This window comes from Cupressus sempervirens, chromosome 2 (assembly GCF_028749045.1).
Source record: "Cupressus sempervirens isolate cs-2001-9-10 chromosome 2, ASM2874904v1, whole genome shotgun sequence".
Taxonomy (NCBI): Eukaryota; Viridiplantae; Streptophyta; class Pinopsida; order Cupressales; family Cupressaceae; genus Cupressus; species Cupressus sempervirens.
Genome location: NC_143119.1, coordinates 462,286,199 through 462,574,556, shown reverse-complemented (window position 1 = coordinate 462,574,556; position 288,358 = coordinate 462,286,199). Strand labels below are relative to the sequence as shown.

General features: G+C 35.4%; 1 protein-coding gene across 2 annotated transcripts; it reads left to right on the top strand.

Annotated features, from left to right (window-relative positions):
* Window positions 1-63,824: 63,824 nt before the first annotated feature.
* LOC149573047 (U-box domain-containing protein 44-like) lies at window positions 63,825-224,955 on the top strand. Of its 2 annotated transcripts, XM_089814218.1 has the most exons (5): window positions 63,825-64,650; window positions 65,031-65,813; window positions 114,383-114,689; window positions 120,388-120,867; window positions 223,460-224,955. In XM_089814218.1, the coding sequence occupies exons 1-5, from the start codon at window positions 64,237-64,239 to the stop codon at window positions 224,581-224,583; spliced, it is 3,108 nt and encodes a 1,035-aa protein (XP_089670344.1). In that variant the 5' UTR covers window positions 63,825-64,236; the 3' UTR covers window positions 224,584-224,955. The 2 variants fall into 2 exon arrangements, with proteins under 2 accessions (XP_089670344.1, XP_089670345.1); XM_089814219.1 differs by lacking the exon at window positions 120,388-120,867.
* Window positions 224,956-288,358: the final 63,403 nt, after the last annotated feature.

Sequence of the window (288,358 nt, the reverse complement as noted above, 5' to 3'; positions counted from 1 at the left end):
TAATATGACTCATGATTGGACCTTGTTATCTTTTATCAATCTCAGGTATCTAGGTGTTCTATCTGGATCCTTGAAGGTTAAGCTCCATTCTGGAGATAATCTTCTAAATGATTTCAATCTCAAGTATCTAGGTGTTCTATCTGGATCCTTGAAGGTTAAGCTCCGTTCTGGAGATAATCTTCTAAATGCTTTCAATCTCAAGTATCTAGGTGTTCTATCTGGATCCTTGAAGGTTAAGCTCTGTTCTGGAGATAATCTTCTAAATGCTTTCAATCTCAAGTATCTAGGTGTTCTATCTAGATCCTTGAAGGTTAAGCTCCATTCTGGAGATAATCTTCTAAATGCTTTCAATCTTAGGTATCTAGGTGTTCTATCTGGATCCTTGAAGGTTAAGCTCTGTTCTGGAGATAATCTTCTAAATGCTTTCAATCTCAGGTATCTAGGTGTTCTATCTGGATCCTTGAAGGTTAAGCTCCATTCTGGAGATAATCTTCTAAATGCTTTCAATATTAGGTATCTAGGTGTTCTATCTGGATCCTTGAAGGTTAAGCTCTGTTCTGGAGATAATCTTCTAAATGCTTTCAATCTCAGGTATCTAGGTGCTATGCCTGGATTCCTTGGGATTAAGCTTTGTTCTAGAGATAGTCCTTAAAAGCTTAGCAATTGGTCTTCGTATCATCAACTTCAGAACCAATCCTTAAATTAAATCACTTTTAATAAATATGCCTATCTTGATTAATTAAATGTAATTATTTAATTAAATGTAATTATTTAATTAAATGAGAAAGGTATCTTCATAGTTGCACTTGTGACTAGTGATGATTGTGTGATTTTTTTTTATGTCCGTTAATAATGGCCCAATGATGAAAATAAGTTCTTTACATTCTCTAATGAATGATGAACACAAAATCCTATGTTATAGTTTCTCTTTTGCAAGTACACCATTGCATTTTCATGTAGCTTGCATTATTAGACTTCATGTTAGTTTGCATTTTTAGGCTACATTATGAGTTTGAGAGGGTTCTCCCTTCATCTTTATTGTAGACTTTTAATCAACTGTGGTCATGTTTTGATCTTCATTTCCTTATCTTGTTTCATGATCTCAATCAAAAAAATTATCTTAAACAGTTGATTGATTTTGGGGCATTTTCTTTTCTTCTTTCTATTTTCTTTCCATATCTTTCAAACTCCTATCTTCCATTTTCTTTATCCCCCACTTCTTTTCTTCTAAAATCACCTTTGGGGCATAATATTTCATGCTTGATGATCTACCTTGGTTAAATGATTCTTATATCTTTCATCTTACATCAAGAACCTTATCTTTTGTTCAATTTGATCAAATTTATCAATTTTTTGTCTCTCCTCTATCTCATTTCAATTTCGATCATGAGAAGGCAATAATTATTAACTTCAATCTTTGATTCAATTTCTTTCTTTGACTACATGTGTTCCCAAATCAATCACACATTAGTCAAAGAGGGGCAAATGTATACACCCTAAAATGGTCGCCTAGACTATGGGCCTCCATTATTCAATTTATCAATTTATCAAATTTCTTGAATCAATGGTTTGCAATATTTTATTAAATCAATTCAAATCAATTTCCTTGATCAAATTCGATTATTTTATTTCTAAGGTTGATCATTTTATCCTAGGTCTTATTTAATTAAAAGAAAATCTTCTCTTTTAATTAAATAAAACAAGTCCCCATTTAATTAAAAGGAAATCTCTCTTTTAATTAAATAATTCATCCGCATTTAATTAATTAAGAGAAAAATCTCTCTTTTAATTTAATTAAATATCTCCTATTTAATTAAAAGAACTTGCTCCCTTTTAATTAAATAAAAATCTCACTTAAATATCTCTTGTTGATGAAAGGGAAATAAAATAAATTCTTTTATTTAATTTCTACACTTAAATGCACATATTTCTAAGTGGGACTTATCTTTTCACTTTTTTCTCAACCACTCCTCTTTTCTCATTGGTGGAATTTTGTCTCACATGGATCAAACTCTATTATCCCATATTGGTTGTGAGAAGCCTCTCACCTCCATAATTTTCTTTATAAGGGAGAGCCCTCTCCTCATTTTAGACATGGATGATGTTATTGTTATGCTGTAGGTTTGGAGAGCAATTTTTGGAAGAAGGAGTTTTTGAATGCTAAACCTTTTTGTGGAGAACTTCTATCTTCTTATCTCATTCTCTCTTGCACCCATGGCTTTCATCATGGGCTTTTATCATTGCATTTGCATGTTAGTTTAGAGTCATATTTGCTTTCATAAGATTAGATATTGCTTTCATAAATTAGATTTTGCATTATTCTTGCATTGTTATCATATAGATTAGTTTTCATCTCCATTTGCATGCATTTTAGATCTTTGAATCTCTCATTTCATGGTGTACTTGCATGGGCATGAACTAGGTCAAACTGAGGGCCTCCATTGCAAAACCCTTGCACTCCATGACTAAAGAGCTATCAGTCGCCATTTGAGACCTCATTCTTGAGTAATCTTGAATATAATGATTCATAGAAGTGTGCTCATATTTTAGGCATACACAGAGTTGACTTTCATCACAAAAAGGCCAAGATATTTGATGCTACTGGTGAATTGATCAAAATTGTTGATCAAACAAGAAGTAACTTGTTCTACCTAGATTTATCTAATGAGACATGTTTGTTTGCAAAAAATGAAGATATATGGTTGTGGTATAAGAGGTTACATCATGTGAACTTTGATAATTTGGTAAGCATTAGTAAGATGAAAAGAGTGAGAGGATTACCAAGATTGAAGAAACCTGATAATGCTATGTGTAAACAATGTCAATTGGAAAAAATGACTAAGTCTAGTTTCAAGAGAAAAACATACTCATCCAATGATAAATTGGAATTAGTTCATACTGACCTTTGTGGTCCTATTGGAGTGAAAAGCTACTATGTAGACAAATATTTCATTTTATTTTTTTATACTATTCAGCTAGAATGATGAATGTAATGTTTCTTAAAGAAAAAATTGATGCTTTTCGATTGTTTAAGTGGTATTTGGATAGAGTTAAAAAGAAAATAGGTAAGAGTCTGAAGTGCTTGAGATCTGATAGAGTAGGAGAATTTATCTCTAATGACCTCAATATATTCTACAATGATAGAGGAATAAAAAGGCAGATATCAGCATCTAGGACCCCTCCCCAAAATGGAATAGCTAAAAGGAGGGATAGATCAATCATAGATTGTGCAAGAACACTAATGATGGAGAAGAATGTATCATAGAAATATGGAGAGAAAATGTAAGTACAATAGTCTATACTTTGTACTGACTGCAAGCCAAGAAAGGTACAAATGTTATACCCTTTGAGTTATGGTATGCATAGGCACCTAATGTGAAGTATTTCAAAGTTTTTGGAAGAAAATTTAATATACTGAAGGATAATAGAAATTAAAAACTTGATGCTAAAAGTGATGAAGGAAAAAATATGTTAAAAGAGAAATATGAAAACTATATGTGGAAAGTGAAAATGTGAAAATTGATGAATATGCATAAAAGAATGGAATTGAATGCAAAACAAAACTTAAAGACTACAAAACATTCATTTATGTGAATGAAGTTGTTCCTATTGGAAATATATGAGGAGTAACTGAGAGGGGAGGGGTGAATCAGTTACTACAAAAATATATCCCAGATCCCTTAGATGTTCAAAAAAATACAATAAACTTTCTAAAAATTAAGCTCTAGTGATGCTCGGCAAACACACAAAGATGATGTCACTCGATAAACACTGAGAATGCTTGGTAATTACTTAACATGAAAATCTTAAGATGATATCTATGATTACTTATTACTTTAATTTAGTTGCAAAGACAAAAAAGAAATAGCATGAACACATTTGACACCAAGATTTAACATGGAAACCCAATTTGGGAAAAACCACCAATTGTAACTAGTTATTATTTTCACTCTTCTGAAGTGAGCCCTCTTAGGAGCCAACCCTATTAAAGGTAACAAAACACACTGTTAGGTGTGACCATGTTAGAGGATTTAATCACCCTATTAGGATTGGCCTTGTTAGAGGTCTTTAGACAATTCAATAGAACTACCACCTTGTTAGAACAAATAGTTATTAAGCCAACTCTGTTAAGAGATTTAGATCACTACTACAATGGTTAGAGAGTAAAAATGAGATGACTTGATTTGGATGCAATTGAATTGTTGATTACAGATCTCAATTTTGGCTTGTACTTGATCCTTCCTAGTTGAATGTATCCTTTTAGCTTCACAAGGATATTCTAATTATCCTTCTAATTCGCTTCCTCTTTTCATCATTAAATCTTTAAAATATTCTATGCATTCACATTCTCACACACTCTAAATTCTAATTTGACCTTTTTATTTATGTCTTTCATATTATCAAGTTGGCTCAAATACAACTTAGAATAATTAATATTCATCTTCTTAGTCGGCTAGAACCATCAGATAAATCAATTGAACTCAATATACCAAAATAAGAAAATCTTTCATTAGCCGATCCTGCTCAGTAGACACTAACTCAGAAATGATTTTCCTATGTTAACCAAATGAAACTCGGTCAACACTGCATATACACAAAGTTTCTTTGATAACCAAGTGAGCTAGGTTAATACTGGTTCCATCAAACATTTTCTTCATTAATCGAGTGAGCACGGTTAACACTCATCTTTCAAAAACTTTCCTTTCATGCCCTAGTGAACTCGGTAGACACTACCTCCTGAACTAGGAAAACTTTGGATTGCTCAATAGCTACATAAAATTGTCTTCAATGCCTAAGTGAGCTTAGCATACACTAACTGGAAATTATATGAAATTTTTTGTAACATCAAAGACAATACAGAATTCATCAATTGTATTCAATAATCTCCCTCTTTGACATTAGTGACAACACAACATGTCATATTACAATAAAATTTTGGAGCAAGAATAAAGTAAGGAACATATCCTTAGTTTCATTTTGATTCTCATACATGAGAACTCCCTCTATTAGTGTGAACTCTTTCTACCTTTAGTTGCTCCCTCTGTCAGAAAACTTATGTCTGCTAGAACTTCTACCAAGTTCATTCTCCTTTCTTAACAATTTGTTCTATGATAGAAAAATTCTCCCTCTTTTCAACAACAACAAAATTTCTATGAGATATGAATATTATACTTCTCCCTCTTTGACATCTCATTCCAAAGACAATACTTAGTGAATATTAATGTACCTAAAGTACCGATTCATTCGCAATATGCCCTTGCCAATTTTGCATCAACTAATTGATCTTCAACATGCTTTGGTTGATGCATCACTAAACTTCATTTAGTGAGTATTAAATAGGGGAATGACCCCTAGCTTACCTCTTAGATATAGAAATGCATCCTTAGGTAATGGCTTGGTGAATATGTCTGCAATTTGTTCTTTTCTACTTACATATTCCAATCTGACTTCTTTATCTTGCACCAACTCTCTTAAGAAGTGATATTTTATAAAAATGTGCTTTGTTTTTGTATGCATCACTAGATTCTTTGCTATATTGATTGCACTAGTGTTATCACAATATATGACTATTGGATCCTTGATCTCTACCTTCATACCTATCATTAGTTGTTTGAACCAAACAATGTTAGAAAAATTAACTGTTGTTGCCACATATTCTACCTCTATTGTGGATTGAAAGATATAATTTTGTTTCTTGCTTGTCCAAGACACTAGTCTTTTACCAAGAAAGAATGTTCCACCATTAGTGCTTTTTTTGTCATCAATACTTCATGTCCAATCAGCATATGTAAATACTTTTAAGTCCAAATTACCTTTTATTTTGTACCACAACCATATTCTACAATACCTTTCAGATATCTCATGATTCTTTTGACTATCATCAAATGAGTTTCTTTGAGATTTGTTGCGAATCTTACCACCATACCAACTGCTAATGCAATATTAGACCTTGTATGCACTACATACTGCAATTTTTCAATCATTGATTTGTATGTGGTTTGATCTACTTCTTTGGAATCATCATTTTTGGAAAGCTTATGTTCAGTAGACATAGGGGTTCCAACTGGTCTTGAGTCTTCCATTCCATATTTCTTTAGTATCTCCTTGATATACTTAGATTGAGTAGTGTAGATATCGTCTTTCTTCTATTAAATATGTAATCCAACAAAGAATTTTATTTCTCCAAACATAGACATCTCAATTTCTTTACCATTTCTTCTAAAAATGCCTTGCACAAGTCATTTCATGTGAATAAAGTTTCATCAACAAATATTTTTACCAACACAATCATCTTGTCTAGTCCTTCTTTGATATATAGACTACTATTATCATTTGTTCTTTGAAAACCAATCTGTATCAAGTAGTTATGAAGTCTTTCATACCAAGCTTTGGGAGCTTGCTTATGACCATATAATTCCTTGTGTAATTTGCAGACCATGTCCCTTTTTCTAGGATCTACAAAACCTTCTAACTTTTCAATGCAGACTTCCTCATCAAGAATTTGATTCAAGAATACAAATTTTACATCCATTTGAGAAACTTTAAAACCTCTATAATTTGCATATGCTAGTAAAGTTCTAATACCTTCTAATCTTGCAATAGTAGAAAAAGTTTCACCATAATCAATACCTTCTTGAGAATAGCCTTTACATACCAAACTTGATTTGTTTCTAGATACTTTTCCATCTTCATTCAGCTTATTTCTAAACACCCACTTTGTGTTAATTACATTTTTATCTTTGGGTCTAGGAACAAGAGTCTAGGTTTTGTTCTATTTCTTCATTCATTGCTTCAATTCAACTTTCATTTTCCAAAGAATCTTTAACATTTCTAGGTTCAAATTCAACAAGTAAACATGTACCTTTTATTTACCTCTTATCATTGTTCCATCAGATTTGTCTCCAATAATCTAATCAGGTGGATGATGTCATCTAACATATCTTGCTAACACAGGTTCTTTAGATTTATTGATTTCATTATGAACTTCAATGTCAAGCTCAGGTCCTATTTTTTGTGACTCAGATCCATCAAACTTGATTTACTCTTGAAGTAGCTTGGTAGCTTATGATTGTGAATTGGGTCCTTCAAACTATGACTCGGGTTGCACTGTCTACAGCTTGGTAGCTATTGGAAATTTTGGGGACTCAAGAAGTGAAGCTTCCTTTCTCTCAAATAAATTTGGTAGGGTATTAGGTTCATAGTAAACAAATCTTTTGTAATCCTCAGGCTCTTTATTATTTTCTTCTTCACTCTTTTATGCAAACTCATCAATTATCACATGTGCACTTTCTATGATTTTATGAGTAGACAAATTCAAGCATTTGTATGCTTTACTTCTATAGAAGTATCCTAGAAATATGCCTTCATCACCTTTGACATCAAATTTCCTTTTCTAGATTCTTTCAAGGTATAACATTTGTTTCCAAATACTTTCAAGTCACTTACATTAGGTTTGTAGCCATATCTTAGTTCATAAGGAGTTTCATTTGAGTCTTTTGTCAAATGTACTTTGTTCAAGGTATGAACTGCAATTTTGATTACTTCCTTCTAGTATTTGATTACAAAATTATTTTCTATCAACAGTGTTCTTGCACAATCCATGATGGATTCATTTCTTCTTTTAGTTAAACCATTCTGCTCTAGTGTACCAGGAGTTGATACTTGTCTTTTAATTCCTTTATCAATGCAGAATTCATTAGTGATGAATTCACCACCTTAGTCTAATCACAAGCATTTTAACTTGTTTCTAGTTTCTTTTTCTACTCTTGCTAGATACCACTTGAATTTTTGAAAAGCTTTTAATTTTTCTTTTAGATACATTACAGTCATCATTCTAGAATAATCATCAACAAAAAAAAATGAAGAAATTTTCTCCACTATAATTTTCTATTCCAATAAGTCCACACAAGTATGTATGCACAAGCTCTAAGACTTCTTTAAAATGATAGTTCTTTCTTTTGAAACTAGTCTTTCCCATCTTACCAATTTGGCAATTCTTGCATAGATCCATATCAAGTTTCTTCAAACTAGGTATACCTCTTACTCTTTTATGTTTGCTTATCTTAACCAGATTATCAAAGTTTACATGACATAATATTTTGTGCCACAACCATCTTTCTTCTACTTGAGAAATAAAATATGAACTTTCACTAAGATCAAGATAAAATAGGTTACCTTTTATTTGCTTGCCAGATCCACCCAGATTTCCTTTTCCATCTAGCAATTTGCCCTTCCCATTCATAAATTCTACCTTGAATCCAATGTTATTCAATTGTGTCACACTTAGTAGATTATGCTTTAGTCCTTCAACCCAATAAGCATTATCACATACAAGTTTATTGGTTATTGATATACAACCTTTTCCTTTTATGCAAGAAGGTTCATTATTTCCAAATCTTTCACTAGCTCCATCATAATGTTCCAAGTGTTCAAACTTAGTTTTATCTCCAGTCATATGATGTGAGCAACCACTACCAATAATCCATGTATCATTTTTTCTAACATGAGAGATAAGTGTCATCTTATCTCCTTCATCATCATATTCATCTTTTACAACAATATATACCATTTCATCTTCACTATTATCATAATCTTTAGCCATAAAACAAGATTTCTTACCTTTGTCCTTGTAGCTCTTGAATTCTTTCTTTCCTTTGTACTTATTACTTTTCTTCTCAACCTTGTTTTCTCTGTTTAGACACTTAGCAACAATATGACCAACTTCTTCACAAGAGAAACAAATTAGAGGAATCTTGCCTTTGTACTTTCCTCTGCCTTTGGAGTATTTTTTTGCAAGTAGGGCTTCAACAATTCCAAGATCACTAAGAGAACTTTCTTTTGTTTCTTCTTCAGTTCCTGATTAATTGGCCTTTTATTTCTTGCCCTTTTCTTTGAGTGAGAGTTTGGCTTCAAATGCAAGCTCAATATTTTTGGAACTCGGAACATAGTTATCATAGTTATCCAACTTAAAAGTTGTCAGTCTTCCAAATAGAGCTTCCACAGTTATTTTGCTATTTGGATCACATCTCATTTCTTGAATAGTTGATACTCTAATTGCATAAATAGGAAGAAGATTTCTGAGTACCTTGCTAACAACTATTTTTTCATCAATGTCTCCTCCAAATGCTTTGATTGTGCTCACACTTGCTTTGATTAGTTTCACATATTTTGCAATGTTTTCATCTTCTCTCATTTTCATCTGATCAAACTAATCTTTGAAACTTTTTTCTTTGGCTCTTCTTACATTGTCATCTCCTCCATAGATGTCTTTGAGTTTGATCCACATTTCATGCACTATTTTGCAGTCCTTTACTTCATCAAATTCAGCATAACTGAGAGTAGATACAATATCAATCATCATGATATTATGATTCTTCTTTTTAGCAATGTCTTCCACTGATAATGTTCTAGTAGGAGCCTTGTATTCAACATCAAGATATTTATAGCCTAAATCACTAATAGTTTTCAAATGTAATCTCATAAGTACTTGTCATGTTGCAAAGTTATCTCTATTCAACTTGGGAATCTCTATTATGTAAGACATCTTGATCTTTAGCTTAGGTCTTTAAAACATTCTTTGCAAGCACCAAAATCTCTAATATCAATTGTTGGAAATATAAAAGGAGTAATTGAGAGGGGAGGGGTGAATCAGTTACTACAAAAATAAATTTTAGATCCCTCAGATGTCAGAACAAAATAATAAACTTCTGAAAACTAAATTATGTTGATGCTCGAGAAACACACAAAGATGTTGTAACTCGCTAAACACTGAGAATGCTCAGTAATTATTTAACATGTAGATCTTAAGATGATATATGTGATTACTTATTACTTTAAATTAGTTGGAAACATAGAAAAGAAATAGCATGAACATATTTGACACCAAGATTTAACACGGAAACCCAATTTGGAAAAAACCATCAATTGCAACTATTTACTATTTTCACTCTTCTAAAGTGAGCCATATTAGGAGCCAACCCTGTTAAAGGTTAAAAACACATTGTTAGGTGTGACTCTATTAGACTATTTAATCATCCTATTAGGAGTGGCCTTGTTAGAGGTCTTTAGACAATTCAATAGAACTGCCACCTTGTTAGAGGATTTACAAATAGTTGTTAAGCCAACCCTATTAAGAGATTTAGATCATTGCTATAATGGTTAGAGAGTAACAATGACATGACCTAATTTGGATGCCACTAAATTGCTAATTATAGATCTCAATGCTAGCTTGTACTTGATCCTTTCTGATCAAATGTATCCTTTCAGCTTCATAAGGATATTCTGATTATCCTTCTAATTCACTTCTTCTTTTCAGCATTAGATCTTCAAAATCTTCCATGCATTTACATTCTCACACACACTTTAATTTTCAATTTAACCTTTTATTTATATCTTTCATATTGTCAAGTCGGCTCAAATACAACTTAGAATAAGTAATATTCATCTTCTCAATTAGCTAGTACCATCAAATAAATCAATTGAACTCAATATTGCCAAAATAAGAAAATCCTTCATTAGCCAACCTTGCTTAGTAAACACTAACTCAAAAATAATTTTCCTATGTTAACCAACTAAAACTCAATCAACACTGTATATACACAAAGTTCTTTTGGTAACCCAGTGAGCTAGTTAACACTGGTTCCATCCAATGTTTCCTTCATTAACCAAGTGAGCTCAGTTAACACTCATCTTTCATAGACTTTCCTTAGACACCCAAGTGAACTGAGTAGAAATTTCCTTCTAAACTAAGCAAACTCTAGATTTTTCAGTAGCCACAAAAAATTGTCTTTAATGCCCGAGTGAGCTCGACATACACTGCCTGGAAATGATATGATATTTTGTGTAACGTCAAAGACAATACACAATTAATCAATTGTATTCAATAGTTCCAAGTACCTTAACTAAACCAAAGAACAAAGCTACTAAGCAACAATGAATTGTGAATGTTGAGATGCCCTAGCAGGCTAGCGAGAAATAGACTATAGGTGTCAAGTGTCAATAGAATGATGTCGATATACATGAAGTAGATGTCAAATATCAAGAAGAAAATGCCATGAAAGTAGAACCTTAACTAGAAATTTAAGCAAAGATAGAAAAATGGACTTGGAATCAATTTTCAAGATGAACCTATGTAAAAAGAAAGAAGAAAAGAACCTATACTAGAAAACTATGCAAGAAGATGCCATGCACCTAAACAAATCATTAGAAATAAAGATTCTGGAGTCATGACAAGGAAAAGACTAAGAAGTGTTGCATGTTAACTTTGTGAATTTATTTTAGAATTAATAATCTTTCCTTGGTTGTATTTATTTATTTATTGGGATAAACCAAGGTATCCCTTATGTATTATTTATTTGTCCTCTAGTCCACATGTAAAGGACATGTCATTCTTGTCCTATTGTCCACTTGTGAGGACAACTCATTTTTGTATTTCTTTTAATAAGAAAAATAGATATTCCTCCTTAAGAGGAACTTGACACTTTGCACACACCTTTTATGAATGTGGCATTCATAGAAATGGGAGTTACACATGCAAAGACATGCAACTCCTTTCTCATCTCTTTAAAGGAGGTGCTTCTCTCTCTCATTTTCATCTAGTCTCCATTATTCACATCAAGTTTTTGATGCTATTGTAAATGAGCTATTTTGCTCCATTTCTTCTCTCTCTCTCTCTCTCTCTCTCTCTCTCTCTCTCTCTGGCTTTTGTCTCATTCATAATACTCACAAGGGATTTTCTTTGCTTTCCCCTTATCAAATCCTTGTCTCTTGTGTTGCTTCCTCTTTGATATTGCTCCATTGATCTTGTATCATTTGTATGATAAAACTCTTCTTACTCTCTTAGATTAAATCTATTATTTCAAGCTATTTTATTTTATTATATTTTATCATTTCAATCACTTTTTCTTACATGGTATTAGAGCTACTAATCTTTGTTTTGAGCTTGTGTGAAGGGTTCATTAGAAGAGCTTGATATTGTGAAAATCTTGAAGTTTGAAATATTGAAAGTCTTATCTTATTCTTATGCGGATTTTCTTCTTTCTTATTCATTCTAACCCTCTTTAGAAGGCTTGTTGCCAAAGAGTTCTTCATTTTTTATTTTTTCTAACCTCCTTTGGAAGGCTTGCCACCAAAGGATTCTTTATTTTTAATTTTTTTATTATATCTAACCCTATTTCTGTTGCAAGCTTTTTAAGTTTTTGAAATTCAAGTTTTTTTCTGTTTTTGTTTTAGAAAGGAAAGTACAGCAGTTAGTATTTTTCTTATACCTCATAATCTATGATCTGGGTTTGGTTAAAATTTTAACAGCATTTAGAAAATATAAAAATATAAAACCCCTTTAAATTTTATTTGTATCAGAATAGTATTGCAAAAGTTATTATAATGTATGTGCAGTATTATTTGTTTTTCAAGTTTTAAGACAGCAGTTCGTATTTTTATGATATCTCTCAATCTGTGATCTAGGTTTGGCTGAAATTTGAACAGCATTTAGAAGATATAAAAATGAAAAAACTTTTTAAATTTTATTGAAAATAGAGTTAAATTAAAAAAGTTATCGCTCTCTGTGTGTAACACTTTTTTTCAGTTTTTCAAATTTTTATTTTTCCTGTTTCTTCAATCTGACCAGTGGTTTTGCAGGGAACATTTTAGTTTTTAATTTTTGACTCTCTAAATCTCTTAATAATTATTTAACATTCTTGTGGATAATAAGTCTCACTTTTTTATTTCAAATCTATTATTTAAATTTTAAATGTAATTTTTTAAATCATGTCGACTTTAATTCCAGAAATCAAGTTAAATAACTCAAACTATCATGCTTGAAAAACTCATCTTTCGTTTATATTCCATTTTAAGCATATTTTAGATGTTGCTATTGACCCTTCTGTAGTTCCTGGTACCTTGGCTACACAAGATGAAAAAAATGTATGGAATACTAAAAATAAGGAAGCCTTTGGCCTCATTGGTATATCTCTTAACCCAAATTTATATGTTCTAATTTCTCATTGCACTAATGCCCAAGAAGCTTGAGATATTTTAAAGAAAACGTATGACAAGCCATCTGAATCACGCAAGATTCAATTGCAAGACAATTTGGAAGACTTAAGGTATATTGATTTCAAATTCATGAATGAATTTTTACTTAAATTTGATTATATTAAAAGTCAACTAATTGGATTAGGTGTTACTCTCACTGATATTAGATTAATTACTATTATTTTTTAAAAATGTCTTCTTAGACAATTTCAACAATTTATTATTAATGTTCATTCTCAACTTGTTATTCCTACTTTGTCTACTCAATTAACTTATAGTATTTTTTAAAATTTATTGCGTCAAGAGGAAGCTAAGTTATTACAATTTGGTACTCTTAGATCTAATGAACATGCATTTGTGTCTAAAAATCAAAATCAAAATCTTAGATCATCTTATCATGCTCCAAATAATAATCAAAATCAAAATTTTAATACTCACAATTTCAATAATAATTATAACAATCATAACTGTAATAATCATCACAATAATAACAACCTATTTAATTCTAGACCTTCTTTTAACAATAATAATAATCAAAATACAAATCGTAATAATAACCATCCTAATCAATATAATAGTCGTAATAAGAAACCTCATTGTACTTATTGTGGGAAAGATGGTCATTTGACTAACAATTGTTTTAAAAAGCAAAATGATAAGCAACCTATCAATAACAATAATCAAAAATCTCATGGTAATCAATCTTGTCATGCTTTTACTATTAGTTACAATGCCTCTAAACGATTAGAATGGATAGTTGATAGTGGTGCTTCTCAACATGTTACATCTCATAAAGAAGTTTTTGATTCTTTACAACCCGATCCTTCGAATACTCCAATTCAATTAGCTAATCATCATAGTTGCAAAGTTGAAAGATTTGGTGATGTTAATGTTCCAAATGGAAAGTTACATGATGTTCTTTATGTTCCTGACTTGAAAACCAATCTCCTTTCAGTTGCTAAATTATGTCAAGATTATAAAGTTGAATTTCATAAGGACATGTGTTCTATTATTGATCCTAGCACTAATGTTGTTCTTGCTAATGCTAAGTTGGGTCATGATAACTTATTCAAGTTTTATGAGTTTACCTCTTCAAGGTACTCTTTGCAAGAAAATATTGATTTTAATGTGTGGCATGAAAGGCTTGGTCATTTGAATTCTGATTATATATCATTGATGCTAAAATCTCATATGGTTGAAGGATTACCTCATATTGTTCCATCTAAGATTACATGCACTGGTTGCATGAGTGGAAAAATGCATCGAGAGCCCTTTCCCCATGGTTCATCATGGAGGGCATCTCATAAGTTACAATTGATTCATAGTGATCTTTTAGGACCTATGGAAAATATCTCCATTCAAGGATCAAGGTATGCTCTTACTCTCATTGATGATTTTACTAGAAGAATTTGGATATATTTTTTACATAATAAAGATCAAGTATTTGATACATTTTTCGAATTTCATATTTTAGTAGAAAGGTAATCTGATTCTAAGATAAAGATTCTTTGAACTGATAATGGTACTAAATATGTTAATAATGCCTTTCATTCTTACTTAAGATCATTTGGTATTAAACATCAACTTACCATTCCTTATACACCACAACAAAATGGTGTAGTGGAAAGGAAGAATAGAACTATTGTGGAAATGGCTAGATGCATGTTACATGCAAAAAATATGAATTATAAGTTTTGGGTTGAAGCTATGTCTTGTGCCACTTATATTCTTAATAGAACTCCTACTAAGGCTTTGAGGGATATAACTCCTGAAGAAGCTTGGTCAGGTAGAAAGCCCAATTTACAAGACGTAAAGATATTTGAATCTGTTGCTTATGTTCATACACCCAAACAAAAAAGGCATAAATTAGATGCTAAATCTTCTCCATTTATATTTGTTCGGTATGATGAAAATACTAAAGGTTATAGAATCTATAATCCTCTTACTAAAAAAGTTCAAATTGCAAGAGATATTTGTATTGAAGAAAATGAAGTACATGATTGTCCCAAGTTTCAAGATGATGAATTTAGTGGAAGTAATATTTTAGTAGTGGAGGACCAACCTCCTTCTCTAAACCCTACTCCTCAAGTATCTTCTTTTATTCATCTTATTTCTTCTAATTCTAGTAATGATGTTGATACTAATGATGCATTTATAGATCATGACTCTTCTTCTAGTGATGAATCTATTACTAATAAGAGAAGACCTAAATGGATTCAAGGTTTACTTAATGAAAGAGATGATTATCTTACTAGATTTGGTGGACTTAAACCTAGGAGAATTAATTATTGTAATTATAGTTTGATGACTTCTCTCATGAACTCTAATGATCCTCAAACCTTTGAACAAGCTAAGATTCAATCTCATTGGCAAAAAGCTATGCAAGAGGAATATGATACTTTAATCTCTAATGAAACTTGGGATTTAGTCTCTTTGCCTCATGGTAAGAATTTAGTTTCATGCAAGTGGTTATATAAAACCAAACTCAATGCAAATAATGAAATTAGTAAGTTTAAAGCTAGACTAGTAGCTGGAGGATTTTTCCAAATTGAAGGCTTAGATTACAATGAAACTTTTGCACCAATTGCTAAAATGCCTACTATAAAAATTGTGCTTTCTTTAACTTCAAAAATGAATTGGCCTATTCATCAAATGGATATTAAAAGTGCCTTTTTAAATGGTGATTTACATGAAAAATTTATATGGCTCAACCACCAGGTTTTACCAAAGAAGGTAATGAGCATTTAGTATGTAAATTAAAGAAATCTATTTATGGTTTAAAGCAATCTCCAAGAAAGTGGTATTCCAAAATTAATGCCTTTTTTATTTCTCAAGGTTTTGATAGAAGTAAAAATGATCCTAACTTATACATTAAACATATTCAAGATGATATTATCATTATTATTCTATATGTTGATGATTTGATTCTTACTTCAAGTTCTAACACTTTGATTTCTAATATTAAGTTTCAACTCAATCAAAAATTTCAAATGACTGATTTAGGAATTTTACATTACTTTTTAGGAATGCAAATATGGCAAACATCTAAGGGCATTTTTCTTTCTCAAAGAAAGTATGCTCAAGATCTTTTGGATAGGTTTCAAATGAATGATTCTAACCATGTTTCTATTTCATGTGAATTAGGAACTAAGTTAATGGTTGATACAAACACTCTTTTTGTTGATGCTACCTCTTATAGACAACTTGTAGGAAGTTTAAATTATCTCACCCTTACTAGACCCGATATTGCATATAGTGTTGGTTTAGTTTCAAGATTTATGTCCAAACCTCAACAAACACACTTTAAAGTAGCTAAAAGAATAATAAAATATATCAAAGGAACTCTTAATCTAGCTTTATTTTATGATGCTAGTTCTACTTTTACTTTACAAGGATTTACTGATTCTGATTTAGGTGGAGATCCCAACGATGGGAAATCTACTTGCGATTATTGTTTCTTTGTTGGTTTAGGTGCTATATCTTGGAAAAGTAAGAAAGACACCTTTGTTTCTCTATGTTCTACCGAAGCTGAATATAAAAGTTATACTTATGCATCTAAAGAAGCTCTATGGCTTAGAAGAATTCTTGAAGATTTGGGTCTACCTCAACAAGAACCTACACCTTTGTATTGTGACAATCAAAGTGCAATAGCCTTTTCAAAGAATCCTATCTACCATGCAAAGTCAAAGCATATTTCTCTCCACCACCACTTCATTAGAGAACACATTGAAGAAAAGAAAGTGTCCCTCATCTATTACAAGGGTGAAGATCAAGTTGCTGATATTTTGACAAAACCTCTTTCTAAAGAGAAATTTGAATTTCATTGTAAGAACTTGGGTTTGATACCCTTTGATGTAATCTCCCCAAGTAAAGATTAAAGGGGGATGTTAGAATTAATAATCTTTCCTTGGTTGTATTTATTTATTTATTGGGATAAACCAAGGTATCCCTTATGTATTATTTATTTGTCCTCTAGTCCACATGTAAAGGACATGTCATTCTTGTCCTATTGTCCACTTGTGAGGACAACTCATTTTTGTATTTTCTTTAATAAAGAAAATAGATATTCCTCCTTAAGAGGAACTTGACACTTTGCACACACCTTTTATGAATGTGGCATTCATAGAAATGGGAGTTACACATGCAAAGACATGCAACTCCTTTCTCATCTCTTTAAAAGAGGTGCTTCTCTCTGTCATTTTCATCTAGTCTCCATTATTCACATCAAGTTTTTGATGCTATTGTAAATGAGCTATTTTGCTCCATTTCTTCTCTCTCTCTCTCTCTCTCTCTCTCTCTCTCTCTCTCTCTCTCTCTCTCTCTCTCTCTCTCTCTCTCACATTCTTAGGCTTTTGTCTCATTCATAATACTCACAAGGGGTTTTCTTTGTTTTCCCCTTATCAAATCCTTGTCTTTTGTGTTGTTTCCTCTTTGGTATTGCTCCATTGATCTTGTATCATTTGTATGGTAAAACTCTTCTTGCTCTCTTGGATTAAATATATTATTTCAAGCTATTTCATTTTATTATATTTTATCATTTCAATCACTTCTTTTTACAATTTAAGCCTAAATCAGTAAAAGATGCTTTGGATAATGAATATTGGATTCAAGAAATGAATGGAGAAATTGAATAAATAGAGAAGAACAAAACATGGATACTGGTACCTAGACCTAAGGACAAGAATTTTATTGGAACAAAGTGGGTATTTGAAAAAAATTTAAATGAGAAAGGAGAAGTCACAAGAAATTTTTTTAGAATGGTATGCAAAGGATATGCACAAGAAGAAGAAATTGACTATGGAAAAAAAATTGCCCCAGTTGCAAGATTGGAAAGAGTTAGAACACTACTTGCATATTTTGCTTACAAAGAATTTAAAGTGTACCAAATAGATGTCAAATCTACATTTTTTAATGGAATACTAGAAGAATAGGTTTACATTGAACAACTAGAAGGATTTGTTGATCTAAGCAAGAAAAACATGGTATGTAAACTACACAAAGCTCTATATGGTTTGAAATAAGCCCCTAGAGCATGGTATGAAAAGTTGCACAATTATTTGGTAAATATTGGATTTTCTATAACTAATGATAAAAATAATCTGTACTTGAAGACTAGAGCTGACAATGAGATATCCTTATCTGATTTATTTTTATGATATCATATTTGGAGGAAAAGATACATTATGCAAATCATTTGTAGATGAGATGAGGAAGGAATTTGAAATGCATATGTTTGGTGAGATCAAATTCTCTACTGGTTTACAAGTATATCAGATGAAGCAAGGTATCTACATTACTCAATCAAAATACATCAAGGAGATAATAAAAACTTTTGGTATGGAAGATTCAAGACCAGTCAGCACAACTATGGCTATAGGACATAAGCTATCTAAGAATGATGATTCTACTTATGTGAACCAAACATTGTATAGATCAATTATTGGAAAGTTGCAATATATTGTTCATAATAGACCTGATATTGCACCGGCAATTGGGATTATTGCAGATTTTCTACAAACCCAAAGGAGAATCACATGATGGAAGTGAAAAGGATACTGAGATATCTAAAAGGAACAAAAGACTATGGCTTATATTATAAGAAGAATGACAAATTTGAACTAAAAGTGTATACATATGTTGATTAGGAAGGCAATATTGATGACATAAAGAGTACAAGTGGTGGAGATTTCTTTGCAAGAAAGATACTAATCTCATGGATAAGCAAGAAGTAGAACTACATTTCACAATCAACAAATGAAGTTGAATATGTGGCAACAACAGTGAATTGTTCAAATATTGTATGGATCGAGCAATTGTTGAAAGGGGTGAAGAAAGAGATCACTGATCTTGTTGTTATCTATTGTGACAAAACAAGTACTATAAACATATCAAAGAATCTTGTGATGCACACAAAGACCAAACATATAACTATCAAGTATCATTACTTAAGAGAGCTAGTTCAAGATATAGAAGTGAGATTGGAATATGTGAGCACTAAGGAGAAAATAGATAATATTTTCATTAAGGCTTTACCTAAGGATACACATGAGTATCTAAGAGGTAAATAGGGGTGATTCTACTAGACAAGGCTACTTAAGCTCAGATGGAGCTTTGCATCAAATGTTCTTAGTAAAATATCTTACAAGTTGATGCAAGAAGTCATACTTTAGGAGTTTCCAAAAGTAGTGAAGAAAGAAGAAAAAAATGTTGTATCAGTCATAAGAATAGATAAAAAATGAGATTTAGAAGAACTGACAAGAAGATATCTAAATGGTGAAGATGTATGAGAAAGTTTAAGTGTCTTTGGCATTATTGTCAAAGAGGGAGATTATGAAGCAGTTACCTATGCAATAATAAGTGTACACTAGAAATGTGTCACACTCTAAACCATTCTATCCAAATGATTCCATGAGTTGGAATGCTTGGATGCTGGCTTAGAGCTCCCTATCCATGGAGTGCAAGAGAGTATATTTCAAGAATAAGAAAGCTCTCAGATGAGCCTTAGAGATACTCTTCTTGCTAGTAAACCATGCAATGGGAGGTTCCAAAGACAAGATGCAAGAATGCAAATGTCCCAAGGAGTTCCTCAAGAATGCAATGCAACTAAAGATTAAACTATAATGAATATGAAAAGTGCAGCTATTCTAAGCATGGATGAGAGTGTTACAATACCATTATTAAGCTATTTGAGATTAAGCTACATGTAAAAATGAAAGCTAAACTAAGCTAGAATGCCATGGATGAGAAAATGTACAAAAAAAAGAGAAGTTCTCCACAAAGTTCCAAAGAAACCTGTTAGAAAACCTGTAGCATAACAATATTCAAAAATGAGGATAGATTGAGGGGGAAAGCTCTCTCCCTTTTAAAGATGCATGGATGGTAGAGATCAAGATGAATATGGTGGATGATCAACGGTGGAATTCAAAAAGAGGAGTGATCCATGTGCACACACAAGTCAACCAATAGAATATAAGTTGACTTGTCATATAAGACAAAAGTCACAAAGCCTTTTCTTTTAATTGCAAAATAGAAAAAGGACTTTATGTGTGCACTTTAAGTGGGTTAGAAGAATGGGGTCTTTTATTTAATTAAAAGGGGACATGTTCTTTTAATCAAATAATGAACTTAGGATAGCATAGTCAAACTATAGGTTATAATCAAATAAATTGATTATTAGCAATTTGGCTTAGGTAAGTGATTAAATTAATTTAGCCAAAATGTTGAAAAGGGGGCTAATAGTCTAGATGACCATTTTTAGGTGATTACATTTGCCCCTCTTTGACTAATGCGTGATCGATCTGGGAACACATTATGTCAAAGAAAATCGAAGCCAAGTAGGCGATGATAGATATAGATGTCTAATTTCGAAGAGTGAAATGCAGAAATAGATAGCAAGTCCTAAATGCACAACCTGATAGCAGTAGTATTGAACACTAGGAAGAGATGATGTCAGAATTCAAGAAGAATACTAACACTTAGAAAAGTCGATAGAGTGAGAGCAAGTGAGAAGATCAAACAAATGCTCCTAAGCAGTGATAGAGTATTTCTGCCCCCTCGGGATCGAAATTGAGATGAGGTAAGGGGATGCAAAAACTGGCTAGAAATGAGAAAATTAGAATATAGCAATGTCCAAGATGACAGATAGATGATTAGAACCCAAGAATGACTATATAAAAAAATTGATAAAATGCCCCAGTTTGACTAGAGTTGACCTTGAAGGATATAGCATAAAAATAAGGTTGAAATGAGTAGAAAGGTGATTTTAGACATGAAATAGTGAATTTAAGTAGATATGAAGTATGGAAATGATGAATACATGAAGAAATGAAGATTCTCCAGTGATGATTCAGAGATTAGACCTCAAAAGGTCAGCTAACTGCTCAGAAGAAAGTAGAATTTTAAAAGACAATTTTGGCCATCAAGATGAACTCGAATTTGGATTTCGATCCCGAAAATGAATCTAGGACGTCAAAATTATTTAAGAGGTCAAAACTTTATATAATCTAATGACAAGATAGAAAAGAGATGAAGCGAAAGATTAAGAAGGTGAAAAGACATGAACAAGAAGAAAGTAAAGAAATATATGAAAGGAGTTAGCTGATATGTCCACAAAAAAGATGAAGAGAGAGCTCTCCTCATATGCAAGAATGCAAGACTAATCTAGAAAATGAACCTAAAATGCAAGCTAATATGAAAAAGTGGTTTACTAGAAAGAAGTGCATAACATTTAGACTCTTAATTTCATCATTAAGCATTTATTAGGGACATCATGAGATCATACAACCATCACTAGTATAACTATGAGGATATGAATATGATTGATATCAGATAGGTATGTGAAAATCCAATCTAAGCATCAGAGACATGTAAGTCAAGAAAACTACGTGATTAGATTCCCTAAGTTTAATTTAGCAAGATTACACCTGTATCAAGGCATAAGCACCAGGATAAACCCTGAGTGCGGTCTTGCAAAACAGTCAAGGATGATACATTTGTAAGTCAACATGTTGAATAGGACCAGCATAAATGCTTACAACACTATAGAAAAACAAAAGTATACCCACAAGCAGAATTCAAGAAAATATGTCCCATGCCCCCAGTCTTCTAGTCAATGACATCCTTGAAAGACTATTAGGGAGGTAACACATGGAAAAGAAATCATCATAAATAGCACACAAAGTAGATAAAGATCAGCATAGCTTAGTCGTTTAAGTGTTAAAGTGCATGTGTGTAAGTCACTTGGCCATTTCTTCAAGACTTGATTCTGATAGTGAGAAATATCGTGACATCAAAGACCATAGGTAAACTATCTGTAAAGTGTTGAAAAACACTTAATGTCAAAGTGGGTGGGGGTAGTGTTGAGAAACACTATTTTGTGAGTTGTGAAAGAAACCCCAATGCACAAGAATACCTCAATAGGCTAAGTAGCTATGCCCCCAAGATGAGATAAGAAACAATTCCAAGTTAGGAAATGTGTAGCAAAATAGGTGATTGAGACTGAGAGACTGAGGTGCAAGGGTTTCAAGTAGTGCCTGTTTCCAGGTTTTCACCACTTGAAAGATTTTTTAGGACATTTTCTTATTTTTAGGATTTTTTCAGGATCATATATGATTTTTTTTGGAATTTTTTAGAAGGTTTTAGATATCACTAGTTCTCAAGCAAGATCACATCATTTTCTCCCAATGTCTAGCAAGGTATAGGATATGATGGAGCAACGAGCCAGTGGATAAGCAAAGATGGATGAAAAAAGAGTATGAAGCAAGTGAAAGTGATCCTCAAGGACTGACTCCTCAAGAGTACCCAAGCTAGGGAAAGAGATGAAATAGTCATATGAAGCATATTTTGGATAAGCAATGGAAGTAATGAGAAAGATAGCATGTAGGATAAGAAATGAAGCCAACAAGTGAGATAGCATAAAGATGAGTGATGGAAGCCAATGAATAAGATAGCATGTAGGATAAGCAGTGGAAGCCAATGAGAGAGATAGCATGAAAGCGTGCAATCCAAGAGAGAAGACATGTCAAGAGGCCTATGAGAACCATGTTTGATTTATTATGATCAAGACCAAGGGGTCAACTAGATAGGATAGCAATGGGATAGAGCAATAAAAATAAAGCTCAAGATGGAGGATATGAGTGAATGGGAGAGCACAATAGAAAATCTCGTGGATAAGATAGCCAATATGCAAAGATAGCTCAACATTGTCAAGATAAAATAGAGAAGAGGGGATAGATGGATGGTGGAAGAATTATGCATGATGCCTATTTGCCAGGTTTTCATCATGGTACTTATCTAAGGTGCCACAAGAAGTAGTTTTCACCATAAGATGAATTTATTTCTCTTTACTTTTACTACCAAGGTGCCTAAAGAAGTGGTTTTCACCAAGGCACATTTTCATTTTTTTTCTTTTTTCTTTTTTTAAATTTTTTTTTTTTTTCAAATTTTTAGAAAGAGCTCAAGCTTTTTGAATTTAGATAGTGCTCCTATAGAAAAGATAAGTCATGATAAGCCAAGACCATAGAAAGGTATGCTCAAAGATGTTGATAGGGTGATGAAAGAGAAATGGTAGTAGGAAGAGTATATGGAGGATAATAGTTCATGTATAGAAAGTAAGTGTAAGCTTTAGAGGATTTCATGAGGGTAGCTGAAATATTGGACAAGACCAACATTGACACACACCTTGAAGGGTATTGGAAAAATGGAGGAATCATGGATGAAGTAGCTTGAGGTTTAGATGTATGAGGTGGTAGAAGAGATTTGAAAAAAAGTGGAGTGGAAGGCTTTGGAATATTTTTAGGAAGATTTTTGGAAGAAGATGGAATGGAAGCCTTTGGAAGCTTGAATGTCAACTTTGAAGTATTTTCAATATTTAAGTCTTTTAAAAGAGACTTGGGAATCCATATAGCTTTAGATTTTCCTTTGGATACTTCAAAACGCATTTCTTCTATAATGGGTTTAGGAACCCATATCTTCTTTGATTTAGCTTTTTGAGTAGTGGACCTTTGTGGTCTCTTTTGTGCATTCTCCTTCTTAGCATTCACATGTCGATTAGATGGGACATAGTGATCTTTATTTTTCAATGGATTCTTATGTTTATTCTCACTTCCAAAGGACTTGGGATTTGTGGATGAATAAGGCTGATATGACTGCTTTAGATGGATAGATGGGTAAAAAGTCATCAAGGATGAGTGTCTTTTTTGATCTTGAGGTATGATGGGAGAGCTAGGGAATGAGCTAGGAGTGAATGTAGGAGATGGAGGAACATAAGGCCCCAATATGGATGGAAGGCTTGAATGCTTTAGCTTAGATGGATAAGGACCAAGGATAGATTTAAAAGATGAAAAGGGATAGTGGGAAGGGATATCAACATCTTTAGAATGAGCAACATGGTCAAAGCCATCAATAGACTCATGAGTACCTTTCATAGGAACAACATTTTTAATAGTAGCTCTTGAAGCTTGAGCACAATTGTGAAGTGGATATGGAGAAGTAGAACATGAGGGGATGCTTTGATCTTGACAAGTAGCCTTGGATAGCATAGGAACAGAACTTTTCTCATAATTTTCAGTAAGCTCAAGGGGGATAATGGAAGTGGTATCTTCATCATACTTAGGAGGTGGACAAGATATAGGATATGGAGGGGAAAAATCTTGAAAGAGATGAAAGGGTGCTTGATCTTGATCTTTCTTGACATTTATAGCTTTTTCTTTTTTAGAGTCCTCTTGACATGGAGCCACTTCTAAGGACAAGGGAGAATGAAGAGTGAATGGAGTAGTGTTTGGATTAGGCATAGTAGTGCATGAAGGTTGAGGATGTTTAGGATTAGTAGCATGGAAAAGGTTTGCAACCAAGTGAAGGTTAGCTTGAGTTTCTTTTAGAGATAGCCCTTGAGGATACACATAGTCAATGTGGAAAGCATTAGGTTCTTTATTTGATGGAGGCATGTTGGAAAGATTTGAAGTGTTGGGAGATGTACGAGTGTTGGAAGAAGTGGAGGTATCAAGGAAACCATCACTAGACATAGGCTCATTAATATGATCTTGCTCAAGAAAAGTATTCTCATCACATGAATCATTAGAGATATCAATAATTCCATTATCAATAAGATTTTATGTTTTAGCTCAATGCAATCTGAAGTACTATGCTCATTATGTATCATTAGAGGTATCAATAATTCCATTATCAATAAGATTTTATGTTTTAGCTCAATGCAATCTGAAGTACTATGCTCATTATGTTGATGATAAGCACAATAGATATCCAAGAATGGGTTTCCATATGAGCTAGACTTTGGTAACATGATGATCTTATTGCTAAGAAGTTTTTGCAAAGTGTCGTCATAAGAATCTTCCAAGGGAGCAAAAGTTCTATTAGAAGTATGTCTAGGATCTTCTTGTTGTTTCTCAAGTGAATAGAATGCATTCATGTCTTCATCATTATCTTGGTCAAAGATAGGTCCATCATGAAATTTTGGAATAGGCTCAAAGTAGGTATCACTTGCTTGTCCTCTAAAGAGGTCTTTAGATCTAGAAGATGAAGACATTTGATGTCTTGAAGTAGAGCATGTAGACCTAGAAGAAGAGGATGACCTCAAAGAAGGTGACTCACATGCATGCAAAGACCTTAAGGAAGATTCATGTAATGATGCAATCTTCTCCTCTAACCTTTTCTCAAGTTTAGACTTCATTTCTGTCATGCTCTTAGAGAGATGAAGGTAAGAAAGATCATTTGTCTCTTCTAGTTCTTTGTATTGCGCATATAGATCTTGAAACTCTTTAGTGACATGGATGATATCATGATCATCTAGATTTGGCTGAGATTTGATAGCACAAGATTTGAATGCCATAGTGGTAGATAGATAATCAAGCATGAAGGAGACTAGAGGAAGCTAACAAGGTGACACAAGATAGCTTGATGTCCAAACTAGAGAGGTAGATTATTCACTTGCCAATATAATAGAGAGAGATGAAAGTGACTTGTCAAACAATATGTCCAAGAAACTTATGACATGAATGACTCAAGTCAATAGCTAGGCAAGATACCCAAATAGCCAAATAGATAGAGCAAGCGGGGTGACAAGTGAACAATTCTCCAACCCAAGAGTGTAGTCAAGAAATCAAGGTAACCATTTCGGCAAAAGGATAACTAGCAAGTAGGCATAGACCATGAAGATAGAAAGACCAAGAGCACTAAGACCAAAGAGCCATTTTAAGCATGTTCAAGAACTAGAGACATAACAAATCAAAGTCAAATGATGAGACTCCCCTTAGCAAGCAACACAAGAAAAATGTTTGTATTTGATGTTTTGACTTGGTTGACAAAGTTTGACAATAGTTGATAGCATAGCAAGTTTGATGTTCAAAAGCAATTTCTTTCCAAGCAAGATAGTGACACATGGAGTAGTCTTCAAACAATCAAGCAAGGGACAAAGCAACCTTGCATGATACAAGCATATTTGAGGTCTCAAAAAAAAGTCGTATAACTATCATCATGTGTATGTTCCAAAGATTTCCACAGGTCTAGCACATTTGAGAACATATCAAGCAATATCTACCTAATGGACATGGTTCATTACTCAACAACTTGGCCCACGCTTGATGCTCCTTCACCTCACACCAAGTGGTTGCCCACAAGAGATATTGGCTTTGTCATGGAAATGCCATAAGCATAACCAAGGGAACACATATGGTGAGTGTAAATCTTGGGATGATCCGGGTAGTCCACTAGGATCAATCCTCGCACCAAGAAGTTGAGCAGCTAAAAAGGGTAGTTACTAACTTAGGGTGTTTAGATAGAGATTCTGTTCATAGTGTTCCTCTTGCTCCCAATTATGGGACACCTCACCTTGTGATGAGTAACCGATCTTGCGATCACAAGAGTACTTTAAGCATTCTTGCCTAGTGATCTCCCTATGGTCGAAATCCCATAAGCGATCACACTAGGCAAAGAAAAACACTATGTCTATCAAGGTTTTGTGTCCTTGATAGCTTTGAATTTATAGTGGGTTAGAAGAGCCGAGTAATTTGCTTGTCCCCACTTTGGTCGTTCCTCTCAGGTTGTCCGAGAGCAGGCCCTATAAAGGATTCTAAACTACACAAAGAGTGGATCAACTTTTAGAAGTCAAGATTTCTGATTCACCACAAGGGTGAAGAGCATACTCTCCTATTCCAATCATTTTCTCCCAAACACACCAAGAAGATTTAGTTACCCCTTGCTTTTGAAACCAAATGGCAAGTCAAGATTTTTGATTCACCACAAGGGTGAAGAGCATACTCTCCTATTACCAAAATACTCCAATCACAAGTTTTATGTGCCCATGAAAAATGAACAATTAGTCAATGCCACACATGAAAATATAAATAAATAAAAAATTTATTTTTTATGCTTTGGGCAGCCCTACAAACAATGTTAGTAGCCCTTGCGCATTTGAAGCTTTGACATGCGTTCTTTTTATGCAATGTTTCAATTTTTTTTTCATAAGGATGGCAACCTGCAATCACAACTTGTTAGCACCACAAGTTAGTGTGAAATAACATAAAATAATTCAATAAAAAGTGGTTAGTTGCCTCAAATATCCAAGTTATCTTCCAATCAAGTGTATGCAAAGAAAGTGCAAACTAATCACAAATGCTCTCATTTTTACTCTTTGCTTTTGATCTAGTCAACAAGATTAGACTTTTTTGCTATTATTTCAGATCCAAAAATAGAAATGAAAAGAAGAGACCCCTATTAAAAATCAAAGAGCTTTCCAAAAATGCAAGAAATTCAAAAAAATCTCTTCATTTGTGCCCTAGAGACCCATTTTATCAAAACAGGCCAAATTTATCAAATCGAATTTTTTATCCTTAATATGACCTCAAAGAACCCCCATTAGAATTGAAAACCCTTTCTGAAAATGTAAGTTTTTAAAAAAAAATCGCTGATTTGCGATCAGAAATGACTTTTTATGAAAAACAAAGAAAAACTCATAACTCTCGAAAATCATGTCAAAATGCTCTGCAAATCGGACTGAGACATTTGGAGTATATACCCAACTTGAAAAAAAAAAATTAGAACCAAACTCCAAGCGGTTTAAAAGATATGATCAAATCTTTAAACCAGCTAAGTTTTTGGCCTTCAAACCAATTTACTTATGGGTTGGCCTTAAAACCAAAGTGATAATTCTACAAAAGCATTTGATTAGATCCAATATGCTGCTTTAAAAAACTAGAGATGAAAAATAAAAGCAAATGGAGCTAGAAACTTGATTCAAGCCCCACGGTGGGCGCCAAAAATGTACACTAGAAATGTGTCACACTCTAAACCATTCTATCCAAATGATTCCATGAGTTGGAATGCTTGGATGCTGGCTTAGAGCTCCCTATCCATGGAGTGCAAGGGAGTATATTTCAAGAATAAGAAAGCTCTCAAATGAGCCTTAGAGATACTCTTCTTGCTAGTAAACCATGCAATGGGAGGTTCCAAAGACAAGATGCAAGAATGCAAATGTCCCAAGGAGTTCCTCAAGAATGCAATGCAACTAAAGATTAAACTATAATGAATATGAAAAGTGCAGCTATTCTAAGCATGGATGAGAGTGTTACAATACCATTATTAAGCTATGTGAGATTAAGCTACATGTAAAAATGAAAGCTAAACTAAGCTAGAATGCCATGGATGAGAGAATGTAGACAAGAAAGAGAAGTTCTCCACAAAGTTCCAAAGAAACCTGTTAGAAAACCTGCAGCATAACAATATTCAAAAATGAGGATGGATTGAGGGGGAAAGCTCTCTCCCTTTTAAATATGTATGGACGGTAGAGATCAAGATGAAGATGGTGGATGATCAACGGTGGAATTCAAAAAGAGGAGTGATCCATGTGCACATACAAGTCAACCAATAGAATATAAGTTGACTTGTCATATAAGACAAAAGTCACAAAGCCTTTTCTTTTAATTGCAAAATAGAAAAAAGACTTTATGTGTGCACTTTAAGTGGGTTAGAAGAATGGGGTCTTTTATTTAATTAAAAGGGGACATGTTCTTTTAATCAAATAATGAACTTAGGATAGCATAGTCAAACTATAGGTTATAATCAAATAAATTGATTATTAGCAATTTGGCTTAGGTAAGTGATTAAATTAATTTAGCCAAAATGTTGAAAAGGGGGCTAATAGTCTAGATGACCATTTTTAGGTGATTACAATAAGAAAGAGGGAGAGTATGTTAGTTAACATGAAATATAGAGAATGTGAGTAAGGGAGATCATACATAGTGCAAGGTGTTTCCAGAAATTTGAAGGAAGCTAGTTGATTTCATGATCTGATATGAGCTTATGTATTGCATATCATAGTTGCATGGATGAGAATCAAAATAAAACTAAAAAAGGAAGATTGTTGGACACAGAGATGAGAATCAAAATGAAACTAAGGATATTAATGAAGATCTAATACTAAACACAAAAAGCAAGTACATGTTTTGGATTGCATGGTAACTCAAGGTATTTTTATCAATGCCAAAGAGGGAGATTGTTAGAAACTCCAATTGGGACAATTGTTATGCTATCATTAATGTCAAACCCTATTGGTAAGAAAATTTTCTATTTGAGTAGAGTGTCATATCAAGATGAAGAGGATTTGAGAAGAAAGACATAAAAATATACTTAGAGGAAAGGTTGAGTTCTGAGAAACTACAATGGGCACTTGAATCAGTTGGGATTGACAAGATAAAATGATTGTTTAATCATGATACAAGTGAAGAAGATAGTTATAATGAAGCCTAGAAGAAGTGATCAAAGATTGACCAAATACATAGGCTTGACTAAGAAAAAGAGAAGAAGATTAAGGAACTTGAAGTTTATGTCAAGTGATGCTAGAGTTGAATGATTGACAGTATAACCCGAGAAAAATATAGTGTCAACTAAGCATCAATATTGACCAAGTGATAGTATATGTGTTGAAAATAAAAGTTAGTAGTGATTGAGTAAACTAGCTATGACCGAGTGTTAGAACACAGTGTTGGCCAAGGGACATCATTTGATAGAATATGAGAAAATTGTGATTTCCAGTTGACACAGTCAATTTCTTGGAATATGTGAAGTGTGTTGAAGATAAGCATGGATGACCTAGAATATTTAATTCAAGGGAAAGCATTTTTGAGCGTTTCTATGCAATAATTTAACGAGAAGTTTGGAGACGTTTCTAGAAGAGAAAATAGGAAACAAAATGATGGAAGGATTTGATGAATCTGACAAAACCATAAGATCTATGATAATGTTTAAGCAAAAAAAGATCAAAATTACCTATTTAAGGAGGTACAAGGGCTAAACTAAAAGAGGTTACTAAAACTAGTGAAGACCTAATATGGTTGGAGCAGTTGTTGATGTCGTTGATTAGCAAACTTGAGCAAGAGGCTAAGAAGAATTGTGAAGAGGTTAAGAGTGATTTCTTGAAGGAGTGACAAGTGGATCAGAGATAGAGATGATAATGGAGGCCAATAGGTGGATCAACATATGAATTAAATTGTGATTTGTATTTGCAAAGTGAGTTGTATTTGTTAGATCAAACTTGTATTACTTTCTAACCATTATATTAGTATTGAAATCCTTTAATCAAGGTGATATCCTAATGGAATTTTCTTAAGCCCTCTAACAAGACCACTCCTAATAGGGTGATTAAATCCTTTAACAAGGTTACATTTAATATTGTGTTTCGTAACCTTTATAGCATTAGCTCCTAATAGAGATCACTTTAGACGAGTGAAAAATTGGTGACATGTTACTAGTGGTTTTTCCCAAATTGGGTTTCCATGTTGAATCCTAGTGTCATATTTGTGTGGATGTCATGTGATATGTTTTACTATTAGTGTTCTACATTCTACAAGTTTGTTACTATTAGGATAGTGGATTGCAATTTTATGTTACTAATTGTTTGATATAAAGACTAAGCTATTGAATGTTTAGATCTGAAGTATTTGAAGTGATTAAAAGTTTAATTGGTACATCTAGACCTTGGATAACTGATTCACCCCCCCCCCCCCCCCCCCCCCCCCCCCAATTAGTTATTCTAAATCATTCTAATAGAATAATGAAAAATCTTTAAGATCCTATTGAATAATTAGAGAAATGGCGTGAGAAATGTAAAAATGCCTATGAGAAGCTTTTGTGAATGCAACAAAGTTCAAGTGGAGTTGGTCTGGTGGAGAGTGATGGTTTTGACTCTAGTCTAAGATGAGAGGATAGGGAAAAGGTCATTAGGGACGATTTGTGAGTAGGAGGAAAATATTGACCATAATAAGAGTAACATTGTTGACATATGTGATGAGGGATCAATCTATGCTTAACCACAAGCTAGGACAATCACAGGAATGTATGAAACAAATGTGGTTTGGAGGTTTGGTGGAAAGGTAAAAACTAATGACAATTCATGTAGAGATAGAGAGTGCAATTGTTAAGTAAGATGGTAAATGATGAAAAAGTGGAGTGGGTTGAGAGATGGGTGGGTTGAGTTCAAGATTGAACTAATATTAAATTTAAGTTTAAATAGATTAAATTTATAAAAAATGCAAATAGAGAAATAAAAATATTAAATAATAAAAGATTAAGGAGATTGAAAAATTTTATATAAATATTATAACAAACATTTTAAAAAATTGCATGCACAAAGCTAAATGTAAATAGAATTGAAAAAAAGTAAGTTTTTTTAAGACCTGTAAGAAAAATCTTATTAGAACAAAATCTCTAACCTTGCATTTTTATGACCGAGGTTAGGCCTTATAAAAAAAAATTCTTTAGTGGCCTTCCAAAGAGGATTAGAAATGAAAAAATAAAGTAGATAAAAACCTGCAATACACATGAGTTAATAAAATGTGTTTTCAACCCTCTTCTCAAAATGTATCTCCAAATTAGGTTAGCTCCACAAAATGGAAACCTTCATCAACTTTCATTTAAACAATGATTAGTAACCAAGGTCTGATACCATAAAAGGAAAAATAAAAGAACAAGGAAAATATTTTAAAAATACAAGAGAGTTAGATGACGAAGAAAAAAGTTACCATGATAATAACTTAAAATTGGAGAAATCACCCAAAGAGCCAACAGCAAGACAAGATAATTTGAAAGGGAAAAAGCAGCGAAAAACCCCTTGTGAATTATTATGAATGAGGAAAATTCTAAGAATGAGAGAGTGAAGGATCCCCATAGTCTGTATATTTATATTTTCCTTTTTAAAATTTTACTATCACGTATATACATGATCAAGTCATGCTTGAATAAAGTATCTTTTGACTTTTGTAGGTAGTCACTAGTTTGCGAGAGGTACACCACCAAGGTTCTGTATCACTATTGACCCAACCCACTGTTGGAAATCTGATTGAAAAGCTCATTGTTGTTGAAGATCAAAGAGGGAAATTGTTGTAAAAGAATGTTTTCAATCATTGTTTTGTCATTGATGTCAAACTTGCTATTTGTAGGAATGATATTTTCTTATAAGATCCAAGTACTATCACTTAGTTGATTGATGAAGAGGATTTGATCAACAAGATGTAACAAGAGCACCTAAGGGAAAGATTGAGTTATGATGTTGTAATGAAGTGCAAGGATCAGATAAGATAATGGTAAGTAATGTATTGATGACATACTCAAAGATACAGAAGTTGGTCACACCTAGAATTATTGGAGGAAGAAGTTGTAACAAGGTTGACTGCAAAGCTTAAACTAAGATCGTTAGTTGAAACTGAGAAAAATCTTAGTAGAAGCCAAGTAACATAAATTTCTAGTGTATGTCGAGTGACCTTCATGTGCTAAGTGAAGAACAGGTGTCGAGCATCAAAAAAAATTCAGTTGGTGCTGAGTGATCTTCAAGTGCCGAGCATCAAGAAAAACATAGTTGATGACAAGCAACACTGTGTGTGCGAAGCACCAGTATTTCAATAGTGTTGAGCTACTGCATTATTTCAAATGATGAAGATTCGTCAAATTTAAGCTGACATAGTGGTTACATTGAATTTTTTGAATGAGTTGGAAGATAAGGATGATGAGTTGTTGGCACAAAATCCTATGTAAGTCATTTTTGGGTGAATTCTAAAGGATTATTCAAGAAGTTTCTAGAGGAAATAGAATATGGGTTAGATGCAATGAATCCTACCTAATCCATGCAAATTGAAATTAAAAAATGAAGAATCGAGTGAGAAATGGTACTCCAAGACTTCTATTTAAGGAGTCATAGACCAAGAAGCAGAGATTTGTTGATATTGTTGCTGCTAAAGAGCCAAATCTACAATGTGGTTAGAAGGGTGTCAAGGAGGAAACATTTAGGAGAAGGAAGAGCACATAGGCACTACTTCTATGAGTGGTCATGTAGAGATGATTGCACTGGTACATTGAGTGTGGAGACTCAAGGTGGTAAAGCTTGAAAGGAGGGCAAGTTGTCAAGAGTTGTAGAGATTGAAGGCCGAGCAAGGGTATGACCTGAGAAGTGATCTGAGATCTGCAAGATAAGTTGTATGTTGTAGTTAGGTCAAGATTTTCTAATACTCTCTAACAATTTTATTAGATCGGAAAATCCTATGGACTTAGGTTGGCCTAAAGCCATTTGTAAATCCTTTAACAAGGTGGCATTCCAAGTGAATGTTCTAAAGTCCTTTAGCCAGGCCCACTTCTAACAGGGTGGTTAAATCCTCTAACAAGGTCACATTTAACAGTGTGTTGTAAGCCTTTAATAGGGCTGGCCTTTTACAAGGCATCACTTCAGAAGAGTGAGAATTGAGTAGCATGTTATTGGTGGTTTTTCCCAAATTGGGTTTCCACATAAATCACCGTGTCATGTGTTGATTTCTTGTGTTATACCTGCATGTTGATTTACAGTAGCTTGATGATAAGATAAGTTAAAGCTTGGATGAATGAATGGTTAAATGGGTTCACTACACTTAGTGAAAAAGTTTGAATAGGATATTTGGACCTTGAATAACTTATTCACCCACCCTCTAAATTATTTTAAAAGAATTCTAACAATTGGTATCAGAGCCATCTGTTGATTTAGTTTCAAGGTACTAGAAGCAAAAAGATCAAGATGTCCAAGAGAGAAGTTCCCAAGCTCAACAAAGATAACTTTGTTGCATGGTAGAGCCTAATGAAATTGCACCTTGGATCAATAGATGACTATGCACAAACCTCAATTGGAACAGAACATGTAACTCCAGTAGGACCTCTTACTGTAGATGATTTGAACAAAAAGAAGCATAACCAAGAAATGTTGGAGATTGCCTCTACACTCAGCTATTCAGAATATGATGACATCAAAGACTATGACACTGCATTCAAGATGTGGAAAACCTTGTTAGAAATCTATGGAGGAGATCAGAATGTTCAAAGGGCAAAGAGAGAAAGCCTAAGAGAAAAGTTTGATGATGTAAAGATGAAGGAAGGTGAAAATGTTGCTCAGTACGTTGCAAGAATGAAAGAAGTGGTGAGTGCAATAAGAAGTCTAGGTGGACAATTGGAAGAAGAAACAACTATCAAAAAATACTTAAGAACTCTACTCCATATATATGCTATAAGAGTTTCAGCCATTCAAGAGTTGAGGTGTGTACAAGGGAACACACTAACCTTTGAAGGAATAGTTGGAAGGCTTACTACATTTGAGCTATCTAATTTTGACAACTACAGACCTGAGAACCTTGAAACTACTTTCAAGGCCAAGATGATAATAAAAGATACTGAGGAGGACACACCAAGCAAGAGAAGAAGAAAAGGAAAACATGCATCCAGTGATTGCAGCACAGATGAGGAAGATGTGGAATAGTTAGAAGCACTACTGGGTATGAGATTCCATAGAGGTAAAGGAAAATTCAAAGGTAAGCTCCCTATCATATGTTTCAATTGCAATGAAGTGGGTCATATAACTGCAAGATGTCCACAAAAGAAGAACTACAAAGAAGGAAACAAGTACAAGAACAAAAGAGAAGATGACAGCAAAGAGAAAAGCAAGAGATGCTACATTGTTGAAGAAGACTCTGATGAGAATGATGATGAAGTAGTCCATGTAGCCATGAAGGATGAATTAGACAAAGATGAAGATGAAGCAACATCATTGGTTACATGTGTGAACAAGAATGACAAGTGGATCATAGGCAATGGATGCTCACATCACATGACAGGAGACAAAAGTAAGTTCATTACCTTTACTCAATATAATGGAAATAGTGTTAGATTTGGTAATGATGCCCCATGTCAAATCAAAGGAAAAGGATCTATCAAACTTATAGAGAAAATTTCATGTGGTAATGCATACTATGTTGAAGGATTGAACTACAACTTGTTGAGTGTATCACAGTTAAGCAATGTAGGTTGCAAAGTTGAAATTTGGAAACAAAACTGCCAAGATCTATGATACTGATGGAAATCTGATAGGAAAGGGTGAACAAACCAAGAGTAATCTATTTTACCTAGATATGGAAGATGCAACATGTCTTGTTGTTAGACTTGATGATGTGTGGTTGTGGCATAAAAGGTTGTGTCATGTTAACTTTGATAATCTGATTAGCATCAGCAAGAAAAAGAAGGTCAGAGGATTGCCCAAGTCGAAGAAACCTGAAAACACAATGTGTAAATAGTGTCAACTAGGGAAGATGACTAAGTCTAGTTTCAAAAGCAAAACATATACTTCCAATGGAGTACTAGAGTTAGTCCATACAAACTTATGTGGTCCAATAGAAGTGCAAAGCTACCTAGGAGATAGATACATAATGTTATTTGTAGATGACTACTCCAAGATGATGACTACTATGTTCTTAAAGCAAAAATCTGATGCATTCCAAATGTTCAAGTGGTATTTGGCTAGAGTTGAGAAGGAAACATGAAAGAACCTGAAATGCCTAAGGTCAAATAGAGGAGGTGAGTTCACATCAAGAGACTTTGAAACATTTTGCAATGACAAAGGTATCAAAAGGAAAACATCAGCACCAAGAACTCCACCACATAATGGTATTGCTTAAAGGAGGGATAGGTCAGTGATTGATTGTGCTAGAACCTTGGTGATGGAGAAAAATGTTGCACTAAAGTACTAGAGAGAAGCTATAAGTACTGCAGTCTACAAACTAAATAGAGTTCAAGTCAAGAAAGGTACAAATGCAACACCTTTTGAATTATGGTATGGTCATTCACCTAATGTTAAACATTTCAAATTATTTGGTTGTAAATGCAACATTCTAAAAGATACTAGAAATGGCAAGTTTGATGCAAAAAGTGATGAAGACATATTCCTTGGATACTCCACTAGAAGTAAGGCATATAAGTGTTTGAATATTAACACTAAAAAAGTTGTGGAGAGTGCAAATGTAAATTTTGATGAGCATGCAGAAGTTTAGGTTGATGAGTCAAAGCAAACAGAGTATTATAGATCTTTTGCATACTTCTATGAAGGAATGACAGTTGAAGACAATGTTGTGAATCAAGTTGGGAAACATCAACAAACTTCAGTATCTGTCGAATCTCAACCTGTGAATGTCGAGCTGCATTCAGAAGCCGAGCTATAGAATGTAGAAAATGCACATTCTAACTCTGAAAATAGTATGCAAGAAAAGAATGATGAAATGCCAGATGAAGAAGAACAAAATGACTCTGAAGCTAAAGGATCAAACATGGAAAGAAGGACTGAATCCAAATTAACCAAGTATGTAAGAAAACATCACCCTGTAGATCAAATCATTGGTGACAAAGATGCAAGACCCATGACAAGGAATAGGCTAAGGAACAAATCATGTCTGTTGAGCAAGATTGAACCCAAAATAGTGAAAGATGCACTACAAGATGATGATTGGTATAAAGCCATGAAAGAAGAGATAGATAATATTGAGAAGAACAAAACATGGTCTCTAGTTCCTAGACCAGCTAATAAGAATGTGATTGGTACAAAATGTGTGTTTAGAAACAAACTTGATAAAAATGGTGAGATAACAAGAAACAAAGCCAAACTAGTTTGCAAAGGCTATGCACAAGAAGAAGGACTAGATTATGGAGAGACATTTGCCCCTGTTGCAAGAATGGAAGGAGTAAGAACATTGCTTGCATATGTTGCATATAAAGGTTTCAAAGTCTACCAGATGGATGTGAAGTCTACTTTTCTAAATGGTATATTGGAAGAGGAAGTCTACATAGAACAACCAGAGGGATTTGTTGATAAGAAGAACAAAGACATGGTCTGCAAGCTACACAAAGCACTTTATGGATTAAAGTAAGCACCTAGAGCATGGTATGAGAGGTTGCATAAATATCTTGTGAAAATAGGATTTGAAAGAATAGATGACAAAAATAACTTGTACATCAAAGTTGAGGAACGTAAAGACATTTTGATATCAGAAATTTTCATTGATGATATAATATTTAGAGGAAAAGATGTTTTATGCAAAGATTTTGCTAATCAAATGAAGCGTGAATTTGAGATGTCAATGTTTGGAGAAATCAAATTCTTTGTTGGATTAAAAGTACATCAATTGAAGCATGACATATTTATGACCCAATCCAAATACATCAAGGAAGTACTCAAAACATTTGGGCTAGAAGACTCAAAACCAATCAACACACCAATGACAACAGGCCATAAACTATCTAAGAATGATGAGTTTGCTGAAGTAAATCAAACATTACTAGACATTGCATTAGCTATTAGAATAGTAGCAAGATTTTTTGCAAATCCAAGAGAAAATCACTTAATGGCAATGAAGACAATATTGAGATACCTAAAAGGAACTGATGACTTTGGTTTATACTACACAAGGAATGAGAAGTTTAAAGTGAAAGCTTACACTGATGCAGATTGGGGAGGTAACATTGATGATAGAAAAGGCACCAGTGGAGGAGCACTTTTTTAAGGAAAGAGGTTGATTACATAGACCAACAAAAAGCAAAGTTGCACCTCACAGTCTACTGTTGAAGCTAAATATGTGGCAGTTGTTATAAACTGCACCAATATTGTATGGATCAAACACTTGCTACAAGGTATGAAGGAAGAGGTAATTGAGCCTGTGATACTTTATTGTGATAATACAAGTGCTATCAATATATCAAAGAATCCAGTAATGCATGCTAAAACTAAGCATATTGCAATCAAATATCACTATGTAAGAGAGTTGGTGGAAGACAAACAAGTGAAGATGGAATATGCTAGTTCAAAGGAATAGAGTGTTGATGTCTTCACAAAAGCACTACCAAAAGATGCTCTTGAGTATCTTAGAGTTAAGTTAGGGGTGATACCCCTAGCTAAGGCTACTTGAACCAAAAAGCAAGTATGTCCTACATCAAATAAGCTGAATATTGAAGATTTTATACATTGATGCAGAGAATGTTTACTTTGGGATCTATGCCTAAAGTAGTAGAAGTACTAAAATTCCAAATTAGTCACAAGCAAGGTGACAAAGGGAGACATTAAATGAACCCATAAGAGCTACATCTGCATATTAAAAATGCTAATATGTCTTTGGCATTATTGTTAAAGAGGGAGATGTAGACAACTAATCAATAGTATGAGGGAGAAGATGTTTAAGGTTGATCAGAATAGCAGAAGATGAGCAATACAGAGGGAGAAAGACAAGGAACATACAACAGCAAAGAGGGAGAAGCTGAAATGAAGCAATCAGAATAGTAGAAGGAGATGTAATGTTACAATTTAATTTTTGACATTTGACTTACTATTCTAACCTAGTAAGCTTGTGGTTGAATAGTTTAGTCTGATGGTTGATCAGTTTTGATTGCCATCAATGCCAAAGAGGGAGATTGTTGGAAATCTAACTGAAAAGCTCATTATTGTTGAAGATCAAAGAGGGAGATTGTTGTAAAAGAATGTTTTCAATCATTTTTTTTTCATTGATGTCAAACCTGCTATTTGTAGGAATGATAATTGCTTATAAGATCCAAGTACTATCACTTAGTCGATTGATGAAGAGGATTTGATCAACAAGATGTAACAAGAGCACCTAAGGGAAAGATTGAGTTATGATGTTGTAATGAAGTGCAAGGATCAGTTAAGACAATGGTTAAGTAATATATTGATGACATACTCAAAGATATAGAACAATTAGAATTATTGGAGGAGAAGTTGTAGCAAGGTTGACTGCAAAGCTTAAACAGAGATCATTAGTTGAAGCTGAGAAAATTCTTAGTAGAAGCCGAGTAACATAAATTTCTAGTGTGTGTCGAGTGATCTTCATGTGCTAAGTGAAGAATAGGTGTCGAGCATCAGAAAATTTTCAGTTGGTGTCGAGTGATCTTCAGGTGTCGAGTATCAGGAAAAACACAGTTGATGCCGAGCAACATAATGTGTATCGAGCACCAGTATTTCAATAGTGTCAAGCTACTGCATTATTTCAAATGATGAAGATTCATCAAATCTAGCCGACATAGTGGTTACATTGAATTTTTTGAATGAGTTGGAAGATAAGGATGATGAGTTGCTGGCACAAAATCTTATGTAAGTCATTTTTGGGTGAATTCTAAAGGATTATTTAAGAAGTTTCTAGAGGAAATAGAATATGGGTTAGATGCAATGAATCCTACCTAATCCATGCAAATTAAAATTAAAAAATGAAAGAATCGAGCGGAAAATGGTACTCAAAGACTTCTATTTAAAGAGTCATAGACCAAGAAGCAGAGAGCTGCTGATACTGTTGTTGCTAAAGAGCCAAATCTACAAAGTGGTTAGAAGGGTGTTAAGGAGGAGACATCTAGGAGAAGGAAGATCATAGAGGCTCTACTTCTATGAGTGGTCATGTAGAGATGATTGCACTAGTACATTGAGTGTGGAGACTCAAGGTGGTAAAGCTTGAAAGGAGGGCAAGCTGTCAAGAGTTGCAGAGATTGAAGGCCAGGCAAGGGTATGAGCTGAGAAGTGATCTAAGATCTGCAAGATAAGTTGTATGTTGTAGTCAAGTCAAGATTTTCTAATACTCTCTAGCAATTGTATTAGATCGAAAAATCCTATAGACTTAGGTTGGCCTAACAACCATTTGTAAATCCTTTAATATGGTGGCATTCCAAGTGAATGTTCTAAATTCCTTTAACCAGGCCTACTTCTAACAAGGTGGTTAAATCCTCTAACAAGGTCACATTTAATAGTGTGTTGTAATCCTTTAATAGGGTAGGCCTTTCATAGGGCATCACTTCAGAAGAGTGAGAATTGAGTAGCAAGTTACTGGTGGTTTTTCCCAAATTGGGTTTCCACGTAAATCACTGTGTCATGTGTTGCTTTCTTATGTGTTATACTTGCATGTTGATTTACAGTAACTTGATGATTAGATAAGTTAAAGCTTGGATGAATGAATGGTTAAATGGGTTCACTACACTTAGTGAAAAGTTTGAATAGGATATTTGGACCTTGAATAACTGATTCACCCCCCCTCTTAGTTATTCTAAAAGAATTCTAACAACTTTGCTTGAAGAAATTTTGCCACATGTAAGTTTTAATGTTAATTCAATTATTTTGTAAATATATTTTACTACCAAGGATTTTTAGATTTAATAGTATAACTCATAGATAAATATCATGCTTGCAAACATATATAGGTTAGAAGTGACATTGGTGGCATTGTCCCTTTTCTACCAAGGACATATGTTATAACTCCTAACTACACAAGGAGACAGAGAGGTAAGGTACATGAGAGTTCAATTTTAACATTTGTTTATTTAATAATGTTGACTATGAATCTATTTTTTATTTTTATTCGTAGAAACCATATAAAATAAATAATCTAACTTGGGGTTTGACTCTTGTGTTCATCTAGGATCCATCAAAGCAAAATAAAACTTTGAAGAGGTTCCATCTTGATAATCCACTAGTAGAATACAATGTCTTAGAAACATGTGTAGTTGTTTCTTATTTTGAGATGCCATATGACACATTTTTAGGTGACATATGCCACATTGTATCTAATTATGTAGATCTTGTAAAGATTTTAAGATGGTGTGTAACACATTTTGTACAAAAAAAATTCATACATGAATGTGTACATACATACGTGCATATGTGTATGTGTATAAAACATATTCATTCATAGATATTTAATGTTTCTCACACGTTGTATGCATGAATTATTTATGTATATTTCTTATGCCTTGTATGTATGTGGTTAATCCACTCTTTCTTACTGCATAGTTATTGTTTTGCATAGTCTTCTTATGCATTATATGTATGTATTATTTCTATGTTATATCTTATAAATGCATTGTATTTATGTATGCATGTTCATTTTCATATTATATATTATGTATTACTTCAATATTATATATTTGGAATGTATGTATGCCCCTTTCCCTTTTAGGTCTCTTTTTAATGTCCAAAATTCCTTAAGCAATGCCAACTTCATTAAAGCTCCCATCTTCCCTAACTAAGCCTCTTAGCACAAGGTTCTAAAGAAATAACAAACCTTTTCTAATCAGGATCTCTTCACCAATTCATCAAGGAAAATGTGTGCTTTCCTTCTGATACTTAGACAAACTTAAATTGATAAGTCAGAGCCCTTGAGACCACCAATCAAGACCCCTAAGTAATCCTTCTCTTTCTTATGTTATTAGGAGAGCTACTAGAACTATCCCTCCAAATTAATCTTTTTGAATTTGTTTTCCAAACCATCTAAACAAGGGACCAAAAAAAAAACATAGTTTGAGATACCCATTTAGAACCACCTTTAAATATTGAAAAATGGGATCTAGGTTTGGCATTTGATTGAGTCAACCACAACTGTACCAAATATGCCTACAAAAGTCTACACTAGTTAACACTCCCAAAAAAAAATAGCAACCATCCAAGGGTCTATGCATTTCAAGGGATCCTTAAACAACATTTATTTCATACACATACCCTTTCATGTGTATTGATCAACATAATTTCATAGCAATTATGGCACGTCACATCAACCTGCAAAGCCTATGACATCACGACAAAAATTATATTTTTCTCCAAACATAATAAACCTTCTACAACACATAATATACATGGAAACCTAACATTCCTTTAGGTTTTTGGAAATTCCCACAATAGAAACAACATTGTAAATGTATGGGAGAAAACAATGTTTTAACATAACATGATTATCAATTACTTCCAATGCTTCATCAACAACATTAAATTTGTTCATAGTGTTGGGGGCGGGGGGGGGGGGTTGTGGTGGGGGGGAGGGTGGGGGTGTGGTTGAATCAGTTATCCAAAGTCCAGATGTATAAATAAAACTTTTCATAGCTTAGTGAACCCATATAACATTTATACTCATGCATGCATCCATAGGATTATGCAATCACTAAAAACTTGTAGGTTATTATCAAGTCAACTTGCAAAAATGTAAAGCATGAAACATCATAGATTCATCAACACACTTGACACAATGATTTACATGGAAACCCAATTTGGGAAAAACCACCAGTAACATGCTACTCTTTTCACTCTTCTAAAGTGATGCCCTATGAAAGGCCAACCCTATTAAAAGTTACTATACACACTATTAAATGTGACCATGTTAAAGAATTTCAATCACTCTATTAGAAGTGAACCTTGTTAGAGGACTTTAGGCCATTCACTTGGAATGCCACCTAGTTAAAGGATTTACAAATGACTGTTAGGTCAACCTTAATCCAAATATTTACCCTATACTGATACAATTGTTAGAGAGTAACAGTAAGGCTTTCATCTGATACAACTTCACTTGTAGATTGAAAATCTCTATTCAGTCCTCAATTTTTCTTAGCCTTCATACTTTGCAGCTCTGATAGCTTGTTGAACCTTTAAGCATTCATCTCCTAAAGCCTTCTTACTTAACACACCATTGAAAACTCTTCTCTTAGGTCACTTAATGAAGCAAAACCCTTGACTCCTTGTCTCCCTTAGGTTTTTACACATGACAACCTTGCTTCATGACCAGCTATTCCTATAAATAGGAAGTTAAGATATTTTGCTGCTCATTCTCCATCATCCAATTTTGGGTTCAGATGGAGTAGGTAGGATACAATGTATCTACCCCATATCTCATATCTCTTATAAAAGCTTATCTTAGAATCCACAATGAATTTTCCTAAAAATGGTCTACCTCTAAGTTTGAGACTAGCTCATCAACCTTATCTTCGACCTAGTTCACAAAATCTAAGAAAAAAAACTTGTCAACTCAGATTCATCAAATCTTTGATCTTTTAAATAATGCAGTAGCTCAGCATTATCAACCTCTTGATGCTTGGCACATACTATGTTGCTCAACATCCACTATGAAATTACTTGACACAAACTAAAATTTACTAGTGCTCGGCATCAACTAAACTTTACTCAACTTCAACTATTTTTCTTGGCATACACTAGAATGAACTTTTACTCAAATCCAACTAATTTTCTACTTGGCTTGTATTGACTTTGTTTGGTACCTACTATCTACTTGGTCAAGCTTGGCAAACAAACTTTGTGTAACTTGTTCTTTTAATCTTTCTACATGTAACCAACCTTTGTAACCTTAAGTAGATTATCAATACATCATATCATCACTATCTTAACTGATCCTTGTACTTCATTACATACCTATAACTTAACCTTTCCTCTAGGTGCTATTGTTACATGTTTTGATCAAATCCTCTTCATCAATTAGATAAGTGATAGTACTTGAATTTTATAAGCAATTGCCTTACTAGAAAATAGCAAGTTTGACATCAATGACAAAACAATAATTGAAACACATAGTCTTCTTCAACAATCTCCCTCTTTCAATCTTTCTCAACAATGATCTTTTCAATCAGTTCTCAACACATAGGACCTTAAATCATCCTCACAAAAAATTTCCAGCTAATATTCAACCTCATATTCTTTGGTTCTTAATCATCCTAAAGTTTTTGTCAAAGTTGTTCAACCTCATATTCTTTGGTTCTTAATCATCCTAAAGTTTTTGTCAAAGTTGCAAAGTAACTTTTGCAACTTTTAGCAATTTTTGCATTTGTCACATAATGGGATTTTATGACTCCTAACCTATCTAAACATGCATGAAATGACCTTGGAACATCATTGCATCTATTTTTTACTCATTTAGGTAAGGTTGACCATCATTGAACACCTTTGACCCATCATATATATCAAGAACCAATGACCCATGGTCTATAAATGATAATAAAATAAACTAATCAAATGGCTCATAAGACATTATTACATCATGAGAAAACCTAATAACTAAAGATCCACTTGGATCAATTACAAAGGTACCCCTACTCCAATACCCTAAATCAACTTCCTTATATGGTAATCGAAACTAGGCTAATAGGTCTAATAGACCTTGGGGACATTTCGGTATGGGGTGCTCACAAATGTTCTTTGCATCTTTGTAGGTGGCATGGATTTCTAATTGAAGTTCACCTAGCCAATCAGACCTAATGAAGTAGATGATTTTTTCATATGATGAATTGTTTGAAAGATGTATTATTGAGTGAATTTCAACTAAGCCACAATGCAACTTTTTGCACCAACCAAGGTCAAGTCACCAAATGGAAATCAAGTGAAATATCCCCAAAATAAGCTATGTACTTTTAATACTTCCCAAGATTTTCCTTATGTACCTTTTAATTATCTAATACCCCTCACAAGGTTCATGAAATCACCCCCCAAAATATGTTTCCCAATCTGGCTCAGTGCACCTTTGAAACACTTGGGTCCAGCATGCATCAAAACATTCTTGATGCTTCATTGGTGAATCAAGATCTCAACTAGCATTTACTTAGCCAACTGAAGCCAATGGAATAGATAGTTTGGTCATAGGGTGAATTTTCTGAAAGATGTACCATTAAATAACTTTCAATTGAGGAACATTGCAACATTTTGCACTAATCAAAATTGGGTTGTCAAATGGAAACCAAGTGAAATATCCCAAAAATGAGCTATGTGTTTATAGTCCTTCCAAAGACAATCCTTATGTGCTTTATAGTTCTTTGATACTTTTCACGAGGTCGAAGAAATCACCCTCCAAAAATTGTTTCTTGATTTGGCTTAGTGTACCTTGGGAACACATAGATCTGGTATGCACTACAACATTCTTGATGCACTATGTGCACAAAAAAAGCTCTCCACTAGCAATAACCCAACCAACAGAAACTAGTGGAATAGATGGTTAAACCTAAGAAAAATGACTTGAAAGATGTACCATTGAGAAAATTCCACTTGAGAAACATTACAACTTTTTTCACCAACTGAGATTGGGTCACCAAACAAAAAAAACATGGAATATGCCAAAACTGAGCCTTGTTCCTGTAGGCTTTCCCAATACATTCCTAGTGCACTTTATAATTCTCTAATACCCCTAACAAGATTTGAGAAATTTCTCTCAAATAAATACTACTTGATTTGGCTTAGTACACCTTGGAAACACTTGGATCGAACATGTTCTAAAATGTTGTTGATGTTACATGAGGAAAATGAGGTATCCACTAGTATTTACATAGGAAATGAGGTAATAGAGAAGATGGTTTGTTCCTAGGATGAATGGTTTGAAAGATGCACCATTGAATAACTTTCAACTAAGATACATTATAACTTTTTGCACCAACTGAGATCAGGTTGCCAAATGGAAACCAAGTAGAATATCCCAAAATTAAGTTGATTGCTTGTTGGCCTTCCCAAGATGGTCCTTATGCACTTTAGAGTTCTTTGATACCCCTCATGATGTTTGAAATATTACTCTCCAAAAAAATGTTGCTTGATTTATCTTAGTGCACTATGGGAAAACTTAGGCCTAGCATGCACTAGAATCTTTTTGATGGTACACAAGTGAAATGAGGTCTCCACGAGTGTTTAGCCAATGAAATGGAGTTGATAGAGCAGATGGTTTGGTCTTAGGATGAATTCTTTGAGAGTTGCACACTATTGAGCAACTTTCAAGTGAGAAACATTGTAACTTTTTACACTAACTGAGAATGGGTCACCAAATGAAACAATGTGAAATATCCAAAGATTGAGCTATGAAATTTTAGGCCTTCCCAAGATGGTCCTTGTGCACTTTAGATTTCTTTGATACCCATCACAAGGTCTGAGATATTTTCTTTTAAAAATTACTACTTGGTTTAGCTTCTAATGTACCTTGGAAACACTTAAATTGCATCAAAATGTTGTTGATGCTACACAAGAAATATGATGTCTCCACAAACATGCACCCAACCAATAGGAGCTAATGGAGTAGATAGTATGATCCTAAGAAAAATAATTTTATAGATTCACCAAAACTTTCAATTGAGAAACATTGTAATTTTTTGCACTAACTGAGATTAGGTTTCCAAATAGAAACCAAGAGGAATATCCAAAAATTGATCTATGTGCTTGTAGGCCTTCCCAAGTTAGTCCTTGTGTATTTCACAAATACCTTTCACAAGGTTTGAGATATTGCCCTCCAAAAATTATTGCATGATTTGTCTTAGTTCACCTTGAGAAAACATAAGTCTGGCATGAACCAAACTGTTTTCAATACTAAATGAGTGAAATAAGGTCTCCATTAGTATTTACCTAGCCAATTAGAGCTCGTGGAGTAGATGGTTTGGTCCTAGGATACATGGTGGTTTGAAAGATGCACTATTGAGCAACATTGTAACTTTTTGCACCAATTGAGATTGGCTCGCCAAATGAAAACCAAGTGGACTATCCCAAAATTGAGCTACATGATTATAGACCTTCACAAGATGGTTATATTTCACTTTTTAGTTATCTCATATCCCTCACGAGATCTGAGATATATCCCTCCGAAAATTGTTGCCTGATTTGACTTAGTCCACCTTGGGAACATTTAGGTTTGGCATGTGTGAGAATGTTGTTGATGATACATATGAAAATTAAGGTCTCCACTAGTCTTTGATTGACCAAGAAGAGTCAATAACGTAGATGGTTTGGTCCCATGACAAAGGGTTTGAAAGATGCACCATCAAAACCAAGTGGCTAATCTTACAACTAAGCAACAATGCAACTTTTAACACTTTTATGGTGTTGATACTAATAACTTTGCAAACATGAATAATGTGACTTAGATGAACTAAAAACATCATTCTTATTCTAGGTTGACCTTATTTGACCATTTTGACAAAAATATAATAAAATCAATATTACAATTGAAATCTTCTAAAATTGTACTAATAATTTTTTTATTAAAATTGAAATGTAATGCATGAAAATGATATGTTTGGCCATATCACAATTTTTTTTAAACCAAGTCAAATATTTGCATTCTTGCATGTATTTCATCATTACATAAGCTTGAGTGTACACACAAAATTGTGTATGAATAAATTGTATATTATCAATACAACTATATTATGAATAAATACATCAATGTTATCAAAAGTCCTAACTACAACATTAACAAAAATCTTAGATACACAACTATATAGCAAAAATCCTATATAATTTATGTGTGATGTGTACTCCTTAATGTATAATTTTAGCCAATGGTACTTGAGACATCTACATTTCAATCCATGTATTCCAAAGGCACAATAAAAGTTAATAGAGAAAATAAGAAGTTTTTAGGAACTAATAAAAAGATTATGAACATATAACTACCTAACTAAACTAAAGAATATGACTAGCCAATGCATTGTGAATTATACCATCATTTTTTTTTATGAGCTAATCAAATGCAAACTCAATATTCTATATCTATCTTAATGTATCCAACTGCACTTACAAAACCAAGCTTATTAGCTCAACAAATCGAATAAGAAAACTATAATTAATGTATTGAATGCAAGCAAAATGAGCATGGAAAACCTTGGAGTGAGTTGCATTTACCTACTGAAGTGTACATGAAGGGCCATCTCTTAACTTGATGATATTCAATATTGCTTCATGATCATCAATATTAATAGTCCAAATTTCTTTTATCATTTTCCCTTCTTTGATGCTTCAAAAACTTAACTTTGGTTGCTATAAAAAGGTGTGAATACATGAAGATGGTTTTTCCCATGTCATAGTCTTCAAATGCAGGAATGTCATTCTTTCTAATTATGCACCTATGCAACCATGTTCTTGCAACAACTAAACCTATTGGATATGTGAACCCATCATCATCTATCCTTTGTTGTGCAAGATTATTCTTTCCTTATATATAATTTGATATATCTCTCATTATTCCCTTGCAATACAACCAATGAAAAATATATGTGTGTGTGTGTGTAACAATCCATGTTCTCATTTATTACAAAGTGTAAAGTATCTCTCTCTCTCTCTCTCTCTCTCTCTCTCTCCACCTCTCTCTTACTCCTCTCCATCTCTTTCCTAGGTACTCTCTCTCCCCTTCCCCTACTCTCTATCAATCCATATATATATATATATATATATCTCACTCTCTCTCACTCTCTTCTTCTTGATATCTCTCTACTAGGTACTCTCTCTCTCCTATCCCCCTTCTCTCTATATCTTTCTCCCCTAAGCACTCTCTGTCATACTCTCTCCTCTCTCTCCCCCCTTCTCTTTATCTCTCTCTCCTCCCTAAGTACTCTCTCCCTCTCTCATGGGTAGTTTTTCTCTCCCACTCTCTTCTCTCTCTCCTAAGTACTATATCTCTCTATCTCACCCATTCTCTCTATATCTCTCTCCCTCTCTCATACTCTCTCCTCTTTCTCTCCCCTTCTCCTAATCTCTCTCTCCCCTAAGTTCTCTCTCTCTCAGGTACTCTCTCCCTCTATCCTAGGTACTTTCTCTCTCCCCTCCCTTCTCTCTCTCCTAGGTACTCTCCCTTCTCTCTGTCTCGCTCTCTCTTTGAAGATTGTCTTCTAAGAAATCTCCCCCTCTTTGTCCCACCTCCCCTTCTCTTTATCTCTCTATGTCATAGATACTCTCTCTCCTAATCTCCTACCCTCTCTCTTACTATTTCTATCTCTCTCCCCTCTCTTTCTTACTCTCTTTCTCTCTCCTAATCCCTCCCTCTCTCTCTCCCTCCTTGGTATTATTATTATAATATAAATAATAATGTATATACTACTGATTTATTAATATAATATAATACTAATATTATGCTATTAGACAATATTACATAAATAATAATATAATACTAATTTATATGTATTTTTATGCTAATATAAATCATATTAATATTATAACAAAAGTGAAGAACTAAAATTGAAAATATTGAAATTTCAAAATTAGTGGGATTAATTGGATATCCAAAAAATTGAATATCTAATAATATTGGATATTTGTTTAGGCTTGGTATTTGCCTTGAGATTTGGCTTTCAAATGCCAAAAGTGTATGGTCAACCCAAAAACTGGGTTTATCATATTTCCTCTAATCTCGAGACTCCAACCATATAGTTGATGACCTTTTTCACTTGAAATTGATTTAAAAAAAAGGTTTCTTAAAGAGATTATCAACTTTCCATTAATATAATTGATGTCAAATTCTAACTTCAATAATTAACTATTACTTATTTTTTAATTGAGTTACCTCTAAACTCTTGATTGAAAAATTGGTTGAACTATAACTTTCAAATGGTTTAACCTTTTTGAAATTTAAAATATGTGTCACATTCTATGCTTCACCTGCTCTAGGGAAAAAAATCAATTTTGTAAAGTTTAGAAATAGTTGAGGAGGTAAGACAAGATACTTTTTTTATGCTAAAAAAATTGTAATAGGAAATTCATAATTAACCATTTAATAGAAAAAAATAAACAAAAATATATGTCACATCCAAACATGAATCTACTACTGATCTCTAAAATATTACAAAACAAATATCATCATTTGATTGTGATTAAGGTGGTCAGAAATACATGTACTTTATATCCTTCTTTCAAATTTTTTTGTACTACTACATTGAAATCTAGAACTTTCAACAATTAGATTAAAATTATTTTTTTAGAAAACTACAAATCCTATTCTTACTACTTTTTGACATAAGGTTGATAAGATGTTCAAATTTTTACATAAAAAGTTGAGTAACCTTAATTTATTGACTTTTCATTGCGACTTAAGGTCATAGCTTGGTATATCATGATCTTGCACATGCCCTTAAATAGAATAGGACCACTTTGGCATTAGTTAGATTACACCTTTTCTTTTTGTTTCTCCTCCATGTAATTTAATTTGTATAAGGTTTTATCATATTATCTAGAATCTACATCATTGCAATACATTTATATTGGGAAAAAACTTGCAAGTTAAGACATAAGACACATACTTTCTTGTCTTTGTTATGTAGGAAATGATAACATATTTAGGAAATTTAAGGTATAAAAAGATGCACTATAACTTCACCATTGGTTTTAGAGTATCACTAATCATCCCCCCCTTAGGCTTTGTCTCCCTTGAACTATAGATTGGAAAAACTTAAAATCATATGTAATGGAAAGTACTAGTGTATACATGGTATGATTCTTCTTTAAATTGTACTAGCTCAATGGAAGAGAACCTCTTTTACAAGCAAGATGACGGTGGTTTGATTCCTTTTTTCTCTAATATCATTAAAATTATGACTAAGTTAATAAAATAAAATAATTATATTAATAAATGGAAGCAAAATAAGAATCATTTATAGAAGCAAAAAAGGGAGCAACAATAGAAGCCAAACTAGAAGTAAAACTTGATGTTATCTAGGAAGCAATTTAGGTAATAAACAAAGAAGTAATAATGAAAGCAATTTTAGAAGTACTAAAAGATATAATAATAGAAGTAATATTAGAAGCAATAAAAGACATACAAATAGAAGAAAATATAGATGCAATAAGAAATGTTATATCCAATGAAAAACTGGAAGAAAATTTATAATTAAAAATGGAAGCAAAATTAGAAGAAAATCTAGAAGAAGCTTCCAAAGTAATCTTGGAAGCAACAAAGGATCCCATATGGAAGCAAAAAAGAAGCTAGTTTGGGCACCATACTAGAAGCAAAATAGGAAGTAAACTTGTTTGCTCAACATCTGGTGCAAAATAAGAAGAATATTCTAGCACAACACTTGTGCAAAACTCGACGTGAAAATTTGGATTTACTTTAGCATTGACTTTTCTTCCACACAAAGATACTTTTTTGGAAAAAAAATTAGAAAAATGTAGCGCTATTTTAGGCACCAAAGACAAGGTTTCATTGTAGTGTTTATTCATAACCATGTCCTAAGACTTTTGTGAACCCTTTCCTTTCGATACATTCAAGTAACCTCTACAATCCTTAGACATTTTGCCAACAATGATTCCTTTCTCTAGCCTTCATCCAATTTATGTGACAATCCTTTATAGTGTCAAAACTATGTTTTAGAACTTCCTTCCCTTTATGTAAATGTCTTGATAGATAATTCTTTCCTTTCAACCAAAACATTCTTTATGCCTTTCGAACATTCGAATCTTTAATAATTTTTATCTTTTTCACATATGAATTTTTATACATAAATAATGTTTTGGTCATATATTTGTAATCATTGGTGATCTTGATCCAAAGTTCTATCCACAACCCATTTGAATGCAATTTGATGTGTATTTCTTCTTCAATTCTCTATTCCAAATTGTCTTCTCAAAATGACTTTGTAAACCACACATTCTACATGGATTAATGTTCCAACATGTTCCTTTTTTGTGTCCTTTTCTATCGCAATGCAAACATTGAATTCTTTGAATTATTTAATTTGATTATGTAATGTTCATAACAAAGTTTATACTTGTTTTCTCATCAAAAAATAAAAGACCTTTATTCTTTGGTATTATCACTAGCTCAATGGGATCTCTAATTCCTTGACATTGTTTTTCCAATTATTTACCTTTACAACCCATGTTTCACATAATTTTAAAGTCAATATTCTTTATTTTTCCCTTAAATCCCTTATTATACTCATCATATCTAGCATTATTGTCTCCATTTATATGCTTTTCATGAAAACTTATTATGGTAAACCATATATACCAAATGAATTGTTAGAAGTAAAACACAATCATATGCATCACACATTAGACTTTGTACTTAAGCATTCAATTTAGCTCACTACTTTATTTTTGTAGATCTAATATTTCATTCTTCTATAAACTCTTTTCTTTTTCAAACTCCATCAAATTGTCTTCCAAATCTTTTTAAAAAAATTAACTTTTATTTGAGTTCTTCATTTTAGTTTTCAATTCATTTTAACTTTTCTTTTTCTTTTTTCTTTTTGTCTTCAACTTCATTTAATTCTTTTGAAAGATCACAAATCTCATAGATAGATATTTACAAATTTTTACTTGTCTCTCTTTAATAGTTTTTATCATCTTTGACTTACTTTTCGTTGCTTCTTTTAATTCCTTTTTAAAAGATCCATTTCAAAACTAAGATTTGCATTTTCTTTCAAACCCTTTTACCTAACTTTTCCATTGCAACAAGTGATAAAACTCACTTTTATAGTCAGTGGCTCCCTCTTAATAACAACAAAAGTTTCTTCGCTAAGTGTGATCTTCAATTATGAATGGTAGTATCTTCTTTGTTATGTACCATTCACAAAATTTTCAAGCTTGGTTATGTCATATCTTCAGACAACTAGAGCCTTTCCTAACTTTGAAACCACTTTGTAGGATCTAAGGAAGTCAAAATAAAAATAAAGTACTAAAAAAAAAAAAGCACATCGAAACAATAGAGGCAATCATAAAAAATATTGTATAGTCTTGAATCTTTCTAATTTAACATAATACTAAAACTTCTACAAAGTTCTTTAGATTACACATGTTACATGATACTTTCCATAAACAAATACTTGCAGCGAGGTATTTTAATAATTTGGAGCGCACAACAAGTTTGCAATCATATTGCAAGTTGTGAAGGTATGCAACATGCAAAATCTAGACTATTAGTTGGCAAAAACTTCCAGAAAGTTAGTTGACTTAAGTGATGAAAAAATTAACAAGGGATGCATTATCTCCAACAAAAAGTTAAACTAGTTAAGGAGCATGGTGAAAATATATATTTAAGCACTGGTATAAATGAAAAGGGAGGTTGTTACCTTCATTCATAAGATCTTGGAAAAAAAAAATTAGATATTTTACAATGAGCAAGTAGTGAAAATCAAATGACACTTCATTATAGAGTGCACAACTTATGGAGTTTTTGGAAAAAAAATAAAATCAATCCAGCCACCAACTTCATTCTTAAAATTAAGATGAATGAATGAATGAAGGAATTATATTGACGTCTATGAGATCAAGGGTCTAAAAAACCAAGAATCCAAGCCTACATAGTCAACCTTGATTAAACAATAGAAAATAACAAGGTCATCATTCATCGGCAACAACACATTCCCAATAATGAAATTAGGTTTTCTAATCTTGCATTCTTCGTAATGTCAACCTTTAATTGATAAATCTATATCAAGAGATTGTCAATTTTGTAAATATTTTCTTTTTCAAAAAGCTAGTTTCGACATTCTTCTTTTAAGAAGAAGTTCTCATATTGACTATATTGACTACAAATATTTTGATAAATAACACAATGAAAGATATTTTTTTACCAATAGGAGAGTAGTATTAAATTTCTAGCATACTATTCTCCAATGTTGTTTATTTGTCTCATAATTTTATAATATGTAACTTTACCTTATTCTCAATTTCTAACTAGATCATACTATGAATAGTAGGGTTTCCACCCTTTTTCCCACATTAACATTAAACATGTTTTTTTTGAAGATCCTAAATAAGGTTTTCGTATACTAGAATTTGCTTCTCCTACTGAACGACAAATATAATTTCTTTATTATAGCACCTACAAATTTCAAAGATATTCAATGTTATCTTGTCTTACTAGTGGATACAATGGTAGACTGTACAATAATTGCCACTTTCTTTGTTGGTATCTTGGACTCTTTAATTTCATGAATTTGAATTGTCTTGACATCTACAATGGCTCCATCAATGATAGTGGAAAAAATCTAACCAAAATCTTTTGCCATTCATAATATGTATTGTTATGGTGGCAAATGACATCAAATTTTGGGAAAAAATTGTGGTCTTGATGTATCTTGTCGTCTTCCAATTAAATACCTTGGAGAATGTTTTTTGTTGTCAGTTGACAACTTTGAATTCCCATCATTACAATTTTAAGTTATGCATTGTGCATTTTAGAGGTAGTTGATCATCACGTTCTTTCTTGTTTCTCTTTTTTGCTTACAGTTGCAATGAGGAGATCTATCAAAGTCTTTTCATTCATAAGGTAATTTCTTCTTATCCTCCTTACATTTTTGGGAATGCATGTCTATTAACATTGTGAGTTCTTTTACCTAATTTTCACACATTATATTTCTTCTTTCTGCCTTCTCTGATATATGGTTGAATAACATTTTTGCTAACCATTCATGTCTATCGTCTCTCATTTAGTCAATAGTTGAGTATCTATATGTTTCATATTTTACATTTTTAAACATTATTTTGAATAGAATTCCTGTAATCAATGAGTAATTTTTCCAAAATTTTAAAAATACAATTCCTTTGAGCTGCCCTGTGAAATGAGCATGCAGTATTGATTTGGATACTTTATTTATCTAGCTCTATCTTTAGATATGTGCCTAGGAGAATACATTTTCGAAAATGTCATGTAGTAGTAAATTTTGTGGAAGAGTAGATGCATAGTTCAAACATGTTTTGTATGCTTAGTTCTTGATTATGCAAAATATTCTAATACATATGTGAAAACCCAATACCACTTAAAATCGTGGTCGGGACAAAACCATTGGATTGCTAGAAATGATATTTTTTTTGTGCATTTTTTGTTGTTTATAAACTCAATATTTATGTTTGAGACTTGAGGGTTAGATAAGGGTTTCCTTTTTTTCTTGGTTTTTTGGAGTCAAGGCCCACTGCACTATGGTTGTGGATTCCACAACTTTGCTCCTTTCAAAAATAGTTTCTCTCACTTCTTACAAAGTGAATGAAATTTGTGTATGCTCTAGCCATTTTGTTGTCTTCTAGGAAAGTAGAAATTGACGATCTCTTTTACCCACTACCTTGTGTTTTAATGTTATGTTAATTTTAATTCCTTACTTCTCACAAATACCTACTTTCTCTTTCTCACTAGTGTAGGAAATGCCAAATCAAAAATCCTTTTCTTCCTCCCTTCATGGTTGATTGCAAAGCTCAAATTGCATATTCATCTTCTGCCATGACTGCAGCTTTGTATGAGACAATAATTGGTGGTCTTTATAATTTTGTTGAGAGTATACACTTTAGTATTTCTCATGATTATCATGGAGATCTAGTATATGTGTATGTGTGTATATCACTACCAAATACAACAACTCCTTTCTGCAAATGGTTATATGTTTTCATAGCTTTTTCACATGCCATCATTTCAAAAAAAAAAAAATTAATTATGTATTTTGACTAGTTTTCTATTTCAAAGTTTATGCTTCTTTAGTTGACTTCTATATCTTAACAATGGTGTAAGTAGCCATGACATTCCAATATATATATGGTTATTTTTAATTGGCCAAAACATGTATCCTAAAATCTTCTAAAAACCTCCTATTTTGGTCTGAATTTTTGTTTATTGTGCCTTTGTAATTTTTGTGGTTGTGATCCTAAATAACTGGTGGAATTTAGTTTGCATTGATTAGTTTTCTTCTGGCATAGATCCTTTTTTGTTCAAAGGATTGTCAATATCTATTTCAAAATAGTTAAACATGGCTTTCACAATTATAAGCAACACAACCACTAGGTAGTATGTCTCACTGAAATATGCATTATGTCTCACAACCAAATTGCATGTGGTTTATTGCATGATTAACATTTGATGTTTTCATGAGTTAGATTTTCACTACCAAATGAGGCCTATTCTATTGCAATACTTTCTTCAGTTGGTCCTTCATTTATTTCTTAGTGATGATTTATGTAATAAGTTCCACTGAGAAGAAGTGCAATCTATGAATGGTTGCACATAAGATAATGGAAACATGAAACATGCCAGTAGACATTTATAATTATGCCTTGGTTTTGGTTTTGTACTTGGTTAGAGAGATCTTTTGTTTTAATAAAAGTAAGAGCCCTCTCCATTCTTATTGATGTTGGGAACTAATATTACATGTTTTAGTCATCAATATAGGTATTGCTTGTACTTAATTCAAGATTTCAAATTGTGTTCTAAGCTTTCTTATAATGTATGGCTATGTGTTAATAATTTTTTGTTATAGTTTTAGATGTGTTATTTTACATAGGAATGTTGTATTGGTTCTTCATTTATTTTCAAACCACACACTTGTAAATCCATTTTCCATTAATGTGTAATAAAAAAAGTTTTAATTTTTAAAAAAAGGTTTTGAGACAATTTCTTCGTAATTGCAGCTTACACTTTAATTTCACACAAATCAAATTTGGAGTAAAAGGGTTTAAACTTTCAAAGTAATGCAATACAGATATGTATCCCAATGTTAGTAATGCTTTCCAGTGTTCCTACTGCCACAATCTTCCCATGAAAATATGAAACAAAATGCTCAGATTAAAGTGGGCTCTCTGTTTCTAATAATTGCAAGTATTCCTAAAATGAATTTGTAGGCAGATGGTTTGAGAATAAATGAAGAACACACATAACATTCCAACGAAAGCTTCCCCACTAATTTATCCTTATTTTTCTTTTCCCATCCCATTTGTACTTTACAAATATGAAGGAATACAAGTACCTTCTCTTTTTTCTACACTAACAAATCAAAATAATTATAAGGTTCGTAGTGTTTATGACTTTTTTTCATCTCAAATGCATTTCTCTTGACTTCCTTTCACTCATGTTATAAAATATCAATATTAGAGAAAATTGATTTCTTTTTGAGGTCAATTATGGGGAGAAGACTAATAATAGAGATTGCAAATGGTCTTATAGTCTATCAATTCACAACCATGGGTTAAAGAGGATGAAGATGAATCTTTATAGGAAGAAGACAATCGTCGTAGATTGTATATTGAAACCTTATAGCTAGAAACATTGATATAGTTTTAATCACAATAGCTGTTGTTGGTGCTTTTCTATAAATAACCATATCATCAAATGACATGTGGGCATTTTGTTGGAAATTTATTTAGCGCTCCCTTCAGGATTCATGACAAGGGCTTAATCACCTCTTGTGTACTATAAGTTGAGTGATTGTATTGGGAATTGATATATTGGTCTTTTGGTGCAATGACAACCTCACTCTAACAAGTGGTGTCTGAGTTTGGTCATAGGTTCGAACCCTCAAACCCTCAGGTAACATTGAGGGGGTTATTATTGTAAATTTGTTTAGTATTCCCCTTGATATTCATGATAAGGGCTTAACTACCTCTCGTGTACTATAAGTTGAGTGGTTGTATCAGGCATTAACAGATCAGTCTTTTGGTGCAATGACACCACTCTAACACATTTATTGTGTGATTTGGGCTTTGGAAGAAAATAGGAAGCCACTTTTAAAGGTTATGAACTAGATTTCAAATATATTTCAAGGGGATTTAAATCAATGAGTAGTTTGTGCCGCCATTTAAAAAGCCTCGAAGTCGTGGAGAAACCCAGAAAACAAATTTTCACTTTCCCATTGCCAATTGCTAGTTGGTTATTTTTTGAGATAGTTTAGAGTCTTTATCTTTATCAAAATAATAAAGATATGTAATTATGTCAAGAATAAATTATTTAAATTTGACTTCTATCTATCATGTAAATAGAAGCAAATCAAGTGCTTTATCAAACAACTTGTGTTATTTTACCCACACTTCTACATTTTCAAACAAATCCAATATGAACACTTTGATTTATCAATATATTTTAATTTGATTGTTATTTATTAATATAACTACTATAGATTTGTATGAATGACTATTTTGACTATTGATTTTGAATTGATTTTTCTATTCACATGTTTAAAAAATATGTGTATTAATTCTAGATTGATTTATTCATTTCATTCAGATTGTCCAAATCATATTATAGTGTAATTTAAAATTGGAAGTACTATAAACAATATTTAAAATCTTAATTGTATTTCTACAATAAAATATTAATTTCATCATGTATTCTTGATTAATAACATTTTTAATATAATATAAACAAATACAATTCAAATAAATCATTTCAATTCCTTTTATTGTTTGATATGTTTATTGCATTTGAGAAGAACACCTTGAACTCATACTTAGTGGATCATGTATTTCATATGGGTTGATTTCATTTTGCCACTCATAGTCAAAGTCAGTGCGGGTTTCTTTGAATGCTTCCTATTTTAGAATCTTGCTTGATATTTCATCTAGGATTTCTCGATAATGCATCTAGTTTATATGCACATCATGTCTTTGACACGAACCCATCAACAAGAATGTCTCAAAATGTTAATTAACTACTCTATCAAATAGACCCATAACCAATTGAAATGTTGAATATCAACCAAAAATATATTTTGGAACAATCATGAATATTATCAGACACTAAATGTAGTATGACCATGCAAATAAATTCTGAAATCTTCTCAAAATTTATTACAAACTCATTGGCAATGACCATGAAGCACTTCAATTGATTAGGTTGCATCTACAAATTGCATCAAACATTGGGCATTTAACCCAAAAATTTCAAGAAATTTATAAAAAGTTGTATAGCCTAACCTAGATGGTATGACCTTGTAGGTAAAATCATATTCTGCCATTAAGAACTGTCAATAAGCATATAAATAATTGCCTCAACAGTTGGAAACCTCTGATTTAACACTTCAAAGTTTCTTCAACTCCTTCAATCTAGGCAAATGGAGAGGTATATTTGACCTTTAAAAATGAACATTTGTTAGAGAAAAATCATATGCAAACCCTTTAAAAAGAAGCATACACAATATCTGCAATAAACTTTGGAAAACACACCAAATGTGAAAGACAAACTTGTCTCGAAAACCCTTTAAAAATATTTATATTTTAAAAAACTCTGAATGTAACTTCATTGATGATAGTAGCAACTAAAAAATGAGGAAACTAAAAAGTTGCTAAATTCTATTGGTGTATTAAAAAAGGATATAGAGAAAAGTGACTCACGATTAATGATCTCTAAGTGCCACAAACACCTTTATGGCTAACTCCATAGTGCATTTCTGAGGTTGAAGAAAGTGCTATGACTGATAAAAATGATTGCTTATTGCTTTCTTACAACATCAACGTATCCTGCTACTTCCTTAAAAATGTACTAAGATTCATTAGATTCAAACCCTTCAATTCTCTTAATAGGGAGAGCTTTTTGGAAGGAGGCAAAAAACCAAAGAAGTTAATGGCTGTAATGGTGAGGGAATTGTAATGGCATGATTTTCAAAACATGTCCCAAAATATAAATGAGTCAAATAAAAATAGAGTGAATGAAACCTTCAAGGTACTTAAGCATCTATTTGTGTCAAGTGATTCTCTGGATGCAACACACCACCTTAGTAATATGCAGTCAGGAACCCTTGCCTAGAACAATTCTTCCAGGTCAATTTCAAAAACTTCAACAAGAAAGAAAGCATTGTATGTGTGTTTGCAAAAAGAAGACGCCTCCGTAAAAATCAAGGTATTTGGATGGGGCAAGAAACTCTATTATAATATAATTGACAATGGTCTATTCCTATCTGTAAGCAGTTTGGAGAGTAACCTGTAGAAAGCTATAAAAAAAATTCAGGATTTGTAGAAGACACATTTAGAACTTACAAAAGAAGCTTTGAGAAGTCTTGAAGCTTGGAGAAGAAACTTTTAAACTATTTTATTCTAACCATGTAACAATTTTTTTCTTTTTTTTAAGAGAAAAATGAATTTTTTTTTCTATTTTTCTCAGAGAAAATTGATTTCTCTCATTGCTCAAACCAATGAGAAATAAAAAAATACATATTTTAAAATGATTAAAAAATAAACAATAATAGTTTTAGATTACAGTAAAAGCAAGTTTTGAAGGGGCCCCGAAACCCTTATAACAAAACAAGAAAGATAGGCAATTAAGACCACCAAGAACAGTCCTAAAACCTACTGAAAAGTAGAATGAAAATCAGGTTTTACAAGGACCTAAAACCACTAGCAAAGTTCTATAAAAGTATCCAGGTTTTACAAGGACCTAGAACCTGAAATAAAGTTTTACCAAAAAATAGAACTAGAACCAAAAACATAGACCAGAAAAAGGACCTATACATAAACAGAAACAACACAAAAGACCCAAAGCTTCTATTGCAGTTCCGTAATCATCTTGATAGCCTCCTTCCCGATCGTAACAGTGTTCTGAATGGAGTTGGCAGTCGAAGTCGCAGCAACTTGCAAGGCTTTCTTCCTCAAACTCTGCCTTGTCCTCTTACTCGGGCCCTCCGAAGAAATAGTATATTCATTAACTCTTTTTCCAAGGCTAGCTACAGTAGCACAAATGTTTGATGTTATTTGCTCCATTTTTGTACCACTTTCCTTGATGAGCATTCTAAGATTTAACTCATAATCTTTAAGTTTTTTAGGGATATCTCCCATTTGCACCTCCAAGTGATTAATTATGGCCTGATCAACATCCTGGTTGTGTTGCATAATTTCCACTTTCTTCTTCAGCCCCATAATTTCATTATAGATCCAAGAATCAACTTGGAGAATAGAGTCCACTTTGAGCTTGGCAGAATGTAAGAAGGAAAGCTTGTTGTCCTTCTACAGAGAGTCACAAATGTCATCAGTACTCTCATGTAGAGGGGAACCAACCTTGTCCATTTGTTCCTCCCTATCCATCTGGACCTCCTCTCTATTCTCAACAGGGACATCTTGCTGGACTGGATCCTCCTTTTGTTGTTCCCCAGTCTTCGTAGCATGAGTCAAAGCCTGAACCATATGATCCACATCCTTCGTAGTAACTGGGTCATCAGTTAAGTTATCTTTGTCTTTAACACCCCCCCTCGGACATAGTCTGATTACCTGTATTGTCAGAGATGCTCTGTTCTGAGTTACACTATGATGTATCCTCCTCTTTTTCTTTATCAAATTTTCCTTTTGTTTTCGGATATCCCTCCAAATTTTAGCTGAATTCCCCAACATCTATCCCTTCCTCTTCCTCTGGGATATCCTTCTCAGAACCCTCAAAACTCTCAGACTTAGACTCAGTTTCAACAATAAATAAACAATAATAGTTAACTATTGTATTCTATTTAAAAGATTTAAATAATTGAATGCTATTTGCCAGTTGACTTGGTCAAATAATTAATTTTGGATCAAATGAATCCAAGAATAAATATTTATACTAATTTTTTATATTAATATATTTCTTCATCACAAAGGTTAAAGATTAAGTTTAACTAAAGAAATAAAATAATAATAAAAACCATTTAAATGATAGAATAAATTATTTAATTATAATAATATAAGATAAACCATTCTACAATATAATTTTATTTTGCTTCAAAGAAAGAAATAAATGAAGATGAACATGTGAATTATGCAAGTCTTACGCTTCTTAAGCTAACCACACATAAATAAAAACTAGTAGTTGAATGTTTATGTACTTGCAACAATTAGCTGATAAAAGACCTTTGTCTAAATGAATATAAAATAAAGAAGATTTTTTATGATGCTATATGGAGAGGAAGAGGTTTTGATGATATGTCCTAACTTAATTTATATTTTACAATGGAAATACACAAGCCCTTTACGAATTGAAAACTATTATTTTGTAGATATGAACTTACTCATAACTCATCGTTTATAGTTTGGATATTGTCAACAAGTCCAATTGGTCTAGATTTTTTCATTATAATATAAAGCTCTTGTCAATCATACCAATACTTCAGAATCGCCAAATCGCTCCTATATTAAATGTAAGACAAGAAGCTTGTTACCACATGCCCTTTAAATACTCTTTTTTGATCCTTAATGATAAAGATGAATCTAATATTCTAAAAGTGGGATTTTATTGAAGATAAAAAAGTATTGACCCAAGAAGATCGCAACAAAGGAGACATAATCCTTAGAACATATATATGAGGAATAAAAGAACGACGCTATTGATAATATTGCAATTGGATACAAATAAGGTGGATTACTTGCATGGTAACATTTGAGAAATATGAAGTGATGCAAATTAATTATAAACTAATTGACTAAAATGTTTAACTACTATATTAAAGTTGTATTAATCATTAATAATAGTTATAAGTTCTTTCTGTGGACCTCCAATTAAAGTAATTATACAGAACAACGAAAGCATAGTTGGCAATGGTTCATTTTAGTTTAAGTTGAAGAGCATAGAACAAAACAAAACAAAATATGAAAATTTAAACTAACTTCCCATTGTAGTTAACTAAATTTAAATAAAAAACCTAATGCAAAAGAAGGTAGCCAAAATAATTTGAAATCTAATTAATTCCAGCTATCAATCTACAATCATATTAAGCTTTCATATCCTAATATATTTGTGTAGAGTTTTAGAAGGAATAGAAATAAGATGTAACAAACATTCAAATCTTGAATTGGAGTAAGGTAGACAAACACAGAAGTACACAACCAAATGTAAAGAATTTAATAATGGTGCATTCATGTTCTCACAAGGCATGACTTCATGTTCTCCCAAGGCATGACTATCATCAGATCTCACGTAAAAAAGTTATGACTATAGTACATCTCCTCGACAAGTCCCATTCCTTTCCTTTGTATTAAGAGATTCCATTCTCTAGAAGTGACTTCCTATTACTGGAAATTTGGGTGCTTAAATCTAGTGTTTGGTTTCTTAAAATGCCCCCCTCCATTGTCACTTCATTTCTTTTTTTCCCTATTGGCTTACCCACCCTTCCATCTACAATACCTCTTTTACCTATCCACAATTCTATCCCAGAATTCCCTCTCTTATTCCAAAGCCAACTCTTAACAAAATCTCTATTTTGGGCTCCTTTGTCTTCCCTCCAAATGTTGGCTTTTCTAGGCTAAAGATGTATCAGGTAGTCTATTTTAGAATTGACGTACATAAACCAACAAAATGACTATGGCTTTTCCAAAAATATAATGTTTATTATGAGTAAAATAATATATAGGAGATGACTCACCTTACCTCTAGATAAGTCCATAAATATTCTACACTGCAATTGGAGAGTTGTGTTAAATGAAATAAATTTCATATTTTGGACTTGCATGCAGACCCATGGAAATGTCTTAATAGGAGAATCTTAGCTATACCATATATTTGAACAAAGAAAATGAAAATAAAATGGCTACCTTAACTGACATTTACAAGAGGAGGAGCGTGCACATCCAAGGAATTTCTTTTAGAAAATCTAACTTCAAATCATGAATTTTCGTTTTCATTCCACATCAACATTATGGTTGTCAAGGACCTTAAGCTTACACTCAACACCATATAATCTTTCTACAGAAAAATTAAAAAAAGTATGGCAGTAAGATTACATATGATTCACATCATAAGGAACATCCACGTTCAAACCTATTCTTATTTAAAAAAGAACTAATATATATCTCCAATAATGAATTTATTATTTCATTCTGACTAAAACTTGATACATCAACACCTAGTGAGAAATTTGGCTATAAGAGTATGTATGGATAGTTTTGGCATAGGTAGTGGCTTTTCTAGCTAAAGGCATTTGAGGAATAGGCAGAGAAGGTAGGGATATGGGATTGAGAATAACTTTTCCTTGTGGAGCATTTAGTAGAGCATCATTTACCTACTTCTCCACGCTGTCTAGGTCATCCAACTCCTTCAACATAGAGAACAATGCCATTTAAGGGGAAAAAAAAGGCAAAGCAACGAGTCTTCCCTATTAAGGACCTCAAGATTACATTGAAGACCATGAAATCTAATGAAAAAAATGAAATAAACTGGTCACAGGCCTATCATACCTCAAGATTGGCTATTCATATACCGTAAGTGTCAAAACTTTTTTTACAAAAGTGATTTGGTAGTGAAGTTGAAAATAGGGGTTTGATCACCAACAAAGTTAACCCAGTTGACTGGCACTTGTCTCTGATTGAAGCATTGTCTAGATTTCAAGCATTCTCCAAGTGCTCCCCTCTGTTTCCAAAACTCCATATTTCATACACCTTGCCAATAGAGAAAGTGGGGTTAGTATTTTGCATATGTTGAACCAGTGAATTCATGCTCTACATACACCAATACTCATGCTCGGTTGTAAATCTCAGTTAAAAATTAGAAAGTTCTAATTGCCTAAATAAAACAGACAATTAGAAAACTATGATTTCAATATTGACAAATTTTCATGAAATAAATTCCAAGAGCAAAGCTCCCACAAATGACTTATATTACCTAATTACTTAATACCTTAACTATAACCGTCAACTAAAATTAATTACTTAATACTTTAACTATAACCGTCAACTAAGATTCAACATCGGCAGAAACTGTTTCATTTGATAGACATCATTAAAATCTCTACTTGCCTCATTTACAATTGCAGAACCAGCGTTTGGAAAGCAACATATGTTTACTGGCCGAAGCGAACAAAATAACAGTTGCGGCGAAAGTAAATGTCACTGAAATTCGGCCGGTCCTGTGAGGGAACTTGAAGAGAAGATTCGGTGGAGAGGGCGAAACAGGGAGAGGTCGAAAAGGTCTCCCACAAGAGTTGTAAGCGCGTTTCACTCTTCATCCCGGGGCACACGGCGCAGGGAAGATCCAGCTTCAATTGTAATTGTAATTGTCTAAACTGCGATGGTCATGCCGAAAACTCTTAACCATTTGGCAGCTCACCCCTATCCCTCACCTTAATATTTCTTGCTGGTGCTCTTAACATAATTTGTTACCTGGGCTCTGCAGTGTTTGCTAGCAGCGCTAGTGTCCATCGGAGGGTGTTTCCCTGGCGGTGATGTCAGGAGGTCAAATCTCGGTGGTGCTGGGGCTTCTTAGTGAGATAGGGAGAGGATTAAATGGAATAACGGGGGAGAGCAGCAGGCGTTTCCAAGATTATGTGAAGAGAGTCGAAGTAATGTTAAAGGCGGTGGACAAGGTTTTCATGTCACAGCAGCCTCCGCCAGTGCAGACCGCCTTAAGAGGCATCGCTGCGGACTTGACTCGAGTTCAGACTACCATTGATCTTTATAAGAACAAGAGTAAGATTTATCTGCTCATTAATTGCAGATGTCTTACGAAAACATTTCAGGAGATCACGAACAGTATTGGTAATTGGTTAGCACTGCTGGATTTCGGCTTGCAAGCTACCAATGATTTGCAAAAAAAATCTGATGCCCTGTCGCGTGAAATGCAGCAAGCTCAATTTGTGGTAAGATAGCGCTCAACTATGTCTCTATTTCCCTTTGCCTCGACTCTTCCGCTGATACGAGAGGAGGAATTTGGCCTGTTCACCCCATTGAAGCGCTTTCTTCCGAATACCTACGAATAAAATGGAGTAATCGACATTCATTCCTTATTAACAGCTCATTCTAAAAAATGATGTCAAATACTTTTGTTTTCTGTAGTTGAGTAGTTGACGATACGCTTTTCTTCATTGCAAACAACCAATTTCGGCCAATAAAAGACTTAATATCTAAACTAAAATGGTCTAAACTTAATCTCAGAAGATGATGGCCTCTAGCTTGAGCAGAAAATGTTTTTGACATAGATTGAACTCTTGAAAATTGGGGTGTGCTTGTAAATGAGCAGGTCACAGAAAATGAAGAGCGCGTTTGTTGCACTCTGGAAAAGGAGGCTCAAGGCAGGCAAACAGCCAAAGCAGTGCAAAACGCAATTATGATGGACATAGCACGAGCGTTGGGAATGGATCCAGAAAGAAACCGAACTGAGCTTTGTGAACAGATTCAACTTTTGAAGAATGACCTTGGGGATTCCAATGGTGAGAATGATATCCATATTTTAGAGTCACTAGAAAGAATCTTTGAGAATTGGGCCATCGAACCAGAGGTTATATCCAGACCTATTGATTCAGACGCGGAAGAGGATGCCCCGATACCACCATTCAAGACCTTTCTCTGTCCTCTGACACGGGAAGTAATGAAAGATCCAGTAGTTCTTGAATCCTCTCAGACATATGAACGTAGTGCAATACAACATTGGTTTGCTCATTGTAGAGAGCAAGGTCGTAATCCAACATGCCCGGTAACAGGGCAGGTCCTTAAATCTATTGAGCTACGCTTGAATATAGGTCTATCTGGGACTATTCAAGAATGGATAGAAAGGAATGTTGATATTCGCATCAAAACCGCAACTCAGCATCTGGGAAACAGTTCTTCTTTAGAGGACAGTGAACGGGCTCTGGATGATATCTATAAAATTTCCGAGGAATATCCGTTGAGCAGATATAAATTGCGTGGGTTGATTCCTCTCATTGCGGGGACAATACAGCGTCCGATGAAGGGTGCTGGGTCTCAATTACGAAGCAAAGTGCTGGTGACCTTACTGAGCATGGCTAAAGATGATGACAGCAAGGTAGGTACTGCTTTAAATCCAAGGAACGTCGTACTTTTTTTTCTTTTGGAGGACGTGGTACATGTATTATGTTATATTGCAAGATTAATAGTATGAAAAATCCTCAATGGGTAATATATTCCTTTACGACAATCATTTAATATAGTTTCGTTCTTGCCTTCTCATATTGCAATTTCGCCGCTTCGGTCATATGCGTTTAACTAATAAACGTGTGTTCATTTGGTCTCGGTACTTGATTTTTCACAAGAACCAGATTCAGTTGATGGGATTGAGTCGATGAAGGTTTCATTAGTCAACACAAAGGCATTCAAAGGATACCCATGTTTAGCAAAAGTGTGGTTCTGATTTATCGTACCAGCTTGATGTTTTAATTCTAATTATCCAAATATGAATTTCTCATATGCGCAATTGCAATGAATATTTTCAGCTTCGCAAAAATTGGGGAAAGCATTTCATTGCATTTTAAACTCTCTTCAAGTTGATCTTAAGCCAGCTTTATCGTCTCTAATATCATTGTATTTCAAATTCTCTTTAAAGAGAGTTCACGGAAAGAGGGTTTAGGTGCCATTGTCAAGTGTGAACAAGTGTCAATTTCTCCTTTGTGCTTAAAACAAAAGGCCTTGCCTCTAGAACATAGCAGAAGCTATCCCTATAACGTGCTTCGGATGTGTCGATTAAATATATTACTGTCGATTTGGCTTGTGAATTATCATGAAGGGGTAGGGTAATAAGACATCGATGGTAAAAGGACGTTGGGAGACTAATCAATTCGGAGAGGATATTAAATCTCTAGCCTCTAAATATGATCACATTATGCATACCCATGGTTGTCAATTGGCTAACGTACTGGTTGAATCTTTCCCATTCCACAAGGCTCACAAATGTCTTATTTTGGGTAGTATTTGTTTTTCAAAATAAGGTGAATGCTGGAATTTCCATCTTTTACTTACATAGGAAGGTTTTGTGCAAACAAGTTTTGCTATGGTTGGGGATAGCCAAATTATTATGATATTCTTAGTGGTAGTAGGTAAGAGTGATTCTTAAACAGGGCAGTAATGCCGCGAACTGCTTGCTATTAGGAAACACATATACTATATTATTATGGGTTACAAAACCCTTAATATGCACTTATACACTTAAGCAGGGAGGCCAACCCAGCATATAGCATATGCACTTGAACTAAGATCTATATCCTTATAATTGTAGAACCAAACACATTACACAAACTGAAACATTATCTGGAGAAATCCCAACTAAGTGAAAATGTCCAGTCAAGAGAGCAACAACTCTCTGTTCCACTACGGAATAGGATATAAAAGATGTTAGAATGACCTTAACAAGTTCAAGCACGACTAAAGAGCTCCAAATACTCCTGCAATACACTTCCAAATACACTCAGATTTGTATACACACTTGGAAAGTCCTCTATAATGTCTTTACACCACAAAACACGAGAGCTAACTCCCTCCAAAATGTTGAAGTAGCACTTGACATCTTCCTATAGCTCCCCAAATACAAAAACCTGAAAGACAAAGCACCCATTACTGAAGATCAAGTGCCAACTGTTCAAATTTCTGCATTAATGTCAGCATAGAGATACACGTTCACCACTTCACCAGTGAAATAATTTTCTGCTTTTGACAAATTTTCTGGGGCAAACAGCTGTGCACCATGGTGTATGGCAAGTTTTTTGCCTTACAATTGGAAAACAACTGGAAAATTAATCAAACTTAGTTTTCCAGGTTATCTCGAGGCGTGCAACTTTGAACAGAGGCTTCTCAAAGGTGTCCAATGCTATCCCCATGTAATTTCCCCTTTTGGGATATACCTAATTTTGCCCAAAAATTAACAAATCCAAAAAAGTTTATTTACAAGAGTATTCTTATACCAGATTACACAATAGTAATTGAGTTCAGGAAAGATGATCAATTAGCATCAAACAAATGATGATGAAGTTCTCCTATTGTAAACATGCACACAATAGCTTCAACCATATTAGAAACTTGAGGGAAAGCACCACACAATGACATGAGACTATCCTCTACAAGCCCAAGAGCGTCAAACACCCAACCAAGTCGATCTGACCCCTTGGCCCACAAGCAACCAACTCAATTGGGATCCACAAGAAACCAACTCAATGGGTGTCTACTTAATTGAGGGGACATGTACTCTTACATCTCCCTATTATGTTTCCTTGCCAATTCCTATAATAATTGCTTTATGAATAGAAAATGAATGATTGCTAATCTTATAATTCTTGTAAGGATGCATTGAGATTATCTTCCTCAACCAAGCTCAAGGGCCCAAAACATCCATCTAAGACAATTCTACCCCCTTGGCCCACAAGCAAACAAACTTGGGGTGGAGTACTTGATGAGGGATGATCAATACTGCTGCATCTTCCTAACAGAATCATAAATAAATAATATTACATACCAATCACTTTCCTTAATATTTAGATTGATATACCTTTTCTTAGTTCTATTCAAACCAGAATTCATCATTTGATTATTGTTGAATGATTGAGTGGATTTCTTTGATTGTATGATTTGAGGTATTGTGACTGATGATGTAATGAATTTTGGTTTGACCATTGGTGAATGATGATTTCATAGAGCAGTTTGTTGATTGATTGTTTGCTTGATTTGATAAGTGGTGATTGTTTTTGTGGATTGTGATGATTGATAAGTGATCCTTGAATGATTGGAATGATCTCTTTTCTACTTCATTGGTAAAAGGGTCATCAATTTTTGTAAGACTTGAGTCACTGCCCTCAATTTCTGCTCTCTGAGAGTAATTAATCATTTTCCAAATTGATGTCTATTGGATGCCCTCCTTAAATGCAATTTTTCCCCTTTATATCCTCCAATGTTAGCCAGAGTCACACCACTTCATCATGTCTGCTCGTTGCAATTGTCATGTCCCCTTTCCTCTAAGTGGGACTTATTTACAATCTCACCTTATAGCTGATTTGGTCTTCTCTGAGCTGTCAAAGGAGTGTCAGGGATCCTCTTTGTAGTCTGCGTTTGGCACCACCTTTTGGCATGTACCTATTTCTTATTTAAAACCAGCATTACAGGATTCAGTGAGTATAGAGTCAAGGTGGGAAAAATGAGGCAAATTGCCTCTGGACTCAGACTCAGCCGAGTCCTAGCCTAGGCCTAGTCTTGGCTGACTCGTTGAGGCAACTGAATCGGCTGACTCGTAGAGTCTTGTCAAGATGCCTCGGCCGGTGGGCAACGTCCAAAAAGGACATTGAAACATTTTTTTAATGTTTTCATTTTTATTTTTTTGGTTGGTAAAGCACGAGCAAGACTTAAAATGGTCATTCTATCACTTGCAAAGACAAAGAATAGAGAAAGAAGAGTTGAGGGAAGAGTATTGGGGTTTTGGGAGATAGATTAACAAATTGGTTGGCTCTCATCTATTGGTTGTTGATTGTTTGTGCCACTTTATAGCTTGTATCTAAGCATTGAGAGGAGTTGAAAGAAGCATTTGGAGGAGACTTCTTCAAACTTGAGTTACATTTCCATTTCTAGAGGAAATTAGAAGAGGGTAAGATACATTTTTTTTTGTTAGTTTGTTAGTTTGCAATTTTTTTTACATTCATGAATCTTTTTTTATTTGCATTTGTTTGGACTCTTTAGATTTATTCCATTTTACGTTGATGAAAAACTTGAAAAGCAGCCCTAGTATTTGTAAATTGGATTTTCTATATTCTATATGCTTATTTTTTTTCATTTATGGTATATTACAGCAACAACATCATGTCTCAACCTGAGGGTAGTGGAACTAGGCCTAAAACTAGCCTAATGCTGACCCTAGTGCAGTAGCAAGGGATAGGGCTTGGAAACATGCCATTCCTAGCCATAAAAAAAAGTTGTAACATGTTGGCATTGTATGATAACATATAATGGGGGAGGCATTAATAGATTGAAATATCATCTTGCACATATACCAATGTGTGATATTAAAGCTACAAGACGGTCCCCCAAGATGTTGTGCATGATATGCAAGCTCTCTTAGAGGAAGCTGCATAGAAGAAAGAATTAAAAAAAGCAACAAGAAGAGATGGCATAATTAGCTGGAACCAGAAGTGTAAAGGGCTCTTCAAGTTATCATGGACATGGCCAGTGTCCAGTTTCACCTTCTAATACTATTGTATCTGAGACTGTGAGCATTGGGCCCCCGGTGCATAAGCACAGATCCTCACTTGATTCCATCTTTGTTCAACGCACAACGCTAGGTGCACAACCATCGCTTGAGAGCATGGCTTGGAATAAGGAGAAGCATGAGTAAGCAAAGTTGGCACTTGGAGATTTCTTCTCCTACAACAACCTTTCATTTAATGCAACAAGGTATTTATAATTTTAATTTATAATTTGTATGTCTTCTCTTGCTTGCATAATAAGTATACTTTTTAGTTATTTGTTTATTTAATTTTTTTTAGGTCTCCTTATTGGCAAATTGCCATAGATGTTGTTACTGTTTGTGGTCCAAGGTCCAAAGCCCCTAATGATGAGGAGCTATAAGGTCCTATTTTGGCCCATCAAGTTGCTAATGTAAAAGTTGAAATTGAGGAGCAGGGTAAAGTATAGGTCGCAAAGGGTTACACCATCATGACCGATGGTTGCGATGGAGCCCAAAACTCTAGTCTCCATTTTGGATCTTGAAGAGTGAGCAAATATGAAATCTGGAGAAAGAAGGGATTCAAAGATTTAAGTCTACATGCAGGGCTTGCTAGACAGAGATGGTTTAGTGACAAAATGTTACTGATTTCATATATCTTTGCAGTTAATGTCTACTTAAAATACTTGTGCTTAATCATGGAACAATATACATATAAATTCACTCTTTTGTACGAAGGAATATTCTGGAGTCGTGAGTTTAGCAAGGATGGTAAAATATGAAGTTTGTTCATTTATCAGATTTACCTGGTAACCATGTTCCATATTCAAAATGAGTATAATATGGATTAAATATGTAGGACCTAGTTATTATACGGCCAATATCTTTTTCGCAATGATAAGCTATCCGAATGATGCGCATCGAATGCATAGAAGAAATCTGTGATTTAAAACCATTGCACACTGCTGAGTTTTCATCTTAACCAAACACAATATTAACAAGTGTGACCAAGGAAAATATTCGATGCTGAGAGAAATCCTGTTGGAGCCAAGTCAAAATACCAGATAAGAGAAAATGCCAACAGGGAATTTTAAAGCTAAGAAAAAAGGCTCTTTTGGAATTCATCTGGAATCAATGATTGTATGTTCAAGTGCAGATGTTGTGAATACACTAATAATTTAATATGCCTGTTGAAGCATCCTTCAATAAACACCAGGAATTCAATAGGCAGGATACAAAGTTTTTAATTGATATCCAAATGATTCTTAATGGCATAAACAATGGAAAACATCACGAGCGTTTGGATGCTAGAGATGCTACCAGTCACTGTATGTTTTATAATGAATTCTACTTGGAGAAGGTTCAAACTTTAGAAGCTTGTTCACTAGGTCAGACTGCAATAATCCTCATCAAATTGTACCCACTATCCATATTCGAATATATGCTGTGAAACATTAAAGATAATGATGGCAAAGACAAACAAAATTTGTGAATAGAACAAGAAGCGATAAAGAATGTACAGTAGTGAAACAAATGATGGTTATCGACAATCCATGATTGTGCCTCACTGCATTTTAAATAGAGAAATTCGATTGCCTACTGTGTGATGAATCAATAAAGGAACTCTAAGGCAACGACAATTATCAATTATCTTTTACAAAATTACTATCCATTCTGAAGCAAATAATAATGTTAGAGATGCATAGTTTTAATAAGGCATGTCATAGCACTCATTGGGATGATTGGTCAATATTTCAAGACAACAAGTTTTGAAAGCCACAATAGTTAGTCTTAATCATGTTAGCGTATTCAAGGAAATACAATGATGAAGGTTGTATTGAAGATTTGATGCTAGACATGACCCAAATGGAGGAGCTGTCAAAGTTTTGGAAGGATGCAAATTCTATCATCCCAAGGGTTATCAATATCATACTTCAAAATTGATTTTGAGTCTTTGAGAGCATACATAGCACCCACGCCATCCTCTTGTTTTGATGGTCAAGCGTTATTTATCGAGAATTGTGGGAAATAAACATTGCTCATTGGCAATTCCCGATTCCAGTTTCGTTTCCGCATCTAATATTCCTTTGATTTAATTGCAAGGATATACACAAAGAACATAATGATGGATTCTAGCGTTCGAATGCTGATAAAGGATTAAATTTTTATGATGCGTAGTGCCAGGTTTTTTTGTGATTTGGGCCCATTTATGAGGCAAAGGAGAGAGAGTTTACGTGGATATCAAGCACGAGCATTATAGTTCTTCCAACGACGGAGCAAATTGTTTGATTCGAGTTTGGCTTTCGTTTAATGACCACAAAACATAAAGTTACAAAATCGTTGAGTCGAAGATATATTAAAGTTATGTGATTAGTTATTTGTTGTGAAAAGGTGTGGTGCTTGAAAAAACAACCAACATCCTTCAACCTCCTACAAATATACAATGTAAATCAAATGAGAAGGACAATCCATACTATTCAGATCCATATACACTTCTTAAATTTTTTGCAATTTTTTGCATACTATATACGCACTATTGATATATTATTTTTTCATTGGTAAAGAAATGAAATTTTGAACTAAACTCGTGGATATTGGATCATCAAGTTAAACTTTTATTATGCTATTCAGGATTCAAATTGCAGTGGATTGATCATCAGTAATGAGTGTCTTCATTACATTTTCATTTTTGGCATAACTAGTAAGCATGTTTATTTTATTTATTTGCATTAGAGCCTAAAACATTATCAAGTTGTCCTTTATAATTATTTTTAAATTCTATAAATGATTTATATGATAGATAAGTGGATAGGGTCAATAATACCATTTTAAACTTGATTATCATAGATATTGTGAAATATTTAATTGTTTCTGTATCTGTGTCTGGTTTGTCTCCTAACCATAGGAGTTAAAGCACATTCTAGACTAGTTTAAAATTGCATCTACATATTTGATCCGTCGCATCCTGATTATTGAATTGTTTGTGGTTAAGGTGCATAAACTATATAAAATTGTACGTAATAACTTATAATATTGACTCTATTTGTCCTTTAAATTCTGGCACTAGTCTTTATATTATTCATGATTCATAATCCATATGCTAGCAATTAGTTCACATCTTTCCTTTGAAGAAATAGTATATTCATTTGTTGCATTAATCCATAATTATTCTTATTTTAAAACATTCATATATCCATTTATTATTCTTAACTTTTTAGTTGCGAGTTTAAAGTTTTCTATAATTCTTGCCTTTCGGGAAGCTTTCATTGCATTCGCATTCTATAACCAATTTGCTATAAGTATCTTGGATTTAAGTGATTTGTTTAGGATCAGGTGCACCCGCTTTGACCTTGCAGAGCCAGAAGTGCAGGGAACTCGGATTACATTATTCAATTCTGTCAAGTTGGCCATAACTGGTTAGATATCCCAAAATCGAGTTGGCAAGACGCTTACGATTCCAATCTGCGGTTTTGGGAACCAACAGGTTGGACTGATAGAACTAGTACACTACCGAATTTTTTTGTCTCCTCATCAAGTAATTCAATATTGTACTTAGAAAGTTAGAATTTAGTAAGTTAGTAGTAAATTGATTGATCATTGTGATTGTACTAAATTTCTTTATTTTTTCTTAGGTTCCATAGTGTTTTTGAGATCATTTGATGCCTTGGGGAAGACCAAAAATGCTGAGTATCTTTGTGAGGTAATGGAGAAAGTGTTGAAGGAGGTGGGTGAGGAGAATATGGTGCAAATTGTGATAGAGAAAGTAGGAAATTATGTTGCTGCTGGTAAACTTCTTATGGAGAGGCGTCTGCACTTGTTTTGGACCCCTTGTGCTGCCCATTGCATTGACCTCATGTTGGAGGATCTGGGTGAAAATCCTTGGATAAAAAAATGTGTAGAACATGCAAGGAATATTTGCAAATTAATTTATAATCATGCTTGCATCCTTGACCTTATGAGGCAACACACAAAAAAAAGATTTGTCTCGTCTAGCGGGCACCAGATTTGCAACAAATTTTCTCATGTTGAAATCTTTTCTTAACATAGGCTGGTTTGAAAGGTATATTTGTATGCGAGGGGTGTAGAAGCTCATCATATGCAAAGCTCAATGGAGTAGTGGAGGTGGTTAATTGGGTTTTTGATGAGAGTGGCTTTTGGAAACCCGCCAAAGAAATTGTGGAGGTAATATTCCTTTTTGTGCTCATTTCCATATCATTTCACTATTTTTGTTAAAGCTTTAAACACTTGTTTATGTTCATTGACATTGACATTGTTCATTTTTAAACGGAAAACTTAAAGCTTAATGTTTTGTTTTTCACAATGATTGTAGTTCATAGAGTCTCTTATTGTTATCCTACGGATTGCTGATGGAGAGAAGTCCTAAATGAGTTACATTTATGAGGGCATGGATAGTGCAAAAGAGGCCATTCAAGCTTTTTATGCAGGGATTCAAGAAAAATATGGTCCCATATGCGATGCCATCGATTAGCCATCACACAATTTACTTCATAGGCCTATACATGTAGTTGCCCACTTTCTTAATCCAACATACCAATTCACCCCATATTTTAAGGCTGATGAAAAGATGTTGAGTGGCCTCTATGATGTTATAGAGAGAATGTCACCTGATGAAACTATTGCAACAGTTATAGTCCGTGAGATAGAGATGTATAAGAAAGCACTAGGAGACCTATTTTCACGATACTTATGCAAGAAAAACCGGACATAACTAATGCCTAGTAAAAATCTATGATTCTAAATTCTAATTTCTATTTTATTACCACTTTAGAATCCGAAATCTTGATTGATGAAGTCAAAGTTATAAAACTGATTAAAAATTTTTCGTTTCAGATGTATGGTGGGAGTTTGACAGTAAGGTGTCAAATTACAGAAGATTGCAATTCATATCTTGAGCCATCCATCTAGTGCTTCCGGATGCGAACGTAATTGGAGTATGTTCAAGTATATATATTTGAAGAGGCACAATAGTTTGGCAGCAAAAAAGTTGAATGGTCTTGTTTTTGTTCACTACAACTTTTGCCTCCGTCACAAACGTATTTTGGGCACCGACACATCTCCCATTGTATTAGAGAAGGTTGATAGACAAGAAGAGTGGAACATAGAGGTTGATGATCCTGTCTTTAGTGATGAAGACTTGGAGTGGGTTGATCAGGTGGATCGAGAGGCAGAGGTAGATGAGGAGACCTAGTGTAGGACTTTGAGGCCAAGAGTGATGGATCCGACTTTGATGATGAGGATTATGAGGATGAGCATGAGGATGAGGAGGATGATCATGATGAGCATGTCACTGAGGTTCAACCTTAGATAGAAGGAGAGAGGATGGCTCTAGAGTCTTCCATGGCCCATCTTAGGTGTACTTGTAGGACGACACAAGCTACTATGAGCCTTTCTTTTGATATATGTTTTGAACTTTTGATTCCATGAATTGCATATTCCATGGATATTGTAGACATTTGACAGTTACACTATTTTTCATATTTCTATTATGTTATTTAGTTCAACATTAAGTAGTTTCTTTCAAAAATCCACATTTATACTTACAAGATCTATGAAAAGTTGACTATGTGTGCAAAGTGGCTTCTATTTATCTCAATTATTGTGTATTTGAAATTAGCTAAATGATGCATGAAAAAAACTTGAATTCCTTAAAAATCTTTGAATTTCATGGGTTTTTTAATTTGCCGACTCTGTGTCCAAGTTTGAGCTCAATTTGGGCCTGACCGAGTCCGAGCCAAGTCTGAGGCTGGTAACACTATTTAAAATTATGGTGCCAATTTATATCTGGGTTGACTTGCTTGCTTAGAGTGTTTGGCCTCATATATATATTGGCATTCTTAGAGCAATAATCATGATTCGTCAACTTTGCATTTATTGTCTTGGTAATTCTATGTTGGAATTCATTGGGACATTGCAATGTTGGGGGTGAAATATCCTCCCTAGTCTTCTATCGATCCCAATTTGGTGAAGTCTCTTGGAGACCAAATCAGATTGATAGTATTTGCAATCGTTGACCAATATTTATTCCTTCAGAGATTGTGATCAGGATTTGTAGTGAAGTTAGTGAACAAATCATTCTTCGACATTCAAGATCTAGAATTAGACCTTTCTTTGCATTGGCTATTTCATGTAGTTACATGCCTTCACTAGATACATTTGTGATATCAACCTTGAGGATAACATATCGTAATTATGTGATAACAACATCAGTGATATGTACATCTTTGATATCAGCATCAACAATACCATAACGTCCCTTTGCAGTAACAAAAACAACAATATCATATCATACATCGTGATAATTAGCCTCAGTGATACCATATAATGTTATCATTAGCATTAGTGATAACACATCTCATTAGACGTTAGTACATCAGATATACGAACATCAACATACCAAGCATACTGGCATCAGCACATTAGACATATAGATATCATCATCCCGCGACTTTTAAAACATAATAATCATTAGAAGGCTAAGGTACAAGATCTCTTTAGCTTTCTCATAACTATAATAACACATATATCTATATGAGAATTGATTGGAAAATGCATATTGCTGGTCTATCATTATCTTTCTCTATTTTTGTTTTTGTATGCTTTGGGACATTTTAGTGGTATTAGAGCCTTGGCCCTGTGAGCCTACTGAGATGAGGCTATTGAGTGGGAGAAGACAAGACTATATAGCATGTAGTTTATCAAAGGATAAGACACTACTCCCTAGATGCGCAAACAAATCATTTGATGAATTGGCAAAAAGATGGTAGAAGATAGATGGGACTCTCAACTACTTAGTAGAAATAAGGTTTGATGGTACTGTGGGTGTGTGTTTTAAGACACAAACAACTTATACAATTACCAAGGGGACACTCTATCCTCTCTTGATTAAAGTCTTAATATACTGAATCGATGAACTGTTTGATCACATCGACCACTCCCAAGGTTCTAATTGTTTGTGAAAAGAGCCAAACTTGGCTCCAATAGATTTACCAAAAAACAGGGAACAAGGTGATGGTGCCCTAAAATATTGAGGGTCTCCATTCATGCTACTACCCTTAATCTTTTTACCCTATGATTATTTTTGTTTTGCATATAAGAATTTGCAGGATTTGTGAATTGATTTTATTATTGACTGTCTTGAAGATGCTATAAGGTATTTAAAATAATGTTGTAAAATAGTGGTAAAGTATATATCCGACATAGATAAGGAACGACTAGTCTAAGTGAATGACAAATAAATTCTGTGCAGATATGACACATATATTGTACAAGAACATGGATTATATGTAAAGATGCACAAATAGGAGGGTGGAGGAAAAAAGGTCACCCAAATCCTTCATTTGAACTAGTAATGGAGATTGTAGAGATTAGAGTATTAGATATTCACTAAGTTGCCGATTCGGGTTCGGGGTTCGGATTCGTGGGTTCAGGCAAATTTGTTTTTCCCCATTTGGGTTCGTGGGTGGGTTCGTGAGTATATATATATATATATATATATATATATATATATATATATATATATATATATATATATATATATATATATATATATATATATATATATATATATATATATATGCAAAAATAAATAAAAACTCACATAGTTGTAAAAGTAAAACTAAGTCATTCCATAGTATGAATATATCAATGTTACTTGATTATTGATCAATGCCAAATGTCAAAGATAAATATTAAATACTCACTCATTAATCTATGCTAATGTTGTAAATAAAATCATACATTGAATTACTAAAATGCAAAATGGAATTTCAAAACATAGACTACTTCATCAGATTGATAGATAATAAATTATGACTTAATAAAGTTTGAAATTGTGAAACATGGTGATAAATCATAAATGACTCAATGAGTCAATGACAAATGTTTAAACATAGTTTATCAAAGATGCAAATGCCCTTCAAGGGTCAAATGGGTCATCAAAATATGAGGGATCAATGGCTTCATCCTCATCTATATCATTGACATTTTCCTCATCATTGGAATCCAAACCGGTTCCACTAGCCCCAGATGCAGCCACATCCTCCTCCTCGTCCTCCTCAACATTTAGCAAGGCAATTCTAGATATATCTTGGATAGTCATATCCAAGTCAGAAGTCTCAGGTAGTACATCCCACAACTTCTCTGGTCCCTTCTTATATCCTAGATCCTTTCATGATAGGAGGCACCAGTTGTTGTGAATAAATACGAAGTCCTCTGCTTTCTTCGAACCCAACCGGTTAAGCTTCATTGAGTGGATAAAGGAGTATGTACTCCAATTCCGCTCAGCAACAGAAGAGCTCGCAATCTAGAGAGACAACCAACAAATTTAAAAAAATTAGCCAAGTAATTTTACAATACAATAGGAATTTAAGAGTGCTAATTCGACAAGCTAAGCAGCCATAAGAAAAGGAAAAAAGCTTAAATACATACTTGTGACAAGATCTTAATGGCAAGAGGTTGGAGGTATATGTAACTTTCCCCATGTAAGTACCACCATCCAATGGCATCAAATCTACTTTGGTCATTGATTGCATCAAGTTCTGCATTTTTGCCTGAGACAAAATCAACAAACTCTCTCCTAACATTTGATGCCACATTAGGATCACTAAAGAGCCTGTTAAGTGCCCTCTTATACCCAACAGCAACTTCAGGATCTCTATATGGTGCCACTCTACCAGGAATAGCAAGTATGTTCCTGCTATAATATCTAGGAGAAAGTGCATATGCCAAGAGGTTTAAAGGTATAGTCATCTTGTTCCAACGATGTAGAACAATTTTCTCCACCTTAGTGTACAAGGTATCATGATCTTGCTCTCTCCTCTGAATGACCTGGGATGTCAAATGATGTACATGTAAGTTGTCTTGATGTAGTGTTAATAACTTAATTAAAATCAAAAATCAAAATCTCTCAATAAACAAGGATAAAGTATTGTATAAAAATTTAAACTTATTGATTTCATTCTTTCTAGCATGGAGTCCAAAGCATCATATATGTTCCCCAAACAAGGCTCATCCGTGTTGGCATACCGAAGCATAGACATGATGGGCTCGGTGAGTTCAAATGCATATTCCACCCTATTCCAAAAATCATCACTCAAGATCAAATCCTTTACAGTTTTGGCCTTTTCTGTACCAGCTTGCTTCCATCCACCCCATTTGTTGCTAATAACCATTTGAGCCAATGCCTCTTTCACCCTCACAAGTCGTCTAAGGATGATTGTGTGTGAAGCAAACCTTGTTTCAGCAACCTATTACCATGTTAATTCAAATTGTAAGTTAATATGATAAGTTGATAACACAAAAATTTAAGAATATGTATTAAATTTTGTAAAGTATAACACAAAAATTAAAATGATAAATGAAGCTAAATAAAGTTTAAAATTTACCTTCAATAATTCCAAGCAGGAGAAAGTTTTGAAAATTGCTTGTGACATACGGTGGTTTGTCACAAACATTTGGATCTGCTCACCCTCCTCATACACATTTTTCATCCATTCAATTTGGCTGCCCATTGTTTTCATCACCAAGTTCAAGGTTTGGACAGTGCATGGTGTCCAAAAGATATGCTCATATCGTGCTTCTACCAAAGCACCTGTAGCCTTACAAACTTTAGTATTGTTCGTTATTACTTGGACAACATTGTCAGCTCCCATGGACTCTATGGAGTCAATGAGAAGTTGGGCAATAAAATTTGCATCCTTTACGCGCCCTTCACAATCAACCGCCTTCAAAAACATTGCCCCCTTGGGGCAAACAGCAATCACATTTATTAATGGATGGTTTTTGCAATCTTTCCATCCATTAGAGACAATGCTCACCCCCCTTTGGATCCAAGAATCTCTTATTGGTTTGAGGAGGTTTTCTACATTCTTTCTTTCCTTATGCAATATGGTGGTTCTCAACTTTTCATATCTAGGGGATTGGTAACCACAAGGTGCATCATTTATTGCTTTCACCATCTCTCTCCAATAAGAGAATCTCACTAGATTGAATGAAACACCATTTGTAACGAGGCAACGCCCAATCTCTATGTCAGTAGTTTCTCTCTTGTCATTTTCAAATGCCGTATTTAATGGGCCTCTCTTGCGGGATGCGGGTGTTTCTATTTCATCTTCATCCATAGATGGGGTAGGTAGGAAGGGATGTGGTTTACTGATTATTTGAGAGGGTGGTGTTGGTGGTTTTTGCTTTGACTTATCTTTTTTTGCCTTTGACACTAACCTATCAGCCTTTTCTTGTTCTTTTAACATGCCTGCTATTTGAGGAGCTGGCAACCTTTTTTTACCTCCCTCTGGGGGCCCCTCACACATGGAAATCCCTTGACCTGGTGGACCTATCAAATGATGTTTAACTCGGTAATAGGAGCTTCTATATTGGTTTTGGCAAAAATTGCATTTCCATATATACCCTCCCCCACCAGCACATTGCTCAATTCTTGTTGTATACTTCCACAAAGGAGAGCCTTTATCAATTTTAAATCTTTGGGATCCCACCCCACCCACTGAACCCTGACTACTCATTCTTGGATTCTTGCAATCTATAAAAACAAATTTAAAAAAAAATTTCAAAACTTATACAAAACTTGATAAAAATTTAGAACAATAAATTAAAAAAAAACTAAAAACAAACTATGAAAGAAGAAAAAGGAAGGATCAAATGCATACCTGGAACACTCAGCACTGATTATTTGAAGGATTTGAGACTCCACAAACAATCTCTACAACCTTCTCTTCAAACTTGCAAAATGGCCACACCAAAATGAGAGAGCAAAATGACAAAGCAAATGAGAGATTAGATGAATGAAATGCATCTAATAGGCCTTACTTTAGGGTTTGGCAAAAAAAAAAATTAAAAAAATATTTTTTTAATGCTTTCTTGGGTCACTTTTTGGCCCCACCTGCTGCGGGTCCGCTCGGATTCACCCGGGTCCTTGACGGGTCCGGGTAGGATCCATGTTTTGGCCTACGGGTCTGTCCAAGCACGGACCCGGGCGGACCCGGGTGAATCCGAGCGGACCCGCAGCAGGTGGGGCCAAAAAGTGACCCAAGAAAGCATTAAAAAAATATTTTTTTAATTATTTTTTTTGCCAAACCCTAAAGTAAGGCCTATTAGATGCATTTCATTCATCTAATCTCTCATTTGCTTTGTCATTTTGCTCTCTCATTTTGGTGTGGCCATTTTGCAAGTTTGAAGAGAAGGTTGTAGAGATTGTTTGTGGAGTCTCAGCCTTTGACACTAACCTATCAGCCTTTTCTTGTTCTTTTAACATGCCTGCTATTTGAGGAGTCGGGAACCTTTTTTTACCTCCCTCTGGGGGCCCCTCACACATGGAAATCCCTTGACCTGGTGGACCTATCAAATGATGTTTAACCCGGTAATAGGAGCTTCTATATTGGTTTTGGCAAAAATTGCATTTCCATATATACCCTCCCCCACCAGCACATTGCTCAATTCTTGTTGTATACTTCCACAAAGGAGAGCCTTTATCAATTTTAAATCTTTGGGATCCCACCCCACCCATTGAACCCTGACTACTCATTCTTGGATTCTTGCAATCTATAAAAACAAATTTAAAAAAAAATTTCAAAACTTATACAAAACTTGATAAAAATTTAGAACAATAAATTAAAAAAAAAACTAAAAACAAACTATGAAAGAAGAAAAAGGAAGGATCAAATGCATACCTGAAACACTCAACACTGATTATTTGAAGTGTTGAGTGTTCCAGGTATGCATTTGATCCTTCCTTTTTCTTCTTTCATAGTTTGTTTTTAGTTTTTTTTTTAATTTATTGTTCTAAATTTTTATCAAGTTTTGTATAAGTTTTGAAATTTTTTTTTAAATTTGTTTTTATAGATTGCAAGAATCCAAGAATGAGTAGTCAGGGTTCAGTGGGTGGGGTGGGATCCCAAAGATTTAAAATTGATAAAGGCTCTCCTTTGTGGAAGTATACAACAAGAATTGAGCAATGTGCTGGTGGGAGAGGGTATATATGGAAATGCAATTTTTGCCAAAACCAATATAGAAGCTCCTATTACCGGGTTAAACATCATTTGATAGGTCCACCAGGTCAAGGGATTTCCATGTGTGAGGGCCCCCCAGAGGGAGGTAAAAAAAGGTTCCCGACTCCTCAAATAGCAGGCATGTTAAAAGAACAAGAAAAGGCTGATAGGTTAGTGTCAAAGGCTGAGACTCCACAAACAATCTCTACAACCTTCTCTTCAAACTTGCAAAATGGCCACACCAAAATGAGAGAGCAAAATGACAAAGCAAATGAGAGATTAGATGAATGAAATGCATCTAATAGGCCTTACTTTAGGGTTTGGCAAAAAAAATAATAAAAAAAATATTTTTTTAATGCTTTCTTGGGTCACTTTTTGGCCCCACCTGTTGTGGGTCCGCTCAGATTCACCCGGGTCCTTGACGGGTCCGGGTAGGATCCATGTTTTGGCCTACGGGTCTGTCCAAGCACGGACCCGGGCGGACCCGCAGGCCAAAACATGGACCCTGCCCAGAGCCGTCGCGGACTCAAGCTCGAATCCAGACCCGGGCCCAAGCTCCAGGGTTCGAATCTGGCAACTTAGGATATTCATGCAAAGAGTGAGCTTGACTAAATGGTGGAAGTCAATTCAATGACAACAGACCACAATGATATAGAGTTTAAAGCTCATTTGAATGTTCTATTCATAGATAATGAATGAAAGATCATTTCATACATATTAGATGTTGAACAATTAGAAGAATAAGGAAAGAACCTGATGAATATGTGTAACAGGGGATAAAAAATTGATATCATTACAACACGTACTGATTATTTTGTAATGTTTCCAGCTTACAGATACAACATTTGAACATTTGCTAACATCTCTTGGTCCAAGAAAGTTCATCCATTTAAGGAAGTCTACTTTTGTGTTGTCCAAATCCATACTGAATTTGTGACACCGCATGAGCATTAAGGAGCATCTACAATTGAGAATTGTGCCACTTGTGTTGGAGATTTTATTTCGACAATGAAGGCATTCCATTCTGGACATCCAATGCACTTGAGACATTCAATAGAGGAGATGCACGCAAGATGATTCAATTATGTCTTACAAGATGGAGGATTATTGGGGGATGGTTAAAATGACAGAGTGAATAATGGGTTCATCCACGACAATGTCCAGCCTATGAAGGAATCAAAGACAATGGAAAATGATGTAAATATAAAGTCAGCGATTAGAAGCATAGAATTTATTGAGTCGGATATGATATATCATACTTGCGGTGACTTGTATCAACATCCTCACACTAGGAAAGTACCCTTGGCTTTGTGGTGAGAAATCTGTGATGTTGCATCTCTAGGAACTGTAGTCTTATGCCAACAAAGAAAATGTGTGTTGGAGTTACTCATCTTAGCCGGCCCCCTCTCAAACTAACTTCCAAGCAATCTTCAATGACAAAATACACAGAAAAGACAAAGATACATGAATGTCAAATTCAGCATACATGAATAAAATACTCATCCTATATACATAGTTTGAAAGATGGATATACAGTGTTCAATATATAATAGATGCCCATAACCAATGCTTAGGCGGTGATAAAATAAGCAAGTGGAGATCATTTGTAATTGCAGAACTGAAGTCGTGTAACTTCCAAATCATCACGATGAAAAATATTGAAGGCAAGGGATTTCCGAGGCTGAATAATAGTTGCATAGATTTGATATATTGTTGTTAGGAATGTCACGAATAATGTCTTTTAGGATGTTCAAGGAGCTCGTCGTGAGTAGTTAAGTTTGCAGATGGATTAACTTTGCAAACAAAAATAATTAAGAGCATATTACCAAAGGATGCGATTAAAGCCTTTTGTGATAGAATTATTATTATTATTAATAACCGGAAGGTGTAATTATTAAATTCTAACACCATGGCTCTTGACTTTCAAAAGTCACATTCTTTGGAATTAAAAGATATATTTTATATTTATTTATTGTATGGAGGAATAAGGGGCTCATTATGACTTTGTAATATAAATTCTATTATTTTATTTCAATAATAAAATAAAATGTTCTTTGTTTATTATTAAAGGCATGGAGACTTAAACTGCAGGCGAATTGTCCTTTGTAACTATTTTTTGGAATTCTATATACAATTTAAATGTCAGATAAGTGGACATGGTCATTTAGCATTTTAAATTCGATCATCACAAAAATTGTGAAATATTGAATTGTTTCTGTATCTGTGTCCAGTTTGTCTCCCTATCAGAGGAGTTAAAGTTCAATCTGGACTAATTTAAGATAGCATACTATCTAGTCTGTCACATCTTGATTATTTAATTGTTGGTAGTATAAGTGCTTAAGAATTTTATGAAGTTGTACACGAAAGTTCACTGAAGTTGATTCTATTGCCTAGATGAGCAGAGGCACTGGTCTTTTTATTATTGAAGTTAGAAAATTTGTAACTTCCTTCCTACAAGCATCAAATTAATTTTGATTCAATTATACAAAATATTCAAACACTTAGGATCCAGTTTTAATTTTAATTGAGTTCGAGGACCTTGCCAGCCGGAGAACTCCAAAAGGTAGTTATAACAGTTTGTTTAGAAGCGTACTCCGCTGGAAGTGAGAACCCAGGAAGATCAATACATTCCTTGAAAGAGTTGGCAACTCTATTTAATAAAGTTTCAGTTGGTAACTCTGTTGAGGGAAAGGACTCAGAAGAAAATGATTTGATTACCTAACATGGGGAAAGTATACTATGATCAGGAGGTGGATCTATGTTACACCATGGAGGAAGAATACATACACCCCTTAGATGCATATTTCAATTTAGAAAGATATGAAGGTGAGACATCGACACATTTATTTATAAGGATGGTGGATATTTTTCAGGAAGTACCTTCAAACATCATGCCTTCATGCAAGGAATTGATAAGGAAGTTTCATGAATTGTGAATCTCACCAAAAGATTTTGATTTGATGCTTCTCTTCCTAATATTGGATGAAAGTCCCTGTTATATATTTCCTTTGGATGCATATTTGAATTTAGAAAAGCAAGAAGATGAGTCTGCAACACAATTCTTCATGAGAATGTTTAATGCTTATCAAGAAATACCTTCAGAATACAAGCCTCCATCATCTGATCTTCTCTACAGGATGCGGGAATTAGGCCTCTTATATGATCATCAGTTTCTTAACTTTCTCAAACTTATTGATAATGAACTAGTTGCAGAGGAGAATGAATTCAAGATTGAAGTAACATATGAGTCTAATGATATTTCAGATTTAAATGGAGATGAAAATTTTGAGCAATTTGAAGGAGAATCAGCCCATGATGATACTTATATGCCCACAAGTGACAGTGAATGTGAAAATGAGGAAGAGGATTCTCTAGTGTGGAGGAGATTTCAGCCTTGTTAGATCTGGAATATCAGAAACATGTTGAAAGAAATAGTCCAATTTTTTTTCTCAATTCACGATGGTGAGTAGGTTGATGGATCAAAGCATTCCTAGGAGGTATTGGATGAAGGAGATAATCATTCCGAAGAATCAAATAGTGAAGATGAAATAGGATTGCATTTAATGTATGGACATGAGGAAGTTCCAGGAGATAATGAAGATATTAGTCTTGCTGATGACACACTTGATGATCCAAATGAAAGCTCTCATGAAGGCATATCTGAATATTCTATGTTCCTAAACCCATTGTTTGAAGAGCAAGCAGAAAGGGATTTGTCTGAGTTCACTATGTTCATGAATCCATTGTATGAAGAGGAACTGGAATGGGATAAGTTTGATTTTTCCATGTTTTTGAATCCATTATTTGAAGAGGATTTTTCATACAATCAAGTCAATCAGTATCATAGTAGCAGGCCCAATGATAATTTTGAAGTTGATAAAACTTATCTTGTGCATTCAAAAGGTGAGATATCTTTCAGGTCATCCCATGAGCAACAATTGTTTCAAACATGTGAAGAAGACACAAAATCAGATATGTGTGATAGGGAGAGCATATTGGAGATAGGTTTTGAAAACTTTCCTAATGTACTATCTAATCAAGTTCTTGATGAGAGAGAGGTAACATTTCTTGAATGCAAGTTATCTTCGAACTCTTTTTGGGAAGATGGGTCAGATTGTGTACATAAAGATCTTCTATTCAGCAAAGACCACATTGAACGTTATGATCTCTCAAAGGCAAGTATGACGGATAGCAAAGATTTCATTGATGAAATGGGGCCAATGAATATTCTTTATGTGGATGGCATACCTACTACAAGTTTGATGTTCGGGCAGACTGAAATGATGAAGGGAAAGCATACCATAATCAACAAGTCCAAAGTGTTGCACGATCAAAATTATGTGTTTGATAGAGGAAAGATCTATGTTCATTTTTTGGGGAGCCTAGGGCCACCTAATTTCACCTTGCATCATGCGAAGCATGGATGCTCGATTTACTCTTCCAGAGATAGCTGTGATCTCGCTATGCTCATAGGGAGCATACATCCCCAGAAAGAGCCATTGATGGTGTTCTAAAAATTTTAGAGTCTCCATTCATGCTACTACCCTTAATCTTTTCACCCTATGATTATTTTTTTTGGCACATAAGGATTTGTAGGTTTTGCAAATTGATTTTATTATTGATTGTCTTGAAGATGCTATAAGGTATTTAAAATAATGTTGTAAAAACAGTGGCAAAGTATATATCTGGCATAGATAACGAACGACTAGTCTAAGTGAATGACAAATAAATTCTGTGCAGATATGACACATATATTGTACAAGAACAAGGATTATATGTAAAGATGCACAAATAGGAGAGTGGAGGAAAAAAGGTCACCCAAATCCTTCATTTGAACTAATAATGGAGATTGTAGAGATTAGAGTGTTAGATATTCATGCAACAAGTGAGCTTGACTAAATGGTGGAAGTCAATTCAATGACAACAGACCACAATGATATAGAGTTTAAAGCTCATTCAAAAGTTCTATTCACAGATAATGAATGAAACATCATTTCATACATATCAGATGTTGAACAATTAGAAGAATAATGAAAGAACCCGATGAATACGTGTAGCAAGGGATAAAAAATTGATATCATTACAACACGTACTGGTTATTTTGTAATGTTTCCAGCTTACAGATACAACATTTGAACATTTGCTAACATCTCTTGGTCCAAGAAAGTTCATCCATTTAAGGAAGTCTACTTTTGTGTTGTCCAAATCCATTCTGAATCTGTGACACTGCATGAGCATTAAGGAGCATCTACAATTGAGAATTGTGCCACCTGTGCTGTAGTTTTTATTTCGACAATGAAGGCATTCCATTCTGGACATCCAATGCACTTGAGACATTCAATAGAGGAGATGCATGCACGATGATTCTATTATGTCTTACAAGATGGAGGATTGTTGGGGGATGGTTAAAAAGACAGAGTGAATAATGGGTTCATCCATGACGATGTCCCAGCCTATGAAGGAATCAACGGCAATGGAAAATGATGTAAATATAAAGTCAGCAATTATAAGCATAGAATTTATTGAGTCGGATATGATATATCATACTTGCGGTGAATTGTATCAGTGTCCTCACACTAGGAAAGTACTCTTGGCTTTGTGGTGAGAAATCTGTGATGTTGCATCTCTAGGAATTGTAGTCTTATGCCAACAAAGAAAATGTGTGTTGGAGTTACTCAGCTTAGTCGACCCCCTCTCAAACTAACTTCCGAGCAATCTTCAATGACAACATACACAGAAAAGAGAGACATACATGAATGTCAAATTCAGCATACATGAATAAAATACTCATCCTATATACACAGTTTGAAAGATGGATATAAAGAGTTGAATATATATTAGATGCCCATAACCAATGCTTAGGCGGTGATAAAATAAGCAAGAGGAGATCATATGTAACTGTAGAACTGAAGTCGTGTAACTTCCAAATCATTACAGTGAAAAATATCGAAGGCAAAGGATTTCCGAGGGTGAATAATAGTTGCACAGATTTGATATATTGTTGTTAGGAATGTCACGAATAATGTCTTTTAGGATGTTCAAGGAGCCTGTCGTGAGTATTTAAGTTTGCAGATGGATTAACTTTGCAAACAGAAATAATTAAGAACATATTACCAAAGAATGCGATTAAAGCCTTTTGTGATAGAAAAAAAAATATTATTATTAACCAAAAGGTGTAATTATTAAATTCTAACACCATGGTTCTTGACTTTCAAAAGTCACATTCTTTGGAATTAAAAGATATAAATATGGGATAAATGGTAAGATACATTTCGAAAAAACATTCAGATTCATACACTCTGAAGGAGTATTTTATATTTATTTATTGTATGGAGCAATAAGGGGCTCATTATGACTTTGTAATATAAATTCTATTATTTTATTTCAATAATAAAATAAAATGTTCTTTGTTTATTATTAAAGGCGTGGAGATTTAAACTGCAGGCGAATCGTCCTTTGTAATTATTTTTTGGAATTTTGTATACAATTTATACAATTTAAATGTCAGATAAATGGACATGGTAATTTAGCATTTTAAATTCGATCATTATAGATATTGTGAAATATTGAATTGTTTTTGTATCTGTGTCCAGTTTGTCTCCCTACTAGAGGAGTTAAAGTTCAATCTGGACTAATTTAAGATAGCATAATATCTGGTCTATCGCATCTTGATTATTTAATTGTTGGTAGTATAAGTGCTTAAGAATATTATGAAGTTGTACGTGAAAGTTCACTGAAGTTGATTCTATTGCCCAGATGAGCAGAGGCACTGGTCTTTTTATTATTGAAGTCAAAAAATTTGTAACTTCCTTCCTACAAGCATCAAATTAATTATGATTCAATTATACAAAATATTTAAGCACTTAGCATCCAATTTTCATTTTAATTGAGCTCGAGGACCTTGCCAGCCAGAGAACTCTAGAAGTTTAAATTCGCTATAGAAAAGCCTTGAACTAGACAGTCAGTGTTTGAGGTGAAGTTTTGCCAGCCTGGGTGTAGCGGAGTCTGAAGTGCAGGGAAATTGAGAAGTATTCCCATTTGTTGGCTAGAACTGATTGAGAAGTCCTATCAAAGAAGTAACAGGCTCTTGGATTTCCAATTTGTGGTTTTGGGAACCAACACAAGGTTCTTGATTTTATTTGATATTTAATAGATATGTTGAGTACCTAAGTCACAAGGTTCAAGTTTGAGTTTAGGTTTGGCAACTATAAAATTCGGTTAAAATTCGACATGACAATTTTTTTTTGAAAAAAATTGACATTAAATTCGCCTATATAAATTAGGTTTTAAAAAATATAAATAATAAATTGAAAAATAAATAAATATTATATATATAGTATCGAACAATATTGTAATTTAAATATGTTAAATATCTTATTTTATATAATAATATATAATTTTTATTTATTGATATTATTAGTATTAATTGATAAATGCATTATAATTTTATATTTGGCATTTTAAAATTTGAATTTTCAAAATAAAAGAAAATCCCATATTTTCGAAACCACAATTTAAGATGTTTAATATCATTTAAATAAAAACTTTAAGACAAGGTTAATCCAAAACATTTTTTATGTTTTCCGTCAAAATATTGGATATCACTTCATGCGAAATGCAGTCACAACGGGGAAGTTTGGGCATCCAACCTAAGTTGAGACTGGAGAGTTGAGCACTGTGAGCACGAGATTGGAATATGTCTGCATGTGTATTGTGTTTGAAACAACATGACAACTGCGCCAATTTTGTGTCTACAACGACCTCGCAGTGATAACCAAACTTGTGTGAATCACATCTTCTCTGCTGTGATATACACATTGGCCATGTTAGCAACATGCGATTTTTTTTAAAACCTAAAATCGAAACCTTCTGAATTTATTGATGAATGCAATGATTTTAAAGATTTTTGTAAGTTCGTCGATTTTTGAATCTCATTGCTGAAATTCGGCAAACCCTTTGATACAAGCAAGTACAAAACAATTCTTCTCATCAACTAACCTTTTTACCTCACATGTAATTAAAAGGAAATAACATAATTATCATAACTAAATTTCCAACTTAAAATAGTGGTAGAACCTAATCAAATTTGTAGACCACAATCTTGCTCCTGCCGGTTGAAAGGAAGAGGTCACGCTATGCAATTAGATGATCCCTCACGCAACATACAATGAAGAAATGTTGACGCCAAACTGAGGAATAGAGAATGTGATTGATTACCCTGCATGTTACACTAGAAATGAACTGGGAGCCAAGGATAACATCCAAGGAGGACGTGTTTGTAGTCTCATGTGGGCGTTGTAATTTCTGGGCCATGTGTTTGGTTCTGCCAGCCACAATATTACTTTTCCGTCTAACGACCTTGGGTGAACAACACTCCAAACGTGACTCCAAGAAATCTCAGACGCAATCTTCAAAGGAGCTGCCATAGAATTAAAATCTTGCAATCGATGTGCAAATTGATTGCCAATTTGCAAACCCAACACTAACGATTTCCTTCAGAATGATTAATCTACAGAGCCATAGTCGATACAGTTGGAGATTGAGATAATTGTTTACCTCAGCACAATTATCGATGGAAAAACTCAGAACTTCTTCAAACCCTCAGGCAATGTAAAGAGCAAGACAATATATAAAATTCAAGATCCTTTTCTCCTCAAAATGAAGTCATATTTATAAGATTTTGTGCAACTTGGCTTCACCTTGACACTTCTCACTTAAACTTTTCTTTATAATATAAAGTCCAATTACTTTATAATATAAAGTACCATAATTAATCACCAATGCATTAAATAATCATTAAGTATCAATAAAATTGCAATAAATATGACTTCACCAAATCAATTTGCCCAGAGACCAAAAGCAAAATGATAAGTGACCAACAATGTTAGAACTGCCTTGACTAAAATAGAAATTGGCCAAAAGTGACTTACTAAAAATAGTAAGTCCAAAAATAGCAAATCCATATCAAAGACCCCCAAAACCAAACGTCAACTCACGGGGGTCGCGCTGATGAGCTGATAAATCCAAACTCTAGGAACTTGCTAAATCAGGGACATTACAGTCCTCCCTCCCCAAGATTGCTTGTTCTCAAGCAATCGCAATATGAAATGCTGTAGAATATCCTCAAGCTCCCGAGTGGCGTCCTCATCTAGAAGATTCTACCACTTAACCATAAACTCATGAATGGTCCTCCATTGCAACTACCTTTCTCTAGCATCAAGAATTGCTTCTAGAATCAACTCCAATCTTCCTTCATCATCCAATGGAGGCAATACAGGAGAAGGTATCACATGATGACCCAAAGCCCCCTTGAGGTGTGAAACATGAAACACATTATGAACTTTGCTTTCATCAGGCAACTGCAACTCATATGCCACCTCACCAACCCACCGCACAATTCGAAAGGGTCCATAAAAACGTGGCTTAAGTTTCTCAACACCACTCTTTTTAATTGAAGACTATTGGTATGACTGCAACATCAACTAAACCATGTCACCCACCTGAAATTTCCGGCCTGTTCTTCGCTGATCAGCATACTGCTTTTGCTGATTTTGAGCTTTTTGTATGTTATCTCTCAATGATTTAACTACATCCTAGCTACTCTACAACATATTTCCTGCTCTTGGCACCCTACTATCACCGCATAATAAATCCATAAAACTAGGTGGATCGTACCCATACAAAGTTCTGAAAGGTGACATCTATGTAGTCATGTGATGAGTAGAATTGGAGTGATACTCACATAAGTGAATCCACTTTACCCACGCCTTCTGCTAAGAAGAGACATAATTCCGCAGATAACCTTCAACCCATTTGTTCACTATTTTTGTCTGTCCGTCCGTCTGTGGATGGTAGCTAATGCTAGGGGTCAACTTAGTACCACACAATCTAAAATCTGCTGCCAAAAATGACTCATGAATTCGTTGTCACGGTCACTCACGATGGTTTTAGGTAAATCATGCAACCTGAAGATCTCTTTAAAAAATAATTCAGCCAACTGCACAGTTGAATAGGTAGTGGCAATAGGGAAGAAATGTGCATACTTCGTAAGCCTATCTACCACCACATATATACAATCCCGTCCCTAAGCTTTGGGCAAGCCCACAATGAAGTCCATGGAAATTCCCTCCCACTTTCTTTTCAGGAATAGGAAGTGGCTGTAATAAACCGTAGGATATGTGTGTTCATGTTTGTTCTGCTGACAAACCAAACACTCTCGAACATAGTGATGAACATCAACCTTCAACCCCTTCCATGTAAATATCTCTAAACTTGTCTATAAGTTTTGAAAAAATCGGGGTGACCAGCCATAGGAGAATCATGGAACGCTCGTAGGATAATCTTACGCACATCTGACTCTGGAATCAAATATATCCTCCCTTTGTAGATAATCAACTCTCCTAAAAGTAAATATCTATCATCCTGAATATTGCCATCTACAATACCTGAGGCTCACTGATCGTTAGCATATTCAGCAAGAATTAAGTGTCTCCAGTCCTTAGCAATATCAAAAACTATACAAAGATGAGGTCTCCTAGAAAGGGCATGTGCAACAACATTTTGAGTTCCCTTGATATAAGAGATATCAAAATCTTAAGACTGTAGCTTACTGACTCACTTCTGCTGGCTCTCATTTAAATCCCTTTGCCCTAGGAAATGTCTCAGGCTATTATGATTAGTCTTAATGCCAAACTTGCTGCCCACTAAATATTGCTTGAACTTGGCCAAAGCGTGCATGATAGCCAACATCTCTTTATCATAAACATTGAAAGATCTCTCAGGATCTCGCAATTTCCCACTCTCAAACACTGTAGGATGTCGATCTTGGGATAAAACTGCACCAATGCCCTCTCCGGAAGCGTCACAGTGCAAATCAAAGGGCCTAGAAAAATCAGGTAAAGTCAAAATTGGACATGAAGTCATGATAGTTTTAAACTTCTTAGAACATTCCCGCACCTGAACCAACCATTGAAAAGCACCCTTACGTGTCAGATCTGTAAGGGGAGTGACATGTCATGAGAAACTAGCCACAAACCTATGGTAAAAGGCACAAAGACCAATAAACCCTCTTAACTGTGTCAGGGTCTCTGGTGTAGGCCACTCCACAATAGCACGGATCTTATTTGGGTCCATGCGAACTCCATCAGCATTGATAATATGTCCCAGATAAAGTAACTTTGTCATACCAAGAGCACACTTGGACTCTTTGACATACAAGGAAGCCTGATCCAATATACCCAAAACTGTATCCAAATAAACAACATGATGATCCCAAGTCTTGCTATAAATTAGAATGTCGTCAAAGAAGACTAGCACAAACTTGCGGAGTTGACTGTGGAACACCTTGTTTATAGTAGATTGGAAAGTGGCAGGAGCATTGGTAAGACCAAAAGGCATGACCAAAAACTCAAAATGTCCACGGTGACACCTTGAATGTTGTCTTCTCTATGTCTTACTCTCTAACCCGGATTTGATGATAGCCGGACCTCAGATCAATCTTCAAAAATACTTTGCCCCATGCAATTCATCAACGAGCTCATCAATCCGTGGAATGGGAAACAGGTTTTTATGGTCATCTTATTCAGCATCCGGTAATCAATGCACATTCGGAGGGTACCATCCTTCTTCACCGAAACAACTGAAGAAGCGAATAGGGACTTACTTGGCCTAATATGCCCTTGATCAAGTAGCTCCTGTATGGTCTTCTCAATCTCATCTTTGAGCCTCTTCGAATGGCGATAAGGAGTAATCATAATAGGCTTAGTGCCCTCCTCCAACTCAATAATATGCTCAATCCCATGATCCGGTGGCCTACTAGGGGGCAAATCATTAAACACCTTAAAGAGTGTTTAATTCTCAACTACTGGATATTCGGATGATATTCTGCTTCCTCAATATTCCTTTGAGTAGGCATAATCCTGCACTCCACTGCTCAATCAATAATATCCTCATACTAGATCAAACAAAGCAACAATACCCTGTCCATCTATAAGCCCACGCATCCTGAAAGCTCCCTCCTTCCTCATACTGGATAAGTAAGCTACCTTGAGGTTGGTGTCATCCACCTCATCATCAACATCATCACTCCTATGCTGATCTTGATCACAATCCCCAAACCACTCTTGAAATTCAGCATTGCCATCATCATCATAAAACCACTCCATCATCCTATTTTTACCCTCAGGCTTCATAGGACAGTCATGGTCGACATCATAAGGATCCCTGTAATAGAAACGCAACTTCCTCCTCAAATCATTAATTGTTTCCCGATCCAAAGATGCTGTAGCAGGACGCTTACCCTCAATCTTCTCCTCTCTCCTAGGAGGTGTCCTATCATAGGAGGATGTAGTGGGCTTTGAGACAAACTTGTATCTAGGTGTAGAGGCCTCTAAATTACGGGCTTTTTTCATTGCCTCTTGCAATGAAGGGGGATCTAATGACTTGACCCACCTTCTGAGTGGCTCAGCTAGACCCTCAATGAAAAGGATAACCCTCCTCTACTCAGATATGTCATACACCCTCACTGACAATCTTTGGAACTCACTGATGAATGCCTCCAAACCAGTTGTTTTTCATAACTGAGCCATCTCTCTAAAATAAACCTTACGATCCTTCTTATCAAAACGTTCTATCAACCTTTCAACAAACTCTAGGTATGATACCACTAGTCATGCGCAACTCCATCAAGGTGTAGCACAACAAACCTGATGGCGTCCTTCTCACTCATAGGACGCAAAGCGAGATAAGTGTCGAGCTTGTGGACTCAAGCTCTAGCAGCCACTCTACCGCTCCCATCAAAATGAACCAATGTCATCTTACCAATTGCTTGTTGGAGCTTAGTATACCTATGCCGTTGTCTGTTAGTAGTAGACCTACCCCTGGAATGCTCACACTTCTGTGTCATATATCTGTCAAAACTCAAGTTATCCTTTAATGCTTGAGGAAGAGCATCCCACTCATGAAAATGAGTCAGTACATCATCAACAAATGGGGTGGTGTCAGAAGTGGTGTTGATTGCATCTAACTCTGGTCTCAAGACAGTGGGTTTTGTGGCTTGTCTTGTGCACCAATATTCCCCATCCTATCCACCCTATCATCTATCCTGATATGATTCTCGATCTGATGCTTGTCATCGGCTCTAGGTCCAACATCCACACATGACCGATGGGAACCTATATACATATCACGAGCCCTCTCTCTACCTTGATCCTGAGGCAAATCTAACTGCTGCAAAGTGTCAGATAATTGTTGGAGAACACCTGTCATCTGCTACTGCCCAGCTGCAATATATCTAAATGCTTGCAAGGCGTCTCTATCAACCTGAGCATCTGTAGCTCATTGCCCAATGGTACTAGAACCACTTGGACTACCTATCGAGGCAAACTAAATCTTCAACTCTCCCTCTCCAGGAGGTACATTTTGATCCCGTTGGGTGTAGTGCATGCTTGGCATAAATCTTCAATCACCATCCATGTTCTCAAGATGCCAAACAACTAAAGATATACTTATGAAGTAATCTGAGCCCAATTCTCGCAGGCTGGCAGGAAACCGCTCTGATACCACTGAACTGACCCAAAGTCAGCTCCAATAGAATTACCAAAAAACAGGGAACAAGGTTCTCGATTTTATTTGATATTTAATAGATATGGCAAGTACAAAACAATTCTTCTCATCAACTAACCTTTTTACGTCACATGTAATTAAAAGGAAATAACAAAATTATCATAACTGAATTTCCAACTTAAAATAGTGGTGGAACATAATCAAATTTGCAGAACACAATCTTGCTCTTGCCTGAAAGGAAGAGGCCACGCTATGCAATTAGATGATCCCTCACACAGTATACAATGAAGAAATGTTGATGCCAAACTGAGGAACAAAGAATGTGACTGATTACCTTGCGTATTACACCAGAAATGAATCAACAACCAAGGATAACGTCCAATGAGGACATGTTTGCAGTCTCACATGGGCATTGTAATTTCTAGGCATTGTTTGGTTCTACTAGCCACAATATTACATAATCCATCTACCACCTTAGGTGAATAGCAGCAACACTCCAAACGTGGCTCCAAGAAATCTCAGACACAACCTTCAGAGGAGCCGCCACAGAATTAAAATCTTGCAATCGATGTGCAAATTGATTGCCAATTTGCAAACTCAACACTAACGATTTCCTTCAGAATGATTAATCTCTAGAGCCACAGTTGATACAGTTGGAGATTGAGATAACTGTTTAGCTCAACAAAATTATCGATGGAAAAACTTAAACTTCTTCAAACCCTCAGGCAATGTAAAGAGCAAGAAAATATATAAAATTCAAGATCTTTTTCTCCTCAAAATGAAGTCATATTTATAAGATTTTGTGCAACCTGGCTTCACCTTGACACTTCTCACTTCAACTTTGCTTTATAATATGAAGTCCAATTACTTTATAATATAAAGTACCATTAATAAGATAGCGGTGGAAATAACAAAATTATCATAACTGAATTTCCAACTTAAAATAGTGGTGGAACCTAATCAAATTTGTAGACCACAATCTTGCTCTTGCCGGCTGAAAGGAAGAGGCCACGCTATGCAATTAGATGATCCCTCACGCAGTATACAATGAAGAAATGTTGATGCCAAACTGAGGAACAAAGAATGTGACTGATTACCTTGCGTATTACACCAGAAATGAATCAACAACCAAGGATAACATCCAATGAGGACATGTTTGTAGTCTCACATGGGCATTGTAATTTCTGGGCATTGTTTGGTTCTATTGGCCACAATATTACATAATCCATCTACCACCTTAGGTGAATAGCAGCAACACTCCAAACGTGACTCCAAGAAATCTCAGACGCAACCTTCAGAGGAGCCGCCACAGAATTAAAATCTTGCAATCGATGTGCAAATTGATTGCCAATTTGCAAACTCAACACTAACAATTTCCTTCAGAATGATTAATCTCTAGAGCCATAGTTGATACAGTTGGAGATTGAGATAACTGTTTAGCTCAGCAAAATTATTGATGGAAAAACTTAGAACTTCTTCAAACCCTTAGGCAATGTAAAGAGCAAGAAAATATATAAAATTCAAGATCATTTTCTCCTCAAAATGAAGTCATATTTATAAGATTTTGTGCAACCTGGCTTCACCTTGACACTTCTCACTTCAACTTTGCTTTATAATATGAAGTCCAATTACTTTATAATATAAAGTACCATAATTAATCACCAATGCATTAAATAATCATTAAGCCTCAATAAAATTGCAATAAATATGACTTCACCAAATCAATTTGCCCAAAGCCCAATAGCAAAATGATAAGTGACCAACAATGTCAGAATTGCCTTGACCAAAATAGAAGGTGGCCAAAACTGACTTACTAAAAATAGTAAGTCCAAAAATAGCAAATCCATATCAAAGACCCTCAAAACCAAATGTCAACTCTTGGGGGTCGCGCTGATGAGCTGACAAATCCAAACTACAGGAACCTGCTAAATCAGGGACATCACAGTTTGTGGTTTTTTCTCTTCAAGATACTCTTGTGGTAGGATGATTTACTAAAAACCTCCAAGGGGACTTACGTAGTTACTCAAGATTTCATTATTTAACTTTTGAATTTCCTTTCTCTAATTTAAAATTTTTTTCTAGGTTCAATGAAGATTTCTAAAACAAAGTGCAAAAGAGGAGGGTTTGAGAAGATAATTTAGCCCTAAAATAATTGTATGATTTAATCTTATGAATTCTGGAGAGAAGACTGCAAAAGTGGAATCTAAAATCTATCCTTGTTTCATTAAACTCAAAACTCCACAAGAATGGTGCAATCTTGTAAGGTGTTCTAAGGATTTTCATATCACGAGTATTCACTAACATTCAAACAATAGATTTGGAAGTAAAATTTTCTTTCTCAAGTTCAAATTAATTGTAATGTCTCTGTTTTCGCGAGTATTGGAGTTTGTTTGGATTAGCCTATCATTGGCTCATGTAGGCTAAGTCAGATGGTTAAAGAGTTACCGTTTGGCAGAATAGGAGGCTGTTTACCTTCTGGGGCACAAAATTATTCACGATTGCTCTTCATTTGGTTTAGTCTGACACACTTGCTATTTATCGTAACTCATTTATCTATCATTTTTTATATTGGGTAGGGCACTTGGACCAGCCTCAGTTGCAATGATGACCTTTGATCCTGTTGGCTAGAATTTTTGTTTGTCACTAAGACTACACCTTACAAAATTGTGACTTTAGGCTATGGTATAGTGAGATAAATCTCTCCTCTCAGCAATAGGGGAGGCTCCCTCCTTACCACAAGTGACTTCAATAGAGACTAAATGAATTTAGAAAATGGGTGGTTCTCTTTATCAATTCATCTTTCTCAAGAATGATATATGAAAAGCAACAACTTTAAACTAATTAAAAAGTATCCATTATTACGGTTATATTGGTAGTTTGGTGGTTGACTTAAGAACAACTCTTAAGGCAACAATTATAAGTATATTTGGTAGATTAAGAACAAGGGCCCAAAGTCTTCTAATTAATCCGATTTGAGAAATAACCAGGAAGCAAGGCACAAAGTCTCTTACTAATTATTTGTAAATTGAAATAGAATACTCAAAGTTGAAATTCAAAGTCTTTAACTCTCAGTAATTGCAGCTAATATTTAACTATCACAATCTACAAAGTCTTCATGAAATTAAATTGAATGTTCAAATGATTCACATGAAAGAAGCTAGTAAATGAGCTTGAGAATGTTAATTTAATGCAACATTAGAAAACATTACTCAATCTCAAGATTTGTAATGCAAAGTTTGGAAAATCTTGCTTCTTTATTCGTTTTTGAAATTTGTACTATGAAACTCAAAGTTCTTAAAATACCAGATTTCCAAGCATAGCCTTCTTGCCTAAAACCAAAAGATGATAATATACAATGAACTCTCTCCTTTAAATTGGAAAAGAGGAGAGAGAAAAGTGGAGTGAAAGGGAAAACCCTCGACCACTTTGACTTGTTCAACAGCTAACTATGACTTATTCAATGTTGCAAGCCTAGTGCACTCATAACCTGATTGCACGAAGAGACTATACATGCATATGTTTTCTTGTATTTTCAAATTATTATGCTTCTACATGTAATCTGTCATAAAATCTACACCTATTTCTAGAAGGCATGGAAAAGAAGTGTCTAGGACACTTGAAAGTGTCTTCACAAAGTATCAACTTTCCCAAACTTTTGCAAAGACTCTCGTACAATTGTGACATCTAGTTCACTGATATACTGTGCAATGATTAGTTTTTGAAGTGTGATTACACCTTCTGAAATAATATTGTTACATTCTATCATCTTACTTTGCAAAGTGCTCAATGAAGACTTCCAGCTCACCAGTGTAACTATCATGCTGAAATTGAAGTCATCTGCCTCAAGCTGTAGATAGATAGCTTCTATGAACTATGTTAGAATGTCTTCCTCATTAACCAACTGTAATGTCCCCGTTTTTGGCAGGTCTACGTAGTTGATGGGGTTAGCTCATCATAGCGACCCTCGTGAGCTGATAGGGTGTTTTGGGGGGCTCAGTTGTGAACTTACTATTTTTAGTAAGTCTATTATTGGCAGTGCAGTGGGTGGCTTCAGTAGTTGGTCGTCACGTGTAGGTAATAAAGTAAAGCTCTTATTTATGTATTAATAATTGAGTTGCAATATTATAATAATGTTTATATTATTATAATAATGACATTAAGAGACATTTCTAAAAAGCGTGTTGGAAAGTTTCTAGTGTTGAGTTCTTTTGGGAAAGTTCCACAATTTCTGAGGTGGAGTTACTTAGGAAACTTTGGCCAACGAAAGATTATAAATGAGAGCTCATTGCATTGGAAAAAACATGCTTGAATATTTGTTTGCTTTTTGTGCCTTTGTGGCGTTTTTCTGATTTCTGACTTGTGAGCCCTTGCTAAAGTATAAGGGTCTCATCTGAGAAGTTCTTGACAATTGTGCTGAAGTATACAATTGGCCAACATTCTCCTACTGTATTGTTGTAGCTAAGGAGAATAATTTTGAATATTATATTTTTGTGCTCATATCATTTGGTTGAGGGTTTGAAGTACTTATGAGATCTTCTGTGATAATTATGCTGAGATAAACAATTATCCAATTCTCCTATTGTGTCTATTGTGGCTTGGAGATATCTGAATGTTTAACTGCTGAATTGTGGAGGTTGTGTGACTTTGTTGGAGGGTTATATTGGTAGTCGAATTTGTTCTGGAAGTTTGCATACTGGCAGTCGTAGTTAAGGAAGTGATTATACGACATTATCATTGCATATTTCTCCTTCTGTTTTGCATTAGAACAATTATGGGAGGCCACGTCACACCTGCTGGAGCATATAATAGATAGTGACAGCTGTGTTGAGGTGTAGAAGTAGTCATGTCAAGTAGCAACGCCTTACACATGCCCAACAATCTGCACATTTGTGGATGGCAAGGGTATTCATGACTTGCGGCTGGAATTGGCAGTAAAGGGAAGACATTTTGGTGGCACAGCTAGGCACATCTGACTGCAATCCAGTGTTATGTATTAAAGAGCAGTAACTAGACGAGGTTTTTACACCAACTCACCATTTTCAACCAGTGATCTTGCATGATAGCTCTTGTAAACATTTGCTGACCAATTCTCTTGGTTATTGCCCCGTTTCATTGCCGCCTTGATCTCAATTACAAGTCCTTGCAAAATTGTTCCTTGATAACCATCAAATGTAAATAATCATAGTACATCTTTATAAAAGAGATGAATTCACATTCACACAAGACATCGAGGTCAACCTGAGTCACGCTTCTCCAGACTTCGAGATCTTCATCTAACATATTGAATTGATGATTGAATGACAAGAAAAGCTCATTTAATGCAACTTCTCTCTTTCTAAGGTGCTTCAACACTTGGCACGCACCTCGAATCCCCTACACATCTTGTGATTCTATGCGGTTGCTCCATCATCCAGGGCCTTTGCCTAATGTTCCATTCATACAACATGTTCAATTGACAAAGACAAGTTCTTCATCTTTTCTATGGTATCCAAAAGTCATGCATCTCCTCCTTCTACTTGTTCTTCTTGTCCCACAACTTATCATTCTTTTGTGTGAGCATGCTGAGCCTATCCTATGTATCTTGTTGACAACTCAAACTTGTTTGTTTTCCAAGTTCAATTCTAGTGAACTTGTAATATGTGGATTACATCTCCTTTGTAGGTTTGTCAACTAGAGGCTCAACTACCTCAACATACTTGACTTCATCATTCCCAATCACAACCCTTGAAACTGATTTTTCCTTTTTTTGCTCTTTAGGGCCTTGGGTCAAGCAACTTGTTTGAAGTCGAAGTCTTCAGGTGGGAATTCTTTCTTCTTTCTCTTTTGTGTTATTGCACTTAGCCATGGTTGTAAAGAGAAGGAAGATAAACCTACTACAGATGAGTGAGCAATGTGGTTTCCCGAGCCTACCTGTGCATTTGTGGTTACAGTGAGAGGAGTTTCTGTTCAAATGACCATTGGAGAGGGGCTTCTACGAGTGACCTCAGCCATAAACTGCTCAAATTGCACTAATGTAGTATATAACAATGCCATTGATGATATTGACATAGAGGGGACAAACATGGAGTATGAGTTAAACACACTCTTGAAGCTTTAGTACTGATCTTTGACATGATTGCAGGAGCAGTTGAGGAGATGGGTAAAGCTGGTCTTATCATAATTGAATCCTCAAGTGGTGCGTGTTGTCTATAGTTGTATCCAATGGTGAATCAATCGACTCATCTAACATAGGTAGAGAGTTAGAAAGTGTAGTTGCAACTGACATGTCCACATGTGGAGTAGATGTATTGAAAAATTTCTTAGGCTTTTGTGGCATCTTGTCATTTCTGAAATTATTGTGTCTTTTGAGGTTCTACAATCTTTACCTATAGAACCCTTCCTATAGCCTTACTTCCCTTGATAGTGAGTTTTGGAATGGATGGAACTAGAGGCTCTGATGTTGAGGTTGATGCACCATCTTTACTCTTGCCTTTAATCTACGACCTTAAACCAGTCGAACTAGGAGGATTAAAGTCTTTGCTTGGCTTGATTTGGATACATTTAAGGCCTCTTTTTTTAATCAAATATTGGTATTGGCAAGGATTGATTGAAACTAATCTTTGATAGAGGTGATTTCCTTGGATGACCATGTTGGTGGAAGAATGAGAAAGCTTTCCATATGATGCTTTGTGTAATCCGGATCAAGGATGTTATCATCATCCACAACCCCATCTGGGATCTCTTACAAGGTTGAAGTTAATAATTTGCTTAGTAGTTAGCCTGCAATAGTCTAATCTCTGGATGTCTACCTCAACATGCAAATCAATCCACAGATCCTTGAGGTGGTGTATATGCATGAATTGTGTCGTCAACTTGTCATTGAGACCTCTCCTATCAAAATAACTTCAAGCCATGACCTTTTCCAAAGAGATCCTTTGAAGTTCAAAGTCCATGCCCTTTGCCATGAATACTCTGTCCAAAGAGTATCCACCAATCTTTAATGGATTTCATGAGGAAATCCCCACCCTTGGTCTATGTAATGTGAATTGGTATGCTTTCACTGCCATAAGCTATCACGTCAACTCCATCAATATGGTCTTGTCAATGGGATCCTGTGCTAGTGTATATGGTTCACCCCTGAAATATCCAACTTGTAGATATGTGAAATTGGGGAGCTGTAGGAACAAACAACCATACTCATTCACTTTATTCCATGCCTCATTGGATACACGCTTCCTTGCCTCATCGGATACACGCTTCCTTGAAAGCTCCTTGTCAAACAAGCACATATGATGCCCATAAAAAACATCCTGTATGCTCCTATAATGCATACCACTGACTCTCAAAGGCAACCGATCGTAGCACTCCCAAATGGGCACCAATGTCCCTATCTCTCTTGGTGGAAAGTGTTGAAAGAGTTCCAAGGGCAGCAACAATATACACCAAATAGGAATTCATATAGAATGTTCCAGTGGTAGAGACTTGAGATATCTGCTCCCAGAGGATATCAGTAATTATCTCTCCCCAAAATATCTTCTTTTGTTTGGATCCAATAATTAGATAGATGTATTTGTACATCCAAGGCTCAAAAGTGTTGGATCCTTTAAGTCCTTTGATGCGGCTGAGCAGAGTGACGGGATCATTGATCTCTTCCTTGAATTCTATATGACACAAACCCTTTGGCCATTACACGAGGTTGGGCCTTTTGTCAATCAACCAGTTGTCATTAATGTAATTAATGCAATATACATTGGCTTCATTCCACCTTTCCAAAGCTTTTTGCTTTGCGATATTAGTGACTAGTGGAATAGGTGTAGCTCGGAAAATCCTATTAATTATCTCAAGATCTAGACTTATGATTATATTTCGTCTTGATCTTTAATTTTTGGGATGGATCAAAATTTCTGGCACATGCAGACACAAACTCTGGTTTTAGAGCAGCCAAGGAGAAAGTGGAGACCTGTTTATGCTACTCTTCTTTATGTAAAACATGTCTTCTGACACTGTGACATCCACTCTTTTTAGAAAATCTTCTATATCCATGTGAGAAATATCAATGTCTTTTATCTCTTTATAGTATGAGGTAACCTGTGAAGGAGGAATGGAGTAATGATACTTCTTTTTCTCTTTTCCTTTGACTGATGCAACTTCTTCTGACATGACAATCCTGGGAGTTTGAGTAATTGTTACATGAAAGTACCATAAAGTGAGAACATCACCATAGGATGGATCCATTGCATGTTTTTTTGATTGAAATTTCCAAGCATCTCTAAGCATGTTGAAAGCAAAATAATATTTTCTTTTTCTGTTTCAAATCTGTTCAGCCTTGACTTAAATCTTGAATTTACCAATTTATCCTCTGCAATTCCCATGTCGTGCTCCATATCAATATCAAGGATAAATATATCAGAATCTACAATATCTTACTAGAGAATCAATCTCTACCTTTTTTTTACTTTTATAGGATTTCACAAGCTAGCAGGATACACTACTCTGATACCACTGTAATATCCTGGGTGGATATTCTCTCCAAATTTTTCACAAACAATTCTCTGAATGCAAACACATAATTTCATGCAACTTTCAGAATTATAACCAGCAAACAATACTCTCAGAAAATTACTATTCCATCCTAAATTTCAGTAGAACATTTTAAAAATACCAGCAACAGCTTGATTGGAGAACATGAGACACCTGATTTGATGTCTCACATGGACAATGGGTTCTCATCCATTGTCTTATAGCTAGAGGGTTTCCTTCTTCAAGCTGCTTGAAGCTGAGCTTCAAATTCTTCAAGAGAAGAAATCTGCAAATGCAAAACCAATATCCATGCATTCCTGAAATGAATGAAGTCTTTAACTTTTAATGCCCAAGCAGTGACTCTTCAGCTTCCCTTCCTTGTCTCCTTGTCTTGTTGCCAATTCATCTCTTATTAATCCTCTTAATAATATTAAATTGACCTTCTAATAATTCTTTTCTAACACCCCATAACTCAATTTTAATATATATTTGGGTTGGCCCGTTAGTTTTTTAATGTCCTAGAAAAAGGGACATTACATTTTCTTAAATTATTCTCGATACTTGATCCCATTTACATTTCTGCCCAAACTTTGATACTCAATCTGATATCAAATTTTACCGAAGTGTAGACCAAAACTCAACCTTTGAAATTTCCTATCCACCACAAGGCCTTGGTTTGCATAAAAAACAATCTTGCAACTTAATCTCATGTAAACTTCACACCTTATTGACTCCTAAGATGATGAAATGTTTCCAAACTAAGACTAAGACTAGCAATTACTGACTGCCAAAACAAAAAATGTGGGAGCTCCTGTTGATGTGAGTTTTGTTCCACTACAACATGCATAATTAAATACTTAGTTTCATGATGTGATATGCTGGTTATTGAAAAGGGCTTACGCTATTCATTCAATGGATATCAACTCACACTTCTACAGATTTTGGTTCACAATGTTGAAAGAAAATGTACTTTGATTTCTTCAACTCCGACTTAAAACTTAAAACTTCTACTTTTACTTCCACTTCTACTTCTAACTACAAATGTAAGGAATCACGGCTGACTTGGACTCAACTAGATGTAATCTCACTAGCGGCTCCGCCCACCTATTGCAAGCTTCTAAGGAACACTCCAATGATTTTCAAATTAATATCTCCTCTCCAATCCCATAAAATGAATGCAAACTAAAGGTTGAATTATCGATTTAAGTTAAGTGAGTTCAATCACGAGCTTACTACACAAGGCACCCTTACCATCAACAAGGGGCTAGTGGCCTGGATTGTTCGAATCAAATATGTAAATATCCACAACAACTTCCATTCAGCTAAACTATTTCAACATGAAAATAAATCTACTCCAAGTGAAAGATTGAGGAAACCATGCAACACTCCAAAGCAATAACAAGTAATTCACCATGAAGAACCAACAATGAGCTATCCATTACTTTGAGAGCATCATAGCAACAATTTGATCAAGTCCCTTAGGTATCCTACTCTACTCTAGCTCTCTAATCTCACCTCCTAAACTAATTAATTTCAAATGATAAGGCCTTGAACTTTTATAGTAGTACCATTACAACAAAGGGCCAATATCGATTCAAGATCAAGGTCGAAGATTTCTTCCCGCAAACCCTAACTAGGGTTGGTAGATTTACAATCACTCACATGAAGCACCAATTCATGGGCCAATAAGAAAATTACAATGATTTTTCCAACAAATGAGCAAACAAGACACTTTGCATGTTGTGATTGACTGTGCTTGAAACTGAAATTTTCTAATTATAGGAGGCAAATAATTGCCGTCTCATCATCGTTTTCTTGTGGTTGGAGTCTTGTCTTGTAGAAGGTGTTTGCTAAAATTACACAAGTATCTCTCAATGTTTGAGATTTCTCTATCTTTTGAAATTTCCTCATGGAATTGACTTGAATCCCTTGAATGTTTGTGAACTTGTGAACTTGTTCTTTCTCAATTCTCCTTGAATATGACCTTATGTAGTTGGATCCTCTGTGCTTTCCTAAATTTTCTCTTGATTTCAATCTAAATTTGCGGGTTGATAGCTTGAACATGAACCTATCCTTCTCACTTGAGTCCTCGGGCTCGAGCCATCTTCTTGTAGTATCCAATTGAAGTTTTGAGGCCTTTATCATCACCTTTCTCTCTAGCTTCTCTTTCTTGAATTCACCTTGCAAAACAAAGGAGAAAAGCATTAAGCTTGTGAAAAAAAATCTGAAAATAAAATCACATCAATAATAAACAAAACTCATCCCACTTAGTGCTAAAATTCATTTCTCACAACTCTTCAATTTGCTCATTTTGATTTGTCTTTCATTTTACATGAGGAAAATAAGGCTATAGGGAAAGGGGGAAATTCCAAGTTGGGAGGATTAATGTGTTGGAAATCCTTAGCTTAGAGGATTTCCACTAGTGGATATCCTTTATCTTGGAGGATTTCCACCAAACATGATTTTGCCTTCTTCCACAGTGATTTCAAATTTTTCTCTCATTATTAAATCTCTCCCTAAATGGCATGCCTCATCTTCAACCTTTGTTTGGAATAAAAAAAATAGACTGGTGGAATTCTTGATGTTGGAGGATTCCCTTGGTGGAAATCCTAGAATTTAAGGATTTCCACCAAATTCTCTTGATCACGATCCTTCTCCCATCTCCCAAGCATGTAAACTCTATCACTTGGACTACAATTCTACCCTCCTACTTGGACTTAGGCTAAGTAAACACCATGAAAGAATGTAAAAAAATCTCACACAAACCCTAGACAAATCCTAAGCTTGGAGGATTTCCACCAGTTGAAATCCTAAACTTTAAGGATTTCCACCAAATTCACTTTGATCACGATCCTTCTCCCATCTCCCAAGCATGTAAACTCTATCACTTGGACTACAACTCTACCCTTCCACTTGGACTTAGGCTAAGTAAACACCTTGAAAGAACATCAAAAACTCTCACACAAACCCTAGACAAATCCTAAGCTTGGAGGATTTCCACCAGTTGAAATCCTAAACTTTAAGGATTTCCATCAAATTCACTTTGATCACAATCCTTCTCACATCTCCCAAGCATGTAAACTCTATCATTTGGACTGCTACTCTACCCTCCCACTTGGAATTAAGCTAAATAAACACCATGAAAGAACATAAAAAACTCTCACACAAACCCGAGATAAATCCTAAGCTCAGAGGATTTCCACTAGTTGAAATCCTAAACTTTAAGGATTTCCACCAAATTCACTTTGATCACGATCCTTCTCCCATCTCCCAAGCATGTAAACTCTATCACTTAGATTACGATTCTACCCTTCCACTTGGACTTAGGCTAGGTAAACACCATGAAAGAACATCAAAAACTCTCACACAAACCCTAGACAAACATTAATTCCCAGGGAGCCAAAATTGCTTAAACTCACCCTCAAACTTAGAGACTTGAAAATGTTGCCAACTAAAACCACCTAAGACAACTAGTCCTACTTGCTAAAACAAAAAGAGGAGGGTCCCCATTTGCAGTGAGACAATGGTTCAAAAACCACACAACATGTCCCCATTTGTAATGGGATGTGTGTGTGTTTTAAACTTTTACAAAAAACAGGTTGCGAATAACAAATTTTCATCTATTTCTATATTCTCTTCGACCTCTACCTTCTTTAACTTGGAATGGACCAGATCCACTAACCGCACGAGGAGATAACATAACATGAATCTGGTGTCGATGGCATGCCTACTCACTCATGCTCCCACCCACCCTGGCGCCTCTTGGCCAATTGGTGGAAAAGAACACGTCGAGTTTGGAAATGCTACTTCTTCTCTATGAGGCTAACTCTAATTTATAGCCATGAGTAGAAAAGATAATGAACATCATGATGTGTTTCGACATGGTATAATTAAGGTTGAATTAATGGACCTTCAAACCAATCAAAATTCAACTCAAAAATTTGATAATTTCAATCTTAAAAAGATTATATTTATTTGAAATCATTGTTGAAATGTAAAGTCAATGTAATCTTCCTAATGTGAACTCAACCTGTAGGTGATCTTGATCCGTAGGCAATTACTTAGGTAGCCTTGTCATGTGCTCCCAGTAGCAAATGCTTCAGGTAGTTCTCCCTCCGTACTTCGGGTAGTCTTTCTAGTGCCTCAGGTAGTTCTCCTCCACGCCTTAGGTAGTCTTTCCAGTGCCTCAGGTAGTTCTCCATGCCCCGGGTAGTCTTTCTAGTGCCTTAGGTAGTTCTCCTCCGTGGCTTGGGTAGTCTTTCTAGTGCCTCAAGTAGTTCTCCTCCGTGGCTTGGGTAGTTTTTCCAGTGCCTTAGGTAGTTCTCCTCCGTGGCTTGGGTAGTCTTTCCAGTGCCTTAGGTAGTTCTCCTCCGTGCCTCGGGTAGTCTTTCCAGTGCCTTAGGTTGTGTGTCGTACGGTGTCAATGTGCAGGATGGAAAGGCCATATGGTATGTTGGGCTTTAACCGTACAGACAGTGGGAGGCCGTATGGTAGACAAGGCTAGGAAGGCCGTATAGTGTCAAGGCCATATGACAGCTTCAGCTAAGGCCGTATGACAGCTTCGGCCGAGGCTGTAGGAGATCAGTCCATATAGTAGACTTGTGACAGGGTATAGCTTGCAAGTCGTGGCTTGTCAGGAAGTTACTGTCGATGGGCTACGTACGATTCCGAAGATGAAAATTATTTGATAAGAAATCCAAATATGCAAACAAGAGATACCAACAAAGTCGCTTCACAAAATATATCGACATTTTCTAGAATCAAATCAAGAAATACACTGACGGAATAGGGTGAGGGTTGATTCTCACTGAAATCGAAACAAGCCAAAAAGGCGAGGTCTTTCACTTCCAAAATGGCTGATAACAAAGACCTCCATCAGGAATTTGTAGTACATAGAAAATAATCCAAAAGCATACCTAAAGACTACCTACAAGCTGTGCTTAAATACTCATCGGGAAACTTTTTGAGGGTGTACAAAGATAGCTGACAACGACACAAACTATGGAAACAAAATAAAAATGGGTCCGAGATATATTAAATCAATCGGCCCATTAACAAGGTTTAATTAAATACATTTATTTTATGATGGGGACATTACAGTCCTCTCGTCCCATAATTTGCTTGTCCCCAAGCAAATGCACATCCGGTTCTAGGAAACCTTACGTAATCAGCTCTTTCAATTCCGATTCAGGCACTAAGTAGATCTTCCCGCCGAAGTAAATGATGTCATCAATAACTTTGTATCTTTCATTGCGTACATAGCCATCCATCAACTCACATGCAAAAGTGTTCTTGGAATGCTCGACCAATAGATGGGCCCGCCAATTATCCAAGGAATATGGCGAGGTGTTAACTAACTTGTTTTTACATGCAGCGTTTGGGACCAAATCCTATTTAAAGATTGCCTCCATCTTCTTCATTGTGACTTCCCTCGATCCTTTATTTGACATTCCTCTTAGCAACACCTTCTTGCCATCCGTCTCGAATGAAAAGTCCATCCTTTTGAAACTTTGAGTGTACTGGTCAAGAGTTTCCAACCACTGAATGCCCAAAATGATATCAATATCAACCAAATTTATGACAAAGAAATCATCTGCCATGGTATAGTTTCCCATGGAAATTTGTAGGCATGAGATCACATGAGTGCAAGGTAACAAGGTTTCTCCTGCAACCTTAACCTCAAATACTCCATGCTCAACTGTGCATAGGCTTTACTAGTGACCAAAAATGAATTGATGAAATTGAGTGTGGCGCTACTATCAATCATGATTGGGACTCATTTTCCGTGAAGTGTGCCGCAAACCTTGAAGATACCACTTCAAGTCAATGTAGCGAGGGTAGCAATAGAACCCCCTTTTCGTATCAGGGCATTTATTCTCCCTTGCTGGGTAATTTCTTCATCAGTTGTTTCAGGTATTTGTCCTTTGTCGTCATTAGGCATTACTTCAATGTAATGAACCTTTCCCTTCCCAAGGTAGTGATGATCAGGTCCCCATGGTTCTTTGCATGTGAAATAGAGTTTTTTCTTTCAGAGTTCTTGCCAAGAATCTTCATCAATTTGAGGTTTCTTCTGAGTTGCCCCCTTGTCCTTGTATTCTTGTGGGGATGGTGTTGGTGTAGCTGCGTGAGTTTTGGAGGAAGATGCAGCCATGTCATGCATCTTCTTAATAGCTTTGTTGAGTGTACATGGGTTGAACCCTTTAATCCAACCTCTTAAAGGCTCTCTTAGCCCATCCATGAATAACACAATTCGGCGTCTTTCAGAGATGTTTGTGACTAGTACTGACAACCTTTGGAAATCAATGATGTAGTTGTCTACTGTGCCTGTTTGCTTTAGCTGAGCTAGATCTTTGAAGTTTAGCTCAAGATCCTTCCCATCGAAATGGTTAATGAGTTTCTCAGTGAACTCGACATAACAGGTCACTTGGTTGTGACCGAGAGTGACCAATCCATGATGCCACTCCTTCCAGATGAAGTGCTGCAAACTTGATTGCTTCCTCTTCAGTCATTGGATTGAGTTGGAAATTGGTATCTGCCTTTAGGACCCATGACTGTGTGGTAATGATTCTAGATCCATCAAATGGTAGTAAGTTTACCTTTCCGATCTTTCTCTTGAGATCATCATTAAAATAACCGCTATTTCCTCCACCATAATATCTCATTCTTAGATCAACATAGTCTCTGTAAGATATGTCACCTTCCATATTCGCGGTCCGCCAATCTACCCGAAGTTTTTCTTGTATTTCCTCAAAAGTGGGCTCTCTTCCTTTGCATGGTACTTCTGTCCTTGGAAGGAAGATGGGTATCAAGGGTCGAGAGCGAGAGGGTTGAAAGTTTGTCGTTCCCGAAATAGAATCTTCGCTATGCCCATTTTGTTCTCCTGTTGGCTTTCCCTTGGCCAATTTTTGTAGAGTTTCCTATATAAGCCTTTGGGTTTCGTTGATTTGCATTTTATTTTTGTTCAGCTCTCTTAAAAGATTCATGAGTTCTGTCGTAGGATCCTGATGATTTGCCATTCTATCGATAGGGTTATTTTGCCTTCTCCTTCGAGTATAAACTTGCATTCACTTCCATAGGTAGGTAGGATCAAAAGCTCTGATACCACTGAAATGTTCCTAAGGTGAACTCGGCCTGTCGGTGATCTTGATCTGTAGGCAATTACTTAGGTAGCCTTGTTGTGTGCTCTTAGTAGAAAATGCTTCAAGTAGTTCTCCCTCCGTGCTTCGGGTAGTCTTTCTAGTGCCTCAGGTAGTTCTCTTCCGTGCCTTGGGTAGTCTTTCTAGTGCCTCTGGTTGTGTGTTGTATGATGTCAATGTGTAGGATGGAAAGGCCATAGGTTACCTTATTGGCCATATGGTATGTTGGGGTCTGACTGTACAGATAGTGGGAGGCCGTACAGTAGACAAGGCCAGGAAGGCCGTACAATGTTAAGGCCATACAATAACTTCAGCCGAGGCCGTACGGGATCGGTCCGTACAATAGCCTTGTTGTGACAGGGTACATCTTGCAAGTTGTGGCTTGTCGGGAAGTTATTGTCGATGGGCTATGTACGATTTCGGAGATGAACAATATTTGATTATAAATCCAGATATGCAAACAAGAGATACTAGGAAAGTCGTTCCACAAAATATATCGATATTTGCTAGAATCAAATCAAGAAATACATAGACAGAATAGGGTGAAGGTTGATTCCCACCGAAACCGAGACAAGCCAAATAGGGAAGGTCTTTCACTTCCGAAATGGCAAATAATAGAGAACTCCAACAGGAATTCACAGTACATAGAAAATAATCCAAAAGCATACCTAAAGACTACCTACAACCGTGCTTAAATATCCATTGGGAAACTTTCCGAGGGTGTACAAAGATAGCCGATGGCGATACAAACTACGGAAACAAAATAAGAAATGGGTCCGAGATATATTAAGTCAATCGGCCCATTAACAAGGTTTAATTAAATACATTTATTTTATGACAAGGACATTACAGTCAATGCTGAATTATGGTGATGCAGGCAAGTAACAATGCTGTGACAAATAATAGAGCTATAGAATAGAAGATGAAGGATTTGTAGAAAAGGATGAATGGCATGGATAACAGAGTGGTCAACACTGAGAAGGCAGTTAATAAACTTGCTGATCAGAGTTGCTCCACCTTGAAGGTTGTGGCAGACAAAATTAACACTCTGTAGGAAAAAATGGAACAAGGGAGAATCCAGGGATTAAAGGACTTGAAAGAGGATCAGGGACCCAATAGTCATACCAGGGCTGATTCTAAGAAGATTGAGGTCATGGATGCCAAAGAAATGGATGATATGAAGGCCTCGGTGGTTAACATGAATATCCTTGCAGATCAGGCTGCGGATGTCCTGAAGACTCTGTAGCTGTCTTTTTGCTGTCTTTTGCTACTGTTTGTATTAAGATGTTTGGTCTTAGGTAGTTCTGTTTTTTTGGTGCTGATGAACAATACTTTTGGGCTTCTTTTCTCTTGTTGTTAGCTACTTTGTAAAAGGTTTTGGGTCCTTTAAAACTTGTTTTTACTTAATCAAAACAATGCTGTGACAAATTTATGCTAGGAGCAACAGTTACATAGTTTAGAAATTCGGAAGAACACATTTCAACAATTAGAAATGATCTTTACTTTGACTCTAACTATATTATTGTCCCTCCTTAATTAAGTTTACTTAGGATATTTGAAATATTAAATTTTTGTGATCTAGGTAGCTAATAATGTGTGTACTCCTTGACTTGAGACACTCAAGTGCCACCATTGCTTTGTTAATCCTTGATTGATGATGATGAGATGCCACCTTAGTTTATTTGAGGTTACATTTGTTTTAGACTAATTTCACCCAGCTTTTGATTGAGAGTACTTGAGAGTCAATTCATGTCCTCTTTGATATATCGCTTCCTCAAGTCATACATATGAGAGGCTGTAATGTCCCTTTTCTGGTCTATTCCAATATCTTTGGAAACCCCCAACATTCTTGAAAAACACCAGCTTAATTGTGAAGGTATTTTGATAGTGGCAAAGAGTCCATGGAGTCTAGACGAGAACAATGGTGCTTTCTGTGTACAAATTTGACATTTTGGGAGTACTGCACAGTTTTTGGATAAGTCTGTCATCTTGGGAGAGAACCAATTTTCATATAGATGGATATCTTATGCACTTAAGGTATTGGTGCTGTGGTCAAAATTCATATTTTGGGCTATTTAATATTTTCCATAACCTTGGTGGTTCTGTAGAAATTAATTAAATATTCAAGTTGTGATACAGTGAAAATTCAGAAGACAACTTATTAAAAAAATATGTTGTTATATGAAAACATTAAAGTGGCTATTTTTGAGCCTGAAAGCAGAATTGAGTAAAAAAGCCACTTTAAGAGGGAAATTAAAAGGCTATATTCTATTATATTTGGAAAAGGTTTTGAAGAGAAGAATTGAGAAAGACTATTCATTCTTCACATTTTCCTATTCCAAATCTGAGTTTGGATATGAGCAATTGTTCTTCTTCAGCTCTAAGAGGAAAACCCTCAGGCAATCTAGGTGCTTGTAATGTTTGCAGGAGAGTTGTCCAATCTCAACTCTCAATCACCCTTTCTTGTCCCTGCAGCATTCTTGAACCAACGATTCTTTGCTGGAAACACTAAACAGCAAGAGTGAAATGAAATGTTTTGTATAAAATAGGTATAAAACAAGTTTTGAAATTAAAAATATCTATATTACATGTTTTTTTTCAATTTGCTGAGTCTTTGCCAAGTCTATGTTGAGCGTAGGTGTTGAGTCCATATGCTGGCGGTGAGTCCATATCCAATAACACTGGCTCCATGTGACATACTATTGCCAAATTATGATGGTAAAATTCCTCTACCAGGGACTCATGAATGGGAACTGAGTGGGGATTGCTTTGGAATCCATTTCTATGTTATTGGTTTTTTTTGCAAGAATTGACGAACCCCTCCACAGATGACTGCATATTAGAGAATGCTTAGATGCATGATTTTTCTGGTTAGTTTCAATCTTTATCTGTATGGCTTCACATTAATTACTTATTTATGAATCATGGCATCTCTTCTCCTGCAATGAATTATACATCTAGAAGTTGGCTCTTTCTGAATCCATAAGCCTTTATTTGTGCTTTTTGTTGCTTTGTTAATGAGAAGTTAGCTCTTTCCGAATCCATAAGCCTTTATTTGTGTTTTTACTGCTTTTTCAATGGAGAAAAATGATCAATGGCTTAAGGGGCTTAGGCAGATTAACATATTGATAAGTGCAATCTAACCTCTGTTTACTACAGTTGTGGCCTTGGTGATTTAAGGTATTCTACATATACTTATCATGTACTAATTATGGATTAGCAGAGAATAATGGTTGAAGTTGGTGTTAGCAAACTTGCCATAAAGTCTCTAAATGGAAACTTGGAGAAGGAAAAAGAATATGCAGTGAAGTTACTGCTTGAATTTTGTCGTGAGAGGGAGTTCTGCACTAGAATAGCTTCAGAGAAGGGTTCAGTGCTGCTTCTTAGTGGGATGGCTGGAAATGCAGAGAATCCAACTTTATCTAATCTGGCTGAAGAAACACTAAGAAGAATGGAAGAGATGGAGGAAAATGTTCAGCAGTTAGCTGCTGCAGGAAGGTTTCAACCATTTCTGATTCATCTTTGTGAAGGTACGTGTTCAAATTCAGTCATTACTTGGTTCCTTGTTTTCTTGTTCTGAACAAGCCTGTCAAGGTTTTTTTACATGGTTCAATATTTCAACTGCAAATAGTAAAAAGTACGAGGACAAGCTTCTATCATAGTAAAAAGTACGAGGACATGCTTCTATCATATTTTTAACTCGTTAAATTACTACAACAAAACAATAATAAATTTTGTTAGACCTACTCAATTACCTTGTTAATTACTAACTTTTCTAGATTTTGTTGAATCATTCCATTAGTTTAAGAGGCATTCATGTAATAATTTTCAGAGTGAAGCAAATATAGTCTGCTTTTCTTCAAATTTAATTCTGTTTGTCATCCCTTCACTGACGGAAAATGAAAACATTGTGAACCATAAACAACTTCTTAATCAGTTTGATTGCCCCACCATGCTATTCTGATTGACCCATCAAGCTACACATTTCTTGTTTGTTAGTAGGATCTTTATCTGTGCTTTATGCTTCTCATCTAATCCACAGCTGAGATTTTAAAATTTTCTGGATTAGAAGCTTTAATTTAGTTTGATTTTGTCACGTCTCTGAACTTGTATGAAGCAGTTTGTGAGACATCTCGTAAAGTTTGTGCTCTTTATTTATGCTCTCCCCATCATATATGATCTCTACATTATAGTTGCTTGGAGACAGATATAAATACAGTATCAGATATGGATGTGGCAAATTTCAAAGACATTCTAATATGAATAGGGTGATTATAAGGATACCAATATTCAATTATTTATACATGTAAGATTCCAAATGTATAGAACATAATGTTAAGAGTACTTGTTTTTATATGTTTAGGTTTAATATTTTTAGAATATTATATTTATTTTGTTCTATTAGATTTGGGTGTGTGTGCCTGTATGTGCATACAGGTGTGTGTGTTTGTTTGTACATTCATGTATTTACAATCTAATTTTGATACAATTACTTAATGCTGTTACTACAACCCTAAATCAAACACAACAATCAATGGTGTAGTATTATATGCAAAAATAATAAATGCATCCCAAAATAGTCTTCTCTATATCTGTGAAACGAGGAGACTCATATCTGGCAAGGGAGTGGAAGTATATTATGACTCTGCTCTACATCCTCCTCTTGTACTTATGCTACCTTTTCCTCTCCTGTTTGATCGACTAAGTTTTCTTAAGGTCAAAAGGGCAGGAAATGATATTCTTTGCTAGCATAAGCACCGAGTTTGTGCAGTCATGTGTAGGCTGGATTCATTGGTTGATAAAAGTCTACTATACAAACAAGCCAAAATTTTATTTTCAGGGTAGTTTGATCAATTCCCCTCCGCTAGAGTTATCAATGTATTATGGACTAAAAAACATTATAGTATTATATAGAAATGCTCTAGGTTGTAATGGTTGCCCTTGTTCTGATTTTCACTTAAATTGTTTTGCCAATAATGAAAATAGATATTTGAAACCATTCAATATACTAAACCTATAACAGCGTATATAACTGAAACTAATCACTAATTTTTAACCAGTAAATTGTAAACAACATGAACCCACTCAGACTCTAAGTCCAATATTTTTTGTCATTATTAAATTTAATGGATACAATGTAGTACCAAACAATTCTCAGCTTTAGATATTATGAAATGTCATACCGCTTTTTGCTGTCCAATCACAAGAGACCTACACAACACCTCTTACCACCACTCTTAAGCTTGTATGGCAGACTGCTGCTGTTTATTGAACCTATGCGCCAGACTGCAATCTTAGACCAGTTCGCAGCAACTACTGGTGTTGATGGGTTTGTATGGAACTGTTGAAGCTCAAATCTGGTATGTACAACACTTCTTCAGCTGGGTATGACACACAAACTCCCGAAAAATCAGATTTGGCTTGGCTAGCAAAGTTGGAGTGTTTAACAGCCAGTAGCACTCAAACTCCCTCAGATTCTCAAATCAATCCACTAGAGATGACAATGGAAATGGCAACAAACTGATATTACTTTGATACAAATAAAATCTTCTGATTATTTCTTCCAACAGTGGAGAGCTTGTCATTCATGAGGGATTTCGTCCTCACAAACCCTTGAACAAATGTTCTCCAATATTTTTGTCAATTTCATATAATTTCCAGCTTGTTTGAAAGAGAGCTATTTAATCTCTTTTATAACACTCTCATGAGAGCCCATTCACTTACCTTACCAATGTGGGATAAACAAAACCTCTTTTTATCTTTTCCTTTTTTTCCGAGATATTTGTTTTCCCTCTATTTTCTCAGGTTTTCTTTTTCCCCTGTTATCATGGTTTTTATTTTATTGCAATGCTTTGCCTGTACTCTAAAGCCCCTTTTTCTATCTTTAATGTGTTATTAAATAAAAAGACTAAAAATATTTTGCTTTTATCTGCAGTCCAGTTGATGTGAGTTTTGTTTCACTACAACCTACAGAATTGAATACTTAGTATTTCAAGATGGAACACCAAATCTCCACCTCTATCTTGGATAAGGTCACTTCTCATGCTAAGCTTGCAAATTAGGATCATGAAATGACTTCAAAGTTCCTTCAACTGTGGATGCTCAATGCAATAATGTGATTTGCTAGTAATCACTAAGGAGATTTATGCTTGTTCAATCAATGGACATAAATTGCTTCTAAAGATTTGGCTTCACAACGTGCAATGAAAATATAGCTTTTGACTTCCAAATACATATTCATATTCTGTTTTTATATTCATATTCTATTATATCAAATACATTATTTCATTATATACAATTAATTTAATAAGAACTATACATTTTTTGATCATTAATAATAGTTATATTAAATTTATTGCTATTTTTTAAATTATTTTTATTATTTTTTATTGAAACCTCATTTGGGAAGGGGACATGACAATCCACGCTTCTCAGAAATTGCTTGTCATCAAGCAATGCTAATTTTTAGTGCAACACCAATATCCAATCTGGTGATCTTGAAAAAAAAAATTCAACTTGAGATTAGAATTTGCAATATATTTACAAATATAACTTATCAAATTTGAGGATAATATTAAATAAAAAATACTAAGTAATTCTATTTTTTGAACTTATCTTGATGTACTATAGTGCTTTCTTGCCCCTGGTTATGCATTGCCTTGTCCTATGATGATTCCTGATGAGTAATCCTTATAATCCTTGGAAAATACTATATCTCTTCCCAAGCCTTATGGATACCCTTTTAAGATGGATTCATCCCATGCAATTACTGGCAGAGATTATCTCTTTCCATGCTTTTATGGATATCCCTTTAGGACATATTCATCTCTATAGTCTTTAGGAGAGACTTTATTTCTTCCCAGGCCTCTATGGATATCCCTTTAGGATGTATCCATCATTATAACCCTTGAGAGAGACTTTATCTCTTCCCAACCCTCTACAGATGTCCTTTTAGGATGTATTCATCTCTATAACTCTTGGTAGATACTTTATCGTTTTACAGGCCTCTATGCATATTCCTTTAGGATGGATCCATCTTTGTGATCCTTGGGAGAGACTTTATCTCATCCCATGAATTTTTGGATATAGCTTTAGGATGTATCCATCTGTGTCTTGTATTTCTCCCAACCAATCAAGTCCAAGAGCATGGAGTGAACACCCAGTCATTTGGCCTTTTGGCCCCACTTAGGGGTTGGCATACTTGATTGGGGAACTTATTGCTGCTACTGCTTGCTTCATTGTGTTTATTATGATGTAGTATAAATCTGTCGTTAATTCTCTTTCTTATATGTCTTAAAGACTGTATAAGCCTGATTATAACTGCATATAAATATGGTTTATGTTCTTCAAATGTAATTGTGCAAACGCTTCATAACTGATTGATCCTTTATCCCTCTGCATTGTGAATGATTTTTGTAGTTTTTTTTAAAAAACCCTGCAGGATGGCAGGATCATGCTCTAAATCCAATGTAATGTCCCCTCTAGATCCCCCTTAGGATTTGGGACTGGTTTTCTTTCAAACTCAAGTACACGAGAGTTCCTCCTCATTAAGGCTCTACTGCAGTGCTAAAACTCTCGTAAACTTACCTTGATGAGAGTTGATATTTGTTATTATAAAAGTGATAGCCTGTGCTTTATCATTGATAATCATTAGGATATGTATTCAATACTATTGTATTACATTATACACTAGTCAGGTATTTATGAGAGGTAATAGATATTTTTGATATTTTTTTGTTGATAAAATAAGATGGGGTATCTTCTTCTATTAGATTCACCTTCAAGTCTGACCTTGGGGTGGTTCATATTGGAAATATGCATTCCTTTTCCTGTATAATCCATAATATATCCATCTTTCTCGTCTCTATATATCTCTTCTTACCACAATAGTTTATGTAACTATAAATAGATCACCTTTATATAGATATATCTTCATCTGCTATCTGATGACTATAAAGTTATCAAAATTTAATCTCTCTACCTTCAAACAAATTCCTTATAATCTTCCTTTAAATTCTGATTTAATTCACTCTTGTATGGTCCTCTCTATATGTCTTGGATTATATATAAAAGGTTACTCATGACTGTTAAGTTCTAGATGTAATATTTAAACTAATTAATAATACCCATTCTATATTGATTATTCAATTCGGTTAGTACCAGTTATATTTAATCATCTATGCTCCTTACGATTGAGACATTGCGAATGCTCTCTTATACCATGTGCTTGAGAAGTCATGGGGAAGAGACATGTCTCATACTTCTTACTTTCTAACGGTAACATTCCATTAGACTTGTATAAACTAATTGCGTCATTTTTATTTGTTATATTGTATCATTCTTAAATGATTTCCAATTACTATATAACTGTTCTGGTATTATGACTAGTACCCTTTGCTAATCATTGTTATCCTGAAGGTAACTCATCATTAGTGTTATTGCTGTCTTGTATCAGAACTCTTCTTGCCTTATTCAATTATCACATCTTAATTTTAATACCCAATTTCTGAATGCCCTTTATCAAGCATAAATAATATATTCTATTCCATTTGTGTATGTTGATCAGTGCAGACTTATTTCTGTGAATACATCAATAATGTTTTACGATAGACCTTTAAGCTTATATCAGATCATTGTATTCAATCAACTGCTTAGAGTATTGGGACTTCTGCTATTGAAGTACCAGGGTGTTTGTTTCTTATATTTTAAGGCCTCTACTAGCTCGATATAATCACTACATTAAGAAGCATAACAAATAGCACACTCATCTGCAATAACGCTTATTATGTCTGTAATGGATCAAGGCAATGATCTGAAGTTGTGGTGCTGTATAGAGGAAAAAGTTATGACATTTGATTAAATATTAATCATAGTAGCTTTCCAATATTCTCCTAACTTCATATCCTGGAAGACTTGTGTTCACCGTGCCTTCCTTTGGTCTTAAGGATGGGGCCTCTCCTTGACTCTAATTGATTTAGTCCATCTATTCTTTTTATCATCACCCACGCCAGCATTGATCATTTATGTGGCAGGTTAGGAAGGGGAAGTACCATATATCTTAGGAAAATTGTCAATTCTTTAACCTATTTTTAGGCATGTATCTCCATCAGTGATCTTATTATTATTTAACTTAGATCTTATATTATATTAATATATAATTAAATATTAAGATTTTCCTTTGTTTTCATACGGTCTTAAAATTTAACATTCTGTGATGGTTTCATGCAGGTTCAGAGGATGTTCAGGTAAAGATGGCAGATTGTTTGGCTAAGATGACCCTTGCAAACAATGGAAAAGAACTAATTGCAAGGAAAGGTGCAAGAGTGCTTGTAAATATGCTTTCGTCAACATTGGAGGCAAAAACATCAAGCTTACATGCTTTGTTCAATTTATCAACTTTGGATGAAAATTCCGCTGTCCTTGTTGATGCGGGTATCTTGCCACCACTAATGAATATTCTTTTCAAAGTGCACTCTGTACATAATCCTGCACCAACAAATTTGAAAGAATTAGCTGCTGCTACATTAGCAAATATTGTTTCCAAGGCAGGGCATTGGGAGTTCGCAGCTGCTGATTCAGAAGGTAATTCATTGCAGTCTGAAGTCATTGTTCATAACCTTCTGGCACTATTGACTCATGTTGGCCCCAATTGGAAGGTTAAGCTTCTTCAGATACTCTATGGCATTGCATCGTCACCACAGGCAGCAGGTTAGTACTCTTCTACATGTTTAAGATTCAATCCTTCGAAAATTCAAAAAATATTGAGAAGAAAATTTGATTGTAGAACTTCTATCATCTAAAGAGATAACCTTGTGTTTATCGGGTCATCTGGTTAATTTCCTGTGTTTGTTAGAGCCCTTTGTTGACAAGTGAAACCTAAAACTAATTACCACGAAATCCTATAGAAATTCTCAATTGAAGGTAGAAGATTGAGGATGTAATAATTTCTATATCATCCCATGTGCATACCAGGATATCTTTCAAAGTCCTGGTGCAGTTAATAATTTTCAAAATTATGGATACAGCAGAGTACAAGGCGTTTTTATACGGTTTATATATACTATCGTTTCTGAGTCAATATTTGATAAACATTCGACACACATCAACCAAAACCAAAATATTGGGGATTATTTTACTCTAGGATGACTTTTAAGGCCACACACAACTAAAACACCAATATGGTGTAGAAGACCCTCTTAGTAGCTCATTAAAGAATTGTTTTCCATTTAGCTTACATGTTGTTCAAAGTTTCTAATCTTGAGGTTTATGTCATGAGCAAGGTCAGTAGTGAACATAGATTGGCTAATTCACATATACCTAGGATACCACAAAATCATATAAAATAAACTGCATGTTTTTGTTAATCAATTTAACTTCATCATAATTCAGGCTCACAAACAATGTAGCCCTTGTTTACCGTACAGGGTAAAAGAATACTTATCACATGTAGTATAGCAAGATATAACATAGAACATATACTTCATTCATATATGCAATATGCACTCCAATGCTTACAATATGATTCTGATTATTACAATGATCACAACGATAATCCAAAGTCCCTTCCGGACGGTGTACATATACTTTCCCGAAGGGGTGACTCAACTGTCACGCACCCTTTCAAATACACTTGTACTCGTCGGTTGCAATATAGAATTTACCGACATCATCCCCCCCAAAAAGTAAAGTGGTCTCCGGATGACAATTACAAAATTACTGAGACACTGAGACAGATTAACAAAATGGAATACATATCTTCATTGCTCACGAGAAATTGATCACAATTCTTTATTGTTCTCATGCGTCTAACATGAGTATAGATCGCTAAGGCGTGCGAGAGTGTGGAGAAGGGAGTGGGCAAGAATTTGGGTTTGAATTCTTCAAGCGGGAATGTGATTGAACCGTCCGGTTCTGGAGTGCGATCAGTGTCAGCAGACAATTCCCCTACTTAGCCTAGTGATCCTGATGATGGCGGGACTTTGGAGGACTCTCGGGGGGGGGGGGGGCAAGTAGAATAAAAAATGGTCTAGCTTGTTTGGGATCCATCCAACTGGCAAATCTATCTTCTCGTCGGTTAAGGACACCTCTGCAAAGGATAAAGTTATGTATTCCATTGAAATCCTAGAGCAAATCATCGATAAGAATATATCTTGTATGGACTCAACTTTGGTTGGAAGGTTTTTAGGGGCTAGACCCAACATTGAAATTGTTAGGGCTTTTGTGAGTAAGAAATGGAAGTTGAAAGGCTAGGTTGATATTACGGCGATGGCCAAAGGGTGTCTTTCTTTCAGCTTTTCTTGTGATGAAGACAAGTGGGATATTCTTTGTAGCAGTCCTTGGGTCTTGGTGAAGCACGCTCTGATTTTACAGAGATGGACTCCAAACTTTTACTCTTTGGATGCTTCTACTATCCAAGCCCCTGTCTGGGTTAGGTTGACAGGCCTTCCGCTTGAGTTTTGGGTGGAGGATGTGTTTCAGGGTATTGCCAACACCTTTGGGGAGCTTTTTTCTTTGGATCGTGTGATTGTTTCTCGGAGAAGATTGAACTTTGACAAATTCTGTGTTGGGGTCTACCAAGGCATTGATATGCTTGATTCTATTTCGCTTAAATCTAAGTTGGGAATATGGAATCAACACATTGTGTATGAATCTATTCCCTTCGCCTGTTTTCATTGTAAAAAATCTGGACATTGGGCCAAAAAATGTCCTTTTTTGAAGGGAGAGCCTAAGAAGGTCAAGAACACAGAACAACAGTATAGAGAATACAAAGAGTGGAGGTGTGTCTTTGGTTGTGGATGCTCCCCTACCAGCACAAATCAACAGTATTGAGATCTCATAGGGTGGAAGTGAGTCTTCGGGTGTGAATGTTTCTCAACCCAATTTGGGAATAGATAAGGAGAAGGTGATGGGAAATGAGGATGGAGTACAGAAAAATTTGTTAAATCCTAACAGTGATTTTCTTGACAAGGTTCAAGGTAGGGAAGTGTGTCACCCCGAGAATGGGGTTGATAGTGCCAGTGGGCTGACCCATAAGGATCTATCCTTTGCTGAGATGTCTGTTCCTTCTGCTCAGGATGCTACTTTGGAGGGCAACTTTGTAAGTGGTGAAGTGGAGGATATTTTAACTAGTTCACATGAGGAGGAAGAGATTTGGGAGGAGGAGACATCTGGTGCTGACTGGATCCTAGTTGGTAAAACATCTAAAGTTAAGAAGAAAGGAGGAGCCAATCATAAAAAGGAAGTGGAGATTGCTGCAACCAAAACCAGGAATAAGAAAGGAGACAGCTCTGGCGCTTCTTAAAATACAGTCTCAAAAAAGGGGGATTCTAAATCTAACAAAGTTAGAGACTGCTGTCTTTCTTCAACACCTATTGGGAAAATCCTCAAGAATGGGGATGTTGGTTCTTCCCCTTCCCCAGTGGGGAGACCTTCCAACATGCAAAAATGAATTGCCAAGACTAATAGAAGTATTGTGAATGGTAGTTAGAGGACTATCCTTGAATCAATTTTTTTTTGTAAAAGATGAAGATTATCTCATGGAATATCCGAGGGTTAAATAACCCTCACAAGCATGACATTTTGAAAAATATGATTAGGGATAATAGGCCGGATATTTTTGTTATTCAAGAAACAAAGATGTTGAAGGAAAAAGTGGAAGGTCTTCCAATTTTTAGGGGTGGGAAGATCATCGGAAATGATTTTGATGGAGCTTCAAGAGGTATGGCTATTTTTTGGAATAATAAGTGGATTCAAGGAGATCTTATTTCTGAGAATAGAAACATGATGAATGTTAGATTTTCTAATTCTAAGGATGGCTTTTCTTGGGTTCTTACTAATGTTTATGCACCCAATACCAAGTGGGGGAGAAAAGTTCTTTGGAAAGATATTAGTAATTAGAGAAAGCTTTTTTGCTAATGAGAATTGGATGGTTATGGGGGATTTCAATACTCCTTTAAAAGAAGCTGAAAAATGGGGAGGCAGCCAGACTAATTTGGATAATAGATTAGATTTAATGGACTTTATTGATAATCATCTTCTTCATGATCTTGATTTGTATGGGGTTGAGTACACCTGGACTAACTAAAGAACTGGAAAGGATCTCATTCCGGTCAGGTTGGACCAAGCACTTATTAGCAGTGACTGGCTCCTAAAATACAAATGTTTTCTTAGTGCTCAAGTCCAATTGGGATTGGATCATTATCCCATTTTCCTAGTGGCTGATATGCTTAACTATAAGAGAAATTTCCCCTTTAGGTTTGAAAAAATGTGGACTCCTTCACCCGGACCTGGAGAATCTCATAAAGGAGTGGTGGGGTATAATTGTGGAAGGTACAACTATGTTTAAAGTTGCAGCTAAATTGAAAAATGTCAAAAAAAACATAAAAAAATGGAATAAAGAAACCTTTGGCAACATTTTTGAAAATAAAAGGAAGATTTTGGAGGAACTAAAAGAAATACAGGATAGAATTCAGATTGATGGATATGAGGCTGTCTCTAGGGAGGAGGAAAGTGTTAAACTGGCTGAGATTCATGATATCATTACCAAGGAAGAGATGTATTGGAGGCAGCGATCCAGAAAAAGTTTTTTGAAGGAAAGAGATCAAAATACTAAGTTTTTCCATTTGACTACTTTGAAGCATAGGATGGTTTACAGAATTTCTAGACTCAACACAGAAGAGGGACTCACTGAGAATAAGGAGACTATTAAAAGGGAGGTAATGGAGTTTTTTAGTAACTTACTTCAAGGCGACCCCAATTTGGATGTGGCTAAACATAATTTTTTTCTTGATTGTATTCCTAATTGCATCTCTGAAGATCAAAATAAATCTCTTACCTCCATGCCTTCTTATGATGAGATTTCTAAGGCTGTTTTCTCTTTTGATGGAGATAAAGCCCTAAGGCCTGATGGGTTTCCTTTTTTGTTCTTTCACAAGTATTGGAATATCATTGGTACTGATGTTTGTAATGGGGTTAAGGAGTTCTTTGGATCTAGGAATATTCTTAAAGAAGTGAATGGTACCTTCATTGCTCTTATTCCAAAGAAGCTAGGAGCGGATAGTTTGGATCAGTTCCGGCCTATCAGCCTTTGTAATTCCTTTTATAAGGTTATTTCTAAAGTGCCGACCCTTAGAATTTTGCCTCTTCTTCTTTCTGTTATTTCTAGACAACAAAATGGGTTTGTTCTCGGTAGACAGATTTTGGACTCCATCATTACAGTTCAGGAAAATATTCACTCTCTTTTGGTGTCTAAGAAAGAAGAGTTTCTTCTTAAGCTGGACCTTTCCAAAGCATATGATAGAGTGGATTGGACTTTCCTTCTCCGAGGTCTTGAAGTGTTTGGGTTTAATAAAAGATTTAGGGATCTGATCTTTATGTTGGTTTCTTCTGCCTCTTTTTCAGTACTTGTTAATGGCTCTCCTACCCCTTTCGTCAAGGCTTCTAGAGGTCTCAGATAGGGGGACCTAATCTCTCCTACTCTCTTTATACTTTTGGCTAAATGCTTGGGGAGATTTGTGGAAAAAATGGTGATGTTGGGGGACTTTGTGGGCCTTAATCCATCCTCTACTGCTTTGATTTGCTTTCCTCAACAATTTGTTGACGACTCGATTGTGATCGGAGAGGCCTTGGTAAAAAATGCAAGGAATATTAAAATAGCCTTGGAGGATTATGGGCGAGCCTCAGGACAAGTTATTAACTAGAACAAAAGCATGATTTATTTCATTAATGTTAATGAGTTAAGGCAAAATAAAATCAAAAAGATTATTGGCTGTGAAATTGGTTCTCTTTGCAGCTCTTATTTGGGGCTACCTCTGTGTTTGGACCCCCCGGAAAGTTTTTGGTGTTTGCTGATTGATAAAATTCACATGAAACTTGCTGGATGGAAAGGTTTCCTCCTTAGTCAGGCTGTAAAGTTTATCGTTTTGAAATCTATCCTTCAGAGTGTTCCGCTTTATGCTTTGAGTATTTTCAATATCCCTCGAAAGTTTGCTCTTGCTATTGAAAAAATTCATAAGCTCTTCTTATGGACAGGAATGGAGGTTTAAAAAAGGTTACCATTGATTGCTTGGGAGAAAGTCTGCATGCCCCTTAACAAGGGAGGACTTGGATTAAGAAGAGTTACAACTATGAATGAATTCTTATAGGCTAAATTATTATGGAGATGGTACAAGGAGGAAGGGGAATGGAGGAACATTTGGGTTGACAAATACAACAGGGATAACAATAATTTTAGTCAATTCCTTCATAATGATTTGGTGCAAGGGGGATCCATGATTTGGAAAAATGTTTAGAAATATAAATACATAATAAAGAAAGGGATCAAATGGAAGGTGGGCAATGGAAGGACAGTTCTTTTTTGGGAAGACACTTGGAACTTGGATCACCCACTTTGTGTGGATCCAAGATGGAACAACTATATGGAGCAATGTAAGAATCTTATTGGTTCTTTTGTGGTGGATTATTGGAAGAATGATATTTGGTTGGACCTTAAAAGGGTGAATGACAACTTGGCTGACCTTAACAAGTGTCTGAATGCTGTCTTTTTAAATAAAAAAGAGGATGATCTAATATGGAAGTTTGATTCCAGTGGAATATTCTCTGTTTCCTCAGCCTATGCTAATTCTTTTGATATGGACCATGAACCTTGTTGGGCTAAGGCTTGGGTGAAAGGTATGACACCTAAAAATAAAATTTTCTTTTGGATTCTTTTGTAGGATAAGATCTTGACTGTTGACAATTTAGTGAAGAAAGAATTCATAATTATTAATAGGTGTGTTTTTTGCAAGAATGATTGTGAATTGGTCAACCATATTACTTTGCATTGCTCTTTTACCAAAAGGCTTTGGGACAAAATGTGTGACCTGTTGAATATGGTTTGGGTCTTTCCAACCACTATCCAAATGTTTTTCACCAGTTGGATTCCCCCTTTCAAGAATGTTTTGATCTTAAGACTGTGGGATTTTATTGTCACTTATCTTTGTTGGTGGATATGGAAGGAGCGTAATGATAGGATCTTTAGAGGTGTGGAGTCTAGTCCTGATCAAGTCTTTTATAAAGTTAAGGCTTTAATTATAGAAAATATCAAAGCCAATGGCTCTGGCCAGCAACCTCATAATGAGTGGGAAGATAGGGTGATCCAAAATTGGAACCTTAGGAGCTTGTGTAAGTACTAGCAGGGCCCTAATCCGAAGGATAATGCTAGATGGGATAGCCCACCAGTGAATTGGTTCAAAATAAATTTTGACGGGGCCTTTAAAGGGAACCCGGGTATTGCTAGCTATGGTATAGTTATCAGGAACTCTTACGGTGAGAAAGTGGGATGTATGGCTATCCCTATTGGTAGTCAAACTAATCATGTGGCTGAAGCTTGTGCCGCCCTTCATGGTCTCATCTATGCTAAGAATTTGAATTTGAGGAAGGTTTGGGTGGAAGGAGACTCTCTTAATATCATTAATTGTCTTAATAAAATTTCTAAGCCTTCATGGACTATTAGCAATATTATTTTTCAGGCTATTAATATTATTAATTCTTTTGATAAATGTGTTGTTACCCATAACTTTAGGGAAGCAAATCGAGCTGCCGACTGGGCAGCCAACGTGGCCTGCTTAAGTGATCATAAAGTTATTTGGGATTATAATGATCCTTTGCCTGCAAATGGTCATCAAGTTATCAATTATGATAAAGTGAGGTGTAGGCAGAGATGTTTTAATAATGATGATGTCAGAGATTTGTAATTATGATTTGATTATATTTGGGAAATGGTGGGTGATGATTTTTAGAACACCCAGCTTTATTACACATGGATTGTGGGTTGTTAATACCATTTTGTACTTCAATTGCGGTATTCATAATGCTAACAGTCTGCATATGGTTTTTTTAGAGAAAGCTTTCCAGCGACATTGAAGGGAAGAAAATGGGAGGGAAAAGGAAGAGAGTGGAACCTGCAAGCTGCAAGGAGTGGAAGAAGAAAGAGGAGGTATGGGACATATTGACGAGTGGGAATTTCACAGGCTACATGAAAAGGCTCAAAGGAAATAATCCTGTCATAACACAACAATTTATCAAAACATGGAGGGATGACTCTATCCTTGTCGGAAATCAGAGAATAGATGTGACTAAAGAGGTGATTGCGAAAGCTACGGGGCTGGATATGGAAGGCACCAACTTCTATCAGGATAGGAAGTTGTTGGATAGGGCTATTGATGAATTTGCGGATTCAGCAAAAGAGTGAAAGCGACTAGTGAAAACTGGTAACTCTTATTTCAACCTTGCCTCTGTTTCTCGACCTTAGAGATTTGTGCTGTTTGTTATTATGGAATACCTTACTCTGGATGGCTGGTTTACAAAGCTTTATGGCTACAACTTTATGTTAGCTAACCACTTTAGGCATGCTATAAGGATCAATTTCTCCTTTTATTTGAGGTAGTCCTTGGGTTTCTCTATTCAGGCAATTCAAAATTATCCGAATGGGGAACATGTGTGTTATGAGGGACTTATGGTTCTTATTATGAATGTTTTAAAATCTAAAAAGGCTGAAAAACCTAAGGGCAATTTGAAGGGGGTGGAGTATGATACAGAGGGCAACCTGTCGGAGAAAGGCTATGATAAGGATACAGAGGATGAAGTGGAAGGGAGAAATAGGAGTTTGAAAGGGGGTATTGGGTGTAGCTCTCAGAAGAAGAGAAAAGTTGAGGTGAGCAACTTTGACCGTAGCAGTGACTTTGTTGAGGAAAAGATGAGAGGCTCCCAAAAGAAGGGGAGCGGTGCAAAGGGACTGGATATTAAGGGTCACAATGATGATAGGGTTTCAACCCCATCAGATGATGAAATTCTTGCTCATAGAATGGGGAGGAAGAGAAAATCGATGAGGTCTCAAGAGGAGTGGGTTGAGAATTATATGAAGAATGTGGTACTAGAAAAAGAGGAATACAAGGATCAAGAGCAAATCTAGGATTTTGATAAGGATGAGGGTGAGGCTGACATTACTAAAGGACACTTAGGAAGCCCTACGACCATTCTGAAGGAAGTTGGGAATTTGAAACAACAAATGCAGTTTATTGCTAAGGAAGTTGAGCAGGTAAGCAAATTGGCCAAAGAGGAGCGCACTTTAGGTCAACATATTGACAGGCTTTTAGAGGTTATTGGAAATGCTGAAGAGGTTAAAAACCTTCGAAAAAAATTTCACAGATTGAAGCCAAAAATAGGGTGCTGGAGAAGGCTAATAGTGATAATCTGAAGAAAGTGACAAGCCTGGAGGCCAAGGTGAATAATATGGAAAAGATGATAAAGAAAATGATTGATAATAATAGTAATGCTTTAAAGACTATGGCAGATAATGTAAGCAGTCTCCTGAAAAAGCATGAGCAAGATAAAGGACAGGATTCCCCTATTGTTGCAGAGAACCAGGGACCTAGTAAACGTACTTGGGCTCATTCTAAGAAGAATGAGGAGAAGAACAAGATGGAAGAGATGAAGGCCACTGCGGAGAATATGCACATCTTGGCAGACTAGGCTGCTGACCTGCTAAAGACTATGTAGCTGTTCGGGTGCTGGTTTTTTCTATTCCTTTGCTGTCTTTTCAGCTTTGTTTCTGGTTGGCCTCCTGTTTTCTTGTGTTTCTTTGCTCTTTCTGGAGGCCTGTTATTTAGTGAACTATGCTTTTAGACTTAGATGTTAGCCTTTATGCTTTTTTCTCTAGACTTTTGGTTACTTTGTAAAAGGTTTTGGGTCCTTTAAAACCTGTTTTTACTTAATCAAAACAAAATGAAATACATTAACTGTTACTAACTATAACAGGATATATTTTTTTCCTTCACATCACATTCACATTCCTCCCATGCCTACACCAAACTGGTCTCCAAAAAGATGTTGCATCTGTAGCCTCTTCTAACACAATATTGTCTCCCTAGCCAATCTGACCTTGATAGCCACTCGTGCCGCCTTTTTGCTTCCAACTCTTGGGTACACTGAGCCAAGTGTCGCTCTACTGCCTCCAACTGGATGGTCAACTCCTCCCGAGCTTTCTATGAATCCACCAAGATAGCCTTAAGTCCACCCAACACCTACTCGAGTTGCTCAAAGCATAGCATCCCTCTTGAAAAGCTTGCTCTAATGCTCTCTCCACCTTTGGCACACAGACACTCTATGCTTGTAGCAGCTCTGGGCCTCATCAACTGGTCACACTTCTCACGACTGATAATTGAATTAACCAGAGGTCTAGGGGCAACACCCCTAGTGGGGTCAAGGGGCAGCGCCCTCGTGGGGTCCGCGCACTCTCTATCGCAATACAGGGCGGGGTTGAGGGGTAGGGCCCCTACCGCCAAGACCAAATTAGCACCCTCCAACCCATACAAAAGTCCATGGAACACATCATTTTTGTGATTTTCTTTCGATCCCATATCTTTCTGCCAACCGCTTATGTTTTACTACTTGTTTATGCCTTTCCCTTCGTATCATACATTATTCATTGTGAAGTGTTTTGATTTGTCGTCGTTTTAAAGAAAAAAACCTCCTATCACCCTTCTTTTGTGTTCGTACGGTGGTCTCTCTTTGTTATGTTACAACCTCGTTGTCAATACTATACGGTGTACGACTACACAATGTACTCTCCCTAGGGTATTCCGTATAGTGTACGACCACAATGTACTGCCTCCACAGTGTATTTTGTACAGTCACCTCCACCCCGTTTTAACAATGGTTGTACGACAATGTTTTGTCTTTTATAGCTTTTTGCTTGATCATATGGTGCTCTTCCTAGGCCATACGAACTACCGTATGGTAATTTTTTCATGTCCTTGTGCCGTACGACCATGTGGTGTTCCTGTCCCTTCCTTTCACCATCTCCCTTGCCGTACCGTGTGTCAGTATACCACCTATACGATATCTACTCCTCTGTCTAGCTTTATGGTGGATCACCTGTGATCTCCTGCAATGTTTTGCTTGACTATACGGTGTCCTTCCTAGCCGATACAATGTTCTGGGTGAGTGTCGTATAGTGTTTTATTCCTTGCTCCATCACCTTCCTACATGTTTGTCGTATGGTTCAGTTTGCTAGCTATTTGCTATCCGTATGGTGGTGCTCGAAATTTATTCCTCTTTGAGCCATACAAGACCCCTTGCTTTTCTTTTGATTGCTCCTCCCTGCGTTGTACGATACTTTCTCCTTTGGCCCTTTACTTACCTTTATGCTGTACAGAAGGCCATACGGTATCCTTTTTCTTTCTGTTACCATACGGTGAGTTCCTCCTTCCTACTGCATGGTTGTGAGTTCTCTTGTCCATACGGTGAGCTTATATGCCTTCTTTGCTTCCTTAAATGTTCTGATGTCTCCTATCCAAGACTGTATGCTCTAAATCCATATTTCCTCATTACGCATATTAACATTTATCCCTCATCTTTAGCTTACTCTAAAAATTTTAATATTTTATTTTACACTTTATTTTACATATATACACCAATATTCATTATTTTTAGACTCTCAGTTGCTCGTCCACGGAGGTCTTTCATGATAGACTTTTAGCTTCAACCCATTGATTGCATCGGCTACTTCCTGTCGAGCATCCATAATTTTATTGGCCCATTATCACCAACTTCGCGTATCTTGTATGGTCCTATCCACTTCACTTTGAACTTTCTTGGTCTAATTTCGTTTCGCCCATTATACTTCAAAACTAATTGGCCTGGTTGAAATTTATTTAATTTTAAATGCTTGTCATGCCATAACTTACACCCGTTTTGTAACTTCTGTGGTCCATTGTGCCTGCAGTCATCGCTCATCCAGTTTATTAAAATTGTACAACCTCTCTCTTAGACTTTCCATATCTCCCAGTTTGTACTCGATCGCGATCCTTAAATTTAGTACCATGAATTCCGTCAGTTGCCACTCCTTGCCGTCAATAACTACATTCTTGATTCTAAAACCTTCACTCAGTACTACTGAAGTTTTTATTAAGCCCTTCCTCTTTGTTTTCTGTGCAGACTGTACAATGCTTTTCCTTGCCCCTAGTACCTTTCTACTAAATCCATGGTGCAGTGTAACCTTTTCTTTCCGCGCAGTCCGTTCACCGTGTACCGTACAGTAGAATCTTTCCTTTTTCTAGGTTCATATGGTATGTTCTTCCTCTTGTACTGGTCATATGGTATGTTCTTTCTTTCAACTTCAGCCGTAATTGCCTTGCCTTCTTTCACTTCTCTGCATTCCTTCAGACATTCATTTTCCTCTCCTTTATTACCTTCGTCGACCCTTAATATATTACAGGTCGAAAAGAGCTCGTAGTCCTCCATCTACCAATGGAGTAGGCCGTTCACTGAGTCGAAGTCATCATCGTTAGACCCTCCTTCCAGTCTTAATACTCCCTCTTCATCAGGTTCCGTTCTCTCCTTCCCCTTGTCGTCCCCTCCACCTTCGCCTTCAGAATCTAATGATGCTGCCTCCTCACCTATCATCTGTGTGTGTACGTCGATTACAAATCTTTGGCCTCCGTGTTCCATAGACAGGGTATTTCGTTTCCAGTCATGTTTCACCTTTGCTTGTACTTGCCAACCCTACCCAAGGATGGCATCATTACCCTTTTCTTTTTAACGGAATGACCACAAAATCCAATAAGAATAGTTGCGTTCCGATGGTTACCGGCTGCACCATCAGGGTTCCCAATGGCTTGATTCCGTGCTGATCTGCAGTGAGTAACTGAAATGTAGGTGGCCACAATGTAGGTTGTCTCAACTTTTTCCATATATCCTCCAGTAACACATTTACGTTTGACCCTCTATTGACAATTATGTCTGAGTATGGTTCCCAGGATACCCATCTCTACTACTGCCGGATGTCTTCCCGTCGTGAGTGCCAGTAGCATTGGGTCTGCTGCAGTCGTTCCCCTGGCATCATTTCCTGTTTCCTCCGTTGCTTTCAGAAGTGGTGTCATGTTCAACATCATTGTTTGCAGCTGAGGCATTGTAAGAAGGTCATTTAATTTTATAGGAACTTCTATTTGCATTACCTGCCTTATCATGTTTTGTTCTACCATTTTTCTGCTCGAGGTGCTGGTAGAGTCTTTTGTTTGTAATTTCTCTATTTCCATTTGTTTTTCCAACTCCGTGCGTGCTTGCTGCAACCTCTTCTTTTCTTCCTCTGCATTAGGGTACTTTTCCTTCTTTGCTTGCTCACGCATAATGGCTAGTGTTTCCTTATCACATGTTTCGATGCTTAACAAGTTCACACCCTGCTTCAGGCATTTTGAATCCTCGTGGTCTCCTAGACCACACCATCTGCATAACAGCTGCGGCATCTCCTTCGTGGTACAATCTCTGGCTAAGTGCCCTCAGAGATTGCACGCATGGCATTGTATCATTAGTCGTCCATTGAGGTTGCATCGTTGTTTGTTTTTGTTCCGGTGGACACTTCCTACGTCAGTAACACTTGCTAGTGTCCCTTTGACTTCATATTGAACATGCATTCCTTTATGGAATGTCTCGCAATCTGGCATATAGAACAAAATTGTTTTTTCGAGCAGAAGCCCTTTATGTGGCCTTCTTCCTTACAGTCCGCACACCACAATTCCCCCTTCATCGAGTTAGGATTCTTTTTCAAATTTTTAAATTCCTTCATCGTCGTAGCACATCCTTTTGCAACGCTCGAACTTTCTTGCTTGATTCTTTGTTGCTGTTGCTACTTTCGGATGATGAATCGTCTGAATTTGACGATTTGTGCTTCTTCTTCTTGCTTGTTTTTTGCTCACTCTCCAGATCCATCGCCCGATTATACGCATCTATGTACTATGTTGGAGGTACAATCTTCATTTTCTTCATCAGAGCCAGCCGTAGCCCCTCAACAAACCATCATTATTTTAATCCGTCAACCAATGGGCTCTCCATCTTCCCCACCAACTCTTTTAGCCTTCTCGCATAGACATGGATAATTTCATTCTTTCCTGCTTTGTGCTGTATATTTTTGCTACAATTTCATTATCGTTCCTTAGCAGTTAGAACTCTGCTATGAACTCCTTGACGTCTACCCATCTAGTTAATTTTTGAGGATCGACATCCACAAACCAATCAACTGCTACACCCTGTAGGGTTATTGGGAACTATTAGACCGAATTATCCTCGTCCGTTACACCATTTGCTGTCCATATTGTTTCAGATGTGTTGTAGTGTTTGATCGGATCTGTCATCCCATCGCCATTAAACTTTGGCAATTTCTCTTTTGGTCCTGCCATTGTTACTTTCTTCTGATTCTGCAGTACCTACTGTGTACCTGTGTTGTTCTGAGCACCCGCGTTGGCTTGCACAACTGCACTACTTTGTACAACCGCCCTACTTCCAACAACCGCATTCCTGGTGAAAAAAATCTTCCTCAAGCGAAGTTGTTTGATTCTCTGCCTGTATCCGTTCATTGGGTGTATTGGGAACGAAAAGTTCACTCCATGCTCATGCTCGGCACATCGCGCTGTGCGAGTTCCTTTCCTTCCATTCAGATTCTCTACCCTCGGTGTATACAAGTTAAGGAACTCCTCCCTTGTCTCTTCCACCAAATTCAATCGCTGTCAAGTCTCTTTTAGCAATTCCTCGACACTCGTCGATCTACTAGGTGAATGCACTCCCTCCGTCTGTGCTCATCCCCTTGGTGTCCATCGGTAATCTGTTGAAGCTTCTGTCTGCGCTTCGTTTGTTGTGCTAAAATTAAAATTTCTTGTGTTGTGCGTATTTCATCCTTATCTTTTATCTTATTCCTATCCTTGTTAAGCCGATTCAGCATTAATCTTCATAACACTTCATTCCAGGTTCGACTGGCAATGGTGCCAAATGTTTACCATACAGGGTAAAAGGATACTTATCACATGTAGTATAGCAAGATATAACACAGAACATATACTTTATTCATATACGCAATATGCACTCCAATGCTTACAATATGATTCTGATTATTACAATGATCACAATGATAATCCAAAGTCCCTTTCGAACGGTGTGCATATACTTTCCTGAAGGGGTGACTCAACCGTCACGCGCCCTTTCGGATACACTTCTATCCATCGGCTACAATAGAGAATTTACCGACAATAGCCCTTTTATCAATTCAATTCTTAGTGCAATAGCCTAAAGAGATGGAGTTCTTTATCTTATTTATTCAATTGACATTTTTACTCTTCTTAGGCTTCTTGTTTTCTTGTGCATTCAAAGGACATTTAGGGGATGTCTATCCCACTTATTACATGTATGGCACCCAACTATGAATCCTTTACCAGATCCAAATCTTCCTCTTCCTCTATAACCTCCTCTTTGTTCAAACATTGGTTCTTTTCCTTTATCAATATTTTTTTTTGTTCATTGCTGTTGCTAGGCCTGTTTCCTCTTCCTCTTCCTCTATTGCTGCTGCCTTGTCTCTCTTGTCTCCTCATTATCTTGTCTTCAGCCTTCATGGCAAGTTTGTAACATTCCTCCACATTCCTTGGTGTTGACAAACTCAATTCATCTTGGATGTTATACCTCAGCCCTCGAAGATATCTTGCTACCTTGTCTTCCGCATCCTCTTTATGTGCAATGCTTATATCGAACTTATTAAACTCTTTAGTGTACCTTTGTACATCCATCTCTTTCTACTTCAATTTTTTGAACTTATAAACTAAGTTTTGTAGTCCTTTGGAAGGAACTTCTCCTTCATCTTCTCTACCATCCTAGGCCAACATGTTTTTGGGGATACCATTCCTCCATCTCTCTACCTACAAAAAATCTCACCATAGCAAAGCATGTCCCTTCAACCTAGACTTAGCAACCTTGATGCATGAGCATTCTTAGGTAGTTGACAATCCTGTATGTTGGTGATGTAGGTGCATCGAGCTTGGATTTTGTGGACCCTATGTTTTACTTGGTTAGGGTTACACTCGAGGCATATCTGTGGACCTTGTCCTAAGTACGCATAATGATTAGATGGATTGTGTTCGAGTTAGAGATCTTTTGGTGGCTGTTGGTAATGTGTTCCTTATTTCTTGGGTGGACTTTGGTGATGTTTCTGTGAAATTCGATTGTGGGAGTTGGCTTGTGTGATCTTAGAGGTGGATCGTTGGATGGTGTGTGGGCCTATGGCTAAGGCCGCATTATGTTATGTTATCTTACGAGTTAGTTGTAATTGTAAACTTGAGGCATATCCTAAGTGTTATTTAATTTGCTAGACCAACTTGTTTCTTGAGTGTTTATTTACTGTTACTTGCTAGGCTGACCTGAGGCTTGGTTTAATATAAGTAGAGGGTCTTGTGATGTTTAGAGTCATTATGGAGATGAGCATGAAGTAGCTAGGAGCATCATGGGGGATGATATCTAGGAGGTGGATTTTCGCATATGAGGATTGAGTTTTATTCTTCTTTGTATTGGTTGTAACTCGGAAGGCCTTACAGTTGGGCATGTTGGGTGTAAATCTTATGATTCTATTATGAGAATATATGTTTCAATTTATTTGAATCTCTACGTTATTGTTATATTTTTGATGTCTGGTTATTTTCTAGGGCCTAAGTCACCTTCAAGTGGGTCACCTTCAAGTGAGGTACAGCTGGCCTTGCACCATGTCAAGTGGTATCAGAGCGAAGGTTTGATATGGTTGGTGATTGTTAGAGTGTGGTGTATAGAGATTCCATGCGATCCTTATTGCAGATCTGTGTTCTTGGACTTATAAAAACCTTTCTTGTTGTTCGTGCGAGGGGTTAGGTTCCAATCTGACTTGCAAGCAACTCGAATTTGTCACAAGGTGCTCGGGTAGGATTTGTTGTAGATGGTTTTTGAAGATCTTGGAAGATGCCTCCGAGAAGATTGGACCCTAGGACGATTGCAAATCTCTGTGATTCGGTGGAGATTAAGATTTCAGAGAAGGTTAGACCAAATTTTAGATTTGAGACGGAGTTGATGAAGAATGATATGGTCACTGAGATCATGAGAGTTATAGCTGGTCTATTAAGGAATGTGGGTATGAAAGATGGTTGAGGAAGTTGCTGGAGACTCTGAGGTTGTTGGATCTAGTGGAGAAGACATAGCCAATCAGATGGAGAGATCTATGGGAGACAAAACTAGTTCGTTGGATAAATTTGGAGCTTACTTGAAACTAAAGAATAAGATGGAGGTTTCTAATTTCTCAGGTACTCTAAATCTCAAGTACCTGATTGATTGGATTGGTGAGTTGGAAGACTACTTTGAGTTAGAGGATATTGGCGATCTACTTAGAGTGAGGTTGACACAAAAAAGTTGAAAGGACATGTTGCTTTATGGTGGAAAGAATTGCAAAGAGATAGAGAAGAGGAAGTTGAAATGAAGATCACTAGGTGATGACTCATGGTGACAAAATTGAAGGCTAAGTTCATTCCTGTTGATTATGAACGTGAATTGTATAAGAGATTGTGAAATCTGAAGCAAAAGGATATGACTGTGAAGGATTATACTGAGGAGTTTTACAAGTTAATAATTCGGTTTGGACATAGAGAACTTTCTAAAGAAAAGGTGGCTAGATATATTTATGGTTTGAGATTCAATTCCAGGATGAGATTGGTATGCTAAAGATTGATTCGGTTAAAGATGCTTATAAGTATGCTCTGAAGGCAGAAGATGAGTTGAAGAGAAGACATCAAGGTAATCCCCGAGGGAAGGAGAAGTAGGAACATTTGGTGAAGGATAAACTGATTGTTGAAGATGATCCAAAACATGTTGAACCTAGGAAAAGAACAAGTAGAGGTGTATTTAAGGGTACTTTCTATTATTGTGGTGGAGGACATAGGTCTTTTGAATGTCATCATCTTGACAGGAAGGTCAGTGATAGAAGAGGAGTTGTAGTAAATGAGAATGAGGATTCAGTGAATGAGCCCGAGGTGGAAGTTAGCTTGCTAGTTCAGCGAGTATTGTTTGGTAAAAAGGTGCTAGAAACTTGACAGAGAAGGAACTTGTTCAGGACTTGATGCAAGTTTGGAGTTCAATGCTAGAATGTGATTGTAGATAGTGGTAGTACAGATAACCTAGTTGCTGACGAGATGGTTTAGAAACTTGGTTCGAAGAGAGTGAGACATCCTTGTCCTTATAGGATCAACTGGTTGCAAGATGAACATGCTTTGGAAGTGAGGAAGCAATGTCTTGTTAATTTCAAATAGGGCAGTATGTGGATCAAGTGTTGTGTGATATTGTGGGCATGAATAGTTGTCACACATTACTTGGTAGACCTTGGCAGTATGATTGCAAGGCAATGCATGATTGTGTTTACAGTTGAGAAGGGTGATAGGAAGTTTTCCTTGATTCTTTTGTAGGATGTAGAACTTGGTAGGAGGAATCTAAGTGTTGGTAGACAAGTTGAGTTGAAGGATTCTCTAAGGGTTAGAGATCAGCATGGGAAACAGACCTATGGCACACCGATATAGATGTAAAGTTGTTTGTTGCAAGACAAGATTTGCAGAAGTGGAACAAAGGCAAGAGTTTACAAATTGATTACTTGGAGGACATGTATGTGAAGAACCAGTTTGGGGTTGATGTCCTGAATCTTGGAAGATTTTCTTCCAGCTATTAAGAACATCTTTTCACACCTGGAGCGTCTGATGCAAGAGCATCTTGGCATAGTTGGCAATCCTGTATGTTGGTGATGAAGGAGCATTGAGCTTGGATTTTGTGGACCCTATGTATTGCGCGGTTAGGGTTATGTTCTAGGCATATCTGTGGACCTTGTTTTGTGTGTGCATGATGATTGGATGGGTCATGTTGGAGTTAGAGCTCTTTTGGTAGCTATTGGTAATGTGTTCCTTATTTTTTGGGCGGACTTTGGATATTGTCTCCACGAGCTTTGATCCATGGGAGTTGGCTTGTATGATCTTAGATGTGGATTGTTGGATATTGTGTGGGCCTATGGCTAAGGCTGCATAATGTTATGCTAGCTTATGAGTTAGTTATGATTGTTAACTTGGGGACTATCCTAATTGTTATTTAATCTGCCAGGGTGACTTGTGGCTTGAGTGTTTATTTAATGTGAGTGGTTATTGTAGGCTGACCTATGGCTTGGTTTAGAATTATTAGGTGGTCTTGTGAATGTCTAGAGTCATTATAGAGATGAGCATGGAGTAACTAGGAGCATCTTGAGGGATGATAACTAGGATGTGGTTCTTCGCATATGAGGATTGAGTTGTATTCTTCTTTGTATTGGCCATAACCCAGAAGGCCTTATAGTCGGGCTAAGTCATAGGGTTCGCCTAATTTTCGGCTTTAGATTTGAAATTTGGCGAACCCCCCAAAAATTGAAAAAGATTTGATAAATTCGTCAATAAATTCATTAGGCAATATTTGCCTTGTGGTTTTGCATTAAACAAAATGCTTTGAGGGTCGAAGTACAATGTTGTGTTTGAGGGTCGAAGCATTTTTGAAGGTCTAAAAAAACACTGGAAATCATATTCGTGTTTGAAGTTGTCGTCAATCCATCCTCTGCTATTGTTCAACTTAAGCTTCTCATCTTTGGCATCTGAAACTGCCCTTCATCTTTGGCCTTTGAAGTTTCTGTCCATTTTTTGTTGTTGTTCGTCTTTGCTATTCAACCTTGCCATAGCTTTGCCATTTCTAGACTTGCACAGTCGCCAACGGCTAGGTATGTAACATATTTATAAAGTTTTCATTTATTTTCTTAGGTTTGAATTTATTACTATTTTATTAGTTCTTTTCAAGAGTGAACTATTATATGAGTTTCAATGTGGCTTACATGTTATTTTTAATTACTTGTTACTATAAATTGTTTTTAGAAAAACTTTTATATTAATACATATTTTATTTATTTATAATTTGTAATATATTAATGCTTTGTATGTTTTTTATGATTATTAATATTATTATTATTATAGTAGTTTTTATTATTTTTATTGTATAAGATCACATTGGAAGATTATAATTTTTTAATTCTTATTTTGTTTATTAGAGAAAAAAAATGTTTTTTTAATACTTTTATTTATATTTTAAATAATTAGATGAGTTTATTTTGTTATATTTTAAAATTTAAACATATGATTTATTTCACTATTTTTTATGGCTTATATCTTATAAATGTGATATTTTTTATGTAATGATTTCAAATCTATTTTGTAATGTCAAACTATTTTGATAATTTATGAGATATACAGGTGGAGAGAAGTTTTGTTTTGTAGATTTGAATTGAAAAATTCTTTACATGAAACTTATAAACATTTAAAAATAATAACCCGTATATATAATTATTTAAAGAAAATTTAATATTGATTTTTTAAAAAAAATTTTTTGCGTAGTCGAATTTCATCCGAACTTCGAACCTTGTGACTTAGTAGCTGGGCATGTTGGATGTAAATTTTATGATTATATTATGAGAATAAATGTTGCAATTGATCTAAATCTCTGTATTATTGTTTTATTTCTGCTGTGTGGTTATTGCTGGGGGCTAGGTCACCTCCAAGTGGGGTTCACCCGACCTTGCATTGTGTCAAACCTTTACCTTTGCATTGTCTTCAATATCTTCACATTCAACGAAATTGTCAAGAGCACCAAATTGATCTATCAATTCTTCATCATTCATGTTTTTCACTATACATAGGTAATTCAGTTTTTGCCCTAGAGTCTCCTACTCTATTGGTTTTCAGTAACTTTACCATTGTAGTATCTTCTAGATCAAATTTCTCTTCTTGCTAAGGGCCTCTGGTTCTTCCCCTTAGGATGGTTGAAATTGCAAAATTTTGCTATATCGCAAAACTGTGAAATGCCTATTTTTCTTATTCCTCATTCAAACCTTCGAAAGCACCAGACAAACAAAACCTTTAGATATCCTTTTTGAGAGGTATCTAACATATCTTTGAAATTAGATACCCTTCCTTATGTGATTCCTCCTGTTGCTCTACTTATAGCATCAATTTAGACCATTTCACAATGCAAAACTCGCGGTGATCACCTTCAGTTTTTTACTTCTACGTTAGGAGTTATTTGTAATGCATTATTTATATAGAAGGTGATTCATTCCTAAAGAAACAATAGGAACAAAAAGTAGAATGAATCAAAAATCCATTAAGACTCTCAAAATCAAGCATTTTCCTACCCTGTACAATACAATTGAGTACAAATGGATTGTAATGAATAAGTTAAAACCTCAAAATGATTAAGCATGTTTAAAACATGGATAGGAATTATCTTAGAACAACAATCAATACAAACAAGATTGCACTTAAAACTACGATTACCTAAAAGCTTTAAAAAATGATAGGAAATTAGGTTCCTCTTTTTTGAAATCTTATTCAAATCTTAGACCCACACACCTACATATCCTTCCTTGGCGTAAATTTACCAGTCTCAAGCCATCTATATGCTCTGAAAACCTGTACAACTTTAATCAATCCCATCAACTTCTACTACCCGCCAAGAAGAACCAACTGTTATAATTTAAAATGCATATTTGATAAACTTAAATGACCTTTCAACTCCTAAGAACTAACACTGAAAGATCCCTGATAGATGCCCTTGCTGATTTGCTATAGTTTTTAAATTAATAAGCTATATTTTCCTGTGATTTCTTTGATGGTCTTTGAGAATAGACAGAAGTTGCAGAAGGTTTTGTTTTTGTTTTGTGTTTTTTGATAGTTTTCACAATAGTAATGAATAATGAACAATAAACATGAGAGGAGACTGAAAATAAATAAGAACATAGAGCCAAATCAGAATTGCTATAAATCGTACCAGGCAGATTTCTGATTTATAAAGCCAAATAATAAATCCAATGCAGTTCCAAGGAGCTTACATCCAACAATGATGCCAAACTGCTGCAAATGGCAGCCGTAAGACTGCAAGGAATCACGTCCCAGCTGAAAGAATCAATCTGTAACGCTGAAACCATAAATCTGCAACCTGAATCCACAATAAAGAATGGTGTACTCTATCCCTGATAGCAACGCACACTGTCTGAAGAATCCAATGCCAATAACTGTTGAGGGCTACGTCCCAGCCAATCCAGAACCTGGAGTTTGCGTCCCAGATGAAGAATTGCTCTCTCAGAGCCAATTCACAAAAACAAGTTTTTCAATATGCAAAAGATAATAAGAAATTAGGTCTCCATCTCCTTATATCCCCTTCCAACTTTAAATGGAACCCTAAAGGGAAATTACACTTTGCCCTTTAAATAAAATATAATAAAATAACATTTTGCCAATTAAAGTCGTCCATGCTATAGGAAAAACATTACTTTATTAAAATTCCATAGCTGAAGGCACCAAAAAGTCTACAGATAGTAAAAATCATGTATAATAATTTGAGACCTTTCCAACGAGCTATAACACATAGCTGTACTTGATCAATTGAAGTCAAAATCTCCTTATTACTCCAAAATGGTTATATTATTAGCTTTATTTTAATTTATTTAATCACCAACTTAAGGAAATATTTAAATATATTAAAATATTTCCCAAATGGTCCCAAAAGGCCCAAAATGACCAATCAAACATGATCTGACCTTGTCACCTGTCTATGACTAATGCCGGACAAGATGTGTCAACTGGTAGTCCATCTCTAAAATCTAGGGATGCTCCTAAAAAGTAGGAGACAACCCCAATCAACCAAAATGGAGTCCCAATGACTCCCCTGCTATGTGCACCTCTGAGAGAACTGTCACTGAACTGGGAGTTCCTCCTTAAAAATAGGAATGCGTCCTAAAAAATAGGAGATGCACTCTAAGTCTCCAAAACGTTCGCCGAGGTCTCCAAATGCCTCCTAGACCACTCCTAATCAATCCCTACAAATTAGGAATCCCTCCTAAATTGTAGGAAACTGTTGTCTACTGCTCCAAACTACTTGGGAAGCTCATGCATGAATCTCAAAGTCCCTGGGTTGATTCCCTCTACGCTCTGCTGGCCTATGGGAACCAGATAATAGACCAACCCTGCTAGAAATGTTGTCACTAAGGAAGGGCAAAAATTGGGGACATGACAGTCCTCCATTCCCAAAGATTGCTTGTCCTCAAGCAATGTCAATCCAACTCCACAAACATCAGGCAAGTCCATACCATAACCAAGAATGATCCCAGGGTCCCAAGCCATCTTGGAAGGTTTGTAGTTCCATCTTCTAGAAACATTGTCCTGCACTGTGTTAGCTGACTGGATGGGTCCGGCGGTGTTTCTGTAGCCGACGGATTGACTGTCGTCGGTGTTTTGTATTCTGTAGCCGGCGGGGTGATGTCTGACGATGTTTCTGTATTCTGTAGCTGACGGGGTGATGTTTGGCGGTGTTTCTATATTCTGTAGCTGACGTCGTCGGTAAATAGTTTGTAGCGGATAGAATATTTGTGGCCGACGGACTCCCTCGGGAAGGTTCGGCGGTAGTATTTATATCCCATTTGGGATCATTGTAAATCATCATTCATTTACTATTGCGAATATAATTCTGGTGTTCGTGTTCATTGTCTGTATGTGTTGATTTCTTTACCTGTACGGTAAACATTTGGCGATGTTGCCTTATGAATCTAGAAGGTGGGAAGAATGAAGATTAATGCCAAATCAGCTTAACAAGGATCGAAATAAGGTCAAGGGAAAAGATGGAATCTTTACTGTGCAAGAGAATTTAATTCTGGCACAACAAGCCGAATGTCGACGGAGATTTTAGAAGATTGCCGACGGAAACCGTAGCTCGGAAGAATTGTTGGAGGAGACTCGGTAGCGGGTGGAATTGGTGGAAGAAGCACGGGAGGAGTTCTTGAATTTGTGTTCGCCGAGGGAAGAAAATTCAGATGGAAGAGCATCAACTCGCACGGCTCGCAGTGTCGACGGAGCATGAGCGTGGAGTGACCTCTTCGTCCAGGATAGACTTCCGCGGGAAACAATTTCGGAGGATCCTTCTTCTTCACCAAGGTTCGCAGCTGTCGACACCTCTGGTGTGGGAGTGCAGACCGCCGGTGCAGGAGTTCAGACTGCCGGTGTGGGAGTTCAGATTGCCGGTGTGGGAGTGCTGACCGCCAGTGCGGGAGTGCCGACCGCCGGTGTGGGAGTGCCGACCACCAGTGTAGGAGTGCAGACCTCCAGTGTTATGGTGGGACCCAAAGAAAAGCTGCCGAAATTTGAAGGTGATGGTACAGCCGACCCCATCTGACATTGTAAGACATGTGAGACGATCTGGCAGGCAAATGGAATCACAGATGCCGACGAATGGGTCAAGCAATTTTCGGCAACCCTACGGGGTGTCGCGATTGATTGGTTTTCGGATATGGATCCGCAGAAGCTGGATACATGGGATAAGATTAAAAAGGAGTTCTTGGCGGAGTTTAAACTCTTGTGGGATGATAATGAAATCGTAGCGGAAATTTTCAATACCAAGCAGGGGAAGCACGAAACTGTCCGTGTCTATGCCAGGAGATTAAAAGACGTAATAAACAAAATGGAAAGCAAGCCGGCGAACGGATTGCAGAAAAGGTGGTTTGTGGACAGCCTATGCTCACAGTTGCGGAGGAAAATAAAAATTGTACCACCGTCGTCATATGTGGATGCTTATAACAGAGCACTGGACCTTGAAAGTGCGCACAAAACAAAGAAGAAGAAAACTAGCTCCTCTGATTCTGATGACGACGAATCTGTTGGAGATGATAGTAGCGACGACGAATCTGTTGGAGATGATAGTAGCGACGACGAAGGTAGTAGCAAAAAAGTTCGTGCCTTACAGAAGGATATGGTTCGAATGATGAAGGAGTTAAAAAATATGCAGAAGGAGCCAAAAGGTAGTGAACTATGGTGCACGGAATGTAAGACCGATGGTCATACTAAGGGACCGTGTCCAAAAAACCAATTCGATGACATTTGTCAGATCATGGGCCATTCGACAAAGGAGTGCCCCTTTAACATGAAGACAAGAGGATCTCCACAAGTGTTTCTCATACAGGAGGCTTCCCTGTCGGGTAGTAGCGGAAACACGAATACCGCCGGTGCTACATCCGGAGGATACAGGAATAATAACAACAATGCAAACAATAATAATAATAATGGGAGCCGAAGTCGAACTCAGTATGATGCAAACGGACGACCGATCGTTCAATGCTGAGCATGTAATTTGTGGGGTCATTTTGCGCGGGATTGTACAGCGGAAAACACACCGAAATTATTATGCAGATGATGCGGACCCGGCGATCACGAAGATTCCAAGTGTCCAAAGTTTAGAGTAAACTTGATCACTATCGGCACGGATGTAGAGGAGGTTCTGGCAATTACACGAAGGCAAGCGGAGGAGAAGAGGAAATTTGGGGAAGCGCAGGCGGAAATTGCAAAGGCATCGTCGGGAGGGACCTCTCAGTTGAAGGACATCACCGGCACCTTGGCAAAGAACTTCATAGAATAAAACATTGTACGACAGATCTTACAAACGGAGATACCGGTCAAGATAAGTGACCTTCTCACAATGCCCCAGTTACGGACGGCCATTCTAAATCATACATCGTTTCCGAAAGCACCGGAGGACACAGGAAGGGATAATAGGGAAGTGATGACAACAGACCCAATGCTGCTGACACTCACATTCGGACGGCATCCGACGGTCGTCGAAATGGGGATTTTGGAAAATGTTTTGACAGACACAATTGTCGACGGAGGGTCCGGCGTGAATGTCTTGCCGGAGGATACTTGGAAGAAGTTGGGAAAGCCGACATTGTGGCCACCTGCGTTTCAGTTGCTCACGATAGACCAGCACGGGATCAAACCGTTGGGAATCTTGAAAGCGCAGCCGGTAACAATTGGTACGCAACAATTTTTATTGGATTTTGTGGTCATTCCATTAAAAAGAAAAGGATATGATGCTATTCTGGGATGGGATTGGTTGGTACAAGCAAAAGTAAAACATGATTGGAAATGAAATACCCTATCAATGGAGCGCGGAGGCAAAAGATTCACAATTGACTTGCATACACAAATGGTCGGTGAGGAGGCAGCATCGTCAGATTCAGAAAGTGATGGCGAAAGTGATGACGAAGCAAAGAGGAGAATGGAACCAGACGAAGAGGGAGTATTCAGACTTGATGGAGGATCGCATGATGACAACCTGGACTCGATGAATGACCTGTTCCACTGGCAGATAGAAGACTATGAACTGTTTCCGAGTTGCAATATGTTAACGGTCGATGAACGTGACAAAACACAGGAAAATGAATGTCCGGAGGAATGCAGGGAAGCGGAAGAAGGAAAAGTTGCCATGGCTGAAGCTGAGGGGAAGAACATACAGTCTGAACACAAAAAAACGAAAGATCCCACTGTCCGGTACATGGTGAATGGACCGCGCGGAAAGAAAAGGTTACACCGCAGCATAAAATTAGTGGAAGGGCACCAATAGCAAGGAAATAATCCAGTTGCGCGACGACCGCAGGCATATTGGGCAACGGAGGTGGCACAGAACAAACGTAAGCCATACGACGGTCAGAATGAAATCAAAGTGGAAAAGTTTAAGGGTAGAGGGGTTGGACCATATCAGATTGGGAAGGTCGGCGACAATGGAGCAATCAAACTGGCGACCTTGGACGGACAGGAGATGACTCAGTCAGTTAACGGATCTAAGTTGAAAACATATCGTGCAAGAAAGTTCTCGCCGTCATCGAATCCTCCATCGTCGTCATTACAACACTCTCTGGCGGTGACATCATCCGGAGGTAACTCTGTTATTTGATGTGTTCAAAAAAAAAAAAAAAAAAATTGAAAAAAAGAAAAAGAAAAAAAGAAAAAAAAGCGGGCCCCGCGAACAGAAAGGCCCGCGGACTGAAAAGTCCCGTGGGCAAAAAGCGGGCCCTGTGGACAGAAAGGCCCGCGGGCAACTACCTGTCCGTGGGTAGCAAAAGTCCCGCGGACCACTGCCTATCTGCGGGCAGAGAAAGTCCTACAGACCACAGCCTGTCCGCGGGCACAAAAGCAGAGGTCCCCGCGGATAGTCTGCCCGTGGGCTGTTAAAAGCCCCGCGGGCAGATGTCCGCAGGCGTAATTTTTTTCACACTTCCTCCGCCGAAGAAAGCCCCACGGGCTCATAATCGTTTCTTCCAAACTTATAACTCCCTCTGTCGGTGAAAGGAAAGGTCTGTGGGCTATAAGAAAAAAACTGCGCCGTCTTAAGACTCTTCCGCGGGTTGCATTTGGAGGACAACGTTCCTGTGCATTAAGAAGAGACAGAGTCGAGCTTAAAACTTAATTTATGAAGACTGCAAAGGCAGTGTCAAGTGTTTGCTGTTAGGGATTGGCGGACATTATTCCGTGCACATCAAGCCATTAGCCAATATCAGATGAAGTTTTTTCTATTACCTCCCTGAGTCGTTCGAATGGAGGCTTGGGGAGAATCGATTCTGTGTGCCGTGACAAGCTAGCGAAATAGTAACAGACAAACAGAAGAGAGGGGTTGCTAAAAAAAAAAAAAAAAAAAAAAAACGACAGATTCAAGTTGTTCAGAATGAGTTACAAATGATGCCAAAGGAAAGGGGACGCATCTGTGGTTGCCAGAAAGAGTGCAAAAAATGACAGAAATGGTGGGTTCCGTGCATTTCTGTGTGGGTTGTGAAGTGCTAATTTGGTCTTGGCGGTGAGGGGCGTTGCCCCTCGATCCCGCCCTGCACCCGGGGCGTTGTCCCTTGGACCCCCAATCGTTGCGGATATCAGTCGTGGGAGTTTGACCAGTTGAGAAGAGTTGAAGTTGCTGCAGGCATGGACTTTTTGTGTACCAGAGGCAGTGGGAGCAGGTGTTGGCTGTGAGGTTGTCTTGGTGGATGCGTAGAGAGCTCGGGAGGAGCTGATCGTCCAGCTAGAGGCAGTGCAGCGACACTTGGCTCGGGGTACCCAGGAGTTGGAAACAACAAAAGTAGCGTGGGTGGCTATCAAGGTCAGCTTGAGCAGACAGTATTGTGTTAGTAGAGGCTACAGGCAAAGGACGAAGTGAAGTGATGTGACAGAAGCAAATTTTTCTTCTTGTAGTCACTCTAATGATGTATTTTGTTTGTTAATTTGTCTCAGATATTTTGTAATTGTCGTCCGGAGATGACTTTTCTTTTTGGAGGGGATGGTGTTAGCCGACTGGATGGGTCCGACGGTGTTTCTGTAGCCGATAGATTGACTGTCGTCGGTGTTTTGTATTCTGTAGTCGACGGGGTGATGTCCGGCGGTGTTTCTGTATTGGGGTGATGTCCGGCGGTGTTTCTGTATTGGGGTGATGTCCGGCGGTGTTTCTGTATTTTGTAGCCGACGTCGTCGGTAAATAGTTTGTAGCGGATAGAATTTTTGTGGTTGACGGACTCCCTCGGGAAGGTTTGGCGGTAGTATTTATATCTCGTCTGGGATCATTGTAAATCATCATTCATCTACTATTGCGAATATAATTCTGGTGTTCGTGTTCATTGTCTGTATGTGTTGATTTCTTTACCTGTACGGTAAACATTTAAATGTTTACTGTACAGGTAAAGAAATCAACGCATATAGACAATGGAACCAAATAGTAGAATTATATTTGCATATGCCAGAACATACATTAGGCTTCATAATATTCGCAATAGTAGATGATTGATTATTTACAATGATCCCAGACGGGATATAAATACTACCGCCGAACCTTCCCGAAGGAGTCCGTCGGCCACAAATATTCTATCCGCTACAAACTATTTACTGACGACGTCGGCTACAGAATACAGAAACACCGCCAGACATCACCTCGTCGGCTACAGAATGTAGAAACACCGCCGGACATCATTCCGTCGGCTACAGAAACACCGCCAGTTTCATCCAGTCGGCTACAGAATACAGAAACACCGCCGGACATCATTCCGTTGGCTACAGAAATACCGCCGGAACCATCAAGTTGGCTGGCACACTGCACCCAAACAAGTAACCTCCTGTAAACCCCTTGAAGGAAGAGCAATCAAATACTGTACCAACTCTGTCAACTCCTCAATGAACTGCTCTCTAAAAGAACCAAACCGGAACACTAAAGGTGAAAACTCTAGTAAGCCTACATTGGCTTCCACATCCTCAACTATTGAACTGCAAATCCAAGTGATTCCAAGATTCCAAATCCGCCTCAAAAGGGAACCACCATGCTGACGCTTCGTCACTCTGATATAAATATTAGTGAACCACAAGTTGTGAAGCAATTCATTAGGACCTTGAAGCACCAATGTATCAATGAGACCAGGGCCCAGATCCCAAACCAAAATGCCAAATGTACTGAATGAGATGAAGAAGTATCTCAACCGCACTCCATGAAACATACATACAATGAAGCAGACCAGCAAGGTGTGAAAGTGAACTCCCATAAACCAGTATTCCAACCCACATGACCACCTAACAATGCTGCTATAATTTTGACCAGCAACTCGAATGATATCATAGACCTCATCATACCAATGCCAAACAACAAATGTCCCAAAGAAACACTCCTCAATGCCCTCATACTGAATCATGGATGTAGTCAATGCCAAGTCAAGTAGTAAATGATTCCAGCTTGGACAGCCACTAGTCCATAAGGAATCAAAGACTATGGAATCACCAATCAACAAGGATACCACTGCCATATCAATGGATGTAGATGACAAACTCGAAGATGAAGTATGTATGCCATCATGAGAAAAATCAAAGCATGTGTCATTTGTACCCAACATTGTAGGATTGTCAATTCCTGAATCCCATATCGATCTGAGAAATGTTGCTCTACCCAACCACTGCACTACTCTGATGTAAACATCTGTATACCAAAAGTGAAGCAACTCAACATGAATCCACTGAAGAAATGCCCAACACATGTTGATGCCAAGATCCCAAATCTTTGCACTGACACATCCCTCCGGCATGTTGATACTCATTATGTTGTTGTTGTGAAACTGTACCTCATCCAACCAACTAAGAACTTCACTCCAAATGAAACCACAATTACTACCAACAACCAATGCTGTTAGGAATTCACAAATGAGCCAATCATTGGCAAGGAAAGTTTGTTGAATACTTTTCCAACTCTTCCAAACAGCTGCTGCAACTTTACCTATATTTCCACAAATTAGTGTGCCTTCATTAAAGGTTGTTAAGTAAATGTTTTGTTTAACCATGTAACCAACAAAGTCCCTTATATTCTGATCTTGAAAGCCCAATATAATATTTAAAAAGTCTGAATCTTCAATCAAAAGGTACATCGCTGCCCTATCATATGGAAGAGGTGATAAACCCATTGATGATTGAGAGATGTTTCTAATTCTCAACAAAGGCAGGCTCTTTGTGGCTGGTCCATTAGGTATGCAACTTAATATGTCATCAACTCTTGGTAGGGAAGGACCAACTTCACACTTGAACACCCCAACTTGAATGCAACCAACCCAAGGTTCAAAGTTTGACTCATGAGATGAAAGAGAATTGCTGTTCAAAGTCAGAAAATCAGAAGTATGTTCATACCTTTCCACAATGTTTTTGCGATCTTCTCTTGCCTCTCCTTCCAAGGTAGGTGACTCCTCTAAAGGTGCTGGTCCATGGGGTGTGTTCAAACGAATATAACATGTCCCATTAATTGCCTTAGCTGCCCAAAATCTGATCCATACCTTTATCTCCATAACTAATATGTTTTCCATTACTAACAAACTCCAAGGTGTAGTATGCCAAACAAACCAAACATTATCAAAATGCAATATCTTCTTAGTAAACAGCCTCTTAGTCTCCCTAATCATCTCTTTAAGACAAGATGCTTCATATGATCTTAACAGTTGTCTTTCCATTGTAGATGATGCATGACTAACCAAATCAGAATCAATAATGTTCCATTCCACACAAATGAAAATAACACTTGTGGCTGGTCCATCAAGTGTGAAACTAATATCATCATTGTTTGGAGCCTTTAAGGGGCTCTTTAAAAGAGGAACGTCATAAACTTCATGATGCAAACTAGACCAAATTGAGTTTTCTAAATCATAACTCCTTTCCTCTTCACACATCTCAACATGCTCTTCTTATGGACTTACCTCAAGAAGCTCTTCCCTTGTATGCTCAACATCCTCACTTTCTTCCCTTGGAAGAAATAAAGATCTAATGTATGACTCTCTTTGTCTTCTTGCATTATCAAGCTGATTACATCTTTCCTTGACCTCTTGTAAGTGTTGTCTTCCTTGGGCAGCAAGCATCTTGGCCTTCTTAGCTCTATGTGACCATCCATTGCACGTCTCTTGAGCCTTTTTCACATCTTCCAAGGTGGGGTAAACACAATCAGAACCTTTGTGGTTTGAATCCAGAATATAAATCTCATGTGCAACACACTTAACCTTAGTACCATCATAGGAAGACTTAACAACCTCATTAGGTTCATGTGAAATGGATGATACCACATGACTAGAGCTACTGTTGCAAAAATTAGAATAGGTATCGGACCTTGGAGACATGCTTTCAGCATCCCTAACGGACTGATCCATGATTGTAATCTCTTCCATTTTGTGATCAACTTGATGAATCAATAGTGTGCTATGTGTCTCCTCTTGATCTAGAGTTATTTCTTCTTTAGGAATCCCCCATGATGACTGATTTTTGTTTTTCATAGGCTGCAACTCAAATGATAACACATCTTCATGCCTTTCTTTTGCATACCCTGCAAGTGACTGATCCATTATGGTGTTTTTATCATGAACATGGATAGGTTGACACAAATCTTCTTTCTCACATGAAAACATATCATCAACTATGGCATGGTATTCCTTTTTTGCAAGCTTAACCTTATGACAAATTTTTGGATGCATGTCAATGTAATCTTTGAAATGAAAGTTCTCCCTAACATATTGAGGAAGAGTATTATACTCCTCAAGTATGCTAATTACTTCTATTTTCTTGTCTAGTGGCAATGGATCTTTTCTAGAAGACGATGATGACCCACTAGCATGTCCAAATTTCCTTGACATAGAATCATTGAACTGCTGCAATTGAAGCTTGAATTTTTGCTGTGATTGTTCCCATTCTTTCCACAGGGTTATATCTCTTAACAATTTTGCCATAATGAACTACCACGTCGACCGACTGAAACTAATATGCCAGAGCAAAAATCGACCCTGTATTGCTAATATGAATTATCAAAACTTTTGATCCAGTACCCAGATGCCAAAATGAATTATAATTTTTTTTTAGCCAGTACCCAGATGCTGAAATGAATTATCAAAACCTTTTATCCAATACCCAGATGCCAAAATGAATTATCAAAACTTTTTAGCCAATACCCAGATGCTGAAATGAATTATCAAAACTTTTTATCCAATACCCAGATGCCAAAATCTGTTGTGACAATTTCTCACAAACCCTACAGATTGGTAGGATGTAGGCTCTAATACCACTGAAAGATCCCTGATAGATGCCCTTGCTGATCTGCTATAGTTTTTAAATTTATAAACTATATTTTTCTGTGATTTCTTTGATGGTCTTTGAGAATAGACAGAAGTTGCAGAAGGTTTTGTTTTTGTTTTGTGTTTTTTGATAGTTTTCATAATAGTAATGAATAATGAACAATAAACATGAGAGGAGACTAAAAATAAATAAGAACATAGAGCCAAATCAGAATTGCTATAAATCGTACCAGGCAAATTTCTGATTTATAAAGCCAAATAATAAATCCAATGCAGTTCCAAGGAGCTTACATCCAACAATGATGCCAAACTGCTGCAAATGGAAGCCGTAAGACTGCAAGGAATCACGTCCCAGCTGAAAGAATCAATCTGTAACGCTGAAACCATAAATCTGCAACCTGAATCCACAATAAAGAATGGTGTACTCTATCCCTGATAGCAACGCACACTGTCTAAAGAATCCAATGCCAATAACTGCTGAGGGCTACGTCCCAGCCAATCCAGAACCTGGGGTTTGTGTCCCAGATGAAGAATTGCTCTCTCAGAGCCAATTCACAAAAACAAGTTTTTCAATATGAAAAAGATAATAAGAAATTAGGTCTCCATCTCCTTATATCCCCTTCCAACTGTAAATGGAACCCTAAAGGGAAATTACACTTTGCCCTTTAAATAAAATATAATAAAATAACATTTTCCCAATTAAAGTCGTCCATGCTATAGGAAAAACATTACTTTATTAAAATTTCATAGCTAAAGGCACCAAAAAGTCTACAGATAGTAAAAATCATGTATAATAATTCGAGACCTTTCCAACGAGCTATAACACATAGCTGTACTTGATCAACTAAAGCCAAAATCTCCTTATTACTCCAAAATGGTTATATTATTAACCTTATTTTAATTTATTTAATCACCAACTTAGGAAATATTTAAATATATTAAAATATTTCCCAAATGGTCCCAAAAGGCCCAAAATGACCAATCAAACATGATCTGACCTTGTCACCTGTCTGTGACTAATGCCGGACAAGATGTGTCAACTGGTAGTCCATCTCTAAAATCTAGGGATGCTCCTAAAAAGTAGGAGACAACCCCAATCAACCAAAATGGAGTCCCAATGACTCCCCTACTGTGTGCACCTCTGAGAGAACTGTCACTGAACTGGGAGTTCCTCCTAAAAAATAAGAATGCCTCCTAAAAAATAGGAGATGCACTCTAAGTCTCCAAAACGTTCGCCGAGGTCTCCAAATGCCTCCTAGACCACTCCTAGTCAATCCCTACAAATTAGGAATCCCTCCTAAATTGTAGCAAACTGTTGTCTACTGCTCCAAACTACTTGGGAAGCTCATGCATGAATCTCAAAGTCCCTGGGTTGATTCCCTCTATGCTCTGTTGGCCTATGGGAACCAGATAATAGACCAACCCTGCTAGAAATGTTGTCACTAAGGAAGGGCAAAAATTGGGGACATGACAGACACCAATGTCTTATTTTGGCCCCATTACATTATTTATGACCCTTCATATTCCCATTGATCCTTTTTGGCATCATTTGTGCTATTTTACAAATGTTGGTCCTATGGTCCTTACCAAGACCATTTGGACATTTACCCATTGTATTCATTTCATTACATTCAATGGCCATTATAGGCCTTAATACGTCATAGTTGAGTCTTGTGGGCCCATTTACATATTTTTCGTTCTTTGGTGTCTTCAAAATCTCCATTGCCCTGATAGATGCCCCCGCATCAAGTGGGATGAACTCACGTTAGACCACTATTTTCCCTTGCTGATTACAAGCCTTATTGCTTCCTTGAGGCCTTTACGGACATCTTACATCATAAGGTAACACCCAAACAACTATGCCAAAAAGACACAACTCCCTCACATTCTTGCTGCACTAATTTTCATACAAACTCTTAATCTGACCTATATGCTTATGTACAATCCAATAGTATTAAAGGAACCCCACAAGCTACAAGGGAATATTTATAGGTTGTTTATTAGTTACAAGAGGATCTTGAAGAAGCCTGACATTGCTAGAAGTTCCAATAGATGACGACTTCTGTGTTCTTTGCTGCTGCATATTATTCTTGACTGTGTGCAATAATTTGTGACTTGGAAATTGTTTGACACATAAATTAAATTGTGATCAAACCCGTCAAGACAATTTCTTACTGTTGGGAAGTCCCCTTGGGTATCTAGATTACCTTGGTGGCTCCGTTACAACTTTTCCAACTTCATGCTCTCCTGCAAACCAAGTTTTGTTCTATTCATTCTAATATGGTAGATTATTGTCATGTTTATGTTTTGGGAAAGGTTTAGGAAATGACTTTTGAAGCTTTTAGTTGTCCAAACCAAAACAACCCATCTATATCAGATCAGTAATAGAGGCCGTGATGCAAGCTTCAAATATCATTATAAGATATATTTGGTGGCTGATATTTATTTGTAATGCTTTAGTTTTACCGAGGACAAAATGGGCGAGAGCAAGTCCAACAAATGATTCACCTTAGCTGTAATGTTCCCTTTTCTAGCCATTTACATTTGACACGTCGTTACCCTTTTCCATCATGGTCTTGTGGGCTAAGTAGCTCTTTGTCAGAGGTCAGTATGAGTTTGAAACATGCTTCTTCACTTTCTGTCCGGTTAGAGCCAAGATAGTAGAGGGTTCTAACACTTACTATGGGGTTCATATTTCTAGGTTGCAGTATTGGACTCTGAGTGTCTTGCCGAGAGCTTTTCAGCAAGCGATTATACCTAGCTTTCTAAGTTCAATAGGACATTTATTTTATTGTCTAAAGGTTAAGTAGTTTTAATAGAGTGACTTTAAAATTTATAGAGAGGAAATAATAAGTCACTTATCTTTTAAAGTAATATTATTCTAATAAGTAGGAAAAAGACAATTAAAAGGGAAACGAGAATTCAAAATGAAGAGTCATCCCGTTGTGCTTAAAAAGGGAAGATGGGTGTCATTTTCAACATGCTTGGATATTGATTTGGTTTGAGATTTCTCTTGGTGAAATTAAGGAAGCTTCAACTTCTATTCAGGATTTGAAGATGCAAACATTCCGGTTCTTCTTGGTTGGATTGGACGTAGCCCCGATTCATCTATGTGGTGAATTTGTGATGGAGTTCACATTGCATTTCAGGTTATTCAATCTGACTTTTTATCCTTGTTTTTACAGTTGGATTGTTATTGTATTGCTGAACATTATAATGCAATAACATTTTTTGAGTATTTGCTGGATTTTATTGCATAATTTCTTTGTTTATATTTCTGGAATTTTATTGAGGAAATTTTGAAAAGAATATAGGGGTAGGATATTATAGTGGTATCAGAGCAGTATATCCTCCCACCTTTGAGGTCAAGAGATTGAAATGTTCCGGGAAGACAAATCTGTGGGTTGTTCAAGATTGGATGAAATGACATAATTTTCTTAGTATGCATTGGGTAAATATTGGAAGTAGAAGCAATGGAAAACATTGAAGAATTGAGGAAAATAGTCAACGGTGCTTGATGATTTTCTTGATCGTTAAAAATAATTGTGACAGAGGCAATACTAGGCGGAAAATAGTGATAATACTAATTTTGGACGCTCATAATTTACGACCTAAGACAATTGAAACATCCTTGATATTGTAGTAGAGCCCGATTTTAATAAATTGCTAGGACCTTATTAAAGTTTTATGGAGGAAAATATATTATCAGCCAAGGTTATAAAAGAAAGTCTAAGGGCGTGTATTAAAAACAATTTCAAGGTTCATGCATTCATAAATTACAATGTGATGCGATCATATATTTCTGAAGAGATTTTGTGATTTATATTGGCAAATAGTATTAATCAAGGTGAAAACTTCTGTGGGCCCATTTCATTCCGAATGTAAAGCTTTGATTTATGCCTTGCCAACAAATGAAGTAGTGGTGTCAATATTATTAATAATCATTTTCGGCGAAATATTACTCCGGTTGAAGCAAGGATTAATTAACATTTACGGTGATAAAAATATTTATTTTACCTATTGCATGGGTTAAGGACAAATAATGGAGCCTTCATATGTTTGTTTAAGAATTAAATTTTAATGCAGAAAACACAATCTTACAGTTTTCATAGAATATTGAGGATCTATGGTAAGCCAAAGTACTTGATTTAATTATGTTCTCTTATTGGTTGTTGTGAATTGACATGAAGTCTGGACCAATTTGTTAGATGATATGCCAAGCCATTGGTAATGTTGAGAGTCCTTTGGACATTTGCTCATAAACTTCTGGTTATCACTACATATGCCATTCTCAGTTCGAAGACAAATTATGCAGTCTTAAAAATGGGTGAGGAGTTTCGAACAGAATCAAAACTCTATTATACTTGAGCGAGGCAACTGTTAATATTGCAGTGCAGAGATTTAACAAATATATTAGGCTTAATCTTTCTATTGTTTGGGAAATATTGAGGTATGTCTGATAGAGAATTTTTGTAGGGGTGTTATATTCCAGTGGGTCCCGATTTTTTCTGGAAAGGGAAAAAATTGTTTTATTTTTAGCAGCAGTTATAATTCCTTGCAGCAAAGAATATATATGGCAGGCGGATAAAGCAGGTTTGCATTCATTCTAATATGCTGAAGATTCTCTCTTCTTGAGCCATCTGGAATTCCTCCTGCGTTGTTTGTTGGGAACTTGCTATTTCTTTGGTGCTATTCCCTCCATCTTTGACACTGCTATTGGTATTGCTAGCTTGGACACTGCTACTAGGCGCCCCCATGTGATAATGCTATGTTCATTTGCAAAATTACTCTGATGTAACTTGTACATGTACTGGAGGTATGTCCTTGTAACTTGCCATAGGAGCATCTGCAGTCCTGAAAGGCCACTCCAAGATAACTGTAGGCTGTGAAAATTACACTAAGTGGTACTCTGAAGAATTGGAAGGAGTGATCAATTTGCATGGTTTGAAGAGTCATTGTGTCTCTTGACTACCATGTGGTTTCCTGGAACTAGATATTGGGTTTGGCAGTTGCAGTTAGAACCTCATTGGTTGGCAAAGATACGTGGGAAGTTCTTAATGGAGAATACCACTGACCATTGTTGTGTGAAGAGGGAGTATTGGAAGCTGTGATGCAACCTCGGTGATTTGCTTAAGAAGGTACCACAAGTCTGGTCACACACAGAACAGAGACAGCTGCAAATTGGTCACGATGTTGATTCCTAACTACTTGCGGTTTGATGTTGTAAAATCTGGCTTGTAAGAAGAAATCCTATTACTGTATGCTTTCTACCAAATGGGTAGGCAATGCTAAGTTATTGTCATTGAGCTTATAAAGATAGTTTCCAGTTCTGCAAAACTTACATTTGGTTTTGAACCTGAATGATGCGATTAAGTTTCAAACTATGTAACATAATATAAGTGCAGCACACTGAGCAGAAAATTATATTAGGAACTTAACTTCTTCGCCCATAAGGCAAGTTTCCATTGTTTTATTTGCACAAGAATTTCTTCCCCAAAACTGCTAGAATGTAAGAGTACATCCGTCTTGGAAACTCTCTTCCTGAGAATATTGGTGGATTTTCAGATTGTTGCTTTCTAGATTGCTATACAGTCACAATACAACTATCGGACGACAAAGAGTGAATTCTTCTAAGCATAAGTCTTCATACGTGTTGGTTCCCAAAATTGCAGATTGGAAATCCAAGAGCCTGCCACTTCTCCGATAGGACTTCTCAATCATTTCTGGCCAACGAACGGGAATACTTTTTGATTCCCCTGCACTTCAGGCTCCACTACACCTAGGCGGGTAAACCTTCACCTCAAATGCTGACTGTCTAGTTCAAGGCTTTTTTATGACGAATTTAAACTTTTGGAGTTCTCTGACTGGCAAGGTCCTCAAGCTCAAAAATGAAAACTGGATGTTGGATAATGGTTGAATGTTTTGTATAATTGAATAATAATTAATTTGATGCTTGTAGGAAGGAAATTATAGATTTTCTGACTTCAATAATAAAAAGACTAGTGCCTTTGCTCATCCAATCAATAGAGTCAACTTCAGTGAATTTTCACGTACAACTTTATAAAATTCTTAAGCACTTGAACCGTCAACAATTAAATAATCAAGATGCGACAGATCAAATATATATACGCAATCTTAAATTAGTCCAAATTGAACTTTAACTCCTTTGGTAGGGAGACAAACTGGACACAGATATGGAAACAACTTAATATTCACAATGTTTGTGATGATCAAATTTAAAATGCTAAATGACCATGTCCACTTATCCAACATTTAAATTGTATACAGATTCCAAAAAAAATTACAAAGGACGATTCATCTGCAGTTTAAATCTTCACGCCTTTAATGATAAACAAAGAACATTTTATTTTATTTTAAAAATAAAATAATAGAATTTACATTAGAAAATCAAATCGAGCCCTTATTCCTCCATAGAAAATAATAATATCAATACTTCTTCTTGAATATGGATGATTGTCGGAATATGTTCTTTTTAATTTTTCCATCTTCTAGCCTTATTTATATCTTTTCCAAAGATCATGCCCTCTCAATTGAAGGGTCGTATCTTTTCTATAACACAATTTGTTCCTTCTTCTATACAATCGCACCTCTTCAATAAATCACTTTCCCATAGTAAACTTGCAGCTTTTCAGAAGAACAAAGAGAAAATGCAAGCATCATAATACATCAAGAAATCACCAAACTTTAATGACAACTTTATTATCCTGGTAGCTCATTAAAAACAATTTTAAATTTATGTTCTTTACAAATTAGAAATAAGGCCTTTATATAGGTCTTAGATAATGGGTGGCCATAATTTAAACAATATAACCAGCCCAAATTTTGCCACCTTAGCTTTGATTAGGGTTAGGGGTTAGGGAAAAGAAAGAGAATCTACAATCAATAAGAATCCACATGGACCAATTAGAAGAAAGTCACTCACTTAGTTGGAAAGTGGTCAAAGATGACCCATTAATGAAGAAAGATTCCCCTTACATCATTAATGTCCTTTTGTACATAATAGCCTATCCTTGATTATGTTCCTTAAATGCATGGAATTTGGACAACACTATCTCCAACTTATCTGTACTCACACTTGGCACTCCTAGTTTGAATTTTAGAATGGTCATGTCTCTTTCACATCTGCTGAAACTATTCTCCCAATTTGGCATTGAGTCTTGAGTAGTGTGCAACATTTGAGAATATGGAAAATTCTCAAATCATCTCTTCCATTTGTACTTTTGAGGAAGATCCATCCACTTTGGGCCTGCAACAATCTTCCAAGGGAAAGGATGGATCCCTTATGTGGTATGGCCGTCATCTTCTCCAATTTTGTGAGTCCTTAGATTTGGTCATTCTAATCCTAGTTCCATCTTCATCTATAGGCCTGGGTGTAGGGGGCGAGTGTGGTGGACTATGCCCTCCATCAGTCAATTCACCATATCCCACCTCCCCCTTAGCCGATTACACCCTCTTGGGCCTCTACATCTAGGCCTCCCCTCCCCTATCTCCTCCCTCTGTCTAATCCCCACCCGCATCTCTATCTCCTTTGATGATGGCAATCGAGACCTTTTCACTACCCACCACAAATGTCTCGTCCCTCAAATCCCCCACCTCCTTAGACTACTCTTCTGCTATGTTTGACCGCCTTGCCTCTACGCTTTGGGAGTTGGCCCTGCTCTCATTTCCTCATCACTCTACCTCCTCCCATTGTAGACCCACATGCTAGAGCACCTGCCGCATCAACTAGTGGTACAACAAAGACTGCAAGTCCTTCCACTGCCTTGGGGACCCCTCCCTCTCCCTCCCTACCTTCTTACCCAATTGTGGCTCTCCTGTTGCCACTTCTTCCACTAGAAAAAGAAGAATTTCATCTCATTTTAGCATAGATCCCTTTGCAATTACCTTTTGCAATCTCCTAAGTCCTTTTGGCGCATCCTTTTCTCCCATCATCCGCCCTCCCCGATGACCTTCGATTACAACTCCTTGATCTTGCATACCTCCACCCTCTTGATATCCCCGGCTAGGCCCCCTTCATTCTCACTCCCATCCTATTGTCATATCTTTACCCTCTCCAAAATTTTCAAGGCTATCAAATTCATGAATAGTAGCAAAGCAACTGATGAGGAAGGGTTCCAAGTGGAACGCTTTAAGCTTTGAATAATTGTCCAGGGAACCTTCCTTATGATTCTCCTCAATAGAGTTGTTTGTACTAGTTTACCCCCTTCCTGGGCACGTTAAATTATCCATTTGATTCACAAGGCTGGGCAGATTTTTGATCCCAACAACTATAAGACCGTTATGGTAGGGCACACTTTCTCCAAGATGTATGCCACAGTTTCACAAACTATTCTTTCCACAAAGTTTGATTGATGTCTTCTTCGGGCTAGGGGTTAGGCTAGTTTTAGAGAAGACTTTCAGACCATAGACCACATTCTGACTCTTTGCGCCATCATCGAGGAGGCTAGACATTGGTCTGCGAAGGCCTATTATTGCTTTGTGGACTTCCGCAAAGCATTTGATTTTGTCCCTTAGATGGCTCTTTCTAGAGACTTTGAGACATTGGGATATTTGAGACTCTTCAGACGATCATTATGAGATTGTATGAGAGTGTGGTGGGTACATTCAAGACCTTACAGAATTTCTCAAAGCCCATTGAGAGAACCATCAAAGTAAAGTAGGGCTACCCTCTCTCCCCTAGTTTGTTTGGCATTTACGTTAATGAGCTTGAGGCTTTCGTTAGGATTCCTTAGGAAACATGTGCTCTTGGGGGATGGTTTCTTCTTGCAACAGGTCCTAATCTCAATTCTTCTCTCCTAGCGATGCGGTTCTCTTGGTATCCTCCCCAAAGGGACTCCAACAACTCTTGATGGCTTGGCCTCTTTTTATGACTTGAGACACTTGGAAGTCAACTTGGGTAAAACCAAGGTGATGGTCTTCAAATTCTTGAAGACCTCGCCTCTAACTTCTTGAAGACCTCGCCTCTATTTCCTTTTCCATGGCATTGAGGTGGAGATCTCTTCCTATGCATACTTGGGGGTCAAGTTCCTTAGTTCCCACTTACATTATGTGGTCTACCATGCAACCCTACATCAGAAGGGGTATGGGTGCCTTGTAGTTCTTGAGCAACATGCTGGGTGGATATTTTGCAACTGACACTTTTTGCAAATTCAATCACAAAATAGGATGACAAGCCCCAATGTGTGAGACAAACTCTCTCCTACCTTGAAGGAAAGGCTTCCCCTTCTTACTGTTCCTTGGATCAACTCAAGGTAAGCAAAAAGTTAGAGGTAATTTGAAGGTTGTTACCGATATTCTTTCCTCTTGTTTCAGGAAAGAATCCACTTACTTGGAGAGTGGGTAATGGGGAAGAACCTCTAAACTACACTTCTATCTAGAAATTGAAAACAATGATATTGATAAACCGACACCAACTCAAAGGCTGATTGAAAGTGTACCGACTTGGATCTAAGTCCAGGTGTTCTACACTATAAAAGTAAATCACTACTATCGGGGAGCGCAGACTTACAAAAGTAGATGATTTCTATGCTATAATCCTATAAGTTATTTCTGTTCAAAGATAGGAAAGTAACTTAAACCTAAAATAGTGCATGAATATCAAATAGTAATATAACCTACAGTCAAAGCTTCTAGTCTTATATCACCACAGTTGCTCCCAGTCAAAGCTTTGGCACCAATTATTTCTTTTACTCATTTGCTCTAATAAACATACAATAGTAACATGAACAAAAGACAACAGACATAGTTTACAGTCAAAGCTTCTAATTTTCTCTATCACAATTACTTCTAGTCAAAGCTTCAATTCTAATTGCTTGTTTGTATTCACGTTTCTTTCAAATTGGTACCACACAATCAAATTTATGCTTGTACAAGTTTGGCAAAGCTCTCTTGCATAGAAAAAAAGATGATTTTTACAATGAGGACACTCCTTGTATAAGAAAAAGGAGTGAGAAAAATGAGAAAAAAGGTGGGAGCAACTCAATGACCTTGACTCGGTCAAACTAAGAAGAAAGCTTTATGGATTACATGTACTTGAAGGTTTGTGTAATCGAATTACATGTGAAATATCTTTTGCATCTACAAAGCTGAAACTACTAAAAACTAAAAGAAAACGGTGGAGAAATTTGAATCCATCCTAAAGTCTGTCATCAAAAACCTTATACTTCACAATATAGTCATGAAGCATGAGAAGATCTGGAATCTTCATCTTTTGTGAAATGGCGTCAATCATGATTGCATTGGCATGACTCGTTTTTATAACTTAGTAATTTCCTACAATGGAATCCCACAAATGCTTTGCTGCAAATTTATATGTAGCGAACTTGTTCATTGTAGGTGCTATAAAATCCTCTGAATCAAATGCAACACTAATTCCTGTTAGTTAATTTTGAAGTCATTTCTTCTTTAGTGAATTAGTTGTCATCCTATATTAGGACCTTGCATACCATTTGTTTTAGATCAACCGTGATCTCTATTTCCATAGCCTGCCCGCTTTCTAGGGCTTCTTGTGTCTTTGTCAAAAGCTTCTCCATCACTTTGGCCTTGTGACCCATGAGTCCCTGATATCTAGGGATGGAATGCTGTTGTATGTGATCAAGACATCCAAATCATCCTCTGCCATTTGATCCCACATGCCCAAATCTTCTTTCAGGGCATTGGACACTTGATTGAAAGAGACAATCATATCATGAAGCCTTTCTTCACAACCTTTGACACATTCATGAACTTTGAGCACATCTTTAGTTGACTAGGATCCTTTTGAGATAATCTCCTTGAACCAAGTGTTAGCTTCCCTAGTTCTCGAATTCAATTAAGCTGTCTGTGATGTGATAACCAAGGACTGCGAGGATTTTTGGCGAATGATCTTGTGAAGAGCATTCTCTAAATTCAATTGAGTTTTCTTCTCCTAGACCTCATTATTCCTCTTTGACAAATCAGAGACTGCTTTTTGGAGATTTTGTTGACTCCCTAACTGTGATTATTTCGCAAGTTCAATGTTGGTGAACTCATAATCAGAGCGATTAAGCTATGCGGCTGGTTTATTCACCGTAGGCTCTACTATCTTAGCATATTTGGTCTTCTCAGAATCAACAAGGATTCTTGAGACAACCTTTGCTCTTGAATGCTTAGACTTTTTTTCTTAGTAGGGAGATCGGATGGGGGCAGCTCGATCCTTCTCCTTTTCATGTTAATGTTTCCTAACCATGTAGGCAGGCTGTAACCTTCATCCTTTGTGGAGTGGAATAGTGGCTATGACAAACATTAATCCTGATTGTATTTTTGTTGTCATAGTTCACGCTTCAGTTTGCATTGCTGAAATCATGGGTTCTTTTTGAGATGCCTTTGTCATGAACATTTCGAACCCTACAGTTGAGGTATCAGGTTGGGAAACTTGCCCTTCTATGAGAGTCTGCAAATCATGAAACACATTTCCCAAGTTCTCACATTGTTCTGCTGTGAGGATAGGAGTCGCAGAAGAGATAGGCAGTGCTGACATAGACACCTCTAAAATGGGAATTATAGGTGTGAATACAGTGGAGAATGAGTCCACATCATTGTCTACAATAGCTAAGAATGGTTCCTCTTGAGTAGACAACTCTTGGTTGCTAGGTGTCTGTGGAGGAGATATGATCATTATCTGTCCCTCCTATTCCTCTTCATTTGATCCCTATGCTTGCTGGGGTTGTTGAGGTGAATGTGAGGGTGGAATTGCAACTTTTCCACCTTTGAGTTTGAACTAAATTTTTAGCTGGCTTTGAGGAGGATGAACCGTCTTTCCTCTTGATCTTCACTTGAGAGTTCCTTCCAGTTTGCCTGAAATTATTGCAATTTACTCCAACCTTTGGATGAACTATCTTAAGACCTTTTCTTTTTAGCCATTTGTTGGTATTCAATAAATAGATTGGAATCTGTCAAAGATGCAAGTTTCCTCCTTGTCTTTCCATTGGAATGGAATGGGAAAAAGCTTTTCTAGTTGGCTATTGTCATACTTCGGATCCAAAATCATATCATCCTCAAATCTCAACCCTGCTGGAATCTAGATCATGTTGAGGTCAATGATTTCCACAAAGTAAGCGTGCATTAGTCCATTTTTATGATATCTAGCTCGCTACTTAGATCAATCCAAACATCCTCCATACGATGAACATGGGTAAATGCCCTTTTTATCTTTGAATGCATACCTCTGTAGTCAAAGTCGGATTTGACCTTGAACTTCTTTAGGGTGATGAGTTGAGGTTTAAATTTTATAGCTTTTTCCTTATACACCGAGGTAAGTGCATATTGGCCAATCTGGATTGGCTTGGCAGTGGTAATGCCAAATCTTGGCTTGTGCTGGCTGGTTTGATGTGTTTGCGCTTCCATAAGCTGTTTGACCATTTCCATGAGAATTATCCTATTAGTAGGATATCTTGGTAGAGTGTATGTTCTCCTTCAAAATAACCAATTCTCAAGTAAGAGAAAGTTGGAAATTGTAGAAAAATGCACCCGTATTGATTAACTTTCCCTCATGCCTCATATGATACTCTTTTTGTTGCCAGCTCCTTGTTGAAAAGGCACTTGAAGTGCTCGAAATGTGCATCTTGCACTCTCCTATTGCGATACTTGCTCTGTGTTAGTGTCGTGAGCTGATCATAGTAATCTTAGATGGGATCTATAGACCAATCTCCCTTGATTGCATGTTTTGAGAACGTCCCCATGGCTGCAGCAATATAGACCGAGTTTGAATTCATGTGGAATGAAGATGGCATTCCCACATGGATCAGCTGTTCACACAATGCTGTGCTTACCCCAATAGATGGGTTCTTTGTGTTCAAGAATCTGATAGATGAACTTAAACATCCATATCTCAAAGTGATTGGATTCTTTGAGCCCGCAGATTCTACATAGAAGAGTTATCATATTGTTGACCACTTGAGAGAAGTCATACCTATGTATTGTCCTTGCTCATCTAAAAAAATTTGATCTCTTATTGACCAGCCATTTGTCATTTGTATGCCTTTGATAATCCATCTTATTTTGATTAAATAGCCACATGGATATTTGCTTGGATGGATCCATGCATTTTGAAGCTGCAGAGACTTTTAAGATTTGTTCAATAACATCTGGATCTAGGCTGAAACGTACCTTACTATTTGCATCCTTAACTGTCTTTGACTTGATGCTAAAATGATTTGCGCATTCTCAGACGAACTTGGGTTTGAGTGCTGGCATAGGAAAGGTGGATACCAAATGAATGTTACTTCTCCAGATACATTGCAATCATGGCTAGAAGACATTTCAATCCTCTGCAAGAAATTAGCCATATCTACATGATCAATCTCTCTATCGAAGATCTGAGCAAGAGTCATCAAACGTGTGATGAAGTTGCGTGGGCTAGCTCCTTATCATATTGATACTTCATTTTTCCCTTGGCCTTTGGAGGTGTGGACATATCTCGTGCTAGATGAGAATTCCAGGGAGTGTATACATCGTCTAATAGGATTGGATACATGAAAGCTTTGGATTTTGAGTTGTAATGACGGATCTATGAAGGATAGGTGTTCGAAGTATGGCTTAGATGCTTATGGAACACATTTGATGGCTGGAAATGAGCGGGACAACATGTATTTGGACAAAAAATGATCAAAATCAAGTTTAGAATGATGGATCACATGTAAGCAAAGTGAGACTTTTTGTTTTGAATGACCAAGAAGGCAAGTTGGATGCATATGTATATGTGCAAAATGATGATTTTGGTATTTAAAAGTGACCTTTCACCAAAATTGGGTTTATGGGAGTTGATTACATGTATTCATCATTTTTACTTGAGCTAACTATGCAATCAGGTTTGGAAGATGCAGTTACATATGTAGGAAGATGAAGTTGGAATGTATTTGGAAAATGGATTAAGCATGGAAGATGAAATCATGGACATGCACTTGCATTTTTCGGTGAAAATCTTCAACTTCTCTTAAAAAAAAAACCAAAATCAAACAATACGATATACACACCATTTAAAACAAAGAGAAAAACATACATCTTCCTTTAACTCAAACTTTGACAACTCCAAAACTTCACTTTGTATGCAATTTGGTTTTAGAGATGGAAGAGCTTTGCATTGGCAACAAAGATAAAGATTTCAAGCTAATTTAATAATTTAATACAAAAAACTAGGGCTGCATTTGAACAAAATTACAAATGGACAACAAAGAGCCAAAGAATGCAACAAATTAGTAAAACAAGCAAGAAATGCAAGCAAAATCAAATCTTTACACTTATTTGGAGAGCAATGAGCAAATTTGGAAGAAAGAGAAGTTAGTATGAACTTGTCTTTTAAAAAATCTGGTTCTCCAAGTGCATTTGCATATGGTAACTAAATATCTTTGAAAAATTCAAAGTTTAGCTTCAAATCATGGTCTCCAAAGACAAACGAATGTGCTTGTTTTTGGGCAAATGTGATTCTGAACCCCTTTCCCTACAATGTTTTATGCAAAATGAGGCTTAGAAAGCCCTATTGCATCAACGTTTTTGGCTTTGGAGCATCAGATCAAGGTCTCGAGAAGCAAATGCATGTCACATTTTTGCATGTAAATGCACTCTTTCAAGGCAAATTTTGGTCTTGAAACCTATTTACATAGAACGCTTCCTTGCATGAATGAAATCGAGGTCTCTATATGCAAGTGCATGAAGAGAAAATGCAAGGTAAATGCAAGTAAACTGGTATTTCAACCCAAATTGCATCCTCTAAGAGGCATTACATGTGATGTTTTTGATGTAAATGCACTCTTTCAAGGCAAATCGTTGTCTCAAGATGCAATCGTATGTTTTAAATGGTCCACATATATGTGTATTGCTTGAGTCCAAACATTTTCACTTGGAGAGCAAAAACAGACTCTTGGAGACCAAGCTCATAGCATATTTAACCATAGAGAAAAAACCAGTTCTACAAATGGATTTGGATGAAACGTTTTGAGTGCAAGAGGTGAATCACACTCTCCAAGGGCATTTGCATTGATAAGTAGGAGATAATTTCCATAGTAAGTCAAATTGTGATATTGCTATCAAGATTTAACTGTGTGATTTTGAGTCAAACTCATTGACCCATGTTTCATGAGTAGTGATTCAACATGAATCCATCTCTCATGAGAATAAATGGAACACTTAGCACTCATTGGATCTAGGTGATGCTCATAGGGGTGAAGCACCGGGAGGTCACCCATCCCAATACTACTCTAGCTTGAGCGCGCTTAACTACGGAGTTTCCTCCATGGTTAAACCCAAAGCTTGCAACCCCATTTGCAAAACCTTCACCAAGTGTTGTGCCTTATGAACCATTCATTAGAAAGCCCCTTAAGCTCATCAATTGATAAGTAGGAGATAATTTCCACAGTAAGTCAAATTGTGATATTGCTATTAGGATTTAACTGTGTGATTTTGAGTCGAACTCATTGACCCATGTTTCATGAGTAGTGATTCAACATGAATCCATCTCTCATGAGAATAAATGGAACACTTAGCACTCATTTGCATTTTCAAATCTAGAATGGAAATACATGTGCTTAGGTATTTTTGGACTCTAAAAGGAAAAATTTGGTCTTCAAGGCCATTTGCATGTGCACCAGGCCAAAATCGTACTCTCCAAGGGCAAACACAAGTTTTAAATCATGGTCTTAAAAGACAAATGCATGCATGTAATGCAAAATTAGGGTCTTGAGAGGCTTTAGCATGTCATGGTTTTGGACTTAGAAGGAAATCACACTCTTTAGATATCATTGCATGTTTCAAATATGCAATGCATTTGCATGCATTTACGTATCTAAGCCAAAATCAGGTTCTCTAGATGCATTTACATGTATTTCATTTTTAAAAATAACATGCAATGGAGTTGCACCACTTAAGTTTCCCATTTAGTACATGTCTAATTGATTAATTGAGTAAATATCACTTAAAGGGGTCAAATATAATAGTTACACTATATAGTTTGCATATTATGTGTAAATATTAGCGTTACGGGACTCGCCGAGTCATGCTAGGACTCTGCGAGTCCAAGGCAGAGTCCATGTTTCCGAGGCAGTCTGCCTCTGGACTCGGACTCGGCTGAGTCCTGGCAGAGTCCACGTGGACTCGCCGAGTCCAAGGACTCTACCGAGTCCTGGGCGAGTCCAGAGCACAAGACTCTGATTTTTTTTTTTAAAAGATAGAGATTTCCAAAAGATGTTTTTTACAATGTATATGAATTCTGAAAATGATGTGGCATGTCAAGAATCTATTAAGGATTGAATCTTAAATCTTAAATCTTCAACTTTATATTATGTTATTCAATTTTTTCCTTCAAAAGTTCGTTATTATACTTGTATGATTTTTTGAGTCCTTGTCGAGTCCTGGCCGAGTCCGGTCGCTGAGTCCGAGTCCGAGTTGGATTTTAACTTTCCGAGTCAAAGGCGAGTCCGAGTCCCGTAACATTGGTAAATATATTCAAAAAGTAATATTTCACTAAAATGTTATAAAATAAAATATTTAAATAAATCTCAACATTAAATTAGTCTATATAGTGCATAAAGTCACTTAAGTGAAAAATCAAAAAACAACTCAACATTAAATTATAACATAAAAGTGCACTATAATGACTTAAATCACTTAAGTGATAAATCAAAAGTCATAAAGCAACTTAAAAGCATAAATATAAAGTCATTTTAAGTTATATTTTTCAAAAAATGAAACTCAACATTAGAATATAAGGCCAATATTTTAAATATGCAATTGGACTTGGAAAATCCACTTTTTAGGCACTTAAACCTCGATATCTTTTGACTAATAGCTCTAATTAAGCCTCAAGAGATATCGAATTGAAGGCAAAATTGAAAGCAAGAGATTGAAGAAAACAAAAAGACAAACAATCTAAACAGACACTCAAAAATGCAAAAAGGGACTTTGAAGGCCTCAAAAATCAAGTATAGGCTAATAAACTGAAATATCGAAAAGACTTGACAACAACTTTCAATAAAAGGATTCATTATATCAATTGGGAATTATTGGTTGATAAATCTTGGTCAATTAAATAGTGAATTGTATTAGAGATACACGAAACTCTATTGGAAAAGTTTCATATTGTTACCTACATTTTATAGTGATAAAATGCAACACAACAACTGGTTCTGTTTGGGGAACATCATTCGTTTGTTCTTGAAAGCAAATAGTGGCAGTTCCCTAAGTGCCTTCATCCACTCCATTGGGTTGTAAAGTTAGGTCACCAACAAAAACGAAACTAAAAACGAAAAATCCTGCAACGAAAAAAGGTAAAAACTATGTACAAGGGGTACTTATATGATAATCACTGAAAGTAATGTTTCTGATGTTGTCCACTATATGACAGTGGCATTGGAGTTCCATCATAGTATGCAAGCAAAAATTGTTTTCGCCTGCAACTTGGTGAACCGTGAAAGGGCCTTGCCAATGGGAATCAAATTTGTTGTGTATTCCTTTTGGTTCTCGCCTTTTGTCCCAGAGTAGGACAAGATCCCCAACTTGGATTTCTTCGTGTTTGGCTTTCTTATCAAAGAGAACCATGACTTGTTGATGAGTAGCAAGTTGATCCGCCACTTTCCTTTTTTCTCCAGCCGTTGAAGAAACATGATCTGCTTATCCAATGAACTTGAATAAGTTTCATCTTCAATTGACTTCATCAACTTGAGAGTAGATCCTCTAAAGTTACTGGAATATCAACATTGATTCCATGCAACAATTGAAAGGGTGCCATCCCAGTAGCTCGCTTAGGAGTAATCTAGTCAGCCCACAAAGCATCGAATGATGCTTTGTGCCAGGTCCATTGATTTTCTTCTGCAAACTTCTTGGTGATAGTCACAATGTTCTTGTTGTATTTTGCTTGACCATTACCTTGTGGATAATACTCTGAAGCATGCGCTAGAGTAATCTAATGATTATAACAAAACTAAGTCTCTTCCTTGGAAGAGAAAGTAGTTGCATTGTCCACAACAATTTAATTTGGAACACCAAAACGTGAAATGGTGTTTTTCTTCAAAAAGTTACAAATTACCTTCGACATAGAATTCTTGATAGGGATTGCCTCTACCCACTTAGTGAAGTAATTGTTGCTGCTAGGATGTACGTGTGGCCTTTGCTTGAAGGTGGATTGGTAGTACCAATGAAATCAATTCCCCACTGCTGAAATGGTTCCGTGATCACTATTGGCTTTAATGGTAGAGAAACAACCTTCTGCTTTCCTACGAATTGTTGGCACAATTTGCATTTCCTTACCCACTGATGAGCATCATTGAAAAGTGTGGGCCAATAGTACTCGACTATTAGGATCTTGTGAGCAGTAATAGGCATTGAGAAATGTCCTCCACGAGCTTGATGATGGAAACATTCTAGAATTTGAACTTGTCAAGCTTTGTCTACACAACGAAAAAAAGTTCCATCAATTCCTAGTTTTTTAAGACAATTCTCCCAGAGAATGAAATCAGCTGCCTTTAACTTGAGAGTCCTTCGCTCTTTGTATGACAAATGCAGGGCGAGGGGGTAGGGGGGCATTCACTTTAAGTGAGATAATGAGCCATATTAGAATACTACTCATTTGTAGTACTAACAATAGAATAGTAGGTACATTTTCAGCCATAAGATGACAAAGTCCGTTACTACGAACCAGCTTGGTAGGTCTTATCTCCATATCATATTCTTGGATCTTAGCAATCTAGTTTCTTCTTTTCGTAGCAAATTCTTGTTGTGTCAAGATGGTCTGGATAGTAGTATTTGGAACTAGAGCTATGACATGTGAGTTCAGAATGTAGAACCTGAAATGCTTCACTACTTTGACTACAACATAAGCATCCTTTTCCATCTGGTTGTATTTCAATTCATGAGCCTTTAAAGTACAACTCATGAAAGAAATGGGTGATTCAATACCTTCATCATTCTTTTGCATGAGGATGACAGACATCGTATGCTCAAAAGCATAACTATACATGATGAAGCTTCTAGTGTAATCAGGGGAAACTACCAGTGGTGCATATGCAATTGCATATTGAATTTCTGCAAATGTTGTACTCCCTTCTTGACTCTAATGAAAGGTGTCTTTTCCTTTCATCATATTGACAATATGATGAGTCTTTTCAGAAAAATCACACACAAATCTCTTTAAGAAGTTCACCTTTCCGAAGAAAGAGTGGACAACTGTCTTGTTTGATGGAAAAGATAAGACTTGAATTGCCTGCACCCTATCTAGATCAATTTTTATACCCTCCTTGGACACAATGTGTCCCAAGAACTTGCCTTTCATCATACCAAAAATTGATTTCTTGGTATTCAGTGAGACACCATGTTATCTACATCTCTCCAAGACTTGTCGGAGATGATAGAAATGATCTTGACCTATTCTGGAGAAAACAGTCAAGTCATCTAGATACACAATGATGCTTTCATTGACGAGACCTTTGAAAGCAAGATCCATTGTTTTTTGAAATGTTGCTTCGGCATTGATGAGACCAAAAGGCATTCAAGAGACCAAAAGGCATTCAATGATATGCATAGGTGCCCCATGGGGTAGTAAATGTAGTCTTATACTGATCATCTTCCTAGGCCTCAATTTGATTGTAGCCTAAAAAACCATCCAGCATAAATAGCATCTCTAAACTAGTGACACTTTGTAGAACTTGATCCATGATTGGTAGTGGATAGTTATACTTGAGGAATAATTGATATAAATTGCAAAAATCCACACATATGCGGATATCTCCATTCTTCTTTCTTACAGTTACTATATTAGCTACCCACGATGAATGATGGATAGGAAAAATAATACCTGCCTCCAACATTTTTTTAATTTCACAAAGAATGGTTCCCTAAATGTTTGGATTATATTGCCTTTGCATTTGACAAATAGGAACTGCGCCAAACTTTAGATGAAGGTCATGTTGGACTTCCTTGGGACAGAAAGACTTCAAATCTTCATAGGAGTAGGCCAAAACAACCTTGTATTCACGAAGCAATGTAATGAACTTTTCTTTTTCTTCATCAGTGCACTAGTTACCAACGTTGACCAGCTTAGGATCCTCTTCGGTCTCAATGTTGTATTTTTCAAATTGGCTAGAAGAACTTGTCCACGTCTTCTGTTACTCTTTGACATATCTATCATGCTTGCCAAATAACTTCTCCAAATAAATTAGACCTTTGGGGATCTTATTTCCTTTTAGTTGAATAACTTACTTGACTAGTATTAGGATCTTCATTAGAGATAACATCATTTGGCAAGTTTACGCTTCCTTAAAAGTATATATCATCAAAACCTTTCTTGGATTTAAGGAAATTTATGATCTGTGTATCATCATTGAACGCTTTCCAATGTTCACAGTTGTTTGGGACACTTGGTCGATAAGTCAATTGTATCTCGCATATGCCCTCTTCAAAATCCTTGTGAGGAATGAGTAGAGTGGCTGAAACAACAAGCGAATCAGCCCTATCATTCAGCTTAGTGAAATGTATAATGCATCAAATATTTTGATGAAACCCTAGACTAAATCACGATAATGTCTAAGTCGATTATTTTTGGCTTGATATTGACCCTTGACATACCTCCAATTCAATGTCTCCTTTTACATGCAGGTTCTAAATTCCTTTTATTTGTGCCATGTTTAATCCCAATATCAAGGCATCTTATTCAGCCATCTTATTGGTATTGGGGAATTGCAGCTTGTATGAATAAGGGAAAAACTCCCCTTCAGGTGAAATCAACACTATTCCTGCACAAGATTCCATATAAGCACAACTTCCATCGAATTCCATGGTCCAAACCTCATTAGAGCTGCTAGTGTTTGCCTCAGAAGAATCCATACGAATAATTTTCCTTAAAGGCAATCTATAAGTATAGAATCCCCTTGAAAAAGAATTTCTTCTTCAAGAAGGTCCAAAATAACCTCCTCTTGATTGTCAATAGCATCAAAAAATCTATCAACATGTAAAAGCAAGGAGGAACTTTTAGAGCTACTTGTCCAGTCTTTAGCTAATTTTGATACTTCGTCAACATGTAGGTAGTAATTACCCATTCCAGCCAACTCAAAAAGAATTTGAGCATGTGGATCATTAGATTTGATCATCACATACTTTGTTTCCCTCTCTGGATGCAACTTTTGCATAAAGCCTTTAATAGGTATTCGTGCTTCAATCATGTCAATGTTGAGCTCATCCCACGTCCTTACATAATTACAACCATTCAACATGCCGTAAGAAGTAGGTACATTTGCAATCGAAATGGTCATTTTGATCTTCTTGTTCAGGAAGGACACAAAGGCAAACTGCGTGTTTTTGATTTGTCCTTTCAGGGGTACTTGCTTATTCTCCACAGAATAGCAATTACCAAAGGATTTAGTCAAGGTTAGGCCCAAAGCATTTGCCACTTTAGCAGGCATGAATTAGAGACGCAAGAATCTATAACACAATTGCTTAGCTTGAAACCATTTATTTGTAGGGAAAAGTAGAAAGGTTAAAACTTTCTTCAAGCTGAGGATGGAATAGTGGCAAAGTTATTTGACATACTTTTTGATTCAAGGGAAGCCATATGAGGTTGGGTAGGTTGTGATTCCATAGCAAATTTGTTAAGCCTATCCGGCGGATCTAGATATTCTTGAAGATATCCTACCTCAAACATCTGGATTTTAGCCTTTTACCGTGATCTATGATATCAAAAGCTTGGAATGAAGTAGCTAAAGAGGAATTAAGATTTTCAGCTTGGGGCTTAGTATTTATATTAAGCATATCGGGCTTCGAAATGCTAGATAAAGGAGTAGGAAGATCAACACTTACTTGGTTTCTAGTTGTGTCATTAGGTAGGGCCAGCAATGCTGATCCCCTTTTTGCAATAGTAACATGCAATTGATGAGCTTCTAGTTTCTTTTCAGCCTCTTGTTTTTATTGTGCTAGTTTTGCTTGCGAATGCATCATGATTGCACATGCTTGTGCAAAATCAATCTCATGATCTTAATCATTATATTGGACATACCCAATAGTAGAGTCGTCAGCTGCTTGGTGATCTTCATGATATTGAGCAGCAGTATCCTCGGAAGGATAATCTTATTGAGTATCGTCGGTAGGATCAACTTCATAGAAACAAGTGGATGAGTTGCTTAGTGGTGCTTTAAGTACAAGCCTCTCTGGAGGAGGAAACTTAGCTGCATAATTATCCGCAGCGTTAGAATATGACCTCCTTGGTATATCCTTATATGGACAAATGATCCTTGAGAGATTTGCTTCTTGAAGGAAAGAAGTTCGTTTGCTAATTTTTGAGCCAGTGGATCAATTGAACCTGATGAAGAGGATTCCATATAGGAATTGTTATTGAACTGGTTCAAATCCTTTTTTGGATTTTTCTTGCGAGTATCAAGTCATCTTCAATCTTTGTTGCCAGAGTTTGTGCAATTGTCAAGCTCGCATTGGCAGCCCTTCTTAGTAATAAACTTTCAGAAGTTGAGCGATAATGAAGAAACACTTCAAATTCACATCAGTACGTTCAGAAGCAATGTGAATCCGGTTGGCAAGCTTATTGAACTTGGCAGTTAACTCTTGCATTCCTTCTTCATTTGTGTGAACTATGCTAGGAGAGCATGCTCATCTTCCATCAGCTTGAATCTTTCAAGAAACTTGGTCTACAAAGAAGCCCAGTCTATGATGGAATTAGATTTTCAAGTTGTAGAACCAATCAGCTACTGTACCTTGTTAAGTCTCAATGAAGAGCCTTATAGAAATATCTTCATGTTCAACACCAAAAACTCCTACAACAATGTAGAAAGCTTTAATATGTTCATTTGGGTGTTGTTTTCCATCCTCGTGGAATTCGATAAAACTCTTTCAAGAACTTTGGGGCAGCACATGTAATGGTGTTGCAAGATTTAGAGGGCCTAAAGCTGCTCCCCATGGGACCAGCAGCCATATTAGTAATATATGGGATATGAGTAGCAGGAATTAGTTGAGCAACAAAAACAAGGGGTTTGAGGAAAAATTAGGAATTTTCACTAGGAACGGGTGTCCTCCTTTTGGAAGAAGGAAAGCTTGTAGTTCAGGAAAGAAAAGGGATTTTAGTGAGAAAATTAAAATGAGCTTGTTGGGCATAACTTGATCCAGTTGAACTTGATGAATTTTTAGCTCTCTTTCTCCTTGAATAAACTTTCTCAAAACTCTTTAGTGTGATAATGAGTAATTTTCAAACACCAATTAGTACAAGGGCATAAAATTTCAAATGAAAGCAAAAGGCTTCCAAATGCGTTTGCTCCCCAACAGAGTCGCCAAAAGTGTTGGGTGGATATTTTGCAACCGACAGTTTGTGCAAATCAAGTCGCAAAATAGGATGAGCAACCACAACACGTGAGACAAAGTCTCTCCAACCTTGAAGGGTAGGCTCCCCCTTCTCATTGTTCCTTGGGTCAACTCAAAGTAAGCATAAAGTTAGAGGTACTTTGAAGGTTGTTACTAATATTCTTTCCTCTTGTTTTAGGAATGAAACCACTTACTCGCAGAGCAAGTAATGGGCAAGAAAAACCTCTAAACTACACTTCTATCTAGAAATTGAAAACAGTGATACCAATAAACCAACGCCAACTCAAAGATTGATTGAAAGCATACCAACTTGGATCTACACTATAAAAGTAAATCACTACTATTGGGGTGCAAAGACTTCCAAAAGTAATGATTTCTATGCTATAATCCTACTAGTTATTTCAGTTCAAAGACATGAAAGTAACTTAAACCTTACAAAGTGCATGAATATTAGATAGTAATATAACCTATAGCCAGAGCTTCTAGTCTTATATTGCCACAATTGCTCCCAATCAAAGCTTCAACTCCAATTGTTTCTTTTACTCGCTTTTTTTATATACAAGAGTAACATGAACCAAAGACAATAGACACAAATCATAGTCAAAGCTTCTAATTTTCTCTATCACAATTGCTTCCAATCAAAGCTTTGAGTCCAATTGTTTGTTTGTCTTCACTTTTCTTTCAAATTGGAACTACACAATCAAAGTTATGCTTGCACAAGTTTGGCAGAGCTCTTTTGTATAACATAAAAGATGATTTTTACGAGGGGGGCACTCCTTATATAGGAAAAAGGAGTGAGAAAAAGGTGGGATCAACTCAACCACCTTGGCTCGGTCAAACTAAGAAGGAAGATTTATGGGATTACATGTACTAAAGGTTTGTGTAATCGAATTATATGTAATCTATCTTCTGCATCAACAAAGATGAACTAAAGACAAGAGACACAAATCACAGTCAAAGCTTCTAATTAGCTCTATTACAATTGCTTCTAGTCAAAGCTTCGAATCCAATTGTTTTTTTGCATTTCACTTTTCTTCCAAATTGGTACTACACAGTCAAAGTAATGCTTGCACAAGTTTGGTAGAGCTCTTTTGCATAAAATAAAATATGATTTTTACGATGAGGGGGGCACTCCTTTATATAGGAAAAATGAGTGAGAAAAAGGAGAAAAAAGTGGGATCAACTCAACTACCTTGGCTTGGTCAAACTAAGAAGGAAGATTTATGGGATTCCATGTACTGAAGGTTCATGTAATCAAATTTTAACCTGATTGCATTGGCATGACTCGTTTTACAATTTGGTAATTTCCTAGAATGGAATCCCAAAAATGCTTTGCTGCAAATTTATGTGGCGAACTTGTTCGTTGAAGGTGCTCCAAAATCCTCTGAGTCAAATTCAGCATTAACTTTGTAAGTGAATTCTAAAGTCATTTCTTCTTTAGTGAACAAGTTGTCATCGTCTATTAGGACCTTGCATCTGATTTGTTTTAGATCAGCCATGATCTCTATTTCCATAGCCTAGTAGCTTTCTAGGGCTTCATGCGTCTTTGTCAAAAGCTTTTCATCACCTATGCCTTGTGACCCTCGAGTTCCAGATATTCATAGAACATATCCAGGGATGGAATGCTGTCGTATGTGATCAAGACATCCAAATCACCCTCTGCCTTGTAATCCCACATGCCCAAATCTTCTTTCAGGGCATTACTCTTTTGATTCAAAGAGGCAATCATATCATGAAGCCTTTCTTCAAAACCTCTAATACATTCAAGGACTTTGAGCGCATCTCTCTTTGACTTGGATCCTTCTGTGATAATCTCCTTGAACCAAGCCTTAGCTACCTCATATCTCTAATTCACTAGAGTTGTTTGTGATGTGATAACCACGGGTTGCGAGGATTGTTGGTGAATGATCTCGTGAAGACGAACATTCTCCAATTTCAACCGAGTTTTCTTCTCCCAGAGCTTGTTATTCCTCTTTGACAAAGTAGAGACTGTATCCTGGGCATCTTGTTGACACCCCAACCATGATTGTTTCCCTAGTTCAATTTTGGTGAACTTGTAATTAAAGCAATTAACCTCTTTGGTTGGTTTATCCATCAGAGACTCTACAATCTCAGCATACCTGGTATTCTTAGAATCAACGAGGATTCTCAAGATGACCTTTTCCCTTGGAAGCTTAGACTTTTTTTTTCTTTGCAGGGAGATTGTTTGGGGGCAACTCGATCTTTCTCCTTTTCATAGTAATGTTTCCTAACCATGTAGGCATGTTGAAACCTTCATCCATTGAGACTAAAATAGTGGCTATGACAAACATTGATCTTGGTTGTATTTTCGTTGTCATAGTACACACTTTTGTTTGCACTACTGAAACCATGGGTCTTTTCTGAGATGAACCCTGCAACTAAGGTATCAAGTTTGGAAACTTGTCCTTCTGTGAGAGTTGGAAAATCATCAAACATATTTTCCAAGTTCTCACATTGTTTTGTTGTGAGGATAGGACCAACAAAAGAAATAGGTAATATAGACTGTTGGCTAAAACTTTTGTACGTTACTAACTATGACTTACAAAATTGTGACTTTAGGCAATATTTCATGAGATTTGTCTCTCCTCTTAGCAATAGGGGAGGCTCCCTTCTTACCGTAGGTGGCTTCAATAGGAACTTAACTGAAATTATAAAAAGGATGGTTCTCTTGAGCAATTCCTCTTTTTTCAGGAATGATTTGCATACAACTTTAACTTTCCATCTTAACAAAAAGTGTTTTGTTGCTACAATAATACCGGTGACCCTGGACTTGACATAAGAAGAACACCAGGGGCAACAATTTACTTTTTATATTTTTGTGAAACAAAAATAGGAACCCAAAGTCTCCTACACTTGTCTCGAATGAAAATTCAAGCAAAATAAACAGTAAGGGACAAAGTCTCTTACTGGATATTCTCAAATTTAATAAAAACACTTGCAACTAAAGTCCAAAGTCTTCAGCTCTAAGTAATTGCAGCCACTACTATCAATTACAATTTGTCCTCTTGCAACACAAAGTCTTGAAAAGTTCAAATTGATTCTTAATGCAATAGACAGTTCAAAGTCTGCGCAATAAAATTCAAATCCCTCTTGATCAAAGCTCCCTCGCAATCAAAATCCAAAAAATGTTGTCACATAACACCTTGAATCAACACAAAGTTTGAAAGCAAGTCGCCTCTTTTATTGATAGCAATCTGATTTACATCCAAGCACAAAGTCTTAGAGGGCACAATACAAATTGACAGAATTTTCTTGCCTTGCCAAAAAATAATTATTTATAATGAGCTATCTCCTTTATATAAGAAAATAGGAGAGAGAAAGGTGGAGGGAATAGGGGATATCATTAACCACCTTGACTTATTCTCTATTAAACTTCTAACTAACTAATTTGACTTATTCAAAGTTGCATGCCTAATGTAGTTGCAATTTGACTACATGAGCTGATTGTGCAGGGACATATTACCTGTACTTACAACATAATTGCTCTTTGACATGTAATCCTCCTACTGCTATTCTACTTAAAGCATATGAAAATCTGATTTGAAACATGGTATCAACTAGGTCTCCAAACTTCTGTAGGGACTTGCGTACGACTGCAGTATCTACTTCATCAGTGTGTTGCGAGATCATTTTAACCTTCTTGAGTATGCTTGCTGCTCCGGATATCTCTTTATTACAAATCTCCATTTGATTTTGCAGATTCTTGAATGAATACTTCCATTTTGCAAATGTATCCAACACATTGATGTTGAAGTCATCCACTTCAAGTTGTAAGCGGATGGCCTCTACGAACTCTATGAGAACATCTTCTTGATTCTTGAGTTCGTTATGTTCAGTTTTGATTTCGCATGATAACCCTCTGAATGCCTCTTTGATCATGCTTTCTTGGTTAGTTATCTTGGCTACTGCCGCCTTTGTATCTTTTACAAGCCTTTGAACTTTCTCTTTGTTGGTCATCACATGTACATAATCATGGTACATTTCAATAGACGTGATGACTTCGGGCGTTGGAAGAGGCCAAAGGAGGCTTGGGAAGAGAGAATTTGCAGATTTTGCAATTCTGGGAAAGTGGAAACTGAACAACACTTTATTCTAGAATGTGAGGCCTACAAGGATAGCAGGGATAAGTTTGCGGATACTATATGTGACAGTTCTTGGCATAACCTGTTCAACGAAGAGTACATTGAGCAATTGGGGGGGCTCATCATTAGTCTACACAAGAGGCGAACAGCGCTACTTAAGTCTGCTTGAGTTGTCTTGCTGTCCCATAGGCTATTTTTGGCCTCGTGGACGTTAAAATTTTATCTATCTATCTATCTTACACGACACGTCCAATCAATCTTCATCATGTTGTTCTAGGCACCAAGATTCTGTCCATCATGCTGTCTTTGCATCTTTTACAAGTCCTTGTAGAACTTTTTCTTTATTGGTCATCACATGTGCATAATCATGGTACATTTCAACAGACGTGATGACTTCGTACTCACACAACATGTCCAAATGAATCTCCATCAAGTTGTTCCAGGCACCAAGATTCCATCCAGCAACTCAAGTTGATGATTGAGTAACTTGAGAATGTCATTCAATCAAGCAGTAGTCTCTTTCCCTTTTGCTAGTGTAACTTCTCTTGACATTGCTGAATGGTGTGTTTGCGCACGTGCCACATGGAAGTCCCATAGTGTATGAACATTGTCATATGAAGGGTCCATAGAAAACTTGGGTGTGTAAAAACACAGATTCGAGCAAGGTATGTATAGGGAAAGGAAATGGAATGGTTAGGGATAGCGAATGAGCAAATGGGTCAAGCTTAGAATGACTAAAAAATGACTAGAATAGCCAAAGATGTTTTTTTGGAGTGGATTGCATATGTGGACAGCGAGCTTTAAAATGTGAAAATGAGGAGTAAAGTGTAATGAAATGGAAACATAACATGCTTTAATAGGCATAAGTCATGTTATGTACCCAACAAGCATTTGGGAAATTCTTTTTCAATCATAGGGCATCCATATGGAGGTTCACGAAATACGTATTGGTGGGATTTGCACTTGCATTCTCATGAGGGGAAAAAAGGAACGTGCTTCCATATTAGAATGAGAGTTTATCCTTGACTGCACATACAAGTAAATGAGACCTTGCATATGCAACTTAAAGAAGAAGACAAAAGGAAAAAAAGTGATAACATATATACACAAACATGCAAATCTGAAAATGGAAATGATGAGACTTGCATACACAACACAACAAATATATACAACAAAAACTTTATGAAAAATAATAGGGAATCATATCCTTTTACCAAGAGGCAAGAGAAGAAGTTGTTTTAAACACTAGTGAAAAATTTGAAAATGCAATCAAAGAGATTTCTTGGATTTAGAAAGATTGCAAAATGAAGTGCTAAATAGACTTTGAATTTTGATTCGATCCTTGCAAGAGATGAGTCAAAATTCCTAGCTTGCCAAGTGTAGGAAGTTAAAGAAAAAAATGCATCATTTTAGCAACCGTTTTGACCAAGCAATGTGCAACATGCAAAGAATTTGGAAAATGGTGCCCAAAGCATATCAAGTGATTTAGAAGACTTGAATGTAAGCTAGGAAGGATATGAAATGCTTTCAAAATTACCTTGATCCAATCACTTGCTGTTTTAATGGTGCAAATTGCTCAAAACTATGACATTTTTTTAGCAAAAACGTGCCTTAGATGGATTGAGAAATAAAGAAAACACTCAACAAACTCTATTTTTTAGTAGCCCAATGTGTTCTTTGGTCATTTTAGGCAAAAAAGACCCTTAGATCATCAAAAACGACCAAGAAATGTTCAAGATATGAGCATTTGAAAGCTGGAAGATCCGTATTTGGAGAAAAACGCCCAAAAAAGTGAAGTGTTGAGAGCTAAAAACATGTGTTTTTGGGCTAAAAATCACCACTTTTGGGTGTTTGATAAATAAAGTCTCATGTTATGAAGTAAAAACACACTTTTTGATTGTATTTGCATGTGAAAAATGTGCCGAGAAACCCTACAAATGCAAGTTTCAAGTTAAAAACAGGATTTCCTTGTGCAAATGAATATATTATAATGCATGCAATGTGCTCCAAAATCGCCACTTTGTGTTTTTCATTAAGGACTTGGTGCAAAACGCACTTCTGGAGACCATTTACATGTTTTTGAAAGACATGCAATTGGGCAAAAAATCACCACTTTGCCTTGGTGGGGTTTTAAAACATGAAAACACATTTTAAAATACATGTAGATGGGTCGAAAAATGACAATTGGCGTAGGCTAAGGGAAATGGGTTTTTAAAAATATTACATACACATGCAATTGGGTCCAAAATCACCACCTAGTGAATGTTCATGCTATTAAAACATGTATTTTAACTTAAAAATTCATTATGTAGCAATTTTAAAAGATGTATATGTAATGCGTTAGAAAAACTCCATTTAAATGCATTAATATATATTGAGTAAGCTTATACATGCAACAACATATGTAAATGAGTAATGTTTTCCCACTTACATTAATTAAATAAGTTGAAAATATGTAAATACATATTATAAACCTTCTTAAGACATTAAAACGTGTTATTGCATATAAAAAGTCCATTTAAATTATTGCTGGGACTTGTAATTTATTGAGAGTGGATTTTTATGAAGTATTTTGCATGTGGATACATGCAATATGAAATAAAAATCCCAACTCTACACCCTTAAGTTGTCTCATGTTATTATATTTAATATCTAACTATAGTTTTTAATAAATTAGCTATTTTTATAAAACATAAAAAACTATGGTCAAATCAACTCAGAATGAGTTGAAATTTTAAAATGGACCACAAATAGCCCACTTTTATGAGGTTTTTAATAAAAATATGCAGTTCCTTGGAAACCCCCACTTTTTTCCCTTATAACTTGAGTTAGACAACTTTGTTTTGGACCTAAGTTAGCTCGAATTGAGTGGAATTCTAAGGACTATTCAGCTAAGGCAAAAACAAAAGCAAAAACTATTTACAACACAAAGGAAAACAAAGAAGAGACGTGAAAGCTTACCAAAAATTGAGGGTTTGCAGTGTGAGAAGAAAAAATCTTACCAACAAACAGTTGGGGATAATCTTGATGGAAAACCTTCAAAAAAACACATAGACAAGACTGCACAAAGAACAATTCGGAGATAATGAATTGTTTTCGTGATGCCTCATCAATGTGTTAAAACAAAGAGGATGCACTTGCCGGTTCCCAAAACCACAGATTGGAAATCCAAGAGCCTACCACTTCTCTGATAGGATTCCGCAATCAGTTCTGGCCAACGAACGAGAATCATCTTGATTCTCCTGCACTTTAAGCTCCGCTACACCTAGGTGGACAGACCTTCTCCTCGAACTTGATTACTTGGTTTAGAGCTTTTCTAAAGCGAGTTTAAGCTTTGGAGTTCTCTTACTAGCAAGGTCCTTGAACTCAATGAAACTAAAACTGAATGCTAAGTACTTTAAATAATTGAATGTTTTGTATAAGGTTTTAATAATGGATCTAATGCTTGTAGAAGGAATATATAGATTTTCTGACTGCAATAATAGAAAGACTAGTGCCTCTGCTCATCTGGGCAATATAGTCAACTTCAATGAATTTTTGCGTACAACTTTATAAAGTCCTTATGCACTTGAATTGCCAACAAATTAATAATCAAGATGCAACAAACCAAATATTACACAATCTTAAATGAGTCCAGATTGAACTTTAACTCCTCTGGTAGGGAGACAAACTAGACACAAATACGGAAACAACTATATATTTTACAATATTTGTGATGATTCAATTTAAAATGCCAAATGACCATGTCCACTTATTCGAAATTTAAATTGCTTACAAAATTTCAAAAAATAATTACAAAGGACGATTCATCTGCAGTTTAAATCTCCATGCCATTTAGTAATAAACAAAAGACATTTTATTTTATTCTAAAAATAAAATAATTGAATTTATATTATAAAGTCATAATATAGCTCCTTATCCCTCCGACAAGTAAAAATGCTTCTTTAGAATATGAATGTTTTTCCAATATTGTCTTTTTTTTCAAATGAAAATTAAGGACAACACAAACATATTCGCCTTTGAAATAAGAATCGTAGGAGTAAATATAGTGGAGAATGAGTCCACATCATTGTCTATTGAAGCCAGAAATGGTTCCTCTTGAGTAGACGGCTCTTGGTTGCTAAGTGACTGTGGAGGAGATTTGGTCATTATCTCTCCCTCCTCTTCCTCTTCATTTGATCCTTGTGCTTGTTGGGGTTCTTGAGATGAATGTGAGGGTGGAGTCAACTTTTCCACCTTTGAGCTTAAACTTGAATGTTTTAGCTTTCTTTGAGGAGAATGAACCATCTTTCCTCTTACGCTCCACTTGAAACTTCCTTCCAATGGGCTTGAAATGACTACAATCTACTCCAACCTTCAGATGAACTCTCTTAAGACCTTTGCTTTTCAGTCATTTGTTGGTATTCAGCAAAATAGACTGGAATCTGTCAAAGATGGAAGTTTCCACTTTGTGTTGCCATTGGATGGGAATGGGAAAAAGCTTTTCCAGTTGGGTATTGTGATATTCCGGATCCAAAATCATATCATCATCCTCAATCTCAACCCCTATTGGAATCTAGATCATGTTGAGGTCAATGATTTGTCGCATAGTAGGCCAACAATAGTCCATTTTGATATCTTTCTCGCTGCGTATGTTAATCCACATATACTCCAAATGATGAACATGGATGAATGCCATTTTTTTAAATCTTTGAATGCATACCTCTTTAGTCAAAGTTGGATCTGCTCTTGAGCTTTTTCAGGGTGACGAGTAAGTGCATATTGGCCAATCTGGAGAGGCTTGGTAGTGGTAATGCCAAATCCCACCTTGTGCTCGCTGGTTTGTTATGTTCGCACTTCCATAAGTTGTTTGAACATTTCCATAAGAATAATTCTATCAGTTGTCAACAAGTTGTTAAGTGCATGGGAATTGCTTACAAAAATGCTTGATTATAATACCATTAAAGGAGTTATAGGAAAGACACGCAGTCTGAAAAAAGTCAGAAGAGATCTACCTAAATTAAAACAAGTAGTCCAAAATTCACAATGTGATGTAAAAGTAGAAATACTCGACATTTATGGAGAGTATAAAGAACTTCTTACCCAAATCCTGAATGATTTATCATTCAATGACTAGGATTTTTATCAAGGGCAGCAGAATATGACTGATATGGCAAAAAGAAAGTATCTGGAGATGGTCCAGGATCTCTTTGCAAATGAACAACACACAAGGGTGTGAATAATTTCTGATAGACCAGAATTATCATTTGGATGGTATTGAAATAGAAGAGCAAACAACAACCAGTGATATGTAGCCTTCTCGCGATCACGCAAAAGATGTTACACGAGGTGCAAGTTTCTTCGTTAGTGACTTGGAGGTGAGCTTTGTCAGGTAAAATAATGAAGTAGATTGCACACAAGGTAGTAGCAATTTGGGACCTTGGTATCATGAACCATATATTCATGATACTCAAAATATGAATTTAGAGGAACAACCGAAAATGATACTGCAAGACAATGAATAGTTTCAGCATGGAGATAATGAAATACATGCCTTATAGAACCAACTGAGGGTTAATAAAGACATGGTTGTGGCATCCTTGTTGCAGTATGACAGTACCCATGAGTTGGTTGAGGAGCTCTACAGGAAAGTCCCAAGGGAAGGGGAAGGTGAGTGGCATGCGGCTGATTTATAGAAGGTCAAAACAACTCTAGAGACTATGAAATCAAATTACTTATATTTGCTGTCTGACAGGGATTATATTCTTAAGGTTGCTGAGTTTTATGCAGCATAGTCAAATAGGGAAAGGGATGAGATTGAGGATCTCAATAGGATGCTTAAGTATGTTCGGGAGGCACTGAGTGAAACTCAATTTTCTCTGCAAAAAGAAGAAAATCAAATCAAGCTCATGGAACTCTCTCGAGAACATGAGAATACAATGAGGCCAGAGTTCTTCCAGAAAGTCATTGACGAACTTGAGAGCATTCAACAGATCTATGACTTGGATAGCTGCCCCAAACGGTTAAGTAGAAAAACTTCAGAACACTTTCAGCTTGTTGACAACCCTTTGTTTGAGTTGTTGCTGATTGGACTTCTGACAATCCTCTTTTTGTGTTAAATGAGGGATCAACTCTTGTTTTCCATGGAGAGGAAGAATTTGATTTCAGACTTTGGGATCTTGGCTCAGATCCTAGCAGTGAATCCGAATTTCAGCATGAGAATGATGAATCAACTTTTGTTGCTTATAATTTGATCAGCCCCAACATATTTTCCAATTTTATTCCATTCAGGAGTTGGGTGAATTTTCTTCATCAGCCAATTTGCGGCTTGTGGTTAGATTCTCAACATCTTTCATATTCATAGCACCTATGTGCTTGTGAATTCTCCAAGTTTTTGCCGACAATATGAATTATGATGTCCTTGGGAGGGTAGTTTCAGCTTTTAAGTAGCTCATTTTTTACATCATCCATTTAAGTCAAGTCTTCACATTTTACTGGATTATACATGGACCCTAGATATATTTTTATCTCATCATAGTAGCGAGATAACGTAACAGAGTTTGGGATCTAGGTGTTGGAAGATTGTATCTATGGTTGGACGAGGATTCTATTGTGGTCCTATTCAATTTGAGATTGAATATGGTGATGATTAGTGTTGATCAGTTTTCAGGCGCAACGTTCTTTCGTAGAGTAATATGGGATTTAGGGATTCGGTTGACAGGTGGTTTGCAGAGTGGTACCGTGTTTCATAATTTGGCTAGGTTTGTTGTCAGTTTAGGCTACTGGGTTAGCAACAGATTTATATGCGATCCTGGTACATATTGCTTGAGGGAAAGCAATCTCAAGGGGAGATTTGTAATGTCCCTTCGTCGGGGACATTAGAAATATTAAGAAGGGACGTAGTTACAATATTAAGTTTGACTATGTGTGCTGGAAATTTATTATTAAAGGTCAAATTAATATTCCAAGTGGCCTCAAGAGGACGAGGAGAGATAAGACGAAAAACCCAGAAAGGAAGTCGAAGGGTCATCATTAAGAGAATATAAGGAGAAAAGACACCTTCATTTTGGTATGCTTGATTTTATTATTTAGTTCAATTTTTTCTCTTGTGAGGGTTTTCAGAAAGCTTCAACTTTCAGCTAGTTTGAGGACGTAGCCCCTCGTGCTAGCAGACAGTGGACACAAACCCACTGTCCCCGGAAATATCATTTCAGGTGTTTCATTCAAGCTTACAAGTTCTTATTCTAGCATTCCAATCTTACTATTAAATTTGTATTTAGGATTGGGTTTTTGTATTGGTTATTGTATTGCTATTGTGTAATGTAATAACGTATTTGCGGAGTTGTATGGAAGTTTCTAGTCTTAACATTATAAGTCTAATGCATTTCTACATGCCTAAAAATCTTGAGTATTATTCTGAAAGGAATTGGTTATTAATTTGTGAAGAATCTTCTGGTTTAAACATCATATTGTAGTCCAATTGCCTATATTTGAGTTTGAATATTATAATTAAGAAGAAGTTGGTTAAACATCTGCCGGCTATTGTATTGGATTCATTTGTGCTGGAATACATTTGCAAGGTTTTAGTTCTGATTATTTGTTTATAAGAGATATTAGTAAATATCCGGTTCGGGATATTATAGTGGTACTAGAGCTGGTTCTCCTGCTAGCCTGTAAAGTTATATCAAAATCGTGTCTCCTGCTAGCCCATGTAGTTATTGGAAATCGATAGTAATTCCTTATCAGACATTGAAGTAACAAGGAAGAGTTCATAGGGTTGGCTAGAAATGTGATATTCTAGTATTGTGTTTGAAATGGGTCAAACTGTAGAGGGAAGTTTGTTTCAGTGACTCTACTCTCAGAAGTAAGTGTGTGGAGTATGAGTAGGCTTCTGTGATTTTTAATACAGTGGTATCCTCTTACTATTTGCACTTCAGAGTTACAATTTCCAGAATAGGCTCATTGCATATTTTAGTATTATGAGTTTTGCAGCTGCAAGAAGAAGTTGATAATGGATACTATCCAAGATAACAACTTATAGGTCATTGATGGGGATAATCTACAGGCGGTTTCTTTTCTTAATGCAGTTGTAAAGGTTTACTGCACTCATTCTGAGCATGACTATTCTCTTCCTTGGCAAAAGCAAAGGCAATATACAACAAGCACTAGCAGTGCTTTCATGATAGGAGGACGAAGATTGTTGACAAATGCGCACTGTGTTGAGCATCATACACAAGTCAAAGTGAAGAGGGAATCTAGTCTCATCTGCCAGAGGGACGATAGAGTAACGTAGTCTGGTGGAGTTTGGGTAGGGCATCGGGTCTTATCTCCACTTCTAGTCTTGACCACTCCTAGCTTACGTAAAAACCACAGCTTCACCTAGCAGACTACAGGAGAGACGAAGGAGTCGACATTGGAAAGAGGCTCAGACATATGGTGATATTCAGTTGATGCCCTTTGTGATTACTATAATCCGATCACATTAAAAACCATCGCCATTTACATTTATGGGACCAAAGTTATTTAGGAAAATACAATTCATTTTATCAGTGTTGTGCATAATCAAGAGCTTCAGAGGAATTGAAATCGATTCCAGTAATTTTTGCATTTGAATTGCTGAGTTTAGAAGCGTTTAGATAGTTGGGAGGATCTCTGGTCTGATAGTTATCAACTGGGCATCGAGACAAGGGGGACACAGATTATCAACAGGGTGAGTTAACACTAATCGCCAGTCGTCTCCATATTGGATAGCCATAACAATAGTGTTCACCCTACAACCACCAGACGTAGCTGAAGTTATTGATCTAGAGAAATCAATTTCATTAACGTGGATTTATGAATATAATAGAGCCTTGAAGAATTCACCAATCAGGTCTTATCAGTGAGTTGAGTTGGAATACATGGGAATACGTTGCTCCAAGTAATCCAGCTGGCACCAAACATCTGCAAGATGTGTGAAATCACCCTGTTTGGAGTTCTTCCATGAACTATTTCCGTCAAGGAGGAATTCTAGAAGTTGCATCGACATGACTCCATAAAGGATTTACCAACGTCGAATGATCACGGGTAATTAACACAAGGATTATTGAATCGACCATTGTATGCTGTTAGGTTGGAAGGAGGTAATTCCAAGAGTTATCATTGGCATTATTGAAGGGAATCTATACAACCTGTGTATCCTTGCTTTTCAGTAACGGCTGGAGGAAGAATAAATAGCATCGTGTTTTGTGACAGGTTTGCCAGTTGCCTATATGTCAGGATTGAAATAGTAATCTCAGTATTATGGTGAACTGTTGTTCTAGACACTTGTCAAGGTATGCTGCCTCATGAATGGATAATTGGCACTGCAACCGCTGTTATCAAGAATCTTGAAGTTCAATTCATATATGAGAGAAGTTGATCATGGAGATATTCTATTCATAGACATACATTGAAAATAGTGATTGTCTAATAGAGCATCTGAAAGTAAATATGAACATTCATCAAAGCAAATTCCATGGCCACAGTTAGGGATACTACAGTGGTATTTGAATATAAAACATTTTAATTATAGTCTTCCATTATATCGCTAATGTCAAGTAAAAGACCGATCCTTATATGTGGTGCGGAAAAATAGAAGGTTGAAATTGCTGATTAACAATTTTATGGAGACTATAGAAGAGATGAAATATTTGTGATAATTTGATATTGGTTTTTGTCTCTTCATATTATTATTGGGCATCTTTAATGTTGCGACAATTATTTTGCAAGGGAAACCATAGTCTAGAATCAATCTTTGAATATGGCAGAACAATGAAGTATCGACCATTGAAAGCTCAAGGCAGGATGATTTTCTTATAGAGCTCCTACAGTTGTTGCAGAATCTGAATCAGCATTTATTTTTCATTTTCACAAATTCCTTGCATGAGTAGGAGTGGTAGATTATAGGTTATACAAGAAGATGAAACTTGGCAAGAACATTATTTTGCTAAGAGCCAATATTGTACTAAATTATTGGTGTTTGGTTAAAAGCACAAAATATGGTATTGTTTGGGAATGACAGGCTGAGTATGTTATTTATTGATGTTGATGCTATTGGAGAAGCTACAGAATATGAAATTTGTAGAGACCACAACATGGTTGATTTTCGCTGAATAACTGCTTGTTATACATTCCAGAAAGATTAATATGATGAAAACTGTTGTCATGGAAGCCATTCAGACACACTGTGATTTTATCTAGCATAGGCATGGGTGCTACCAACATTAGTCTATTGGGTGGATAGGATAATTCAAATCGTTGCAAAAGAATTGCTACTTTCAAGAAGCAGCTACGATCAACTGAAGGTTGCAATGTAACGTTTCCCTTTGCATACAGTGAATGCCTTTGGGACAAGCCATCCAGATCTCTGTACTTGCTTGAACTGAATAGTTACATATTTGTAAAATAATTCAAACTATTTGGTAGATCGCTTCATTATTGGTGGTTTGCAAATTTGGAGTCCAAATCTGAGTGTTGTTAAGTGCATGGGAATTGCTTACAAAAATGCCTGATTATAATACCATTAAAGGAGTTATGGGAAAGACATGTGGTTTGAAAAAAGTCAGAAGAGATCTACCTAAATTACAAGAAGTAGTCCAAAATTCACAATGCGATGTAAAAGAAAAAATACTCGACATTTATGGAGAGTATAAAGAACTTCCTACCTGAATCTAGAATGATTTATTATTCAATGAGTACTTGGATTTTTATCTAGGGCAGCAAAATATGACTGATATGGCAAAAAGAAAGTACCTGGAGATGGTCCAGGATTTCTTTGCAAATGAACAACACACAAGGGTGTACAAAGAATTTCCGATAGATCAGAATTATTATTTGGATGGTCTTGAAATAGAAGAGCAGACAACTACTAGTGATTTGTAGCCTTCTCGCAATCATGTAGAAGATGTTATAGGAGGTGCAATTTTCTTTGTTGGTGACTTGGAGGTGAGCTTTGCCAGACAGAATAATGAAGTAGATTGCACACAAGGTAATAGCAGTTTGGGACCTTGGTATCATGAACCATATATTCATGATACTCTCAGAACATGAATTTAGAGGAACAACCAACAATGACACTGCAAAACAATGAACAGTTTCAGCAGGGATATAATGAAATACATGCCTTACAGAACCAACCGAAGGTTAGTAAAGACATGGTTGTGGCATCCTTGGTGCCATATGACAGTACCCACGAGTTGGTTGAGCTCTACAGGAAGGTCTCAAGGGAAGGGGAAGGTAAGTGGCATGTGGCCGATTTACAGAAGGTTGAAACAACCCTAGAGACTATGAAATCAAATTACTTATATGTATTGTCCGATAGGAATTATATTCTTAAGGTTGTTGAGTTTTATGCAACAGAGTCAAATAGGGAAAGGGATGAGATTGAGGATCTCAACAGGATGCTTAAGTACGTTTGGGAGGCATTGAGTGAAACTCAATTTTCTCTACAGAGAGCAAAAAATAAAATCAAGCTCATGGAACTCTCTCGGGAACATGAGAATAGAATGAGGCAGTAGTTCTTCCAGGAAGTCATTGACGAACTTGAGAGCAATCAGCAGATGTATGACTTGGATAGCTGCCCCAAATGGTTAAGTAGCAAAACTTCAAAACACTTTCAACTTGTTGACAACCCTTTGTTCGAAGTTGTTGCTGATTGAACGTTCGACAATCCTCCTTTTGTGTTAAATGAGGGATCAACTCTTGTTTTCCATGGAAAGGAAGAGTTTGATTTCAGACCTTAGGATCCTGGCTCAGATCCTAGTAGTGGATCCGGATCTCAGCATGGGAATGATGAACTAACTTCTGTTGCTTATCATTTGATCAGCCCCAACATATTTTTCGATTTCACCCCATTCAGGAGTTGGGTGAATTTTCTTCATCAGCCTCTGAACAGTTCTCGGTGGACTATTTATGTGAGGCTTGTGGTTAGATTTTCAACATCTTTCATATTCATAGCACCTATGCCCTTGGGAATTCTCCAAGTTTTTGCCGATAGTATGAATTTTGATGTCCTTGAGATGGTGTTTTCAACTTTTGAGGAACTCATTTCTTACATCATCCATTTAGGTCATGTCTTCACATACTACTGGATTATACATGGACCTTAGATATATTTCTATCTCATCATAGCAGTGAGGCAGTGTAACAGCGTTTGGGATCCAGGTGTTGGCAAATTGTATCTATGGTTGGATGAGGATTCTATTGTGGTCCTATTCAGTTTGAGGTTGAATATGATGATCCTTAGTTTTCAAGTGCAACGTTCCTTCGTAGAGTAATATGCAATCCAAGGATTCAGTTGACAAGTGGTTTGTAGAGTGGTATCATGTTTGTTGTCAATTTAGGCTACTGGGTTAACTACATATTTATATGGGATCCTAGTACATATTGATTGAGGGCAAGCAATGTCAAGGAGGGGAGATTTGTAATGTCCCTTCTTCCAGGACATTAAAAATATTAAGAAGGGACGTATTTACAATATTAAATTTTACTTTGTGAGATGGAAATTTATTATTAAAGGTCAAATTAATATTCGAAGTAGGCTCAAGAGGACGAGGAGAGATAAGATGAAAAACTCAGAAAGGAAGTCGAAGGGTCACCGTTAAGAGAATATAAGGAGAAGAGACCCCTTCCTTTTGGTATGCTTGATTTTATTATTCAGTTCAGTTTTCTCTCTTGTGAGAGTTTTTAGAAAGCTTCCGCTTTCAGCTAGTTTGAGGACGTAGCCCCTTGTGCTAGCAGAAAGTGGATGCAAACCCATTGTCCCAGGAAACATCATTTCAGGTGTTTCATTCGTGCTTACAGGTTCTTATTCCAGCATTCCAATCTGACTGTTAAATCTGTATTTAGGATTGGGTTTTTGTACTAGTTATTGTATTGCAGTTGTATAATGCAATAATGTATTTGTGGAGTTGTATGGAAGTTTCTAGTTTTAACATTATAAGTCTGTAATGCATTTCTAGATGCTTGAAAATTCTGGGAATTATTCTGAAAGGAATTGGTTATTAATTTGTGAAGAATCTTTGCCAATAGTGGCATGTTGTGATGGTTAAGTTGTTGCGTTGTTATCCTTGCCATCAAGGTTCAAATCTCATGGGGATGAGGTCCCCCATTTGTGGCCTTACTGGTTCATAGCTCCAAGTCAAAGCGTTTACCCCTCTTTAAAAAAAAAAAAATTTGTGAAGAATCTTTTGGTTTAAACATCGTATTGTATTCCAATTGCCTATATCTGAGTTTGAATATTATAATTAAGAAGAAGCTGGTTAAACATTTGTCGGCTATTGTACTTGATTCGTTTGTGCTGGAATACATTTGCAAGGTTTTAGTTCTGATTATTTGTTTATAAGAGAAAACAAAAAATATCCGGTTCGGGATATTACACACTCTCAGGTAAATGAATGTTGAAAATCATAGGAAAGTACACCCTTATTGATTAACTTTTTCCCATGCCTCATTTGATATGCTTTTTGTTGCCAACTCTTTGTAAAAAAGGCACTTTAAGTGCCCGAAAAATGCATTTTGCATGCTCTTGTAGTGATACTTTCTTTGTGTTAGCATCAGCTGATTATAGTAATTCCAGATGGGAACCGAAGGCTGATCTCCCTTGGTGGATAGTCTTTAGAATGCCCCCGTAGCTGAAGCAATATAGATCAAGTATGAATTCATGTGCAATGAAGATGATGTCCCCACATGAAACAACTGTTCACAAAATGTTATCTTTATGAGTTCTCCCTATTGGATACAATTGTCTAATTGTGTGTTGTTTTTGATGTTACACAAATGTCATATAAATTGGTAGACAGTGCTTACCAAGCTCAGTTGGTCAGCAAAGCAATTCTCTGTCTACCTATCATTCTTGGAATTACTCTGCGTAGACAATGTCTACCGAGCTCACTTGGGCGTCGAAGGAAAATGTGGCAGAAAGTAGTGTTAACCGAGCTCACATGGTTAACGGAAGATAGTGTTTACCGAGTTCACTCGGTTGCCAAAAGATTTTTGCAGGATCGCAGTGTTAACCGAGCTTTTGTTGGTTAACACAGGAAATCATTTCAAGATCAGTGTTTACCGAGCAGGGTCGGCCATTGAAGGATTTTGTTAATTTGAGGAATAAAGTTTAATTATTTGAAGTATTGATTCTAGCCGACTAAGGTAATGATTATTGGTAGTTGTAAGTTGTAAATGAGCTGACTTGATAATTTGAAAGGTATATATGAAAGGTCAAGTTGAGAATTCTAAATTTATAAGCGAGTATGCAAGTGCATTGATTGTTTGAAGAGAAAAGTGTGAGCGAACTTTGAAGGATGGTTAGATTTTCTTGAGGGGCAACAAAGTTTTATTTGATCAAAAAGGATCTAGTGAAGCAGAACAGAGATCTATAATCAGCAATTCAGTTGCATCTAATTCGGGTCATTTCATTGTTACTTTGTCACCATTGTAGCAGTGATTCCTAAATCTCTTAATAGAGTTGGTCTAACAACCATTTGTAAATCCTCTAACAAGGTGACAGTTCCATTGAATTGTTTTAAAGACCTCTTGCAAGGCCACTCCTAACAAGGTGATTAAATCCTCTAACAAGGTCACACCTAACAGTGTGTTTTGTAACCTTTAACCACGTTGGCTCCTAACAGGGCTCACTTTAGAAGAGTCAAAATCAGTAGCTAGTTACTTGGTGGTTTTTCCCATATTGGGTTTCCACGTTAAATCTAGTGTCTCATGTGTTCATGTGATTTCTTTTATGCTTGCATGTTAATCACTGTGAATGTTTAAGATCTGCTAAAGTTAACATACACTGCATCTACCGAGTTACAACAATTTTTGTATGTTTATCGAGTGACAGCAGTAAGTAATTTTTATCAGACATCTAAGGGATTTGTGGATTTGTTTTTGGAGTAATTGATTCACCCCCCCTCTCAGTTACTCCATCTATATTTCCAACAATTGGTATCAGAGCTTTTGGTGCTTGCAGGAAGGGTTTCAAGGACCTAGGCTAAAGATTAGGATGTCTTACAAGAGAGAAATTCCAAGGCTTAACAGGGATAACTTTTCAGCATCGCAAGGTCTCATGAGACGTCATCTGGCTTCCATTATTGATACAGGATTGAAATACCTTGATGAAGAATACACAACTCCTTCTGGTACATTATCTATTAATGACATTGTTGAGAAGAAGACTCGTAACACCATGATGATAGACATTGCATCTGCTCTAAGCTATGAGGAATTTGATGATATCAAGGACTGCAACTGCTCTAAGCTATGATGAATTTGATGATATCAAGGACTGCAAAACTGCCTTTGAAATGTGGAACAAGCTGAAAGACATCTATGAAGGTGACAACAATGTGAGGAGAGCCAAAGCAGAAAGTCTCAGAGGACAATTTGATCAGATGAGAATTAGAGAGGATGAAAACCTTGCCAAATATGTTGAAAGGATCAAAGCAAGTGTCAGTGCAATCATAACTTCTGGAGGAGAGATCAAGAAGGAAACAGTTGTAAGTAAAGTTCTTAGAACATTGCTTCCCATTTATGCAATTAGAGTATTTGTAATTCAGGAAAGAAGATGTGAGACAAATCATAAGATAACTTTGGACATCCTAATAGGAAGATTGACAGCCTTTGAACTAGATAACTATGACAATTATGTTTCAGCTTCCAAGAATATTGAATTAGCATTTGAAGCCAAGCTTTCACTCAAAGAAAAATGCAAGAAAATAAAGGACTCTCAGTCAGAATGTGAACAAGAATCAGAAGAAAGTTCTGACAGTGATCTTGAGGTTGTTGAAGCTCTACTTGCAAGGAAATATACTAGAGGCAGAGGAAAATACAAAAGTAAAGTTCCCCTAATTTATTTTTCATATGAAGAAATTGGTCATATTGCAACTAGTGCCCAAACAAGCAAAGCAAGGATGAGAAGAAAGGTCACAAGTGCAATGGCAAGAAAGATCTCAAATCATTCAAGGACAAAGGTAAGAAAACATGTTTTATGGCTAAGGACTCTAAGGATTTTGATAATAGTGAAGATAAAATTGTTTACATTGGTGTAAAAGATGAATCTGATAATGATGAAGAAGATAAGATGACACTTATTTCTGATGTGAGCAAAAATGATACATGGATCATAGATAGTGGTTGTTCATATCATATGATTGGTGATAAAACAAAGTTTGAAGACTTTGAAGACTATGATGGTGGTAGTGTAAGATTTGGAAACAATGAACCTTGTTGCATAAAAGGAAGAGGACGAATCTCATTAACCAAAGAACTTGTATGTGATAATGCCTACTGAGTTGAAGGACTAAACCATAATCTGTTGAGTGTCGCACAGCTAATCAATATTGGATTCAAGATGGAATTCAGGCACGGAAAGGGAATTCATGCATGGAAAGGCAAGACTGCTAGATGACAAAGGAAAGCTGATTGGATCAAGCAAACAAACAAAAGGTAACTTGTTTTATCTTGATCTAGGTGAGTGCTCATGTTTTATTGCTCAAGTTGAAGAAAGTTGGCTATGGCACAGAAGGTTATGTCATGTGAATTTCGATAACATGGTAAAGATAAGAAAATTCAGGAAAGCAAGAGGCATTCTTAGTTTGAAGAAACCTGATGTTGGTCAATGCAAGAATTGTCAGATTGGTAAGATGAGAAAGACTAGCCTTAAAAGTAAAAACGATCAGTCTAAAGATATTTTGGGAACTGTGCATACTGATTTGTGTGAACCTATTGGAATTGAGAGCTATGGTGGAGAAAAGTTCTTCATTCTTTTTGTTGATGACTACTCTAGAATGATGACTGTTATGTATCTAAGAGAGAAGTCAGAAGCATTTGAGAAGTTCAAATGGTATTTGGCTAGAGTAGAGAAAGAAACAGGGAAAAAATTGAAATGCTTAAGATCAGATAGAGGTGATGAATTCATCTCCAATGAATTCAATAACTTTTGCAATGAAAGAGGAATCAAAAGATAGGTATCAGCCCTTGGAACTCTTGAGCAGAATGCAATAGCTGAAAGGAGGAACAGATCTATCATGGATTGTGCAAGGACTCTAATGATTGAAAAGAACATTGCTATCAAATACTGGAAGGAAGCTATTAGCACTGCAGTTCATACCTTGAATTGATTACAGTTGAAGGACTCATTCAAAACCCCCTATGAGTTATGGTATGGCTATAAACCCAATCTAAGTTACCTGAAAGTATTTGGAAGTAAATGTTACATTTTGAAAGAATCTAAAAAAGGTAAATTTGATGTGAAAGGTGATGAAGGTATATTTTTGGGATATTCTTGCAAGAGTAAGGCATATAGATGTTTGAATTTGTCTACTCACAAAATCATAGAAAGTGCACATGTGAAAGTTGATGAGTTTGTAGAAAGGATTGAAAAAGAAAGCAAAAAGGAACTAGAAGATTGCAGAAGATTTGTGTACATTGAATCTGATACATTGCCAAACACATCTGTCAATCAGGAGACTACTACTCTTGTGTCTTCCTTAGTCACCGAGTTGCAAGAAGTTCAAACCAAGTCACAAGGACCCGAGTCACATTCTGAAGCTACCGAGCCAATGCTTACCGAGTTTGAGCAGCTAGAACCTGAAGTTGAAGTTTAAGAGGATGACAATGCAATTCATTCAAGAGGCAAGTATGTAAGGAGACATCATGCACCAAATTAGATTATTGGAGACAAATCAGAGGGTACTATGACAAGAAGTAAGCTAAAAAGTACTTGTTTACTTGCTGATTTTGAACCTAGAAATGTCAAAGATGCATTGGAAAATGAAAGTTGGGTTGAGGCTATGAATGAAGAGATGGAGCAAATAGAAAAAAATAGAACCTGGACTCTTGTACCTAGGCCTAAAGATAAAAATGTGATTGGAACAAAATGGGTATTCAAGAATAAGTTGAATGAAGATGGTAAGGTATTAAAAAACAAAGCTAGATTGGTATGCAAAGGCTACTCTCAAGAAGAAGGAATTGATTATGGTGAGACTTTTGCTCCTGTTGCAAAATTGGAAAGTGTTAGGACCTTACTTGCATATGCTGCATATAAAGGATTTAAGGTATATCAGATGGATGTTAAAATCAACATTTCTCAATAGTATTTTTGATGAAGAAGTCTACATTGAACAACTTGAAGGTTTTGTTGATCTAGACAAAAAGGACATAGTCTGCAAATTACACAAAGCATTGTATGGTCTGAAACAAGCCCCTAGAGCATGGTATGATAGATTGCATAATTACCTTATTCAAATTGGTTTCCAGAGAACTAATGATAACAGTAGCTTGTACATCAAGGAAGGACCAGATAACAAGATTGTGTTGGCAGAATTATTTGTGGATGATAATTTGTTTACTAGGAATGATGATCTATGTAAAGAGTTTTTAGAGCAAATGAACAAAGAATTCGAAATGTCTATGTTTGGTGAGATTAAGTTCTCTGTTGGTCTTCAAATCCAACAGAGCAAGAATGGTATCTATATCACTTAGTCTAAGTATATCAATGAGATACTCAAAAAGTTTGGTATGGAAGATTCAAAACTAGTTGGAACCCCCATGTTTACTGGACTAAAACTTACCAAAGATGATGATTCAAAAGAGGTAGATCAAACCTTATATAGATCAATGATTGGAAAATTGCAGTATGTAGTTTATACAAGGCCTGATATTGCTCTTGCAGTTGGTATAGTGGCAAGATTTTCAGCAAAACCCAGAGAAAATCATATGATGGCAATCAAAAAGATCTTGAGATACTTGAAAGGCACTGAAGATTATGGATTATGGTATAAACTTGAAGGAAATCTAGACTTAAAAGTGTTTACTGATGCTGATTGAGCAGGAAACATTGATGACAGAAAGAGTACAAGTGGTGGAGCATTCTTTCTTAGAAAAAGGTTGGTATCTTGGACAAGCAAAAAGCAAAAGTGCACATCCCAATTTACAACAGAAGCAGAGTATGTTGCAGCAGTAGTGAACTGTTCTAATATTGTTCGGTTTAAAGAGTTGTTGGAAGGCATGAAGGTTGAGATCAAAGAACCAGTTGTTACATTTTGTGATAATACAAATGCAATTAATATATCAAAGAATTCAGTGATGCATTCCAAAACCAAACACATTGCTATAAAATACCACTTTGTCAGAGAATTGGTGCAGGATAAAGAAATCAGATTGGAATATGTCCATACAAAAAAACAGATTGTAGACATATTCACCAAGCCATTACCTAAGGATGCATTCTTGTATCTAAGAGGTAAGTTAGGGGTCATTCCCTTATTTGAAGCTCACTAAAATAAAGTTTTAGTGATGCATCAACAGAAACCAAGTTGAAGATCTATTAGTTGATACAGCTTAGTCATGGGAACATTGCATATGAATCAGTACTTAAGGTACATTGATACTCATTTAGTATGTGTTGTCTTTGGCATGTGTTGTCAAAGAGGGAGAGTTTACTGTCATATCTTTCTGAAATTTGTTTGTGGGAGAGTATGTTGTTTGAAGAAGAAGCTATGTAATTCCTTCACAGAGGAAGATTACTACATTAGAAAAGTTTGTGGCATAAAATCTAAGAGGGAGAAAATTTTCTATCAAAGAAAGACTTGTTTTCAAATTTCATTGTGCTATGACATGTTGTGTTGCCATCAATGCCAAAGAGGGAGATTGTTGGATACAATTGTCTAATTGTGTGTTGTTTTTGATGTTACACAAATGTCATATTAGTTGGCAGACAGTGCTTACTGAGCTCAGTTGGTTAGCAAAGCAATTCTCTTTGTCTACCGAGCATTCCTGAAAATTACTCTACGTAGATAGTATCTACTGAGCTCACTCGGGCGTCGAAAGAAAATGTGGCAAAAAGTAGTGTTAACTGAGCTCACATGGTTAACGAAGGAAAGTTAGTGTTTACCGAGTTCACTCGGTTGCCAAAAGATTTTTGTAGGATCGCAGTGTTAACTGAGCTTCTGTTGGTTACCATAGGAAATCATTTCAGGATTAGTGTTTACCGAGCAGGGTCGGCCAATGAAGGATTTTGTTAATTTGAGGAATAAAGTTTAATTATTTGAAGTATTGATTCTAACCGACTAAGGTAATGATTATAGATAATTGTAAGTTGTAAATGAGCTGACTTGATAATTTGAAAGGTATATATGAAAGGTCAAGTTGAGAATTCTAAATGTATGAGCGAGTATGCAAGTGTATTGATTGTTTGAAGAGGAAAGTGTGAGTGAACTTTGAAGGATGGTCAGATATCCTTGAGGAACAACAAAGTTTTATTTGATCAGGAAGGATCTAGTGAAGCAAAACAGAGATCTGTAATCAACAATTCAGTTGCATCTCATTCAGGTCATTTCATTGTTACTTTGTCACCATTGTAGCAGTGATTCCTAAATCTCTTAATAGAGTTGGTCTAACAACCATTTGTAGATCCTCTAACAAGGTGACAGTTCCATTGAATTGTTTTAAAGACCTCTTGCAAGGCTATTTCTAACAGGGTAATTAAATCCTCTAACAAGGTCACAACTAACAGTGTGTTTTGTAACCTTTAACCACGTTGGCTCCTAGCAGGGCTCACTTCAAAAGAGTGAAAATTAGTAGCTAGTTACTTGGTGGTTTTTCCCATATTGAGTTTTCACGTTAAATTTGGTGTCTCATGTGTTCATGTTATTTCTTTTATGCTTGCATGTTAATCACTGTGAATGTTTAAGATCTGCTAAAGTTAACATACATTGCATCTACCGAGTTACAACAATTTCTGTACGTTTACCGAGTGACGGCAATAAGTAGTTTTTATCAGACATCTAAGGGATCTATGGATTTGTTTTTGTGATAACTGATTCACCCCCCCAGTTACTCCATCTATATTTCCAACACTCCCCAATAAATGGGTTCTTTGTTTTCAAGAATCTGATAGATGAACTTAAGCATCCAGATCTTAAAGTGATAAGATTCTTTGAGACCACATTATCAAATCGTTGACCTTTTGAGAGAAGTTAGATCTGTGTATTATCCTCTTGGCCATCTAGAGAAATTTAAATGTTATAATTTGATGGTGTTTTAAAAGTCTTTTAAGTGAACAGTGTCTTCATGAAGCTATGAGTTTGAAAGCTATTTATTTAAATTTATTAAATGAGAACTTCTCATTGAAAAGTGTATTGGTGAAGGCTCTTTAATGAAAAGTGTGAGGAAGAAGACAAGTTGCATTGAATTCTTTTGTGTATTGTTTTTATTACTTGGTGAATTTGTTGAAAGTTTTGTACAAGGGTTTGTGAGGATTGATTCCTTTCTCTGATTTGCACTTTGAGCCATTGAAAGACGACGTGAATTGTGCTCTATTTGTTGTGATTTAATTCTGTAATTTGGACTGATAATTGGTGCTGCTGTATACCAAATTTTCGTTTTATTTGTTGCAATAATTTACTGGTTTGAACACCATACTTCTAGCCTTTGAAGTTTGTTATATACTATTGTTTTTTAGGTTGATTGCCTACTGCATTTGGGTGTTAGAAGTTTGCAGATATACATATTATCCTGGGTGGCCAAATTCCTATCAAGGGTGTGGGATTTGAAGACCTGCACATACCTGTATAAGGCAGTGCCTGCTTATTTTGTTAGTACAAATTGGGATTGTCCTAATGTCTGGTTACTTTTGCCTAGCAACACTTAATTCCAGACTGCGGTATGTGAGCTAGAAGGGAACGACTGCCATATTCTTAATTTTGTGTTTGCAGCTCTTTGAGTTTGCTGCAACTAATTTGGACATCAATCATATATAGGTTCCTATTTTAATTTGTAATAATTTGTAGGCATTATCATTGAAAAACAATAAATTTGTTGTGGCATTATTATTAATTGTGGTTGAAAATAGTTTGGTATTGAAATAATGAGTTATATGGTTGTACCACAATTTTTTGATGAAATGCCAAGCTATAGATATGTCTTTCAGTTATATTGAATCAACTAGTATGCATGCCAAGTTTTTGTAGAAATGCCTAGTTGTTGTAGGTGCTCATTGGGATGCAAGACAATTGTTTGTCTTAATGTCTATCAGCTGTAATAGTTGATTTCAGTTATGTATATGTTTGTCAAAGGTCTGAAACAGCTAGTATATCTATAACAACCTTGCAGTCAAAAGCATCCAGTAACTTTATTTGTAGCCTACAAACTTCAAGAAAACAATTTGAAAATAAAGTACAAGAAGATAAAACTTGTATGCAAAGTGTTTGACAAAATGTCAAGCATCTAAAAGTTAAGCAATTCAATGTTCATTAGTGTTAGAATTGGTTGAGGTTCTTTACAATGGTATTAGAGCTTGCATGATAGGTATTTGACAAAATGTCAAACCAGTAGAATTGAAGTTAGAATCGGTTGGGTTCTTTATAGTGGTATCAGAGCGGTTTTTTGTCATTTTGTGTGGTAGGAGAAAATTTATTGTTTTGGTCCTGCTATTGATATTTGTGTGACTAATGCTCTTGCACTTATTTCAGTTATGGACAAATAAAGGAAATAATAAATATGGAAACAAGTTGAATAGCATGGATAATCTCAAGATGCGAACAAATCCCCTAATTGAAAGTATGGAAAAGCTTAGAGAAAATCAGAAAATCACTTAGAATGCAAGAAGATAAACTAGATTTTTTCACAAGCCAAACATTCACAAGTCTTAACCATGAGTTTTCAGCAATTTGTGATCATGGTGAAGATGATCCTGTCCCAACTAAAATCCGCTTCCAATAAAATTAAGTCCCAACTGCATAATGGTGGGTTATTTATATGCAATAACACATTTTTATATCATTTAACATGTGTAAGTGGGGTTTTTATGTGCTTTTGCATATTTAAATCTTATTATTATACCTTTGGTGACTTAAAGGGTTCATAAGTGGGGAATTTGAACCCAATAACACATGTTATTTCATTTCAAAAGCCCAGCAGCATGTGATTTGACTTGAGTTATAACTTAAATGCACAATTGTGGGGAATTTTAATCCAATAGCATATGTATATGAAAAGCACGTGTTATTGCATCTCAAAAAACCGGAGGTGTTTGGACTTGTAAGAGAATAAGGTGGGGTTTTATAATTCAAAAACACATGCTTTTTCATTTCTAAAACTAGTTATTAGTTTCCAAAGGCCATGTTAAAAGCCTTGTTGACTTGTGTTGTTTTTAGGATCGCTGCAAATGTAGTAGCATTGCCTATCAAGTATGTGTTTTCCAAATGCAACAACCTCTCTTGCATTTATATTGAGAATGAGGCAAGGGGGGACATGTCTATTCATTATTATGAGATTATTGTAATAATAATTGATTATGTAACTATATATATATATATATAAATTTCTCCTAATGGTAGTTTAGATATATATCTATATATTTATTATATATCACATTAGATATGTATACATATATTCAATAGTTTAGTCTCATAGGATTTTTCTAACAAAAGCTCTGAAACATCATGTTGAAGTTTTATTACCTGCAGTCAAATATTTACATAAATATATTTATGTATTATTATTTTTTATATGTTATTATTATTTATATATTTGAGAAAGATATATATATATATATATATATTATAAAATTTGTATAAATGTAATTATAATGTTTGTGATTATGAATGAACATGTCTATTCATATCTCATTCTCCATATAAATGAGTGATTATCGCATTTGGAAAACACATACCTCAAAGATAGTGCTATTACATCTACAATTGATCCTCAAGAAAAACATGGTATTAGAGCCAGGTTGTTTCTGCCTATAATGAAAATGAATTTAAATTTCTATTTATTTTGTAATTGAAAGAATCGCCAAAAGATAAATAGTCAATATTTGTCTTACATTTCTAAGCACTGGAGAATATTATTGAGCTACTTGACCATTCCCATATGCTGGTGCAGTATTTCTCATGAGTGGTGCCTTGTATTCCTATTAATGGAACAAAACCATACCAAAATGATTAATGGGGACTCGTGTTTGATTATTGCAGATTAAAATCTAGCTGACAATACTCACCACCATGAGAAGAAGATGGTTTGTGCAAATCGGTGAAGATAATCACAACACATTATTAAGGATTTTTTTGTATTTACTAAGAAATATCAGTATATGGATTTGATATAAATATATAATATATTGATTCAATATAAATATGTGCATTATAGAAATTGAAATCTAGAAACATGTATTTTTCGATCATGCTTTTATCTACACACTGTTGTATTTGTATTGTCCAAAACAATTATAAATATTTATGAGGACTACAAACCAAAGTACGAAAGAAATTGCCACATTATCAACCACATTTCGATCACTATGGAATGACAATTTTTAAAGAGAAAGGGAACATGTAGAGACAATAACAATAGAGAGACTATGACAGAAGGAAACTTAGAAGGGATTTTTGAAGAACCAAAATTAAAAGTGTGAGCCACGAAGGGAAGAGAATGAAGGGTTAAAGACAGAATTTCGAGAGTGACTCTAAGATTTTTGTTACTATGAAACAAAGGGATAGCCCCTTTTCAATCTGTTGTCTTGCATTTTGTCACCACAAAATGTAGGTAATAGTCCAAAACTTTTTCAAATTAGTTTCGTATTTACTTAAGCTTATTTCATTAATTACTTGGTTTGTATTGATCAATCAAACGACACCAATTGATATAATGAATCTTTTTACTAAAAGCTTTCATCAAGTCTTTTTCGTTTTTCTGTTTGTCGAGCCTATGCTTGTTTTTTGAGGCCTTCATCATCATTTTCTTTGCTTTTGAGTGTGCATTTGTTGATTTTTAGTCCTTTAGTCTTGCTCAAGTTGTGGTTTCAGTTTCCCCTTCAATTTGATTTAACCTAGAGTGTAATCAGAGTTGTTAGTTAAGAGATATAGCCATTTTAGTGTCCAAATAGTGGACCTTTTTGATGCAAGAACACAAATTAAAAATATCATGTTATATTTTTAATTTGACATTCATTTTTTGAAAAATATAACTTAATTTCACTTTATGTTATGTTTTTAAGTTACTTTATCATTTAAATTTTCACTTAAAGTAACTATAGTGCACTTTATGTTATATTTTAAAGTTGAGTTTACCTTTTGATTTTTCACTTAAGTGACTATATTAACTATATAGTTCAATTTAATTTTTAGCATTTAAATCAAATGCTCTAGTAAATATTACTTTTTAAATGATATTTACATGTTATATTATTGATATGACATGCAAATATAATTTATGTCCCACTTAAGTAATATTATAATGAATTTAAATTGACACATGCTTATTAAAATCACTTAAAATCATCAAAAGTGGACATTTTATATGCCATTGCATATTTAAGTCATCAAAAGTGGACTTTTTACATGCCATTGCATATTTCAGTCATCAAAAGTGTGCTTTTTTGATGCCATTGCATATAACACTTGAAATTTGCAATGACATCAAAAGGTGAGTTTTATAACTTAAATATGCTATTGCATCTGAAAGATGAGCTTTTACTTAAAATATGCAATCACCCTAAAAAGGTGAGCTTTTAAGCTAAATGTATATTTTAAAACATGCAATGCCTCCTAAAAGGTGTGATTTGCATCTTGGCATGTTTTTAATATATGCATTGCACACTAAAATGTGAGTTTTGCACTAAAAGTTCATGTTCTTGCCCTCAAGAAATCTGTATTTGGAAAACACATGCGAAGAGCCTCCAAGAACCCAATTTTGAAGATTGTGGAAGATTTACTTCATGGTTTTTCCCAAAATCTTCTCTACTAGGGTCGTTTTTGCTTAGGCCATGGGTTTTCAAGCATTGAAAATGGATTTATCTTACTAAAAAATGTTTTTTCAAACTCCTTTCAAGGGCACATTTTTGAAAAAATCTTCAAAAAACACCATTTTTGGCTCACGTTTTTGCCCCAAGAAGAATCAATTTTGCATGTTGTGGTGTTTACATTGCATCTTGGTTCACGTTTTCAACTTTGGAGGCCAAAGCGTTTGTTTCATGCCTTTTATGAATCACGTTTTTGCTAAAAAAGCCCAGAAAATTGAGGTTTTTATACACTTTTTTTGCGTTTTGAAGTCACTTTTTTGCATTTGGATCCATGTATTAGCATTTAGGGAATTTTTTTTGCATCCACAAGTCAAAAATGACTCAAAAACATGTATTGTTTGGCCACGTTTTTGCAAAAACAGCTCAGATTTTTGCATAAAAAGTCACGTTTTTGTTCAAAAAACTCAAAAATGGCATTTCAGCCCATACATTTGGATCAAGAGGGGTCATTTTTGAGTTTTAATGCATGCTATTGTCTTTGGAGATTGTATTTGGCATTTTCATGTCAAAGTTGAGTCTTCATTGCTCATTAATATTTGTTGAATGCAAGTATAGCAAAAGTCAAATTATTGTTTGAAAATTTGGATTTTGAAGAGAATTGGTCTTCAAAGTCTATGATTCTTGTTGTTTTGGCTCTTTGATCTCCAAGTAAGTGGACTTTTTCAAACTTTCTCATTAATTCATGCTCATCTTGCTATTTCCATGCATATTATGGCTTGTTATTGCGCACTTGTTCATATATATGCCATAAAAAGTGCATTTTGCCTTTAAAAATGATGACAACTCTCATTTTCACAATTTTGAAATTTTCTCAAATTCCAAATTTGAATTTGCGCTTGAAAGCAAATTGCTTGTTGACATGTTTGAGTTTAAAACCAAAGGCATGTGTTTGTGTTGTGCTTTTTTTCATTGTTTGCTTGCTTGCTTCTTTTTGTTTTTCTTCTTTTGGAATAAATTGCAAGTTCTTTCCCAAGAACTTTAGCACGTTTCACTTCACTCCATTTATCATCACATTCCATTTCCATCTTCCATGTCACATCTCATCTGACAAATGCGATTACATGTTTCCCATCTCATTCATCATCTGCACATGCATGTAATCTCATTTTCCGCTTTCATTTTCACTCATCTCACTTTCTGTATTCATTCGCATGACACGATTACACGAAAAACTTTATGTGTAACTGCATCTCCAAAACCCGTTTTTGACTTAAAGTCACTTTTTAAAAAAGTAAAAAAATGTCATGTGCATGTTTTCCCATGTACTTTGACTTCACTTTTCCACCAAGACGACTATAAAGTTCATTTTGCCTCAAGTTAATTCTTCCATATGCACTTACACCTCCATGATAAAATACATGTTATTCCACTTCTCATGTTATTATGCATTTCATCTTATCTGTCATCCGCACTTACATACAACTCATTCTTCATCCGCATTTGCATGTCATCTAACTTTCCATTCCTCATTACATGTTGCATTTACATGTAATCCACTTTCTGTGTAATGACATCTTGAAATCCCAAGTCACTTTTAAAGTCAAAAGTTGTCATTTGCACAAATTCCCATGCCCCAAACATTTAAAAGAAAAAAAAGAGTTAAAGGTGTTGATGGAATGTTATTCTGAGTTTACATCCAGACATTGTCAAGAACATTTTCAGAGTGTCGGAGAATTCAGAATTTATGACATTGTCAATCTGCAAAAGAGAAAAACTTGATCACATCAAGATTTTAAATGACAACGGACACTTCATCAAAGAGAGTCAAAGTTTATCAAAAGATGCAAGACCATGGTTATCAAGGTGAATGCAGTGACACAAAATATAGGAACTCTCGATTCTGTGATCATCTAGGATAGTATCGTGAAGTACAAGGCCTTTTAGGAAAATCCCTAAGATTGTTTCAATTCTCTTCCATCTTTCTTCTTCTTCTTCTTTCATGTTTGTAATTGAAGAGAATATATTACATGAAAATGTGTAATTACATGTAATACGACTTACATGTGTAATGATATGTAAAGTGAGTTGCACGTGCAGTTGCATGTAACCCAATTACTTTTCTTTTAGTTAGACCGGGTCAAAGTTGGTTGAGTTGCTCCCACTTTTCCCTCCATCTTTTTCTGAACTCCTGTGCCTATATAAAGGTGTGCCCGTCATTGTAAAAATCATCTTTTGTTGTATGCAAGAAAGCTCTGCCACATCTATGCAAGCATAACTTTGATTGTGTAGTACGAATTTGGGAGAAAAGTGAATAAAAAGAAGCAATTGGATTCAAAACTTTGACTGGAAGCAATTGTGATTGAGCAAATTAGAAGTTTTGACTGTAATTTGTGTCTATTGTTTTTTATTCATGTTATTATTGTGTGTTCAATAATAGAGCATAGTGATTTAAGAAGCAATCGGAGCTGAAGCTTTGACTGGGAGCGGTTGTGGCAATGCATAGACTAGGAGCTTTAACTGTAGCTTGTATTACCATCTCAAATTCACGAAAAATAGTTAGAATTCCCTACTTCTGGAAGTCTTTGTGCCCCAATGGTAGAGGGTATTCTTATAGAATAGGTTAAAACTAGACTTAGAGCCAAACTGGTACAATTTCAGCTAGCCTTTGAGTTAGCATTAGTTTATCGATATCATCGTTTACAACTTTAGATAGAAATTTAGTTTGAGGTTTTATCTTGCCCATTACTCGCTCTGCGGGTAAGTGGATTCTTTCCTAAAGCTAAGAGGAAAGAATATTGGTAACACCCCTTACAAAATTTCTCAACTTCTTGCTTACCTTGAGTTGATCCAAGGAATGGTGAGAAGGGGGAGCCTCCCCTTTAAGGTAGGAGAGACTCTGTCTCACACGCTGCGTCTGGTCATTCTATTTTGTGACTGAATTTTTACCCAAAACTGACGGTTGCAAAATATCCACCCAACACAATTGACAATTCTAAGTTTTTTCTTTGTTTTAGATATACTTTTAAAGCCACTATAATAATTGTTAATGTAGGACTATTTTTCATTGCTTGCAGTAGTTATTCTAGACACTAGTGGACTAAGTCAATGTCAACATAGACGATCAAATTGAGAATTCAAGCAAGTTGATGTGGGCCTGACCATATTCTCTAATCTGTAAGCTGAATGTGTCAGACATGTTGTCTTGCATTTTGTCATCACAAAATGTTGGTAACGGCACAAAACTTTTTCAAGCTAGTTTCACGTTTCTCTAAGCTTGAATTTGATATTCAATTGTTTAATGTTGATCGATTGATCCATTTCAATTCAAATATCAAATTGTTTTACTGAAGGCTTTTGTTAAGTTTTTTTTCATTTTGCTTTCTGTCGCACCTTTGCTTGATATTTTTTGCCTTCACAATCCATTCTTTGCCTTTTGAGTTTGCTTTTGCTTACTTTTTGTCCTTTGAATTTGCTCATGTCATGCCTTTCGATTTCCCCTTCGATTCGGTCTAACCTAGAGGTCAATCGAAGTTGTCAATCAAGAGTTATACCCGTTTTAGTGCCTCAAAAGTGGACATTTTAGGTGCAACAGCACAAATTAAAAATATGATGTTATATTTTCAATTTGACATTCACTTTTTCAAAAATATAACATTATACTCACTTTTTGTTATGTTTTTAAGTTACTTTTACTTTAAATTTATAACTTAAAGTGACTATAGTGCACTTTATGTTATAATTTTAAGTTGAGTTACTTTTTAAAATTTTCACTTAAAGTAACTATATAACTATATAGTCACATTTTGAATTTTTGGTTTTAAAATCAAATACTTATTTAAATGTCACTTTAAAATAATGTTTGTGTTATATTGAATAATATGACAAATGAATATTATTTTTGAATATTGAATAATATGACAAATGAATATTATTTTTGACTCATATTGATGACATTTTTATAATTTTAAGTGAAATACATGATTTAAAGGCCTCAAAAGTGGACTTTTTATGTGCAATTGCATGTAAAAATTATGAAAATTGTAAACTTTTCATGTTATTACATATAAAGCTCACTTTTGAGGATACTTTTCATGCCATTACATCAAAAGCTTATGAAAGTGGATCTTTTTGATGCAATGACATAAAAAGTAGAGTTTTTGTGCTTAAGCATCAAAAATGTGAGACACATTTTAAAACATACATATGGCTTCAAAAGGTCTGATTTTGCCCATGAGCATGTTTCAAAACATGTAATGCACTCCAAAAATTGCGATTTTGCATAGAGGCATATTTTAAAACATGTAAGTGACCTCAAAAGGTCCGATTTTGCATGAAGACATGTTTTAAAGTATGTAATGGCCATTAAAATGTCCAATTTTGAGAAAGAAATGTGTTTTTGCTCCCCAAGAATCCGATTTTGGCCATAACTCAAGACTTTCTGCATGGATTTGAATGAGATCTTTTGCATTTGAGGCATTTTTGCTTGGTGATCATTTTGCTTCCATCAAAAATGAGTTTAATGTGCTGAAAAACGTTTTTGGGAGTCCAAATCTAGGGCACGTTTTTGTAAAAAACTCCAAATTCTTTCATTTTTGCTCATAACTTGAGTTTACTCAATGGATTTGCATGGGATTTGTTCCATTTGAAACGTTTTTGCATGGCAATGAGTTTCCTTACTTCTAAAATGGATTCATTTGCCTCAAAAACGTTTTTGAAACTTTCATGATGCATCGCGTTTTTGCTTAAAATAACCAGAAAATTAGGGTTTAAATCCACTTTTATGCATTTTGAAGCCATTTTTTTGCATTTTGATCCATGTATATGCATTTGGGAAAGTCATTCTTGCATTCACAAGTCAAAAATGACTCAAAAACATGCATTTTTTGGCCACGTTTTTGCAAAAACGGCCCAGATTTTTGCATAAAAAAGTCATGTTTTTGTTCAAAAAACTCAAAAAAATGCATTTCCAACCCATACCTTTGACCAAGAGGGATTGTTTTTGAGTTTTAAATGCATGATATTGTCTTTGGAGATCATTTATTTGGCACTTCAATGTCAAATTCGACCATTGAATGTCTATTACATGCATGTACGGAAAATGTCAAAAGGTTGTTTGAAAATCCGGATTTGAGGAAGAATTGGTCTTCAAGTCCATAAAACTTGTTATTTTGGCTCTTTAACCTCCAAGTAAGTGGACACCTTTAAGCTTGCTCATCAATTCATGCTTATCTTGCTATTTCCATGCATATTATTGCTTGATGATTGCCACTTGTCCATATATATGCCATGAAAAGTGCATTTTGCCTTTAAAAATGATGAAAACTCTCATTGTCACACTTTGGAAATTTCCCCAAACTCCAAATTCAAAATTGCATGTTGAAGTGCATTGCATCTTGACATGTTTGAGTTTTTTGCCAAAGGCATGTGTTTGTTTTGTGCTTGTTTTTGAGTTTTGCTTGTTTGCATTTTAGTTTTTTCTTCATTTTGGAAGAAATTGCAAGTTCTTTCCCAAGAATTTGAGCACGTTTCACTTCACTCAACTTTCCATTTCCATGTCACAACACTTAATCTCCCACTCAACGAAATGCGATTACATGTTTTTCATCTCATTCGCCATCCGCATATGCATGTAATCCCATTTTTCGCTTCCATTTTCACCCATCTCACCTTTCGCTTCCATTCGCATGACACGATTACATGAAATGTCTTACGTGTAATTGCATCTAAAAGAACCAATTTTGATTAAAAGTCACTTTTTGAAAAGTCAAAAAATTGTCATGTGCATGTTTTCCCATGTACTTTGACCTTACTTTTCCTCAAAGGCGTCTATAAAGTTCATTATCATCTCTACATATGCATTCATGCCTCCATGAGCAAATACATGTTTCCGCATCCTTCCATGCTTTCCATCTCATCCTTTATCCCTTGTTGCATGTTGCATTTACATGTAATCCATTTTCCGTGCAATGACATCTTGGAAGTCCAAGTCACTTTTTGAAAACTAGCAATCTTCATTTGCATGCATTCCCATGTGTTAAGCACTTTACTTTAAAAAAAGAAGAAGTTAAAAGTGTTGATGGAAAGTTGTTCTCAGTTTACATCCGGACATCATCAAGAAGGTTTTCAAAGTGTCAAAGACTCTAGTTTGTGCTAATCTACAAAGTAGAGTTCATGACAACTTGAGCGAGAAAAGTAGCATTACATCAAGTTTTCAAATGACAATAGACAATTGATCAAAGTTAGAGGTTATCAAAAGATGCAACACCATGGTTATCAAAGTAAATGTAGTGGTACAAAGTACAGGAACTTCCGATCCTGTGATCATCCGGGATTGCATCGTCAAGTACAAGGCCCTTTAGGATTGTTTCCTTTTCTTCTATCTTCTTCTTTCATGTTTGTAGTTGGAGAGGATGCATTGCATGAAGATGTGTAATAACATGTAATGCGAGTTACATGTGTATTTAAAAGATGTAATGCAAGTTGCATGTGCAGTTGCATGTAACCCTTTATTTTCTTCTGTAGTTAGACTAGGTCAAAGTTGGTTGAGTTGCTCCCATTTTTTCTTCCACCTTTTTCTCAACTCCTGTGCTTATATAAAGGAGTGTCCCCTCATTGTAAAATTATCATTATCTTTTGTGCAAGAAAACTCAGGAGAAATTGTGCCAGCATAACTTTGTTTGTGTAAGCACTAGTTTGAGAGAGTGAATATAAAGGAGCATTTGAGACTTAACTTTGATTAAGTGAGATTGTTATTTGTGTGAATTGTAAGCTTTGTCTATAATTCATCCAAGTTGTCTTTGATTCATATTGTCTTGTGTTATTGGTAATTTTTCTAGTGAATTAAATAGAAAATAATTAAGAAACAATTGAAGCTAGAACTTTGACCAGGAGCAATTGTGAAAGTGTATAGCTAGAAGCTTTGAAAGTAGCTTCAATTTTCTTCTTAATTCGCAAAATAGAAGTATTCTTACTTTTAGGAGTCTTTGTACCCTAATTGTAAAGTTTTTCCATATAGAAGTATGAGCGGACTTAGAGCTAAATTGGTACATTTTAGTTAGCCTTTGAGTTAGTAAAAGTTTATCGATATCACTGTTTCCAGCTCTTGATAGAAGTGTAGTTAGAGATTCACCTCGCCCATTATTTGCTCTATGAGTAAGTGGATCCTTTCTTGAAAGTTAAGAAGAAAGGATATTAGTAACACTCTGTTTATAAATCTCTCAACTTCTTGCTTACCTTGAGTTGATCCAAGGAACGATGAGAAGGGGGAGCCTTCCATTAAAGGTAGGAGAGACTCTGTCTCACACGCTGTGGCTGGTCATCCTATTTTGCAACTGCATTTTTACCCAAAACTGTCAGTTGCAAAATATCCACCCAACAGGACAATACCCTATTACATTGAATTTAATTTACTCCATCTAGATTGATAAGATGGTACGAGATATTAAGTGGGATAAGTGACATATTCAAATCACCAATATAACAAGGACCAGCAGGTACATTGGGTATTCCATAAAGACATGGACCATAACACCCATTGAGAAAGTCAAGAAAAAAAGCTAGGCACGTCAGACCAACATCTAATCACATTGTGATTAAATTATAAGCAAATAGCAAAAGTTGAACACATATTTTGATTTGACATACTTGTACATGGTGGAAGGGGATAGAAAGTCCACGTCTTCGATAGATTATACATGCCACGAGGAGATAGAGGGACTCGCCAATACTAAGTAGAATAAAATGAGCATCTTCGATATATCTTTGTTGCATATTCTTGTTATTTGAAACACAACAGTAAGAGTATAGAAGACCGTGGGAGGATGGTGCCCTCACAAGAGTGATGCTATTTTAAAATTGGTATTTAGCAAAGTTGTGTGGTGGTTAAATAAATAAATAAATAAAAATAAATGAAAAGATGTATTACAAGCCCAGCATGGATAGTGGGCTTGGATTTAAAGAAAAGTGCTTATTCTTGTCGAAGACTTCTGCATTTCTAAGGACTCAAGAGTTAGAGAACTTATAAACACTATACAGTATAATACTCAAAGTGTACGGAGATGAATGTTATTGTTCAACGGTTATGCATCTATCTTTTTTGGAGTAGATGAAGAATCTTCTTTAATTCATATCCTTTGACTACATAAGTATTCTCTTTTGAGCTCATTTTCTAAGTATTACATTCCTAATCATGTAAATCTCTCTTATTTGTATTTCTATTATAAGAGTTATTTGGCTTGATATTTTCCTTCAAGTATGTTCTTGTAGGAAATGGGAGATTGATATTAGATTCAGAGGGAGTCTGACAGTTCATTAGAGGCAAACCCTGGACAAAGAGAATGAGAAGATAGTGGATATTTTTTAGTTCAATTGAGAGAGTCTGACATCTGACACTTCATCAGAGGTAACTTTGAACGAGGAGCTCAAAAGTTGATATCAAATTTAGAGGGAGTTTTGACACCTTATTGGAAATACCCTTGACAAGGAGGTCAAAAGGTTAGTGTTTCTTTGTGACGATGAAATTCCAAGTGCAATCCCTCGTAATACATTCCTCTATGAGAGATAAGTTTGAGGTAAAATCCTTATTCTCTAATATGGTTCATGGAGGATGTGATGACAACATCACATGACAATAGCTATGGCGACTTCTGGTAAACTTTTTGTGTGTATGGGCGTGCCCCCTTGTGTATATCATGAGGAAGTGACGACTTCAAAATGATTATCACTTGTATTTGCATAAGTTGTTGAAAGGTGAGAATCTTACAATAACTTAATTTTCTATTATGATGGATATCTTACAATATCTATGCAGATCATGATAGATTATACTTTGCATGGTGGATGTTTATATGGTAAGCAATATGAGAGTGTGTGTGCATATGCCTTATAAACATTTTTTGAGTACATGGTGAATGTTATGCAAATTGATGTTCTAGAGGGCCATTATACAGAGTACTTGGTGAAAATCATGTGCCTTGATGTTTTGAAAGGCCACTACTCATAATACTTGGTGAATATCTTGCAGCTCAACATTATAGAAGGCCATTACTCAAAGAGTAGTTGGTGAATATCATTTATATTCTTGGAGACCAATACTCATGATAGAGGACGTGATATCAAACATTTTTGAGTAATTGATGAATATCATGTATTTTGGGAGACCAATACTCATGATATCAGATGTGATATCAAACCTTATTTGAATACTTGGTGAATATTGAATGTCAATATTTTGGGAGATCAATACTCATAATATCAAATGTGATATAAAAATATTACTTAAGAGTATTTGGCAAATATCGTGTGTTGATATTCTGGAAGACCAATAATCATGATCAAAATGGTGGATATCTTTTGATCAAAGATATCCTTAAAATTTACCATTCCTAATATCACCAAGGGTGTAATATATGTCTTGTGTTTATCCTTCCTAGCTAAGAGGGAGTGTTGAAGTTTTGTAGTTGTAGTCGGATATATACCAAATATATTATTATTATTTATATATTTGAGAAAGGTATATATATGTAATTATAATGATTGTTGTTATAAACGGATATGTTTATTTGTATCTCATTCTCCATATAAATGAGTGATAGTCGCATTTGGAAAACACATAACCCAAAGACAGTGCAATCGCATCTGCAATCAATCTTAAAGAAAAACAACACATCAACACTCCCTCTTAGCTAGGGAGGATAAACATAGGATATGATATTACCTCAGCATAATATCAAGAATGACATATATAAGAATATTCTTGATCAGAAGATATTCACCATTCAATATCATCTCATAATATCATGAGTAATGGCCTCTTGAATGTCAATTTGCAAGATATTCACCAAGCGCTCTAAGTAATGGCCTCGTGAACATCAAGTCACATGATATTCACCAAATACTCTAGTAATGGCCTCCTGAACATCAAGTTGCATAACATTTACCAAGTAATAAGTAGGAGATGATTTCCACAGCTAGTCAAATTGTGATGTGAATATCAGGATTTAACTGTGTGATTTTTGAGTCAAACTTGATGACCCATGTTTCATGAGTAGTGATTCAACATGAATCCATCTCTCATGAGAATAAATGGAACACTTAGCACTCATTGGATCTAGGTGATGCTCACAGGGGTGAAGCACCGGGACTTCCCGGGAGGTCACCCATCCCAGTACTACTCCAGCCTGAGCACGCTTAACTACGGAGTTGCAAGCTTTGGGTTTAACTGTGGAGGAAACTCCGTAGTTAAGCGTGCTCAGGCTTTGGGTTTAAATGGGGTTGCAAGCTTTGGGTTTAAATGGGGTTGCAAGCTTTGGGTTTAACTGTGGAGGAAACTCCGTAGTTAAGCGTGCTCAGGCTGGAGTAGTACTGGGATGGGTGACCTCCCGGGAAGTCCCGGTGCTTCACCCCTGTGAGCATCACCTAGATCCAATGAGTGCTAAGTGTTCCATTTATTCTCATGAGAGATGGATTCATGTTGAATCACTACTCATGAAACATGGGTCATCAAGTTTGACTCAAAAATCACACAGTTAAATCCTGATATTCACATCACAATTTACCAAGTACTCAAAAATGTCCATAGGTAATGTGCACATGTATCGTCAATGATACTTATTATAGGAACATCCATGATCTATTTAAGGAACTTAATCCACCATGCAAGATATAATCTATCATGATCTGCTTAGACATTATAAGACCATCATAGTAGAAGATTAAGTTAGTGTAGGATCGTCACCTTTCAATAACTTATTCAAATACAAGTGATAATCATTTGGAAATCATCACTTCACCATGATGTACACAGGGTATAGGCCCATTAAATCATGCAGTCACATGAATTTTCAAATTCCCTCTGAATATCAATCTTCTGAGATCCTCATTCAATGTTGCCTCTAATGAAGTGTCAAACTCCCTCTAAATGTGATATCAATCTTCTTGTTCCTACAAGAACATACCTAGAGAGAGGAAAAGATCAAGGCAAATAGCTCATATAGAAATACAAATAAAAGATTAAATACAAAAAGTAAATAAAGGTAGTTCTCAAGATATAATGATAAAAAAAAACTTATCTCTCCCTATCTTGTGTTCCACTTAATATTCTTTAAAGGTAGTATCTCTAGAAATGACTCCTCTTCATGAACCACTTGGATTACTCATACTTTGGCTTCGCATTGAGACTCCAATTTCAATTGTTGAGACTACTTCCCTCATTCACATTTTTACTTAGATATATGCTTTTCTTATTTTTGTTTTTTGTTCGATGCCCTTGTCTTAGGAAGTCGTTGTTTGTCATGATTCTTAAACAATACTAGATAGTTGTCTTTGAGGGGTTTCTCTTAGTCTTGAGTGAATTGTTCAACTGTGTATTAACTGAAGTCTGAAAATGATCTATAGGTCATTCAGATGATCGTGGTTATAATTTACCATGAACTACTACATAAAATTCTACGATGATCCTCTAATCATTCATTCCATATCATGAAGTTGAATGTAATATATATCTCCATATTTATTGGCTTCCCATCTCTACTATCTTTTCATCAATAAAAATTCCAATTCAATGATTCTCGCTCCTTATTAGAGTCTATTAGTTATCAGTTCCATTGATATTTATGCGACAGTATATGAGGAAATTTCTCTAATAAATTTGTTGGGCCACAATGTTTGATGTCTCTCACATTGTTTTAATTGTTATTGTCTATAGTTAGTCTCCCATCTATGTTCTCTCACTGCCTTTATCTAATCAACAAACTCTAGGAGGCTATTTCTAATTCTCTAATCCCAGTCAGCACTAAGCTGTCAAGGATACAAAACTTAGTTCTTTCTTGATGGCAATGTACCATTCCAACATCATCAATATTTTATACTCCTGTCAACCTAGTTCATAAATAAGTCAAACACAGCATATAATATTAATCATTTGCAGCCTTGCTTTGATACCATGGCGATTTTAGGATCGCTGCGAATGTAATAGCACTGCCTGCCAAGTATGTGTTTTCCAAATGCGACAATCTCTCTTGCATATATATTGAGCACAAGGCAAGGAAAGACATGTCCCTTCATGGGACATGTCTATTCATTATTATGAGATTAATATAATAATAATAATTGATTATATATATATATTATATTAATTTCTCCTAATGGTAGTTTAGATATAGTTTAGTCTCATAGGATTTATCCGACAGAAGCTACAAAACATCAACAAATTGGGTAGTGATTTTGAAGTGAAAAGCACATGCTTTCACTTTCTAAAAACCTGTCTTTCCTTCAATACACAATAAGTCTACTAAGGCCAGTGATTTTCATTACCAAATCACATGTTTTTCTTTGGAAAAACCCATCCATACTTAGCTGAGCTTGCATTCGTTTTATAATTGGGTGGCGATTTGGAGGGAAAAATCACATGTTTTGGGCTCCCAAAAACCTGTCTTTACTCATCCTTGCATGCATATTGGACTGTCTTTAGGGGCGGTGGTGAAACAAGACAAAAATAAATGCTTTATTCCTAAATAACTGTTTTTCTTGGGTGCTTTTCCAAAAGAATGTGTTTTTGCAAGGTATTTGCACATTTTTCTTCATCAATCTTCAAGTTTGGATTCTCCAATAGAGGCGTTTTGGCTTCAAATCTATCAAGGATCAATCTAAGTTCACCAAACTTGCAGATTTGAATGTTTTTCTCTCAGCACAGTTTGTTTGGGGCACATTTTTCTCAAAATTGCCTCTTGTATGGCCATTTTTCTTCATCAAATCTCCAATTTATTGCTTCAAGGTTAGATCTAGGTCATTTTATTATTATTTTTAGCTTGTTTATCACTCTTCTCAAGTTGTATGTTATGCCCTATATGGGTTTTTTTGGATTATCATTTCATTTCGCATATGATTTGGTCAAAATGGTTACTATTTGTATGCATTTGAATCCTCTAACTTCCTACACTAGGCAAACCACAGATTTTGACTAAAAAATGCATTCATTTTGCAAGGATCGAGTCAAGATTCGAAATCTATTTAAGTCTCAGTTATGCAATCTTTCTAAAACTGAAAATCTTATTGGATTCATTTTCAGATTTTGCATAAGAAACTAAAGAGACTTCTAACTTTCCTTCTTGAGGGACAAAGGTAGGATCTTTGTTAATTTCATAGGGCTATGTTGTAAACATGTTTATCATGTTTGAAGTATATGCTCATGGCGTATTGCTTTTACAATTTCATTTAATCACAATAGACTAGGTATAATTAGCATTGGAATATTGAATCCATTTTGTAACCAATACATATTGTTGAGAAAAGGACTAAATAGGTTGCAATATCGGTTAGGGAACACAACAATGATGATAAGTATGATGAATCTTTTCAAGCATTTCAAGGAAGAAAGAAAGTATAATCAATATGTCCTTGAAGAAAGGTTTGTACCTTCTTTTGTCTGAAAAGAGAAAAACATAGTGCCTATAGTTGCCACCAATCAAGTCACAAAAGCAGAAATCCATTGAGTCAAATTTACTGTTTCATCTGAACCCAATGTAAATGTTGGGAGTATCAGAAATGAAATTGGGTCAAATGTGGTCTTGCTTGTCAAGATTTTGTTGGTTCTTATAGCCTAGAATATTCTAAACCCAAAAAATTGTATTGCGGAAATTATGAATAAACTTCATGGCAAGTAAAAATTTGTGGATGATTCTTGTGAAGTTGAAAAACCCGAGCTATCAAAAGCAATACATAATAAGTTCAACAAAGTCCAAATTTGTTCCCATTGTGGACTTCAAGGTCATCTTTGTAGGAATTGCTCTGATTTACATCCATGTACATCATGTGGGTTGGATTCCCGTCCTACCAAGCAGTGTTATCTGCTCGATCCAGATTCAAAATCTACGAGGAATATGAATTTTGGTTGGATAGATCATTCAAGACAGAGATCCAAGATTGGTTTGCCTACACATAGTGATTCTTCTAACGATGATGTAGATCCTATTGAGCCAACATTGACTTCTATAATACTGATATTTTTGAGATGCCACTTGGTATATTTGATAAATCACCAATTGTTGAGAAGGATGTAGAAGTGAATCCACTTGCCATGACGATTGATTTTCCAAAATTGATATAGTATATGATGATTATGATGATGTTGGTCTTTACTAATGTACTCCACTTATTTGAGGCTCGGAGATAAGGATGTTGCCTCTTGTTCAGTAACTCCATCAAGGAGACCGTGTTGTTGACGTTTTCCTCATCTACCAAAAGGGGGAATATTGTATAGACGACATATGTCAAATTCAAGTGAAGAAACCCTATGTTGGTGTGGTGATTACACTTCTCTATGTTGATTGCACTCAATGTGTGCTTTTTCAAACAGTTTTTTAGTGACGAATACAGATCCTAGAGTTGCTTGAAATTGATATTTGGTGACTTCTCACATTGGCCACTTAAGTCTGGTCATTTTACCAAATTGCAGCATGGAAAACAAGTCCCAGATTGAGACTTGACAAACTAACAGGCACAAACTTAAAATTTGAGTCCCGTCAAAGTAATAGGCTCATTGTCAAAATTTGAGATCTGTCAAAGCAACAAACTTAGTCATAGAGGTTGAATCCTGTCAAGGTAACAATGTTAGTTTTAGACAAATCTTATGATCATGATATTCTTATTAGGATTTAACTCTGTAGTTTTTGAGTCAAACTCATTGATCCATATTTCATGAGTAGTGATTCAACACGAATCCATCTCTTGTGAGAATAAATGGAATACTTAGCACTCATTGAATCTAGGTGATGCTCACAGAGGTGAAGCGCTGAGACTTCCTGGGAGGTCAACCATCTCAGTACTGCTCCAGCTTGAGCGCGCTTAACTACGGAGTTTCCTCCATGGTTAAACCCACTCTACTTGCAACCCCATTTGCAAAATCTTCACCAAGTTTAATTCTGTTCTGCCTAAAAAATAATAAGGTAATAGAAGCTGATTTTCTATTCTGCCCTTCCTGGACCTAACATGGCTGGAGCTGTATCTTTTGAGTGCAGAATTTCACTCCACCAAATCTATTCAACATTGGAAGATGGCATGAGTTCCTTGAACTGAGTCTCTCCGTTCTACAAGCTTATGTTTATCTGATAAGCAGAAAATTCTTCCTCAAAGTGGTGTTAGGCTGTAAATGGTGAACCACAAACACCAACCAGCTAAGGTGGGTTGCTCGCCACTAAAACCAACATGACAAGAAGAGGTCTTTTGTCCTCAACCAGAAAAAGAACTCCTTGAGTGCATTCCAACAGCATAATATTGTCTTCACAATATTCAACACACCAAATGAGAGCCCCCAATCTCTCTTTTATAACTTTTAAGAGCTATTTTAGGAAGAAGTGGTTTGCTTTTTTGAAAAAAAAAAGATTTTTTTTCCTGATTATTTTTTGGAAAAACACTCTTTTGCTTTTTCGTTGCTTTTCCAAGAAGTCACATTTTGCCTTTTTCGATATTTTTGGAAGAGTACTTTTTCACCCTTTCATTGCTTTTTCAAAAAACTAAAATCTTCCTTTTTAGCTATTGTTTGGGGAAAGCACATTTTAAAACTTAATGGACGAAATAAAATAAATCTCTTTTGAATGAAGAAAGGAATTTCTTTTAAACTCACCAATTTCATTTGAAAATCATTGTACAAAATTAAAGAAGGAATTGAGACCATGGCCAAGTGCTAGAAATACTACTTAATTAAAATAGCCATAGCAATCGAAATCTTGAAATTGAAGATAAAGCATGCTGAAGGTGGGAGGAGACCAAAGCTAATACCAGCTACCTAAAATAGTGGTTAGTATAAATAGAAACTGCTAATATAGTAAGTTATTTAAAACTCCCAATTGATCAATTGTACAAACTGATACTAAAAGTAATAATTTACTAAATCTACATAGTCCAGGACAAATTCTCTAAAATCACTCCATAAAGTGTTGTTGAACTCTATTAATATCTCAAAACACATTGGCGACATTGAAATACACCTCTGATCCTATCGACACCAACCTAGAAAGAAAACATTGGCTGCATGATGTTAGAACCCTAAAGTGGGGACATAACACTTGCCTTGACATAAAAAATACAATAAAGATGAAGCATAACAAGAAGAGATAACTTTTCAACACATATACTATTGAAAGAGGGCAAATAACATGCAATATAGACTATATTTAAGGGTTCATCCTCTTACCAGACATTCCTGAACTTTGAGGTTTTCAAGCATACTAAGTTTTTTTAATTCAAGAAGCCTTTTGCATTGTGCTTCTTCATTTTGTCCTCTCCTTTCCACAAAATGTAAGGTCACTTTTGAAAATTCTAAAAGTACTATCGGAGGATTATGAAAGCTTGTCATAATTTGTGCCAAGCAACATCTTTTTAGAAGTATATTGTAGGTGATAGCTATCTAAATTTGTGCTAAGCTTTTATGATGTGGAAAAAACTACATGAAGTTTTCCCCTAGAAGCATTTACAAATTCATTACATGGACTGTAGAACTATCATTTCTTTAAGTATATTGTAGTCTCTCCTTGGTAGTCACAGTGGGGATCTTCATACCTGGATGCTATGGAGAATTATGGCTATTTAGGCATCTGTTGGTATTCATTCTTTGCATCTTATGTAATACATAACCTGGTTATCTGTACAGTCACAAAAATAATAGACTATTACTAATATATGACAAAAACTTATTCTGAATAGATCAATGATGATTACTCAAAACCACTTGTTAAGTGTTCTTATCTTTAATTATCAGTTTCACATTCATGATTACTCCTACTCTATGATATCTGGATGTTCCTCAAGTCATTCATTTCATAATAACAAAATCTTACTTGGGAAATAACTTTGCAAGCCCAAAGACAAAGATTTCTTCAACAATTCATGCTAATATACCATTATCTGTTGGATTTATTATATCCTCTTATACTTACAAAAATAATCGAGCCTTACAGATAAATGACAAAATTCATACTGAAAAAACCATTGATTTTCATTTTGAAGGGGCCTTTCTAGGTTTGTCATGCTAATCTGCACAAGGAATACAGATGTATACTTTCAAACAAGAAATGAGATAAAATGACATGTTAAGTGTTGCATTCTCTAATTATCAGTTTCACATTCATGATTTCTCCCACCCCTAGCATCTGAATATGCCTTAAAATCATCCATCTCATAGTAGAAAATCTTTCTTGGGAATAACTTGACAAACCCAAAGATAAAGATTTGTTCAAAAAACCAGGATTTACTGAGGAAAACACCCAGTTGAGATCAGGGGAAAAAGCACAAGAGAAACCCACAAAAATTCTGGAATATTGCAAAAAATATCCAATTGCATTGTTTCTCCTAGGTTAATCCTACTTTTCTTGCAATTTAATCATGCTTTATTCAGTTAAAGACATTGACCTCAGTGTTTCATAAGTTTTGATTTTGTTTCCTTAAAAAAATTGGCAAACCCCCACAGTGGTGTTATCTAATGATTAAATCTCAATTTCTGCTTCTAGAATATATCTCAATTCACAGCTTCTTGTTAACTCAATTCGTTGATACATCTTGATCGTGAACAGAAGATTAGACACATTGTACTCTTTGGTAGCAGAGTGAGCTACAAAGATCTTTATTATTTGAATCAATATGTCCTAGTTTTCAGTGCACAAGACATGCGTTGCTGTTATACTCAAATGATTTCTATGTCACTTTTCTTGTATGAGCACTAATGGTTTTCTTTTCTACACAACTAGTTTACATATCCACTAAGATAGACAATTACTTACTACTATCATGCTTTGTCTTGACTGGGATGAAATTCATGGCTTTCCTGTTTCCTGGACTCCACCTGTGCAGAGTTTGCAGCAGTACACATTAAAAATGGTAATGGCATAATTACCCTAATTGTTTTTCTTGAAGATCCAGAAGTGGACCATCGTATACATGCATTCAAGCTCATAAGTGTTCTCTCGGAGAGGTTAGGCCAGCAATTTGCAGATGCCATGAGGAGAAGCAATCAACTAATGTTGCTGAAAGAAAAATTGGTCAATCCTGGGACAAATATGCGTGAAGAAGGATCAGCAGCTGCATGCATACTTGCTAACCTGCCTCTTCTAGAAGAAGAAGTGAAAAGGGTATTGGGAGTAGACCTAATTGGATGGATTGTTAATGCTCTTACAGAACGAAAAGGGAGCAGAGTTGGAAGAAATGCATGGGCTGAAGCTACCATGGTGGAGGGCCTCCTTGGGGTTCTGCTTCATTTCACTCGATGTTCAGACAAAAGTGTATTAGACTGTGTTCAACAAAATCAGCTGATGCTTGTTTTTAAAGAGCATCTCATGCACTATAGGCAACCTAAGGCAAAGCAACTATCTGCTAAAGGACTGCAGTATTTATCAGAAGCAGCCCATATTGTTGCCAGGGACTTGGAACCTCAACGTCCAAGTGGCTGGTGTTTTTCTATCAAGTTAATGTGTATGAGCTCTCCACCTTCTCCAACTTTGTGTCCTGTGCATGGAGTACCGTGTGACCAAGATAGCACATTCTGTTTGGTTAAAGCTAATGCAATTAAGCCTCTTGTTGACCTTCTTGAGGATAACAATTTTGATGTTCAGAAAGCAGCTATAGAAGCTCTATCAACTCTTCTTTCTGATCCAAATACTTTAAGACCGTGTGTGGAAGAACTTGATAAAGTAGAAGCTATAAAGGGAATCATTGATCTATTCTTTGTGATTAGGCCTGGGCAACTACAGGAAAAAATAGTATGGATGATAGAAAGAATTTTACGTGTGGAAGATCAAGCCCAAAAGTATTCTATTGATCAGAGTTTAGTAAAAGCATTGGTAGAAGCATTCAAGCATGGAAATCCAAGGACCAGAGATTCGGCCCAAATTGCTCTTACCAATCTTAAGCAGCTGTCTGGAGTTAGCGGTGGAGTGCAGCCTCGTTCTCGGCCAGTAAGACTTGGAAATCAAGGGTGAAATATGTGTATCTGTTGTACACAGTATTTTAATAATTTGTATTCTTTCTTTTTCTTCTCTTTCAATTTCTGAAACTTTTAATTCATGGTAGTAAGCTATCTAGCAGGAAGAGGTGGTCAAAGGCATGGTATGACTATGCATTCATTTGGGGACGCATTCTTCTACATGTTGGTGTGAATTAGTTTTGGATCTATAGTGACACCCTTGGGAATTCCCATTGGATATATAAAGTACAATTTAGCAGAGTTATTTATAAGCTTCTGTTAGTCTTTTGGGGATTTCCAGTTCAAAATTATCCAATCTTCTGTGGTTTGTATTTTATATTTCTCTGTTATTCATTATATAATGCATAACATGAGATTTGAATCCAAAGTCCCTTCATCTTGAAATAACAATTCTTAAAGGAAAGACTAATAAATCTGCCTCGAAATCATGTAATTTACAATTATACAATCATATGCACTAACCAGAGGTTGTGGATCTTAAGCTTATCTCATGACAAACATAAGTTGGTTCATTATATTCTCTAATTCTCTAAAGAGCTATGCTGTGCCCCCATTTTCGTTCTGCATGAATGCTTTATCAAAAAGACCATATCCTTTTGCAACATCAACTTCTAAATATGTTTAAAAAAAAAGAAGAAGATAAATTGCTTTCTGTGCATGTGCAACAGAGTAGGGGTTTTCTTTCTTGAAATAGGTCATTGACTTTGATTCTTGCATGTGCTGAATACAATGCAATGATATGTCTTCATTTCTTCCTTGATAGTTTTGCAAACTGAATTATTCAATCTAATTAGATTTTATTATGTTTGCCAGTTTAGGCTGTGTTTCATATTCGGTGTGTAACTAAACATTTTTCACATATGTTGACTTATATTGCTAATTTTCATGATGTTTCTGTCTGTAATCCAATCATTGGAATTTTGGTAGCATATGTCTTTGGCTCGAAGAGGCACTTAACTCTGAGAAAGCTGGAGTTGGCCCAGCTCAACTCGGATCAATCAAACTAATGCGCACCCATTATTAGTTGGAGGTCTTCACACCAGTGGATTAATTGGAACTGCAGGGTGTGCAGGATTGAACCATTCTGAAGAGCGCAGGAATGGATTGATTGGTTGAGGGATAATTGATCGAAGGGTAGCAGGGCCCTTCAATAATAGTTGGCAATGAAGATTGGTTTGTTTCTGGTAGGGCTCCCTGGTGCTCCTTGTTTCAGTGTCACTACTTTGTTGTCGGTGAAGCAGTCCAGATCTCAATCAACAGAATCAACAACTGAGAAACAATTCTAGATTCTCGTTCTTCCTATGGCTTTGGATCCTATGGATATGGACCTGGCCCCTATTATCTAAAGGGCTGACTCTGCATCACGCTACTGCCTTCGCTCCTGCTCGCTCTGGTTCTGCTCTATACATTCCTGCCGCTACAGGTGTTTAAATCAGATCTCCTACAATTTCCTTTTATAGGCAAGAGGAACTGCTTAGTCTACTGCCCCTACGGGAAAAGTAGCTGGCTAGCTTTGGCTTTAGGGCTAGCGATGAAGAACTAGCAGAGGAGCTCATCGCTTATCCTCCCCCTGAATGGAGTTGCTAACTACTATGCACCTGTTTGTTTTGGGCCTTTAGTTCACATTCGACCATGGAATTGCAGGATATGAGACTCAATTCTTTAATTGCCTTAGCTTTGTTTTCTTCCTTACCTAGCTTAGATATCTTCCGCCTGCTATTTTCTGTCATAATTGCAACCTCTACCATCACTTTTTTTGGATTTAATAATTTACTGATGTAAAATGTGATTCCTGATTGTTCTCCCAACCTATCTCAACCCTCCCACTTTGACTTGCTATCCATCATTTCTTGTCAATTTTGCTACACTTTGCCCATGGTTTTCTATATTTAAGCTATTTTCCCCATTTTGAGTCTGAATTTCTATAGAGAAAGTATCTATATCACTTTTAATACGAGCTTACGAGCTCAGAAGTGGATTTATGAATTGTAGTCTCAAAAAGGATTTTATCATCCTTACAGCCCCTAAGATTAATTTAGTTGAAAGAGGTAATCTGTGAGCTGAGAATTTATGTTTCTGCAATGTAGAATTTCATATCTTCAAATTATCTAAGCTCCTTTCCCGTATATTCATTTATATTATTTCTTGTATTTGCATCTTGACATACAAATTAAATATAGAATCAACAAGTAGGATCAGAATATGTAAATTCTCTTGGCTATATTGTTTTTTAAAAATGTTTTTCCATAAATAAATATGATAAGGATTTTTTTGGTTAATAGCTCTTGGTCAAAGGTTCTTTCCCTGTCACCGAGCCTTTTATTTCCTCAGCAAAAGGTTTGACTTGCTTAAATGTGAATTTTTCTTTGGCTATTATTTTAGTAATCTTTCTCGTCTTACCATTTGAGCACACACTACTTATGCCTACAAGCAAAATCTACAAAACCATCAGCCAACTCGTGATATTTTGTAAAGTCTCTGCTGGCTCTTTGATTGCATAATGCTAAGTTGCTTACTGATGAAGATATTTGCTTGGATTTTGAAATTGTTTTGCAATTTTTTTAGTTCCGATGATATTTGCTTTTTATTTTTATTTTAATATCTGAAGACTAAATTGTTTTACTTAAGTCACTTTAAAATTCAAAATTAAAAAGGGGAATGAATAAGTTATTTTATCTTATAAAGTTATATTATTCTCTTGAGTGGGAAAAAGACAATTAAAATGGAAAAGATAATAAAAAATGAACAGAAAGGCAAGGGAATATGAAGAGTGATCCTATTGAGCTTAAAAAGGGAAGACAGGGTTCATTTTCAACATTCTTGGATATTGATTTGAGTTGACATTTCTCTTGGAGAAACTAAGGAAGCTTCAACTTCTATTGAGTATCTCGAGGACGGAAACCTTTAGACTTTTCTTGTGAAGTAGATACAAGCCCTGTTCAACTTTGCGGTAGATTAGACAAAGTTCACACTGTGCATACAAGTCTCGTTATCCGATTTAGCCATACCTTCTCTAACTAAGATTAGAATATTAATGTTGTTATTGTATTGTTAGTTTATAATGCAATAGCTATCATCTAAGTAATTCATATGAGCATTTGTTGGTTAATATTGCTGGTCTTATTGCATAATTTATCTATTTATATTCTGAAAATTATTGTGAGAAACATTAGGGAGAATATCCTGCTGGAATATTTCTGTGGTATAAGAGTAGTTTATCCTACCAGCCAGGAGGGTTATAATTTCCAGCCAGGAGGGTTATAATTTGCAAAAATAAAAAAATAGATTGACTTTTGGTTTTGACTGTTGTCTCGTGATTAGGGAACAAATTTACAATAATCATATATGCATAGTCAGAATGTAGAAGGGGTCTGTTGAGAAGAATTATTTGTTTTGGAGGGAAAAGAAACAAGGCTGAATGTATTACTTTTAGGTAAAGGTGAATTAAATTTAATGTGAACTGATACAATGCAATGAAAACAATTATGAAACTAAAATTCTAAATAAAATTCAATGAAGTGTAAGATACAAGAAATATGCCCTTATAGAACATTGATAATAATCAAATATCAATAATATTCTTCAAGTAAAACCTTAAAATTTTTTAGGAGATTTTTATGTGTGAAATAGTAATAATGCCTCGTGATTGATAAAAGATAGCATTGGAGATGCAAAGTGGGAGGACACATCTCTCTCAATTTAATCACCTATAGAGCTTCCATCTTTATGTTCTATTCGAGAGAGGAAAAAATAAAATGTTTTGCAAGTTTCAAATAAAGAAGAAATTTACCTTTATTTAGTACTTTATAAAATCCTGTAAAAAAAACATGAATATTTTAACAAGTCTACTTTTTTATATCTTTTAAAGAATATAATAAATAACAAAAATAATTATATTGAAATACATAAAAAAATCATGGCACACTAGAATAAAAAGACAACGAGGCAATAATTTAAGACATTGAATGGAGAATTCTATTGTTGATTTGTTTTACAAAATTTTGTGTATATTTTCAATTTCAAATAAGTAAATAAAAAATATTTTGTTGTATTGACATTTGAAAAATAAAAAGATAATAACTTACTCTAAGTAGGTGAGATGCTATACTTGCACAGGCCTGCAAAAACTCAAACATAGATTTGGTGGAGATAAATATATGATTGGTAGAAATAATAGTAGCAGAGGATTATTTCTAAAGTCCCTACCACTTTGGATATGGCAGATGTTGGGTATCTAGCATCGTAGGTTGCCCACTCAACCAATCAAAAAGAGCAAGACCTCCCTATTTTTATCCCATTTTGCAGATCAATTTTCACTACAATATATAATAATAATTTTAACATAAAATAATTAATACAACCAAAAGTGTAAATCTTGTTAAATAGACATTGGCCTAGAAGACTCAATCATAAAAAACACGCTAGAGAATCACCTTAAACCATTTCTCATGAAAGCATTAAAGTGTTGCATTAAAAAAATTGCCTAACAAAGCAAGGATTTCTATTTAGAGAAAAACAATGTAACGAGTTAGAGGGAACACTTAATTTTGCTCCTTGCAAATGTCCATGTACAAAAAAAAAAATAGTCCATATCTGGTAAAGGTGTGTTATTAAAATATACTATTTGCAATGAAAATTATTTTGATCACAAACATTTTTTTATCATTAATATTGCAACCATCATCCTTTTATTATTCTGGCAAGTCGCAGTTGGATGATCGAGTTCTCCATGAAGTTATGAAAAGATTATTCAAAAACTACACAAAATGGTGCAAATATTTAAAATGCAGAAGCAACCTCAAGTAATTAGCTTATTCCTTTTCAATTTTAATGTTTATATTTTTGTAGTGTTATCTAATTACTTTTAGTAAAGGTTTTGGTTTTCATCACATGGGAAAATTGATTTTTAGTTTTGTTTCCATGGAGTAGGCGTTATAAAACAAGAAGTTCAACAATATAAGCTTTTTAATCTACTTACTTAGGGAGAAGCTGAAAATTTGTGATCTATGCTAGAATGCCTTAGTTACATCTTCCACCATGGATGCAATAGTTTAGTTACATCAAAATTATTTTGTACCTTTGGGAATCTAAAAAATGGAACCATTTATCTGGATTTCTTAACAAAAAAGAGAAAAATTAGACTAAAAAATGTTCGGTAGTGGATAATGCAAGGGAAGGAAGCCGAATGACTTTATATATGTGAAGTTCGCACTTTCTCAATACTCGATCGTTGAAATCACTACATTCTTTATATTCTTGCTTTGTGTTCTGCTTGAATGTCATGGCTAAATGCTCTAGCTTGAGCATATATTGCTACAAAAAGTGTAAATTTGATAGTGTGCGGAGTGAATCAAAATTTACAAGGAGACATACATTGAGAGTAGCGCAGGAGAAATAGAGGGTCAGGGAGGGTTCCTGCTGTTATTGTCAATTAGTATGTTGAGTTGAAAAAGTCATCATTTTTTTGCAGTTCAATAGAATTAAGTAGAGATTGAACCCAAGTCAAATCCCTGCCTGTTAGGATAAATGTGTCTCAACCTTCGAGTCCAAACATGCTATATTTATTTATTCATTTCCTTTAGCTTATTTTACAATTCCTAAAGTTAAAGAGCTGGTGTCATAAGTTGTTATGTTGAATCTCTGTAATGACTATGGAAGTTACTAGTTCGGTGCAAGAGTCATGAAAAGATATTATTTGACAGTTTATATTTATGGTGGAGTTCACTATTGACAAGTGGTGTGAGGTAGGTGTTGCATATGAAATGGTGACCGTTATGGTTGAGTTATTCTGGAAGTTCCTATGTGGAATGTGTCATTGGTTTAGCAAGTTGACACCACATACCTCTTCGGTATTAGAAATGGTTTTGAAAATCATGGGCTCTTCCCACTTGTTTTGAGCTCTACAAATATGTAGCCCCTTAGTGCATTTTGCATGGTTGCTTGGATATCTTCTAAGGAGCATTTGTGTGTCAGATATTCTATAGAATTTCCTACTGCTATAATTTTCTCTTGATGAGCATTGGATTAAGGATTGTATTTTAACTGTTGTTATTGCTAATAATACAATTGAGTCTGGCTTTTAGAGGGTGGGTTCTTTTCTTGCAAGGGTTTCCCTGCATATATCTTGTGTTGTGAGTTTATCTACTGAAATTTGTTTGTATACATGTTTATCTAGTTTGCAATAGCTTAAGGGTTTGTAAGAATTTTTCAGCATCATCTCTCTTCATAGATTTAACATTTGGAAGCATTTCCACACTTTGGCTTCCTTTCAATTGGTATCAGAGCTTGTCCATCTTTCTTATTGTTGTTGGGTAGATAGGTTTTAGTTTTTCATAACCCTACTATAGGTTAGATATGGCAAGTACATTCATCAGAGTAGCGATTGATAAATTTGATGGTAGCAATTTTGAGTTGTGGAAACTCAAAATGAAAGACATGCTCATAGATAAAGGTCTATGGGATGTGGTTTATTGAACAAAACCTCAACATCGCAAGACAATTGGGATAAGATGGATCAAAAAGCCAAGGGGTTGATAAGAGTTTGTTTGGCTGATTTGGTGCACCTGAATGTCCATGAAGAGAAGACTGTTCTTGATCTTTGAAGAATCTTGGTGATATTTATAAGGGTAAATCCTTGGTAAATAGGTTGTTTCTAAGGAAAAACTTTTATTCACTAAGAATGGAGGAAGGAGGCTCGATTACAAATCACTTGAATGCATTTAATTTTCTAGTTGCCCCGATGAATTATGTTGGTGATAAGATTGATGATCTAGATAAATGCATGCTTTTGTTGTGCTCTTTGCTAGACTCACGGGATCACTTGGTTATGGTTATTGGAAGCAGGGATAACTTTAGTGGCAAATATTCGCCAAAGGGTGAATTTTAGCCATTGAGGACTTTGAATTTGGCAAAAAGTTTTTTACTTTCGGGGTGGCCATGTTGCCCACACTTTATGAAAATTGGGTCCCATGCTTAGGCCAATTGCCACTAATAATACATAAATATTTTTATTTTGGTGATGACTTCACCAATGGAATTTAATCTTTCCATGTTGTAAATCAAATATTTTCACCTACAATTTCCAAGGTTGTCTTATTTGACAGACACATTCACCAATATATGGTAAATCCATGAGTTAGGTTATATGTCAAGTACATATACTTGACACACGTTTCTATTTTGGAGACATTCCAAGTAAGTTTTAACCCTTTTAATCTTTGGCCCAAAATAGGTTTGATTGTGGACAAGTGTCATTATTACAGAGACTTCCTTTAAAACTTGTTCTACATTTTGACCCGAAATAGGATTTATACCATTGATTTAGGATCATTTGATAGTTATTAAATAGTGTTAATGTGTTTAGATGATATTAAATATTGGTTTCTAGGTATTTGCAATTTTGGTCGCAAGTTTCTTCAATAATTAAAAATTCGCCAAGGTTTTACAAAATTTTCACATGACAGAAATAAAATCGCCAATAAAAATAATTTTTTTCCTAGGTTGAAAAAATCACCAATAGAATTTAAATCTCCCCCTAAAATAATGTTGGCTTCGCCATGATTTTATTCTTTTTTCCAAAGGTGGTTTTCTTAAATCCCTTATTGGAAGCGCAACAACAACTTTCAAATTGGAGGATGTGGTTGGTTCGCTGTTCTTTGGAGAGATGCGAAGAAAATCTTCTGAGATGGCTAAGGAGGCCCTAGTTGCTCATGGCAGAACAATGGAGAAAGACAAGAAGGACAATAAGGGAAAGTACAAGTCTCCTAGGAGATCTAAATCTCTTGGTAAAAATTCCAAGGCAAAATGTTGGAATTGTGGAAAACCTGGTCATCTTCAAAAGAGTGCAAGGAGGAGAAGAAAAAGAAAGGTAAAAAGGATTTCTCTGATTATAACTCTAAAGAATCATTTCAAGATGATGTAGATGCTTTTGTCGCAACCTTGGGAACACATGCATCAAAAGATGTGTGGTCGATAGATTCAGGTGCTTCTTTCTACACACCATCTCACAGAGATTGGTTTTCAAAGTATGAAGAGTTTGATGGTGGGAAGGTGTATTTGGGTGATAACTCTCACTTGAATAAAGTTGGTCATGGTAGAGTCAAGATCATATTCTCTAATGGTAGAGTGAAGTGGATGTATGGTGTACTGCATATCCCTGGTTTGGCATGAAACCTACTTTTAGTTAGCAAGCTTGGTGATATGGGCATACAGGTTATTTTCTCAAGTGGTTGATGCAAGATGACAAGAGGCTCTATGGTGCTTGCTAAGGATGTTAGGATTGACACCTTGTATAGGCTAGATGCATGTATGATTCAATGTAATAGTGCTTCTTTGAAGTCCAAGAAAAAGGCTTTGAAATCTTCATCCTTACCATCATATCAAGAAAAGAAGAAGAATAGTGTTTCTATATCTAATGGTCTTGCTTTCTGGGTACCTCAGGGTGCAAATACTTTAGAGGTGAAATTCCCAGTTGAGAAGAAAATGTTATGGCACATGAGGCTTGGTCGCATTGGTGAGAAGGGTCTTAGAGTTCTAAAAAGTAAGAGCCTTGTTGAAGGCCTTGATGATTGTAATCTAGAGTTTTGAATTTTGTGAACATTGTTTTTTTATGGTAAACAACATCATGTTTGTTTTTATTTCAATTCTCATAAGTCTTCTAGGGTTTTGGATTATATTCATTCAGATGTGTTTGTTTCAGTTATTGTTCCTTCAATATCTAGATCTTCATACTTTGTCTCATTCATAGATGATTATAGTAGGATATTTGTGTATTTCCTCATAAGTAAATATGAAGTTTTTAGTCAGTTGAGGGAGTTTATGTCATCATTTGAAAACTACAGTGGTAGAAAAATTAAGTGTTTGAGGACTAACAATGGGTGAGTTTTGTTTAGTATAATTTAATAGGTTATGTAAGGATCATGGAATTGAGAGACATAAGACAACTCCATACACCCCACAAAAAAATGGAATTGTAGAGAGGATGAATAGAAAGTTGATGGAGAGGGTTAGGAGTGTGTGGAGTGGTATTGGGCTTACACAAAAGTTTTGGGATGAAGTTGTAGCCACTACATGTTATTTAGTTAATAGATCTCCTACTTTGGCACATGTTGAGAAGACACACATGGAGGCGTAGTCTGACAAGAAGCCCTTGTTGAAACATCTCAAAGTCTTTGGCTGTGAGACATGTGATCATGTGTCTAGTGAGAAAAGATCAAAATTTGAGAACAAGGAAGTGAAGTGTATCTTCATTGTCTATGGTGTCTGTGTGAAAGATCACAGGCTTTGGAATCCAACTGCAAAGAAGGTTCTCCACAGTAGAAGTATGATATTTCATGAGTTGAAGCCTTCCACAGTTGATTCCCACTAGAGAAGGAAGAGAAATAGATAAAGGAAGTAATTTATATTCCTTTTACCCTTAAGGAGGAAGAACTACGAGCTCCTAATGGACTTGATAATGAGGAGAGCTTAAGTAGCTCTAAAAGTTTTGAAGGAGAGAAATAACCTCTACCTCAAACTTTGAGGAGGTCTACTTATGATAGGAAGTAGCTTGATAGATATGGTTATTCACCTAAAAGGTTTGGATATTCTTTTTGGATTCTAGTTGTATATCATCTTTGATTGCTAAGACTATGATGCTAGGATTGCTAGAGAGGCTATAGGTATGAATGATGCAGATTCCTGGATGGAATCCATGAATGAAGAGATGGTAGCATTGAAGAAGAATGTGTTGATATTGTGGTGATTGATCATGTAGTGGGTGTTGATGTTGTAAAACCTTAAAACAATTGATTTTAGAGGTTGCCCTAAAACAATGTTATAAGCAGCTGAGGTGCATAATGCATTGTAAAGTTTATGTAAGCTTTTGCTGGATAATAGAAAGGTTGAAGGCTGTGTAGGTGGATGTAGCCTAGGTTTTGGGGTGAACCACGTTAAATATGTTTGTTATCCATGTTCATTTTGGTTTCTTCTTAAGTTTCTACATATAACTGTTTATTCTTATATTGTTCCAGATCTGTCAAACCCTAACATAATGCTACATGGGACCTAGTACCTTTTCCTAAAGGATGTAAACTTGTTGGATGTAAATGGGTGTTGAAGAACAAATTGGTTCAAGATGGCAATGTTGAGAAGTATAAGGCACGATTGGTTGCAAAGGGGTATCCACAAGTCAACGAAATTGATTATGGAAAAATATATTATCTTGTAGTGAAGTTGACATCCATTTGAATTTTTTTATCGCTTGCATCAGCTTACGATTTTGAAATTGAGAAAAGGGATGTGAAGACAATGTTCCTTCATGGTGATTTGGAGGAGGAATTTTGGATGTCACAGCGAAAACATTTTGTTGACAAAGGTAAATAAAATCTTGTTTGTAAGTTGCAGAAATATTTGTATGGTTTGAAGCAATCAAAAGTTTGACACCTATGTGTGGTCCTTTAGATTTTTGAGATCTAAATATGACCATTGTGTATATTATAAATCTGAAAATGGTCACATTCTTATCACAGTCATGTATGTGGATGTTATGTTATTTATTGGGAATGGTAAAAGAATGATTTTAGATTTGAAGTCTCAGTTAGCAACACAGTTTGAGATGAAAAATCTAGGTGTAACTAGATATATTCTTGGGATAAATACCATTAGAGATAGAGATAGTAGAAAGCTTTGGATGAGCTAGAGGAAGTGTGCTAACTCTATGTTGGAGAAATTCAACATGACAATTTGCAAGTAGTTAGTTGTTCTAATGTTACATATAATGAAGCTTTCTATGAAGGATTGTCCAAAATCTCCTACTACGATGGAGGACATTTCTAGAATACCTTATGCGAGTGTTGTTGGCATCTTGATGTATGCTATGGTCTATATGATGCCAAACATTTCCCAAGTAGTGAGAATCCTTAGTCAGTATATGGCTAATCTTGAAAGGGTGTACTGGGATGCAGTTAAGAGAGTGTTTAGGCATCTGAGGGGCACATCTGAATATTGCTTATGTTTTCATGGTAATTCTACTGCATCTCATTATTCCATTTGCATTTGTGGACATGTGGATTCAGATTGCACAGGTGACATTAACAACAAACGATCCACTAGTGGAAATGTTTGTAATGGGCACCCTATAAATGTCCAAAAATTGAACCAACTACTCATAAAGATTTTAATTTCTTTGCATAGATTTGAAGCCACATAACATGAACAAGAAGGAATTTATGCAAACTGAAGATTGAACTACTATTTCAAAGTAATAAAATCAAATACATAGCAAACTTTTCAACTCACTAATTACTCCAGCTTTATAACATGTAAAATCATCCCTTCATGATGACATAAGTATCGAACAAGGAGTGAGAATGATATGAGAAAACACCCAATCTACCTGTAGCTAGAAATGCACCCAAATTGTCTATTAATGAAGCTGATAGAAATGAATTCCAAAGGCCAAACCCCAAGGGAATGACATCTAGAATGTCACAAGAGAGGATAGACATCCTCTAATGCCAAGAATAGATCTATAACTCACACATCCATTTTCTTCTTATATTTAACTTGCCTAACAATAGCCACAAGCTCTCCTTTTATGTCTACTTTATAGGGTTGACCACTTTTCAAAAGCAATGTGGGATAAGTAAAAGAAAAGAAAAGAAAAGAAAAAGCTAACAGTTGCACAACTGGAAAATAGCTAAAGTGGGGACATTATAGTCTGTCCCCCTTGAAATTGCTTGTCCTCAAGCAATCTTAGTCCTGTTTTCTATAACATCTGCTCACTCTCCCAAGTAGCATCTTCCTCTGGCAAGTCTCTCCATCTGACTAAATATTCTTTAATCACCCTGTTCTGTAGAGTCCTTTCCTTGGTATCCAAAATAGCCTTAGGAAACAATACACATTTCCCCTCCTCATCCAATAATGGCAAATCTCCAAAAGGCACAACTCTCTGACCAATGGCTTTCTTGAGCCTTGACACATGAAACACATTATGCACCCGACTGCCCTCAAAAAACTCAATCTCATAAAATGACCTCACCCATCCTGTGAATCACTCTGTAGGGGCCATAAAACCTAGGCATCAACTTCTCTGATCTGCTCTTCTTGAGTGATGATTGTCTCTATGTTTGTAACCTCAAGCAAACCATATCCTCAACCTCAAAGCTACACTTTTTTTGGTGCTTGTCAGCATACAATTTTTTGCTGATTTTGGGCTTGCTATAAATTCTCCTTGAGCACCCTCAAAATATCCTGACTATCTTGTAAGAAGTCTTTGGCTTTGGGCACTCTATTATCCCCAAAACCATATCCATGAAACTAGGTGCTTCATAACCATACAGTGCCATGAATCGATTCATCTTGATGGACATATGATAAGTGGTCTCATAACAATACTCTCCCATATGTAGCCATTTGATCCAAGCTCTCTATTGTACAATCACATAGTTCCTCAGATATCCTTCCACCCATTTATTAACAATCTCCGTCTACCCATCTATCTACAGATGATAACTAGTGCTAGGTGTAAGATCTGTGCCACACAATCCAAACAATTCCTGTCAAAAATTACTCATAAATTTACTATCTCAATCATTGACAATGAAACTAGGTAGCCCATGTGGTGCAGGGACACCCTATGGACACATGAAGCTACAAGGTACATCAAGAGCTATGAAGGAGACAATGAAGGTACCAAGGGAAATCAATGCCTAATGAAGACATGTCAAGTCATTTGATGATGAATTATGGCTATTGAAGCCATCGAATGTAAGGGAAGCATGAAATTGTCAAAATTGTAATGTATTGCCAAGGATGGGCAAATTTAGGCCAAATGGCACAAGTGAGGAGTTAAGAGTCCTTCAATATAATGTGAGAGATATAGAGAGTCATTTAGGTGTGACAAGTTTATATTAATGTCCAAAATAATGTAATAAGGCTATCAAAGCCTCTAAAGGGTGTAAAAGGCACTAAAAGTGCAATATCTTGAAAATTGCCAATGTTGGCAACATAAGCCAAATAAGGCTTGAATTGGGTTATTTGAGGTTATAAGTGTATAAAGGTCTTTTATAAGTCCTTAGGGATGAAATACAAGGTTTCATAAGTCCTTGGTCATAAAAAGTCACAAAGGGTAACAAAAAGTAATGACTCTCATTAAAATTTTATACAAACTATTTGTTTATTGTCATGTGACAATTATGAGGGAGTTTTGTCGATTGGAGTAAGTTTTGTGAGTAGTTAGAGGGAGAAGAGTCTTTAAAAATGATGTATTTGGATTTTATGGAAGAGGGTGGTCGAAATGAAAGCAAGTTTAGGAGAAAAAATCAATGAAATCTTTGTTTCACTATCACATTGTGATTGTTAGTTGCTATTCCAAATTTGTTGTTCCATTTGCAAGTTTCTTTGCATGAAAAGCTTTGTGTTTTGTAAGATTTAAGGTTTGAGGGAGTCCATATGTGATCTATTAAGGGATTTCTTAATAGTAGAAGTAGATATATTCTAAAAACTTCATTGAAGGCATTTAAATTCTCGTTTTGCCTGTCATTGTCCCGAGACAGTCTGAGATAGTTTTGTTGTTTTAATATGTAGAATCCCCTCTCACTTTCTGTGATGTCTCTATGTCTTTTGGGAGAGGGACTTAGGGGTATAATTAATATGTACATTCCATGATTTAAGTGCAAGAAAGTTTATGACAATAAACAAAGAAAGGAGCATAACTGTGACTGGTGAAAAAAAATAGTGAAGGTGCATTTGGAAGCACCACATGGTGGATATAAGAGGTTTGAGGGTTAGAATGGATAAATGAAGGTTGGAAACATTTAGAGGAGTATATTTTAAGGTGTCTAAACCATTTGAATGGTTTTTTGTAGCTGTTAAGGGTCCTTTCTGGAGAGCCCTAGGCTATAAACCCTTAAAACGAGGGTTTGATGAAAGAATGCTTAGATGTGAGTGGATGTTCAAAAAAATTTAAGAATCTTGCTATTTAATAGATTCCTTAAGACTTTTTCAAGGTTTGGAATGTTGGGAGCAAGTGTAAAAGGTAGTTGCTTTGTAATTGGAGGGCTAATTAGGCCTAGTTGCAAATAGGAGCAGTCATAGAAAGGTTCATTAGTCATAGGATGAAGGACTGAGATTCATAGGGTTTGAAGAACTCAATAAAGGGTATTTGAAAAGGTGAAGAGGTTACCAGGTTGTTTGAGAAGTTTGGAAGTAAAGTGTAGATTACTTGCAAGATAAGGATAATAGGACAAGCCTATTGAAGGCAGTTTTTGAAGTTTGAGACAAAATTGATTTTTGATAGGAGTTGGAACTCCTTAGTTATGTTATTTGAAGGGTATTAAAGCATTGTAAGGATCAGGGGAATCCTTGAGTACAGAGATCAAGAGTTGGTTGCATGAGGGGTGAATTAGGAATGTTCCCAAGGAGAGGGAAGTTGAAACAAAGGCAAGGTGAGTTGATAAGTTGGTTGAAATGATTAAGGGGAGTGAACCTATTCAAGAGGAGTGTTTTGTTGGTTTCCTAAAGTTAGAGACTTCTAGTTGATCCTTGAGTTGAACTCTAATTCCTTGAGTGGATTCCAAGACGTTGAGTCCTCGAGTTGAATAGGGTTCCTTAAGGGGATATTGGAAGGCTTTGCATCACCATGTAACCTAAATATCTCTCTGAAGAAAAGATTGGCCACGTATGCTGCTATATAGGAATAGCAAAGAAGTGAGCAAACTTCATTAGCTAGTCAACTACCACATAGATGCAATCTCTCCCCTATACTTGTGGTAACCCGATGATGAAGTCCATAGAAATACTTTTCCATTTCCTATCCAGAATGGGTAAAGGATGTAACAACCCTATAGGATATGTGTGCTCTCCCTTATTCTGTTGACAAATTGCACACTCTCTGACATGCTTTTGAACATCATCCTTGAGCCCTTTTCATGTGAACTGCTCATGGATCTACCTATAGGTCTTAAAGACCCTTGGATGTCTAGCTATAGGTGCATCGTGAAATGCCTTTAGTATTACTTCCTTGAATTATGATGAAGGAATCAAATATTTCCTACCTGGAACTTGATCAACCCGTCCACCACCACATAATGATCATCTTGTATGGTGCCTACAATCACTCTACAAGCCCAAGTGTTCCTTGCATACTCTACGGTAATCCTATTTCTCCAATCTCCAGTGATCTCAGCTAGAGCACAAATATGAGGTCTTTGGGATAAAGCATCTACCGCCACATTCTTCTTACCTTTGACAAACTCAATGTCAAAGTCATAAGCCTCCAACTTTATAATCCACTTTTGTTGTCTATCATTTAATTCATGTTGGCCCATGAAGTATTTGATGATGTGATCAATCTTGATAATAGACTTCCCCCCTAACTAGGTAGGATCAAAACTTGGCCAATGCATGCATAATAGCCAACATCTCCTGATCGTAGATGGAATAGCTCCTCTCCACTCCACAAAGCTTCCTACTCTCAAAAGCAATGGAATGCTTCTCTTGCTTCAAGACTACCCCAACCCCATCACCTAACACATCAAAATGAAGCTCAAATGGCTTCATGGAGTCCAGTAGAGCTAATACCGGACATGATGACATTATCTTCCTGAAATGATTGAAGCATCTCTGAGTTGCCCTTGTCCATACGAAAACCCCTTTCTTGGTAAGGTCTATCAAGGGTGTAGTGGTATGTGAAAATCCCTTAATAAATCTCCTATAATACCCTTAGAGACCAAAGATCCCCTTAAGTTGTGTAAGGTTCATAGGAGTAGGTCAATCAACAATACCTTTAATCTTTTTAGGATCTACCCGAACTCCATCTATATTGATGATATGCCCAAGGTATAGTAACTCAATCAACCCAAACTCGCACTTAGATTCCTTAGCATATAGAGACTTTCTCTCCAAAATGGACAACACCATCTCAAGATGTTGTAAATGCTCCTCCCAAGTCTTAGTAAAGATCAAAATGTCATCAAAAAAAATTAGGACAAATCTCCTAAGCTGCCCCCTGAATACCTGATTCATGCAACTCTAGAATGTAGCAGGGGCATTGGTTAGCCCAAATGACATAACCAAAAGCTCTAAGTGGTGATAGTGACATTGAAAAGCTATCTTCTCAATGTCTTCCACCCTTATCCTGATTTGATGATACCCTAACCGTAAATCAATCTTCGTTAAAAAGCATGCACCATGTAGCTCATCAATCAACTCATCTATCTGTGGGATGGGATATCTGTTCTTAATGGTCTTCTTATTGAATGCCCTGTAATCGATGCACATGCACATTGTCCCCTCCTTCTTCTTTACCAATACTATTGCTAAAGCAAATGGGCTCTTACTAGGCCTGATATGCCTCATCTCCAACAAATACTTAATTGCCTTTTCTATCTCATCCTTGTGTTTCTCAGGATGGTGATAGGGAGTAATCATAACTAGTTTGGCTCCCTCCTCAAGTTCAATAACATGCTCCATTCCCCTATCAAGAGGAACCCCATGTGAAATCTCGCCAAAAACTTTAGCATGCCTATCAATTATCTCCTAGATATCTAGTGGATTACTCTTCATCTTTGGTTCTTGTGAGGTTGGCATACTAAAACATTCTGTCGCCCACTCTACATCATCATGCTAAAATAGTCTCTGCATTCTCCTCAAGGAGATTACACTACAGCTCCCATGTGAAAGTCCTCTAAGTATAATAGTTCTACCCTCATGCTAAAACCTCATCTCCAATTTTTCTAGGTTGAGTGTGAACTTGACTAGCGAAGCCATCCATGTCATATCGAGGATGACATCATAGTCTCCCATGTCTACTACATAGAACTCATCCTCCAACTCATAGCCATCTCCAAACTTGATGTGAAGATCAGATATCTTCTGAGTGCATAATAATTTCTCACCATTAGCTACCATGACTGTAAACCCGTTGTGCTCCTCAGTTTGTAAAACTCTCTTGGCTACCAATTGTGCATCTATGAAATTATGTGTAGCTCTAGTGTCAATGAGTGAGATCACTTTCTACCCTTGGATAGTACCCTTAACCTTAAATGTGATTTCCGTTTGAGCCCCCATTAATTATGCCAATCACTTCTCATCCTTAGGGATGCTACTTTCCTTTGTATTGCTATCCTTGTCTGAATTAGAGTGTTGATCCTCCCTCTTTGACTGTGACTCCTCTGCTGAGAAATACTCCATTTGATTTTCCCTAACCTTGAGAGGACACTTATGAGATAAGTCCCAAGGCTCTTTGCAATGAAAACATAGCTTCTTCCTCCTTAACTCATTCGGGGAATCATTATCCAATTTATTATCCCTTTTTGGCAAAGCATCCTTGTAAAAAGATTTTTTGTCCTTCTCCTTGTCCTTCTTCATATATGAATTCCTGTGCTGAAATCTGCTCCTAAAAGAAGAAGGTGCTAAGTCATGAGCCCTTTTAGTGGCCTCCTGTAATGTAGCTGGGTCATTCCCCTTGACCCAACCCCTCAAGGGATCTAAGAGTCTGTCCACAAATGACACTACTAACCTCCTCTCTAAAATATATGTGACCAACACATCTAACCTCTAAAATTCACTAATATACATCTCAACTGACCCCAACTGCTTGAGTTGTGCCAACTCCTTAAACTATAACTCAAGATCTTTGGTATCAAATCTCTCTATGAGTCTCTCAGTGAACTAGTAAGATGTGATCTGATTATGTCCCAGGGTTACCATGCCATGGTGCCACCACTCATGTGCTAGACCATCCAAATGAATAGCCACATACTTGATAGCCTCCTCCTTAGGCATAAGATTCAACTAGAAGTATGTATCTACCTTCTGCACCCAAGCTCGTGTAGTCACCTTCCCTAGAGCATCATAATAAGGTAAAAAAAGTTTCCCAACTTTCTTTCTCAGCTACAAGTTTTGATTTCTCCCTCCTGATCTGGGTATGTGTCTCATCCTCAAGTCCATATAATCTTTGAGGGAAATATTCATCTGAAGCTCTAGTCCACTAGCCTCCTAGTCCCTCCTAAATCGGTCTCATAACTTGGTACGCTGCGATTCATTTACTGGTTGAACTGACTCTCTGGGTGGAAAGGTGGGTAGAAGAGGTCTCAAGGTTGTTGTTTGAGCTAGGAATGCAACATGTCTAAATTTATCGACCTCATTCCTATTGTTTCCATGTCCATTATTACCATTAATGTTATTCTCAGGACCGTTGTTGTTGCCTTGACCTCCATTATTATCATTACCCCTAGTTTTATCTTTTCCCTCATTGTTATTGTTTCCATTGTTGGCATCACCTAGATTAATATTGATGCTCATCTATCTAGCCATAAGCTACATCATCATATCCATTTGTCTATTCTGCTCTTGTTGCATATGATGCCCCTCCTCTAATGTACCCAGTAACCTTCTGAACATTACCTCCTCCTAATCTGGACCGGTATTCATGTCTCCACCTAATCTTGTATTCATGTCATCTTAGTCACCCATACTATTGTCTTGTTCAAAGAATATCTCCTCTATGTCTGTATGACTAGATCGTACGTTCCTCTGCACAGATGAACTAGACTGTTTACTCTACAAATATGAACTCCTACTTTGTCTTGCCCTGGTACTGTAGAAATTATAAAGCCCTTGCTACATGCTCAAACATAAATACTTAGCCTTTTTAATTTCTGATTTTAGTGTTTTGACATTTTGTTAAATACTTTTCCCTCTATTCTGCTATTCCAAATTCCCTATAAGACATCTACAGGATGGCAGGACTTATAGCTCTGATACCACTGTAATAGGCACCCTAGAAATGCCCAAAAACTAAACCAACTAATGATAGATATTTTAATGTCTTTGCATAGATTTGAAACCACATAACATGAACAAGAAAGAATTTATGCAAACTATAGATTGAACTATTGCTGAAATAATATTAGTTTTCAAACTAATAAAATTAAATACATAGCCAACTTTTCAACTCACTAGTTACACCAGAATTATAACATGTAAAATCATTCCTTCACAATGGCATAAGTATTAGACAAGGAGTGAGAATGATATGAGAAAACATCCAATCTACATGTAGCTGGAAATGCACCCAAACTGCCTGTTAATGAAGCTAATAGCAATAAATTCCAAAGGCCAAACCCCAAGGGAATGACATCTAGAATGTCACAAGAGAGGATAGACATCCTCTAATGCCAAGAACATATTTGTAACTCACACATCTATTTTCTTCTGCTATTCAACTTGCCTAACAATAGCCACAAGCTCTCTTTTTATTTCTACTTCATAGGGTCGACCACTTTTTACAAGCAATGTGGGATAAATAAAAGAAAAGAAAAGAAAAGAAAAGGCTAATGGTCGCACAACTAAACAATTGCTAAAATGTGGACATTACAATGTTTTCATGATGTTTGGTGGTACAATTAGTTGGATAAGTGATGGGTTGTTTCTACTTTATCCACTATGGAAGCAGAGTATATGGAAACTACTTTTGCTTCTAAAGAGGCCATTTGGGTTAAGATATTGTGCTCTAGTATTGGTTTTGATGCATGATAGATTACCATATGTTGTGATAGCCAAAGTATTATTTGTTTAGAAAAGATTGCTACTTTCCATACTAGAACAAAGCATATTGATGTACAATATCATTTTGTTCATGATATGGTGGAAATTGGAAAGACGAATTTAGGAAAAAATGTTACTTTAGAGGGTGTTGCAGAAGCATTGACGAATACAATTAGCACTGAGAAGTTGAGATGGTGTGTTCATTCTATGGGCCTTGAGGCCTTGGTAAGTGATATAGTTTTTTTCTTCCTAATAGGCCTTTGACAAGTGGGAGGATGTTAGGATAAAGGTGTCTCAACCTTTGAGTCCAAACATGCTATATTTATTTATTTATTTCCTTTAGCCCATTTTAGAAGTCTTAAAGTTAAGGAGATAGTGCCATAAGTTGCTATGTCAAATCTATGTAATGATTATAGTAGTTACTAGTTTGGTGGAAGTCATGGAGAGTTAATATTTGACAATTTATATTTACAGTAGATTTCACTATTGACTAGTGGTGTGAGGTAGTTGTTGCATATGGAATGGTGACTATTATGGTTGAGTTATTCTAGAAGTTTCTATGTGCAAGGTGTCATTGGCTTAGCAAGTTGACACCACATACCTCTTTGGTATTAGAGATGGTTTTGGAAACCATGGACTCTTCCCACTTGTGTTGAGCTCTATAAATATGTAGCCCCTTAGTGCATTTTGCATGGTTGTTTGGATATTTTCTAAGGAGCATTTGTGTGTCAGATATTTTCTAGAATTCTCTATTGCTGTATTTTTATCTTAAGATTCCATTATAATTGTTGTTATTGCTGATAATATAATTGAGTCTAGCTTTTGGAGGGTGGGATTTTTTTCCCACAAGGGTTTCCCCACGTATATCTTGTGTTGTGAGTTTATTTGTTGAAATTTAATTTTATATGTGTTTATCTAGTTTGCAATATCTTAAGGGTTTGTAAGAATTTTTCAGCATCATCTCTCTAGATAGATTAGCATTTGGAAGCATTTCTACACTTTGCTTCCTTTCACTACCACTGTAAAGAAGAGCATAAGACACCATAAATGATATAAAATGGAATATAAATCACCTTATCTCATCTTCATATTAATTTCTTCCAACAAGAAATACTTTCAATTCTTCACACTCTTTAAATTGCTCAAGAAAATAATGAATGGCCACAAACCAAAAGACAATGAAGGCAAAAAGTAGGGATTTGCAGGTACAAAAACTTCACATAAACTAACAATAGTTATAGTTGATATTGTAGCCAAAGTTTCCATCTATAATGAGTCATGAAAACAATAATTGCTCGTTTATGGAAAAAATAAGGGAATAGGCAAATGACCATAATATGTTAGCATAGTAAGGTTAATGTTTGACTTACAATTTTCTTTTGTATTTAATTTATTATAAAAACATTTAATAATGTCATTCTTTTATATGCTTTCTTTTCTTTTGTAATTCTTTATTAAAAATATGCTCTCAATTCATAATTTTGAACCATAATATATTTTGTTAAAATAATAACATGTATACTTAAAGGATAATAATTGTTTTTTTTTGGTAAAAACTATGGTTTAGTGAAATTGATAATATTATTGTAACTTCAAGTATGAACAAAACTTTGCAATGTTAAGAAATATTTCCAAAAACTTTGCCCTTTAGCAAGTGATTTGTGTGAGCTAGTCATATTTAAAAAATAAAAATTGATAAATATATATTGTTAAAAAATATGCATCTATACACAATGACAACTAAAATTTAATTTAAAAAGAGAAAATGACTTTAATGTTATTTGTTTTAAATACAATTAATAATCATTAGTTAATTTTAGTTTGATGCCTATAGTTCTACAATAGGAACTAATAAGAGTAGGTAATATTAGTGACATTTTAATGAGTAAATTTTGACTAATATTTCTATTTAGATTGATTGAATATAATATTTTTTAGAGTTGTATAGTCTAAATATTTATCAATGTCATCTTTCGACAAATATTTATAACTAGACTTATATCATCATATTGATAAGGGTTATTCATGTCCAAAAAGGCTGTGTAATATTTTTGCAAATGAAACTTCTTGAAGGTTAATTAAAATTTTGGCATTAAGTCGACAAATTTCAATATTGGTGAAAGCTTAAAAAAATAATGTGTATGATATATTTGAATTGTGAAGAATACAATAAATAGGCCCAAATATATTTCTAATATTATCATGAACATCAAAATATTATAATTTCCACCAAACTATAGGTGGAGAGAAATTTGTGGGGCACAAAGGTCAATATTTTTTGGAGTTGAGTACTAAAGTTTGCCGTAATTTATTTTTTGATTGACACAAGTCTTTTTCCAATATTTATTAATTTTTAAAATTTACGTTATTGTTTATCCTCATTCAAAGTGCAGGCATTGGAAAAAATAGAACATGGAAGAAAACCCCTAGTCTATCCTCGTATGCAAACGTCCTATCTATTTTATGATACAATTGCCTCTTTTTTTAGTAAAGGGCTTTGAGAAGGCATACCTTCTCTTACATGAGAGACAAAACCAAGTACATCATTATTGCATCTTCAATCTATATAGTTTTTTCATTATTAAAATTCAAATTGCATTGTCATTATTAAACTTATTTTTAAACTTGATTATTTCTTTTTAGATTTCCCACTTATTATGTCTTCATGATTCCAAAGTTCAAAACTCAAGTCACCTAACATTTTTTTCCTACATACTTTCTTTTGGATAAGATCATTGTTACTAATAGTGAATCATAAAAATTACATTGAATCAAAAATATTTCTTGTAAATAGCTTTTCTCCTAAAAAATAGAAAAAGTATCTTTTTTCTTTAACCACTTTTGAAATATGAATTTATTTTATGATATAATAAAAATTGAAATCTTATTTGATTATTAATAATGTATTTTCCTCACTTTTAATCAAATATCCTTAGTAGTATAATTTTTTGTTCTTAATTTCTAATTAAGGATTATTCCAAAAACTTTTGTTTACTTTGACCTTACCTTGAGAAGTTAAGTTGAATTAATTCTATTGAATATTTCCTTACTACTTTTTGTCCTACATTTTGTCACCATAAAATGTTGGTAACATAACAAAACTTTTTCAAACTAGTTTCACGTATCTCTAAGTCTGAATTTGATACTCAATTGTTTAATGTTGATTGATCAATCAACTTCAATTTGTATATCAAGTTATTTTATTGAAGGCTCTCATCAAGTCTTTTTCGTTTTTCTTTTTGTCAAGCCTTTGCTTGAATTTTGAGGCCTTCATCATCCTTTTCTTTATTTTTGAGTTTGTATTTATTGGTTTTTAGTCCTTTGGTCCTGCTCAGGTAATGGCTTTCAATTTCCCCTTCAATTTGGTCTAACCTAGAGCGTAATTGGAGTTGTCAGTCAAGAGTTATGGTCATTTTAGTGCCTCAAAAGTGGACATTTTTGATGCAACAACACGAATTAAAAATATCATGTTATATTTTCAATTTGATATTCACTTTTTCAAAAATATAAGTTCACTTTATGTTATGTTTTTAAGTTACTTATCATTAATTTTTTCCCTTAGAGTAACTATAATGCATTTTATATAATAAGTTTAAGTTGAGTTACTCTTGATTTTTCACTAAAAGTCACTATATAAACTATATAGTTTCAGTTTAATTTTTTATTTTCAAATCAAATGCTCATTTGAATGTTATTTTTTAAATAATATTTGTGTGTTATATTTTTAATATGAGATACAAATATTGTTTATGTCCCATTAAAGTAACATTTGAATGAGATTCAGAGAATGGGTGCTCTTTTAGAATTAGAATTAGCTGGATCACATGCAAGCGGGAAACTGGTCGGGGAGAATCTGGCTGGCGGTATAGACCCTGGGTGAACGACAGAGGATGCTGAGAAGTTTATGGGGTCAGAATCTTTGGTTGAGGTGGACAATGGAAAGTCTTTGGGCGATTCTGAACATTTGTGTGGGGTTTGTATCCCACCTTTGGATTCCCTATCTGCTTCTCATGTGTCAGGACAAGATCTCAAGAAGGAGAAAGAAAATGTTGTTTCTTTCAAGGAAAAGTCCTTTGGAGGGTAGAAGCAAGGGGCCTCAGAAGGAAAAACTTGGTCATCCCTATTTGGCAAGAAACCAACTGGAAAGTCTCTCTTCCTTCCGGTGACTGCGAAGACCTGCTGGGAGAAATTTGAGTTTCAATTTTTTATCCCAAACCCTTTAGTTGATTTTTTTGTGTCTTCCATGGATTTCACTTTAGTGGGCAAATTTTTAGGTGCTAGACCAGATCTTGAATCTCTTAGAAAGATGGTGAAAAGGAAATGGGTTATTAGAGGAGAGGTAGATATTGCCCCCATGTCAAATGGTTTCTTTTCATTTATCTTCAACTATAAAGAAGACATGGATAGAGTTCTTTGTGGAGGGTCGTGGTCTTTTGGTAAAAGTTCTCTCACCATTAAAAAATGGGAACCCAACATGGATCTTTCAGACTCATTCTTCTTAACCACTCCCATTTGGGCCAGACTTCCTGGACTCCCTTTAGAATTTTGGCATGAAGATATCTTTAAAGGTATTGCTAGTTCTTTTGGAGAACTAGTGGCTATGGATAATGCTACAACTTCTAGATCGAAACTTCAATGTGCCAGACTTTTTGTTAAGGTGGAAGACTTGAATCACCTCCTAGCAAAGGTGGATATGATCTCCAAGTTGGGTAAAAGAACTCAAGAAATCCTTTTTGAAGACCTGCCTAATTCCTGCTATGCTTGTAAGAAGCAGGGGCATTTGGTTAAAAATTGTCCTTCCAAAAGTAAAAACCAGGCTAGCAATGGCTTGGAAGGGAAAAAGAAAAAGGTTCAGCATAAGAAAGTATGGAAACCCAAAGAAGGCCAACGCTAAGAACAAAAATGTAATGAAAAATTTCAAGTTCCACAGGCTAAGGCAGAGAAAGAGCTTGCTTCTGAGGAAGCCAACTCTGAGAAAGAAGGTCCTAGTTTACAATCTAAAACTAGTTTACTTGAACAAGAATTGGAAAATTAGGAAAATATATCAAAACAAATCATTATTTATCAGAGGATAGAAGAACAATGGGGAGATATTGATGAAAAAATTATGCTTGAGGATGGTGAAATCTTGGCTGATATTAGAAATTTACTTGAGGAAAAGGAGGTCTTCCTTTTTCTCAATCCAGGGAGATTCAGGTGCAAACCCAGGTAGAAAATAACCTTTCTATGGTGGAGCCTCCTCCCTTGGATGATGTGAAAGAAAATGGCTCAATTCATAAACCAAACCAAAGGAAAAGGGCTGAAAAAAAGAACAATACTAAGGGGATAGAGAATAGAAGCAGCAAAATAGATCAACATATCAAGGCAAAACCTCCTATTTCTAATCAAGAAAAAATTGGGAAAAGAACAGAACAACACACTAAGGTAAAACTGGATGTTGGTTCCCCGAACAAACCTGGAAGAAGATCTACTAAGAAAACTAGAGAGTTAGAAAGTATGCAAAATATTCCTAATGGTAGGTAGGCAACTATTCTAGATTTTAATCCTAAAAATTGGATATGAAGATCATAACTTGTAATATTAGGGGGTTGAATAGTACTCATAAACTGGACATTGTTAGGAATTTTGTTAGAGAACAAAAGCCTAATTTTCTCTTGCTTCAAGAGACTAAGATGAATAAAGAGAAAGCAAAACATATTAAAGCTTTTAAAAACTATTCATTAAATGCTAGCAGTTCAGAAGGGGCATCGAGGGGAACTTTGATGTTATGGAAGAAGAACTGTTTCTCTGGAAAAATTTTGATTGCTAGTAAACACATTATGATAGCCAAAATTACTAGTTTAGATCAAAAGGAAGATTGGTATATGGTGAATATTAATGCTCGAAACTCAAAGCATCTAAGGAAAAAGGTCTAGGATTTTGTTTCTAATTTTAAAAGCAAAGACTATTCTGGTCGATGGATCATTATGCGAGATTTTAATGTCCCTCTTTATGACCATGAGAAAATGTGAGGCAATGCTACTCAGTTGGAAGGAAGATTGGATTTAATGGAGTTCATAAATAATGAGGGCTTAATGGATTTGGACCTCTATGGAATTCAATTCATGTGGAGCAACAAGAGAGTTTTTAATGAATGTATTCATGCTAGGCTTGACCGTGCTCTTATTTCTCTTGATTGGACTAAAGACTTCATTTGTAAGCTGGAGGCTTGTCAGAAAATCAGGTCGGATTATTTCCCTCTTATATTCACTGCTGAGAAGATTAACCTCAAGAAGAATTTTCCTTTTAGATTTGAGAAGATGTGGATGTAGCACCCACAGTTTGAAACTAAATTGAAAGAATGGTGGACTATTGATTTTGAAGGCATTGCCCTCTTTAGAGTTGCTTCCAAGCTTAAAAATGTTAAAAGGGAAGTCAAAAAATGGAACAATAACAGCTTTGGGAACATTTTTGAGAACAAAATTGCTATTAAGGAGGAAATTCTAAATATATAGGAAAAAATCCAGAAGGAAGGTTATACTTCTAATCTCCTCCTTGAAGAAAATGAAAAGCTTGCCCAATACCATGACATCATCACTAAAGAAGAAATCTATTGGAGACAGAGATCATGATTGTTATGGTTGAGGGAAGGAGATAAAAATACAAAGATTTTCCATCTCTCCACTCTGAAGCATAGGGCCAAAACTCGCATATCATATCTTAAAAGGGGAGATGTGAAAATTGTTGAAGACAAGGCTATCATGAATGAGATGGTGACTTTTTTCTCCTCCCTTATGACAACTGACTCCAACATTAAGGTGGATAGTCAAGCTGAATTCCTCAAAGTGATTCCTCCACTCATTACAAAGGAACATAATAAAATGTTATGTTCAATTCCTAAGGATGATGAAATTATCAAAGTTGTTAGCTCTCTAGGAGGAGATAAAGCCCATGGTCCTAATGGATTCCCCATGTTTTTCTTCCAAAAGCTTTGGAAAGTTGTTGGTAAAGATGTTTGTGATGTTGTTAAGGAATTCTATGGGGTAAAACATATGCTTAAAGAAATCAATTCCACCTGTATGTGCCTTATTCCTAAGAAAGTTGGGGCTGATTCTCTGGATCAGTTTAGACTGATCATCCTATGCAATTCTTTCTATAAAATTATTTCCAAATTTCTCACCTCTAGACTTATTCAGGTGATCTCCTTGATTATTGCAGAATAACATAATTGTTTTGTCCCTGGTAGACAAATCCTTAACTCTATCATCTTTGCTCATGAGAATATTCATTCCTTGTCTTGTTCTAACAATCAAGGCTTCATTATGAAAGTGGACACTACTAAGGCCTATGATAGAGTGGATTGGTCTTTCCTCTGTAATATTTTGCTTGCTTTTGGCTTTGATCATAAAGTTGTGGGTTTGATCTGTCAATTAGCTTCTACTGTCTCTATTGCGATCTTGGTTAATGGTAGCTCCTCAACTTTCTTTTTTCCTTCTCGAGGGCTGAGACAAGGTGATCCTTTATTCCCCATCCTTTTTGTTATTATGGCTGATTTCTTGGGGAGATTTATTGGGGACTTGGTCCAAAGAGGTTTTCTTAAGGGCTTACAACCATCTTCCCATCCGTTAATTTGTTCTCATGGACAATTTTTTGATGATACCATCTTCATGGGCAAGGCTGAAGTGAAGGAAGCCAGGATTTTAAAGCAAGCTATTAACTTATATTCTATCACTTTTGAACAAGGGGTTAACTAGAGTAAAAGTGTTGTGTTCATCATTAACACCCCTATCCATGGATAATTTAAAATTGCTAAAATCTCGGGATGTTCTATAGGGTCTCTCCCATCCTCTTACTTGGGGCTCCCCCTATGCTTAAAGGTCCCTGATGCTTTTTGGGAAGATCTTATTAACAAATTCAGCAAAAAGTTGGCGGGATGGAAAGAAATTCTTTTAAGCTAGGTTGGTAAGTTAACTCTTGTCAAAGCCTATCTCCAAAGCATTCCTACTTATGCTCTAGGTCTTTTTAGAATTCTTTTTAAATTTGCTGAGTCAATTGATAAAATTCAAAGAAACTTCCTATGGACTGGCTCTGAGGAAAAAAGGAGAATGCCTTTAATTGCTTGGGATCAAGTATGTAAACCTCGCAGTGAAGGGGGATTGGGAATTCATAAAATCAAAAGTTTGAATAAAGCCCTTTTAGCCAAACAGGGGTGGAGAGTTTACCATGACAACAAAGAGTGGAGTACCATTTGGAAACATAAGTATCTCTTCAATGCTTATTCCCTTCTAGATTACCTCGACTCTCCTGATGTTATTCACTCTTCCTCCATATGGGAAGCTATTCAGGGGACCAAGAAAACTTTAGAAAAAGGTTGTTCCTAGAAAGTTGGTAATGGACTTAAAGTGAAATTTTGGGAGGATACCTAGCTTATGGACCATCCTTTGATTGAAGATTTTCATGACAAGGCCTTAATTGATTGATGCAAGCAAAGATTTGGCCTTCTTGTTAGTCATTACTGGCAAAATGATTCATGGGTGAATTTAACTGATGTTGATCAAGGCTTCAGTAATATCCAATTATCCCTAAATGTTGTCTCTCTTTACCCTTATCTAGAGGATGAGACTATTTGGTATGCTGATCTTAGTGGGAAATTTAAAGTCTCTTCTATCTTTGCTTCTAAGGATAATAGTAATCAACCTCTCTGGTCACAAGCTTGGATTAAGGGTCTCATACCCAAAATTAACATTTTCTTTTGGACTCTTCTCCAAAATAAAATTCTGACCCTTGAAAACTTGCAAAAAAGAGGTATAAATTTGGTAAATAGGTGTTCTTTATGCAAAAAGAGACTTGAAGATAGAGATCATATGTTTTTGAGATGCTCTTATACCTAGGAAGTCTGGACTGAGATTTTGAATTTTTGGGGTATGACATGGGTCCATCAAAACAATGTGGATCTTTCTTTCAAGAGTTGGAGATGCCCCTCAAAGGATCCTAATGCCAAATTTCTTTGGAAACTAACCCTCCCCCACCTTTGGTGGGGCATATGGAAAGAAATAAATAACAAGATATTTAGAAATAAAGATCTTCCAGGATGGGTGCTTGGTCAAAATATCATCAGAGCCTTCAAGGAGAATTTCAAGTCCCAGAGGGAGCCTTCTCAAACCTTCCAACTTGATTACCCTTTAAGATCTCAAGGATCTAAGTTGAAAATTGATAATCCTAGATCGATTATAAAGTGGCTTGTTCCTCCTAATGGATGGATCAAAGGGAATTTTGATGGAGCAGCTAAGGGTAACCTGGGAAGAGCAGGATGTGGAGGTGTTCTTAGAGATCATATGGGAAATGTTATTAATGCTATTTCTATCCCTATTGGTCTCTCGAATAGCCATATTGCTGAAGCTACTGCTACCCTTTATACCACTAATTTAGCTGTAGAATTGGGGTACTCCAAATTATGGTTGGAAGGTGATTCTCTGAATATTATAAATATCCTTAATAATAAAAATTCTATCTCTTGGTCTATAGAGGCAATGGTTATGAAAATCAAAACCTTATTTCAAAATTTTGACAAAGTGGTCATTTCCCATACTTATAGAGAAGCCAACAGGGTCACTGATTGGATAGCAAATCATGCAGTTCAAATGGGGAAAAAGATGAGGTGGCTTGATGAATTAAACAAACATGTGGATCTTAAAGCGATTATTAATTATGATGTTATTCATTCAAAAGTGGGAAAGATTTTCTTGGATTAGAAATTTAATGATTTGTGGGAGTGTCCTTACGATTGTCAGATTACCATCCCCAAGGAGGTACATTCATGTGAAGGTTATGTTTTCTCTGCACGTATCATAAAAAAGGAAACCTTGATATTGAGTCACAAAAAATTGGTCTCACTTCAACCTCTCTGCTATTGGTATCTAGGTGTCTCTGGTTTTTTGTTCGCTTTGTAAAATGGGGGGTGAACTGAGGAAGCAGGAACCCAAAAAATGTGATGATTGAAAGGCTAGGCAGGATGTTTGGAAGATTCTCTAGAAAGGGAAGGTGGTCAGCTACCTGGAGTGGTTACAAGGATTCAAACCCCATGTCACCACTGCCTTCTTCAAAAAATGGGTGGATGAAAAAGTTACTTTACATGGAGTCTCTGCAAAGCTTGTTGAGGAATTCATTGCCAAGGTCACTGGTCTCCCCACGAAAGGTATCAAATTCTTGAAGTAGACTAGTATTTCCAATGTGGCCTACAAAAAATTCTCGAAGACGGATGAAGAGGAGATGCAATTGGAGAAGAATGGAGATTTCTTTGATGTGCAACAGATTAAAGGTATTTGGTTTGATGTGCTTGGTTGTATTCATGAGTATTTTATCCTTGATGGAAGGAATAAAAGGGTGCACAAATTCCACTTTGTCTTTCTTAACCGTTTTAGGCACAAGGACAAAATTTCCTTCCCTTTCTATTTGTAGTTTTCTTTGCTCCAAAGTTTGAATGCCCATAGAAAGAAATAGTCTCGACCCATCTTACATGAAGGTCTGATTTTTCTCATTGAGGGTTTTTGTAAAAATAAATCCATTGCTTCATCTCCTTCTACTGGAAAGCATAAGAATCCTAAACCCTTAAAAGGTAAAATTGATGAGAATGTTAAAGAGAAAGTTAAGGCTAAACTGAAACCCTCTAGCTCTCGAAGAAAAATTGTGGAAGAGGATACGGAGGTGGAGAGTACTGAAGGCTCAAATAAGGATGTCCCTAAGGAAGAGGAAGGTACAGATGCTAGGGAGTTTAGCTCTAACCTGGATGGTTATCTAGATACGAAAGACAAAAATGAGGAAGGGAGAGAGGAAGATACTACTAAGGATAACTCGGAATAGAGCAAGTCTGATAATAAGGATACTCATATTATGTACGGGGGAGGTGATAAAGAGAAAGAAAAATTAATTGATGATCCAGCCATTTTGAGTGAGGAGGAAAACATGGAGATAGCTTCCACTCCTGTAAAGGAGATTGAGGGACAAGATAAGGAGGTCTCGAGCCATCATATTCCTGTAGAGCCTGGTGAGGAGGAGCCGTTGGATGGGGAGGTACAAATTGACAAAGTTGGCCCCTGACCACACACCACTGCTGATGATGTAGGTGACTCCCCGATGAGGGAAACCAAACTTTTCTTCCTTCGCTGTGCCAAACAAAAAGCTGACTCTTTCCTTTAGGTTGACTCCAACATTTATAATGAAATAATGAGGCTGAAGAAGAAAGTGGATACCTTGCAACATAACCAGGAGGTTGATCGGGCTATTACTCAACACATGGAGGTGCAAATGGGAGATATCCCAAAAAAACTAAAGGATTGTGAGTAGAATGAGGAAAGTGGAACAAAAATGGAGCAGGTAACCTCAAGCATTTGTGCAGTTGTGGCGACATTGGAAAAAAGAGCTAATGAAGGAACCATATCTTCAGAGGGCCCTAGCAAGAGGACAAGACAGAGTTCGAGGAAGAAAGCTTTGATTGTTGCTGCTTCTTCAGCTGCTAACTCCATCTAGGACACGACTAAGATTGGTAAGGAGGCAGCTAAGATGATTACAGAACTACAATAGTTTCCAGGGTCTTCTTTTCTAGTTGGGTTCCTGTTCAGGTCTTGTTTGCTGGTTGTTACTTCTGGTTCCTATGTTTGGTCCTATTTTCTAGCTTTTAGTTTTTAAACTGTTCTTATGGTTCCAAGTCCTTGTAAAACCTGGGTACTTTATTTGGACTTTGTTACTAGTTTCAGGTCCCTGTAATACCTGATTTTGGTACTACTTCTAGCATGTATAAGGACTCTTTCTTGATGGATGGCTTGTTTTTTCCTTTTTTGAGAATGTGAAAGGGTTTTGGGGTCCCTTCAAAACCTGTTTTTACTGTAATTTATAAAATTTGAATGAGATTAAATGAATAAATGTTTGTTAAATGACTTTAAGTCATGAAAAGTGGACATTTTATATGCAACTACATGTAAAATCCATCAAAAATGGACATTTTACAGTCATTGCATATAAAGTTCAACTTAACATGCATACCACTATCAAAAGTGGACCTTTTGGTGTCATTACATCAAAATGTGAGTTTTTGTGCCATTGCATCAAAAAAGTGAGATACAACTTAAAATATACATTGCACTCCAAAAGGTCCAATTTTGATCAAAAACATATTTCAAATACATGCATATCACTCGAAAAGGTCTGATTTTGGAAAAACACATGTATTTGCTCTCCAAGGATCTGATTTTGCTCATTGTGAGAGATTTACTTGACAATTTTGCATGAGATCTTCTCCAATAGGGTCATTTTTTCTTGGCAATAGACTTTCTAACATAAAAAATGGATTTATCTTGCTAAAAAATGTTCTTTCAAAGTCCTTTCAAAGGCACATTTTTTGAAAAATCTTCAACTAAATCCATTTTGAGTGATTTAAATCACATTTTTTGCAAGGAAAAGAGGCATTTTGGCATATTAAATCATTGGCGATACATCAAGGGTCACATTTTTGCATTTGGAAGTCAAAAATGACTCATATTATGCCTTTTAACCACGTTTTTGCTAAGAATGCCCAAAAATTAAGATTTTTATCCACTTTTATGTGTTTTGAAGTAACTTTTTTGCATTTGGATCCATGTATTAGCTTTTGGGGTAGTTGTTTTTGCATTCACAAGTCAAAAATAACTCAAAGCATGCATTTTTTGGCCAAGTTCTTGCAAAAACAACCTAGATTTTTGCATAAAAAAGTTACGTTTTTGTTCAAAAAACTTTTAAAAAGACTTTCCAGCCCATACAGTTGGATCAAGATGGGTCATTTTTGAGTTTTAATGCATGCTATTGTCTTTGGAGACTACATTTTTGGCATTTTTATGTCAATTTTGACCATTGAATATTCATTACATGCAAGTACAGAAAAAGTCAAAAAGTTGTTTGAAAATCTAGATTTGAGGAAGAATTGGTCTTCAAAGCCTATGAATCTTGCTATTTTGGCTCTTTGATCTCCAAATGGACATTTTCAAAATTTCTCATCAATTGATGTTTATCTTGCTATTTCTATGTACATTATTGCTTGACGATTGCCACTTGTTGAAATCAATGCCATGGAAAGTGCATTTTTCCTTTAAAAATGAAGATATTGTTCATTTTCTTGTTTTTGGTTTTTCTCCAATTTCCAAATTCGAATTTGTGTGTTGAAGTGCATTGCATTTTGACATGTTTGAGTCACTTTCCAAAGGTACATTTTTCTTTTGATTTTTTGTGTTTTGTGCTTGCTTTTTAGCTTTCTCCACTTTGGGGAAATTACAAGTTCTTTCCCAAGAACTTCTTGTTGCTTCACTTCATATGAAAGCATCATCACATTTCACTTCCATCTTCCATGTTACAACACTTTACGCATCTAAAAAATGCGATTATATGTTTTCCATCTCATTCACCATCCGCACATGCATGTAATCCCATTTTTTGCTTCCATTTTCACTCATCTCACTTTTTAGATCCATTCACACGACATGATTACATGAAATGTCTTACATGTAATTGCATCTCAAAGGTCTGATTAAAGTCACTTTTTGAAAAGTCAAAAAGATGTCATTTTCATCTTTTATGCATTTTGACTTTACCTTTTCACCTAAGATGACTATAAAGTTCATTTTCCCTCAAACTTCATTAAATTTTCACCTCTCCATATGCATTTGCACCTTCATGAGAAAATATATGTTTCCACATCTTTCCATGCTTTACAACTCATCCGTCATTCACACTTACATGTAAAGCTCATCTTTCATCCACCTTCACATCACATTTCACATTTCATCCCTAATTACATGTAATCATTTTTCATGCAATAACATCTCGAAGACCCTAAGTCATGTTTGAAAATCAATAATCTCCATTTGCATGCATTCCCATGCACCAAGCACTTTACATTAAAAAAGATAGTTAAAGGTGCTGATGGAAAGTTGATTTGAGTTTACATCTAGACACCATTGAGAAGGTTTTTGAAGTGTCAGAGACTCCAATTTGTGTTGATATATAAAGGAGAATTCACGACAACTTGAGTGAGAAAAGTTCTATTACATCAAGTTTTCAAATAACAATGAACAATTCATCAAAGTCAGAGGTTATCAAAAGACATAACATCATGGTTATCAACATGAATGCAGTGGTAGAAAATACAAGAACTCCCAATCCTGTGATCATCTAGGATAACATCACCAAGTACAAGGCCTTTCAAGATGTAAGGTCCCTCCTCGTATGTACTTATTAAATATAAATTTCCTTGTTAAACCCGTTATAAGAGATATGAATGGATATGAAGTAATGTTGTATGTTTTAGATGTCCTAATAGAAATTGAGATCAACTGATACATTCATGTTTTGAATGCTCAGTGGTTCAAGAACTACTACATTAGCTCAATTGTTTAAACATTAATTTGCACTAACAATGATATGAGGTGTTTCACCTTATGATGATGATGTTAATTATGGTACCTTGATGATTAGGTTATATGCATATTAATGGTGTACTACAATAAATGAATGTAGAGTTAGGAATATGATTAATACCTTGATTTTGTAATTTTTAATTGTTAAAAATATGAGCAGAAATGAGATAAATAATTATTTATATGAAAGATCGATACTTTGATTATGTGATTATCCAGATGAGTTTTAAATATATGCATGAGATTTTTCTTGAAGTACTGATGTGTGAATTTAGTTTGTAGGATTTTTTGTCGAGAAATCTAACAGAGAGTTAGAACTTTATCCTATGTACAGTTTGTGAAAATCCAGGTTGAGTCTAAGAAAGATGTAGACCCCATTATTTTGTATTTTATTTGTATCATAAATTGAATGTGTGTATCATTCTATAATCGTCAAGTGTTAATGTTTGTAATAGTGATCTTATAGTGTCAATTGACACTCATGATTCATATATGCATTTTGGCATAATAACTAAGGTTAGCCGAGTAACCCAATAATCTAAGTTGGACTAGATTAGTAACCTAATACTAATTAGTTGGTAATCAAGGTTAATTACCCTAATCAAGGTTTAGTGGTAAGTTTGCATTCTTAGGGTTTTTAGAAAGTTCAAATATTTCAAGCAATTTAATAGGTCCTTAAATAGTCCTAAAGGCAAAAAATTATGAAAACTAAGTGCCTAGGGGGTATATGTATCGGTTGGGGGCATTTTCCACACCTCTAGCCCCTTTCGTTGAATTTTGTGACCACTCAAATATCCCATTTTTCCTTTAGTGCGAAAATTGGAGTTTCACCATGAGTTTGACAAGTTATGCTTCACCATGAAGTTTTTCTTAATGATGAGGTTAAGTTAGAAAACTCTAGAAGCCCTTAGTCAAGTGAGAAGTTATTGAAATTTATAGGTGGTTGTGTTAGGAGCCTATTTAGTGGCAAATTTGAGGGTGGAAGAGTGTTCACCCAACCTCTAAATTTAGAGAGTAAAGTTAAAATTGAAGGAGTAAGAAGGATAACTCTTCTCAAATTTTAGTTTCCATAATCATTTGTGAGGTAGGAATCCTTCAAGTTCATGTCTTTATGCTGTGTTTCATTTCTTAAAGTAGGTTTCTGGATGTGTGTGCATTCGTATGTATAATGAACATGTTAGGGATGGGATTGTGATGGGTTTCTTAAATATTTTCTTTTCATGTTTTATATTTTGATTTATGAGGAAAACTATGAGGGTTGTGTTGGCATTGCTCACCCTCGAATAGGGCAGAAGTGGCCATTTATAGGAGGAGGGCTTCAGTTAGACTCTGGGCAGTGCAGAGTCTCTCCTCACAATGAGGAGAGGGAGAGAGTAGGGTGTTATGGGCCTCTATTCATCAGTACAGACCATGTTTATATTTTTGGAAATTGAAAAGTAAAAGAATTTGGAATATCTTGTGATTATAGCCTCGAAAGGGCATTTGTTATGATATTGTGACTGACTTCTCCTGCCTAGGAAAATCCACCTTCTCCTTAGTCTTTTTTGATGATGAAACTATTGTACAAACCTAGGATGGGAGTAAATGGGTTGAATGTGTCTTCATGTTAAATCTATCTGTCTCCTCGTCAATTTTATTTTCTCCATGGTTACCTTGACGTAAATTGCAGATTTTGTAGTGGCTACCTTGATATGGAGCCAAGAAAGAAATTCAAAGTTGTTGGTTCAATTCAAATGTTTAGGAGATTTCTCCTCAGGATAATAATCTTGTTGTAAAAAGTAATTTTTAAAATTATTTTTGAAATGACCATAATGTCGAGTTTTCTTCCCTGGTTCTTTCCTAATGGAGTGCTTGAATTAGGTTTTTAATAAAATGATGCTTCCTTTTATGAGAAAAGTTTCATTGGTTTGTTATAACATTTGATAGATTTTCCTTTGTAATTCTAGTCTTTAAATGAAAATAGAAGACATGGTTGTTTAAATGTTGATTTACATTATGGAAAAAAAATGTATTCCCTTGTAAATGGGTATCAATCATAAGAGAAAAAAAAGAGGGATTATTTTATTAAGAATTAGTCATGATAGTGTGTGAAGAAATCAAAATGAATTGTGTAAATATTTTCTTGAGTTTACTAATTAGATTTTATGATGTTCTTCACTATAGTTGCACCTTAGCGTATCATAGAAAATTTATTGGAAAAATCGGGGTGTGAAACTCATAATTGGATCACATCTAAATTCCTAGTAGATTCACTATTAAAAGACCTTAAAACATTTCATTAATATTTCTTAAAAATAAAAGAGATAGACAAACAAAAAAAACTATTTGGGAACATTTGCAATCTACTACCAAAAATGCACTTGAAAAGTAGAAATGACCACTAAAAGGATGCTGGGATATACATCGAGAAGGGTTTAATTTAAAAAAGAAAAAAGAAAACATGACAGTGATTATTTAATTCCATTATAATATAACAAAGAAAAAAAAAACTTTAGAAAGGGGTGGCAATCCAAAACCATTTATTCCTATACTAATCTTCCCATTAAATTATTTCCCCAAAGTCTACCTTCCAATCTTGAGGTATGGACTTGGGCTACTTTATGGCTGATTAGGAAGATTGATGCGCCACCCAAGTCAGACCTAACACATAAAAAGAGGACTGGGCACACACTTTGGAGTGGTGACTATTAGCATACGAAGGAAGGAATTATTAAAGTCTAAAATTTTCAAAACCCTTGCCTCCTTTTTCTCATTGGTGTTGCCACCTTGTATCTCCCACTTCCCATCACATATACATGCATTCTCCCCTTGGGCAGTAGTCTTCACTCTCTTGGGAAGCACACATGTGAGGTAGGAAGAGATGGTTGCAAGTGGGATGCATGGAGGTAGGTGAGTATGTAAGGGAGAAAAGTCAAACAAGTTAAGCAATTAAAAAACTTGCAACTAAATCCCATGAACTGGGCAATCACTCCTTAGCTTTTAACACATCTCCAAGGCACATTCTCCTCTATCTAAAACTAGGTGCATAGCAAGGTGATGGTTGGAATTAAATTGCAAGGAAGGCATAACTTTAATAAGTTTAAAACTTTATCCATACTTCATTATTTCCCTCCTCCAACACTCCATATCTTGTCCTTCTGAAGACTCACATAGCAATAAAGGAAAAAGTACTACTAACTCATGTTTGACTAGTCCACTTGTTTCCTTGGGCCACATTACAATGAGGAATTAAAGAGAAACTTGGCAAGTGAGAGAGGTTTGGTTAGTAGGTTTATGGATTAGTTAAATGAGTTAGGGGCTAGAAAAGTATAAATTATGATTGGCATTTATTAATATTTATTTGAAGTTGTGCATGGGATTAGGAGTTAGAATTTTAGCAATAGCTTTTACATTACAAGAATTATACTTTTAGAATTTTAAATTGGTGAGTGTTTAGGGGTAACTTAATAATAGATGATAGATGTTAGCATGTAGGTCTAAGAGTTAGTTAATAGGGTTGTAAGATATGTTTAGGTTAGAGTGAGGGTTTATTATATATTATTTCAGATTAGTATTAGGTGATTTATTATTATTTAAGAATTTTGTTTCGGTAAGTGGTTATGGGAAATGTAATATTACATAACAGATAATAGTATAAAGTTAGAAGCATGATAGGTATAGAAAAATAGTTTGTCAATTTGTGTTTCTTATATATGAATAATGATAGGAACATATTTTTGAACTTGATACTATTTTTATTAAAGATTTATTTGTTAATACTTTTAATGTATATTAATGTTTTTTTGTAAATAGGTGACATTGGGTTAGTAAGTGCTCATGTAAATGTTCAAAGGTGTTATAGGTTAGAATTTGACTAGACAACTTGATCCTCATTTAGGATTAAGTTAGATGATTAATTGTAAGTCAGTTAGATTTATGATAAATATTCAATTTTTTGATTTGTTCTAGTTGGTTATGATAATTAGGATTAAGGGTTGAATGTATAGCTAAGTGAACCTACAAGTGTAGATTAGTACACCTAGGGATCAAACTAGTATAATATAATGAAGGTAAGGTATTGAATCAAAACCTTTGTAACTCATGTTAGTGATCCAATGAAATGATGTGTAATTTTGTATGGCTAAGTAAGGGTTATCAAACATTAATAATGGACAACACTCGAATGCAATAATAATGAGGTGTGCTCCCACCCTCATGATGAAAGGTGAAACTTGTGATCCCAACTATGCTGAAACTAAATCTATTTAACTTGAATTCAACTTAAGATTTTGGAAACCCTAAATGCTTTTCAAAATTATTTTTCATACCTTAATTATGATTCAATCAACCAGCTCTTAGTCAACCCAAACTTGGTGTTCCCATAATACCTTGACTTAAGTGTTCCAAACCCATGAGGTATGGTTGAAATGACAACTCTGCATCTCAATAAAATGTAACCAAAACTCATGTTTAATCCTTGATCAACTTTCCATAACCTATTCAATGTAGCATGTATTAACATAGTGGATTATTTAACTTAAAAAATAATTTATTTTTGTGTTTTGGCCCCAATGTTTTGGCCATGACACTGGACAATCCTTATGATTGTTTCAATTCTCTTCCATCTTTCTTCTTCTTCTTCTTTCATGTTTATAATTGAAGAGGATGTATTACATGAAGATGTGTAATTACATGTAATGTGAGCTACATGTATATTTAAAGCATGTAATGCTACTTGCATGTGTAGTTGCATGTAACCCTATAATTTCTCTTTTAGTTAGACTAGGTCAAAGTTGGTTGGTTGCTCCTACTTTTTCCTCCATCTTTTTCTCAACTCTTGTGCTTGTATAAATGAGTGTGCCCTCATTGTAAAAATCATCTTTTATTATATGCAAGAAAGCTCTGCCACATTTGTGCAAGCATAACTTTGATTGTGTAGTACAAATTTGGGAGAAAAGTGAATAAAAGAAGCAATTGGATTCAAAGCTTTGATTGGAAGAAATTGTGATAGAGAAAATTAGAAGCTTTAACTATAATTTGTGCCTATTGTCTTTGATTCATATTATTATTGTGTGTTTAATAACATAGCATATTGATTTAAGAAGTAATTGGAGCCTGAGCTTTGACCAAGGGCAATTGTGGAAGTGTATAGCTAGAAGCTTTGTTTGTAGCTTATACTTCTTTCTTAATTCACAAATAGTTAAGTTATTCTTACTGTTAGAAGTCATTGTGCCCCAATTGTAAAGCTTTTCCATATATAAGTACAACTAGACTTAGAGCCAAACCAATACATTTTTAGCTAGCCTTTTAGATAGTGAAGGTTTATTGGTATCACTATTTCCAACTCTTGATAGAATTGTATTTAGAAATTCACCCTACCCATTACTCGCTCCATAAGTAAGTTGATTCTTTCTTGAAAGATAAGAAGAAAGGATATTGGTAACACCCATTTTATAAAATATCTCAACTTATTTCTTACCTTGAGTTGATCCAAGGAATAGTGAGAATGTGGAGCCTTCCCTTTAAGGTAGGAGAGACTTTGTCTCACACACTGTGGGTAGTCATCCTATTGTGCGACTGAATTTTTACCCAAAACTATCGGTTACAAAATATCCACCCAACAATTTTTTGGCGACTCTATAGGGGATGCGATGCACATTTGAGAGCCTCATGCTTTCTTTTGAAGCATACCTAGGTCCTTTTTCATTATAATTGTTTCATGCATTTACCAAGGACATTTAAATGGCCTAAGGTCCTTGGGGAAATTCTTTTGGACCATTGAATCTAGCTCTACCTCTACATGATCTTCTTGATGGCTCATGAAAGAATTTTCCCAAATTCTTCAGTGAAGAACAACATCTTGATGAGCATATTGTTGCTTTCTACATTGCATGTGGTGTTCATGCTATTGAATATGAGGACATTTCTTTAAGGTTGCTCATGGAAACTCTACAAGGTATGGTTTCTGATCAGTTTTACCATTTATGGTCACCATGTACTATCACAAATTGGGCTACCCTCATAGCCAAGTTTGAAGAAAGGTTCAAGCCTCCTGAAGTTGCTCATTCATTGTTGACCCAACTTGCTTAGATGAAAAAGTTGTTCATGTGCATATGTGTGAATTTGTTTCTCATTTCAATAAATTGACACAAAGAATTCTAGTTGCTACTCAACCTACAATTGCCAATTTGAAGTGGTTCTTTGTCAATGCTCAAATTCCTGAACTCAATTTTCTATTAAGGAGAGAAGCCTTGACTACTCTTGCAAATGCACACATATTGGTGATTGAAATTGAAGATGATCTTATTCTTGCTAGGAAAATAAAAAATCAAAGCAAGTGAATTTGAAGAAAGTCATCATTCTTATAATTCATCTTCTTCAAGCACAAGGATAGATCCTATGGTGCAATGGTTAGCAAATGAGTTACTTGTCTTCAAAAAAGAAGAAGCTCAAGGCATGTTCTACAAAGATGTACCAAGGAGGTCTCTTCCAACTATTCCACTAAGTTCTATTGTTGAGAATCAATAAAATTTAGCTTCACCATTTAAGAAGCTTGCAATTGAAGCACCATGAGCAAAGACAATAGTGAATCATCTTGTATCTAAAGCTAGTGATCTTGCTATTCCCTTCCAAGAAGAGGTAGAAGACATAGCTGGCAACTCTCATATCTATTGTATGCAGTCTCAAAAGGCTTGTGATGAAAAGATGAGGAAGGAAAACTCTTCTTCCAAGGTTCAAGATGGTTGTGTCATAAAAGTGGACATGCAAGCAAGTTCAAATAAAGCTGAAAATGATGTATTTGTGTCTCAAGGTCATGAACTTGGGAACACTTTGCATAAATGTTCTACCATAGAGCTTGAAACAGAATTTCTCATAAGCAGTAAAGACTTTTCCAAGTCAAAAATTTGTGACCAGTATGTTGAGGTAGGTAGTGCAATCATATCATCACTAAAATCACATAAGCAAGGTTTTCTTGTTCATCATGAGGTGTTGATGATTAATGAAATAGTCAAGAATGTTACTCTTGACATGAAAAATTTTGAATTTTTTTGATCAAGAGGATGTCCAATCCGACATCTTGCTTGCTTGGAGGCTAATGGAAAGCTAGAGATTCCATGTGTACCTGAACATGAAAATACTATCAAAGAAAATGTCAAAGAAGAGTGTTTAGTTTTGGAGGAGTAGTTTCAATTTATGAACCTTTCTTGGAGCAACAATACACATGATTCATCTCAAAAAGCTAAATTCTTCCATCTCTTCCAAGAGGTGTTACATCAGGCACTAGCATTATTGCTCCAATTGTTCATGTTTTATCAACATGAAGTTGTATTTTAACATGCAAGGTACTGAAAAAAGGTAGCTATTTTTTTGAACTTGTAAATGGTTTCATCTAAAATTTGTATTTTTGGCTAGTTTTAGTTAGGTAAGTTTTTCTTTGTTTTCAATAAGTGCACTTGCACATTTTTGTTTTGTTAGATTTGTTTTTCTTTGGTCGTGTTAGTTTTTTTTTGTTTTTGGTTGCTTGACTCTATAGCCCAATGGAGTGAATGAAAGCACTTAGAGAAGTGGATTCTATGTCACTCTTTGTTTCCAAGAACAAAAAATTAACATTCCTCAGATAGAGCCAATTGTTGTCCTCCATTTTATCACCACATAATGTTGGTAACAACATGAAACTTTTTAAAGCTAGTTTCACATATCTCTAAGTTTGAATTTGATATTCAATTGTTTAATGTTGATCAATCAATCGACTTCAATTCATATATCAAGTTGTTTTATTGAAGGCTTTTGTCAAGTCTTTTCGTTTTGTTTTCTATCGAGTCTTTGCTTGATTTTTGAGGCCTTCATCGTCCTTTTCTTTGTTTTTGAAGTTTGTGTTTTTGGTTTGTATTCCTTTGGTCTTGCTCAAGTCATGGATTTTGGTTTCCCCTTTGATTTGGATTAACCTAGAGCATAATCAAAGTTGACAGTCAAGAGTTGTGGTCATTTTAGTGCTTCAAAAGTGGACCTTTTTGATGCAACAATAGGAATTAATAATTTTATGTTATGTTTTCAAATATGATATTCTTTTTTTGAAAAATATAAATTAAATTCACTTTATGTTATGTTTTTAAGTTACTTTATCATTAAATTTTTCACTTAAAGTAACTATAGTGCACTTTATGTCATAATTTTAAGTTGAGTTATTTTTTGATTTTTCACTTAAAGTCACTATATATGCTATATAGTTTCATTTTAATTTTTAATTTTTAAATCAAATTCTCATTTAAATGTTACTTTTTAAATAATATTTATGTATTATAATTTTTAATATAATATATAAATATTGTTTATGTACCATGATAGTAACATTTTAATGAAATTAAATGGATATATGTTTTTTAAATGACTTTAAGTCATGAAAAGTGGACATTTTATATGCAATTACATGTAAAATCTATTAAAAGTGGACATTTTACATGTCGCTACACATAAAGTTCAACTTAACATGCATAACACTATAAAAAGTGGACCTTTTTGGTGTTCATTACATGAAAAAATGAGTTTTTGTGTCATTGCATCAAAAAAGTGAGATACAACTTAAAATATTCATTGCACTCCAAAAGGTCCAATTTTAATCAAAAAAAAATTTTAAATACATGCATATTACTCCAAAAAGTCTAATTTGGGAAGAACACATGTATTTGCTCTCCAAGAATTTGATTTTTCTCATTGTGAGAGATTTACTTGATAGTTTTGGATAATATCTTCTACAACAGAGCTGTTTTTGCTTGGCAATGGATTTTCTAACATAAAAAATGGATTATGTTTTTCAAACTCCTTCCAAGGGCACATTTTTGGAAAAATCTTCGATTAAATCTATTTTGAGTGATTTAAATTAGGTTTTTGAAAGGAAAAGAGACATTTTGGAATATTCAATGATCGAAAATACATCAAGGGTCAATCTTTGCATTTGGAAGAGAAAAATGACTCATATTATACCTTTTATGAATTACGTTTTTGCAAAAAATGCCCATAAAATTGAGGTTTTTATCGACTTTTATGCATTTTGAAGTCACTTTCCTACATTTGTATTCATGTATTACCATTTGGGGAAGTCATTTTTGCATTCACAAGTCAAAAATGACTCAAAAATATACATTTTTGGGCCACATTTTTGCAAAAAAGGCACAGATTATTGCACTAAAAAGTCAAATTTTTGTTCAAAAAACTTTTAAAAATGACTTTTCAGCCCATACATTTGGATCAAGAGGGGTCATTTTTGAATTTTAATGCATGCTATTATCTTTTGAGACCATGTTTTTGGCATTTTCATGTTAATTTCGAATATTGAATGTTCATTACATGCAAGTATAGAAAAAGTCAAAAAATTGTTTGAAAATCCAGATTTGAGGAAGAATCGGTCTTCTAAGTTTATGATTCTTGCTATTTTGGCTCTTTGATCTCTAAGTAAGTGTACATTTAAAAAGTTTCTTATCAAATCATGCTTATCTTTCTATTTCTATGCACATTATTGCTTGATGATTGCCACTTTTTGAAATCAATGCCATAGAAAGTGCAGTTTTTCGTTAAAAATGAAGAAATTGTTCATTTTCTTATTTTTTGGTTTTTCCCCAATTTCCAAAATCAAATTTTTATGTTGAAATGCATTGCATCTTGACATGTTTGAGTCACTTTCTAAAGGTATGTTTTCTTTTGAGTTTTTCGTGTTTTGTGCTTGCTTTCTAGTTTTCTCCACTTTGGAGAAGTAACAAATTCTTTTCCAAAAACTTCTTGTTACTTTACTTCATGCAAAAGAACCATCATGTTTCATTCCATCTTTCATGTCACAACACTTCACATCTCATCTAACAAATGCGATTACATATTTTCCATCTCATTCACCATCCACACATGCATGTAATCCCATTTTTTTGCTTCTATTTTCACTCATCTCACTTTCCTTATCTATTCACATGATACAATTATATGGAATGCCTTATGTGTAATTGCATCTCAAAGGTCCAGTTTTGATTAAAAGCTACTTTTTGAAAAGTCAAAAAGATGTCATTTTCATCTTTCATGCACTTTGACTATACGTTTTCACCTAAGATGACTATAAAGTTCATTTTCCCTCAAACTTCATTCCATTTTTTCCTCTCCATATGCATTCATGACTTCATGGGAAAATATGTGATTTCACATCTTTCCATGCTTTGCATGTCATCCATCATTCATACTTATATGTAAAAGCTCATCTTTCATCCGCCTTCACATCACATTTCACTTTTCATCCCTTGTTACATGTTGCACTTACATGTAGTCATTTTTCATGCAATACTGTCTCGAAGACCTTAAGTCACATTCAAAAATCAACAATCTCTATTTGCATGCATTCCTATGTGCCAAGCACTTTACTTAAAAAAAGAGAGTTAAAGGTGCTAACGGAAAGTTGTTCTTAGTTTATATTCGGACACCATCAAGAAGGTTTTTAAAGTGTCAGAGACTCTAGTTTGTGTTGATCTACAAAGGAAAATTCATGACAACTTGAGCAAGAAAAGCTTCATTACATCAAGTTTTCAAATGACAATGGACAATTCATCAAAGTCAGAGGTTATCAAAATATGCAATATCATGGTCATCAAGATGAATGCAATGACACAAAATATAGGAACTCCAATCCTGTGATCATTTGGGATAGTTGTTAGGATTAAACCGTAGATAGAAATAACAATTACATGCAAATATAACCAATATCAAAAAATAATAGATCACATAGAAAAGAACACAAGACACCAAGATTTAACATGGTTCACCCAATCCCTGGGCTACATCCACTAAACAACAAATTTGATATTATTACCTTCCAATGATTACTACCTGATTACAATTTGTTATCCCTTACAACTCAATACTGTCATAAGAACCAAATTTTGCATTACTCATAATGAAACAATCCCTAACCCGAAGCCCTTTTATACAAGTATTTTTACCATTTTAGGGTTACAACATATCAGCCACAAATTGATGAATATTAGTCCAAACTTTAGTGGCGAATTGGTGAATAGTACCAAAAGTTCTTTTGGGGTAGTGCCTCGAACCCCAAAGAATGAATGAAGTATGTATAGTACTTCCCTAATTAGTCACCACAAACTAACAATCTCTCATTTGAGGATTGATCAGACTCCACACGAGACAACAATCTCCCACTGGATCAAACTACCCTGGACTTTGTTGTTCTTTTATTCCTATTTTGTCTGGAAGACCAACCAAAGCTGAATAGGAATTCAACTTCTCCCTTGTCACTACCTTTGTAAACATATCCACTAGATTGTCATCTGTATGTATCTTATCCAACTTTAACTATCAATTATCTAAAACTGACAGAATGAAATGGTACCACAATTGAATGTTTTTAGTCTTTGAATGCAGAGCTGAATTCTTTACAAGATGAATGGTAGTCTAACTATCTCTAAACAAATGTTAATCTCATATTGGTTTTGACAATTGAGTGTCAACACACTTAAGAATTTTTCTAAGTTGATGGTAAATATAATATAGATGTTGAGTTACAACATGTGCCAAGCCAAAAATTTAACAACTGTCAAATCATTTAGATGCCAAGCAAACAGATAGTACAAAACAAGTTTCAGATGCTAAGTGACTAATAGAAGCCAAGCAAAGTTCAAGTACCAAGCAAGATAGAATTTAGTATGTGTTGAGCATCAGTAATCAGTAAGTGTCGAGTAACATAGAATCAACATAAGAGTGTGTGCCTTCACAAACTACGATGTAAGCCATTTTTGAGCTGACATAGGCATAAATCTCAAAGGATTAAAAAGATAAGATCAAATCTATTTGATTCCCTATGCAATAAACATGCAACCAATCAAAAAATATAAATATTTGAGTAGGAAAGATGAATTAATCTCAATCAAGATGTAAACCATTTTTGAGCTGACATAGGGATAAATCTCAAAGGCTTAAAAAGATAAGATTGAATTTATTTGATTACCTATACAATAAACATGCAACCAATCAAAAAAATGGAAAGATTTGAGTAAGAAAGATGAATTAATCTCAATCATAGATTCATACCTAACCCTAAGTCACAAAATCCTTTTAAGGAGGTTGAAGCCCCATAATTCAGTGTATATGAGATAGAGTGTGAGAAAAAGAGAATACATACAAGGAGATAAAGCTATAAAATTTTAAATGAAGTGAAAGGGGTGAATTGACTTAGAAGAAGGACAACATTGTAGTATAAATTAGAAAAATAGAGAATCAAGGTCATAGTAGTTTCATACCAGATCAGTGAGGAGCAGATTGGATAGAACAAGGATTTGAAACTAGCAATAGCAGATAGCAAGTAATTAGGTCAAACATTCTACTATACTTTCTAACAATTTTATTACCAAAATGAAATCCTATGGAGATAGGTTGGTTTAACAACCATTGTATAAATCCTTTAATAGGGTGACATTCCAAGTGAATTTTTTGTAAATCCTTTAGCCAGGTACACTTTTGATAAAGTGTTAAATATTTTTAACGGGGTGGGATCTAACAATCCTAGTAAGGGTAGATCATGAGAATGGTAAAAAAATGTAACCTTAACAGGTGAACTTTATTTTTGCACTAGCGAAGAGTTGTGGGTGTCATCCCCACTCCAATTTTATGTTTTTATTTTGGAATTATTGGATAATCATATCTGGTGTCAAGTGTTTATGTGGATGCATTTACTTTACATGTTATTTTCATATGTTCATGCATGCAATGTTTTAAAGATAAAAGTTTTATTGGTTAAACTTTAATACTTCTGATTCACCAGCCCTCTTGAAGTATACTTCCCACTTGTTAATTCCCAACAACAAATAATTATCCCTCTGAGGTTGTCTCAATTCTTCCAAGAAGAACTGAAGTCATATCATCTCCTTCGTTGCCTCTATAGCAGCAACATACTTTGCCTTTGTAATGGATAAAGCATTAACCTTCTGTAACCTAGAAACCTAGCTCACTGTTGCCCCACCAATAGTAAATACATAACCGATAGTAGTCCACTTGATATCAATATCTCCTACCAAATATGAGTCAACATAGCCCTATAAGTCAGTAGTAGAGCCCCCAAAGTGTAAACACTAGCTGAATTTTTTTCTCAAATATCTAAGAATCTATTTTACTGCATTCCAATGCTCAATTCCTAGATGACTTATATACCTACTAATGTCTCCCACTGCATATGCAATATCTGGTCATGTACATACCATAGCATACATCAAGCTTCCTACTATTGAAACATAGGGTACCTTGGACATCTTATCCTCCTCTTCTTGTGTCTTAGGACACATCTCCTTAGGCAACTTCAAATGACTAGGTAAAGGTGTGCTAAAAACTTTAGCATTCTCCATAGAGAAATGTTGCAACACCTTCTCAACATAATCAACTAGAGATAGCATCAATTTCTTATTCTTCCTATCTTTGCAAATATTCATACCAAGGATTTGTTTGCTGCCTCCAAATCCTTCATAGAAAATTCATGTGGTAACTAGTGTTTTAGCCCCTTAATATGATCCATGTTAGAACCAGATACAAGCATATCATCAACATATAAACATAAAATAAAGTAGCTATCATCATCCAACCTCTCAAAATAAATACAATGATCTAAATGATACCTATTATATGCATGCTCATGCATAAAACTATCAAATTTTAGATACCATTGCCAAGGTGCTTGTTTTAAGGCATATAAAAATTTCTTCAATTTATACACTAAGTTCTCCTTACCTTTAACAGCAAATCCCTGTGGCTAAGACATATATTTCTCTTCATCCAAATCACCATGAAGGAAGGCTATTTTAACATCAAGCTACTCTAAATGCAAATGTTCAATAACCACAATACCTAAAATAGTACGGATAGAAGTCATTTTAACAACAAGAGAAAATATCTCATCAAAATCAATGCCCTTTTCTATGCAAATCCTTTTATAACTAACCTGGCTTTAAATCTTTTCTTACATCCAGCCTCTTCTTTTACTCTGTAAACCCACTTATTCTGTAAAACTCTTTTACTTGCAGGAAACTTGCATAAATCCCATGTCTTATTCTTTAGCAAAGAGTCCATTTCATCTTTCATTGCAAACTCCCACTGAATCTTAGTATCCACTTGCACAACTTCATCATAACATTTAGGTTCAACAACATCTATTAATAAAATATAATATAACGAGGGAAAAAATATTTTTAGAGGTCTAATTTGCCTGGTTAACCATCTAACATTTATTGGTGTGTGTGGTATTTGTTTTTGCAGTTGTTGCACATCATGATGAATAACTGAAACATCATCTTTTGGAGTATCATCTAGCACTACATAATCATCTTCTTTCTTCTCATTTTGTTGCAACATATCTTTGTACAACACTTTTTCATTGAATATGAAACCCTACTTCTTACAATTTTACAATTTTCAAAATCTCAAAGCCTATAACCAAATACATTAATGCCATATCCAAAAAATACACATTTCTTTGACTTAGCTTCTAGCTTGGTTCTATTTTTAGAATCTATATGAGAAAAAGCTTCATACCAGTCCATGCATCCTTTGGAATGCCATAGGCCAAGAGACACCTCTATTAATCAAATATACAATAATATTAACAGGCTCTGTGCACATGTGTAAGGGCAACCCAACATACAACCTCAACATTATGCTTCTTGCATGCTCCATTATAGTCCTATTCATGCATTCAGCGACTCCATTTTCCTATGGAGTCCTTGGAACAATTTTCTATCTATGAATACCATTAGTGGATCAATAATCTTCAAATTTATGACTGCAATACTCACCACCATTATCAGATCTGAGACATTAATTTCTTTTCTAGTATGATTTTCAACCAAGCACTTCCATTTCTTAAAAGTTTGAAATACATCAGATTTTTGTCTAAGAAAATAAATCCACATTCTTCTAGTTGCATCATCGATGAATGTAACATAATAATGAGATCCACCAAGGGAAGATACCTAAGCTAGTCCCCATACATTAGTATGCACAAGCTCTAATTTCTCCTTTTTTCCCCCCTTCCCATTTTCACAAAACTCACTCCCTTTTGTTTTCCATACACACAAATTTCACAAAAATCCATATTAACACATTTTAGACTTGGTAAAACTTTCTTTGAATGAAGTACTTTCATGCCTTTCTCACTCATGTGCCCAAGTTTGTTGTGCCACAACACTGTATTAGAATCTATAGCAACTACTTGTTCTCCCTGCTCAACTGTAGTAACTATTCCTGAACATTCATTTTCCTTTGAAACAATTAAAGTATAAGGAACAATATGACCTGTACAAAGATATAAGGTGCCTACTTTCACACCTTTTTCTACTACACGGGAACCTTTTGAAACCTTCCAATTCTTATCATTAGAAATAACTACACAACCCTCATCATTGAGTTGCCCTGCTGAAATTAAATTCCTACTTTACCTTGGAACATGTCTTACCTCATGTAATAGCCAATTATTCTCATTTTGCAACTTAATCTTAACTTATCCCTTTTCGACAATCTGACAGGGTTTATTATCCCTTAAGTAAATAAGCCCAATATCCCCTTGGACATAATCAATGAAATAATCTCTATGAGGTGTAGCATGAAATGAAGCATCAGAATCTAAAAGCCATGAATAATCAACTAAAGATACAAGTAAAGCATCCTCTTCAGATTTGTTACTTACCACATTTGCCTCTTTGTCTCCATCTAGTTTATCTCCTTCATTTTTCTTTCGACTCCAACAATCTTTCTTTTTATGCCTTGGTTTTCCACAATACTAGTAGTTGTTTGGTCCTCTCGATTGAGACCTCCTCCCCTTTGACTTTCCTCTTGATTTTCCATGATTTTTGAAATTACTACCTCTCTCAGTTGTTCTGCCTCAACTTTGTGTGTTCAAAGCACTTCCTAATGTAGATCCACTTGAGATTTTCCTATGAGTTTCCTCACTCAATTTACCACTAATCACATCATCATATTTTAGGGTACAAGATCTAGGAAAAAAATTACTCACAACCATTACCAAGTCATTCCAATTTTCAAGCAAAGTACACAAAATCAAGAGAGCCCTAATTTCTTTATCAAAATTGATACCACATAAGATATTTTACTAGTAATAGTATTAAACTCATTTAAATGATCTACAATAGATCCACCTTTTTCCATTTTCATATTAAATAAAAGCTTCATCAGAAATACCTTGTTTGAAGTAGAGGGCTTTTCATATAGTTTCACTAGGGTTTGTATCAATTCTTCGATTGTCTTTACTTTTATTATATTAAATTCCACTAATGGTTCCAGGCATAATCAAATACTTCCAAGTGCCTTTCTATCTAAAAGATCTCAATCGTCATTTGAAATAGATCCCTGATTCTTAGTTTTGCCTTCCAACGACTTTCATAAACCCTTCTGATAGAGATAGTCTTCTATTTGTATCCTCCATAATTGAAAGTTCTGCTCATTAAACCTATCAACACTCAGCTTACACTTTGTCTGCCATTTCTCCCACTTAACCGTGAGACTCCCACTCAACTGTGAGACTTTTTAGTAGAGAATAACTAAAAAAACAACCTTGCTCTGATACCACTTGTTAGGATTAAACCATAGATAGAAATAACGATTACATGAAAATATAACCAATATCATAAAATAATAGTTCACATAGAAAAGAACACAAGATACCAAGATTTAATGTGGTTCACCCAATCCTTGGGCTATGTCCACCAAAAAATAGGTCTGATATTATTACGATCCAGTGCTTATAACCTGATTACAATCTATAATCCCTTATAGCTCAATACCATCGTAAGAACCAATTTTTGCATCACTCATAATGAAACAATCCCTAACCCCAAGCCCTTTTATATAAGTATTTTTTTTGCTTTAGGGTTACAACATATTAGCCATAAATTGGTGAATATTAGCCCAAACTTTAGTGGCAAATTGGCGAATAGTACCAAAAAATTCTTCAGGGTGATGCCCCAAACCCCAAAGAATTTATGGAGTATTTGTAGTACTTCCTTGATTAGTCACCACAAACTAACAATAGCATCACCAAGTACAAGGTCTTTTAGGATAATCCCTAGGATTGTTTCAATCCTCTTCCATCTTTCTTCTTCTTCTTCTTTCATTTTTGTAATTGAAGATGATGTATTACATGTAGATGTGTAATTATGTGTAATGTAAATTATATGTGTATATAAAACATGTAATGCTACTTGCATGTGTAATTGCATGTAACCCTTAATTTCTCTTTTAGTTAGACCAGGTCAAAGTTAGTTGAGTTGCTCCCACTTTTTCCTCCATATTTTTCTCAACTCTTGTGCCTATATAAAGGAGTACCCCTTCATTGTAAAAATCATCTTTTATTGTATGCAAGAAAGCTCTACCACATTTGTGCAAGCATAAATTTGATTGTGTAGTACAAATTTGGGAGAAAAGTGAATAAATGAAGCAATTGGATACAAAATTTTGACTAGAAGTAATTGTGATAGAGAAATTAGAAGCTTTGACTATAGTTTGTGTCCATTGTCTTTGATTCATGTTATTATTGTGTGCTCAATAATAGAGCATAGTGATTTAAGAAGTAATTAGAGCTAGAGCTTTGACTAGGAGCAATTGTGGAAGTGTATAGCTAGAAGCTTTGTTTGTAGCTTATACTTCTTTTTGAATTCACAAAATAATTAAGTTATTCTTATTGTTAGGAGTCTTTGTGCCCTAATTATAAAGATTTTCCATATAGAAGTATGACTAGACTTAGAGCCAAACTGGTACATTTTTTAGCTAGCCTTTGAGCTAGTGAAGGTTTATCGGTATCACTATTTTCAACTCTTGATAGAAGTGTAGTTAGAGATTTACCCTACCCATTACTCACTCCATGAGTAAGTGGATTCTTTCTTGAAAGATAAGAAGAAAGGATATTGGTAACACCCATTTTATAAAATCTCTCAACTTCTTGCTTACCTTGAGTTGATCCTACTGGAATTACTTTGGAATAACCAAGAGGGGGGGTGAATTAGTTATTCAAGGTCTAGATATATAAATAAATTTTTTTTACAATTTAGTGAACCCATAAAACATTTATACCCATGCACACATTCCTTGTGTATTTACTGAAACTTGTATTCTACTATCAAATCATTTTTTAGAAATATAAAGCATGAAACACAACACATTCATTTGCACACTTGACACAATGATTTACATGGAAACACAAATTTGAAAAAACCACCAGCAACATGCTACTCCTTTTTCACTCTTCTAAAGTAATGCCCTATGAAAGGCTAACCCTATTAAAGGTTACAATACACATTATTAAATGTGACCTATTTAAGGGATTTTAATCACCCTGTTAAAAGTGAGTCTTGTTAGAGGACTTTAGGCCATTCATATGGAATGCCACCTTGTTAAAGGATTTTCCAATGAATTTTAGGTCAACCTTAATCTAAAGGATTTACCCTAGACTAATACAATTGTTAGATAGTAACAATAGAGCTTTGGTCTGATACACTTACAACTTTACTTGTAGATTACAAATCTTTGTTTGGTCCTCAATTCTACTTGGCTTTCATACTTGGCAACTCTGACAGGTTGTTCAACCTTCAAGCATTCATCTCCTTAAGACTTCTTGCTTAACATGTTGTTGCAGACTCTTCCATTGGGTCACTTGATGAAACAAAACCCTTAATTCCTTCTCCTCCTTAGGTTCTTGCACATGACACCAACCTCTCCAACCTCTTTGCTTCACAACTAGGCATTCCTATATAAAGGAAATTAGAATATTTTTCCCACTCATTATCTATTGTTCAAATTAGGGTTTTGGATGGATTAGGTAGGATACAATGTATCTACCCCATATCTTGTCTATTCTAGAAACTTCTCCTAGAATCCATTTGAATTCGCCTAAAAATGGTTTACATCAAATTTTATGCCACCAGCTCATCAACCTTATCATTCTCCTAGTTCACAAGTTCTAAGAAAATAAACTTGTTAGCTTAGATTTCGAAAATCATTGATCTTTGTTATAATAAAACTTGACATTATCAACCTTTTGATGCTCGACACATACTATGTTGCTCAGCATCCACTAAAATTTTCTCAGCATCAACTATGTTGTTCAGTATCCACTAAAATTTTCTTTCACTTGGCTCCAACTAAGTTTATGCTCAACTTGCACTAACTTTTCTTGGCACCTACTATCCAGTCAATCAAGCTTGGCAGATGAACTTTGTTTAACTTATTATTATAAACTTTCTAAGTGTAGCCAGCCATTTTATAACCTTAAGTAGATCATCAATTCATCATGTCATCACTATCTTCACTAATCCTTACACTTTATGTCATAATCATAACTCAACCTTTCCTCTAGGTGCTTTTGCTACATCTTGTTGATCAAATCCTCCTCATCAATCAAGTAAGTGATAATACTTAAATCTTATAAGCAACTATCTCACCAAAAAATGGTAGTTTTGACATTAGTGACAAAACAATAATTGAAACCATAATCTTCTTAAAAGATCTCTCTCTTTTTCAATCAGATTTCAACAATCTCCCTCTTTGGCATTGATGGCAAACCAAACTAATCAACCAAGTTAATCAAATGTTGAACATCTTGTTCAAACAATCTAACTAGGTTAAGACAGTAAGGCAATACCAAAGTAAAAACTTGTATTCCTCCCTATCAACAACTTCCATCTTCTAATTAGGTTACAAAAAATTCTCTTTCTTAAAACTGCATCTAAGTTTCTTCTTGTATCTCCCTCTTATTAGGTGGATCAAGATTTCTCCCTCTTTCTTTTTGGCTCTCCGATCAATGTCTCCCTCTTAGTTATGACTCAATTATTGATATCTTTCTCCCTCTCTGATCAACAAATCAGTTTAGGAATTTCTCCCATCTCTATCTTAAATCTCCCTCTTATTAGGTGGATCAAGGTTTCTCCCTCTTTCTTTTTGGCTCTCTGATCAATGTCTCCCTCTTAGTTATGACTCAATTCTTGATATCTTTCTCCCTCTCTGATCAACAAATCAGTTTAGGACTTTCTCCCATCTATATCTTACACTTGATCAATAAAACTCTTCTGATGATGATGATCAATTTAATGTACTTTCTCCCTCTTTGGCAACAATACCAAAGAGTTATACCATAAACTTGTCATCTTTAAAATATGCAGATCTAAGCTTTGAAAATTCCTCATTTTCTCCCTCTATCACCTTGCTTGTGACTAATTTGAAGTTTTAGCTCTATGATTACTTTAGGCAATTCCTAAAGTAAGATCCATTACATTGTATTATATGAACATTGGCTTTTTTGATGCAGGGGCATTCCTTCTATTTTTCGCATAGCTTTTGATAGGGGTATCACCCCTAGTTTACCTCTTAGATACTCATGAGCATCCTTAGGCAATGTTTTTGTGAAGACATCAACAATTTACTCCTTTGAGTTAACATAGTACATCTTCACCTCCTTGTGTTGAACTAATTCTCTTACGTAATGATACTTGATTGCAATGTTCTTGGTCTTTGTGTACATCTCTAGATTTTTTGATATATTGATAACACTTTTATTATCACAATAAAGTATCACTAGTTCTATGATTTCTTCCTTCATTCATTTGAGAAGCTATTTGATGCATACAATGTTTATGCAATTTACAACAGCAACAACATACTCTGCTTCAGCAATAGATTGTGAAGCGCAACTCTATTTTTTTCTTGTTCATGTAACTAGTCTCTTTCCTAAGAAAAATGATTCTCCACTAGTGCTCTTTCTGTCATCAATGTTTCCAACCTAGTCAGCATCAGTGTAGGCTCTCAAGTCAAACCTTTCATTTTTCTTGTAGTATAGACCAAACTCTTTTGTTCCTTTCAAGCATCTCATTATCCTTTTACAACCATTAAGTGATTCTCCCTAGGATTAGTAGAGAATCTTACAACTTTCTCTATAGATAATGCAATATCAGGTCTACTATATACTACATATTACAATGTTCCAATCATAGACCTATACAATATTTGATTCACCTCATCTAAATCATCATTCTTTGAAAACTTGTGTCCTATCACCATAGGTGTACTTACTCATTTGGAGTCCTCTAGTCCAAATGTCTTCAATATCTCCTTGACATACTTTGACTAAGTGATGTATATACCATACTGCATCTGATATACTTGAAATGCCATAAAAATTTTGATTTTTCGAAACATAGACATTTCAAATTCTTGCTTCATCTAATTTTCAAAGTCCTTACATAAGGCATCTTGTCCTCCAAATATGATATCATCAAAAAATATTTCAGATAACAAAATACCTTTGTCTTTTTTTATCTTTATGTATAGATTGTTGTTATTATCAGTCTTTTCAAATCCAATCTTCATAAAATAAGTATGAAGTCTCTCATACTATGCTCTTAGTGCTTGCTTCAATCCATATAGGGCTTTGTATAGTCTACATACCGTGTTCATATTGTTATCATCAACAACCCCTTTGGCTATTCTATGTAGACTTCCTCTTCTTGTATGCCATTCAAAATATCGATTTAACCTCCATCTTATGAACTTTGAAACCTTTGTAAGCAACATAAGCAAGCAAAGTTATTACTCCTTCCATTCTTGCAACAGGAGAAAATGTCTTCCCATAGTCAATTCCTTCTTCTTGTGCATATCCCTTGCAAACTAATCTTTCTTTGTTTCTTGTCACTTTACCATTCTCGTCTAGCTTGTTTCTGAATATCCACTTGGTGCCAATCACATTCTTGTCTTCCGATCTAGGAACTAGACTCCATCTTGTTTTTTTCTCTATTTGTTGAATCTCTTCCTCCATGGCCTTGTACTAGTCATCATCTTCCAATGCTTTTTTCATTTTTTTGGGCTCCTTCATGCTTAACATACATGATTCACTTCTCAATCTATTTCTTTCCATTGGCCTAGCATCTTTTTTTCTAATAATTTGATCAGTAGGATGATGCCTTTTGACATATTTGGATAATCTTGGCTGAACTCTTGTTTCTACACTTTGTCTTTGACCTTTAGAGTCACTGTGTACATCTTTGTCAAGTATATCAACATCTTTTTCATGTGTACTAATCTTAGAATTTAAATATACATTTTCTTCATTTTGCAACTCGACATTCATACGATGTGACTTGGTAGTTATTGAAACTTCTTGTTGATTTGTTTCTTGATTTTTAGCATCTTCTTCAACAGACATTCCTTCATAAAAGTATACAAATGATTTGTATTCTTCTAGTTCTTTCATAGGCTTAGCCTCATGTACTTCTATAGATTCATCAAAATTCATATTTGTACTTTCCACAATTTTGTTAGAGTTAGTGTTTAAACACTTATAAGCTTTTCTTTTTTTCGAGTATCCAAGGAATACACCTTCTTCAATTTTTGCATCAAACTTTCCATTCCTAACATCTTTAAGAATATAACACTTACTTCCAAATACCTTAAAGTATTTTACATTAGGTTGATATCCATACCATAGTTCAAAAGGTGTTGAATGAATACTTTTATTGACTTGCGCATGGCTCAATGTATACACAACAATACTTATAGTTTCTCTCGAATATTTCAAAGAAACATTCTTCTCCGTCATAAGTGTTTTGGCATAGTCCATTATAGACTTATTTCTCCTTTTAGCAATTCCATTTTGTGGAGGGGTCCTAGGGGTAGATGTTTGTCTCTTGATTCCTCTGTCATTGTAGAACATCTCAAATTCATTTGAAGTGAATTCTCCTCCTCTATCTGATCTCAAACATTTTAGACTCTTACCTGTTTCTTTCTCAACTCTTGCCAAAAACCACTTAAACATTTGAAAACCATCAAATTTCTGTTTCAAAAACATGACTATCATCATCCTAGAGTAATCATCAACAAATAACATTATGTACTTATCTCCTATGTAGCTTAGCACTTTAGTTGGTCCACATAAGTTAGTATGAAGAATCTCTAGTATCTCTTTAGAGGTATAAGCTTTACTCTTAAAGCTTGAACATTTTTCCTAGCTAACATTGTTTACAAACTATATTATCAGGTTTCTTCAACTTAGGCACTCCTTTAACTCTTTTCATGTTATTGATACTAACCAAGTTATCAACATTAACATGACATAATCTCTTGTGTCAAAGCCATACATCATCAAATTTTGCAACAAGACAAGTACCATCCTCTATATCCAAATAAAACAAATTACTTCTTGTTTGATCACCTTTTCCAATTAGTTTCCCATTTGTGCCATTTATTTTGGCAGTTTTGTTTTCAAATTCAACCTTGCATCCTAGATTATTCAATTGTGACACACTTAACAATTTATAAGTTTGATAGAGCCTTTTCCTTTTATCAAACATGGTGCATCATTACCAAATCTTACACTATTTCCATCATAATAAGTTAAGTTAATGAACTTACTTTTGTCTCCAATCATGTGATGTGAGCATTCATTATCAATGATCCATCTATCATTCTTGTTCACACAAGTCACAAGTGCAATTGCCTCATCTTCATCAGATTCATCCTTCATTGTATAAACCACTTCATCATCATGTTCATCAACAATGTAGCATGAATTCTTGACTTTGTCTTTGTAATCTCTATGATCATCTTCTCTTCTATTTTTGTAATTGTTTCCTTCTTTGTAGTTCTTCTTCTGTGTACATCTTGTAGCAATGTGACCAACTTCATTACAATTTAAACAAATGATGGGTAACTTACCTTTCAACTTTCCTTTACCTCTGTGAAATCTCCTTGCCAGTAGTGCTTCCAATTGTTCAATATCTTCCTCATATGTATCACTATCACTAGATGCATATTTTATCTTTCTTTTCTTCTTCTTCCACTTCACCTCATCAGTATCCTTCAATAACAACTTAGCTTTGAAAGCATATTCAAGACTCTCTGGTTTGTAATTGTCAAAGTTAGATAGCTCAAAAGTAGTGAGTCTACCTACCAAACCTTCAAGGGTTAGATCATTTCCTGGAATAGATCTCAACTCTTGGATTGTAGAAATTCTAATAACATAAATAGGTAGTAATGTTCTCAAGACTTTACTCAACACAGTATCATCATCTATATGACTAGTAGCTCCTTTTATTGCACTAACAACTTCTTTTATCCTAGGAACATACTGAGCAATAATTTCACCTTCTTCCATTCTCATATCATCAAACTTACTTTTGAGGCTCTTAGATTTGGCTCTTTGAACATTTTTCTCTCCTTCATAGATGGTGGTCAGGGCATCCTACATTTTTAATTTATATCATCAAATTTAGTGTAGCTTAGGGTAAAGGTAATCTCCAACATCACCTAATTGTGTTCCTTTTTCTTCTTCATATCTTCAACAGTTATGGCTCCTATTGGATCAGCATGTTCCACTGTGATGGTAGATTGTGCATGATCTCCAAGTCCTTCAAAGTATAGCTTCATCAAAAAATTTCACACATAAAAATTATCTTTGTTGAGCTTGGGTACTTCTCTTTTAGACATCTTGATCTTTGTGCTTCTAGTATCTTAAAACTAGTCCTTTTAAGCAGATGGCTCTGATACCAATTGTTGAGATTACTTTAGAATAATTCAGGGGGGGTGAATTAGGTATTCAAGGTCCATATCTATAAATAAAACTTTTTCACAATTTAGTGAATCCATAAAACATTCATACCCATGCATGCATTCATTGTGTATTTACTGAAACTTGTATCTTACTATCAAATCAATTTGTAGAAATATAAAGCATGAAACACAACACATTCATCAACACACTTGACACAATGATTTATGTGGAAACCCAACTTGGGAAAAACCACCCACAATATGCTACTCCTTTTTCACTCTTCTAAAGTGATGCCTTGTGAAATGCCAACCTTGTTAAAGGTTACAATACACACTATTAAATGTGATTTAGTTAAGGGATTTCAATCACCCTATTAAAAGTGATCCTTGTTAGAGTATTTTAGGCCATTTACTTGGAATGCCACTATGTTAAAGGATTTTTCAATGACTGTTAGGTCAACCTTAATCCAAAGGATTTACCATAGACTAATACAAGTGTTAGAGAGTAACACTAGAGCTTTGATTTGATACAACTTACAACTTCACTTGTAGATTATAGATCTATGTTCTATCCTCAATTCTACTTGGCTTTCATAGTTTATAGCTCTAACAAGTTTTTCACCCTTCAAGCATTCATCTCCTTAAGCCTTCTTTCTTAACATGCCATTGTAGACTCTTCTCTTGGGTCACTTGATGAAGTAAAACCCTTAATTCCTTCTCCTCCTTAGGTTCTCACACATGACACCAACCTCTCTAACCTCTTTGCTTCATGACCAGGCATTCCTATATAAAGGAAATTATAATATTTTTACCACTCGTTATCCATCATTCAAATTAGGCTTTTGGATGGACTAGGTAGGATACAATGTATCTACCCCATATATTGTCTATTCTAGAAAATTCTCCTAGAATCCATTTGAATTCACCTAAAAATGATTTACATCAAATTCTATGCCACCAGTTCATCAATCTTATCTTCCTCCTAGTTCATAAGTTCCAAGAAAACAAACTTGTCAGCTTAGATTTGGTGAATCTTCAATCTTTATTATAATGTAGTAGCTCAACATTATCAACCTTCTAATGCTCGACACATACTACATTTCTTGACATCAACTGTAAAATCATTCAGCATCAACTAAAATTTACTAGTGCTTGACACCAACTAAAATTTACTCAGCATTAATTGTCTTGCTCAACATCCACTAGGGTTTTCTTTCACTCAACTCCAACTAACTTCCTGCTCAGCACCTACTATCCACTCAGTCAAGCTTAGCAGATGAACTTTATTTAACTTATTATTCTAAACTCTCTAAGTGTAGCTAGGGATTTTGTAACCTTAAGTAGATCATCAATTCATCATGTCATCATTGCCTTAACTAGTCCTTGCACTTCATTTCATAATCATAACTCAACCTTTCCTCTAGGTTCTTTTTTTACATCTTGTTGATCAAATCCTCATCATCAATCAACTAAGTGATAGTACTAAAATATTATAAGCAATTATCTCACCAACAAATAGCAAGTTTAACATTAGTGACAAAACAATGATTGAAACACATAGTCTTCTTCAACAATCTTCCTCTTTTTCAACCAGATTTCAGCAAATCCAAGGAATGGTGAGAAGTGGGAGCCTTCCCTTTAAGGTAGGAGAGACTCTATCTTACATGATGTAGCTGGTCATCCTATTTTGTGACTGAACTTTTACCCAAAACTATCGGTTGCAAAATATCCACCCAATACTACCCATGTTTAGACCTACAAATCTATTAGTTCTACCAATGATGTTTTACAAGGAAAATTTGTTATATTCTTTAATTGTAAAGGAAAACCATCTGAACATTTCTCTTGTTTGTGTCCCTCCTATCCTTAATTTTAACTCGATAGTATTTCTAGATCAATATATTAAATTACTTAGACCTTTCAATTAGACAAAGAAAAGATAGACCTCAATATGTAAATTTTAATTATAGAGCTTGTTTACTAAGGATATGTTTAATCAATTTAATTATTTTGATTATATGTTTTGTGCAATTTTTTGTTAATTTTAAACATGAATTACTCTCGTGTCTTAAGTAGGATAATGTGTTTACTGATTTATAATAAAATCTAAAAATTAATATTTTATCTTAGCCCCTAATATTTCTTTCTTTGAAACAACTATTATATTTACAAACTTATATTTTATAATATCCTAGCATCTGGGAAAAAAGTATTGGTCCTAATAATCAAAATCCTATTATCTATTTCAATTTTTTGAAAAGATAACTCAAGACATCAAAAATCATAGAACTTATGAAAGGATTTTTCATCCTAGTGTGATAAGTAAATTAATCAAATATTAATGTACCCTATAGTCAAATCTAGATGTAAAATATATTTGGTCCTAAAGCTTTTATCTTACATTTTTCTGTTGAGAACTTTAACAATTATTGGATTATTGACTAATTTGATTATTTTTTATTAGAGAATCTCCACTGTCCACTCCTTTGTTTGCTAATGCACCTCATTCCTTATTTCCTTCTCTATATATGTATTTGATGCTTGTTTCTTCAAAATTGTCAACTCTCTTTAACACATATTCAAGTTTAGACTTTATTATCTTATTTGGCGTACTTCTTTTCCTTAGTACATTCAAATTGTGATATTGCTATTAGGATCTAACTATGTGATTTTGAGTCAAACTTATTGACTCATGTTTCATGAGTAGTGATTCAACATGAATCCATCTCTCATGAGAATAAATGGAACACTTAGCACTCACTGTATCTATGTGATGCTCACAAGGGTGAAGCACTAAGACTTCCCAAGAGTTCACCCATCCCAGTACTACTTTGTCTGAGCATTCTTACCTATGGAGTTTTCTCCATGGTTAAATCCAAAGCTTGCAACTCCATTTGAAAAAACCTTCACCAAGTGTTGTGCCTTATGAACCATACATTAGAAAGCCCCTTAAGCTCATCAATTGATAAGTAGGAGATAATTTCCACAACAAGTCAAATTGTGATATTGCTATTAGGATTTAATTGTGTGATTTTGAATCAAACTCATTGATCCATGTTTCATGATTAGTGATTCAACATGAATCCATCTCTCATTAGAATAAAAAATGTAACACTTATCACTCATTGGATCTAGGTGATGTTTGTAATCACCTAAAAATGGTCATCTAGACTATTAGCCCCCTTCTCAGCATTTTGGCTAAATTAATTTAATCATTTACCTAGACCAAATTGCTAATAATCAATTTATTTGATTATAACCTATAGTTTGACTATGCTATCCTAAGTTCATTATTTGATTAAAAGAACATGTCCCCTTTTAATTAAATAAAAGACCCCATTCTTCTAACCCACTTAAAGTGCACACATAAAGTCCTTTTTCTATTTTGCAATTAAAAGAAAAGGCTTTGTGACTTTTGTCTTATATGACAAGTCAACTTATATTCTATTGGTTGACTTGTGTGTGCACATGGATCGCTCCTCTTTTCAAATTCTACCGTTGATCATCCACCATCTTGATCATGATCTCTACCGTCCGTACAACTTTAAAAGGGAGAGAGCTTTCCCGCTCGATCCATCCTCATTTTGAATATTGTTATGCTGTAGGTTTTCTAACAGGTTTCTTTGGAGCTTTGTGGAGAACTTCTATTTCTTGTCTACATTCTCTCATACCATAGCATTTTTGCTTAGATTCATGTTGCATGTTAGTTTAGCTTCTATTTTGCAGTAATCTATCTCACATAGCTTAATATTTGGATTGTAACACTCTCATACATGCTTAGAATAGCTGCACTTTTCATATTCATTCTAGCTTAATCTTTAGTTGCATTGCATTCTTGAGGAACTCCTTGGGACATTTGCATTCTTGCATCTTGTCTTTGGAACCTCCCATTGCATGGTTTACTAGCAAGAAGAGTATCTCTAAGGCTCATCTGAGAGCCTTCTTATTCTTGAAATATACTCTCTTGCACTCCATGGATAGGGAGCTCTAAGCTGGCATCCAAGCATTCCAAACTCATGGAATCATTTGGATAGAAGGGTTTAGAGTGGGACACTTTCGAGTGTACATTTTTGGCGCCCACCATGGGGCTTGAATCAAGTTTTTAGCTCCATTTGATTTCATTTTTTATCTCTAATTTTTTACAGTAGCATATTGGATCTAATTAAGTGCTCTTGTAGGATTATCACTTTGATTTTAAAGCCAACCCATAAATAGATTGGTTTGAAGGCCAAAAATCTAGTTGGTTTAAAGATTTGATCGTATATTTTAAACTGCTTAGATTTTGATTCTGAAATTTTGTCTGTAAGTTGGGCATGCATCCAAAATGTTTCAGTCCAATTTTTAGAGTATTTTGATGTGATTTGCAAAAGTTATGATATTTTCATTTTTTTTCATAAAAAGTTGTTTATGGTCGCACATCAACATCTTTTTTAGAAAAACTTACATTTCTAGAAAGGGTTTTCAATTCTAATGGGGGTTCTTTCTTTGTGTTTTGAATTTTGAGGTCATATTTTAAATTTTGAATTTTGAGGATCAAAAACTCGATTTGATAAATTTGGCCTATTTTGACAAAATACATCTCTAGAGCGCAAATGAAGAGATTTTTTAAAATTTCTTTCATTTTTGGAAAGCTCTCTGATTTTTAGTAGGGGTCTCTTCTTTTCATTTTTATTTTTGGATATGAAATCATAGCAAACAAGTCCAATCTTGTTGACTAGGTCAAAATCAAAGAGTAAAAATGAGAGCATTTGCGATTAACTTGCACTTTCTTTGCATGCACTTGGTTGGAAGATAAATTGGATTTTTGAGGCAACTAACCACTTTTTATTGCAGATTTTTATGTTATTTCACACTAAATTTTGGTGCTAACAAGTTGTGATTGTAGGTTGCCATCCTTGTGAAAAAAATTGAAACATTGCATAAAAAGAACGCATGTCAAAGCTTCAAATGCACAAGGGCTACTAACGATTGTTTACAGGGCTGCCCAATGCATAAAAACCCAATTTTGTTTGTTCTTTACTTTTACATGTGTGGCATATACTAGTTGTTTATTTTTAGGCACATTAAAACTTACAATTGAGATCTTTTGGTGATAGGAGAGTATGCTCTTCACCCTTTTGGTGAATCAGAAATCTTGACTTACCATTTGGTTTCAAAAGTAAGAGGCAACTAAATCTTCTTGGCATGTTTGAGAGAAAATGATTGGAATAGGAGAGTATTCTCTTCACCCTTGTGGTGAATCAAAAATCTTGACTTCCAAAAGTT

What these genes read in the sequence shown, in the direction of transcription:
- LOC149573047 (XM_089814218.1), top strand. Translation starts at nt 64,237, where the DNA reads ATGTCAGGAGGTCAAATCTCGGTGGTGCTGGGGCTTCTTAGTGAGATA. An exon ending in CTAAAGATGATGACAGCAAG is followed by an intron (nt 65,814 to 114,382) that starts GTAGGTACTGCT and finishes ATGGATTAGCAG; the next exon opens with AGAATAATGGTTGAAGTTGG. An exon ending in ATCGTCACCACAGGCAGCAG is followed by an intron (nt 120,868 to 223,459) that starts GTTAGTACTCTT and finishes CCACCTGTGCAG; the next exon opens with AGTTTGCAGCAGTACACATT.